The sequence below is a fragment of the Scyliorhinus torazame genome, chromosome 3 (assembly GCF_047496885.1).
Source record: "Scyliorhinus torazame isolate Kashiwa2021f chromosome 3, sScyTor2.1, whole genome shotgun sequence".
Lineage (NCBI taxonomy): Eukaryota > Metazoa > Chordata > Chondrichthyes > Carcharhiniformes > Scyliorhinidae > Scyliorhinus > Scyliorhinus torazame.
The window spans coordinates 132,235,007-132,523,364 of record NC_092709.1 but is presented as its reverse complement, the minus strand read 5'-3'; the positions used below and the strand labels follow the sequence as shown (position 1 = coordinate 132,523,364).

Genomic DNA, 288,358 nt, shown 5'->3' with positions numbered 1-288,358 from the left:
GGAACAGAATGTAAATTTTCCAAATTTGCCGATGGTACGAAATTAGGTGGGAGGGCATGTTGTGATTAGGATATTGTGATTCTACAACGGGATATAGATAGATTGGGTGACTGGGTGAAAACCTGGCAAATGGAGTTTAATGTGAGTGTTATAACCCCAATGGAGGTCCCAGGATCAGGACCATATGATTTCCCATGACCACCCCAGAATATGAACTTCCCCTTTAAGGCAGGCAGGGCTTCCCCTTTAAGGAGGTGGGAGTTCCCTTTATATGGAGAGCTCTAGCTGTATAAATACCCTGGCCTAGCATCAGATTGGGCAGGAAGACGCTTAGGAGAGTGGAGGAGCATTGTAACTGTATTGGAATAAACCTTGCTCTTTAATTTCTACCATTGTCTATGCGTTCTGTGTCATGATATTCAGATAAACATCATGGTGCAAACATACATACACACTGATGGACAGATCAACGGACCAATCAATACACACACAACATCACAGCCAATCACAGGCAAGAGCATACACACTATAAAACGGGGAACACGACACTTCCTGCTCATTCCAGCAGGAGACAGCTCAGGACACAGAGCTCACAGCAAGCCACCCAGGCATTCACCATGTGCTGAGTGCTTCTCCAGATAGTGTTAGGGCTAGGTCCACAGGTTAGAGGGTAATGAACGAACCACAGTAACCAGTTTACAGATGTTGTTATTGTTAGTAATAAAACTGAGTTGTACCATCCACAACCGTGTTGGTTCGTCTATGTAGCAGAGCACCCAACACAACATTCTGCTTATCACGGATTCAACAATGGGGAAGTGTGAGGGTATGCACTTTGGTAGGAAGAATCAAAAGCCATATTATTATCTAAATGGAGAGAGAGTGCGGGTGAGTGAAATACAGAGGGTTCTAGTTGTTCCAGTACATAAATCACAAATGCTAGCAGGTAGGTCTAACAAGTAGTTAAGAAGTCAAACTGCATTTTGGCCTTTATTGCAAATGGGTTGGAGTTTTAAAATAGGGATGTTTTGTTACAATTGTACAGGTTGTTGGTGAGGCCTCACCTGGATTACTGCCTACAGTTTGGGTCCCCTAACCTAAGAAAAGATGTAGTAACATTGGAGGCAATCCAAAGGTGATTCACCAGGATAAGTCCGGGGATGAGAGGGTTAACCTATCAAGAGAGACTAAATAGTCTGGGTCTGTATTCCTTGGAGTTTAGAGTGAGGGGTGACTGAGGGGCTTGACAGGGTAGGTGTTTTCACTAATAGGAGAGTCTCGAACAAACGGACATAGCTACAAGATGAAGGGTCGGTCGTTTAAGGTGCATGGAGATTTATGCTTGCAGAGGGTCGTGAATCTCTGGAATTCTCTGCCCTGGAGGATGGCAAAGGCTGAATTATTAGAAGTATTTAAATGGAGGTGGGTAAATATCTCCTCTTCACCGGTCCACCAATCCCCTCACATTCCCCGTTACTATTCTGACCGGGGGTCTCATTACCTCGCCCCTCCTATCTGCCATAGTCATAACCCGGGCTCTGCCCACTGGGCCTGACCCACCCCTTTGTTGCCGTCGAATCTCCCACCCCTTCCCGAAGCCCCCTCCAATTCCTCTCATAAACACCTCTCCCAGTATCGATACTCCCTCCCCACCTTTCAGACCCATCGATACCTGTTCAACCAGGCTCCAATGATCACAGCCCCTCCCCCCACCACACTCCCGTTCACTAGCCAACCTACGCTTGCTAGTGTGGAGGACCCTGCCCAGGCCCCCATCCTCCCAATCCCCACCCCCATGCCCAGTCCCAAAAAACAAAAGTCAAACAAACAAACCCAGTGCAAGAACCACACCCCAGAAAACCACCATCACTCCAAAGTTCACTAACCACCTACCCGCTGTATCCGTACACAGGGTACACGACCCTTCCCCACCGACCAACCCAAAAAAGAAATCCCAACTCCCAACCATTCTCATCCCTCATAAAAAACAAATTAACATCCTTAAACAGCAAACAAAAAATGAAAGTATATACTGCTTCCCCCAATCCAAATCCAAACCCCATTTCTCATTTTAACACCAGTCCTTCAATCTTCCCGAACACCTCAGCCGCCTCCACCGTCCCAAAGTAAAAGTCCACCAAGTTATAGGAGACCCCCAGCTTTGCTGGATAGACCACACCGAACCTCACACCATTGCTGTAGAGTGCTGCCTTCATAGAACCAAAGGCCGCCCACCTGCTCGCTAGCTCCATGGTTAAGTTCTGGTATATACGTATACCAACTCCTTCCCATTGCACCTCACACCTCTTCACCCAACTCAAAACCTTCTCCTTAACATGGTACTTGTGAAAGCAGATTATCACCGCCCTTGGTGGCTCATTTGTCTTCGGCTTGGGCCTGAGGGACCAATGAGCCCAATCCAGTTCATACCAGGAGGGTTCCTCCCCCTCCCCCAGCATCCTTACAAAGTATTCAGTCGGCCTCGGGCTCTCCAGCTGCTCAGGCAAGCCCACGATTCTTAATTTCTGCCGCCTCGACCTGTTCTCCAGGTCCCCCACCTTGGCTCAGTCCTGTTTTGGCCTCCACCACCCTCTGCAGTTCCTCACCCATCGAGGTGAACTGGTCACTATGCTGTGACAGAGCCTTCTTCAACCCTTTCAACTTCTCCAGCCATCACCTCAGTCATCTTCTCCACTGTGAAGGGCGCGGCCCCAACCAGCGACCCAGCCTCCACCATCTTTCCTGCAGCCAGGCTGACCCGTTCTCTCGACGGCGAACCTTCACTTACCCCCTTCTTCTCGATGGATTTTTCTGGTTCTTCGACATTCCCTTCCTTTCTTATATCTTCCTGCACCATCTCATCCAAAAACTGCCCCTGGGAAAGGGCATTAAATTCTAAAAAAACCAAGCCTCGAGCTGGAGCCACCCAACGTGCGATGTCCACCTAAATGCCGCCACTGGAAGTCCATTTAAGTCCTGGATTTCATCCTACTCTGGCTAGAGGTTGCAACTAAAATGTAAAAGCTGCCTAGCAGCACGGTAGCATTGTGGATAGCACAATTGCTTCACAGCTCCAGGTTCCCAGGTTCGATTCCGGCTTGGGTCACTGTCTGTGCGGAGTCTGCACATCCTCCCCGTGTGTGCGTGGGTTTCCTCCGGGTGCTCCGGTTTCCTCCCACAGTCCAAAGATGGGCAGGTAGGTGGATTGGCCATGATGAATTGCCATTAGTGTCCAAAATTGCCCTTAGTGTTGGGTGGGGTTACTGGGTTATGGGGATAGGGTGGAGGTGTTGACCTTGGGTAGGGTGCTCTTCCCAAGAGCCGGTTCAGACTCGATGGGCCAAATGGCCTCCTTCTGCACTGTAAATTCTATGAAACTAGCCAATCGGCCTAGTCACCATCACAACACAGGAGTAGGTCACCAGGCCCTCCAAGCTTGCCCCGCCATTCAATACGATTATGGCTGATCAATGCTGGCCTCAGTTCCTTTTCTGTGCCAATTCCCCATAGCCCTATATTCCTCAATCTATCAAATATTTACCCACCTCCATTTAAATACTTCTAATAATTCAGCCTTTGCCATCCTCCAGGGCAGAGAATTCCAGAGATTCACGACCCTCTGCAAGCATAAATCTCCATGCACCTTAAACGACCGACCCTTCATCTTGTAGCTATGTCCGTTTGTTCGAGACTCTCCTATTAGTGAAAACACCTACCCTGTCAAGCCCCTCAGTCACCCCTCACTCTAAACTCCAAGGAATACAGACCCAGACTATTTAGTCTCTCTTGATAGGTTAACCCTCTCATCCCCAGACTTATCCTGGTGAATCACCTTTGGATTTGTCTGATTATCTCCCCCACCAACCTCTCCCTCTCCGTCCTCTCTCTCTTCTCCCTGTGAGCCCTAATTGAGATTAACTCTCCCCTAACCACTGCTTTCAAAGCCTCCCAAACCACACCCACCTGCACCTCCCCATTATCATTGGCCTCTATGTATCTCTGAATGCACCCCCTGGACCCGCCCACAAACCTCCTCATCTGCCAACAGTCCCACGTCCAAGCACCACAGCGGGCACTGGTCCCTTTCCTCCCCCAACTCCAACTCCATCCAGTGCGGGGCGTGGTCGGAAATTGCTATGGCCGAATATTCCGTTCCCTCCACTCTTGGAATCAGTGCCCCGCTCACCACAAAGAAGTCTATCCGTGAATAGGCCTTATGCACGTGAGAGAAAAAAGAGAACTCTCTGGCCACCGGCCTGGCAAACCTCCACGGATCCACTCCCCCCATCTGGTCCATAAACCCCCTTAGCACCTTGGCCGCAGCTGGTCTCTTGCCCGACCTCGACCTGGATCGGTCCAGTGCCCGGGTCCAGTACCGTATTAAAGACCCCCCCCCCCCTCCCCATTGTCAGGCTCCCCGCTTCCAGATCCGGGATCCGACTCAGCATGCGCTTCATGAACCCTGCATCGTCCCAATTTGGGGCATACACATTCAGCAGCACCACACGGGTCCCATGCAGCCTACCACTCACCATCACATATCGACCCCCATTATCAGCCACAATGTTCAGCGCCTCGAACGACACCTGCTTACTCACCAGGATTGCAACCCCTCTATTCCTCGCATCCAGCCCCGAATGAAAGACCTGCCCCACCCATCCCTTTCTCAGCCTGATCTGATCCACCACTTTCAAGTGCGTCTCCTGCAACATAGCAACATCTGCCTTCAGTCCCTTTAAGTGTGTGAACACCTGGGCCCTCTTGACCAGCCCGTCCAGGCCCCTCACATTCCATGTGATCAGCCGGATCAGGGGACTGCCCCCCACCCCCCCCCGCAACCTGCCGACTAGCCATCTCCCTTCTTAGGCCAGCCACGTGCCCACGCCTCCCGTGCTCTCCAGTCCCCCAGGCGCGGAGGACCCCCGCCCCGACTCTCCCTCTTACCTCCGTCTCCCCTTCAGTCAATGCAGCAGCAACCCAGTCCCCCGTCCCTCCCCCCACCGGGCTAGAAAACTGTCTAGCCCCCTTGGTCCCCCATTGCACTCCCGTAAGTCAGCTGACTCCTGCTGACCCCAGCCGCTCCCGCCTCTGCCGACGATCCCCCGTTTAGATTCCCCGTCAAAGGCCACCCTCCCCCTTCAAGGCGATACGGATACCCCTCCGGCACCGCCCCTCCCGTCGGTCTGCTCCCCTCCCTTCTTTAGCGTGGGATAAAAGCCCACAATTTTCTACCTGGGCCGGCCCCGCCCCCTGTGGCACTGCTCCTTTCTCCTGCAGCCTCTCCCCAATTCCCAATGACCCAGGGCCTCCTGCCCCCCTCCCCCTTCGAACATGAGGAGCGGCCCCTCCAAAACAATACCCAGCCCATTAAAACACACATATCACATCCAATCCCCCCTTCCCACTCTCCAGCTTTCCCAAAACCCGCACCAAACCAGTTTTTTGTTCTGAATAAAGGTCCATGCCTCCTCCGGTGTATCGAAATAATGGTGGCGGTCCTGAAAAGTGACCCACAATCGCGCTGGCTGCAACAGCCCAAACTTCACCACCTTTCGGTGGAGAACCGTCTTGGCCGGGTTGAATCCTGCCCTCTTCTTGGCCAGCTCTGCACTCCAGTCTTGGTAGATGCGGACCTCCGTATTCTCCCACCTGCTGCTCCGTTCTTTCTTCGTCCATCTCAGGACGCAATCTCTATCCGTGAAGCGGTGAAACCTCACCACTATGGCCCTTGGTGGCGCATTTGCCTTAGGCCTCCTTGCCAGGGCTCTGTGAGCCCCATCCAGCTCCAGTGGCCTCGGGAAGGCTCCCGCGCCCATTAGCGTATTCAGCATTGTGGCTACATATGCCCCGATGTCGGACCCCTCCACACCTTCAGGGAGACCCAGAATCTGGAGATTCTTTCTCCGCGATCTGTTCTCCAGGTCCTCAAACTTTTCCTGCCACTTTTTATGCAGCGCCTCATGCACCTCCAGTTTCGCTGCCAGGCCCAGGATCTCGTCCTCATTTTCAGAGGCCTTCTGCTGCACTTCTTGGATCAACGTCCCTTGAGCCTTCTGGGTCTCCACCAGCCTCTCAATCAATGCTTCCATTGGGGCCAGCATCTCTGCTTTCAGCTCCGCAAAGCAGCTTTTCAGGAACTCCTGCTGCTCCCGCGACCATTGCGCCCATGCTGCCTGGTCTCCGCCCGCCGCCATCTTACTTTTTCGCGCCCGTTCTCCTCTCTTCTCCAAGATCACTTTTTTGACCGCTCCACTCCTGGTCCACTCCATGCAGTGCTGGGGGAACCTTACTGCTGCCTTCCCACACCGGGAATCGTCGTCCTAAGTGCCGCTGGGGCTCCTCAAGAGGGCCCAAAAGTCCGTTCACGGCGAGAGCTGCTGAACGTGCGACCTACCCAGGCATAACTGCAACCGGAAGTTCCAGCTCAACAGATCATTAAGTACATGAAAACAAAAGGAAATAAAAGAAAATACATACTAGGGCAACACAAGGTATACAATGTAACTACATAAGCATCGGGTGAAGCATGCAGGGGTGTAGTGTTAATGATGTCAGTCCATAAGGGGTCATTTAGTTGTCTGGTAACAGCGGGGAAGAAGCTGTTTTTGAGTCAGTTTGTGCGTGCTCTCACACTTCTGTATCTCCTGCCCAATGGAAGAAGTTGGAAGAGTGAGTAGGCCGGGTGGGAGGGGTCTTTGATTATGCTGCCCGCTTTCCCCAGGCAGCGGGAGGTGTGGATGGGGTCAATGGATGGGAGACAGGTTTGTGTGATGGACTGGGCAGTATTCACGACTCTGAAGTTGCTCGCGGTCCTGGGCCGAGCAGTTGCCATACCAGGCTGTGATGCAACCAGATAGGATGCTTTCTATGGTGCATCTGTAAAAGTTGGTAAAAGTTAATGTGGACATGCTGAATTTCCTTAGTTTCCTGAGGAAGTATAGGCGCTATTGTGTTTTCTTGATGGTAGCCTCGACGTAGGTGGACCAGGACAGATTTTTGGTGATGTGTACCCCTAGGAATTTGAAACTGCTAACCATCTCCACCTCGGCTCCATTGATGCTGATAGGGGTGTGTACAGTACTTTGCTTCCTGAAGTGAATGACTAGCTCTTTAGTTTTGCTGGCATTGAGGGAGAGATTGTTGCCGCTGCAACACTCCACTAGGTTCTCTATCTCCCTCCTGTATTCTGACTCGTCGTTATTCGAGATCCGGCCCACTATGGTCGTATCGTCAGCAAACCTGTAGATGGAGTTGGAACCAAAGTTTGCCACGCAGTCGTGTGTGTACAGGGAGTAGAATAGGGGGCTAAGTAAGCAGCCTTGCGGGGCCCCGGTATTGAGGACTACTATGGAGGAGTTGTTGTTTATAACTTCACATTGCTGTTGACAGTGTCAGAATTTGTGTATCTTACTTGTGACCAGAGTGATTGCTTTGGAAAGAAAACATTAAATTCTTCAGCTAACTTTGATTATTGGCAGCATCCGGAACCGGGTGTCATGACATGTAATCAGATCCAGGGTGTTAGTTAATAATCGTGAGACTGGACTTTCAGCAACCTACCCAACTCCTGGAGAAAGTTTAGATTATGGAATTGAGAACATTGTACAACCCGTATAGAAATGCTGCAAACTCGATCTCTGACCAGAGTTAAATGAATGACCAACACATATAATAGTCAAGGTGTACCAAGATCAATTTGTCTCACAAGAATGGCTCTTGGGGTCCCAGACAGATACCAGTGAAGTCCTTTGTCAAATTTAATATTAAGATTAGTTATGCTCCACATAGACACATAATCTGCACTTTGATGCATGAATAGCGCAAGCAGCTACCAACTTTGGTCAACTCACAAAATGCGCATGGAATAACATCAAGCTGATTCCTAGGGTCAAGCTGATTATTGAGGTCAAGCTGATGGTTTATGAGCTGCATTCTCAGCACCTTGCTGCATGATTATGAAACAAGAATGACTTACAGCTATCAAAGGAAAATCAACCATTTCCATCTTTGCTGCTGGTGCTGCATTATATATCCTAGAGACAAAATCATGACTGTGACAGTCCTCTCAAAGGCAGAGCTGCCAGGTTTGTTCGCATTCATCAAACAGAGGCAGCTCCATTCATTCAGGCAAGTAGCAGGATGGAATATCCAAGGATTTTCGGTGTGGTGAGGTAGCCAGAACCAGCTGGCCATTTGGATGCTCCACTTCAAGAATGCTTGCAAACGTGACATGAAGACCCAGACATCAATATCACACCTGGGTATCACTAGCTGCCGAAAGAGGAAAATGGAAACACCTCCTGTGTCTGGCATGTCCCACCACAATGATTGGTATCTACAATGGGTTTGCAGCAGATGCCAGTGCTAAAAACAGCAACCCACAATGACACTTGGTAATTTCAAGTGCAGCACTTGTGACAGAACATGTCCTCAAGGGTGGGCCCCTTTAGCCATCTGCAAAGGTGCGCCAAATAAAGAAGCCCCATCTGAAATGGATGTATTTGCTGTACAGAATCATAGGATCTCTACACTACAGAAGGTGGCCATTCAACCCAGCAAGTCTGCCTCGCCCTATTGCCGTACCCCCATGCATTGATCATGGCCAACTGATCTAACCTGCACGTCTTTGGACACAGGATAATTTAGCATGGACAATCCACCTAACCTGCACATGTTTGGTCAGCGAGAGGAAACTAGAACACAGAGAGAATTTGCAAACTCCACACAGACAGTCATCCAAGGCTGGAATTGAACCCATGTTCCTGGCACTGTGAGGCAGCAGTGCTAACCACTGCCACCGTGTCATCCATTATTGAACGGATGCTGAACACTGAACAGTAACTAGTTGAACTGGAAAAGTACTCTGTGATGCACAAATGCAATCAGCCTGGTTCCAAGAGACCATATTGATTGGGAGACGTATCTCTCAAAACCTTCTTTACACAGTTAGTCACATACCGAAACCTACTGAGCTCACTTAATAATAATAATCTTTATTAGTGTCACAGGTAGGCTTACATTAACACTGCAGTGAAGTTACTGTGAAAATCCACTAGTCGCCACATTCCAGCGCCTGTTCAGGTACACAAAGGGAGAATTCAGAATGTCCAATTCACTTAACAAGCACGTCTTTCGGGACTTATGGGAGGAAACCGGAGCACCCAGAGGAAACCGACGCAGACACTGGGAGAACGTGCGGACTCCACACAGACGGTGACCCAAACTCAGGCCCCTGTGAAGCAACAGTGCGAACTACTGTGCAACCATGCCACACCTTAGAATGCTTGCAGCAAATCCACACTCATTGAATGTATCACCAACTAGCCATTTGGTTGACAATTCTCTGTGGAGTGGAAAATAACCACTTACAAGCCCAAGCCTGAATGTTGTCCAGTCTTGCTGCATGTAAGCATGGACTGCTTCATTATCTAAGGAATTGCAAATGATATTGAACACTGTGCAATCATCAGTGAACATCTCCTCTTCTGAAGGAGGGAGTGTCATTGATGAAGCAACTGAAGATGGTTGGTCAAGGCTATCACCATGTGCAACAAATTACAACTCACATGGTTTCGCTGCAAGATTTTAAAAGGAACTTGTAACTGAGTTCTATGCTTAATGTCACTTATCTACATGATACGTCATTGAACCTGTTTGGTTCAAGTAGACTTTTCAAACAATCATTGTCAAGTCTATTCACCCCTTTAAATACTTCAACTAAAATTAAATGAAACCTACACTTTTCTACCGTTCCCTAAACCTATCATAACCAAGGGATCCTGAACTTGGGATCATTCCAGTGGTTCTTCACACCTTTTACAGGGCCTCTATATCATCCATCAGGTAGCTGATGGGTAATGTATCCATAACTCTGCATTTATCCATGTTAAATTACAGATGTAATATGTAGGCATATTCACAGAATCACAAAATACTACAGTGCAGAAGAGGCCATTCAGCCCATCGAGTCTGCACTGACGCATGAAAGGCCCTGACCTGCCCACCAATCCCACTTGCCAGCATTTAGCCCATGGCCTTGAATGTTATGATGTGCCAAGTGCTCATCCAGGTACTTTTTAAAGGATGTGAGGCATCCCACCTCTACCATCCTCCCAGGCAGTGCATTCCACACTTCACCACTCTTTGGATGAAAAAGCTTTTCCTCATATTGCCTCATCATAGCCAGATCTGAATATAATATCGTTTTCTCATCTAAAGTCCATAATTGCACACATATCGTTCATTGGGTCACTGTCTGTGCGCGCTTGGGTCACTGTCTGTGCGGAGTCTGCACATCCTCCCCGTGTGTGCGTGGGTTTCCTCCGGGTGCTCCGGTTTCCTCCCACAGTCCAAAGATGTGCAGGTTAGGTGGATTGGCCATGATAAATTGCCCTTAGTGTCCAAAATTGCCCTTAGTGTTGGGTGGGGTTACGGGGATAGGGTGGAGGTGTGGACCTTGGGTAGGGTGCTCTTTCCAAGAGCCAGTACAGACTCGATGGGCCGAATGGCCTCCTTCTGCACTGTAAATTCTATGATGATTGAATTATGGCATCATGCAGATCTCGATAAAAATGGTAAAGAGCAATGGTACCAAATTCAATTCCTGTGAATGTCCACTCTGGTAATTAGACCTTGCACAGAACCACTAGCATTAATAATTATCTTTTATCTATGAGAATGCAGCCAGTTACTTATTTAACCCATGATCTTCCTACTAATCCTTTTTCATAGAATCATAGAATCCCTACAATGCAGGAGGAGGACATTCGGCCCATTGAGTTTTCACTGACCCTTCAAAGGAGCACCCGACCTAGGCTCACTCCTGGCAGTGGTAGTGCCACCCATACTATCCAAATAACCCCACATCTTTGGACACAATGGGGTAATTTAACATATCTAATCCACCTAACCTGCACATCTTTGGACTGTGGGAGGAAACCGGAGGGAGCACCTGGAGGAAACCCACGCAGACACGGGGAGAACCTGCAAACACCGCACAGTGACCCAAGGTCGGAATTGAACTTGGGTCCCGAGCGCTGTGAGGCTGCAGGGCTAACCACTGTGCCACTGTGCTGCTCTATAGGGCTGAACTTTATTTAGGACACCATGAGTGACCACATCTGCACAAACAACCGTAGATCCTTTTTAACTTATGTCAAAAGAGTATAATCAGTTCCTTGGTTTCTTCTGGAAGCTGAGGCACAGTGTATTGAGAAAGGTCAGGGGTCAGAAAAGAGTTAAAACATTCACTGCTGTGTATTTGGCTACATGTTTCACTTCTTACCACTTTTTTCAATACCAATATTGAAATAACAGTGAAGGAATGTACAGTGCACTATTTCCCTTGTTTGCTCTATAGATTTTGACATGAATTAAAGGATCAAGTTGTAATTTCAAAAAGCTAATGATAATCAGCTAATGAAAACAAGCTGCACATGTTTACATAATATACTATTGCAGTGTGAAATTACATGCCTGATCAGGCATGAAAGTACATATGGCATTGTGTGTTACAATTTAAAGCTACAGGACATCACTAATGATATCCAATGTTTCTGCAATTCATTTTGTGGCTGATATCTAATCTATGTTTCTAACCTATCCCAAACTTGTGATGGAATGCGCATATTCTTATGTCTCAGTTCTTTAACAGAAAATGGAAAAAATGTTTGACAGCCATCATTTGATTATTTCTCAACTGTCTTCAATAGCAATTTCTATTCAAAGATGTTGAAAACAATGATGCAAGACAAATTGGACACTCAGGTATAGGAAACCGGTAGCAAAATGCTCTGCTTTAGTCACCAATACCACATTCTGTGATTAAGTCTCTGGGACATATTTCTATAAATATTGCATTACAGAGATGGGATAAGTCTAATTTGTAATTTAATTTTAAATTCTGCCTGCATATATTGACAGAGTGAAGTGGTCACTTTAAATGCCAAAGCATTAGGCTATTTATTTTCCTGCCTTTTAGAGCAATCTCTCTTCTTCATTCTGCTGTTAAATACATCCTGCATTTACCAGGCTGAATGCAAATTTCACTCCATCTCATCAAGCTCTCAGTGTTTGCCTCCTTTGACTGATATTGGATCATCATACTTAATCTAGGGTGAAATTTCCTAGTCTGAACTAAATTACTCGTAGCCATCAACAGGGAGATATTTATTTTTTGCAGGACTAATGATCTGTCCTCAAGACCCACCCACTGATGGTTATTTACTAGGACCCAGATGCTTGAGCTCAAAATGACTGGTAATGTCAGCAGGTGCCATCGCTCATTCTGGTCACTGATTGAATTGGAGCTATCCCATTGACATTGACTCTGTGACTTTTAAGGCCATTACCCTGGGTGAGAGATGATCATCTCATCATCGCTCTAAACTGACAGCTGATTAGCAACAAATTACAGGCAGGGAGATGCTCAGCCATCAGGACAGAAAAAAAGACCAGAGCGCAGCTTTCTGTGTATATCACCACCTGACAGAAAAGAAAGGGCTGAACGTGAGGCAGCTAGACAACTGCCAAGCCACCTCTTTGCTATAATTTATTTAGTGCAGCAAAAACAGACTTATACCATCTGCGCGGCATATCCCAAAATGCACGGCATCATGGAAAATTGAGGAGCCAGTTTTAAAATGCTACCAGATTATTTAAAATGCCACTGAGCTTGCAGTTCAACAGAGATACAGTCTTGGACTCGGAGGGCGGCTACAATGTCGAGATTTATGGCACTATCTCGCTTTCTCCTCAGAGTAGCAGTCATTTACATAAACAGATAATACCCAGATAAAAATTTCCATTAGACAAAGGTGAAATGGATCAATTTTCTCCCGCGAAATAAATCTTAAACAGGCAGGATCATTACACCAGCCACATTTCAGAAATAATGTATTTAAAATCACCAGATAGCAGCAGTTTTCAGGGTTTCCAATTATCTTTAAGAAAAGCTTATTCTGTGGACAATAAAACACATTACTGCACAATATGATACAGTCCATAAAGATGATGATGTTTTATGAAAGGTTGTAGAAAAGCTGTGCAGATTTAATGGAATGCTTACAGACAACAAGATAGAATAATCTTCAGAATGCAAAAAGATCCAACTTTAATGATCACTCTATATCTATATATTCTTGAGCTTCTTATAAAACAGTGCCTCACTTTCTTAACTCCGGCGATTTTTGTTGATGATTTGTTTTCATTCACTGTTTAATTTTTTTCTGCTGTCATCAATGTAAGAAATGAATATTTACAGTGAATTCTCAATACCACCTGTAGAGTTTCTTCATACATATAGTGACCACTGAATACCAATCTCAATGATATATAGCCAGAATAAATTGCATTAAAATCCCCCAGTTTACATTGACTGCTTAAATGGTGTCGCAGTTTGATGTCAATATTTTGAGAACTACAATATTGATTCTCTGACCAGTATTGCATTGTTCTGCACTCAGTCAAAACAGGGCTCTGTGCATCCGTATGTAAATATGCAGCAGAAAGTTGATGTTAGTAAAGGGTTGGGGACCCCTTTGGCTATTTTTAATTATCAGTGGTCCAGGAAGTTAATTGGGGCTGTGTTAAAAACAAAGTTGAAGAGGTTGGTTTTGCCAGAGATTCAGATGCACAGCAGTTGGTGTGCAATGTAGAAGTGAAAGGTTATTTTCTCGAGATGGATTCACACTGCTTGCCAAAACTCGGGCTGTGTTCCAACCGGCAAATTTAAACTATTCACTCTGTGGTATCTGCATCAGCATATCATAAATTGTGCTTTTGTTGCACAGGTGGAGTAGAAGCAGGATTTCTAGTTTAATACACAGTGCCAAAAGGAAAATACAAATTCACACCCTCTGTTATATTGGTTTACAGCATATGATTATTTATACCTTTGCAATGAGATAATATACTATGTATTTTATCAGACTTGCAACTCAAGTTATGCACAGTCACAGCTAATAATATTTTTGGCTGCTGCAATAACTAATATTTTACATCCAATCCTAAAATTAAGCTTAAAGTACAATGAAAGTCTACATGATAAGTTATTAATTTGTGTTAAAGAATTGAAATACATCAAAATGAAATACAGATGTAAACGACAGTACAAGTAAAATATATAGAACACAAAAATACATTATCTTTGTGGGTATTTCATGAATACATATTGGTCTCCATTTCAGCATTGTAGGTATGGATAGATTTCATCACTGGAAGTAAATGATAGATTGGTACACTTAAAACATAAAAGTTAGACGAATAGCAAATGTAGTTCATGCTGGCAGTTCTCTTATTGATGTCTGAACATCTTCAATCAATACAAATGCTTTTTTTATTGTCTTTATACATGTGTAAACAGTCACATACTAAACTTTCAAAATACATCAACTCTGGGCTGTCATCATTTTCCACATACAATTTACTCACCAAGAATAACTTGGATGCTCTCGTAACAAAATTAGAGTTTTCAGGACAGCACCCTGTTAATAAAACTATATTTTAATATTTGATGTAGTCAGAAAAATTGTTTCTATCGTCTATTCGGGCCAGTATAAAAATACAGCTACAAATAATGGAAAGCTTTAAGGGAGGTTTTCTGGCAAACGTTACTCCAAGTATTATGACAGCAGTAAATTCGGCATTTCTGCTGATCACTTAACATGGTGACAGGGCACAGAAAGCAAAACATTTCATTTGTCAAAACCTGTCAATACGCTATATGAGACAGAGCTGAGGAACAATTTTCCCGTTGCCACTTTAGTGCAAAAGGCCATTAGTACTTCTAAAGGTGCAGAAACAAAGGCAGTACTTTGAATCGATGTCAGGGAATTCATGAGCCTAATGCAAGCATTTCAACACGGACACCAAAAAAATTACAGGCTGCTGAAATGGGAGTCACCAAAATCTTAACCCGATCTAAAAATACAGCGAATACCTTTACATTTTAAAATTGATTTAGTTGCTTGGGTCTCAGTTCTCCTTTTACCGTAGTGACAGAATGTTAATTCACTGCAGGGAAAATTAAAATAATTCACCGCAGCAAAATAATACTTGGCACATGGTGCCAGTTAACTATGGAAACCATCCCAGCAGTCAGTTGAAAACACCTTCATCAGAAATTATATTCAGATTTTCTGGCATTTGCAAGAGTTACAAATGCAGTATTACTGTCATATTCTGGGGGAAATAAAAGTCAGCTTCTTATTTTATAGTGGAAATAACAGTCTTAGCAGAGCAAGTAAAATATTACACAAAGGTTATTTTATTTAAATGAAAGCTAAACCGTATCTGACAAACTCACTCATGAATTATTGGTGTTTGAAGCCCATGCTATTATTTTTGTAATGTGCTGCTAGCTTCCTTATTATGTTTATTTCAATTACAATTTAGAAGAGAGAGATTGCATATTTTTTTTTCAAAGGCCGTATAAAAAAATCCTACCTGCTAGAGTTCTCGGGCATTTCAGAAATAAGGGAGAAAGGGTAAAAATAATAAGCAAGACATGTTGTTGAATACAATTAGAATTATAAAGGAAACAAGGCTGGTGGAAAGTCAAAATAATTACTGTTTAGCCAACCACTATACCACTTTCACAATGTGCCTCCACTCAGTAAGAAATAAGTTACAGATACACAGCTTCCCGGAGGAACCGGCCTCCACATTGCTGGAGGAGGTGCTGACGACAAGGGGACTGGAGAAGGTGGCAGTGTCAGCGGTGACTATGGGTCTATTAAGGGTGACTATGGGTAATCCCTGATTCCTTTTTGTCATTTGTTTATGTAAGCATGTGGGCTGATGGTTGGGGGTTGGTGGGAGGATGGGATCGTTGTTATTGTTATGGGGATTGACATATCTGTTGCTGATTATTGTTTATTGTTGGTGGGTGTAAATTCGGGAGAAAGTATGAAAAAGGAGAATAAAAATATTTTTAAAAAAGAAATAAGTTACAGACCAACCTGAAGCCTGTCAACATTTCTCATGTATTTTCTAAGCCACTTTTGAAATTTTTTATGTTTCTGAGAGAAACCAAAATGCATAAAATCAAGAAAAAAATATATTGCTGCTATGACACATCATATCGGCTATCTCTTAAAATATCCTCATGTTTGCTACAAGTGCCCATAAAATATATTCCGTGCAAACAGCTCAATCTGAGGAAGTAATGAAATATTTTGACATTTACAGACGGATGACACATGAAGTAATGCAAACTTGTATATATTACATTAACAAAACATGGGACAAGGTGGATGATTTTTGCTTTTAATCCTTTAATCTTGTATATTCTTAAGAGCTCTGCATTCAGTGTTCAAAATGATACGCGATAAACCAAATGTCAATTGGTCTCTGTGGAACCATACCTGGAATCATTAAAATCAGTTTATGGCAAAAGAAAATGTTGATTAATTACATGGCACCTATTTATTTTCTGATTGTTTTATTCCAAATAAAATAAATGTGCTGTTTACCGTGTTGCAAGATTAACTTTTAAATAAAGTTGGTAGAATATCCTCAGATGGTGTTTTATGGCCTGAATCTCATGTTCTACCTCGATGTTCTTATAAAATTAAATGTTGTACAAGAGAAAAATAACGGCCATTTGTGGAACATGATGATCTGAACAGTGGAAGAGTGACACCTTCAGGACAGTAGAAACATTACAGTGAAGCACCTTCATGAAAAAGCAAATCAGTACTGGATACCTGAAATACATAAACTTGATCAAACATGCCTGAGAAGTAAACTGTTGTTTTTTCAGCCTGCGTGAGAAATAAGAGCTTGCCTGTCAGCCCTTTTGGACGAAAGCAATGTCAATTAATATAGTTGCAGTTACGCAATGTGGGCACAAATTTCTCTATTGGTTCCTTTGATCTTCTGCCTTGCTTTGGCATAATGGCTGTGGAAACACCAATAAAATGGTTGAAATTTTCAGACTCTGGGGCCATAAATAGAACGCTTTCCAGGCAGGTTGGGCATAATTTGGGGAAGGACCCGTCCATGCCAAGTCCCACACTTCTGGCAGAGCTTTCAGTGAATTTTAGGGCGAGTGAATTAGGCACCCATGTGTTGGGCAGAAGTTCTACCCCATCCTAAATATGTACAAAGAGGCATCCTCCAGAGAGAGCACAGTGTAAAGGTGGAGAGGGTTAAGCTGAGAGTTCCAAAGCTTAGAGACTAGGTGGCTGATTGTACATCCGCCAAAGGTGAAGGAAGTTGGGAATGTGTGAGAGGCCATTGTTTAGGAACACATAATTCTCAAAGGGTTGTAGAGCTGGAGGAGGTTGCAGAAATAAGAAGGGACAAGGCCATGAAGGGGTTTGAACATGAGGATGAGAATTTTAAATTAAATCTATTTTGAGACCAGGGATGTGATTCAGCAATCCCATTGCACCCGACGCAGGTCCAGGCGCAATGGGTGAATCGGGCACATGCCCCAAATCGGACTCCACTGAGTGACTTTGCCAAGGCGCCATTTAGTACTGGTCCACATTTGGCAGTTTGTGGGTTTCCCAGGCGATTGGAGACCCCCGGGTGGTCGGGGGCAGGTCAGGGTGGCATCCTAGCACCTTAGCACTGCCAGCCTGGCACCGTGACAGTGCCACTTGGGCACACTGGCACTGCCAGCATGCCAGGGACTCTTCCAGGGTGACTGGATGGCAGTGACAGAGTGCCCAATTGCTAGGTTTACACTGCCAGGGATCGGGGTCGGGCCCGGGTCCTTGCCAAGTAGAGGGGGGGGGTGGTGTGATGGGGTTTGCGGGGGTTCTGTGGCCATCTAAAATGGCCACCCGCAAAGGATAAAGGGAATTGTGGTCACGTCGGGACGCAGGCAGTACACAGCCTCTGTGTATGAGCAAAGGAACCGAATTGAAACTTGCACCTGTTAAAGGTCAATCAGCAATTTCCCCAGGACAATAAACTCAAGGTTTAAGGAATAGCAACAGTAGCAGATTCCCCGGCGCCACCTCCCCTTATTTGGAAAGGCCTAAGCACTTGGAACAATAATGACTAGGACCCGCCCAGCCATCACGGCACCTGCCCCTAATTGGCCAGTATTGATCAGAGTGATCGAGAACCTATCGATCCATTGGATCCTGATTTAACCCTGCACAAAAGTGTGCGAAAGGGAAGAAGGAGAAAAGGCCCTGCGCACTAGGGATCGGTCTCTTTTGGGACCGGCCTGTGCCCACACTAACTGCAGCATAACGACCAGCCAAGTTCAAGTCCGCGATCGCTACCTGAAAGAGACGAGCCGCAGCCGAGACGAACCTGACGACTTCCAGCCGACACGTGGGGATCCAGATAAAGGCTTTATCTACCTGCACAGAGCCGGTCACCCAGAAGTCAAGTAAAGGTCATCTTAGTTGATAGGTGTAGTTTAATACGTAGCCGCGTGTATCATTGCACATAGAGATAGGTCTTGTGTTTAATAATAAACTGTCTTTTGAACTAACATACTGGTTGTGTGGTCATGACAAGAAACATACTCGCAGCTTGTGGTTTATTATGAAAGTAGCAACAGTTCGCAGGGCCCCCCAAGGTTGGGGGGAGATGAGAGGGGGTCAATAAAGTGGGGGGGCCTGAATAGGGGTGGGGGGATGGGGGGAAGGATAGGGGCTCCGGTACCAAATGGTGACCCGATCTGCGAGAAGCGTCCTGCCAGCAGGAAATCGCTCTAACTGCAGCCTCAGTGGGGAGAAACACCCTGAGGCCCACAAAAATGGCAATGTGCCACTGGATAGTGGGATATTTCTCGGCACTGCGACCGCCAAGAAACACCGTGCTAAACGTGCCCCCCAGCAGCTTTTAGTCTTTTTTTTAGTCCACTGAATCACACCCCAGAAATCACCGTACAAAAGGTAATGGATGACTGGGACTTGCTGCAGGCTAACATATTGGCAGCCTTGGATGAGCTGACGTTTTTGGAAGGTGGAGAATGGGAGCTGGCCGGATATACATTGGAAAAGATGAGTCTGGAGTTTACAAAAGTATAAATATGTGATTTTGAGACTAAGTGCCAACGCCGGCTGGGAACCGTGACGTTTTGCGACAGGAAAAATGGCGCAACAGCTGCATTGATTCAGGAACTTTAAATAGGCTAGCACCTTCGCCACGTGGAACGCAATAAATTCCATGCAAATCAGTGCCGGATTCGGCAGGTTAGTGATTGCCGTACATGAGGCTCACACGCTGCAACCGCACTTTAATGGTCCTTTCCGCCCACACACACCGTCCCAGTAAAACAAGATGGCTGGAAGGAGAGCAGCACCACGGTTCAGGGACGCCGTGGAGGAGAGAAGGGTGACCCTATACCCCGGCCCGGGAGGAAGACCGGCAGGCGCCGCCGTTCAGCGTGCCTGGGCACTGGTGGCGGACACGGTCAGCGCCGTGGGTAACGTTGGCTGGACTGGCCAGCGGTGCTGGAAAATTCTCCACGACCTCCTCGGGCAGCCAGGGTGAGTTGGCACACACCCATCCCACACACCTATAACCCTACCCCCCAGATGGATCCCGGTCTTCTGGAACCTCCAGTCCCAGCCACAGTGGAGATGCAGTCAGAGACCCAGGGACCACAAGAGGGGATGATGCAGGCATCCAGCACCTGCGGGCGCAGGTGGAGAAGTCCATCCGTGTGCAGTAGCAGGGGGTGGTGCCGGTCATGCGAGCCATCCAGGCCGACACCGCATGGGTTGCGTCCACGGTGGAGGCATTGGGGGTGATGGTTTCGGCTATGGGTCAGCGTGTCAACGGCCTGGGGCATTCTGGTGCACACCACACAGCTGATCCGGTACAGCAGATGGAGGTAGGAACACCCGAGAGGGGGAAGGTAGGCGAGCAGGCTGGCCCCAGGAACAAGCTGCCATCCAGACGGATTTCGAGCTTCTAGAGTGGACAGTCCCATCGATTGTGGAGAAGCAGTCTCAGAGCCAGGGACTACATGATTGTCGGCGAGCATCCGGTACCTGCAGGTGCAGTTGGAGGAGTCCAACCGCGTGAAAGAGCAGGAGGTGGTGCTGACTATGAGTGCCACCCAGGCCAACACCGCATTGGTGGTGTCTGTGGTGGAAGCATTGGGGGCGACGATGTTGGCTATGGATCAGCATGTCCAAGGCCTGGGGCATTCTGTGCAGGCCCCAAGGCCCACAGGCAAGAGCCACCTGGACATTGCAGCGGCGCTCATGAGCGTTGCCCAGGGATCTACTATGAAACTAATGAAGCTTAAGCTTCAGGGCCCCTAATCCCGGAGGGGCCCCAGAAGCGACTTTAGTCCACATTGCTTAAAAATTTTGGGTCTACTGTATGAGAAGGGTTTTTTAAAAATATTAATAATAATGTAATTCAATACAAAATAATAGTTAAAATAAAAATTAAAAGGTTATTAAAGTATCATGTAGGCTAGCCGTAAACAAAAAAACGTTCAAATTAAGGATGTTTCATTCTAAATATATTTAATATAAAATAATTATAAACAATTTAAAACACTATTAACATTTATGACCGAAATACTAACAGTAGATGATGTGTCGTAACAAAAAAGGGAGCCGTTGAAAAGGCAATCACAATGCTAACGTGAATTTTCAACATGATAGCACTCGTGATAGCGATCTAGACAAGAATTATTTTCAATAAAGTGTTCATAAGGATACAATATTTTAATTACCCCTACTCAAAAATAAATGTTATATTTAGAAAAGTAAGGGAAGTAATAAAGGTGAAATAGTGTTAGATTAGCCTAAGCCTATTGTTTTTATGAAGAGGTGAACGGAAGGTAGGCTACGACCGCATAGCCGAGACTAATACTATATTACAAGTATTTATGAAAAAGTAATAAAAGAGTGAATTTGTGTTAAATTACAGGTGTTTATTATGAAAAGTGTTCAAATAATGGTAAAATTATGTTACATTACCTTAGCCTATGAGTTTTGGTGGCCTAGTCTTGCCTAACTTAGTCTAGCCTAGCGTAGGCTAGCTTGAACATAGCCTAGTTTAGCCTATTTAGCTTATTTATTATAAATCTTTAAAAATGGCGCTTTACATTCTGAGAAGGGGTTTTTACGCAGATAATGTACAATGTCCAGCCCATTTACTTAACCTTGTTGGAGAAAAGGCAGTGTCTACTGTACCTGAAGTTGTTGTCTATTTTCGCATTTTGCAGGAACTGTGGGCGGGATTCTCCACTCACGCGCCAAAGTGGCCGCGCCGTCGTGAACGCCGTTGAGGTTCACGCCGGCGCAAAACGGCCCCGATCCCGACCGATTCAGGCCCTGACAATGGGCTAGGATCGGGGCCGCGTCATCTACACGCGCCAGGCCTTGTCGCCCGTGTAAAGGTGGCGCCGCATAGATGACGCGGCCGGCGCCGCATAACTGCCGTCATCCGCGCATGCGCAGGTTGGCCGGCGCCAACCCGTGCATGCGTGGTTGCCGTCCTCTCTAAGTCCGCCCCGCAAGAAGATGGCGGACGGATCTTGCGGGGCCGTGGAAGGAAGGACATCCTACTTCAAAGAGGACGGCCCGACGATTAAGGTACCCCCCAGTGCAGGATCCCCCCTCCCCCCCACAGGCCGCCCCCCCAGCGTTCATGCACCGTTCACGACGGCAGCGACCAGGTGTGGACGGCGCCGGGGGGAACCCGCCGTTTTGGCCTGGCCGCTCGGCCCATCCGGGCCTGAGAATAGCGGGGGTGCCGGAGAATCGCCATTTTGGGTGTCTCCGGCGATTCTCCGGCCTGCGGCCTGCGGAACTCGACGGGGCCGTTCCCGCCGCTTGGGAGAATCGCGGGAGGGCGTCGGACCGGCGTCCCGGGAAAATTTGGCGGCCCAGGCGATTCTCCCAACTGGCGCAGGAGTGTAGAATCTCGCCCTGTATGTTTTCTTTTCTGGATCTCCACGAAGATGGGGGATTTTAAACACACAGGGCTATCTACATTTTTCTCTAAAGAGCTTAAGTGTAACTAGATGGTCTGCACACTATGAAGCAGTCCGGGCAATTAAAAATGGATATATGGGTATTTTACAAACTCTCAAACATATTTTTGAAGACTCAGAAGAGAAGCCTGAATGTAAACGAGATGCAAAGAATTTATACCACAAGTTGGTAAAGCTGGAATATGCTATTTTAACAGTCGTTTGGGAAGAAGTGCTGGAGCGTTTCAACAAAACAAGTAAGAAACTCCAAACCCCTGGTTTTGATGTATTTGAAGGTTCTCTTCTGCTATCACCTTTACTTTTGTTTGGTAAAGAACTCAGAGAAAATTCAGCCGATAGGATTGCACACTATGAATCAGAAGCAAAGGGTTTGTGTGAAGATATCACCTCAAGTTATTCTGATGCTTCCAAACGCATTGTTACAAGGAAATTTTCAGATGGAACAAGTGGTATTGCTTCTTTGAGAGGAGCTGACAAATTTAGGATAGAAGTTCAATATCAACTCTATGACTGCTTGATAATCCAGTTATGCAAGAGGATTGGCCCATATGAGCAGATTGCGAAAAGGTTCAAGTTCCTCTCAGAATTGGTGAACAATTCTGAAATTGATAGGACAGTATTAAACTTATAATATCGTATTACAAAGATGATATTGACCACAAATTAGTAAACGAGTGTTATCAGTTCAAAGAATATTTGCACCGTAGGAAATCCCAGAACACAGAAGAAAACACGCCATCTAAAATGCAATGCGCAGAAGTTCTTCAGCTTATTTGTGAGCTACACCTAATTGAAGTGTTCCCCAATATTACTTCTGCGCTTAAGCTGTACTTGACAATGCCTATCACGAGCTGTGAAGCAGAAAGGAATTTTTCAAAGCTATCCTTTCTCAAGAACAAATTTTGGTCTACCATGACTGAAGAGCGCTTAAATTCTTTATGCATATTGTCTCTAGAAAATGACATTGCAAGGAAGCTCTCATATGACAAAACTGTATGTGAATATGTTGCTAGAATAAAATGAGAAAAGAGTATTTTGTAAAATGTGCTTCATGTAGTAGGTATTCTCATGGTGTCTAAAATAGAAGATTATATTGACTGTGGTCTTTCCATGTAAGACATATGAAATTTGTATTCACACCAGTGACTTTGACATGTGAGCAATTTTAATCAAAATCTGAGATGCAGTGGTTACATCTTTTAAAACTTTGTGGTGATCTGTCGTGGAACAACCCCATTGAAGAAGATAACAGTGGTTACCCAGACCTCGTTGCTGGTTGCGAAGGGGCCCCCATAACAGTTCAAGCTTCAGGGCCCCAAAAATGTAGGTCCGCCACTGGCGTGGCCCAGTCACAGCGGGCCATGCCTGAGAACATTGGCGGAATGTGGCACAGATACACAGAGAAGTGGCCCTGTCCCAGCGTGATGTGGCACAATCCCAGACGGAGATGGTCAACTCCCTGTGCTCTGTGGCGGTTAGCATGCAGACCCTGGTCAAGACCAGGGTGAGCCTCCAGGGCTGGCAGCGCCAAGTAGCGGGGGAGCCGCAGGGACAGCTTCGCTTGCACCCCCGACTCATGGAGTATTCCTGGGCCACCCAGAGACTCCAGGATGGCATGTTGCCTTCCTGGTTCAAGGGTCAAGGATGTCTCGGCTGGGGGGGGGGGGGGGGGGGCGAGAACAACCAGCTGTCATGGTGCACGTAGGCACCACCGATATAGGTAAAAAGCGGGATGAGGTCCTACAAGCTGAATTCAGGGAGTTAGGAGTTAAACTAAAAAGTAGGACCTCAAAGGTAGTAATCTCAAGGTTGCTACCAGTGCCATGAGCTAGTCAGAGAAGGAATGCCAGGATAGATAGGATGAATGTGTGGCTTGAAAGATGGTGCAAGAGGGAGGGAGTCAAATTCCTGGGGCATTGGAACCGGTTCTGGGGGAGGTGGGACCAGTACAAACTGGACGGTCTGCACCTGGGTAGGACTGGAACCGAAGTCTTAGGGGGGGTGTTTTCTAATGATGTTGGGGAAGGTTTAAACTAATGTGGCTGGGGGATGGGAACCAATGCAGGAGGTTGGAGGGAAGTAAAACGGGGCCAAAAACAAAAAGCAGTAAGGAGGAAAGTGTAAGGCAGGGAAGCCATAGTCAAAAATCAAAAAGGGCCACAGTACAGGGTACAGTGACTGAGGAGAGTGTGAAAAGAGAGGTGATCAATGCAGGATTGAGGGTGGTGTACCTAAATGCGCACATACACGGAACAAGGTAAATGAGCTTGTTGCGCACATTGAAATTGGCTGGTACGATGTTGTGGGCATCACAGAGACGTGGCTGCAATGGGATCAGGGCTGGGATCTAAATATCCAAGGATATATGTCTTATCGAAAGGACAGGCAGCTGGGCAAAGGGGGCGAGGTTGTGTTGTTAATAAGGAATGAAGTTAAATCGATAGCAAGGAGCGATATAGGATCAGAAGGCATAGAATCTCTGGGGGTAGAGTTGAGGAATCGCAAAGGTAAAAAGACCCTGATGGGAGTTATGTACAGGGCCCCCAGCAGTAGTCAGGATGTGAGACAGAAAATAAATCAAGAAATAGAAAGGGCATGTAAAAAAGGCAATATTACAATAATCATGGGGTACTTCAATATGCAGGTGGACTGGGAAAATCAGGTTGGTAGTGGACCCCAAGAAAAGGAATTTGTGGAATGTCTAAGAGATGGTTTTTTGGAGCAGCTTGTGACAGAGCCTGCTCGGGTACAGGCAATTCTGGATTTGGTGATGTGTAGTGAGGCAGACTTGATTAGGGAACTTAAGGTGAAGGAACCCTGAGGGAGCAGTGACCACAATATGATCAAACCCTGCAGTTTGAGAGGGAGAAGCTGCATTCTGATGTAATGGTATTATAATTAAATAAGGGTAACTACAAAGACATGTGGGAGGAGCTGGCCAGAATTGATTGGAAAAGGAGCCTAGCAGGGAAGACAGTAGAACAGCAATGGCAGGAGTTTTTGGGGGTTATTAGGGAGGCACAACAGAAATTCATCCCAAGGAGGAGGAAACATGCTAAGGGGAGGACAAGGCAGCCATGGTTGACGAGGGATGTCAAGGACAGCATAAAAGCCTAAGAAAAAGAATACAAAGTGGTGAGGATTAGTGGGAAGCCAGGGGATTGGGAAGTCTTTAAAAGTGAGCAGAGGACAACTAAAAAAGCAATAAGGGGGGAGAAGATGAAGTATGAGTGCAAGCTACCTAGTAATATAAAGGAAGATTGGAAGACTTTTTTTCAATATATAAAAGGTAAGAGAGAGGCAAAAATAGATATTGGGCCACTGGAAAATGTGGCTGGAGAAGTAATAATCGGAAACAAAGAAATGGAAGACAAACTGAATAGTTACTTTGCATCAGTCTTCACGGTGGAAGACACCAGTGGAATGGCAGAGCTCCAGGAGAACCAGGGGGTAGAGGTGAGTGCAGTGACCATTACTAAGGAGAAGGTTCTGGGGACACTGAAAGGTCTGAAGGTGGATAAATCACCTGGACCGGATGGACTACACCCACTGTAGGGGCCAGAATTGCTGATCCTGGGGCCGTGTTGACGCCGTCGGGAAATGCGACAGTGTTTCCAATGCCGTCAACACTTAGCCTCAGGATCAGAGTATCCCGCCCCTGATTCTTGCAACATCTCAGCTGTTTGACTTTCCACCATCTTTTAAACCACAGTAAAATAACTCCCACCTGCGATCCGACTATATCATTACCCAGGATAAATTGTACCCTGAAAAAAGGTGATTTTTCTATTACTCCTCCCACCACTTCACTTCTCACTGGATTCTTTAACCTTAACTTACATAGTGACACACTACTCCTTTCACCACTGATTACACATATTACCACCTTTTATGGCAACACTCATTCCAAATTATATATCTCCTTATCCCAGACCATTAAAAATTGACTTGCTCCTGTATCGCTTAAGATCTCAATCTCCTTACCTACTCCACCTTGTACACACAAGTAAACCTTACCCTAAAAATATAAAATCCAGAGAAAGATCCGGCACCTTCTTGTCCACCAAATTCTGAACAGCTGTCCACTCTGTTGCACCTCTTCCACTGGAACAATGTTTTTTTCCCTCCACTTTAATAAACCCCCCTGGCTTAACTTGTTTTAACGGGTCTGTCTGTCCAGTATTTTTCTTAAGCAACCAGCACTGCAATGCCATGTGTCCAACTTCATTACAACAAAATCATTTATGTTTTCTTCTCTCTTCCAGTATCATAGGTTTCCTTTTTAACCTGAGACAAACTCTCCTTAATTTGTCTAACTAGACCTCCTTCGCTTTGACCATATGTAGATTTCTCATTTCCCCAGTTTCTATCCTTCACAGATTGAAGTTGATGTAAAAAAACAGACTTTGCTTGGTGAACGAATTCAAAATCATCTGCCATTTCTGCGGCCAGTTCAGCAGTTTTAACCCTTTGCTCACGACTACGAGAAGTGAACCTTTCAATTCTTCCAAAATAATCGTTTCCCTCAGAACATTTTTAATGCTCTTATCCACTTATCAAAATTATTTTGTTTAATTCTTTTAAATTCTATATATATCTGACTTGGTACTTTCCTTAGATTTCTAAACTTCTGTCTGTAGGCATCTGGCACTAGTTCATATGCACTTAATATTGCTTTTCTCAACTCATCATAATCCCTAGATATCTCCTGTGATAGTGATGTAAACACTTCACTAGCTCTACCCACTTAACTTTGTTTGAACCAAGACTACCCTCATGGTCTTTGGCCAATTCAATTGTTTAACTACCTTCTCAAATGAGATGAAAAATACTTCCACATCTTTCTCATCAAACCTTGGCAGTGCTTGTATTTATATAACCATATCTCCAACAGCCTTTTGACCAGGAAGTAGTTCTCCTTCCTCTAGACTTTCCTCAGCTTCTGCCTTTAACTCCAACGTTTTACATAATCTTCTCTTTGCAGTTCCAGTTTCCAAAGTTCAAATTTCTGTCTTTTTCGTTTGCTTCTAGCATTGCCAATCACTCTTTTTCATTGTCACTTTCTTCCTTTGCCAATCTTCCCAGTTCCACCTCAAGCGTTCTCCTTTCTATTTCCTTTTGAAAAGCCTTCTCTCTTTCCTTTGCCTCTGCCACAGCCACTTTCGCCTTTTCTTCCATGTCTAATTTCTTCAGCTCTATTTCTTTCTGTTTATCTTTTACCTGAATTTCTAATTGTTTCATTTACAATTGAATTCTAGCCAATTCCAATGATTCGGGCTGTGTTCCCAAGCTATTGCTTGAATTATCTCCCTCTTTCTTGCCCCATCAGGTAAAATCAACTACAACTTGACTGCCAAACCCAAAAAGTTTGCTTTAGCCACCCTTTGTAAACCAGCCCGAGAGACCTCTTCCACACCCAGAAAATTATTTTCAACAGAAAGCCATGTGCCAATCATTTTCTATTTAAACTTCAACACCTGAATGGAAGCACCAGTTCCCCCCACACACTGTCTTTATGTTCAATAATCCCAAGACAAACAAGGAATTATACTTGTAAATCCCTCTAAAGCGCCTCCAATTTTATTACGATCCTGGACCAAACCCCAACAAGTTGCTAGGATATCACACACAAACCCCAAAAGAATACTTTGCTCCAGAAGTGATTCCACGCAAAAATAAGTACATGATATATTAAAACAAATTTTTATACTAACTTCAACTTAATAAAGAAAATAGCTTACAATTACCAGTTAAACAATGATTACCAATAAAGTGAAACACTAACTCCTAACTGTTATCTTTTATCTCCATTCAAGAAAAATCTCTGGTCAAAATCCACTTCTAAATACAGTTAGCCAACCCAAGAATACTTGCTGTAAAGAGATGTCTTGGATAAACTGTTTTGAGAGAGATCTTTCAGGAACCAGCTTGCAGATTTTTGTCTGTGTCAGGCCACTCTTTGAACTGCCAGCTTTTTCAGAAACTGTTGTTCTGTTCACAAGCAAAATCTTTTTAACTAAACTGTTTTGAGAGGAGTTGCATATTTGTTCACATCCCAATCTAAAATTGAACTTGAAACTGAAAACAACACCTAACTGCTTCAGGGCCTGGCTCCTCGCATTAGCTACATCACCTTACTGAAGCCAAACACAATGGGCAGGATTCTCCATTGGCTGACGCCGGAATCGGGAAATGTGAGTGGGTGGAGAATCAGTTCTGACACCGAAATTGTAGCTGGCACCAGTTTCTCCGGTGCATCGACCGCGGTGTCAATGTGTTCCACTCCGCATGTACAGTAAACGGCGTTGGCATACCATTAGCGGTCTGCCATGATATTTTACGGGCTTCCGTGATTCTCTGCCTCCGCTGGGGGGAATTCCTGACAATGAGGTCCATTTGGGCTTTTAGAAATTCGGAAACAGGCGCTGTAGCTGAGGAGGGCGAGAGAAGAGGTAGGACACGGTGAGGCGCGACCATGGGCTGCCAGGCTGGAAACTGGCCGAGCTGACTGGTGGGTGGAGGGGGGGAGGGGGGGGGGGCATGGGACTGGGATGACCCCTCACGGGACTGGGGCGGTGTCCAGGTATAGACCACCATTGCCACGTCTGCAAGGCAGCCATCTTGCTGTGCACCCCACTGGCCACCCATCTTGGCCCCTGGTTCTTCAGAGTGACACCAGCCATATGGGCGCCACCACCCAAACCCCAGCACCACAGCTCCCACCCTCCACCATACGCTCAACCATACCACCAACTCCTAACTGACTGCCACCCACTGGTAGGGCACCACGCGACCCACCCAAGGCAACACCCACAGTAGCACCTACAGGGAGGTGGTGGACGGGGGCTGGGGCGTGTACTGCTGGCAGGGGCAACACCAGCTGACAGTACCTCTGGCAGCAGAAACAGGCACCAGGGCCAGAGGCACCTATGGTGCCAGGGGCACTGATGGGGCCAGGGGTGCGAGATGAGTGGTGGGGGACATGCAGGAGCAGAGTTGGGGCCATGGTGTAGCTCGTTGGACCTGGTTGGGCACGGGGGTACTGAAGGATTTTAGTAATCAGAACTCCTCCCCTCCTGCCGACTATGCCAGTTGAAGGATTTCTACAATTCGGTTACCAGCAGCACTTTGCGATTACTGGAACTCAGTAGAAATTTAAGTTAAAACTTCTCAGGTGCAAATAAGAATTGTTTTATTTGTCTTCTATTGATTACAATTTGAAAGTCATTTAAAAGGCAATTCGTAGACAAGTTGAAGCTTTCAAAGAATCACAGACTTTCTTGCTCGACAATAACTTTTAAAAGTCAAAGTCTGAAAATCAAATATGATACAGGGAGACAGTGAATTGAAAAAGAGAGAGCGAGCTATCTTCAGCTTCAAACCAACAAAACCTACCCTACCAATTTACCTAAACCTACCCAAACCTACCCACAAAATGGCGGAACGAAACTCTTTAGTTATACTGTTTCATATCTGTCTTAAGTCATCTAATCACATCCCAATATAATCCTAATTGGTTTGGGTTAGACTCAAGCACATCTGATTTGACGGCAAGCCGTCCATCTTCAATATGTAACATTACTTCTAATTGTTGCGTATCTGCATACTTGTGTATGCTAAAGAATGCGATATGGTGCTTTATCAAAGCCAGCAAAAACTGGTTGAATGCTGGCTTGGCTATTGCAAATGACTTGCAAAATGTAAATCAAAGTCTGTTTCAATCTAGCAAAGTGAATTATGCTGCTTCTATGAAATTGTTATGTTTTGAGAAAATTGGAATCAAATATATTTGATTCGATGTTTTATAAACTGCCCATTAAAATGTTTCAGCCTTATAAGTTATGGAATGTGGTTCACACTGTAATCACTAATGGCCCGAAAAGAGAACAATAGAGCCTTTAAAATACAAGGGCCATGGATTCAGCCCTTGTTCTTGGAGAAATGTAGTTAAAAGTGTTTGTCTTATCAATATTCTGTGTTACTTTAAAACTATGTATCTAAAAGTTGTGTTGGACAAAACGATTACAGTAATTTGCAGAATATGTGCTTTTAATCCTTAATTTAAAACTGGGGCTTAATATTTACGCTTAAACAGCTATCTTTTACCTATATTAGGTGTATTAGAAATACCTGGCTTTTACAGTTACGCACCTTGCTAACATGTCGGCCTTCCACCTGCTGCAGATAATGGATATTGGAATTCAATAAGCAATGGTGGCCTTCCTCCTAATCGCCACAGTCCTGGGGGATGCACTGCAGCTGTACGAGCTGGAGCTGCTTGAGAATGAGGAAGCTGTAGCAAGCAGAGTGTGCTCCTGAGGAACAGGATGCAGCCGGTGAGGATGGAGAGCCAGCCATCCAACAGACCAAGGAGAAGGTGGATGTGCAAAGGAGGCACCACGTGAGGCCCTGTGTGTAATTGTAACGCCTATCATTCGAAGACTTGCTGGACCAGGCATGCCGTCGAAGACTCCGGCTGAGCAGAGAGACAGTTTGACATATCTGCCAGATTATGGAGCACCTGGCACCGCGGGGGAATGAATGGGGATACCTCCTCCTGTTGGCCATCAAGGTGACGGTCACCCTGAACTTTTACACCACGGGCTCCTTGCAGGCGCCGAGTGGGGATCAGTTCAGAATCTCACAGAGCTTGGTGCACAGGTACATCCTAACCATCACGGAGGCCCTATAAGCCCAGTCAGCACAATACACCCAATTCAATGTAGATTGAATCCACTAGGATGCCCGGGCACCGGGGTTTGGCATCATCGCTGAGATAGCCGGGTCCAGGGGAGATTGACGGGAGGCATGTCACCCTTCGAGGACCTGCAGATGATAGGTGCATTTCACAAATCGAAAGGGGTTCCACTCGATGAATGTGCAGCTGGTGTGTGACCATATGCGTATCATGCCCGTCTGCACCTGATAACCGGGCAGTGTGCACGGTGCCTTCATCCTGGCACAGTCGATGATTACCGGCCTCTTCGAGGTGCATCCCCAGCTGGGGGTTTGGCTCCTGGGTGACAGGGGTTATCCACTGCGGTCGTGGCTGATGCCGCCTATCTGGAGGCGACAGACCGAGGCGGAGGCCTGGTACAACGACACGCACGCAGCGACCAGGAGCATGACCGAACAGTGCTTCGACATCCTGAAGATGCGGTTCAGCTGCCTGAACCACTCTGGAGGGGCCCCCCAGTATGGCCCTGGGAGGGACACTCGCATGGTGGCGGCCTGCTGTATCCTCCAGAAGATCGCACAGCAGATGGGCGACTTGCTGGAGGAGGAGAATGAATGGCAGTTCTTTCCGACGAGAGGGATGCAGGGCTGAGCGAGGATGGATAGGACAAGGGGCCCAGGCAGGCATGGGAGGCCACACAACATGTGTGCCAGAGCCAATGCGCACAGGACGCTCTGATCGCCTAGTTTCTCTGACAGTGGTGGGGGAGGGGGGGGGATACCCCTGCCTGCAACCCCTTGGTGATACATCCCCAGTGTCTCTGGGATGATGGAGGGTGTTGGAGACAGCTGAAATCAGTGTCATCCTCGGTCTCGAGCTGCGAAGTGTCCTGGGTTCCTATGGCTCACATCCGTGTCGGTACCCTTGTCACTGGTCGGCACCTGGGGTTCTGGCTGCGGATGTGGCTGGGGGCAGGGGACAGCAGAAGGGCCCACCCCATCACCAGCAGTTCCTGCAAGATACAAGACAGAATGCAGGATTAGACCGTGGGCCGTGCGGGAGGGGGGAGTGGGGGTGGCGGATTGGTTGTGTGGGGGTGTTGTGAGGTGAGGTGGTTTTGGGTTGAGTGTGGTGTGGGGATGGTGTGGACGTGAGGATGGTGTGAGGGTGGTTTTGGGTTGAGGATGGTGTGTGGGTGGTGAGGACGTGAGGATGGTGTGAGGGTGGTTTTGGGTTGAGGGTGGTGTGTGGGTTGTGTGGACGTGAGGGTGGTGTGTGGGTGGTTTTGGGTTGAGGATGGTGTGTGGGTGGTTTTGGGTTGAGGATGGTGTGCGGGTGGTGAGGACGTGAGGATGGTGTTAGGGTGGTTTTGGGTTGAGGATGGTGTGAACATGAGGATGGTGTGAGGGTGGTTTTGGGTTGAGGGTGGTGTGCGGGTGGTGAGGAGGTGAGGGTGGTGTGTGGGTGGTTTTGGGTTGAGGGTAGTGTGCGGATGGTGTGAACATGAGGATGGTGTGTGGGAGGTTTTGGGTTGAGGGTGGTGTGAACATGAGGATGGTGTGAGGGTGGTTTTGGGTTGAGGATGGTGTGAACATGAGGATGGTGTGAGGGTGGATTTGGGTTGAGGGTGGTGTGTGGCTGGTGTGGACGTGAGGGTGGTGTGTGGGAGGTTTTGGGTTGAGGGTGGTGTGCGGATGGTGAGGACGGTGTACCACCTCCAGTGCCCTCTGCTCCTCCGCGGTGAGGGCACAGGTCTTGCGGTCCCACTCCAGTCTTTTTCCGCTGCCGGCAGTTATGGGCAGCCTTCTCCTGGGGAGGGGGGAACAGAAAATGCCGTGTTAGACAGTCCCATGACGCATGCAGCCCAGGGGTAGGTATCTGGTGGATTTAGTGGCCAGGGCACCCGGCCATGGCAGCCGGTATGGCGGTATGGGTGCCGGCATGTGGTGCAGAGTGAGGGTTTGGTCGCTCTCCTAGTGGGGGTTTTGTGGGGGGGGGGGGGGGGAAGACAGCTGCCAGGGGCACAGTGCTGCCTACTCACTGAGCTCAGCGTCTGCAAAATGGGGTGCCGCTCTCCTCACTGCTATCTTGTTGAATGGGATGGTGTGTGTGGGGAGTGAAGTGTGTATATGTGGCTGCAGCTTGTCAGCCTCCTGAGTGTCAATCACAAATCCAGAGAATCCTGAACAGTTTCTCATTTTTGTGTTCCATGTGGCACCGGTGCTAACCCATTAACCGTCATTGAATTGGTCCAGCTGCGTTGCCAGGTTTGCTTTCTTAGAACTGTCTGAATCCTGCCCCAGCGTCCACACTTAGTCTCAGGAACGGAGAATTTGGCCGGTGTGGTAATACCAGATATTGCAGTACCTGAGAGAAGGATGCCCATTGGCTAGACCTGGGAGTCTACCATTGGCTAACGCACATAGCTCCACCCTGAGAGGCGGGGTATAAGAACCAATGCCGTCCCAGCAGCCTTCACTTTCTGTATCGAAGCTGCTGGGTACAGTTCTAGCTGATTAAAGCCGATTAGTATGACTCGCCTTGTCTCACGAGTAATTGATTGTGCATCAGCCGGGTGTATCTAATTATCTACCCTCCAGGGGATCTTCTTTATATAAACAAAATTCCATTAGCCCAACCTCAGGTAGACATTATACATGGTTAGAATGAATGATGATTCTATTTTTTTAACCATGCTTTAATTGCAGCTTTGTAGCCAAAGTGGTTGTCTTTTAAACCAGGACTTTAAAAAAATATTACTGCAACAGATGTCTTACACACGCTAACTCTAACTCGGGATTTAACCCTTACTGCACCAAATACATATAATACACATATACTGGAATCTCTACTTCATCCCATAGGATAGATTTGGAGACACTCTTTCCTCAGGTGGGGAATCTAGAACAAAACAATAAACAAATACAGCAAGGTCATTGATTATTGAAATCTGTGAAGTCACACAAAAGGTAGTATAAATCTGGAATACTTCTCCAAAGGGTTGTGAATGCCGGAACAATCGATGCTTTAAATGGAACTCACTCAGTTCTTTAGTTAGATAAGTGTGTCTGGATCAAAGGGCAGTAATTGGAGTTGGGGTACACATCAGTTAGGCTTTCAGAGATCAGAATTAACAAAAGGGGGAGAAAAGTCAATTTTCGGGTCCATAAGAGTCTTAAAAAGGCTGGAAGAAAGCAGGTCTGGGCAGGGGAATCAAGCAACAACAGGACAGTTTTCCTGGCTAAAAGCTGACAAAGGAAATAAACTAAATAATAAATATCCCAAGTGCTATTCAGGATAGCGAAGTATGGTTGTGCTGCTATTGACAAAATCCAAGCTTAACTGTCATTGTTACATCCCTTGCATTGTGCTGTCATATTGGTAGATATTGGGCAGAATGAGCCAACTCCAATGGGTAAAAGATGTGTGATCCACTTACGCGAGTGACATCACTGAAACCAAGCAGATATCTATATCCATCTGAATTAATAGGAATGAGAAGGTATGGAACATAAAAATTATTCAGCCTATTAAGTCTGTTCTTTCCATGGTCCAACGTCACTGACACGGTCAACATTCATTGCTCATCCCTAATTGCTCTTCAGAAGATAATGGGAACTGCTCCAGTCCATCTGTTGTGGTAAATCCATGGTGCTGTTATGGAGCAAGTTTCAGGACTTTTAGCCAGTGACAGTTAATCATGGAATCATAGAATTTACAGTGCAGAAGGCCATTCGGCCCATCGAGTCTGCACCGGCCTTTGGAAAGAGCATCCCACTCAAGCACACACCTCCTCCAACCCAAATGCCTTAACCCAGTAACCCCAATTAACCATTTTGGACACTAAGGGCAATTTAGCATAGCCAATCCACCTAACCCACACATCTTTAGACTGTGGGAGGAAACCGGAGCACCCGGAGGCAACCCACGCACACACTGGGAGAACGTGCAGACTCCACACAGTGACCCAAGCTGTAAATCGAACCTGGGACCCTGGAGCTGTGAAGCAACTGTGCTAACCACTATGCTACCGTGCTCCTCCAAGTGGAGGAACAGTGATGTATTTTCAAGTCATGATGGTGAGGCTTGGAGGGAAACTTGCCATGTCTGCTGCCCTTGTCGTTTTAAGTGTTAGAGGTTGCTGGTTTATAAAGTCCTGTTGAAGGGGCCTTGGCGAGTCGCTGCCATTGTGTATCTATATGGGTTTCCTCCGGATGCTCCGGTTTCCTCCCACAGTCCAAAGATGTGCAGGTTAGGTGGATTGGCCATGCTAAATTGCCCTTAAGTGTCCAAAATGGTTAGGTGGGGTTACTGGGATAAAGGGGATCAGGTGGAGACGTGGGGCTTAAGTAGGGTGCTCTTTCCAAGGGCCGGTGCAGACTCAATGGGCTGAAAGGCCTCTTCCTGCACTGTAAAGTCTATGATTCTATGCTCTTGTAGCTGGTCTAGCTGACGGTAACTCTCAGGATTTTGATGGTGGGTGGTTAAGTGATGATAATTTTGTTGAACATCAAGGAGAGAGGATCAAATTCTCCCTTGTTTGAGATGGGCATTGCCAGATACTCTTGTGGCAACTTGCAACTTACCAGCCCAAGATAATTCCCAAAAGATCTTGCTGTGCCAACAGGAGATGGAGTCTTTCACGTTCCCCAGGGTGTTGAGTGTTTTTTTTCCCAATCCACTTGGTAGAATGCAAGCTATATATTGTAAATATCTGGGCAGACCTCGATTGTCTTTTAGAGAATTTCAGTTAAAACAATAAATCCTGCTAGAATAGGAAAATTAGAAATTGTATCTTTAAAAATAGCATATCCTCATAACAACAATGCCAGGCTAATAAAATATTAGTGTTCCAAGTATTATTTTTGCGACAAACTAATCACATCCTGAATTACCAATTTAACATCCTGAGGAGATATTGCTATATAAATACACTGGTCACAAAGGTATTCAAACAAAACTTTGTCCATTGCAACTTTGGCCTGCAGCTCTCGCACAAACCTCAGTTCCACCCCAATGTTTGCAATAAGTTTTCTTTATTGCATGGTACATTTCCGATTTCTGCACAACCATGTACAATTTAGAGGGAATATTGTTCCAATCTCTAGTACCAGGAAGCCTACCACATCCTGTGGCATATTTGATTATCACAGCAACAGTGTCAGTAGCGCTCGCAATTTTCCTCAAGATCATATGAAACCCAACAAGCCCCATGGGCTTTCCTTGCAACTTCCAACATGCAAAATTAATGTGCCCCACCTCATTACAATGGTAACACCTAGGCTTCCAAGTCTCACCTCCACCCTCAGTATCTTCCTTCCTGGTCTGAGGAGGAAATATTGGAGCACTCCCAGTTATCCATTCCTTATCTTGGCTACCTGCCTTCCTTTCACTCTCCCACTTCCTATCCATGCCAGACAAATATTTAAATTTATGGATCAGCTCATAATCATCAGCCATAAATGCTGCCTGCCCAGCAGTATTGACCCTCTGGTCTTCAACATGGGTTCTTACTATCGGAGGTAGGGAATTCTTGAATTCCTTTAAGAGAATAACCTCACTTAGAGCCTCCCAATGCTTGTGCCCACCTAATAAAATTGTTCTACTTAATCCTTTCACATTCTACATAAGTCTGTTCTGGCTGTCTCCTCAAATTTTAAAACTTCCGCCTATATGCTTCAGGAACCAATTCATATATATCCAGAATAGCCTTTTTCACCACTTTATAATTATAAACTCCACTCTGACAGGGAAGCATAAACTTCCTTTGCCTGCCCCGTCAATTTACTCTGGATCGGTAATATCCACTTTGCTCTTGGACACTCAGTTTGGGTTGCTATTTTCGCAAAAGCCCTAAAAACGGTTTCAACTTCCTTCTCATAAAATTCTGGGAGGGCTTGTATAAATTTAAACATTTTCTTTTTCCTCTATCTCGTTTTCCTCTTTCTTTTTCTTCCCTTTTTCCTCCCTCTCTTTCGCTAATTCCAATCTCATTTCCATTTCCTTTTGCTTCATCTCCATTTCTTTCTTATTCTTTGTGCCTCAGCTCCATTTCTTTTACTTTTTATTTTTGCTTCATCCCCAATTTATTTTGCTTCATCTCCAATTTCTTTTTCTTTTTGCATTTATTTCATTTGTAGCTTAAGTTTTAATTTAGTTAATTCGACTGATTGTTGCCCTGACCCAGACTGTGTTTCTTGCATTTCTTTCAAATTTAAATGTTGAGCAATTGCTTCAATGATCTCCACCTTCTTAGCTTTATCTGGCACTTCTATTTTAATTCACCTACCAATTTGACAAGCTTGTCCTTGCGAACCTCTTTTAAATAAACCAGAGTTAAGTCTTCCACCTTAATAAAATGCTTAGCACCTGCACAGCCATCCTGTTATATGAAAACAACCTGATGCCTGTGTAATTTGCACTGTAACCCAAACTTCGCTGTCTACCATTCGAAAAATCACTGACGAGCCCGCAATTTATGTTACAATACCCTGGGCTAGTGTGCAGTCAATTCAAGCCCCACGTGCCCCAGAGTCACAACTAAAGTCAATTAACCAATAATTCTTATAAAAATTCCCAAAACCGTTGGCCCTTGGCTGCTCAATAGTTACAGTCACCATTTTTGTCAGTTTAGGAATGTAGTGTTTATTTATAACAAGAACACGTATGAGATATTCATTAAAAACTAATTAATGACGAGATAATATCTAACTCCCCTTCTAAATGTTCCACCCTCTACCCACACATACAAGACAGACAAACACAGAGGGGTGCAAAGGGGTAAAAATGATGATTAATATCCAAAAGATAGGGGGCTGAATTCTCTGTCCCACCGCACCCGTTTTCTGGCGTCGGGAAATCCGCGGGCGTCAGTGCACTGCCAGAGAAGCAGAGGATCCCGCCGATGGAGAATCCCGCCCAGGGAGTCTTTCCTTCAGATGGTGAGCCCTTTAGTGCACTTTCTTCACAGTATGGTGTGGATTTAACTCTCTGGTCTACAGCATGTAATGATCTTCTTTGCAGTTCAACAGTATATTTTATTCACAGCTTTTCCAGGAGAGGCCTTCGGCTTCACATCAGTCTATCCTGCAGCGAGAGTATTATCAGATGTTTATCTCTGCTTCACATCAACCTGTTCTGCGGAGAGAGAGTTATCAAATTCTCAGTGGCCTTTTGGTGAGAATTAACTGGATATTTCTGGAATGAGTGGTTAGATTCCTCCATCCAGCTTGCAGAATTAACAGTGAAACGAGAAAAACAGCCTTATGACACGGAAAAGCATATCAGCATGTCCAGATACAATCAGCACATCTCACGGGGCAGAGCACCGCCCCTTTGGTCAATTCATTGGACATCAGTCAAGTCATCACTAATCTCTTCTCCTGCTGCAAACCTCTGATCAATTTAAAAGCACAGGCCACTTAAGCTGCTTTGTCTTAATGTCACGGGTCCCATTAATCATCCATGGATCAAACATGTAATGACAAACCAAAAGGGGAAATAAGGGACTAAACAGGGAACAAATAGGAGGGACCCTTACAGATAGCAGCGGGTCCAAAATGTTATTTGCTGTGCTGACATTGGCATAGTGTCAAGGAAATTCATTACCATCATGATTTCTTGCGCTAATGGCAGTGGGAGGCAGACTCAGTTGCAGTGGAAGGTGACTAAGGGCATCAGCATTGACTATTTGTGTCCTTGGTAGGTGTTAAACATGTGTATTCATAGGCTGATAAGGTCAATGCTCAGCGCTGAATCCTGGCCGATATGATTGGCGGGATAGCCTTGGCCTCCTTGAAAACAGTGGCGTATGGTCAGTTACAACAGTAAAATGCCTTTGATAGACATACTGGTGGAATTGTTATCATGCTGTACACAACAGTTAGTCCTCCTTTTTCTATCTGCAGAAAACCATTCTTAACTTCTGAAAGGATTCTTGGCACGGATGCAGTAGCTTCTCAGACCCATTATCCATTTTGTAAGATAAAACTTCCCAAACACCAAATGGGGAAGTGTTACACGTTAGCACTAACTTCTTGGACTGGTCAATATAGACAAGTAAGCAAAACAAACATAATAGTTGATTGACCTTATTAAATGCTTCTCTCTGTTGTGCTTTCGAGAACCATTTCTGGTGTTTCTTCAATAATATGTGTAAAGGAACCAATAATGTTGACAGATTTGGAAGGAAACTCCTGTAATAATTAACCGTCTGCAGGAATGATTTAATCTCCGAGGCACTTCCAGAAGCAGGTGCCTCCTTCATTGCCCTTACTTTGACCTCCATAGGATGCAGTCCCTGGCATCCACACAGTAGCCATGGTAAGCTACTTCTTTGGTCTGAAAAGTGCATTCTTCCCTTTGTAAGTGAACTTAACTTCTTGAAATCTCCTCAGTATTTCTAGATTAGCGAAGTGTTTTTCTTCGTTTGCACAAATAATAAATAGGTCATGTCAATGTTCTCTGTTGATTATTCTCTTTGTCTACTATGTCCGTACTGTGTACGATCCCTCGGCTGCAGAAAAATACTTTTCACTGTACTTCGGTACATGTGACAATAAATCAAATCAAACTCAAATCAAAAATCCAAATATACTACACTCGGGAATCCTTATGACAAACTTTCCATGCTTCTTTGAAATATGGCGCAAGCTGATGAAATGCTGAAAGGCAAGCATGCATCCTGATATCCTTTATGGGTGTTAATAGTCACGTAGCCTCTGGAAGCATCATCCAACTCCAACTGTTGATATACATGGTTCATATCGAATTTTGTATATCGATGTCCATATAAATCATCTAACTTTGGGATAGGGCTGTAGTTCCCAATCTGTGGTCCGCGAGATTACTGCAGGTACTCCATGGGGAAAAAATAATGCAATTACATGTACCTTGTATATATCTTAATGGGGGCCGGTTAGCTTAGTTGGTTGGATGGCTGGTTGATGCCAAGCCATGCGAACACTGCGGGTTCACTTCCTGTACCGGATGAAGGTATCCATGAAAGCCGCACCTTCTCAACCTTGCCCCTTGCCTGAGGTGTGGTGACCCTCAGATTAAATCACCACCAATCAGTTCTTTCTCAATAGGGGAGAACAGCCTATGGTCCTCTGGTGACTTTCATGTATCATAATTGATGTTATATCATTTGCAATGTAATTTGCTTCACAAAAATCCTTGTGTAATACAATACTCAATGTATTTGTGAGTGCGCATCATAAACAATTAGAAAGCTGTGTTTTTAATCCCCATCGATGTAAGTTTGACTCTTGTCAGTCATAGATTATGTAAAGAAAATGTTTTAAATGGCTTGCGTACATTGTGGTCTGCAAAAGCTTTTGATGACGATCTATGGTCGGCGTAAAGGAAAAGATTGGGAACCCTGGGATAGGGTATCTGTCCAGCTTTTCTGCTTGGTTTACTGTTTATAGACTCTACAGATGCTTAACTAGTTTTACCACAAGCACTATTGGGGCTGCTCATTCTGCAAACTGGACTGGCTGGTTGATACCCAGTTCTTCTAGCCTTTTTAGCGTGGACTCGACTTTCTCGAACAAAGCATAGGACACAGGTATTGCCCTGAATGATTTTGGGGTGGCTTCTGGGTCTACAATTTGTACCTTTGAGTCTCCAATTTTTCCGAGTTCATCCTGGAAAAGGTCCTGATATTTGTAGGATTATTTCATGCCAGCCTCCTTCCTTAATTCTGAGACTTTCCAACCGATTGAGTTTAATCTCTTGGAGCCAATCACGGCCCATTAGACTTGGTCCTTGGCCATACACCCACGATTAATAGAAGTTGGGCAGATTGCTGCCCATAGCTCACAGGTGTTCTGGCCGTCCCCAATATTTTGATGGCCTCCCCCATGTAGGGAGCCAATCTAGCTGATGTGTTCTGCAAACTCATAGGCTGAACCCCTTCTCAAAGATATCTGTAGCTCTGCTCCCCTACTACAGTAGCAGACACGCTCATATATACTTCCATTCTTAATGTTCTGTCATTGATCAATAACACCACTGTATTGGGGGCTACCGTGTCCATTTTCACATTATTCATCTGCAGAACATTCCAATCACTCTCAGAAAAGTCTTCACCACTGTGTACTGATGCTGAACTGTTCACTCTATTGCTATTAGGAAAGCTCTGCTTCCTCTTGCATCTGTGCCTCAAATGGCTCTTCTGGTGGCAGAGGAAGCATTTCGCTTCCTTGAATCTGCATATTTCTGAGGAGTGATTTCTCCCATATCTGTAACACTCTGCACCGACCCTAGGCTATTGATTCATTCTCTGAATCATCTAACTCTACCAGTTTCTCTATTTGTTTCTCAATTTAGACTGGTGTCCTTGCTTTTGGCGCCATTGCTGCCTGCAGCTTCCTGCCCTAACAGGTGGCCCTCTCCATTCTGCATACTCTGAAGTCCCATGTCCTTCTCAGCGCTCTCCATCACTAACACTATTTCCAGAGCCTTTTTAAAATCAATCTTAGTTTCTGTTCTCCATATGGCCTCATCACTGACTCCACAAACCAAGCGCTCCCTCAGCATATTATTCAGTGCTGTCCCAAAGTAAGTGTTCTGCAATTTTCCTAAGCCTTGCAATGTAGGCTGCAATAGTCTTCCCTGGAGCTCTCCCTGTGGATTTTAACATAAATCATTGCCAAATCATGGAGGGCTTTGGAGCCCTTTTACAAAATCCACAATCTATAAATGAGCTTGGGTGCATTTGGGAACATAAGGCTATGAATTAAATTGTAGGTTTGGGTTCCACTTGTGCTTAATAATACCTTTGTCTTCTCTTGCTCCTCGACTCTGTTTGCTTTGAAGAAAAATTCTAATCTCTCACCATACTTTACCTAATCTTCAGCAGAGACGTCGAAGGGATCCACTCTATCAAATACAGGCATCTCAGCAACTCTCTTCTACTTCACAAGCTTGACTTTGGCTGGCCCATGCACTGAGATGATGATCCTGCAATCACATGTGTTTTTTTTCATCTCGTCACCAAGTGCAATAACTTTGCTCCACCAGTAATGAACAAACTATAATGTTTATTAACACGATAACTATTTACAGGGTGTTGCAGATTCAATGATTCCAGTCACGGTTCTAGGATCTAACTGAGCAACCATGCTTTGGTGATCTTGCATGCTAGTTACTGATTGGACAAGCGGGTCACATGGCTCTTCAGAAGATCGCTCCTTAGGAGTGAGCTACTACAGAACCACTTGCAGGATTGTGGGGAAAGAATGAGGGAGTGGAATGAATTGGATAGCTCACCCACTGCCGCCATTCTTCCCAGGATTATTTAATGCAAATCTTAGAGTCAGCCCAATAACATGTCCGGGGTCACATTAATCCAGATCCCAGAGTCACCCCATGCCCCAGGTTCACTTTGATTCTGATCCCAGAGTCACTCCTTTCCTCAGGGTCAGTTAGTCTGGATCCTAGAGTCATCCCTGCCCCAGGATCAGGTTAATCTGGACCCCAACTCACTTGCCTGCCCTGACATCATTTTAGTCCAGATCCTGGTGTCACCACCATCCCTCGGATCACTTTAATCAGGGTCCGTTTAAAGTAGATCGTGGAGTCAGCCCCTCTGCCCCGCAGTCAGTTAATCCAGATCCAAAAATCAGTTTAATGCAGTTCCTGGAATCATCCACTCTGCCCTGGGGTCAGTTTAATCGGGATTCCGGAGACTTCCTCTCTGCCCCAGGTCAGTTTAATTCGGATCCTGGAATCAGTTTCATCCGGATCTCAGAGTCACCTCTGCCCCAGGAGTCACTTTAGTCCGGATCCCAGAGTCACCTGCTTCAAGAAGACCACCATCATACCAGTGCCATTGAAGAACCAGGCAACGTGCCTCAACGACTACCATCTGGTGGCCTTGACATCTATCATTATGAAGTGCTTTGAGAGGTTGGTCATGAGACACATCAACTCCATATTCCTAGAATGACTTGATCCACTGCAATTTGCATACACCACAACCAGTCCACAGCAAACGCTATCTCTCTGCCCCTACACTCATCCCTGGAGCATCTTGACAACAAGAACTCACACATCAGACTGCTATTCATTGACTACAGCTCCGCCTTCAACACTATAATCCCAGCCAAACTCATATCAAAACTCCAAAACCTACGACTTGGCTTCTCCCTCTACAACTGGATCCTTGACTTCCTGACCCATAGAAAACAATCAGTAGGATAAACAACACCTCCACAATTGTCCTCAATACTGGGGCATCGCACGGCTGCGTACTTAGCCCCTACTATTCTCCCTATACACACACAACTGTGTGGCAAAATTTGGTTCCAACTCCAACTACAAGTTTGCTGATGACACATCCATAGTGGGTCAGATCTCAAACAACAATGAATCAGAGTACAGGAGGGAGATAGAGAACCGAGTGCCATGGTGTAACGACAACAATCTCTCCCTCAACGTCAATAAAACTAAGGAGCTGGTCATTGATTTCAGGAAGCAAAATATCGTACACACCTGTCTGCATCCATGGTGCCAAGGTGGAGATAGAATAGAATCCCTACAGTGCAGAAGGAGGTCATTCAGCCCATCGGGTCTGCACCGGCCATCTGAACGAACACCCTACCTAGGCCCAAACCCTACACTATCTCTGTAACCTCAGCCAGGGCTATTTTAGCATAGCCTATCCACCTAACCTGCACATCTTTGGACCGTGGGAGGAAACCGGAGCACCCGGAGGCAACCCATATAGATACATGGAGAAAGTGCAAACTCCACTCAGACTGTCACCCGAGGTCGGAATCTAACAAGAGTCTCTGGCACTGAGGCAGCATTGGTAACCATTGTGCATAGTGCCGATGGTTGACAGCTTCAAATTCCTAAGTGTGCATATCACCAACAATCTGTCCTGGTCCACCAACGTTGATGCTACGACCAAGAAAGCCCAACAGCACCTTTACTTCCTTAGGAAACTAAGGAAATTTGGCATGTCCACATTGCCTCATCAATTTTTCCCAGTGCATCATAAAAATCATCCTATCTGGCCACATCACAGCCTGGTATGGCAACTGCTCGGCCCAAGGCCATAAGAATCCACAGAAAGTCGTGAACACAGCCCAGTCCATCACATGAACCCGCCTCCCATCCATTGACTGTCTTTGCCTCCCACTGCCTTGGGAAAGCAGGCAGCGTAATCAAAGACCACCCGGCTTATTCACTCTTCTAACTTCTTCCATCGAGCAGGATACACAAAAGTCTGAGAACACGCACTAACAGATTCAAAATAAGTTTCTTTCCCGCTGTTACCAGTTTCCTGAATGACCGTCTTATGGATGGAACTGATCTCTCCACACATCTCTACTGAGTAGTACTACACTCGGCACGCTTCACCCAACGCCATTGTCTATGTATTTACATTGTGTGTTCCTGTATGTCCTACATTTTTCAAGTATGGAATGATCTGTCTGTACTATCTGCAGAACAATACTTTTCACTGTACATCGGTACATGTGACAATAAAGCCAAATCCAAATCCACTCATTGCACGGGGTCAGTTCAATCCGGATCCCTGAGTCACCCGCTCGGCCCCAGGGTCAGTTTAATCCGAATCCCAGAGTAACCCGCTCTGCCCCGGGGTCAGTTCAATCCGGATCCCGGAGTCACTCCCTCTGCCCCGGGGTCAGTTCAATCCGGATCCCGGAGTCACTCCCTCTGCCCCGGGGTCAGTTTAATCCGGATCCCGGAGTCACCCGCTCTGCCCCGGAGTCAGTTCAATCCGGATCCCGGATTCACCCCCTCTGCTTCGGGGTCAGTTCAATCCGGATCCCGGAGTCACTCCCTCTGCCCCGGGGTCAGTTCAATCCGGATCCCGGAGTCACCGGCTCTGCCCTGGGGTCAGTTCAATCCGGATCCCGGAGTCACTCCTTCTGCCCCGGGGTCAGTTCAATCCGGATCCCGGAGTCACTCCCTCTGCCCCGGAGTCAGTTCAATCCGGATCCCGGAGTCACCGGCTCTGCCCTGGGGTCAGTTCAATCCGGATCCCGGAGTCATTCCCTCTGCCCCGGGGTCAGTTCAATCCGGATCCCGGAGTCACTCCCTCTGCCCCGGGGTCAGTTCAATCCAGATCCCGGAGTCACTCCCTCTGCCCCGGGGTCAGTTCAATCCGGATCCCGGAGTCACCGGCTCTGCCCTGGGGTCAGTTCAATCCGGATCCCGGATTCACTCCTTCTGCCCCGGGGTCAGTTCAATCCGGATCCCGGAGTCACTCCCTCTGCCCCGGAGTCAGTTCAATCCGGATCCCGGAGTCACCGGCTCTGCCCTGGGGTCAGTTCAATCCGGATCCCGGGGTCATTCCCTCTGCTCCGGGGTCAGTTCAATCCGGATCCCGGAGTCACTCCCTCTGCCCCGGGGTCAGTTCAATCCAGATCCCGGAGTCACCGGCTCTGCCCTGGGGTCAGTTCAATCCGGATCCCGGAGTCATTTCCTCTGCCCCGGGGTCAGTTCAATCCGGATCCCGGAGTCACTCCCTCTGCCCCGGGGTCAGTTCAATCCGGATCCTGGAGTCACTCCTTCTGCCCCGGGGTCAGTTCAATCCGGATCCCGGAGTCAGTTCAATCCGGATCCCGGAGTCACTCCCTCTGCCCCGCGGTCAGTTCAATCCGGATCCTGGAGTCACTCCTTCTGCCCCGGGGTCAGTTCAATCCGGATCCCGGAGTCAGTTCAATCCGGATCCCGGAGTCACTCCCTCTGCCCCGGGGTCAGTTCAATCCGGATCCCGGAGTCACCGGCTCTGCCCTGGGGTCAGTTCAATCCGGATCCCGGGGATTCTGTTTGAACCGGAAGTTTCCGCACGGACCGTATCCGGTTCAAGGCCGGAGCTGAGCCCAGCCGGGGCCGGAGGCTGAGCCGCGGACTGTGCCCTGCTGGCCGGGCCGCTGGGACGGCGTCTGTCTCCGGTGAAGATGTGGCCGCGTTGCCGGTTCTGAAGAGCGAGGTGAAAGTTTCCCCATTTCCAAACGGGCGGGGGGCGGTTTCTGGTTAAGTGATTAGTTAATTAGTTAACTGGTCAGTTGGGCAGGTTTGACTCGGTTGAAGATGAATCGAAACATCAGGTTGGGAAGAAGCTCCTTCCTTCTCTGTCCCCTGACTCTCACCATCAGCGTTAACTCTCAGTGTTTTCATTAAACACAAATATTTATATATTTATTGTGGGTCATTTAAGAACAGTTTTGTGGGCTGATGATTGAGCTGCATTTTAGTTCGTTGAGCTATTTTTAAAAATAAGTTCAAAGTGCGAAATAGCGTGAGAAAATACATTTCAAGGTTATAATAACTGGTAACGTTTTTTCACACTGTCGATTTCAAATAAGGTAAATATCTGGAGGTGTAAAAGAGCTATTGAATGTTTATCAATATGTAAAACAAATACTGTAGAATAGACGTATAAAGATTTTTATAATTATCATTTATCGTATTAAACAGTTGTCAATTTTTTTTTATAATTGAATTATTTTGGAGCCTTTGTTTACTCAACGTAGCGTTGAATGGACTTTATTGATTTAATCTGTTTGATATACGTTCCCCATTTCTGATAACATCTTGTCTTTTTTCATGTTTATAATTTCCAGCATCATGCCTCAGAAGTTGCTTAAAAGTGCCCATTACATTGAACTAGGAAACTACCATTATTGGCCTGTTCTGATACCACGAGGCATCCGTCTGTACACCTATGAACAAATTCCATCCTTTCTTAAGGAGAATCCTTATATTACAGATGGATATAGAGCTTATTTACCTTCAAAATTGTGCTTAAAAAGGTGGGTTAGAGAGTAAGTCCTTTTCAGTTTTTCAAATTTTTGGATACAAATGCATGTGCAGAATAAAAAGTCCTTGTTTCATTTATCCTTCAATCAATAAGTTTTATTTTTGGTAACTAATTTGGGAGTATTAAAGATCTGGTCCCAATGATGAAAATATTATTTCTTAGATACAATGTTGTACATAATGTTACCATGTATGTAAATACATTTGATGTAGCTCATCAGAAGACTTAGGAAATGAGTTTTGATATCTAAATAATGCTCTTGTATTTTTGCATTGGAATAATTTCATACTTTTATCTACAGTCTTTTCATTCTTTCGAATGAGACCGTGAATATCTGGAGTCATCTACTTGGATTTTTTCTGTTCTTCAGTCTTGGCATTTATGACATGACTACTGTACTTCCTGAAGCAAATGCCTCGAGGGATGATTATGTTATATACTCCATCTGTCTCTTCTGTTTCCAGGCAAGTTGTTTAGACAGAAAGATCGTTGGATTGCATGGTTTTTTTTTTCATGAGTGCTAGCTATTTCAGCTAAAAATTGTGAACTGACAAGTACCTCTCTTAAAGGACCATCTCACCATCCTTTTACTATAGATTGTCACATGAGACAGAATAGTGGTACCTACTCTGCACCTAATCCAGGCCCCTTTCCATGGGTTCCAAGTGTCCCATCCTCTCACTGACAGCCCATCAAAAAAATATTCCCCAGGTATTGTAGCTTTCAAATGTTTTGAACAGAGTAAACAGTTCCAGTTTTGTATTGTTTGTATTGGTAGCCCCACTGAAAGAATACCAAATTTACTGTGCTTGGTTTATTTATTTTTATTTCTTCATATTGGTCTTTTGGTAGCAGGCTTGAGCTTGCTAAGCTGCTGGCTGTTCTCCTTTTTCTCTTGCTGGAAATAGGTTAGTTTCACACAAGTGAAAGTGGAGTTTATGCATACTTAAAGTAACTTTATTTATTCAGTAATTCAATATAGAATATTTTCACTGTTAAGCAAAATAAACTCTTCCTTACCTTGCAGTAGTAGTGAGAGAGACTGGTGTTGATCATGAGCAACAGTAAGGCGGAGGTTTGTGTAGAGATTAGTAGAATATGTAGTGGTATAAATAATGTATCCCCTCGTGTGCCAAAGATCAGAACCTAGATTTTCTGATTGATCTATTTTAATACTAGTGGCATTTATTTTAAAAAGGTAAACTAACATTAGGGTTAGCCGAATGTGAACCAGAAAGCTTTTAACAGCTGGTACAACACACATTGTGTCATCAATATAATAGTACAGTTGGTTGGTTATGTTTCACAACACTTTTTTGGACTGAAACCGGGAAGCCTTTTTATTTAATTTATTTTTGTGAAAGAAAATTAGTTTGCGTTAAGTCAATAGTAATTTTGTAATCGAGGGAATTGGGTGCAGTGAGGGAGGAGGTGCTATTTTAACTCTTTAACATAAAAGGAGTGGCCATAGAGGTAATCAGAGCTGAGTAGCGGGATTTGAGAGTTTAAGCCCAGAAGCATTAATTGGGTGACAAGGTAGGTGAGCGATTGGTGAGTTTTACTTTTTTTTCCTCTCTGTCAATGGAGACAGTAGTTTAAATTAGTACTGGGGAAATATAAGCATTGCATTTAATCTATAGCTGAAGTAGTTAAAGGATTTGATAGAACTACTGATAATCATTGATATTTCAAAACCTAATTTGTTAAATTAAACACATTAAAGATGCCAGGGAAGGAGATGCGTTGAAACTCTAGCAAGAGGGAGGTGGTGGATATCAGTGTGATCCACGACAACCACACCTGCAGCAAGTATCGGCAAGCTTGAGGAACTTTGGCTCAGAGTTGATTTTCTTTTTCAATTCAGGAGCAATTTAGAATGGCCAATCCATTTACCCTGCACATCTTTGGGTTGTGGGGATGAGACTCACGCAGACATGGGGAGAATGTGCAAACTGCACATGGACAGTGACCCAGGGCTGGAATTGGACCTAGGTCCTCGGCGCCATGAGGTAGTAGCACTAACCACTACACCACCGTGCCTCCCCTGCTCAGAGATGAAGTCTGAACTCTGGGCATTATGATGTGTCAGGGAGTGGGAAAGTTACCTGGATACTTTGTTCCAGGAGGTCCTCACATCCCTTAGGCTAGGTACTTCAAATGTAGTCGATGGTCTGGGATAGGAGGGTGTGATTACCCGTGAGGCAGATTTGGGGATTCAGAAGTTGGCAGTGGAGGAGCCACAGCCCTTGTAAATATTTAAGAGGTATGCAGTGGTTCTTTTAGCTTATGGGGACAAGAGCAGGACAGCAGGGAGGATGAACAAACTGACCACCATATTGTGTTGCAGGGTCCTTTCAAGTGGGGGAGAGTTAAAAGTAATGTTGTTGTAGGGGACAGTATAGTTAGGGAGATGGATGTGGCTGTTTCAGCTGAGAACTTGAGATCTGAAGGCTGTCTTGCCCGCCCAGTGCCAGGATTAAGGATATCTCCTCCAAGCTGAAGAGGAACTTAGAGTGGAAGGGGAAGGATCAACTTGTTGTGGCCGACATGGGTACCAACACATAGGTAGGAATAAGAAAAGGTTCTGCTAAACGAGTATAAGTGAGCTAATAGCTAGGGGTTAAATCAAAAAGCTGAACCACAAAAGTAATAGTCTGTGGATTACTATCTCGATTTGCAGAAAAGTACTGCATTCAGCGTGGATAATTTGAATATTCACATCAATTGGACAGATTAAATGGTAAATATAACCTGGAGGATGAGTTCATAGAATGTATTTGGGATAGTTTCTTAGAACACTAGATTCTGCAAGCTAGAAGGCAACGGGCTATTTTGGACCTGGTAATGTATAATGAGACAGTATTAATTCATTAATTACTTATAGTAAAGGATCATTTAGTCAAGAATGATCATAACGTTATAGAATTTCACATTTATTTTGAGATTGAGAAATATGGATCCATAACTAGTGTCTGAAAGGCAATTATAAAGATGTGAAGACAGAGATGCCTAAAGTAGACTGTGTAAATGGGTTTAAAAGTGATATGGTGGAAAAGCTGTGACACATTTAAAGAGATATTTCATAACTCTCAACAAAGGTATATCCCATTGAGAAAGAAAGACTTTACCAGAAGGATGCACCATCTGTGGTGAAATAAGGATGTTATGTGTGGCACCAAATTGAAACAAAAGGAATACAATGTTGTGAAGATTAGTGGTAGGCCAGAAGATTGGGAAAGTTTTAGAAACCAGCAAAGGGTGTCTTTAAGAAAAAGTAAGGAGTCGGGAATTGTGTGCATAAACTATGTTGGCTGGGTATGGTTGTTGGTTGGGGGGAGGGGGTGTTATGCACTGAATTATGTTTACATTTGTATTTGTATCCTTTGTTGTTATAAAATCATAAATTCCTTAATAAAATGTTTATTTAACAAAAAAGAAAAAGTAAGGAGAAGTTGGAGTGTGAGAAAAAACTAACAGGAAATATAAAAATAGACAGTGGAATCTTATACAAATATATAGAAAGGGTAAGAGCTAAGGTGAGCACTAGTCCAGAAAGCCTGGGGAATTAATGATGGGAAACAAGGAAATGGCAGAGGCTTTGATGAAATATTTTGCATCCATCAGCAGAGTAGAGGACACAAGAACAGATCAAGCAGTAAAAGGGAGGGTGCAACTTAAAACAATCAGTCGCGCTCGAAACCAATGGTACTTGTAGCTGACAAGTGCCCTGGACCCGATAGCCTGCATCCTAGGGTCTTAAAAGAAGTGGCTGCAGAGATAGTGGATGCATTGGTTGCAATCTTCCAAAATTCCCTAAATTCTGACTAGAAAATCGGAAATGTAACACCTCTGTCCAAGAAAGGATGGAGACAGAAAGCAGGAAACTACAGGCCAGTTACCCTAATGCTTGCCATTGAGAAAATGCTAGAATCCATTATTGTTAGCGGGACATTTAGAATATCATAATTTCATTGTTGGAGTGATGTATTAGCATGGAAAGAGTAATGGTAAACTAACAGGAAACAGAGGTTTAAGCCTTATATAAAGAGAAACAGCGTAGCCAGGGAAAGTGTTGGCCCACTCACGGACAGTGTTGAGCCAGAGGAAATGGGCGAGGTGCTAAATGAGTACTTTGCATCAGTATTTGCCAAAGAGAAGGACTTGGTGCATGATGAGTTTGAGAAGGGTGTGTAGATATTCTGGGTCATGTAGATATCAAAAGGAAGGAGGTGTTGGGCGTCTTAAAAAGCATGAAGATAGATAAGTCCCAAGGGCCTGATGGGATCTACCCAGAATACCAAGGGAGGAAATTGCTGGGGCCTTGACAGAAATCTTTGTCTCCTCATTGCTACAAGTGAGGTCCTGGAGGACTGGGGAATAGCCAATATTGTTCCTTTGTTTAAGCATGGCAGAAGAGATAATCGAGATGCAGGCCAGTGAGCCTCACGTCAGTGGTAGGGAAAATTGGAAAAGATTCTTGGGGACAGGTTAATGATGATCTTTATTAGTGTCACAAGTAGGCTTACGTTAACACTGCAATGAAGTTACTGTGAAAATCCCCTAAGTTGCCACACTACGGCGCCTGTTCGGGTACACTGAGGGAGAATTCCGAATGTTTGGAAACCAATGAACTTATTAACAATAGGCAGCATGGTTTTGTGAAAGGGAGGTTGAGTCTCACTAAGTTGATCAAGTTTTTTGAGGAAGCAATGAAGATGATTAAGGGCAGTGAATATTGTCTCACGGACTTCAGTAAAGTATTTGACTAGGTCCTTCATGGCAGACTTGTACAAAAGGTGAAGTCACACAGGATCAGAGGTGAGCTGGCAAGATGGACACAGAACTGGCTTGGTCAAAGATGACAGAGGGTAACAGTGGAAGGGGCTTTTCTGAATGGAAGGCTGTGACTAGTGGAGTTCCGCAGGGATCAGAACTGGGACCTTTGTGCTTCGTAGTATATATAAATATAACTGGTCTGATTAGTAAGTTTGCAAGACAAAGATTGGTGGAGTTGCGGATAGTGAAGAGGGGAGGATACACTGGACATAGATTGGTTGGAGACAAGAAATGCAGATGGAGTTTAATCCGGACTAATGCACTTTGGAAGTACTAATACAGGCGGTAATTATACAGTAAATGACAGAATCCTTAGGAGTATTGGCAGGCAGAGAGATCTGGGTATACAGGTCCATAGATCACTGAAATATATCGCCGCTCCTTCATTGTTGCTGGGGCAACACCCTGGAACTCCCTCCCTAACAGCACAGTGGGTGTACCTACACCTCCTGGACTGTAATGATTCAAGAAGGCAACTCACCACCACCTGCTGATGGGTAGCACAAGTGGATAGCACTGTGGCTTCCCAGCGCCAGGGTCCCAGGTTCAATTCCCCGCTGGGTCACTGTCTGTGCGGAGTCTGCACGTTCTCCCCGTGTCTGCGTGGGTTACCTCCGGGTGCTCCTGTTTCCTCCCACAGTCTAAAGACATGCAGGTTAGGTGGATTGGCCATGATAAATTGCTCTTAGTAACCAAAAAGGTTAGGATGGGGTTATTGGGTTACGGGGATAGGGTGGAAGTGAGGGCTTAAGTGGGTCGGTGCAGACTCGATGGGCCGAATGGCCTCCTTCTGCACTATGTTCTGAGGGCAACTAGGGATGGGCAATAAATGCTGGCCTAACCAGCGACACCACATCCCGTAAAAAAAAAATTTTTTTTTAAAGTGGCAATGCAGATGGATAAGTTAGTCAGAATGGATAGTCAGATGCTTTATCCCAGGGTGGAAAAGTCAATTACTAGGGGACATGGGTTTAAGATGCAAGGGAGAAAGTTTGGAGGAGATGTGCAAGGAAATAGTTTTTTACACAGAGGGTGATGAGTGCCTGGAACAGGGTGCCTGGGAGGTGGTGGAAGCAGGTACGATAGTTACATTTAGGGGCATCTTGACGAACACACAAATCGGATGAGAATAGAGGGATATGGACCCCGGAAGTGCAGAAGTTTTAGTTTAGACAGGCATCTTGATCGGCACAGGCTCGAAGGGCCTGTTCCTGTGCTGTACTGTTCTTTGTTGTTTGTTCTAGATGGATCATTTTCAGGATGGCAAATTGTAACTAATGGAGTGCCACAGGGATCAGAATTGGGGCCTCAACTATTTATGATCTACATTAATGAGTCAAAAGAAGGGACTGGATTGTTGCCAAAATTGCAACAATACAAAAAGTTGTGAGAAGGATACAAAGTATCTGCAGAGGGATATAGATCGAAGTGGGTGAGCAAATGTGGGAAAATATGATATTGTCCACTTTGACAGGAGAAAAAGAAAAACAATATCACTTAAATGGAGACTACAGAATGCTGCAGTACAAAGGGGCCTGGGTGTCCTTGCGCATGAGTCACAAAATGTTAGCATGCAGGTGCAGCAAGTTGGTCTTTATTGCAAGGGTGGTGGGAGTTTAAAAATCAGGAAGTTTGTTACAATTGTACAGGGTATTGGTGAGACCACACCTAGAGTACTGTATGTAGTTTTGCTCACCTTAAACAAGGAGGAACATACTTGCATTGGGAGCAGTTGTGAGAAGTTAATTCGCCTGATTCCTGGGATGAGGGATTGCATTAGGGGGAAAGGTTGATCTGGTTGGGCCTGTACTTATAAGATTCTGAGGAGGCGTGACAGGGTTGATACTGAGAGGATATTGTACCTTGTGGGGGAATCTAGAGCTAAGGGGCATAGTATTAGAATAGGTAGTCTCTCATTTAAGACTGAGATGATGAGGAATTTCTTCTCAGAGTTGTCAGTGTTTGGAAATGTCTTTCCCATCGATCAGTAGTGGCTGGGTCATTTAATATTTTGAAGGCTAAGTTAGACAGAGTTTTGATTGACAAGGAAGTCGAGGGTTATGGGGCCAGCTGGGAAAGCTGGGACCAGGGGCTGTTTAGCACAGGGCTAAAATCGCTGGCTTTGAAAGCAGACCAAGGCAGGCCAGCAGCACGGTTCAATTCCCGTAACAACCTCCCTGAACAGGTGCTGGAATGTGGCGACTAGGAGCTTTTCACAGTAACTTCATTGAAGCCTACTTGTGACAAGCGATTTTCTTTTCATTTCATTTCATTCATTCATTCATTTCAAGTGGCGGTTATCAGATCAGCCATGATTTGACTGAATGGCAGAGCAGCCTCAAGGGGAGTGATTGCCTATTCGTCCTATTTCTTGTGTTCTTAACCATGATCAAGGTGTTTTGATTGAGCAGAAGATCAATGAGTTGCAGGACCAGCTGGCTACACTCTGCACTAAATATTGGAAGAAAGACTTCTGTGAGATGCATTGCAGAGGTGGTCACCCAGAGGCATAGTGAAGGAGTGAGAAGTGACCCTCCACAGGGGAGGATGGTTCTGGGTTTCTCTGAGAGGTATACACTTCTTACCACTTGTGATGAGGACAAGAATATGTGATGAGGATAAGAAAACAAGTGAAATTATCAATGATGCTTGTTGGTATTCAGTACAACCTATAAATCTAGGTACAAATAGGGCCCATGGCATGGCTCTGAACATTGAGCAAGGCCTAGTTAGAGGTGTCCTCAGCCAAACTTGCCTGGACAAAGATGACGTTAAGTTCTCTAGGCCTTGCTTCATGGGAACTGTGTACATTTTTCAGAATATGTAACTGCCAGGTGCTGCTGAAGACTGCAGGTATGCCACGGAGTGGCTTTGCCAGAATTAATTGCTGACTGATTATTGATCCGCATAGATGACTGGAATGTGTCAGGCCTAGATAGTGCAAATCCCTTTAGCAGTTGTGCTCTTTCCAATGTGTTTACCAATTATGGGACTTGGCACAGGATTCAGAGAAGCAAAGCAATCTATTATGTTGTTAAGAGCTTGAGGCATGAACCTAGCGTTAAATTGCATTGTTTGATACTGCTCAAAAGCTTCAGCCCTCTGTTTAAAAAATTAGGTAAAAAACATGAGCATCCCCACTGTTCCTTCATTTTCAATTGTAAATTGGCTCACCTCATTTCTAGGTGCCCCATCCCTTTGCTTCCCAATTGCATCTAGAAATGTTTGCAATTTTCCTATTATGGGCCATTCTTTAAAGTGGTGAGGGACAGAGATAGTTGCCTGGTTTTAAATTGGTATGATGTGCAGAATAGTATATCCTGCTTATGACAGAAGCTGTTTACTTACATCACTACAATATAGTTTTAAGATTTGCTTAAAGGTTGTAAACTGAACACCCATTGAAATCATTTAAGTGTTCTTACATTTCTTTTCCTTGTATTTGGTTTGTAGGTTTGCATGTTATGTTCAGTGGGATATCACCTATTCTGCTGCCATCGCTCTGAGAAAGCAAATCGGTGCTGGATGGCCCTCGATTATGCTGGTATTGCCATTGGGATCTTAGGCTGCTATGTCCCTGCAGTGTTCTATGCCTTTTACTGTAATGAGGTGAGTTTTCTTTGCTCAATATGCTTAAGCTTTGAATGGGTTGATTTCACACGATGATTAACAGTAATTTTTGACATTTCTCTTTACTAACCAAATCATAATTAAACCCTGATTGAAATTCATGCCATATCTAGCCACAGATAAGCAAAACCACAGGGTCACATTGGGAAATGTATTGCTTGCTAACAGGAGAAGCGCCCCTCTCAAATATGATGTAGTTGGGGAATAACACCTTGTAGTACATTTAAACTGCTAAGATTAAATTATCTCTTATAATCCTTACTCCAAACTCTGCCCCTAGCTATTGATCCCTCCCTCGGCCCACAGTTTCAGCTAAACCAGTCTGTTTGTGACCTTGGCACCATATTTTACCCTTAGATGAGCTTCCCAGCTCATATCCGCACCGCCACTAAGACTGCCTATTTCCACCTCCATGACTTCACCTGTCTCAGCCCATTGGATACAGCGAAACCCTCATTCATGCCTTTGTTTCCACACAACTCAACTATTCCAAAGCCCTCCTGTCTTAACTCCCACCTTCTACTCTCATTTTTAAAAATAAATTTAGGATACCCAATTCATTTTTCCAATTAAGGGGCAATTTAGTGTGGCCAATCCACCTAGCCTGCACATCTTTGGGTTGTGGGGGCAAAACCCACGCAAACACAGGGAGAATGTGCAAGCTCTACATGGACAGTGACCCAGAGCTGGGATCGAACCTGGGCCGTGAGGTAGCACTGCGCCACCGCGCTGCCCTCACACATTCTACTCTCATAAACTTGAGATCATCCAAAGCTCTGCTGCCCATGTCTTAAATCACATTTAACTCCCATTCCCTTATAACCCCCGATGTTCATTGACTCTGTTCAAGCAACATCTTGATTTTAAAATTCTCAACCTTGTTTTAAAATTCCTGCATGGAATTATCCCTTCATATCTCTGTAATCTCCTCCAGCTCCACAACTCTCTTGAGATATCTGCACTCCTCTAATTCTGGCCCTTTAGGCATCCCCAATTGTAATTGCTCCAGCCTTGGTCGTCATGCCTTCAGTGCCTAGACCCCAAGCTCTAGAGTACCCTCCCTGTACCTCTACCTCACTTTCCTCCTTCAAGACACTCCTTAAAAGCTACCTCTTTTGAGCAAACTTAAAAGGTCCTGAGGGGTTTTGACAGGCTTGATGTGGAGAGGGCTCTCCCATTTAGGTCAGAGATGGAGAAAAATTATTTCTCTGAAGTTTGAAAGTCAATGGAACTTTCTTCCTCAAAAGGCGGTTGAAGCAGAATTTTTGAGTAATTTTAAGGCAGAGGTAGATAGATTCATGATGAGCAAGGGGATGAAAGGTTATCGGGAGTGGGGGAGGTTGATGGGAATGTGGAGTTGAGGTTACAATCAGATCAGCCACCATGATCTCCTTGAATGGCAGAGCAGGCAGGAAGGATTGAGTGGCTTACTCCTAATCCTCCTATTCATATGTTTGTATGTTTATAAGCTTTTGGTCATGTGACCTAATATCTCCATATGCGCTTTTGTGTCATACTTGCAATGTTCCTGTGAAGTGCTTTCATTGCATGAAAGATGCTCTGTAAATAAGATTTTTTGGGGTACTTTAAATGCAAATTATCCCAAATTAGATCATTGCATTTTTGCAAACAAATCTACTGCTTATCACTACTTTCATAAATATGCTACCACATTCAATTGCGAGAGTGCCAGAGTAATTGAATTACTCGACTTTTTCAATGCAGAGTGAGGTTTCCAACCCTGAAGCATTTTTAATAGTTCAAAAATTTGTATAAGTCTTGTTTGTGTTTTTTTGTGCTTAGTATTGGCGACAGGTGTACTTAATAATGGTGCTGGCTATGATACTGGCAGTATTCTTTGCACAAATACATCCGCATTACCTCACTCAGCAGTGGTACAGCCTGCGTGCATTCATCTTTTGCTGCGTGTCTGTGTATGGATTTATTCCAACAATTCACTGGATTTGGCAGAATGGAGGGATGACCACACCGATAGTCCAGGTGAGTGAGAGAAAATGAGTTTAAACTGCACAGAATGTAATGCTTGCATTTGGGGCATATAAAAGAACATGGTGGGAAAGAGTTAGTTATAGCATCAATTCAAGTTGCAAATAAATAGTGCATTCTATTTAATAACATATTGTCGAAAGTATATTAGCAATTTTCATCTAACTTAAACAATGTATTGTTGCATAGTTTAATCTATAGACAAATTAAATCAAACCTTGGTTCTAGATATTCTGGACAAATTATCTTCATTTCAAGGCTATTTTTAACTTAGTGGTCAGTAAAAGAATCTTTTAATATTTTAGGGAGGTGGTGTTGCCTTTGTATGCTTAAGACATGACAAGCCACAGCATATTAGAATGTGCTCACATACAGTATTTCTTTCTGATTCTAACTGTGGCTGTGCCTTCTAGAAGGATCTAGTGCAACCTGAACACTTCCTCATGGAAGGGAATATCTGGATCCAAGGTTTGATTTAATTTATTCTGGGCCATTTCTTGCATATCTCAAAATCCCACATTACAGTATACTTCATAGGGTATGCAAGTTCAACTTAAACTTTTGTGAGCAGCAACTCGTATATCAGGCTGTTCAGAATCTGAATGTTTCACAGAAAACAAAAAGGGAATTCAGGGGCGATGAAGAAAGGCCTGGTTGAAGAATACAGTGTTCAATGTGAATCTGAAAGCAAGTGGGAAGGCAGTATGGAATCATAGATTTGTTACAACACAGAGCAAAGCTATTTGGTCTATCAGCTGTGTTGGCTTTGGGCAAGAGCACTTCAGGATGATCTTAATTCACTGCAGTGTGGGAGGTGAAGTATGGGTGAAGACATGGACTGGTACTCTGTGGTTTGAAGGGAGAAGACTGATGAATGGAGAATTTTATCTTTAAAGTGATAAAAGTGTGATGGCATTGGTTCTCTTCAGTCTTATGCTTCAGGCCAATGTCACCAATTTGTATATCGGTAATGGGTATATAAATGAGGTGGTGCATGGAGAGGAGTTCCTCTCTATGGAGCCAGAGCTGTCTCGGGGAAATGCCCTCCATGCTTTCATTCTGCATGGTGGGGTTTCCTATATGAGCTACTGCTGCACTCCTTCCACTTCCTTGCCTTCGTGGCTGCTGCCCGGATACGCCTTAGCGTGCCTTGTTACAGATGTCCCCAGTGACGTCCCTCTATGGAGGAGTCCTCCCCCTTAACATCAGGGATCTGGGTGGATGGGTGTTGCATCCGAGCAGTCCTGTACAAACTTAGATTGTATCGATTCAGAGTCCCAAGAATCCTGCCATTTTTGGGGCCTTGTGGAGTCCATAGACCATGAGCAAGGAGATTGTTATAGACTGCACCTCCTTTTTTAGTTTCCTAAGAAACATTTTGTTTTAGTTTTGTTTGTACTTCACCCCTATGCTCCTGATCTGCAGGTACCCGGGGTGGGGAAGGAGGAGAACCTCCTCATGAACCTGCTCCTGGGCCTGGCTCTACTTTAAATGAATAGTTCAAGGCAATGGGCAATAGAGGGGGTCACCCAGCTCAATTGTTTGCTCCTCTACTGCAGTTACATTCATAGCTGGGTGTCCTTGGGGAGGAAGCATGTGGAGTCCACCGGCACCGAGGAGGCATTCCATTCCCGGTGGACATCATGGGGACTAGGGTGCCTTATCGACCCCCTTAATCATGTTTTGATTTGATCTTTCAAGTTTCATTTGTGATTTGCTTTGTGTTTCAGGCAGTATCCTTTAAGAGGCTGCCCCCTATTTTTTGTCCCTCAGTTTATTTGATTTGCTAACAAAATAGGGAGAGGAGTTCCACCATTAACGATGAATATAAGCAAGAAAAAAACACCTTCAATCGCAGTATTAAAGAATGATCCTTTCCTTAATTTCAGTCCGTTTAATCCTTTCCTGTCACAAAACAATTAATTTAGTGGACTACAGCCCCTGTCACTGATTTCTTTTTCTTTTCCCACTGCCCAACCACCCATGGTCTCCAGCCATTCACTCCCCATGCTCTGGAATTCCTTTGCTAAAATCTCTCTACTTTCCACCTTTAAGCTGCTTCTTAAAATCCACCCCTTGTTCCGATACCCTGGGCTAGGGTGTGGTCAATTCCAGTCCCCCCCTTGACCTGGAGTCGCAACACAATTGAATTAACCAATAATTCTTAGAAAAGTACCCAAAGTCTTTGGCCCTTGACTGCCCAATAATTACAACCACCAGGTATTAAATTTAAACACAATTACTTTTTATTAAAAAATATATATTGTCATTAAAGTTTGTATTTTTACACTACACACAAAGAAAAGGATGAGACGGTAACAGTTTATATGCACCTTTTCGGTGCCCCCTCAGCACCACCACCCCCCCCCCCCCCCCCCTCCCCTCTTCTGCTATTTTGAGATCTAATCCTAGGCCCTTTCTTTCACTAGGTGGTTTGTTTGGTGTTTGTCTTTTTCTTGTGGCTTGTGTTGGGCCCTCTGATCCCCATGGGCTCCCTCTTGGTGTTTCCTCTGGTTTCTCCTCTTCCCCTCCCCCCTCTTTCCTGTCTGCTTTCAGTGGCCCTGGTGGCTCCTGTGCCCCGCCCCCGTTCTATCAGTTGTTGGCTTCGAATAGGTATTGGAACGGCTGATGAATGGCCCCTATGCTTTGTGGAAGTCATCTTCCCGCCTTCAGATGGTGTACTTGATCTGCTCCAGATGGAGAAATTCCAATAGGTCTGCCAGCCAGTCTGCAGCTGTGCGTGGTGCTGCTGATCGCCAGCCGAGCAGGATTGTCCGGGGGACAATTAGGGAAGCAAAGGCAAGGGCGTCAGCCCTCATCTCCACATGAAGTTCTGGCTGGTCCAATACCCCGAACACTGCCATTCCCGGGCACGGTTCCACCCTCACCCCACAATCTTGGACATTGCCTCAAAGAAGGCTCTCAAGAACCCAGCAAGTCTGGGGCAGGCTTAGAACATGTGGGCATGGTTGGCCAGGCCTCCCTGGTACCGTTCACATTTGTCCTCCACCTCCGGGAAGAGCTCATTCGGGTTCTAGTCAGGTGTGCTCTGTGCACCACTTTAAACTGCATGAGTCTTATCCTTACGCAGGAGGAGTTGGCCCTGTTCAATGCTTCGCTCCAGAGTCCCCCACCCTATCTCCGTCCCTAACTCTTCCTCCCATTTCTCCCTTGTTCCGTCCAGTGGGGAGCGTATCCTTTCTAATAGTCATCCGTACATGACCCCACAGTTCCCCTTTCCCAGACTGTCCGCGTCCAGTAATTCCTCCAACATCGTACCTCGCGGGGCCTTAGGGTACCTTGTCTCCTTGCTGAGAAAGTTTTTAATTTGCAATTAATTGTCCGTTCGGTAGGTCCAGTCTCTCCGTCAGCTCTTCTAAGATTGCTAATCTGTCCCCTATGTAAACTCTCCCAGAAACTTTGTGATTTCATTCATGCCGCTTTGTGGGTCCAAGATGTAGAGGAGCAGATCATCCTCATAGAGTGAGATTCTGTGATCTCTGCCTCTTCTTCGGATTCCCTTCCAGCTTCATGCATCTTGCAGGGCAATTGCCAGTGACTCAATTGCCAGGGCTAACAGGAGCGGGGACAGCAGGCATCTCTGCCTGGTGCCTCTGTGCAACTGGAAGTATTCAGAGCTGTTGGTGTTGGTCCGAATGCTGGCCTCGGGGGCGTTGTACAGGAGTTTCACCATGAGGTGAACCCTGTCCCCAGCCCAAACCGCTCTAGTACCTCAATGAGGTACTTCTACTTTGTCAAAGGCCTTTTCTGCATCCAGGGAGACGATCACCTTTATCTTTATTCGTGTCACAAATAGGCTGAACACTACAATGAAGTAACTGTGAAAATCCTCAAGTCGCCACACTACGGTGCCTGTTCGGGTACACTAAGGGAGAATTCAGAATGTCCAATTCACCCAACAAGCACGTCTTTTCTGGACTTGTGGGAGGAAACCCACGCAGACACGGGGAGAATGTGCAGACTCCGCACAGCAATCTGGTGTTCTCTTCCCAGATGGGGTCAGTATCACATTCAGCGGCCGTCTGATGTTCGCAGTTAGCTGTCTACCCTTAATAAAGCCTATCTGGTCCTCTGCGACCATCTCTTGTTCTCAATCTCTTGGCCAGGGCTTTTGCGAATATTTTCGCATCCACATTGAGCAGCGAAATGGGTTTGTATGATCGGCATTCTGTTGGGTCTTTGTCTTTTTGGGTATCAATGATTTGGTGGCCTGAGTTAGCATTGCAGGCAGGATGGCGCTCCCTAGCGAGTCTGCAAACATCTCCCACAGGTGCGGGGTGAGAGCAGGTGCGATATGTCCGCCAGGAAACCATCGGGTCCCGGCGCCTTCCCCGCCTGCAAGGAATTGATGCTCTTCTTGACCTCTCCAGTTCTATTGGTGCTTCCAGCTCTCCCAGTCTGTTGTCTTCCCCCCCCCCCCGACAGACAGGGGGCGCGGAGGCGTACAGTCCCCGGTAGAAGGCCTCGAACGCTTTGTTGACCTTTTTTGGTTCGGCTACCAGTCCGCCTCTACTGTCCTTTACCTGGGCCATTTCCCATGTGGCTGCCTGCTTACTCAGCTGGTGAGCCAGCAGGCAGATAGCCTTCTCTCTGTGTTCATAAAAGATCCCCCGTGCCTGGCTAAGTCCATTTGTAACTTTTTCCTCTCTGCCAGAAGCTCTATGGTCGGAGCCTCGGAATATCTTCTGTTGACCTCCAGTATGGGGTCGATCAGTTGTTGCCTAGCCGCCCTCTTTTCCCTATCTCTGCGTGTCTTGTAGGCTATAATTTAATCCCTAATCACAGCCTTCAGTGCCTCGCAGAACGTGGAAGGTGAGACTTCCTCGTTCTGGTTGTTAGTAACGTACTCACCTATGACCTGTGATGTTTTCTGGCAAAAGAGGTCTGTGTCCAGCCTCCATGTGGGACATTGGGCACAGCTCGTCTCCAAACTCACACCCATGTAATGTGGAGCGTGGTCGGAGATTTTGATCGTGGAGTATTCCGCACTGACTGTTTTTGGAAGCACCGATTTCCCCACTACAAAGAAGTCGATGGCGGGTGTAGACCTTATGTACTGGTGAGAATGGAAATTCCACCTCACTGGGGTGCAGGAACTGCAATGGGATCCACTGCCCCTATCTGCTCCATGAATGTCCCCAGTTCCCTAGCCATGCCTGTAATTTTCCCCGTTCTGGGGTTTGATCTGTCTGTCACAGTCCTGTCCTGTGCACAGGTAAAGTATCTTTCTCTCCCCCCCACCGCCTCATAATCAGTCCAGCCGGTGCGTATCTATGACGGTGATTTCCGCCATGGTCTTTTTTTTTTTTACAAATTCTGTGACGTCCCAGTTGAGCGCGTACACGTTTACCAGGACTACTGCTGCCCCGTCCAGGACACCACTCATCATGACCTACAATCCCCCTTGGTCTGTAACCTTCTTAGTCGCCGTGAACACCATCCTCTTGCTTATCAAAATAGTTACCCCCTTCCCCTCGTCCCGTAGCAGGAATAATAGGTCTGTCCCACCCAGCCCTTCCTTACCCGCAGTCGGTTCTTCTCCCTCAGGTGCGTCTCCTGGAGGAAGACTATGTTGGCATTCATACTTTTTAGGTGGGCAAAGACTCTGGATCTTTTCACTGAGCTGTTAAATCTTCTTACGTTCCATGTGATAATCCTGGTGAGGGGGTTCTGTCCCCCACTTCCTGCGGGATCCAGCATACTTACCTGGTGGATGTGCCCCTGCACTCCGGGATTTCCCTTTGTTAGGGGACCATCCAAAATAGAAGTGGTCACCATTCTCGCCATGAGGCTGGGCGCCTGCACTCCGGGGTTTCCCTTTGTCCAGGGACCACCCATCATGGCCGCCAACTGTCTGTACGGGGATAATTTATGGATTAGTGCATCATCGTCAGCCATAATTGCTGCCTGCCTGGCAGTCATCACCCTTTGGTCTTCAACATGGGTTCTTATCACAGAAGGTGGCTCAGTGCTTAACACTGCTGCCTCACAGTGTCAGGGCTCCGGGTTCAATTCCGACCTCGGGTGACTGTGTGGGGTTTGCACATTCGCCCCGTGTCTGCGTGGGTTTCCTCCCACAGTCCAAAGATGTGCAGGTTAGGTGGATTGGCCGTGCGACATTGCCCCTTAGTGTCCAAAAGGTTAGGTGGGGATACAGGGCCGAGATAGGGCGCTCTTTTGGAAGGTCTGTGCAGACTCGATGAGCAGAATGGCCTCCTTCTGCACTGTAGGGATTCTATGATTATAAGGTAGGGAATTCTTTAATTCTTCTAAGAGAATGACCTCTCTCAGAACCTTGTAGGTAGTTTCACCTCCCAATGCTCGTTACCATCTATCAAAATTGCTCTGCTTAACCTTGTTGAATTCAGCATTCTTTTTTGGCTGTCTCCTTAAGATTCCGAAACTTTTGTCAAATGCTTCAGGAACCAATTCATATGCACCCACAATAGCTTTTTTTACTTCTTCATAATTTATAGACACGCCGTCTGACAGGGAAGCATAAACCTGCTGTGCCTGCCCCGTCAATTTACTTTGAATGGGTAATGTCTACTTTTTGAGTTGCTGTTTTCTTAAATGCCTGAAAAAGGTTTCTACCTCCTCCTCTTTGAATTTTAGTAGGATCTGTATAAATTTAAACATCGCCACTGGGTTCCGTTCTAAGATTAAGCTCTCTTCTAGTTCCTGGCAGCTCCCCTCCTCTTTTGCTTTTTCCTCTCTCTCTAATTCTACCCTCCTCATTTCCATCTCCATCTGTTTTTCTTTTTTGAAGCATTCGTTAATTCTACTGATTATTGCCATGACCCAGGCTGTGTTTCTGGCATCTCTTTCAAATTTAAATGTTGAGCAATTGCTTTAGTTATCTGTACCCTCCTAGCTTTAGCTGGTACTTCTATTTTTAATTCATCTGCCAACTCGGCGAGCTAGTCGAGATTTCCGGTGTCGATTTGGAGGTGGAGGTCGCATGTTGGAAGGCTCACGCTAGAGTTCTCAGTTTTAGCCCTTTTCACTGGTTTTTTTTGAGGGGACTTAGATGAAAGGTTGTTCCCAATAACATTGTGGGCAGCAGAGGGTGCCAAAATCTAAAATGAAAAATAATGGGAAGTAAGGAAACAAGCATTACTGAAGCCAGTGGTCTTGAGCTGGGTTTGAAGTTCTGAGAGAGGAAAGATGGCAGGTGCAAGATTGTCGGGTGGGGCTGCGCCCAAGGTCGATTACATTGGCATGGACAATGGCGGCAGAATTCTAGCAGCAATTTGCCAAGCACTTAGAGCGGCATGGGAAGGAGATGATGGGGACTCTTAAACAGTCAATGGAGGATGCTCTTGCACCAATAAAGGAGGCTCTTGGAAAGATGACCGGGTCGGTGTGGGAGTGTGGTGAGGTGCTGAAGGGGGTGAAGGAAGCACTATCGTGGCATTGCGACTGGAATGCCTCACTGGGAACTGTCGAGGGTGGAGGATAACAATAAAGGACTGAAGGCAAGGGTGGAGGATCTGGCTGAGTGTCACGTACAACTGCAAGGACCATTTCTTTGATATCGCATCAGACGTTCATGAAGGCTGAAGGACTGGGACTGAACTGAGATCAATTAAGTTGTCTGAAGTTATGGGTTGGGTTGGATTAATTTGGGGACATTGGGATATTGTGTTGTGTTTTCCATCTGTTTTTCTTTTGAGTGCTTTTAACATGTTTGGTTGTTTTTGCTCAATGCTTGATTTGTGTATCACTGTGTGGGAAGGTCTTTGGGTACGGGGGTGGGGGGGGGGGGAAGGCGGAGGAGTTTTGGCATTCGAGGAGTGGGGGGGGGTTCTGAATGGTGACATGGAATGTATGGGGATTGGATGGTCTGGTGAAGAGGGCAAGGGTCTTTTTGCATTTTGGAGCTTGAGCCGATGTGCTGCTGCAGGAGACCCATCTTAAGGTGAAGGATCACGTATGGCTTCGGAAGGGTTGAGCGAGTCAGATGTTCCACTCGACCTTTAATAGCAGGGCCCAGGGGGTAGCAATATTGGTGGGGGGGGGGTGGGGGGGGGGAGCAGACCCGTGGTGGTTTCAGCACCCGGGATTATTATTTTTTTTATAGAACATACAGAAGGAGGCCATTCGGCCCATTAGGGAGTATTCTTTTTTTATCTTCAATGCGTAATTGAGGATCGATTTCTTTGTCATGGGGAAGTGGTTGCTGCTAGGGGTGGGGAAAATGAATACTTGGCAACTGTTATTTCAGATCATACACTGCACTTGGTGGATGTGGTCTTGGAAAGGGAGCCGGCACAGAGGCCGGCGTGGCGGATGGAAGTAGGGTCACGGGCGGATTTGGGTTTCTGGAGGATGGCAGAGGTCATAGACAATTATGTTATATTAAATTAACAACGGGAGGTCGCGCCTTCGGTGGTACAGGAGGCGTTTAAAGTGGTGGTGCATAGTGAGATTATCTTGTATAAGGCAGCAGTTGATGGGCAGGCTCGGGAGGAACGGCAGCAGTTGGAGGATGACATTTCAGAAGTGGACAGGAAGTACACACAGCATCTCGCACCAGAGTTCTTTGTTAGCAGGAAGGAGCTGCAGACAAATTTTGATCTTTTGTCCACAGGGGGAAAGTGATACGCCTGATGAGGCAGGCAAAGGGGGAAGTGAATGAGAATGGACAGCAGGCCAGTCATTTGTTGGCAGACCAGCTCAGACGGCAGGCGGCCTTCGGAAGATTGTTCAGGTTCGGGATGGAGTGGGGGGGTTTGGTGTTGTCACGGGATCAGGTGAATAGGGTATTTGAGGACTTCTATAAGAAATTGTATAGGTCGGAACCCCCGGGGGATGAATCGGATATGCAACAGTTTTTAGAGTGATTGGAGTGTCCCACACTGGGGAAAGAGCAGGGTCGGGTTCAAGCAGCCAGTAGGGATTGAGGAGGTGCAGACAGAGAAGGCGCCAGAGCCGGATGGGTTCTCGGTGGAATAAGTTTGTAGCCAAGACGTTGTTGCCGGTGGAGATATGTGAGGATGTGGTGGCGAAGAGGGTTCTGCCAGAGATGATGGGACAGGCGTCTATTTCACTTTTGTTAAAGAAAGATAAGGACTCAGTGAAGTGTGGGTTATATCGGCCGATATCCCTGTTAAATGTGGATGCCAACATACTTGCAAAGGTATTGGCGCTTCGGCTGGAGGAGTGCCACCCACAGGTGGTTGGTGAGGACCAGATAGAGCTTGTAAATGGGAGGCGGTGAGCATCGAATGTGCGGCACCTGTTAAATGTGGTTCTGTACCCGGCAGAAGGGAAGAAGCATAGTGGCGTCGGACATGGAAAATGCATTTGACAAGGTTGAGGGGAGCTATTTATTTACGGTGCTGGAGCGATTTGAGATAGGGCCTAAGTTTGTGACATGGGACAAATTGGTATACGCAGATCCGAAGGCGAGCATTCGTATGAACGAGGTAAGCTTGAGGTACTTCCGGCTACAGAGGGGAACGAGGCAGGGGTGTCCCATGTCCCTCCGCTTGTTTGCATTGACGAAAGAGCCCTTGGGCATTGTGCTGAGGGGCTCGGATTAGTGGGGGGGTATTGTGAGGGGGTAGGGCGGGGGGGCGCTCCTTGTCCGCTGATGACCTTTTGTACATATCTGACCCAGTTCCAACAGTGGGGGATATAATGGGGCTGCTAAAATGGTTTGGAGCTTTTTCAGGTTACAAACTAAATTTGGAGAAAAGTGAGTGCTTTTCGGTTTCCTCACTGGGAAATGGGACTAACTTGGGGAGGGCGGGGGGGGGGGGGGGGGGGGGGGCGGCGGAGTGGGGTTTGCCATTTCAGATGGCGGCCACCCATTTCGGGTATCTGGGGTTGCAGGTGGCTCGGGATTGGGCCTGGCTGCGTAAACTAAACCGAGCCTGGTGGGGAGGGTCAAGGTGGACTTGCATTGGTGGGATTGCCTCCCTCTGTTGCTTGCGGGCCGAGTGCAATCTGTGAAAATGAATATCGTGCCGCAATTCTATTTTTTGTTCCAGTGTCTCCCGGCCTGCCTGTCAAAGGAATTTTTTGTGGGGGTGGAGCACTGATCTCGTCATTTATTTGGGCTGGGAAAGTCGGCAGAATTTGTGTAACAGTGCTTCAGCAAGGGGGATAGTTAGGGGGCTTGGCCTTCCAAATCTTACTACTGGGCAGCGAATGCCGAGAAGGGTTGGGGTAGGGAGCCAGAAGCAATGTAGGTGAGGATGTGTAGGTGGTTGGGGCTGTGGGGATTGGTGCCGCTCCCGTTCACCCCAAGGAAGTACTCGAGTAGCCCGGTGGTGGTGGCAATGCTAAGTTATGGAGGCCATTTCAGCAGCATTTTAAATTAGAGGCAATGTCAAAATTGATGCCGGTCCAAGAGTCACTTGTTTGAACCAGCTGAATTGAGGGGCTAAATCGCTGGCTTTGAAAGCAGACCAAGGCAGGCCAACAGCATGGTTCGATTCCCGTAACCGCCTCCCCGAACAGGCGCCGGAATGTGGCGACTAGGGGCTGTTCACAGTCACTTCATTTGAAGCCTACTTGTGACAAGCGATTTTCATTTCATGCGAGGTGTCAGGGCTGGGAGTAGAAGTGGGTGGTTACAGTAAAGGATCTATTCCTGGGAGGATGATTTGCAAGTTTGGAAAAGTTGAGGGAGAAGTTTGCGATCCTGCAGACCGAGGCTTTTGGGTATATGAAGGTGTGGGATTTTGTCAGGAAGACATTCCTGAAGTTTCTAGTGATGCCTCCCCCCCTCTTTGCTGGAAGGAGTACTGTCGGTTATGGATTTGAAGGGGGAAGTCTTCCAGGCTATTTATGGGAGGAGGAGGGAGTGAAGGCCAGGTGGGAGGCGACGTTGGGGGTGCTGGAGCACAGATTGTGGTGCGAGGTGTTGTGGAGGGTGAATGCGTCGACCTCTTGTGCGAGGCTGGGACTAATACATTCGAAGGTAGTGCACAGGGTGCACCTGACGAGGTCAAGGATGAGTCGATTGTGGGAGGGCGTGGAGGTCTGCGAGCGGTGAGGGAGTGGACCGGCCAACTACGTACATGTTTTGGTTGTATCTGAAGTTGAGGAATTTCTGGGACTCCTTCTTCAGTAATCTCGGTGATCTTGCAAATGGGCTTAAAGCCCAGTTCTCTGGGGACCATATTTGGGGCGTTGAACCTGCCGGAGCTGCAGTCAGGGGCTGGGGCAGATGTTTTAGTCTTCGCCTCACTGGTGGCTAGAAGGCGGATCATTTTGGGATGGAGGTTAGCTCCACCCCCCCCCCCCCCCCCCATGCCACAGTGCATTTGGCGGACTTGATGGAGTTTCTGTGTTTGGAGAAAGTTAAGTTCACCTTGAGAGGGAATGTGGAAGGGTTTCATAAGCGATGACGCCCATTCATTTCTCACTTTAAGGAACCAGCCTCAGTCAGCTGCTGGGGAGAGTTCAGTTTCTGGTTTGTAGGTGTTGGTTGGTGGGAGGGGAGGGTTGATTTTTTTTTGGGGGGTGTTGCTCATTTTAGCCTTAGTTTAATTGCTCTTGTTCTATCACCTTTGCTCGAGTCGCTAGGTATCTTTCTGATACCGCCACGTGGTTCAAGTCAGAGTAATGATCAATAATCCTTGATCAGTGGGCGGTTTTGGGGTGGTCGTTCACCTCTCTTTGTGTAGGCTCCTGCTGGCGCCGAAAAGTCTGGGTTGGCTTTGTGTGTCTAATTTGTTGCACACTGTTCCCGGAGATTGCTAATTTATATTCAGATGGCTGGTGTGTTATTATGTTGATGGCTGCAGGTATCGATTCTGTCTGGCCTCCCCAGAGGCGAATACACAGTTTTACCTGCAGCTGCCTGTTTGAGTCCTGTTGGCTGATTTTCCCATCAGCCTCTTCCGTTTGCCATTTTAAATCGGGGTTTGGCCATTCTAATCGGGAGTTAGCCATTTTAACTGGCTACCTGGGGGGTTGCCTTAAGTTTGTGTAAAATGTTGAAAATTTAATTAAAATATTTTCAAAACACATTTGACTAGCTTGTCTTTTCAAAATTGTTTTAAATAAACCAAAGACAAGTCGCCTATCTGAAGAAAAATCTTAGAAGCTTCCAGAGCCATCCTATTATATTGCTACAAACCTGGTATCTTTTTAATTTATACTTCACCATCTCCCTTTCCAAAGATCCTGGCTGAGCCCCCAAATTATGTTACGACACCCTGATCTAGGGCATGGTAAATTCCAACCCCCCCTTGACCTGGAGTCGTAACACAATTGAATTACCCATAATTCTTAGAAAAATATCCAAGTCTTTGACCCTTGGCTGCCTAAACATTACAGTCACCTGGTTTGTAAATGTAAACACAATTGCTTTTTATTTATACCAAGAACTATAAAATGTGCAGCAAATACAAATAGTTAACTATCTAATTCCTAATCCCCCACTTTAACTTCTCCTACTTTTTACACACACAAGACAAACACCAGAGGGGTGAAAATAATAAGTAACAGGGAAAAATAATCTTTGTTTCAGTTGGTTGTCTTTAAGCAGACCTTTTTTCAAAGTAAGCTTTCATATCTAGGTCTGTTTGCAGCCTGTAATGGTTTCCACTGTAGATTCATTCAGGTCTATGCAGTTTCTGAAATGCAGCAACTCGCAGTCTTTCTAGAAGGAGAAAGAGAGCAGGTCTTTCCCCTGAAGGTCCAGGATTCAAACTGAGCTCCTTGGGTGTCTGAAAATCATTCAAATCAAGTAAGACCAAATCATCACCTGTTACCAGGCAGAATATGGCCTTTTAGCCAATTCATTAGCGACCAGTCAGCCAATCGAATCAAGTCCCACCCCATCTGTCAGACACCAAAAAGTGGGAGTTCTCCTATTTGAAAAAACAGCACCATATACTATGCTGCAACATTTTGTATTCCTCATTCTCTCTGCTGTTTGACTTAAAGATACATGTATCAAAATGATAACAGCAAAAATAAAGGGGAAATAAGGACTCTTGCACTCTAAAGTTTTTTCTTCAACATTTCTAATAACGCCCTTTTGTCACATCACTGCTGTGTAAAATGCTTTAGCAGATTTTGATAAACACTATATAAATGCAAGTTGTTGCTATGGAGGGTTTCAGTACAGAAATTACGTGTATTTTACTAAAAGTAATCCAAGTTGGTCATCAAAGGCTAAATTGAGCAGCACATAAATAATTGGATTGAGAATTGGTTAGCAGACAGGAAACAGAGTAGGAATAGGTTTTTTAAGTAGCAGGCAGTGACGAGTGGGATCCTGCGTGGACCACTGCTTCGGCTTCAGCTATTCACAATACAAATCAATGATTTGGATGAGGAAACCAAATTTAATATGTCCAAGTTTGCTGACACAACACAAAACTTGTAAATATGAGTGGTGAAGAGGATATTAAGAGGCTTCAAGGTGATTTAGACAAATTTTTAAAACTTTCTCCAATTAAGGGGCAATTTAGCGTGACCAATCCACCTACCCTGCACATCTTAGGGTTGTGCGGGTGAGACCCACGCAGGCACGGGTGAATGTGCAAACTCCACAAGGACAGTGACCCAAGGCCAGGATCGAACCTGGGTCCTCAATGCCGTGAGGTAGCAATGTGAATCACTGTGCCACTCTATGATTTAGACAATTTGAGTGAGTGGGCAAGTACATGGGAGATGCTGTATAACGTGGTTACATGTGAAGTTATCCACTTCGGATGGAGAAACAGAATGGCAGAGTATGATTTAAACGGTGATAGATTGAGAAATGTCGAAGTACAAAGGGACCTGCGTGTTCTAGTACACCAGTCACTGAAAGCAGACATGAAGGTACAGCAAGCCGTCAGGAAGGCAAATGGTATGTTGTCCTTTATTGCTAATATTTTGAGTACAGGAACACTGATATCTTACTGCAACCACAGTGTCTTGGTGAGACCACGCCTGGAGTATTGTGTGCAGTTTTGCACTCCTTATCTAAGAAAGGATATACTTGCCTTAGAGGGAGTGCACCAAAGGTTCACCAGATTAGTTTCTGGGGTGGTAGGATTGTTGTATGAGATGGGTCGACTGGGCAGTATTTCCTGAAATTTTGGAGAATGAGAGGGGATCTAATTGAAACATAAAATTTTGACATGACTGGACACAGGGGTGTTGTTTCCTCTGGCTGAGGTTTAGAACAAGGGTGTCACAGTCTCAGGATAGGACCAAGCATGGGGTGAAACCTTGGGTGGGGTGCTCTTTCCAAGAGCTGGTGCAGACTCAATGGGCCGAATGGCCTCCTTCTGCACTGTAAATTCTATGATCTATGAAACCTTTTCACTCCGAGGATGTGAACCTGTGGAATTATCTACTACAGAAGGCTGTGGAGGCCAAGTCACCAAACATATTTAAGAAGGATGTCTAGACACTTTAGGGAGAACGTGGGAGGATACCGTTGATAGAGTATCAGCCATCATCATATTGAATGGTGCAGCAAGCTCAGAGGGCCAAATGGTGTACTCCTGCCCCTACTTTCCATTTTATATGAATGAATAGTAGTTCATAGCAGAAAGTGTTTGGATTTATTCCTATTGATTTACAGTTCAGAGTTTAATCCTATTCATTGTGGAGCTTCTCATAATTCAATTATTTTATCTTCCCAGGCATTTGTTCCACGTGTATTTGTGATGTATTTAATGGGTGCAGTGGCTTTCTTTCTCTACATCACAAAAATTCCAGAAAGATATTTTCCAGGTGAGAATTCATCACGCACAGGTGAAAGTTGATTTTTCAGACAATCACGAATAGTATGAAAGCTAGTCACATAATCAGTCTCAGGACAAGCAAATTGTCACAACTTGATTTCCAATAGCAAATCTTTAACACTTAGTGTAATATTCAAAACAAAGGTTTCTGCCTTCCAAATGAATAATATGTGAAATATGAGTGATGTGCTGGAAGCTGAATCAAGACTAAACTACTGGATCCTAAAAACAGAAAGATTGCGCAACCAGGAGTAATTGATCCACTTTAAATTGAGAGGATATTTTGGCTTTGAATATGGGAAGTAGATTGAAAAACTAGTTCAAAGCTTCAAACTGTTTTGCCCAGTGGACAGTTAATTTCTTAAGACCTTTCTTTGCAACAAGATTTAAAAATAAAACCATTTGTATGTTTATAAATTTCATTTTTTATAATAAAACAATTCGACATCCCAGTGGTGCTGGTTATAAAATGTTGCCCGTTGTAATATTCTTTGGATGACAGTAGATCGCAAGTTAACATTTCTGTATCCTTTACAGGGCAGCTCAACTATCTCGGTTCCAGTCATCAGTGCTGGCATGTCCTCGTTGTACTGATGTTTTATTGGTGGCACCAAACTGGAGTCTACATCACACAGTATAGACACAACCAACCCTGTTCTCAACTAATGAATACATAACTGCAACAGGAGTGTCTTGTAGTTCAGTGAACAATTTCCTAAAAGTGCCTGTTAAAGAATCTGCAGTGCTGTACTGAGCCTAGTTATGGGCAGGGGAAGGACAGAATATTAAAATTCTACCGCTGAATGCATCATGTTTATTGTTAATATATATATATATAATATATATATATATACGTAGACATTTTTTAACGTTGAAAAAAAAAGTTAGTTCCAGACCTGTATAAATTATACACTACAGACATTTTCCAGTAGCTTTTTGTAAGATGTCATATTACTTATTTAAAGAGCTTACACTTTAAGGTGTAATGGTCATCTTTCAAATAATGTTTTCCCTATCCTTTTGCTAAGATACTGAGACTTAATTGACATGTCATATACTTGTCTGAATCTGAAACTGCAGAGTGAAATAGGCTGGATTTCAGATTGCTTGTAGTGAAAATGAAGCAAGTATGCATATGCAGACTTTCATTCAGCTGCCTAAATCCTAACATTCGTAAGTGGATGTTGTTTTAACCTTGGCTTTGTGCTGCATTACACCTTTATTTCACGGAGTGAAAGCCCAAGTAGCGTGATTCCCTCCTCGGACTTGCCTCCACCAATCACTACTTTCTACATTTGAAGCCATTTTCCATAGATCAAAAGTAGAATAAAATGTGTTCTTCTTTCAGGTCTGTTTACACTGAAGTTTGCTTATCACACTAAGTCTTATTCCCTTATGAACTAGGAGACAAGGAGGAGTAGAGTGTGTGCTGAAATTAAACTGTAACATGTAATTAACATGCCCAATAGTGCATCCATAAAAATAAAATCAGGGAATTAACTGCTTAATTTCCTTATCTAAGAAGGGATAGTGTAGACAGAATTTGAACATATAGCATTTAAACTTTATGAATAAGAACAGCCATACCCTAAATGGTTGATAATCTGCCTACATTTACTAATACGTGCTTCGGTTTCCTCCCACAAGTCCGAAAGACGTGCTTGTTCGGTGAATTGGACTTTCTGAATCCTCCCTCTGTGTACCCAAACAGGTGCCGGAATGTGGCAACTAGGGGATTTTCACAATAACTTTATTGCAGTGTTAATGGAAGCTTACTTGTGGCAATAATAATAAAGAGTATATTAAATGCATTTTTCCTGACAAAGTATCAACTTTGATCAAGTTGTACAGATTACTGGTTGTGAATGTCATTGCCATGATGTTAAGAGTAGTAAGTGATCAGACCATTTCCCCCAGAGTACCTTAAAGTTATCACCTTAGTGACAGACTGGTCAGGCCGACTGTTGTGATATTTATTGTCTGATGGGAGAAAGTCAATTACTTCTACCTCATATAGCTAAAGAGCAAGTAGGCAGCTAGATTGTCTTACTACCTTGAAGGTCCCTGCTGAACTAGCTAGCAGGGTATTAGAACAGATGAATCTTATGATTCTAGTAAGTCTCAAAGGGAAAAATACTTCTATTTTCCTTATTAAAAAAGCATATCGTTGGTATTTCAAATAATAACTCTTCAAACGATAGAACAATTACTCTATGAACAACATTGATTATTACTGGGTAAATTTTTATAAATCTGCGTTCCTTTCCCAGAGCATCACCCAGGGTATTATGTTCTAGGTTTATCCTTTTGATATAAAACTTAAAACTAGTGGAGGGCTAAGTGCAATGTGCAAGTTTTTGTGTTTTGTGCAGAGAGAGATCTACCAGTAGAACTCTTACTGTTTGAAAATGGTACTTGTTGTAATAATGACTTGTTTTTAATTGTTTTTACTACTTGCCCTTAAAGGACAAGCAAGTCATGTGATATAATGCTTAAATGCACACAATTTATCAGACTGGAAAAGATTATATAAATCCTGAAATTGTAAATTTATTTTTTTGAGGGTGTGATGAGAGGAAGAGTGCAGGGAGTGATGATGTTGTTGAGTTCAATATGACAAACTGTATGGAACTTTGTTCATTATTTTTCCTGTGACTTAGTGGCTGGTGTTATCAATAAAACATGTTTTCCAATTGATTCAATTATTTCATTACCCATCTAATTAATTACATAATGGGTGTGATAAATTATCTTGGGAGGTAGCAATGAAGTAAGTTTTTTTTTGACAAATCTAACCAAGGCCATTTGCAGAATACAAAGATGTAAGAAAACTGGGCAGCACAGTGGCTAGCACTGTTGGCTCAGTGCCAGGGACCTGCGTTTGGTTTCGACCTTGGGTGACTGAAGTTTGTATGTTGTCCCAGTAACTGTGGGTTTCCTCCTACAGTCCAAAGATGTGCAGGTTAGGTGGCTTGGCTATGCTAAATTGCCCCTTGAATTTTAAGTTCCCCGCCAGCAGGTTTGTAGATGGGGTGACCATGAAATATCACAAATGGGCTTCCAGCTGTATTCCCTCTGATTCTTGCCCCAATTGAGGCTTCGTGGCCAATTATTTACAATTTAAGGGCTGTTTCACATCCAGCCGCAATGTTTAGGCTGTCAGGAGGAATTCCTGGGGATGGGCGAAGCCCAAAAATCATCACGTTCAGGCCTTGGGTTGGAGGCTGGTACACACCTCCATCAGAAGCCCCCTTTTAACTTTGCCCCTTCCTGCCCACCCAAGTTCAAGCAGTCACAGTCCCACTCCGAGACACCCAAAATTTTCTCTCTTCCTGGAATCCTGGGTCTTTAGTCCCTGCAGCATGCAGTCACTGGAGCCTAAGAGTTGCCAGCCAATCAGATTGGCTAGCAGCTCTCCAAGGCAGGACACTCTTCTGAGTGAGGGGTGGAAATCCTGCCTGCAGACAATTAACACTTGGAAAGTGTACGGCTGCGAGACAGATAGGGTTGGCAAGTTATGTATAGCCTGCTGATTCTTTGGATGGCAGGACAGGAAACTCCATAAGGGAACAAATGAGGGCCAGCAAAGAGGTATGTGATATGGAGAAATCAGGAAAGAAATCAAAAATCAACACTAAGGCAACCAGATATTTTACAGGCACATCAACAACAAAAAAAGGCGGTGATGGGAATAGAATTATTAAGGAATACCACAGGTAACGAGTGAGATGATAAAAATATTTAATTTAGCTTCCCATATTTACCAGCGAGCTAGGACAGTTAAGACAGGATGTTGAACGACGAAATGAGTAAAGTAAGTGCGTTTAAAAGAAAAACGAGATGTATTGAACAAACTAAAACAGGATAAAGCCCCTGGTCTGGGTGGATTGCATTTAGGTATTTTAGAAGCAGCTCGGGAAGAGACAGCAGAGGAATTACTAATATTTAATGTTAGAAAAATATGTGTAGCGTCAGATGACTAGCAGATAGTTACCTAATTCCCGTATGTAGAAAAATGGACAGGACATGTCCAGGGAATTATACATCAGTCAGTTATAACATTGGTGGTTATTCAGAGTGGCAGAAGGTGGGAAGTGATGTTCCGTAACATTCTTAAGAGGGGGACCACTGATGTGCACAATTTATATTAACAATTTAGATTCTAGAATCCAAAACACTTCTAAATTTGCAGATTAAAACAAATACGGTGGTTGGGGGAGATGGTCAATACTGAGAAAGACTATAAATTACATGAAACATGCAGATAAGTGACAAAGATCAACACGGGTAAATGAGAGGTAGAATATATTGGTAGGTTTCATCGGGTACATGAAGGGGCATGTCTAGGTGGGATTCAGGAACAAAGGGATCTTGTAGTACAATGCACCAATCTCAAAGTTGGATCACAGATAAGCAAGGTCATAAATTTAAAAAAACAAGCTCTACACTTTATTTCTTGGGATAGAATTGAAAAGTAGGGATGTTACGCTAAGCCTGAATCAAACCCTTAGACCACAGAAGAGAGTTCTGGGTGTAGTTCTGATTGCCCGGTTATAAAAAGGACATTGAAGCACTGGAGAAGGTGCAGAGAAGATTTACAAAGATGACACCAGAAATGCACGTGCATACATATCAGGGAATGATTTTGACGGCTACATTGCTTCTCTCTTGAAAAAAAACCAAGGTGTGATGTAATGAATATCTTTGAAATTATGAAAAGTTTTGATAGGCTGCATTCCTTGTGGAGGAGAGCATCAAGCCAAGATATTTACCAATAAATTCAATGGGGAATTCAGAAGAAGTTTCTTCGTTCCAACAGTGGTGTGTGGAACCTGCTGTATAACCAATGTATGTAATCCTTTATGTATAACAGACATTTGATCCACCACTGTCCATTTTGTGCACTCAGTTAAATTTCAATCCTGTTAATTCATAGAATCATAGAATTTACAGTGCGGAAGGAGGCCATTTGGAAAGAGCACCCTATTTAAGCCCACACCTCCACCCTATTCCCATAACCCAGTAACCCCATGTAACCTTTTTGGACACTAAGGGCAATTTAGCATGGCCAATCCACCTAATCTGCACATTTCAGGACCATGGGAGGAAACCCATGCAGACACGGGGAGAACATACAGACTCTGCACTGACAGTGAACCAAGCCAGGAATTGAACCCAGGTCCCTGGCACTGTGAAGCAACAGTGCTAACCACTGTTACCGTGCTGCCCTAATTGTTGGCTGGGCTTGCAAGAAATTGCATTTGAAGAAACTAAAGATTTTATTTATGCGCCAGAGCTATGAGAGAGATCAAGCCACACCAATACAGCTCTTGCATTTGGTGGAATGGGGAAGATAAGGAAGGAACTGCAAGGGTGTACAATCTGAAAGAAGGTGATGACTCTACAATGGGATAATAAGGGGTTGTTTAGCACAGGCCTAAATTGCTGGCTTTGAAAGCAGACCAAGGCAGGCCAGCAGCATGGTTCAATTCCCATACCAGCCTCCCCGAACAGGCGCCGGAATGTGGCGACTAGGGACTTTTCACAGTAACTTCATTTGAAACCTACTTGTGATAATAAGCGATTTTCATTTCATTTCATTTTCATTCAATTATAGGTGGAAGTGAATGTGTGGTGACCAGTGAGGTGGAAAACTGGCGTAAGTGCACCCTGGGTAGCCCATTCGCTAACAGAAAATGATGCCAAACAACTATTATCCTCAGCAGAGCAGTTTGACAGGTGATGAACTCGCCATGAGAATCTGAGTTGTGACCTCTGAGGTTTGCATGCCTCTACGTAGGGGCTTTATGGCTACTGCTTGATGCCAAACTGCTAAGGGAGTGTTATTCAGATGATAATCCTTTTTGCATGACAACTTAAAGTGCAAGATAAATGAGAATTTTTTTCCAGTAACTTGTGTAGAATGAATACTCCGCTCATCTCCATTGCTAATGTTGAAGACACCGTTCATATCGTCAAATGGTTGTGCTTTGTATATATTTCCAGAAGCTAATAGCATGAATGGAGGTCTTGTGGCATAGTGGTAGCATCCCCATGGGCTCTAAGTCCTATTTCATGACATGATGACTATGGAAGATGTGTTCATGTTGCCATGGTCCTTTTTGGGCATGCTACCTGGAGGGGAAGTAGCATGTATATTAGTTTAAAAAGCAATTTTTATTTTTCAGCATGGCTATACTTTGCAAAGAGCTAAGAAATTGTTACCCATTATAAATATGACCAGTAACTAGTAACTATGTTCTTTGGCAAATTATTGTGGGTTTCTGCATGTAACTGTTAGTCAGCTTCTCCAGATGATCAGGAATTCTCCTCCCCTAAGAGACTCATCAATACATTTACTTTATTCCTAAAGGAGACACGGAGTAAAATTCAACATCATGGGGGTTGCAAAAACAAAAGTCACTTGGATTGAGACATTTACACAATAGGAAAGGCAGCAGGGTATCGAACAAGTGGTAAATGCTACTGCTCATTTTGCGGACTATAAATTTAATGTGTTATTTTGGCCATCGAATTACTTGACTTTCATAAACTTCACCATCGCAACAGAAACTGGAAGTGAAATTAACTGAATGTAAAAAGTGTCAAACTAAACAAAGCTTCCTTGCTTTCCTTAATACAAGTGAATTATTCAATCCATTATAACCATAACTTCAAGTAGAATTTATTGCTTCATTGAAAAGCAAATATCAATGAAAATAAACAAAGGGAGTGTGGGAAATCAATCCCTCTAATTGCATTGTTAAAATAAAAACTGAAATTTGCAAAGAAAATAGTAAATATCAGAGCTCCCTATGTGTTAACAATGGAAAGAAAACCACTAAGCAGATTGTGATCAATATAAAATGACAGATTTAACAAATTATAATTAAACTATTAATACAAAAAGTAGACTTGCTCACTTTCAAGTCCAAGTCTGAAAAGTGCACTTTAACTGTATCGCAGCAATAAAAATAGACTATGTGCTGGATATTTGATTTCCATTCACACAAAAGCAGCCTGGCTGAACAAAAGCATTAAAACACACTATCACAAATAATACAGGGGCATTTCAACTCCAGCTTTAAGCATGAAAGTGTTGGCTTTTTATCTGTGGCTGCAGATTATGATCACTTGACCAATACAAAACACATGGTCTGATGCCATGATAGTCAGAAGATTATGGGCACATTCTACAAAGGAATTCATTCTTAAACCTGCCACCTCAGAAAAAGCAAAATACATAATTTACACAATCAAATTTAGTTCCACAGTTTGAGGACATCAAATTCCTTTCTAATGTTATGGGTATTTGAAGTTCTGTAAGCTCACATTGTTTTCATTGAATAATTTTTCACTTTCACTAAAATTTTCCAATTTAAAAAAAACCAGGACTTGCTAAAATGTGTAATTGAGAACGAAATGAATCAAATGCAGTCTATTTCCAGATATTGAGAAAAAATATTTTTAAGGACAGTGAGTGTCAGCTGGGATTTCCCCCACTACGATGGCTCAGAGGTATTGCGCAGCATGGGGGAGAAGCCCAGTTCATAAGGCCTTGTGGTGGAAAATGAGCTTTGAACAAAGTAGATATGGAGTCTGTTGACTGGAAGACTACTTATTTTACTGTTTGGAAGGAAATGGTGCTGCACCAAATGGATCAAAGTCACCATGTTGCTGTGCAACACCATGTAATACTAGTTCAGTAAAGGGCACTGCACCAAAATCATCGGTTTTTAGCCCATCTCCTGTGTGAAATGCCCCATGTACAGAAGCTGGTCTGGATCTGTTGGCAACTGGATTGTAGTCTCCTCGATAATCACTTAGACCTTGATACTGAGTGCTTCTTAGAAGCTCTTGTGGATGAAATGGCTTGGCACCAAATGGATCAAGCAGGCTTTCATCTGCAGGCAATGACTGGCATTTCTCCTTACCGTCAGGAAGTGCTACACCAATATTCTCCTTAGAGTCAGATATGTTAAGGAGTTCATTACTACTTTGTGAATCGCGCCTTCCTACTTTTTTGTGCCTGCGTACCCGCTCTGGAGTTCTGTAGATAGGTTTGGAAGATTTCCTTGTGGTTGTCGGTGTGCCATGATGGCGCTTGCCATTTCCACCAGAAGACTCCTGTTTGGTGCGTCGTTGTCTCGATGAAAGTTTCTGTAAACTGCGCTGCTTCAGCTTCTGCTGTTGTCTGGTTGTAATCTCTTCAAAAGGGACATGTCCAAACACATCCTCTTCGTTTTCCTTTCTGTGCTGTACAGTGTGAAGTGGCTGGAATGGAGTGGAACCAAACATATCCACATCATTAGGCGAAATAGGTGGCGTTTGCGTGAGAGTACCCTCACCATACTGAACTGTCTGAGGTAATTTCTTAGTAAACGGTGCATTACTGAATACATCAAACTCTTCAGGTGCTTTAAGAGTGACTGATCTGAAGGGCGCCTTTTGAAAATTATCTTTATTTCCCACTCTTTTGCCAAGTTGTGCATGCTGATGCAACCCAACAAATGGCACAGCACCAAATATATCTACTTCATCCTGAAATGTTTTATTCCCTTTGACTCTAGGGGAATCTGGAGGGGTGATGAGTGCTGCTGCTGATTCTGCACTTGCAATGCTTTCAGCATCAGCATTGTGCTCTAAACCTGGTTCTGTTATAGTAGAAATCTCCTTATTCTGTTCATAGTCTGAATCAGAGCTGTGCTTTTCTTCCTCATCTACTTCAGCGTCTTCATCAGAGTCCATTAACAGAGGTCTTTGCCCAAAATTTTCTGCTTCTGCATCAATGAATTCGCCTTGTTCACTGTGGAACCCCTCCTCCTCTGGCTCCTCTTCTTCACTGCTCTGAGGAGTAGGTGGGTCAGACTCAAAATCACTATCGGAGTCCTCTCTGTTTTTCTGCTGCATGATTAAATTTGGGTCATTCTTTCTTCCTCCTTTACTTTGGCCACTGAGTTGACGGATAGTATGTTGCTGTTCATTCACTTTAAATCCACTCTCTGAAACAGTATTTGAAATTGTTGCATTTTCTTCACTTTTTCCATTTGATCCTAAGCAAGAATAAAAACATTAAGGTAATCACAATAAAAATTTTACATCATGAAAATTTAGGTAAAAATTGATTTCAAGCATCAAAATAATTAGTTTTTAAAAAAGTATTTACATTTTTGGCAACAAAATGCAAATCCAGCTCAGATGATATGAATAAATGAAAAATGAAAAATGAAAATCGCTTATTGTCACAAGTAGTCTTCAAATGAAGTTACTGTGAAAAGCCCCTAGTCGCCACATTCTGGCGCCTGTTCGGGGAGGCTGTTACGGGAATTGAACAGCCTCCCCGAACAGGCGCCAGAATGTGGCGATTAGGGACTTTTCACAGTAACTTCATTTGAAGACTACTTGTGACAATAAGCGATTTTCATTTTTCATTCCCTTCTGACTAAGCTGTAAGGAGATTGGGCAGTTTTAGTCCAGTTTCTAGTGGACAAAACTGGCCCAAATTTTGGAATTTTACTTAGTGACTAATTGATACTCATTCAAAAACACATCACTAAAAATAATCTTAACATGTACTTGCTCAGTCTGCAAGTACAACACCAACCTTCCTGATGCTTGCCATTTTAAACTCAGCACCTTGCCCTCATTCCCATATAGAATCATAGAATTTACAGTGCAGCAGGAGACCATTTGGCCCATCGAGTCTGTACTGGCCCGTGGAAAGAGCACCCTACCAAAGCCCACCACCTCCACCCGATCCCCCCCATCCCCATAACTCCAACTCACCTTTTTTGGACACGAAAGGCAATTTAGCATAGCCAATCCACGTAACCTGCACGTCTTTGGACTGTGGGAGGAAACCGGAGCACCTGGAGGAAACCCACGCAGACACGGGAGGAACCTGCAGACTCCGCACTGACAGTGACCCATGCGAGAATTGAACCTGGGACCTTGGAGCTGTGAAGCTGTGCGAACCACGATGCTACCGAGCTGTCCTTGGCTTGTTGCAATGTTCCAGTGAAGCCCAGTGCAATCTGGAGGGGCAGCATTGTATCTTCTGGTTGGGCATGTCACAGCCCTCAGGGCTCAACACTCGAGTTCAACAACTTCAGACTGTAACCTTTCTCATCCAACTTGATCCTTTTTTAAATATCCCATACATGTTTGACTCCATGCAACCCCCCCCTTCCCCCCCCCCCCCCCCGTCATTACCTCTAGTTCTTAAGATTGCTACACTTCTTTTTTCTTTTGCAATCTCTTCCAGAAACAGTATAATGTCGAACAGATTTTGCCTCTGTGATGAAGAGCCAAACGGACTTGAAACATTAACTCTGTTCTCTCTCCCTACAGATGCTGCCAGACTTGCTGAGTTTTGTCAGCATTCTCTGTTTAACATTTACGAACTGTAGCACAATCAATTACTCACGAGATGAGAAGAGATTAAGTTAATCAAAGGCTTTATTAAGCAGACCTGTTCCCCACCAGCTGAGTTACAGAATGCAGCTGCTGGGAGAACCCAGGTTCTTATACTCCGCCTTACTGGGTGGAGCCAACAGGCGGCAGATCCAATCAGGACCCAGTGTCTGTCTACCAATAGCCTCTCGGCATCACAGGTGCCGTACTACCCCTAATACATACCACCACATTCACCCCTTGTTAAAAAAGAACCCGGCTGGGTGGTGGGTCGCATGGTGGTAGGGGTTTACAAAGCTGGTACTGGAATTATCTTAACACAGTGCTATGCATCGATCTCAACGATGAACTACTTACACTGCCGCTTTACTGGGCTATAGAATTATTTACAGGTTTTGCTTTGTCATGCGGATTCCACGAGTCGAGTGGGTGCCCTGGTCGTCCTTGTCGATCGTCTCAGCCGCGGTGGTGGTGCAGATGCTGGCTCGGGCACTGTCGTTTCTGGGAGCGTCGCGCTGTTTGTTCCTGTTTCACTACTCCTGGGTGGGCACGGGAGGAGGACCGATCCACCCGGGAAGGGAGCGGCCGTGGGGTGCGCCGGCGGGAGGGGATGATGGGTGTTGGGGGGGGGGGGGGGGGTGGTTCCGGCGGGCGCCAGGTCCCGCAGGTAGACCGTGTCCTGTCGGCCGTCGGGGTATGCCACGTAGGCGTATTGGGGGTTTGCATGGAGAAGATGAACCCTCTCGACCAACGGGTCCGATTTGTGCGCTCGCACATGCTTTCGGAGCAAGATGGGTCCTGGGGCTGCCAGCCAGGTCAGAAGTGATGTTCCGGAGGACTTCCTAGGGAAGACAAGGAGGCGCTCGTGAGGCGTTTGATTAGCTGTGGTACACAGCAGCGACCGGATGGAGTGGAGGGCATCCGGGAGGACTTCCTGCCAACGGGAAACTGGGAGACTTCTGGACCGTAGGGCCAGTAGGACGGTCATCCAGACCGTACCGTTCTCCCTCTCTACCTGACCGTTTCCCCGGGGGTTGTAACTGGTTGTCCTGCTCGAGGCAATGCCCTTGCTGAGCAGGAATTGACGCAGTTTGTCACTCATGAAGGAGGACTCCCTATCGCTATGGATGTATGCGGGGAAACCGAACAGTGTAAAGATGGTGCAGAGGGCTTTAATGACCGTGGCCGCGGTCATGTCGGGACAGGGGATGGCGAAAGGGAAACGTGAGTATTCGTCCACCACGTTTAGGAAGTACGTGTTCCGGTTGGTGGAGGGGAAGGGGCCTTTGAAATCCAGACAGAGACGCTCAAAGGGTCGGGAAGCCTTTATCAGGTGCGCTCTATTTGGCCTGAAAAAGTGCGGCTTGCAGCCTGCGCAGATTTGGCAGTTCCTGGTGGCTGTTCGGACCTCCTCAACAGAGTAGGGGAGGTTGTGGGTCTTCACAAAGTGGTAGAACCGAGTGACCCCCCCGGGTGGCAGAGGTCCTCGTGGAGGGCTTGGTGGCGGTCTACTTGTGCGTTGGCACATGTGCCGCGGGATAGGGCATCGGATGGCTCGTTCAGCTTTCCGGAACGGTACAAGATCTCATAGTTATAGGTGGAGAGCTCGATCCTCCACCTCAAGATCTTGTCGTTCTTGATTTTGCCCCACTGTGCATTCTCGAACATAAAGACTACCAACCGTTGGTCAGTGAGGAGCGTGGATCTCCTGCCGGCCAGGTAATGCCTCCAATGTCGCACAGCTTCCACTATGGCTTGGGCTTCCTTTTCCACTGAGGAGTGATGGATTTCTGAAGCGTGGAGGGTCCGGGAGAAAAAGCCCGTTTGGTTGAGAGTGGCAGCCAGAGCTATGTTGGATGCGTCGCTCTCGACTTGGAGGGGAGGGACTCGTCGATTGCGTGCATCGTGGCCTTTGCGATATTTGCTTTGATGCGAATGAAGGCCTGGTGGGCCTCTGTTGACAGGGGGAAGGTAGTGGACTGAATTAACGGGCGGGCCTTGTCCGCGTAGTGGGGGACCCACTGGGCGTAATAAGAGAAGAAGCCCAGGCAGCGTTTCAGGGCTTTGAAGCAGTGGGGGAGGGGGAACTCCATAAGGGGGCGCATGCGTTCAGGGTCGGGGCCCATCACTCCATTACGCACCACGTAGCCAAGGATGGCTAGACGGTCGGTGCTAAACACGCATTTTTCCTCGTTATAGGTGAGGTTCAGTGCGTTCGCGGTCTGGAGGAATTTGCAGAGGTTGGCGTCGTGGTCCTGCTGGTCATGGCCGCAGATGGTTACATTGTCGAGGTATGGGAACGTGGCCCGCAAACCGTGCTGGTCAACCATTCGGTCGATCTCCCATTGGAAGACCGAAACTCTGTTAGTGACACCAAATGGGACCCTTAAAAAATGGTAGAGCCGCCCGTCTGCCTCGAAGGCCGTGTACTTGCGTTCGCTCGGGCGGATGGGGAGCTGATGGTATGCGGACTTAAGGTCCACGGTGGAAAAGACCTTGTATTATACAATCCGATTGACCTTGTCGGATATGCGGGGGAGAGGGTACGCATCTAGCTGCATGTACCTATTGATGATTTGACTACAGTCTACGACCATCCGCTGCTTCTCCCCGGTCTTTACAACTACCACCTGGGCTCTCCAGGGACTATTGCTGGCCTGGATTATGCCTTCCTTCAGCAGCCATTGGACTTCAGACCGGATAAAGGTTCGGTCTTGGGCGCTGTACCGTCAGCTCCTAGTGGCGACGGGTTTGCAATCCGGGGTGAGGTTCGCAAACAAGGAAGGCGGTTCAACCTGGAGGGTCGCGAGGCTGCAGATAGTGAGTGGGGTTTTAGGGCCGCCGAATTGGAACGTTAAGCTCTGGAGGTTACATTGGAAATCTAACCCAAGGAGAGTGGGAGCGCAGAGGTGGGGGAGGACATAAAGCCGATAATTCTTAAACTCTCTCCCTTGCACTGTTAGGTTCGCGATGCAGAACCCTTTGATTTCTGCGGAATGGGATCCCGCTGCCAGGAAAATCTTTTGGTTACTCGGTTGGATTGAAAGAAAACAGCGTCTTACCGTATCCGGATGGATAAAACTTTCCGTGCTCCCAGAGTCGATCAGGCATGGCGTTTCGTACCCGTTAACCAGCACCGTCGTTGTTGCCATTCGGAGCGTCCGGGGCCGCGACTGGTTCAGGGTCACCAAAGCCAGTCATGGTTGCTGCATCGGGGCGTTTTCTTCAGACCCCGTGGAGCCGTCCATGCTGGGGTCCTTGGCTATCAGCCAAGATGGCGGCGTCCATGGATCGCACGCGATCGGGGGCAGACAAAATGGCCGCACCCATGGATCGCACGTGTCCGGAGGGTCACAAGATGGCGGCGCCCATCCTCCCTGTGTGGAGTCCGGGACCCAAAATGGCAGTGCCCGTTGGCCGCACATGGATCGTTGGGGGGGGTTGAGTCTGCTGTCCCCGTTCTCCCCCGGAGATTGCGGCGACCCCCCGGGACTGGCACACCGCCGAATAGTGCCTCTTCTTGCCGCAACTTTTACAGATGGCCGAGCGGGCCGGGCAGTGCTGCCGGGGGTGTTTCGACTGCCCGCAAAAATAGCAGCGGGGCCCCCCCAGGTGGTCTGGTGCTCTGGCCGCGCAGGCTTGCGATGGGATGGGGGTGCCAGGGAGTCGGTTGCAGCGGGGGTCCACAGAGCCCAAGGGGCTGCCGCGCGGTCGGGGCCGTAAGTGTGGGCATTTTGTGAGGCTACATCGAGGGAGGCCGCAAGGGCCCGTGCCTCCGTGAGCCCCAGTGAGTCTCTCTCCAGCAGTCGCTGGCGGATTTGGGATGAGGTCATACCTGCCATAAAAGCATCCCTGATTAGGAGCTGCGTATGTTCGTTTGCGGTCACCGATGGGTAGTTGCAGTTCCTTCCCAATATTAGCAGCGTGCTGTAGAACACGTCCAGCGATTCTCCGGCGATTTGCCGTCTCATCTCGAGTTGGTGGCGTGTGTAGACTTGGTTTATGGGCCGAATGTAGACTCCTTTCAGCATGGTGAGCGCCGTCGGGAAATCCTCCGCGTCTTCGATGAGCGTGTAGATCTCCGGGCTCACCCTGGAATGCAGGACCTGCATTTTCTGGTCTTCTGTGATCCTGCCGGGGGCCGTTCGGAGGTATCCCTCGAAGCACGCTAGCCAGTGTTTAAATACGGCCGCCTAGTTTGCTGCATGGGGGCTGATTCGCAGACACACTGGGGCGATCCGGAGCTCCATAGTCTTTTTTCAGTCTGCTTAATAAATTGTAGCACAATCAATTACTCACGAGACGAGAAGAGATGAAGTCAATCAAAGGCTTTATTAAGCAGACGTGTTCCCCAGCAGCTCAGTTACAGAATGCGGCTGCTGGGAGAACCCGGGTTCTTATACTCCGCCTTACTGGGTGGAGCCAGCAGGCAGCAGATCCAATCAGGACCCCGTGTCTGTCTACCAATAGCCTCTCGGCATCACAGGTACCGTACTACCCCTAATACATACCACCACACTAGACTATATGACGTGTTCTCATGTGCAATTTTGCTACACAATCAAATTACTCAATTTATTGGGTATTAAAACTCTTCAACAAGCTACACATTTGGATATGTCTGTTGTCTGGCATATCCTACATTTTTGATTGATTCATTTGAACCATGTGACAATTAAATCACCAATATAACTGCAATTATCATGTATCAAATTGGTTCTTGCTACTTGTTCTAGGGTGCAATCCACATGCGCCAAGCTTGTTCCAAATTTGCAGCTAATCTTGCTAGCCTGCAGCTAACCTCCCAAGTTAATTCCATTTTTCACATTTAAGCTAAAATTTCTCCACTTCTTATCACCTTTAATTTTTTTACTTTAGGCTGGAGGAGATCACTGCGATAAGAAATGGGGCAGTGTAGTTAAGGGATTTGAAGGCAGAAATGAAAATCTTAAATGATTTCCTGGGTCAAAGAATGCCATTGGAGCTTGGTTAGAAACAATGAGGATGCAGCCCTCAGTGCACATGTGGACATCGGTCTCAGTAGACTGGATGACTTATGAATGGTACATGGAAGCCAATGGGGAGAAACCACGAGAGCGATTGAAACATGTAACAATAAAAGCGCATGCTTGAGTTTCCAGCGAAAGGAAGAGGTACAGGCACAGGAGATGATGCTGGGTGAAATCAAGTGAGTGTGAGTGGTGGATACTGGTCAGGAAACTAAGTTCAACAGCAATATGCTAAACCTGTATATTTGTGGGCTAAATCAAAGATGGTAGCAGTGAACATATATGCACTTGAAGCCAGAAGCACCATGTTTGTAGGAATGCCTTTGCTGACATTAAGAGATAGAAGAGGTTTTGGCTCATTTAGGTCTTTATGGCAGACAGCAAAACATTTTTGGAGGGGAGGTTGATGACAGCAATTTTGAAATATGTGATGACTGCCAAAGAGCGGGAACAGAAAGAGCGAGCCTGGAATTATATAAGGCCTTTCACTACCACAGCTTGTCCTGAAGTGCATTGCAGCCAATTAAATTACCCTGAAGTATAGTTACTGTTGTAAGATAGGAAATATGGCAGCTAAATTGTACACAATGATCCAGAAATAGCAGACATTGAGCAGATTGATGTTGGCGGACGGATAAATATTGGCCAGCACACCAAGAACTCCCACAATAATCTTCGAATAGTACCATTGGATCTTTTACAACATTTTAAGGGGTAGATAGGGTCTTGATTTCACATCTTAGCTGAAAGGTAAGTCCTTCAGAAATGCAGCACTCCCTCAGCACTTCAAAGGAGTATCAAAGAACAATTCAGCACAGGAACAGGCCCTTTGGCCCTCAAAGCCTGTACCGGTCATACCACCATCCTTGGCCAAAACCCTCAGCCTTCCTAGTGCCATATTCCTCGATACCCATCCTATCTATGTATTTATCAAGATGCCTTTTGAACGCCGTTAATGTATCTGCTTCCACAATCTCCCCTGGCAACGCGTTCCAGGCACTCACCACCCTCTGTGTAAAATAATCCTGCCTCGCACAACTCCTCTAAACTTTGCCCCACGGGCCTTAAACCTATGCCCCCTGGTGACTGACTCCTCCACCCTGGGAAAGGGTGCCTGCCCATCCACTCTATCTATGCCCCTCAATCTTGTAGACCTCTATCAGGTCGCCCCTCAACCTCCATCGTTCTACTGAAAACAGTCCGAGTCTGTTCAGCCTCTCCGCATAACCAACACCCGCCAGACCAGGCAACATCCTGGTAAACCTCCTCTGCACCTCTCCAAAGCATCCACATCCTTCTGGTAGTGTGGCGACCAGAATTGTGCACAATATTCCAAGTGTGGCCTTACCAAGGTTCTGTACAACTGTACCATGACTTGACAGTTTTTATATTCTATGCCCCATCCAATGAAGGCAATCATTCTATATGCTTTCTTGACTACCTTGTCCAGTTGTGTTGCCACTTTCAAAGATGTATGGACCTGTACCAGATCTCTCTGACTTTCTATATTCCTAAGAGTTTTGCCATTTACTTTTTATTCCCCTCTATGTTTGACCTACCAAAATGCATTACTTCACATTTGTCTGGATTAAACTCCATTTGCCATTTCTCTGCCCAAGTCTCCAACCTATGTACTGCTGTATCCTCTGACAATCTTCAACACCTTCTGCCACTCCACCAACCTTGGTGTCATCTGCAAACTTACTAACCAGACCAGCTACATATTCCTCCAAATCGTTTATGTATACTACAGAGGCCCAGCAACAATCTCTGTGAACACCACTAGTCACAACCTTCCATTCAGAAAAACATCCTTTTACTGCTACCCTCTGCCTGTGACCAAGCCAGTTCTGTATCCAGCTTGCCATCTCACCTCTGATCCCTTGTGACTTCATCTTTTGAACCAGTCTGCCATGAGGCACCTTGTCAAAGACTTTACTGAAGTCCATGTAAACAACATCCACCGCCCTCCCCATATCAATCATCTTTGTAACCTCCTCGAAAAACTCGATCAAGTTAGTGAAGCACGACTTCCTCTTCACAAAACCATGCTGTCTATCGCAAATGAGTCCATTTGTTTCCAAATGGGTATAAATCCTGTCCCTGAAAATTCTCTCCAATAATTTACTTACTACCGACGTGAGGCTCACCGGCCTATAGTTTCCTGGATTATCCCTGCTACCTTTCCTAAACAGCGATACCACATTAGCTATTCTCCAGTCCTCTGGGACTTGTAGTCAATGAGGATACAATGATGTCAGTCAAGGTCCCAGCAATTTCCTCCCTTGCTTCCCTCAGTATTCTGGGGTAAATCCCATCAGGTCCAGGAGACATATTTACCTTAATGTCTTTTAAAACACCCAATATCTCCTCCTTTTTGATGTCAACATGACCCAGATTATCCATACATCCGACCCAAGAATTATCTTACACAAAGTCCTTTTCTTGGTGAACACTGATGCGAAGTACTCATTTAGTACTTCACCCATTCCTCTGACTCAACACATAGTTTTCCCCCACTGTCCTTAAGTGGTCCAATCCTTTCCCTGGCCACCTTGTTTTTTTACGTATGAATAAAATGCTTTGGGATTCACCTTAATCCTACTTGCCAAGGACATTTCATGACCCCGCCTAATTTCCCGCTTAGATACCTTCCTATTTTTATACTCCAGAATTTTGACTGTCCCCATCCTTCTAGAATGTAAAAAAGCTTCCTTTTTCTTTTTGATGAGGTTCACAATATCTCTTGTCATCCAAGGCTCTCTAAACTTCCAATACTTATCCTTCGTTTTCTCAGCCTGGATTATGTGTCCATGTCTCCAGTATGAAGCTTGCACCTACACTTTTCCAAATTATGAAGCAAGAATGTCAGTCATTATGGGAAATTCTGATTTGGATGGGAATACTCCCAATGACCCTTTTATGGACTGAAATGACCTCTCCACCCATCCTCTCTACTGTGTAGCACTACACTCTGCATGCTTCACCCGATGTCTATGTATTTAGATTGTGTATTTATCGTATGTCCTATGTTTTTCTTTTATAGGACGATCTGCCTGGACTGTACGCAGAACAATTCTTTTCACCGTATCTCAGTACACATGACAAATCTAAGAGGTTTTTACACAGGGCAAGGTATGTGGGCAGGTTCTTGTTTACAGGAGTTTAGTGTCTTACACATTTGTGTCGCAGTGGCAAACATACTGTCGCAGTGTGGAATGACTATTCAGTGGAGTGATTTCCAAGTTGGGTTGAAGATGCTGATGGCAGTACAACATCATAGCAAGTTGTGCTGCTCACCTGCTATCTAGACTCAAAGGACAGTATCCTCACCTTAAATCAAAAGGCTTTGGTTTAAGTCCAATCTTGGGATCTGTGTATATACAGCTCAATTTTATGCAGCCTGAGGTTAAAACCATGGTGGCTTAATTGTCAAAGAAGCCCAGCAACAGTCTCCTGGCATTGTGAACACCTCCCCTGATTAAGTTACAGGGTGGAAGGTCTCTCTGAGCCCACTGCTACTTATTTAATGGTGGCTCAAAGATTAAATAGAGGCCACATTGGTCTCTGTCAGGTTTGCCAGTGATCTGTCGGAAGCCTCATAATGTGCCCAATTGATGGCATTGGGTGTGACTGACTTGCAGAAAGGTACCTCACTACACTTGCTTCAGATCCCCCTCCAGCTAGCCCCAGTCCACCTTCAACCACCGTGGCCTGGTGTCCCTCCACAATCCTGGGCCTCGGGTGAATGCAGACTCCAGCAGCTCCTGTTGGTGCTGCCAGGGACCTCAACTTGGGGAAAGGCCCGACAGGGACTAGTTAAGTGCCTGAAGATTACTTAATTCATCGGGCTTCCTCCTGGAATAGATGAGAGTTGCCAGTTTGTTTTCCGACCAGTCTGAGCAGAAATTTTAATGCAATACTGAGGGAATATTACAATGTGTCATTTTTCAGATGAAACATTAAACCCAAAATCCCACTTGTCAGCTTAGAATGACGTAAGAGATTGCAAGACGTCATCTGAAAACTAGCAAAGATCTCCAAAAACAAGAAAAAGTCATCTCTTGTTATTTGTAGAAGCTTCTTGTGATTGAGTTTCCTCCATAACAACACTGGTTGCACTTAAAAAAGCATCCACTGATTATAAAGTGTATTTAGAGCTGAGATGAGGAGGAATTCTTCAAAGGATTGTGAATCTTTGGAAATTGGTTGAAAGTTTATTTTCCCAGCAGTCTGATGGTCCACACGGGTATACAGAACAAGTAATTTTAGAGGCTGATTACAATGTTACATTCCTACAGATGGGAGTTATTTTGTGATTAGATATATAAAAATCATATTGGATAACCATTGCAGTGTTAAACTATATTTTCACTGCAAAAACATACACATTAAATGTTGCAACCCCCATCACCAGAAACAATTATAGATAAATTACCTACCCATCCCCTAATCCGCTGTACACACAAGAGTGCAACGTCTTAGCAACAATCTATACCCAGCAAGTTGTCAATAAAATGATTTTTAAAAGTATACTTTCTGAAGCATTACTTTTCAAACATCCACCAAACTATAATCTTAAACTCAACATGGCCTGACAAACTATTAATCCATTTGATAACATTTTGAAAATATAAATCTGTATAAATCACTGTAAAAGAAATATGTATTTTAATATCTTTGCAAATGCACAAAGCAGGATTACAAAATTTCAATCATGTACGTTTTTTTTAAAAAACAATTATTCATCTCCAATAGTGGGAAATGAGAACATCTTTAATCATGATGGTCCAAATCTTTTTAAAAATATATATTTTTTTTAAATGTTCTTTTCGGAGACAGTGGATTAAAATTGATGAATGTGTTGTAACTTGTAATTACAAGCCTTCTGCTGACCTATCAGCTGGAATATTTGGGCAAGTAACTTGGAGTTATATTTGAATTGGAAACATACTGTCAATCCAAAGCTATTTGCCGCATGTTTTTTACGAGGATTACCATGCTGGGTGGGTCCCCCTCAGTCTGTTCTACTATTGTACTTTGAAGATTTAAAGGTTGCAGCTGCTCAACAATGCAATTTCAAAAGACAATGAAAGGAAATTAAAGCCTCTTATGCTCATTTCCTGTAAGAACAAAATTAGGAAGCAATTAACACTAGCACAGAAATGTATTAAAATCTGTTCTGAAGGTTATTTCATCCAAAAATCATGTCACTATTCAACAAAATGTTGAATCAAAGGAAAACAATGTCCTGAAATAGACTGATTAAAAGATCAATAAGATCTCACATCTAATCATTCTATCAATATTCTGGTTAACATGAAAAATAGAAATAATATGTTTCGGACAACGAAAACAAGCACAGCTCTTTTATACATAATATCATCCCACTCCCTTTGAACTGACATTTGGGTCCCTGTTTGAATTTTCACCAGCACCAATGAGCTCTGATCAGGATTGGCTGTGGAAGGAGTAGGGGCATGGGGGTGAATGTCCCCCACCTCATCTCCCTTCTCCAGATACCTTGAAGCCTTGGGTAAAATATCAACCAGCCATGAAAGGGTTTATTTCCAACAAATTCAGTGATATGCAATGGCCCAGAAGTAAGCTGCAGCTTTAAGAATCGTATCAAAATGCTTTCAAACATTTGTTTATTTTGGAAGCTCTCCAGTGATTTCAACTTCCAAATGGCCATTTCCTCAAACAACAGTTTATATAGAAAATTTGATCGACAACACTAAAATTCTTAAATGCGCTCCACTGGAAATCCAAATTTTCTTGATCTTTGTGTCATCTACTGCACAGGTGGCATGAGCACTGTTCCCAACATCTGTGGAGACCTGTGCTGTACGAATATTGGTGATTTGACATAATTTACAAGATAATGCAGGAATACAATCCCTTCATTAATTTGACTGTCGAAAGGAAGAAACTTCAACCTATGCTCACTATATTCTGTACTTTCCTGTACATGAAAGATATATCCAAATGCCGCCAAGATATTCAATTAAAGGCTTTCCCACCTCCCCTCGCCAGTCACCTCCCCCACCCCCGCAAGGCAACGAACGCTCCAAAATCATCTGGGTCTAACACAACACTGGTAAGTTGCCATGTTGTCCGATACCAAATGCGATGTGGGGCCACATAAGAGTCATTGCTCATACCTGGGTCCTCACACAAAAATTTATTTTTGTATGAATGCCATACAATTATATGGTGTTAGGAAATTTGGGAAGATGCAATGCAATGGGTTAACTATCAATACGACAAAGGGGTTGAGGATAAAAGGAAATGATAAGTAATAAGAAATAAGTATCAGAGTTAATCTGCCCAAGAGAGGCTTTGGTGGACTAATACCGAGATTGAAAAGTAGCATACATCATGCTAGGAGCATGTCAACAGTAGTTTTTGTACCCAACATTTCAGGGACACTTGGTTAAGGTTGAACAGAACTTTTGTAGAGAACTCTTGTAAAGTATTGAGAATTGCACTTTCCAAAACTGGCACTATTTTCAAGCACAGAATCTTTCCATCGCATATGGAAAACAGGCAGTTGGATGCTATCAAACAGAGGAGCAAAAAATGTGTAGTTCTGAATACCACCTTATGAACTAGAGGGTATCCAAGGAAAATAGCAGTTCAAAGGGTATGAATTTCTGAGGCAGTCCGAGATAATATTCTGCAGCCAAATTCCATCTAAGTATGAGAGACTAAATAAAGTAGGGAATATAAAGATTGAAATCTTGGATTGATTTAGTAGAAATGTCATTCGGTCACCTTCAGGGGTGAGAAAGAACTCTAATTTTTCATGTGGTTAACAGCTACAGTTTTGCTCAGAAATTTTACCCCCACTTCAAAACAGCCCACAATCTTAAACCCAAGAAAGGATATAGTTGCCAGACTGCAGCGGAGGTCACTCAGCTGATACCGGGGTTGACAGGACTGTCCTAGGAGGAGAGATTGATTCAACTGGGCCTGTGTATACTCTATAGTTTAGAAGGATGAGAGGAGATCGGATTGAAACATATAAAATTCCAACAGGGCTGAACAGACTAGATGCACGGAAGATGTTTTCCCTGGTTGGGGAATCTAGAACCAGGGTCACAGTCTCAGGATACGGGGTAGACCACTTAAGACTGAGATGAGGGAAACTTTTTTCACTCAAAAGGTAGTGAACCTGTGGAATGTCTCTACCACAGAAGGCTATGGATGCCAAGTCACCAAATGTATTCAAGAAAGGAAAAAATAATATTTTAGAGGCATTAAAGGGTATGGGGAGAAAGCGGAATATGGCATTGAGATTCAGGATCCAACCATGATCATATCTACTAGTTTCTATATACGGTCTTTGCAAAGTTCAAACTTACCAGTTTCAGAAACAAATGGAATACAGCCAAATAAGTCTTCCTTAACTGGGGTCTGTGGAATAGAACGTGACTCAATCTCCGTCTCTATGGATGTTCTCCTCTGCTCTGGTTTACCTTGGTGAAAGAAAAATAATAGTATTTCCTATCTGAAATTAACGCCCAGGTTCGTACAGAGAACTGTGGGCAACACATTGTGATAAGAAAATCAGTACATATCCAAATATTCCACGAGGTTGAACCAAAGGCATCATTAATTTAAAAATTCTCTATCAATGGTGCGTGCAGGGGCAGACCTACTATGAAACTAATGAAACTTAAGCTTCAGGGCCCTAATCCCGGAGTGGCCCCAGGAGCGACTTTAGTCCACATTGCTTAAAAATTTTGGGTCTACTGTACGAGAAGGATTTTTAAAAAAATATTAATAATAGTGTAATTCAATACAAAATAATAGTTAAAATAAAAATTAAACGGTTATTAAAGTATCACGTAGGCTAGCCGTAAACAAAAAAACGTTCAAATTAAGGATGCTTCATTCTAAATATATTTAATATAAAATAATTATAAATAATTTAAAACACTATTAACATTTATGACAGAAATACTAACAGTAGATGACGTGTCGTAACAAAAAAGGGGGACCGTTGAAAAGGCAATCACAATGCAAATGTGAATTTTCAACATGATAGCATTCGTGTTAGCGATCTAGACAAGAATTTTTTTCAATAAAGTGTTCATAAGGAAACAATATTTTAATTACCCCTACTCAAAAATAAGTGTTATATTTAGAAAAGTAAGGTGAGTAATAAAGGTGAAATAGTGTTAGATTAGCCTAAGCCTATTGTTTTTATGAAGAGGTGAACAGAAGGTAGGCTACGACCGCATAGGCTAGGCTAATACTATATTACAAGCATTTATGAAAAAGTAATAAAAGGGTGAATTTGTGTTAAATTACAGGTGTCTATTATGAAAAGAGTTCAAATAATGGTAAAATTGTATTACATTACCTTAGCCTATGAGTTTTGGTGGTACCTAGTCTTGCCTAACTTAGTCTAGCCTAGCTTGAACATAGCATAGTTTAGCCTATTTAGCTTATTTATTATAAATCTTAAAAAATGGCGCTTTACTTTCTGAGAAGGGGTTTTTAACGCAGATAATGTACCATGTGCAGCCCATTTACTTAACCTTGTTGGAGAAAAGGCCGTGTCTACTGTACCTGAAGTTGTTGACTATTTTGAAGGAACTGTATGTTTTCTTTTCTGGATCTCCACGAAGATGGGAGATTTTAAACACACAGGGCAATCTACATTTTTCTCTAAAGAGCTAAAGTGTAACTAGATGGTCTGCACACTATGAAGCAGTCTGGGTATTAAAAATGGATATATGGGTATTTTACAAACTCTCAAACATATTTTTGAAGACTCAGAAGAGAAGCCTGAATGTAAACGAGATGCAAAGAATTTATACCACAAGTTGGTAAAGCTGGAATATGCTATTTTAACAGTCGTTTGGGTAGAAGTGCTGGAGCGTTTCAACAAAACAAGTAAGAAACTCCAAACCCCTGGTTTTGATGTATTTGAAGGTTCTCTTCTGCTATCACCTTTACTTTTGTTTGTTAAAGAACTCAAGAGAAAATTCAGCCGATAGGATTGCACACTATGAATCAGAAGCAAAAGGTTTGTGTGAAGATATCCCCTCAAGTTATTCTGATGCTTCAAAATGCATTGTTACAAGGAAATTTGCAGATGGATCAAGTGGTATTGCTTCTTTGAGAGGAGCTGACAAATTTAGGATAGAAGTTCAATATCAACTCTATGACTGCTTGATAATCCAGTTACGCAAAAGGATTGACCCATATGAGCAGATTGTGAAAAGGTTCAAGTTCCTCTCAGAATTGGTGAACAATTCTGAAATTGATAGGACAGTATTAAACTTATAATATCGTATTACAAAGATGATATTGACCACAAATTAGTAAATTAGTGTTATCAGTTCAAAGAGTATTTGCACCTTAGGAAATCCCAGAACACAGAAGAAAACACACCATCTAAAATGCAATGTGCAGAAGCTCTTCAGCTTATTTGTGAGCAACACCTAATTGGAGTGTTCCTGTAGCCATGTAAAATGGCTGCGTTCCGATTAATCGGGCCAAAACCCAGTTTAAAACGGCTAACCCGAAAGACTGCTGGGGAAAGCAGCCAAGAAGACACAAGCAGGCAGCTGCAGACAGTTTTGCATATTCGGCTCTGGGAAGGTAGCCCAGATCGATACTCAGGGCTGTCAACAGCCCATCAACCCAGGTATTCGCAGTTGCATTCAGGACTGTTTGCAGCCCATCTATTCAGACATCCACAGTTAAATCGGCTATCCCCGGGAACAATTGCAACATATTAGCAATTGAATACCGGGCCAGACCTGTCGGCGCCTGCAGTGGCCGAAACAAAGACAGGTGAGCGACCACCCCCCGATCGAGGAATCGCCTCACCATTGGACACATCGACCCCAGAGATTGGGGACAGATCCAATCACTTGGGACTCAGGGTCAAGGGCCGCCCCGGGAGGCTGGAAGCCCCTGGGCCCTATAAAAGTGAGGGTCCAAGTTCAGATCTCTCTCTCTCTCTCCTCTTCGCCTGCTCGAGACCTTCACAAGACCAGCCACCGGCATCTATAAGTTTGAATCCAGCGATCGCTATCCGGTAGAGACACCTAGCCACCGACCTGTAGCAGCCTTTTGAATCCCGTGGGCCAGATCTGATTGGACAAGCCATTCGTTTCCCTGACCTGGTGGGCTCTTCCTAAGTTAAGTATTGGCCAGTAGTGATAGGTTTATTATATAGAAAGTAGTATTAGGGTATTAATATTGCTTGTTGTATATAATAAATGACCGTTGTTTTAATCCTTACTAAGCGGTGTGCTGTGTTATTAATCATAACTTGAACTTGAACCACGTGGCGGTATCATAAAGATACCTGGCGACTCATGAGCAAAGGTGACGTAAACAGAGCAAATAGACTAAGGTTAAAAAGAGCAACATTCCCCAATATTACTTCTGCGCTTAAGCTGTACTTGACAATGCCTATCACGAGCTGTGAAGCAGAAAGGAATTTTTCAAAGCTATCCTTTCTCAAGAACAAATTTTGGTCTACCATGACTGAAGAGCGCTTAAATTCTTTATGCATATTGTCTCTACAAAATGACATTGCAAGGAAGCTCTCATATGACAAAACTGTATGTGAGTATGTGGCTAGAAAAAAACAGAAAAAAGATATTTTGTAAAATGTGCTTCATGTAGTATGTATTCTCATAGGTTTCTAAAATAAAAGATTATATTGACTGTGGTCTTTTCTATGTTTTATTTCATCATTCTATGATGCATCATGCATGTATATAACATTTCTCTAATTTTCATCCCCCCATAACTCAAAATCTATATGGCATAGGAAATTTGTATTCGCACCAGTTACTTTGACATGTGAGATAATCCAGTACAGCAATTTTAATCAAAATCTGAGATGTAGTGGTTACATTTTTAAAACATTTGTGATCTGTTGTGGAACAACCCCATTGAAGAAGATAACAGTGGTTACCCAGACCTCGTACCCAGACCCCCATAACAGTTCAAGCTTCAGGACCCCAAAAATGTAGGTCCGCCACTGGGTGCGCGCAGCACTGATCAGCTGATACTGAACTAATCGCCTGAATCAGCATTACCTAAAAACTGAACAGGTGTAGATTTGTACACCCACAGCGAGAGCTGTTGCTGATGGACTTGACGCTTGGGTCATCTGAAAAAATGTCTTCCAGCTTTCAGACCAAAACAGAAGATCTTCAATAGATTGTCAGCAGCAGCAGGAAAGTAAAAGGTGTTGCCAACTCAAATTAATTTGCATCTTCCTTCACCGTTCTCAAATTTGAAGCATGGCAATATATAGTACAAATTACATTCAAAATATTTAAGTTACCACAAAATTCCCCTTTAATCAAAGCAAATCAGTATACAGGAATATTACAGGCTTAGTTCCATGATCTTTTCCCCTGTACATTGCCTCAAATTTCCCCAAGAAGGCAGGCTTGGACCAACTGAACAGAGACAGGAGGGTGCATTCCTGGCTAGCCACCTCATCATCTTGAGACACTGTTGTTTGATCACCTCAATACAACAGCGAGCAGGGGAGGAGGAAAGCGGGGGAAGAGTTCAAACATGCAGCTCTGCTTTAATTTCCAGCCGACACTTCGCCCTGCTGAAGGGTACAGCTGCATTGCTGTTGCCTCTAAACCATTCTCATGATTTGACACAGGAAATATCAATACTCCAGTACTGTACTGGGCTGAAGGAAAGAAACAGGTCAAAACAAAAAAGGATTTTTTTCAGAACTAGTAATCTGATCCATCAGGTAAAAAGGGTGAAGGGATTAATTAAATCTACTTTGTCAAGGTTCAATAAAATTAGGATCCAAAAGATATCCAATCTTCCAAAATCTGTACAGACCTGCTGCCAGTGCAAGTATAGTTCTCCTTGGAACAGTCAATGGTAATAACACCATTGTGATATTATTACTGACTAAAGAGTGAATTAATGCCAAATTCATTAAACAGAATGCATCTCAAGTGTCATAGACAATTAAAAAATTAATTTATGGATGTGGGCGTTGCGGGCTGGGCCAGCATTTATTGCCCATCCCTAGTCAACTACATTGATGTGGAACTGGAGTCACATGTCGGCCAGACCAGGGGAGGACAACAGATTTCCTTCCCTAAAGGACATTAGTGAACCAGGTGGGTTTTTACAACAATCTACACTGATTTCATGGTCACCTTTAGACTGTTAACTCCAGATATTTATTGAATTCAAACTTCACCATCTGCTATGGTGGGATTCGAACCCAGGTCCCCAGAGCATGATTCTGGGTCTCTGGATTACTAGTCCAGCGACAATACCACTATGCCACTGCCTTCCCTTTTTGTTTTTAAATGCACTAGTGTAAACTGACAAGGTACTTTGTGTCAAGACTGCAACATGGATTTTACTTATCGATAATTTATGAGACACGTGGTAGAATATTTTTCAAATGTAAATATTTTTCTTTGCACATTTTAGCTAATTATTTTCCTTTTAATACTTTAAATGAAAATTCAAACCATCTGTTAAAATCAATGACTTATGATTTTAAATTCTCACTGGACAACTACTGTTAGTTAATGACTATACTTATAATCTTAAAATCAACTTTAACTTTAGAACAACAATTTTAGATGTGGAACAGGAGGAAGGAAAGCATGAAAAAAGGAAACATACATGGATCATTACCACTCGTGCATGTTCTGAGCTGGTCAAATTCCCTATCAAGAAGCTCTTCCTCAGTTAACTTTGAGAAGTTGTCCTCTCCAAATGGATTCCATCCAGACATATCAGGAGGGTTACTGATATTCTGTGGAGGATAGTTGGGAACACCATCCAATTCTAATGAAGTTGGTCTGTAAAGTGAACAAAAATTACTTTATTACATCAAAACAACATTGGACATGTCATGTGAACACTATACCTGACAAAGATGCAACAACATATTGAAAAATTTATAAAATGTTTACTCCATCAATCAAAAAAGGTAATATCATCTTTCCAGAAGGCATGTGATAAAGAGCCACCTTAAAGGTTATTGTGGAAAATAAATGCTTGTGGTATGGGGCAACATATTGGTATGGATAGAAGATTGGCTTGCTAATTGGAAGCAGAGTAGGCATAATTGGGGTTTTCCAGGTTGGTAAGATGTAACGAGTGATGTGCCACAAGGATCAGTGCAGGGACCTCACTGTTCACAATTTAAATAAATAACTTGGATGAAGGCATGGATGGATGGTTGCCGAATTTGCTGATGATACAAATATAGATATGAAAGTAAGCTGTAAAGAGGCTACAAAATGATAGAACATAGAACAGTACAGCACAGAACAGGCCCTTCGGCCCTCAATGTTGTGCCGAGCATTGTCTGAAACCAAGATCGGTTAAGTGAATGTGCAAAAGTCTGACAAATGGAGTATCATGTGGGAAAATGTGAAATTGTCCATTTTAGCAGGAAGAATAAAAGCGAAACATCTAAATGGTGAGAGATTTCAGAGCTGAGATGCAGAGGGATCTGGATGCCCTAGTGATTGAATCACAAAAGGCTAGCATGCAGGTACAGAAAGTAATTAGGAAAGCTAATATAACTTTATTGTTTATTGTGAGGGGAATTGAATACAAAAGTAGGGAGCTTATGCTTCATTATACAGAGCACTTGTGAGACCATATCTGGAGTACTGTACAGTATTGATCAGTTTATTTAAGGATGCAAATGTATTGGAAGCAATTCAGAGAAAGTTTACCTGACTAATACCTGGATTGGGCAAGTTGTCTTGCGAGGAAAGGTTGGAGGGTTAGGATTGTATCCAATGGAATTTAGGAGGGTAACATATGACTTGACTGAAACAGCGGATCCTGGGGAGTCTCGACAGGCTGGAGGTGGAGAAGATGTTTCCTCTTATGGGAGAATCTAGAACTATGAGTCACTGTTTAAAAATAAGGAATCGGCAACCTAAAGCGGAGGTGAAGCAAATTATTTTCTCTCAAACTTTCGTGACTTTGGAACTCTTCCTGAAAACACAGTGGCAGTAAAGTCTTTGAATATTTTTAAGGCAGAGATAGATACGTGCTTGGTAAGCATGGGGATGATCGGTCATTGGAGGTAGGTGGAATGCAGATGAGGTTACCATCAGATCAGCCATGATATTGGGTGGCATTGTGGCGCAGTGGTTAGCACTGCTACCTCACGAAGCCGGGGACCTGGGTTCAATCCCAGCCCAGGTCTGTCCATGCGGACTTTGCACATTCTCCCCGTGTCTGCGTGCGTCTCACCCCACAACCCAAAGATATGCAGTGTAGCTGAATTGCCCACGCTAAATTTCCCCTTAATTGGGAAAAAGAATTGTGCGCTCTAAATTTCTTTCTTTCTTTTTTAAAAAAAAATCAGCCATGGTGTTATTAAATGGCAGAGCAGGCTCGAGGAACCAAATGGCTTACTCCTTGTTTGTATGTTAGTCTGTTAACCGACTGGTTGAAATCTTAATATAGTTTGCATAATATATTCGGCACGATGTAACAGAAAGTGTGGTAGCACGTGCAAATTGCTGGATGTTTCCCGACGACCAACCCAGCGAGACCGCCAACGGTATCTAGTGCCAATGAGAGCTGGTAATGATGCCCCACGGGCTTCACATTAGCAATGACTGTCCTGCCAGCTGATCCGCCCGGACCATGCGTGGCAGCTCCCCGCTAATGAAGGGGAGTAACACTTAAACTGATCCTGCAGCCGGCAGGTCTCCGCTAATGAGGGAGAGCAGCTCTTAAGCCAATACCGCAGAGCAAACCCCAGATAGAATGCAGCCAAGCCACCGCACAGATGAGCCTGGCCTGCGCTGCAGAGGTGAGCATCGATTGGCCCCCCCCACCCAGATGACCTGTCACATGTGTATTGTTTATGCCAGACATTATGATCCTTCCCTCTCACTGATCACATGTCCATTCTCCCAGGACCCGATGGGCACAATCTGGGAGGAGCCTCCCTACAGGGAGACGATGGCCGTCCCAAACTCTCCCAAGTCTCTCCCCCCATCCCATCTCCTGATGACACGTCACGTCGCAGAATCAGCAAGTGCAACAGGGTGGCACGGCAAGGCAAGTGCCACCACCAAGGCGGCCTTTGCCCTCCAGCCCCAAAGTCAGCCCTCCAGGGGCATCACAGGCCACAGTAAGCAGAAGGCTACCTCCACCTCTGATGTGGATCCTGGGGTCACACCTAGACAAAGCAGCAGAGCACGGAGGGCTAAGCAGTTTGAGGATCACAGGGTAGCACCAGCATCATCGGTAGCTCGCGACAGTTAGGGTCACGATTGTACACCATTAAAACAAGTTACACCCGAGACATGGGAAGCCTCTGTCACGTTATTCCACACTGCGGGCTGGCCTGCAGGGGTGAGAAGACGGACAAAGCCACATCCTATGAAAAGTGGGTGAGGATGAGGGCCTCCCAGGTCATCCGGGCATGCCGGACCCTCGCTGCCACTGCCTGCCCGCCATCCTCAAGCTGCTCCCGCATGCCGTCCTCAGGCTCATCCTCCAGCTTCTCCTGGTCCTTCTCACCCTCCTCAGACGAGGTTGTATCTTCCTCCTCCTTCAGTATGTTTCCCTGCTGCTTTGCCAGGTCGTGGAGAGCATAGCAGACCAACACAAAGCGGGCGACCCTCTGGGGGGTGCACTGCAATACACCATCAGTATAGCGGTAAGGCATCGGAACTGCATTTTCAGCAGTCCGATGCGCCACCTAATGGCAGACCGGGTGGCTGCATGGACAGCGGTCAAGGCATCGGAACTGCATTTTCAGCAGTCCGATGCACCTCCCAATTGCAAACTGGGTGGCCGCATGGACCTTGTTAAATTGGGTACCCGCATTGGTCTCCAGCCTTCCTACTGGTGTCATTTGGCAGGACCTCATCGGGTATCCCTTATCCCCCAAGAGCCAACTGGTCATCCTGGGGTGTCCCTTGAAGGCACTGGGGATCTCAGACTGCCCCACGTTGTAGCTTTGGGCACACCTCCTGGGAAGCGTGCATGATCTTGAGGTGGTGGTCACACACAAGTTGACGTTCAGGAAGTGAAACCCTTTCCTGTTATTGAAGTATGTTCCTGGCTTGCCCAGCGCACACAAGATGACATGCATGTCACCTATTACTCCCTGGACCTGGGACATCCGAGCGATGGCAGAGAATCCTGCTGCCCGGGCATCTTGATGGGTCTGGTCCAGGTCAAAGTTATATAGTCCAATGCCTGGACAAACAGGGCATCCGTTATGTCACGGATGCACTCGTGGGCTGTTGGTTGTGAAATTCTGCATAAGTCCCCCTTTTGAACCTCGGAATGAGCCCAAGACGCAAAGGTTCAGGGCTGCGGTGGCCTCCACAGCCACCAGAAGCGGGTAGGCTCCTCCTCCACGTGGAGCCAAGTCCGCAAGGATATGGCACAGGTGCCGCACTGTCCCCTTGTCGAGGCGGAGCCTCCTGCAGCACGTTGTCCGACATCTCCTCAAACGACCAGTGACGCCTGTACACCTTGGACATTCTCCGGCCTCCCCCTCTGGGTCCCTCCCTGGCCCGAAGACCGGTCGGTTCCTCAGATAGTGGAGCTGGCCCCTGCACATATGCTGCCGCCTTGAGCCTCTGTCGATTTTGCTGCCACTGCCTTCTCCGGCGTCTGGCCTGCCACCACCACCATGAGGGCAGCTGCTGCGGGGTCCACAATATCATCCATCATGTGATATCGGAATTGGAGAGGTGAGAGACTGGCAATCAATCATTGCTTCCACCCCGGGACCCTCATGTTGCGCAAGCCTTTCCACACCCTGATATTCCCTGCCATCTCAGGGTGCCATCCAACAACCCCACCCTGCATATGCACCCCAGCCACAGCAGGTGACCATGGGCACTGGACTCCAGGTAGGAAAATTACTTCGGCCGGGTGCAGGTTCCCTCCCTGATCCACACACCCACCCTCTGGTCGCTGGGGTATCCCCATTGCTGAGGTCCAGCTCTTGGGCGATTGACTGTTGGATGCTGCCTCTGTGGTGTTGATGCCTCCAGTGTTCAGGCAATGTGCCCACGCCTCAGTATCAGATTGGGGCGCTAGGCAATAACACTCGTGTGCGGCACAGTACATCTACCCAAGGAACCCACTTGGGAGCAGTGGAGTGCTCCGAAACTAACACCGTTAGTTCCCTATTAGCAAATGTCTTCAGCTGTGCAGCCAGAGACCACCACGGTCAGCGGGAGTTAAAGTGACCTGCACCATATTATCACGCACAGGACTCTGCCCTAGGGGTGTTCGGTGGCATGGACAGGCAGCAGTTGAAGTTGCCCCTATGGGTACACAGGAAGGGGGGGGGGCGCATGTTGGGCATGTAGGCAATGAGCTCAGCCCAGGGGCAAGCCCCACTGATAGTAGCCAATCCCCCCCCCTCCCCCACGCTCCCCCACCTGCCCAGAGCACTGGGGCTGCTGCCCCTGGGCTGATTGCCTGGTTTAGAAAATAGCTACTCACTTCCCCCGATCCCCACAGCAGCCACTGCGCTGGCTTCCCATTTTTAAATAGGTGGGCACCCCCGTGAGCACTCGCTGGGAAGCCAGTTAGATCACAGGAGACTGTGCGATAACGGACCTTCCCAATAATAAGATGGAGATTGGCCTTAATTGGTGATTATTGGTTTCTTGCCACATCGCGGCAGGATCCGCATCTCGCCTACAGTACTGGTTAGATCGGAAACCGATCGAAGCCCAACACTGTTCCCGATTTCAGCCTCTCCCACGATCTAACCGGTTTGTGCGATTTCCACCCTACATTTTCAAAATGAATGCTAATTTGATTATGAAAAGGGACGAGGAACATAGATTGTGACAGGTTGTTTTGTGTCATCCAGACTAGTAGAACCTGAGGGAAGTAAGTTTAAAATTAATCTGCAAAAGCATCAACTTCAGTGAGTGCGTGTTCAATCCATGGAAAGGCTAACGAGAGAAATAATGTTTTGAAATGCAGTATTGCATAATTTGAGACATGAAATAAAAGGGTCGCAATTTTGAAAGGATCAAGTGACTTTAGAATCAAGGGCCGGAACCTTACAATCCCAATCAAGGCAGACATCTTGGTGGGCATGAAGGCTAAATCTCATGAGAAGGCCCAAAATGAGATTTCCAATTACATAAAACGGAGGAATAGATTGTGCGTTGTATTTCCCACTGCCAAATGTCACAAACTTCATGAGCGTATGTTAGCATCCTTTTATTATGACGCCTATCCACACCGGCATGCAATTAGAACAAATGTGTTTCACAACAGCTTTTAAACAACACATCTAGGGACCTATACTGTGCTCAGGACACAGAAGGGAGTTCACAAAACCTCCATTACTCAGCACCAAGCTTTGCAGGTTGCACTTCCTTTTTTATTTGGGGGGGGGGGGGGGGGGCAGTAATCTCTCAAGTGAGTCTCTACTGTGTTCCCTGCAGTGTGAAGGTGGGGGTGGTTTCAACTGTGCTGCAAGGCAATGGACTCACTAGGGGAAGGGAAAGAGCTGAAGGGCACCGGCTCCATTATGGATGGGGCCAAACAGGATTGTGAGATTGAGGGTGGGGGAGGGGGAGAGGAGGCTGAACAGAAACACATGATTGGTGGGGAGAGGGAACTAGATGGCCACCCAACTGAAATGTTACGTCCAAGACAAGTATAAGGCCATAGCTGAGACAGGTTAGCAGCTGCTCAATTGACATGCAAGGAGTAAGGCAAGTGAAGCAATTATGCCTATTCAAGCAACACTGATCTCTCAAAGTGGCAAAGATTGTTCCTCTAGTTTTCATCTCTCATGCTCAGCCTTCAAATTCACCAGAGTATAATGCAACTGCAGAAATACTGGATAAGTTTGAAGACCCCCTTGGAAATGTGGCCAAGAAACAGTCAGAGGTGAAGGTTCCGGATCCCCTTAATGGCTGTAATGCACACACATTGAACATTCACCTCTTGGCCAGACCAAACTGCGGTTTTGAGTGCTGGTCGCAATGCTTCCAGCACCTCAGCAGAAAATCTAGTCACCTGGCCAAAGTTGTCGGCAGTTGGTCATGTGGTGATGGGTAGGGAATGGTATGAATGTTCATGGGCAGTCCACACTCCATCATTTTGGGGGTCAGGACTCTCCGGTATGCACAAAGAGGTTTCTTATTCGCATATATTTGTGTGCACTTAAAACCTGAACTGTCTCATTTAGACTTCTTCAGCAAAGACCCACAACCCAGGGGCAGCACAGTGGCACAGTGGTTAGCATTGCTGCCTCACAGCGCCGAGGTCCCAGGTTCAATCCCAGCTCTGGGTCACTGTCCGTGTGGAGTTTGCACATTCTCCCCGTGTTTGTGTGGGTTTCGCCCCCACAACCCAAAGATGTGCAGGCTAGGTGGATTGACCATGCTAAATCGCCCCTTAATAGGAAAAAAATGAATTGGGTACTCTAAATTTATTTTAAAAAGACCCACAACCCCCACTTCAATCCCTTATGGAGATAGAACATTTACTGAGGAGTTTCACCCCGACTTTTAATGTCTGGGAAATTGCAATCTTATGAAGTCCATCATGGAAAAGGTTGGTTTCAATCCTTCATTCGGAGGTCAAGCAGGGCTCATACAACCCAATTGTGTCCTTAGACCAAACTCCCACTGGCTGAAGTTGAGGAAAGCAGAACAGGAAGTATGTCGGAATTTGAATTCACCTCACATATTAATAAAAGTTGTGGTACACCACAGCAGTATACAAAACTCAATTCTATTCATTGGAAGACACAACTCAACAGATTTGCCAAGTGAATTTCACATTTACTGCATACAGTTTTTTCATTTTTACAGCAAAATTAGACTGTAATATTCCCAAATTCAAGCACCAATGGTGCTCATCAACTCTTTTCCGTTTTCTTCCTGCAATACTGACCTAACTAATTTATTGGAAGTTTCCATTGTCATTATTCCAACAGGCTGTAACGAGTTAGTGCCAGTGACCACAAAAGCCACACCATACGAGACATCACTCGGGATACAATGGTGACCAGCAGCTTGATGGGATGTTGGGGACATTGGAGATGCAAATGCCTCTGAAGTGGCTTGGCATTCATGTGGAGAGAGCTGAAAGTGTGGATGTTGGGGAACAGCAGCTTGAGATTGTGCAAAAGCATGTTGGTATTGCTCTACCTGCTGGATATAAACAGAAATATTAATACATTTTTGTTAAAGTAACTATAGTCAAAAAAAATGTGCATTAATCGGTGAAATATTTTACCTTATTTGAAACAACAGTTTTACAAAAGTCAAACTAAATAAAAATCACACCTTGAAAATTGTAATAAATCCTAATAAGCTTCAGAAAACAGCTGGGAAAACTGGTGGAAGTTGCAAGGATAAAAAAGTGACGGAGGACTTGGTCAAAGTGGCAGGTTTTGAGAAGAAATGTAACAAGGCTTTCGGAAAGTAATTGCATATTTCAGGAGTGTGAAGTCTGTAAATACTGCCACCCATGATGGAGCATGGCTGGAGACGGGTGCAGCGATTGCGAAGATTTAGAAGTTTTGCAAAGGCCACTTTACCCGTCAAGCTCATCATCCCTGCGATACATGACTTCACTTAGCCTAGTTTTGAACTGCATCCCAAGCTAGAGCAATCAATGTTGTCAAAAGGTTAGCGGAGTCCGAATGTTCCAAGTGGCTCAGTATTATATACTGTTCGACAACACACTTGTTAAGAACCTTACGATATTTTGCTACATTAAAGGCACTATATTGCTGTTGAATTGATACAATGGAATAAAAATTATACGAACCACAAGAACGACAAGAAAAGTTAGAATTTCTTTTCATACAAGAGAAGTTGCTTACATTGATTCAATGCTCCCCTAGAGGGTATGCGGTTATAGTCAGATTTTTACAGCACAGAGTGGCCCTTCGGTCCATCGTGTCAGCGCCAGCTCTCAAGCACCTATCTATCCTAATTCCAATTTCCAGCACTTGGTCCATAACCATGTGTGCTATGACGTTTCAAGTGCTCATCTAAATGCTTCTTAAATGTTGAGGGTTCCTGCCCCTACCACCATTCAGGTAGTGAGTTCCTCAAATCCCGTCTAAATCTCCTCCCCTTAGTTTGAATGTATGTCTCCTGGTTATTATTGCTGCTGATGCCCTCAGAATGCAATCAATTAGAAATCATGGAACCAACAAGAATTTAGTTTTGCTGGAAAAACCTTTGAAACAAATTACACCTTATAACAGATATAAATGGTGTACCGTGTTCATTACTACAAAATGACCTTCATGCCCTTTGAAAGACGTCAATTTTTTCAAATTTGAAAATTTAAATACATGTTTTAGAAGTTTATTCTACCTTAAACCGTGTGTGTACATCCCAATCATTTATTTCACCAACTGCAAAATTTAAAAATTTAAAAATAAAGATGTCCAGTGGTTATTTTCTGTTTTGCATCTCCAGGTGTCTGCCAATGCTGTTACCATCATGCAGGACAAGCAGCCAGTAATATTGAAGTATTCCCATAGACTGCTTAGCTGTTTAAAAAAGGAGGTAGGCAGAAAGCGGGTAATTATAGGCCAGTGAGCTTAACTTCGGTAGTAGGGAAGATGCTGGAATCTATCATCAAGGAAGAAATAGCGAGGCATCTGGATGGAAATTGTCCCATTGGACAGACGCAGCATGGGTTCATAAAGGGCAGGTCGTGCCTAACTAATTTAGTGGAATGTTTTGAGGACATTAACAGTGCGGTAGATAACGGGGAGCCAATGGATGTGGTATATCTGGATTTCCAGAAAGCCTTTGACAAGGTGCCACACAGAAGGTTGCTACATAAGATAAAAATGCATGGCATTAAGGAGAAAGTAGTAGCATGGATAGAGGATTGGTTAATTAATAGAAAGCAAAGAGTGGGGATTAATGGGTGTTTCTCTGGTTGGCAATCAGTAGCTAGTGGTGTCCCTCAGGGATCAGTGTTGGGCCCACAACTGTTCACAATTTACATAGATGATTTGGAGTTGGGGACCAAGGGCAATGTGTCCAAGTTTGCAGACGACACGAAGATAAGTGGTAAAGCAAAAAGTGCAGAGGATACTGGAAGTCTGCAGAGGGATTTGGATAGGCTAAGTGAATGGGCTAGGGTCTGGCAGATGGAATACAATGTTGACAAATGTGAGGTTATCCATTTTGGTAGGAATAACAGCAAAAGGGATTATTATTTAAATGATAAAATATTAAAACATGCTGCTGTGCAGAGAGACCTGGGTGTGCTAGTGCATGAGTCGCAAAAAGTTGGTTTTCAGGTGCAACAGGTGATTAAGAAGGCAAATGGAATTTTGTCCTTCATTGCTAGAGGGATGGAGTTTAAGACTAGGGAGGTTCTGCTGCAATTGTATAAGGTGTTAGTGAGGCCACACCTGGAGTATTGTGTTCAGTTTTGGTCTCCTTACTTGAGAAAGGACGTACTGGCACTGGAGGGTGTGCAAAGGAGATTCACTAGGTTAATCCCAGAGCTGAAGGGGTTGGATTACGAGGAGAGGTTGAGTAGACTGGGACTGTACTCGTTGGAATTTAGAAGGATGAGGGGGGATCTTATATAAACATATAAGATTATGAAGGGAATAGATAGGATAGATGCGGGCAGGTTGTTTCCACTGGCGGGTGAAAGCAGAACTAGGGGGCATAGCCTCAAAATAAGGGGAAGTAGATTTAGGACTGAGTTTAGGAGGAACTTCTTCACCCAAAGAGTTGTGAATCTATGGAATTCCTTGCCCAGTGAAGCAGTAGAGGCTCATTCATTAAATGTTTTTAAGATAAAGATAGTTAGTTTTTTGAAGAATAAAGGGATTAAGGGTTATGGTGTTCGGGCCGGAAAGTGGAGCTGAGTCCACAAAAGATCAGCCATGATCTCATTGAATGGTGGAGCAGGCTCGAGGGGCCAGATGGCCTACTCCTGCTCCTAGTTCTTATGTTCTTATGTTAGCGTCAAATTCAAACTGATGTCAGGAAAGGGGAAGTCCGCACTACAAAGATCACTAGATCCTATTGGGCAGTTTTCTTAAAGATCAGCAGTGGGCCCTGTTGCTTTGCTGCTGGTAAAAGGGATTTGGATAAATAGTGAAAAGAAAATATATAATGATGTATAGGGAAAAAGCAAATTGGTCAGTTTTTCAGATTGGATTGGATTTGTTTATTGTCACGTGTACCAAGGTAGTGAAAAGTATTTTTCTGCGAGCAGCTCAACAGATTATTAAGTACATGAAAAGAAAAGGAAATACATAATAGGGCAACACAAGGTACACAATGTAACTACATAACACCGGCATCGGGTGAAGCATCCAGGGGTCTTTGTTAATGAGGTCTTTGATTATGCTGCCCGCTTTCCCCAGGCAGCGGGAGGTGTAAATCGAGTCAATGGATGGAGGCAGGTCCATGTGATGGACTGGGTTGCGTTCACGACTCTCTGAAGTTTCTTGCGGTCTTGGGCCGAGCAGTTGCCATACCAGGCTGTGATGCAGCCAGAGATGATGCTTTCTATGGTGCATCTGTAAAAGTTGGCAAGAGTTAATGTGGACATGCAAATTTCCTAGTTTCCTTAAGAAGTCTAGGTGATGTTGTGTTTTCTTGGTGGTAGCGTCGACGTGGGTGGGCCAGGACAGATTTTTCGAGATCAGTACCCCATGGAATTAGAAACTGCTAACCATCTCCACCTCGGCCCCGTTGATGCTGACAGGGGTGTGTACAGTATTTTGCTTTCTGAAGTCAATGACCAGCTCTTTCGTTTTGCTGGCATTGAGGGATAGATTGTTGTTGCTGCACCACTCCACTAGGTTCTCAATCTCCCTCTCGTATTCTGATTTATCGTTATTCGAGATCCGACCCACTATGGTCGTATCATCAGCAAACTTGTAGATGGAGTTGGAACCAAATTTTGCCACGCAGTCGTGTGTGTACAGGGAGTGGAGCAAGGGGCTAAGTACGCAGCCCTCCAGGGCCCCGGTGTTGAGGACTATTGTGGAGGAGGTGTTGTTGTTTATTCTTACTGATTGTGGTCTGTGGGTTAGAAGGTCGAGGATCCAATTGCAGAGTGAGGAGCAAAGTCCTAGGTTTTGGAGCTTTGAAAAGAGCTTGGCTGGGATTATGGTGTTGAAGGCGGAGCTATAGTCAATAAATACGAGTCTGATGTAGGAGTCCTTGTTGTCAAGATGCTCTAGGGATGAGTGTAGGGACAGGGAGGTAGTGTCTGCTGTGGGCCGGTTGTGGCGGTATGCGAATTGCCGTGGATCAAGCCTTTCTGGGAATATGAAGGTGATGCGCTTCATGACCAAGCTCTCAGAGCACTTCATTATGACTGAAGTCAGGGCCACCGGACGGTAGTCATTGAGGCATGTTGCCTGGTTTTCTTTGGTACCGGTATGATGGTGGTCTTCATGAAGCAGGTGGGGACCTCAGAACGCAGTAGGGACAGGTTAAAGATGTCTGCGAACACATTTGCCAGCTGGTCCGCGCAAGCTCTGAGTGTACGACCAGGGATCCTGTCCGGACCTGTTGCCTTCCGAGGGTTCACTTTCAGGAAAGCCAATCTGACTTTGGAAGCTGTAATGGTGGGTATGGATGTGTTATGGGCTGCTGGGGCACTCAACAGCGGATCATTGGTTTCCTGCTCAAACCAAGCATAGAATGAATTGAGTTCATCGGGGAGGGGTGTGTGCTGCTGGAGATACTGCTTGGCTTCGCTTTGTAGCCCGTTATGTTGTTTAGGCTTTGCCACAACCGCCGAGAGTCTGTAATGCTAGTCAGTAGCTTGGTCGGATATTCTCTCTTGGCATCTCGGATGGCTTTGCGGAGGTCGTACCTGGATTTCTTGGATAGGTCAGGGTCACCTGACTTGAATGCCTCAGGCCTGTCTTTCAGTAGGGAGTCAATCTCACAATTGAGCCATGGTTTCTGGTTGGGGAACGTACGTACTGCTTTCTTTGGCACACAGTCGTCCACACATTTGCTGAAGTCTGTGATGGTGATGGCATACTCATTTAAGTTGGTCGCTGAGTTCTTAAATATGGACCAGTCCACTGTCTCCAAGCAGTCACGTAGGAGCTCTTCCATTTCCATGGACCAGCACTGCACAACCTTCTTACCTGGATTCTCCCGCTTGAGTTTCTGCTTGTATACTGGAAGAAGAAGCACTGTCTATGGTCTGATTTCCCAAAATGCGGTAAGGGTATGGAATGGTAGGTGCCCTTGGTTTTTGATTAGCAATGGTTAGAGTGTTGTTGCTTCTGGTGGGACAGGAGATGTGCTGGTGGAATTTTGGCAGTACTTTCAAGGTTGGCCTTGTTTTTGTTTTTTTAAATTTAGAGTACCCAATTCATTTTTCCAATTAAGGGGCAATTTAGCGTGTTCAATCCACCTACCTTGCACATCTTTGGGTTGTGGGGGCGAAACCCACGCAAACACGGGGAGAATGTGCAAACTCCACACGGACAGTGACCCAGAGCCAGGATCGAACCTGGGACCTCGGCGCCGTGAGACTGCAGTGCTACCACTGCGCCACCGTGCTGCCCTGAGGTTGGCTTTGTTGATGTCCCCGGCCATGATGAACAAGGCCTCCGGGTGTTCTGTTTCGGAGTTGTTTATAACTGTGTACAGTTCGTTCAGCACATTCTTCACTTCCGCCTGGGGTGGGATGTAGACTGCTGTGATAATGGCTGAAGTGAACTCACTAGATTTGAGTGTGGAATTAGGGACGATACATCAGAAATTATAGGATGAGATGAAGGGATACTTAAGTGGGTAGAATGGCAGATGAAATTTAATACAGACAAGTGCAAAGTCGTAGATAAAAGGTTAAGGATTCCCACCTCTACCACCTTTTCCAGCAGTGAGCTCCAGATTCTCACTGTCCTCTGGGTGAAAATGTTTTTCCCTCAAATGCCTGCCATTCACGGTAAATTTATACCTCCTAGTTATTATAACGGCACTGCTGGCTCAGCAGCGGACTTGGTTGACTATCTGTGTGGAGTTTGCATGTTCTCCCAGTGCCTGGGTGGGTTTCCTCTGGGTTCTCCGGTTTTCTCCCAGTCCAAATATGTGCAGGTTCGGGGGATTTGCCATGACCAGCTGCCCCTTATTTTCCAAAGATGTGTAGGTTAGGTGGGGTTACAGGGATGAGGTGTGGAATTGGGCTTAGGCAGGATGCTCTGTCAGAGGGTTGGTGCTCGATGAGCTGAATGCCTTCCTTCTGCACTGCAGAGAATATATTAAAAAAGGTACGAGAAGCACTGAAATAATTAAGGATGAAGTTGAAAGGGAGATATAGGAGTTGTAAAAGAAATGATGCTTAATATGACCAAATAATGCAGAACTACAACCAATAAAGAAAATAGAATGAAAATAGGAAATGCTGGAAATACTCTGTTCAGGTAGCATCTGTGGTAAAATACAAAAAGTTGATGTTTCAGATCGATGAGCTCTTATCAAAGGTCATCAACCTGAAACATTAACTCTTTTTCCCACTTCACAGATGCTCTCCGGCCTGAGTCTTCCACTACTTTTGTTTGTATTTCAGATTTCTAGCATGTTTGTATTAAAGCCAATAGATTGTTGACTTATAAAACTAAAGCAATAGAATATTCTTCTGATATATTGCAGCTCTGTATCAGTTACTCAGGGTAATTTAACTTATCCAGTTGGAATAGTACCTGCATCTCTTGCCTCCCCACATACAGCCCTGACAAGAAAAAAATGGTATCTTACCACAGCAGAGTACTGAGGCGTTTGTTGCTGCTGATAATACCCTGGCTGTATCATTAATTGTTGCTGTTGTAATTGTTGAGCTGATGGCTGCAAAGCCTGTGGATACTGTCAAAGGTTTGAAAATAATTTATGTATAGAACTACAAGAGTCACTGCTTTTTACTGAAACCATAAATACAACAATAGACTCAGAAGCTTAAGTAAATATTATAAATCATGCTTAATGTAAGGCACAAAAAGTTGTCATACTCATCAGAAAATAAAAGCACACACATTTATGACCATATATACTATGCCTTAAGATCCCTCTGAAGCAGAAATTAAAAATATTTCACTAGGGAGATGTTCACCAGCAGAGAAAATCAATATGCCCTTGAATTCATATGAATAATATAATTAAACCTGGATAGCAATATCCAACTACTCATGCTTGAAGAAAGAAAGCTATCATCATGATATCAAAGTCTGATATGTTATTCATGGACTCCCCATGATCATAAAATTAACAGGTTTCTCTAAAGTTAAACGTTAAAAGAAAAAACCTGCACGTTTACAAAGTAAACTGAAAGTTGTTACTTTTGTAGAACATTTCTAATTGCTTAGTAATTAACAGAAATAATTGCAGGCCGCAGCACAATATAAGAGATAAACATATGTGGCACAATAAAACAATGGGACACACATTCAGTTTATTTCCTCAGTACTTTCAGAATAAAACACCTTCCCACTGTTCCTGGATGCAACCGTTTACTTGCAAGTAAGAAAATTTTTGAATGGAGTGAACCATCCAAAAAAATATAGAAGTTAGCAGGAAAATGCTTATTCAGCATGTAGAAATTTAACCTTTTCAGCATCAACTGTTACTTTCAAGATTGCACGAGTTAGATTGTTTGCTGTTTCCCAGTGTCCTGCAGTGGGAGTGTGTGATGTGGCCTGGAAATTACCTCTGTGAATTCAAATTAGATCATTTAGAAAGTGATATATTTAAATCCTTGATGACCACTACCTCATGTGCCTGATTATTAAGTATTTGTTGCTGTTGCAACTGCTGAAGTTGATGATGCTTCAAGTCTCCCTGTTGTATCTGCTGCAGGACTCTGTGCTGCTGTTGATTGGTCCCTTGAGTCGTATGAATTAAATGTCCATTTTCAGCTAGTGCAGCAACTGTGAAGGCATACAAATTAATAGTAAGCCAACAAAAAATGAAAGTGATAGATTTAGGTTTTGTCAGAAATGTGGCAAATCATATAAAGAAATAATGGATTTCTACAAATATTTATTGCAAAATGGCTCAATATACTCAGATTTTCAGGGTATTTTCTACAATTTGCATTTGCCAAACTGATGAGAGATTTTACAAATCAACTACAAAACAGTACATTTTGCATTAAGAGCAACTTGTTTTCAGTTAATCCTTTTGTGACTATAGTAGAGTCAGTTATTCAGAAACTAAGTTACAACAGAAAATTCAATACTTTATACATTTATGCAATTGGGCTTCACCATTATCAATAGTTAACATTTAAAGAAGCTATAAAATAATGGGCTTGATTCAACTAACTGGGAACTAGGTCCCATAGCGAGTGCGTTTAGCTGCACATGGCTAGACAACGTGACTCGCGTTGTACAAGGGGCCTCAGCTGTGAACACATGGCAGAGGCCACACATAGCCCTGTTTTGTACACTGGTAGCTCTGCTTGCCGGAACTCCCCGGTGTAGCGAGAGATCAGGACGCCATTTTTAAATGTTTTATTCCCCCAAAGCAATCCCTGAGGTGTACCCGCCCCCCCCAGCCAGAATGCACTATGGGAGGATCCCGTAGGGAGGAACTGACTATTGCCATTTGGGAAAAATATATTGTTCTGCATCAAGGCTAAGATTACGCATGCACGAGAAAGAAGAGCACTGAATTTTGAAAGACTGAAGGGAGCAGACAGTATTAGCTTCTTGAAGTGATAGATAAGTTGATCTCTGGGTTATGTGGGGGAGAAACCTTTCTCTGCCAGAAATATTTTGATTTTGGGAGAGCGGATCACAGTGGATTAAGTTTTGTAAACTCGAGGTTTAGTAAAAACTGGACAAAGTACTGGAAGCTTGCATCACTCATTTGCAGCTCTGAAAACTTTGCCTTTTTTGCCTCCCTGTTTATGAAATTAAATCCTTGGATGTGAAAAGAAACTCCGGTAACAGCAAACCTTGCCCCCAAAGTGCACAGCCATTTCATCATAATCCCATAGCAATTTTGGCAGGAGTCTACTGGAGAGTCAGAGATTAGGCCAGGGAACCAGATAAACCAGCCTGACGAGGAGTCACATGGAACTTGAAACGTGAACTTGGTTTCTCCCTCCACAGATGCTGCCAGACCTGCTGAATTTTTCCATCATTTTCTGTTTTCATTTCAGATAAAGTTAAGTTCTAGCCTTAAATCAGGGGTAAATATTTTGTGACCACCCATCGCAGCCAATAGGGTGAACCAGCCAAAGTCCATTAATTTCATTGGCATGGCTAAATCCTGTCAGTGGGCGCGTTCACGATGACCTGTTGAGATGGGAAGCTCACTCACTGTACATGTGCCCATTTTGTAAGAGGCAGTGTCTCCCCATGTCATGAAGTCCTGCTTTCTCAACCCTCAGTATGATCCAGAATAGGTCAGGTTATATTAGGAGGTACCATAACTGCCTGGGTACAAATGGAGATCAGCTGGAGGCCCAGGAACATGCCAGGATCAAGACTCAAAGGCTTATTACTTTTAAAATGGCCCCTTATAAAAGGGGTTTAAGGGGTAGCTCTCTCCTTTTGACAGTTGAATTTCCCAACTTCGTCAGTGTATAAGGATCTTCAATTGGCCTCTGACAGCCAGTTGCTATTGCAAGACACGTTAAGGAACCTCCCTTGCCTCCAAAAAGCCCATGGTCACCAGCAGAGGTGCTGAGCAGGCACATCTAGAAACTCGGAACGTACTCCCATATGATTTTCAGAGCTGATGTCAATTTACCCTACTAATGGCCGACTTAATTTGCTAAATATCATTAAATTAATAGTCTAATTTACAGATATGCCATATTGCATTCCTAGACACGAGGAGTCACTGGATTTAAACCGCAAGATAAATTTCCTTTGAAAAGAGTCTTTCCTCCAAGAACGTAAATCATACATCCTCACCAGAGCACCAAAATAAAAAAAACATATTATGTGCTGTGGCATTGGATACAAAATGTTCACAAACAAAAAATTCATGTTGCTTCCAATTATGAGTGTCACAAAATTAGTTAAATTTGGAATCTAGATTTCAAAATATGATAAACTAACTACCTGTGTGTCCACGATTTCCACAGCCACTTGAGATTACCCTTTTTACTGGAGTTACTGTGTTCTGAAACGGTAAAACACTTGTGTTTACAGAACTAGTGTTGGCTTTCGGTCTTCTCCTTGGGGCTATTGATGTCTCAGTTGGTCCTACTGCCTCATTTAGCCTGTGGAAATGAACATTGTGGATATAAATAAGGTTTTATTAATCAAAAGTTAAGAACTAAAGACTGTTTTTAAGAAATATTTCTTCACTGTAATGTTTTTTTTTCTTTTTTTATAAATTTAGAGTACCCAATTCATTTTTCCAATTAAGGGGCAATTTAGCATGGCCAATCCACCTAGCCTACACATCTTTGGGTTGTGGGGGCGAAACCCACGCAAACATGGGGAGATGTGCAAACTCCAGACGGACAGTGACCCAGAGCTGGGATCAAACCTGGGACCTTGGCGCCGTGAGGCAGCAGGGCTAACCCACTGCGTCACCGTGCTGCCCTGTAATGTTTTGAAAACCAAGACAATCATAGTTTTCAAAACGGGACTTCCGGTGACAGCGGGCGGGGGGCAGCCGTACACTGGAGGGCTCCCGCTCGGGGATAGAAATTTTGGGGATTTAACACCCGGTCCCAGGGACAACGGAGGCTGAAAAAGCTGCAAGAAGGCACAGGGAGGAGAAAGTCCGCCGGTGAGTGGAAAAGTCAATGCAGGAACTTAAGGAAAGCGGAGGCTGGGGCTCCAGGGGAGGCCGCATTGCTCACAGCAGAAGAAATGACCAAAGCGATGGTTGTGGAACTTGAAAAAAAAAGTTCACAAAGCACATGGGAGCGACGAAGGAGGAGATGGGGGCGGTATTGAAAGTGCTGGTGGAGGAGGCGATTGCCCCGGTGAGGGCGGTGGTATCAAGCGCAGCGGCGGAGGTGCAGGAGCAAGGTGAGACACAGAAGGAAGTAGAAGAGGTATTATCGCAGCACAGTGATCAACTCACCAACAAGAGTCTGCGAGCCAAAATGGAAGACCTGGAAAACAGATCCAGGCGGCAGAATCTGAGGATTGTGGGTCTGCCCGAAGGGGTGGAAGGCCGAGGCCGACGGAGTATTTTGCCACGATGTTGGCGGAGCTATTGGGGGTAGGGGACAATCCCTCTCAATACGAACTGAATCAGGCTCATCGATCGTGGAGGCCTTTACCACAGGCGAGTGAGCCGCCAAGAGTAGTAACTGTGTGTTTCTGTAGGTACAGCGTGAAGGTGAAGGTCCTGTGCTGGGTAAAGCAGAAGCAGGTGGTGCAGTGGGCTGGAGTTCGTGTCTGCATATACCAGGACTTTACGGTGGAGCTGGCGAGCTGCCTTCAGCCGGGTGAAGAAGGCACTGTACATCAGCAAGGTGCAGTGCGGCGTAGCATATCCAGCTAAGTTGAGGGTGATTTACAAATCCAAGGACTTTTATTTTGGGACGGCGGAAGCTGCGAAGGAGTTTGCGAAATCAAAAGGACTGTGGCAGAATTGAGAAATGGGACTGAGAGCGGGTCTTGTACCGATGTAGCCTCATGTAACTTCATTTTTTCACTGTGTGTTGGTGTATGTACTAAATGAGTCGACGGTGTATATTTGGACAAGGGAAGAGTTGGGGCTTTCATTTGCAATGATGGTTCTTTAGGGCTTGGGTATGTATGCTGGGGTTGTGTGCTAAAGGGGATTTCTTGGTTTTCCTGGGACCGGGCAAGGGGGAAGGAGACCTGGGCGGGGGCCTCCATGCTGGCCGGTTTAAGCTGGCCAATGAATGGGAGTGAGGTGGGGGAGGGGCTGCGGTCATCGGAGCCTGGTAGAACAGGTTTCGGTGAGTCTAGCCGGGGTGAAATGTTGGGAGAAGGAACCGAGGTTGGGGGGAGGAGTTTACAAGAGGAAGTGGAGTAGAGTCGTCGGGGGGGGGGGGGGGGGGGGGGGGGCGGACTATATGTGTCAACGGTGACCAGGGGCGATTCCTGATTTGTTTTTCTTTTTTCTTCCTTGGGAGGTTTAGTTTGATGCTTATATTGTCATGCAGGCCGTTGTTTGTGGGGTGGTGGGAGGATGGGATTGTTGTTGTTACGAAGAGGATTGACATTGTATTCGTTACCGTTTACTGTTTGTTGGTGGGGGTAAATTCTGAAGAAAATGCAGAATAAAAATATATATATATTTTTTTAAATCAGTTTTCAAAACAGGTTGAACAAATAACAAATCCTAAACTGATCAGGACTTGCACCTATAATATGCTCGAAAAAGCAACCACTTGCAATAAAGAACACAATTACAAGCTAACTAAGCTAGTACTAAGTTTCTATAAAATGCTTATACTTGTTGGGATCTCTCAAAAGAGACCAAGAATATGTTTTATTTTAAAATCCGAAAACCAGGGGAAGCCACAAAGTTCATGGTTTAAATCACAATAATGTTATTACAGAAAAATCAGAGAACATCAAAGTACTTATAAGTACAATCTGTCTAAAATAGTCAGTTATGTTAAAGATATGAAAATACCTTTGAGTTACTTCCTAACTCAACTTTTCCTTTTTCATCGATTTGACTTACACCCCTTCGGAATTGAAAGAACAAAGAGCAAAGAAAAGTACAGCACAGGAACAGGCCCTTCGGCCCTCCAAGCCTGCGCCGACCATGCTGCCCATCTAAACTAAAATCTTCTACATATCCAGGGTCCCTATCCCTCTATTCCCATCCTATTCATGTACTTGTCAAAATGCCCCTTAAATGTCACTATCATCCCTGCTTCCACCACCTCCTCCGGCAGCGAGTTCCAGGCACCCACTACCCTGTGTGTAAAAAAAAAAAAACTTGCCTCGTACATCTCCTCTAAACATTGCCCCTTGCACCTTAAACCTATGCCCCCTAGTAATTGACCCCTCTACCCTGGGAAAAAGCCTCTGACTATCCACTCTGTCTATGCGGCTCAGAATTTTGTAGACCTCTATCAGGTCGCCCCCTCAACCTTCATCATTCCAGTGAGAACAAACAGAGTTTATTCAACCTGCAGGAATGGTGTAGGAGGGAGGGCTTCAGGTATTTGGATAATTGGAGCGCATTCTGGGGAAGGTGGGACCTGTACAAGCAGGACGGGCTGCATCCGAACCAGAGGTGCACCAATATCATGGGAGGGAGGTTTTCTAGTACTCTTCGGGAGGGTTGAAACTAATTTGGCAGGGGAATGGGAACCGGACTTGTAGTCCGGCAACTAAGGTAGCCGATGTTCAGGACGTCAAAGCGTGTAGTGAGGATGTGGGGAAGGTAACACTGACAAAAGAGAGTACTTGCAGGCACGGAAATGGGTTGAAGTGTGTATACTTCAACGCAAGAAGCATCAGGAATAAGGTGGGTGGACTTAAGGCACGGATCGGTACTTGGGACTACGATGTGGTGGTCATCACTGAAACCTTGATAGAAGAGGGGCAGAAATGGTTGTTGGAGGTTCCTGGTTATAGATGTTTCAATAAGATTAGGGAGGGTGGTAAAAGAGGTGGGCGGGTTGCATTGTTAATTAGAGATAGTATAACAGCTGCAGAAAGGCAGTTCGAGGAGGATCTGCCTACTGAGGTAGTATGGGTTGAAGTCAGAAATAGGAAAGCAGTCACCTTGTTGGGGATTTTCTATCGGCCCCCCAATAGCAGCAGACATGTGGAGGAACAGATTGGGAAATAGATTTTGGAAAGGTGCCGAAGTCACAGGGTAGTAGTCATGGGTGACTTCAACTTCCCAAATATTGAGTGGAAACTCTTCAGATCAAATAATTTGGATGGGGTGGTGTTTGTGCAGTGTGTCCAGGAAGCTTTCTAACACAGTATGTAGATTGTCCAACCAGAGGGGAGGCCATATTGGATTTGGTACTTGGTAATGAACCAGGGCAAGTGATAGATTTGTTAGTGGGGGAGCATTTTGGAGATAGAGACCACAATTCTGTGACTTTCACTTGAGTAATGAAGAGGGATAGGTGCGTGCAACAGGGCAAGGTTTACAATTGGGAAAGGGTAAATACGATGTTGTCAGACAAGAACTGAAGGGCATAAGTTGGGAACATAGGCTGTCAGGGAAGGACACAATTGAAATGTGGAACTTGTTCAAAGAACAGATACTACATGTCCTTGATATGTATGTCCCTGTCAGGCAGGGAAGAGATGGTCGAGTGAGGGTACCATGGTTGACAAGAGAGGTTGAATGTCTTGTTAAGAGGAAGAAGGATACTTATATAAGGCTGAGGAAACAAGGTTCAGACAGGGCGCTGGAGGGATACAAGATAGCCAGGAGGGAACTGAAGAAAGGGATTAGGAGAGCTAAGAGAGGGCATGAAAAATCTTCGGCAGGTAGAATCAAGGAAAACCCCAAGGCCTTTTACAAATGTGAGAAATATGAGAATGACTAGATTGAGGGTGGGTCCGATCAAGGACAGTAGCGAGAGATTGTGTATTGAGTCTGAAGAGATAGGAGGGGTCTTGAACGAGTACTTTTCTTCAGTATTTATGAATGAGAGGGGCCATATTGTTGGAGGGGACAGTGTTAAACAGACTGGTAAGCTCGAGGAGATACTAGTTAGGAAGGAAGATGTGTGGACATTTTGAAAATCTTAAGGATAGACAAGTCCCCCGGGCCTGACGGGATATATCCAAGGATTCTATGGGAAGCAAGAGATGAAATTGCAGAGCCATTGGCAATGATCTTTTCATCCTCACTGCCAACAGGGGTGATACCATGCGACTGGAGAGTGGCGAATGTCGTGCCCCTGTTCAAAAAAGGTAATAGGGATAACCCTGGGAATTACAGGCCAGTTAGTCTTACTTCGGTGGTAGGCAAAGTAATGGAAATGGCACTGAGGGACAGGATTTCTGAGCATCTGGAAAGACACTGCTTGATTAGGGATAGTCAGCACGGATTTGTGAGGGGTAGGTCTTACCTCAAGTCTTATTGAATTCTTTGAGGAGGTGACCAAGCACGTGGATGAAGGTAAAGCAGTGGATGTAGTGTACATGGATTTTACGAAGGCATTTGATAAGGTTCCCCATGGTAGGCTTATGCAGTAAGTAAGGAGGCATGGGATAGTGGGAAATTTGGCCAGTTGGATAACGAACTGGCTAACCGATAGAAGTCAGAGAGTGGTGGTGGATGGCAAATATTCAGCCTGGAGCCCAGTTACCCGTGGCGTACCGCAGGGATCAGTTCTGGGTCCTCTGCTGTTTGTGATTTTCATTAATGACTTGGATGAGGGAGTTGAAGGGTGGGTCAATAAATTTGCAGACGATACGAAGATTGGTGGAGTTGTGGATAGTGAGGAGGGCTGTTGTCGGCTGCAAAGAGTCATAGATAGGATGCAGAGCTGGGCTGAGAAGTGGCAGATGGAGTTTAATCCGGAAACATGTGAGGTTGTCCATTTTGGAAGGACAAATGTGAATGCGGAATACAGGGTTAATGGTAGGGTTCTTGGCAATGTGGAGGAGCAGACAGATCTTGGGGTCTATGTTCATAGATCTTTGAAAGTTGCCACTCAAGTGGATAGAGCTGTAGGCCTATGGTGTGCTAGCGTTCATTAGCAGAGGGATTGAATTTAAGAACCGTGAGGTGATGGTGCAGCTGTACAAAACCTTGGTAAGGCCACATTTGGAGTACTGTGTGCAGTTCTGGTCGCCTCATTCTAGGAAGGATGTGGAAGCTTTGGAAAATGTACAAAGGAGATTTACCAGGATGTTGCCTGGAATGGAGAGTAGGTCTTACGAGGAAGGGTTGAGGGTGCTAGGCCTTTTCTCATTAGAACGGAGAAGGATGAGGGGCGACTTGATAGAGGTTTATAAGATGATCAGGGGAATAGATAGAGTAGACAGTCAGAGTCTTTTTCCCCTGGGTGGAACAAACCATTACAAGGGGACATAAATTTAAGGTGAATGGTGGAAGATATAGGGGGGATGTCAGAGGTAGGTTCTTTACCCAGAGAGTAGTGGGGACATGGAATGCACTGCCCGTGGAAGTAGTTGAGTCGGAAACCTTAGGGACCTTCAAACGGCTACTGGATAGGTACAAGGATTACGGTAGAATAATGGGGTGTAGATTAATTTGTTCTTAATCTAGGACAAAAGTTCGGCACAACATTGTGGGCCAAAGGGCCTGTTCGGTGCTGTATTTTTCTATGTTCTATCCTCATAGCTAATGCCCTCCATACCAGGCAACATCCTGGTAAATCTCTACGGCCCCCTCTCTAAAGCCTCCACATCCATCTGGTAGTGTGGCGACGAGAATTGAACACTATACTTCAAGTGTGGCCTAAATAAGGTTTTATACAGTTGCAATATGACTTGCCAATTTTTATACTCAATGCCCTGGCTAATGAAGGCAAGCATGCCATATGCCTTCTTGACTACATTCTCCACCTGTGAGGATTAATTACTTGGCCTGATGACTGCTTCAAAGATACACAATGTTCAGAAATTTTGGACTTTCCACTTATTTGTGGCAAAGTTTAAATCTCGTCCAACCATCCTATGGTTGTAGACTCCCCAATTCAACAACCTCACGCTGAGCAATATTGTGGTGGGAAAAGGGGGCCGGGTGGGAAAAGGGGGCCGGGTGGGAAAAGGGGGCGGGGACATAGTGAAGTTCAGTCTGGGGGAGGTGTTTGCCCTGCGATTGGCAAAGGGCAGACACTGAAGAGCGACCCACCCACCTTAACCACTTGAAATTAACAATCAAGCTTCTGGGTCCAACCCTGATATCCATGACAGACAAATGAATTCCAGGATAGGCAGGCAGGGTCCCCTCCCCCACACAGCTCCCGCGTGAAACAAGCCCGCCAGAGCAAGTTAAATTCATCCCAACATCTTAAGCATAGCTACCGTTTCTAGCATTCTAGTCTTGTATCCAAACACACACACTCACTCTTTTCAGCTTGGATACCCCTTGAATTTCACTTTACTGTTAGGAGTCCTTCAGTTAAACACAAAAATCATAGCCAGCACACAGCACTTCAAATGTACTCTGATGAAAAGAGATGTTTGTGGTTCTGCAGCAAGATTATCTAAATACCAATAAAATAACTTGAAACTGAACCGCATCTACAATCTCACCATTTTGAACTTTTGACAGCTTTTCTATTATTGATCTCCAAACAACGTTCACAATTATTTAGTACAAGCCAACCCCCCACCACTGCATTATCATAAAAGGATTGCATTACAATACAAGCTTCATATTTTCAAACTGTAAAGATGGACAAAAGTTATATACAATCAGGACATCATGACTATCATCTGTAGTGCAAGTAAGAGATTTAATGTATCCACGTTGCCATATCTTATCTGAAATGTGGATCTGATTAAGCTGTTAGAAATGCTGATGAGATCAAGACCTTTTTGGTTGTTGGGTATACCTAAATTACCTTGCTTTTGTTTGACTCTTCTTGGCAGCTGCCTCACTGGCGGTCATGGGTTCAGGAAGTACTGTTGGTATAGGAACATTCTACAAGAGAATTGCAGAACACAATTTTTAAATAATGAAAATTTTGTTACAAGTCAAAGTACTTTTGAGCAGTGACAGGTAATGTGGCATTCTGTCTGCGATATTGTAAATCAGGAGTGAAAACACATGGGAGGTTGGAGGTGCCTATTGCTACGAGTAAGGAATTTATTGAGGTAGAAAACAGAATGGAGATCATGTATATTTATTCTATTAGTAGGATGTGGCTCATGGTATCACCCAAGGACCTGCATGGGCATCTCAGCTTTTTACTATATTTACTAACAACTGAAATGAAGAACCGATATCCAAGTTTGTTGATGACACCAAGTTAGGTGGCAGAGTATTTTGTGTAGATGAGGGAAGGACGTTGCAATTGATACATTAAATAAGTCAGTTTTGTAGCAAATGGAGTTTGGTATTTATGTGGGGGGGGGGGGGGGGGGGGAGAGAAGGGGGGAAAGAGGAGAAGGGAGGAGTGTGGAGGCATCCATTTCGGCCCCAAGAAAGGTAGGTCAGAATAGCTTCTAAATGGCGAGAGGCCAGGAAAAGTGCAGGAGCAGAGATTGAAGAAAGTATAAAAAAGTTAAACGGTTAATGGAATGGTATCCTTTATCATGAGGAGGATGTAATATAAAAGGGACGGAGGTTATTACTACCGTTATATAAAACTTGGCCACGCCACATCCAGTGCACTACATTTAGTTCTGGGCTCCACACCTCAAAGAATAGGCAGGCCTTAGGGAGAGTGCAATGCAGATTCACCGGAATAACATAGGAGCTAAAAGGAATAAATTATAAGGGGGTTCAGGGGTAATGGCAGAGAATAATTCTTCACACACAATTGGTGAAAATTTGTCTCTCCTTTACACACATTCCCACACCCAAAAAGCCCCTTCAATTTCAAAACGGAGATTGGTAAATGTTTGCTCAGAAGGTTGTGATGGGATATCAAATCAAGGTGAATAAATGAGTTACGATACCGAGCAGCCATGATCTTAGGGCATGGCAGAATAGGCTTTCAGGATTGAATCCTGTTTTTAAGCTTCCAAATATCGAAGCTTTGGTCCTTGATGCACCCTGAAAAAGTTTGAGGGTAAGCCTTTCTGGGTCCCAATGCCAGTGCTGAACAGAAGTTGTTCTGGGCATCCCTGGTGTAAATCCACCACTTGGGAAGGTCAAGTGTTGGCAGAAAGTTTGAATTTCTGAAGTAGCTGCAGCTCCTTCAAGCCTTCAGTTGCATGTCACAATTCCAACATTGGAGCTTTCTAATGCAGATCAGCAGCATGAAGCCATTCTGAAGAGTGAGAAGGTGGTAAAGAAAATCAAAAATGCAATTTATCTTCCCGTCTCGGAGTTGACCTTGGGATCCTCAATATGAGGGGCACAAGGCAGGCTGCAGCACCATGTTTCACTGAGTGCCACTGTGCTGAGGCATCCAGTCATTATGGAGGCAGGAGGCCATGAATACTCTCTCCTATCTTATTAACTCAGCTACAATTATCCTGTCAGCTGCAGATACAAGTATACTTCTCTCTTTTTGAAAAGCCTCTAGCACAGTTAACAGTAGAAAATATTGGCATCTGGGTGTAGAGATCAGTTGGGTTAAGCATACACCGAGGATTCCTTTCCACGGATTGCCACCTTGACGTGGTGGAGAGGCTTGAACATTCCATCGGTCCAGAGAACACTGCCGTTGGGAGTCTTAAACTCCTGGCAGGGTCACCCTTGATCGTAAGGGCGGAAGGGAGAAACCAGACAAAGTGCATTCCAAAACACATACTCAGCAACGTATCAAGCAAAAGATACTCACATGGTATTAACAGCTAACATGGCAGATAAGGGCTGCAATAGGGAGAACTCCAGTCGTCAAGGTTCCCTTGCCACCGAAACTGGACCTACTCTCTTGTCAACAACTATGTGTCTGCTGCTGTACAATGGCATACCCACCTTAAAACCCATTCCAGGTGACTACCGAGGAAACCAACACATCCTGCACACAGACAAGTCTTGCAGTGATCAGCAAGAGGTCTCAGGGACAGGACCGTGAGGTCTGGAAGTCCCATGTTTCAGACCTGCATGGAGGCGATGGAGTTTGATTCAGTCGTCACGCTCTTGGAACAGGAACAGGAGAGGATTTCGGCAGCTTTCTTCGTGTGAGCAGCCCTCTTCAGGATCCGTTATGCTCACCCCACACAGTGAAAGGGCTAGACAAATAGTCTGTTCACTCCCCAACCTGGCTGGAAACTGCATCAAGCAGCACAGTGAAAGGGCTAGACAAATAGTCTGTTCACTCCCCAACCTGGCTGGAAACTGCATCAAGCAGGCACATCTACCTACGGTCAGAATATTATGTTAAACTGAATTTCAGAATGGATAATGAACAAAGCTATCAACCAGAACGGAGAACTAGCCTTATTGCCCGTGAACTCTGGCACTTCAACACTGACGTCGATGAGCCCAGGACGCATGGAATTGGAATCGCCAAAGAACAAACTCGTTCACTGACTCTGAGCATCAACGAGCACCTCATGGCCTTCTGTCTGCAGCTTGCCAAGAACCAGCAGGCAATGGTCGTGAGTGCCTAAGCCTGAACCCTTGATGCCAATGAGGAGTCCAAGTAAGGCTTCAACTCCACCCTGCACACCATACTATCCAACATTCCTAAAGATAAGATCATTCTCCTTAGGGACTGCAACACCAGGGTTGGAAAGGACTTCTAATTCTGGAAAGGAACCATTGGAGAGGCAGGAACACCAGCTTATGATCACGAGCACACCGTTCCACTAAGACAATGTTAAAGAGTTCCTGGAGACATCCATGATCAAAGGTCGACTTAGCCATTGTCCGATCCAGGAACCAAAAGGATGCCCTCATCACCAAAGTGATGACCAGTACAGATGACTGCTGGACAGATTACCAGCTCATCCACTCTTCTATATTCATCAAACTCCACCAGAAACAGTGTAAGATGAAGAGACAGCTCAGAAAAAAAGGTCAACGTTGAGCGGCTTCAAGAGGCAAATATGCTAGTGAAATTCCAAAACTGTCTTCTTCAAAATCTCGCAATGTCCATTCTAATGGAGGAGGAGGAAAAGTGGAAAGAGCTGAAGGCAGCCAGCATCTCAAGCTATGAAGAAACCAGCGGCTACAAGACTAGAAAACACCAAGACTGATTTGACAAGAATGACTACAGTATCCAAGATCTCAACGAGAAGAGGAGGAAGGCTCTTAGTGCCTGGCAAAGAGGAGAACTCAAGAATCAGCCAAGGCAAAGTACAAAAAAGAACTAGGGAAATCAAGAACCAGTTGTGAATGGAGAAAGCTAAGGAACTACAACTCTTCGCTGACAAGCACGACACCCGGGCCTTCTTCAGTGCCACCAAGGCAATATATGGACCCAACATCCTAGGCCTAAAACCGGCGCAGAGTAAGAACGGAACACCCAAGAGACAGAGAACGCATCAGCTTTCGATGGAGTGAACAAATTCCTAAACCGTAATACAATCGTAGATGAGGACATGTTTGAGGAAATCCCCGAACTCCCCATGAATGACTATCTTGGACTCCTACCAAGCGTGGACGAAGTCAGGGTGACATGGTGGCATTGTGGTTAGCACTGCTGCCTCACGGCACCGAGAACCCGGATTCGATCTCAGCCGTCACTGTCCATGTGGAGTTTGCACATTCTCCGTGTCTGCATGGGTTTCACCCACTCAACTCCAAGATAATAGTAAAAATAATCTTTGCTAGTCACACGTAGGCTTACATTAACACTGCAATGAAGTTATTGTGAAAATCCCCTAGGTCGCCACACTCCAGCGCCTGTTTGGATTCACTGAGGGAGAATTCAGAATGCCCAATTCACCTAACAAGCACATCTTTCGGGATTTGTGGAAGGAAACCGGAGCACCCAGAGGAAACTCAGGAAGACACGGGGTGAACGTGCAGACTCTGCACAGACAGTGACCCAAGCTGGGAATCAAACCCGGGTCCGTGTGCTGTGAAGCAACAGTGGTAACCACTATGTTGCCCTGCGCAGGGTAGGTGGATTCGCCATGCTAAATTGCCCCTTAATGGGAAAAGAAAAAAAGAAAAAACAAAGCGTGGATGAAGTCGAAGCTGCCAAGAAGCACATGAAGAATAAAAAGCCGCAAGAGTTCAAGGATTCAAGCGGAGGTTTTCGCCCCTCATCTCCATCAGCGGTTCCTGAAAATCTGGGACAGAGAATGTCTGCTGACCTCAGGGATACAGTTATCGCCACCATCTTCAAGAAAGGAGACAAAATGGACTGTGGGTATTACAGAGGAATCTCCCTACTCTTCATCGCCAGGAAGATAAATCGCCCGAATCCTCATTAGCTGCCTTTTTTCAGTTTCTGAAGAAATTCTTCCAGGAAGCCGGTGCGGCTTCCAACCAAACCGTGGAACAGCGGACATGATTTGCTGCTCAGCGACTTCAAGAGAAATGCCAGAGTAACATTAACCACTCTGCATGGCCTTCATCGATCTGACCAAGGCTTTTAACTCGAGAAGTGCTATGTAAAACTCTCAAAGATTGGCTGTCCAGAGAAATTCATCAACATCCTCCGACTCCTCCATGACATGATGTCGGCGACAGTCCTCACCCAACCAAAAATGACAGAAACCAGAGGTCAAGACTGGACTCGAGCAGGGATGGGTCATTGCCTACACCATTTTTTTCATCCTCATCACCACCATCCTTCACTTGGTCAAGAACAAGCTTCCCAGTAGAGGGGACACCATCTACAGGATGTACGAAAACTTTTCAACCTCAACCAGTTGAAATCCAAGAGCAAACTGACAGAGACATCGCTTGTGAAACTTCAGTTCGCGGATGACATCGCCAGTTCCACTCTCTCAGAAGCCAATCTCCAATTCAGGCTTGACACCTTACATAGAACATAGAACAATACAGCGCAGTACAGGCCCTTCGGCCCACGATGTTGCACCGAAACAAAAGCCATCTAACCTACACTATGCCATTATCATCCATATGTTTATCTAATAAACTTTTAAATGCCCTCAATGTTGGCGAGTTCACTACCTTCTCAGAAGCATAACTAAAGAATCAGTCTCAGTCTTAACTTTAAGGCTCAACTCTTTTCACAACACGCCCCAGGACGAGATCCGTTATCTCCTTCTATCAAGATCAATGGAGAAACCCTTCCAAACGTGAAACAGCTGATATTGGGGAGGATATCCAACATTGTATCCAATCCGTGAGAGCCTCTTTCGAATGCCCAAGGGCGGGAGTCTTTGATGACCGTGACATCCGTGCTGACTCCAAGATCCTAGTGTACAAGGCAGTCATCCTCTCAACTCTTCTGTACGGCTCAGAAACTTGGACTACATTCAGACGCCACCTCAAGGCCCTGGAGAGGTACAATTAATGCTGTCTGAGACAGATTCTCCACATCAGTTGGAAGGATCAGCCAAAAATACTAAGCTGGGCCAGCCATGTGCTTCGGATGTCAGCAAATCTTCTTCGCCCAGCTCAAGGAAGATTCCAGAACATGAGAACAAATTAACAGTTTCAAAGACACCCTGAAGGCTTACCAAGGAATGCAACATAGACATCAATGCTGAGAAGAGATCTAATTTGAGGAACCTCCCAATTAAGTGACAAATTCTTAGAAGACACAGACGGCAAGAGGAGGCCTGGAAAAGGGGTACCAGTGATCTTGAGTCCAAGGACCGATCCCACCTCCCAGAAACAACTACCAAGTGTGCAGCTCAAGGATCGGGCTCATCAGCCATGCAAGGACCCACAAAACCTATGACCAGTAACAGAGTTAGTAACGATCACCGAAGAACAACACTGGTTTCCTACAATGAAAATATTGATTTATCAAACACTGATATGAATATCTGAACACTTTGTTCAGTTGGAGTGTCACAAAATTGAATATTTAAATCACATTTAAATAATCAATCTATTGGTAGACTGAATCCAAATCAGGAGGCCTGCATATTGCACTGTAACATTTGAGAACAGCTCAGTCATTAGTATGGGAAATACCTCCAAAGTAAACTTGGACTTACTTGCTTTAGATCTAAATTTAGTTAAATAATAGCAATAGACAAAGCAAAATTTCACCAGCAGCAAAAATTATAAGGGTTGTCCTCAATTCATACAGCTGATAAACATTTTTATAAACTAATTGAGCGTTTATTTCAGTCTAGGAGTTGTATTTTTATAAACTAATTGAGCGTTTATTTCAGTCTAGGAGTTGTATGCAAAAGACAAACCATATTTTTGTGAACTGACAACTATACACCATAAAAAGTGAATATACTACAAAAACACTTACATATATATTTGGCAGGGGACATTCCTTTCCAGCCAATTTAAAAGCAAAATGTGAAACTTGATAAATGTCAGGTCTCTTTTCTGGAGCTGGTTCAAGCATGTAGCCTTTTAAATACAAAAGTCCGAATTAAACAAATGTGCAAATGAAATGGAATAATTAAATGCATAGTATATTAAATTAGATTCACATTTCTTTCCATACCAAAGATACAGTTAACAAATTTGTAGTTATACACATGATATATAAAACATTGTGAATGCTTATGCTCTAGATAAACTACAAGATTAATGCAAACTAAAAATTTGTGAAATATTGCTTCAAAAGACATAGCAATCGAACAGCAAAACAAATGATTAGGCCATTTTGCAAGTTCTAAACAAGCACAAAAGTCAAATGCTGATCACGATCTGCGTTTAAAAAAAAAAACACACTTTGCAGTAATACATTTTTTTTTTTACATATGTTACAACCCCTGGGCTAGTGCGCGGTTAATTCCAGCCCCACTTGACCCCGGAGTCGCAACACAATTGAATTAACCAATAATTATTAGATAAATACCCAATGTCTTTGGCCCTTAGCTGCCAATAACTACAGTCACCAAGCTGGTAAAGTTAAACACAATTAAGTTTGTTCATAACAATAACTATAATTAAACATGCAGCAAATAAATCTAATGCCTAACCATCTCTCCCCTCCCAAAACTTAAACTCGTCACTTACACACACAGGGGAGTTAAATAATAAGCCAAACGGATAAAAGTCTAAGTTTCAGATGGTTGTCCTATGGCACACCTCAATTCTCTTCAATCTGAGCTTTCAGTTCAAGGGTTTCAATTTTCAGGAGAGTGAGAGAAAAAATGCGCTCTGAAAATAACCCCGCTCGGGCAGGACCCAATAGCCTCCTGTTACCAGGCAGAATACAGCCTTTGGGCCAATTCATTGGCCACCAGCCAACTCCCACCAATCTCTCGGGTGCTGGTTCTGCTGTCCAAAGCTAGCAGAATGTTCTCTTTTGAAGGGCAGCACGGTAGCACAAGTGGATAGCACTGTGACTTCACAGCGCCAGAGTCCCAGGTTCGATTCCCTGCTGGGTCACTGTCTGTGCAGAGTCTGCACGTTCTCCCAGTGTCTGCGGGGGTTTCCTCCCACAGTCCAAAGACGTGCAGGTTAGGTGAATTGGCCATGATAAATTGCCCTTAGTGACCCAAAAAAAAAGGTTAGGAGCAGTTATTGGGTTACGGGGATAGGATGGAAGGGAGGGCTTAAGTGGGTCAGTGCAGACTCAATGGGCCGAATGGCCTCCTTCTGCACTGTATGTTCTATGTAACGTTTGAATTACTAATTTCCCCTGATCAACTAAGTCCATTAAGCCTCCTTTGACCAAAATGATAACAGCAAAAAGAAACGAGGAAAAAGGGAAACAACAGGAAGGGTCCTTGCACTTTATAGTCTCATGTGATTTTACTAACTCAAATTTTCAATTTCCTATTTGCCAGATCCTGTCTTGAATGGACAGAAAACAAACCTGTTGTTCATGCTCAGCCAATTTTTATTTTCCTCTGGATAGGGAAGTAAACATACACTTTGTACTCCATGCACCGTCCTTCACTTGGAAGTGCTAGGTAGTTTCAGACTATTCCTGCTCAAGTCCTTTTTCAATACAAGTTGGAAGCTTATCATTTCCATCTTCTTTGGCAGTCCCTCCTGCTCGAGGATGACTTGCTCCCACTCGGGCCGGGTGAAGAGATAGATCAATCCTGGAGACTGTGGGGCAGGTGATGATTGATGAGTTGGTTGGTGAGGCACTCTGGATTCTGTGTACTTTTTCCCACTTGGCCTCCACGTGCTTCACTCTGTCACACAAGATGGTTGCCACCTTCTTCACCAGTTTGTGCGTTCCAAGGCAAGTGATTCCCTAGTGTCAGAGGGGATGTTTCATTTGAGACTTTTAGAGTGCCCTTGTAGCGTTTCCTCTGCTCTTCTAGTCATCGCTTGCCATTGCGGAGCTCGGAGTAGAACATTCGTTCAGAGAGTCTAGTGTCTGGCATGCGGACAATGTGGCCCACCCAGTTGGCCAAGCGTGACCAGTGTCTCAATACTCAGGCTATTGGCTCACGTCGGTATGCCTATCCTACCAGTGCATTGCAGAATTTTGCAGAGCCAACACTGATGATAGCTTTCCATAGATTTTTGTGCCTGCTGTACATGATCCATGTTTCTGACGCATACAGGAGGGCTGGGACCATGGCTGCTCTGTAGACAATGAGCTTGATATTGGATTTGAGGTATTGGTCTTCGAACACCATGTTTCTCAAGTATCTGAAAAATACACTGGTGCACTGAAGTCTATGTTGGATTTCATTGTCTATGTCTGCTCGTGCCAAGGAGAGGCTTCTGATGTATGGGAAATTGTGATCTTGTTGGGGGCCTCAACCATGGTTTGCAGTTCGGCCTCTGCACATCCGTGTACTGCAGCTCGATGACAGAAGTTTGGGTTGTCTTGGTTCTAACCTGGAGACATTGAAGGTTGAACAGTTTTCAGGTTGGCCTATAGGTAGTTCAGCTCTGGCAGCGAGTTCCATGGTGATGGGATGGAGTGTTGCAGCGAGGAAGATGGAGAAAGCTTTAGTGCATTGACGCAGCCCTGCTTACCTCCAGTTTGCACTCATATTGGGTCTGTGGGGAATCCATTATTGAGGATCATGGCTTGCAGGTCATCATGGAGCAGGCGGAGAATGACGACTAATTTCTGCGGGCAGCTGAATTTGAGGAGGATGTTCCACAATCTCTCATGGCTGATAGCATTAATGCTTCGGTGAGATCAAAGGTCAAAGTTTAGTGCTACTCCCTGCACTTTTTGTGTGCTCAAGATCATATCCATTGTGCCTCTTAATGAACAGAAGCCACATTGAGACTCAAGGAGGAGCTCTTCAGCCATTTGAAGAAGGGAGGTGAGGAGGACTCCAGCAATGACGTTTCGCGTGGCTGACAGTAGGGAAATCCTAATGTAATTTTCGCAATTGGACTCGTCTCCTTTCTTGAAGATCGTCATCGCGGCGTCCAAGATCTCCCGGCATGCTCTCGCCCTTCCTGTCAAGGGTGATGAGGTTGTGCATTCGTGTCAGGAGTGCCTCTCCACCGGTTTTAGTACTTCAGCAGGGATTCCATTTGTGGCAGAGGCCTTGTTTTTTCACTGTGAGTTGGTTTTTACGACCTCAGTGGGCTGGAGCTGTGCTAAAATAGATGGCATGTGTAGTATGTTGCGTGATGCCGTCAAGGGTACATGCGACAAAGGAGGTCCTTGAAGTGCTCTCTCCAGCGGGCATCGACTTTCTCTCCATTTTTGAGGCGTGCTTCCACATTCTTGGCTCTCAGTGGGGTAAGTCCCTGGGTACTTGGACCAAAGGTGACTTTATGGAGTCGGCGAGTTGATGAGTCTCCTGCACTCTTTCCATCCACCATCTGTTACTTATGTCATGAGACCTTCATTGCATCTCAGCCTTCAGTTGCCTGTAGGCTGTTTCCTCTTGGAGTTTTAGTGGAGCTGTCAGTTCAGGAACGATGTGCATTTGCCATCTGGAAGATCCTGGATCATAGAATCATAGAATTTACAGTGCAGAAGGAGGCCATTAGGCCCATCGAGTCTGCACCGGCTCTTGGAAAGAGCACCCTACTAAAGCCTGGGGGCTCTGGAGCGGTGAAGCAACTGTGCTAGCTACTGTGCTGCCATGCTGGATCTCCTGATCGTTCTCGTCGAACCAGTCTTGGGTATTTTCTGGTCATGGCACAGAGCGTGTCCTCGCAGGTGCTGACTATAGTAGCTTTTAGGACCAGGCGCTGCGGGCTCTGGCTCATTGGTCTTTGCCAGGTTGACTGAGATGCCAGCTGAGTAGGTTTTTCTTCTCAGGAGTCCAATGGTATGGGGTCTCCTGTGGCAGGGATTTTTCAGCCTCTGCCAGTTTGGGGCCAGACTGAAGGAGATGGAAGGCCAGATTAATTTGCGATCAGTCCAGCAGTTGTCGGTGTGGGTGATGCAGACACCTTTGTGGTCCCTCGCTCGGACAATGATGGAGTCTATTAGGTGCCAGAGCTTGGAGCTGGGGTTTTGCCATGAGGTCCTGTGCTCGTCTCTGATGGAACAGGGTGTTCGTTGTGACACGGTCATGTTGCAGGCATAACTTCAGGAGAAGAAATCAATTGGGGCTTGTTTTCTCGATACCTTTCCTGCCTGACACGCTTTTCCAAAATTGTGTGACCTTCCCCTCCCATTGAAGTCACCGAGTAGAATCAGCTCATCTCCCTTAGGGGTGCAAGGCAGCATTTGGTTGAGGCTGGAACAGAATTGCCTCTTTTGTCTCATCTGTTGCGTCTCAGGTCACGGCGTAGGCACCGACTGTCACGAGGTGCTCACACCCCCTGCAGGGGGACCTGTTCAGACGTCCGTCAAATTTGTTTTTTTATGGCAAAGCCGACCTCGTAGAGACTATATTCTTCTTCTGGTTTGCCTTTCCACAAGAAGGTGTATCTGCCACCATCTTCTATAAACTGGCCTTCTCCTGCCAATCGTGTCTCACTCAGGGTGGTAATATCAATGTTGTAGTGCTGAAATTCCCTGACTATGATGGCGGTGCAACGTTTGGGTCTGTCGCTATTAGGGTTGTCTACAAGGTTCCTAACATTCCAGGTCTTGAAATTCATTTGGGTGGAAGGTGCCTGTGCGTGGATTCTTTTAATACGGGTGGTCATTACCAACCATCTCACAGTACCAACGGAGCGAAGTCTTGGCCCAATGGCAAATCAGAGACGATTGGGCAATAGGCTCTGCTGTAGAACAGGGACTAACAAACACTCAACCCAGTCATCTGCCTGAGTGACGTCTTATGTCAGTGAGTAAAGAGATAGTCAAGCTCCTGCTGCTCTTCAGCAACCATCATTTCTATTCATCGCTTGTCAAATGGCAGTCATGATACTTAGCCACTTGTCATGATTTAAGTGTTTCACATATGCCATTATATTTTGGTTTTGAGTGTAATAGTATTATACCTAAACACTTTGCCATGCATTAAATTTGTTTTCTTTAACGATATTCAGCAGAGTACAAATGGAATATGGAGGTAAGCAATTTTGCATATTACAAATTTCTTCAAGTATTACAATTGAAATCAGGAGCGTATCTTTGTACATTAACAATGTATGTTGTTGCCATTTCCATTTTTGCCAGAAAAACATGAAACTTTCTAGCCACTTACTAGATCCCAAACTGGGCTATGCCTTGTCCAATTTCAATTAAATCACATCAACGGGAAAAGCACGCAAATAATTAACATTTTAGTATTTTAGGAATCAATATATTTCACAACCACTCCAATGGGATTAAATGGAGCCCAAAGGACTTTACAAAAAAAAATTTAGTGTACATACGTATTAAGCAGTGCAATTTCTGAGAATATTTGGAGCTGTCAGGCACAGTAAAGCTCCCATCACAGATTGCAACTTGGCTCTCTCCAAAGGGTAGAGTGAAGAAACAAAGTTTGTACAGCAAGCATCCAAGAGCCTAAAAATAAACCAAAAGACTATTTAGGCAGAAATATTTAATCAATTTAAAAAAAATAAAAATACAACAATCATTGCAACTTCAACAGTAAACCATTTAGCATGCGGTACTAAAAGCTTTTATGTAAAACTTTTGCATCAAATTAGTTTGCAGCCAATTAAGTCATAGCAAACCACAGATTCACTGTCTTGGTGTTAGGGAATGAGAGACCAGAACAGCATTTTTAATTAGCTCTAGATTGTGTGTCATTTATCTCTAATGATTCAACAATTCTTTTGTGTGCAAAGATGATTTGCCATTGACCAACTTTAAACAACAGCAAAAGCAGGCCTATGAACAAAGCATACTGAAGGATCTTGTTTGTTTCTCACCTTAGCCACAAGATGACCACAGTTGGCAAAACACTCATTACCTCAACTTACTTTGAGGAGGGGGGCAGGGATGGAGAGACAGATTACTTGCATATGTAACCTCAGTCACCTCCCTCAACAGCAAAACAGTCGAGGTCACCACCACAAACGTGCAGAGTTACCATTGGAGCCACATAGTTCAACAATGGTATAAGCGCTAATGACCAGATCATAGTGGCATTAAAAAGTTTTAATTGGTCTAATGCCAAGGTAAAGAAACTTGCCACAAAATCTTTAGCTAAAACTACTTCCTCACGCAAACCAGCCTCCCATTCATTGACTCGGTCTACAATTCCTGCTGCCTCGGAAAGGCAGCCAGGATAATTAAGGACCCCACGCACCCCGAACATACTCTCTCCACCTTCTTCCGTCAGGAAAAAGATGCAAAAGTTTGAGGTCATGTACCAACCAACTCCAGAACAGCTTCTTCCCTGCTGCCATCACACTATTGAATGGACCTACCTTGTATTAAGTTGATATTTTCTCTACACCCTAGCTATGACTGTAACATTACATTCTGCAGTCTCTCCTATCTTCCCTATGTACGGTATGCATTGTTTGTACAGCATGCAAGAAACAATACTTTTCACTGTATACTAATGCATGTGACAATAATAAATCAAATCAAGATCTTTGGAGGATTATTAAGCATCTGTACATTCTTATGGAAATATTGTTTCCATCATCATCTTCTGAAGGTTTACATCATGGCAGGAGATCTCACAAGCCTTGGTTTGCTCTTCTTGCTCCAAGGGCAGGCCGGGAATATTTCTCGTGCCCAGGACCAGCATGTGTGCAGGAAATACCTCCAGCTGCAGCTCCTGGAAGCCCAGGTTTCGGAGCTGGAGTGGTGGCTGGGGACACTGTGGAACATCTGCAAAGCGGAGAGTGTGGCGGATAGCACGTATAGAGAGGTGGTCGCACCACTGGCTCAGACTCCACAGGAATGAAGGGAATGGGTAACCACCAGGCAGAACAAGAGAGCTAGGCAGGCAGTTCAGGAATCTCCTGTGGCAATTCCTCTGCAAACAGATACACCGCTGTAGATACTGTTGAGGGGCATGACCTCTCTGGGGAATGCAGCAACAGCCAAATTTGTTACACCATGGATGGTTCTGCTGCAGATGGGAGGAATAAAAAGTATGATAATGCAATAGTTATATGGAATTCAATTGTAAAAGGAATAGAAAGGTGTTTCAGCGGTCGGAAATGAGACTCCAGGATAGTATTGTTGCATCTCTGGTGGTAGGGTCAAGAATATCTCAGAAAAGTTACAGGACATTCTGGAGAGGAGGGTGAAATACCAGTGGTCATGATAGACATCGGTGACTTCCAGTGGCGGCCATGAGGGAGTAGGTCGCACATTTGGTGGCTCACGCTTGTGACGGATATTTTGGACCTTTTCCCCCCGACTTTGTTCGGGATATTGTTGAGGGGCCGGTGATGGATGAGACTGAGGAAGAATCCCACCCAGTATATGGAGGCACGGTACAGAAGTGGATGTAAGGGAAGGAAGAACCGAATCGAGCAGACACGTGCAGATTCTGCAGCAAAGGAAATCATGACAGATCTGCAGAGTACTGGCTGGCAGCCCAGTGGACACTGGACCAGCTGGTGGAGTTTATTCAGGAGGGCTTTGCCAAGCAAGAAAAGGAATGCCTGGACCCGATCAAGGAGTCGATCACTCGGGTGGAGCATAAACTGGAAGCCCAAGATCAGGAGATGCAGAAGGTGGAGGAAATGGTGGCTGAGCATGAGGAACACCTAATTGCGCTGGAGGCGCAGATTGGGCTGATGAAAGAGTAACAGAAAAGGCTGCAAGACAAGGTGGAGGACCCAGAGAATAGGTCCCGCCAGCAGAACTTGAGGATCGTTACCCTCCCTGAGGGATGGGAGGGAAGGGACGCAAGGGCTTATGTGGCGAATATGCTCGAGAAGTTAATGACCTCTGGAAATGGACAGAACGCTTGCGAGGTTGCTGCGGGCGAATGAGCCACCAAGGGCGATGGTGGTACGAATGCAGATTCCTGGATAAGGAGCAAATTTTGCGTTGAGCCAAGCAGACACGGAGCTGTAAGTGGGAGAATAACATTCTGCGCATCTACCAAGATCTGGGTGCGGACCTGGCCAAAAGAAGAGCAGGTTTCAACCGAGTGAAATCGACACTTTTCAAGAGGGAGGTGAAGTTTGGTCTACTTTATCCAGCTCGTTTATGGGTCACCTATGAAGAGCGGCAATTTTACTTTGAGTCGCCGGATGAAGCAATAGAATTTGTGAAAAGCAAAGGTCTAGATAGAGGCTGATGCGGACTGCTCTTTGCTAGAGGGATTCTCCTAAAATTGTTCTTACTTTTGCACTACATGAGAAATGCCTTTTGTAACGTTTCTTTTGGGCTGTGTTAAGTTTCGTGAGTTAACTTTATACTGGTGGGGGAAGGGTGGGTGAATCTTTGACGTTTTGTCTTTGGATGTGTTTGGGTGGAAACGTGCCTTTCGAATAGGTATGTCCAAGCGGGGGGGGAGGGGGAGGGAGCAATAGGAGCTCGTTTAGCACAGTGGGCTAAGACAGCTGGCTTGTAATGCCGAACAAGACCAGCAGCGCGGGTTCAATTCCCGTTCCAGCCTCCCCGAACAGGCGGCGGAATGTGGCGACTAGGGGTTTTCACAGTAACTTCATTTGAAACCTACTTGTGACAATAAGAGATTATTATTAGGAGGTAAGATGTCTGGCGCCATGGGGTGGGGGGGGGAGAAGTCACCAAGCCAGCTGGGCGGGTTGGCTCACAGAAGCGCAGTGGGGGGGAGCAGGTTTAGTTTGTTGAAGGGGGTGGCATTTATTGTGCTGTTAACGGGGGTGGGGGGGGGGGGGAGATTGGGGGGAAATTGGTCTGCTGAAGGGGAGGGGCGGGTGCTTGGAGATAAATGGGAGGTCGGGGACGGAGGCTACCTGTTGGCGGGGCCGGAGGGAGCGCAGGGCATGAGCTGGAGGCTGGCCAAGGAAGGGGGATGGTTGATTTTGGGGGGGGGGGGGGGGGGGCAGCGGCCTCCCGACCAGGCGTATCACGTGGAATATCAGAGGGCTGAATGGGCCGGTGAAGAGGGTTCGCGTGTTCATGCATCTGAGGGGATTGAAGGCGGACGTAGTAATGCTACCGGAGACACACCCGAGGGTAATTGATCAGACCAGACTGAGGAAGGGATGGGTCGGGCAGGTATTTCACTCGGGGCTGGAAGACTAGAGGGGTCGCGATCCTGATTAATAAGAGAGTGTCATTTGAGGGAGAATAGTTGCGGATATGGGGGGGGTAGATACATCATGGTTAGCGGGAAGCTGGAAGGGTTGTGGTGGTGCTTGTGAATGTTTGACACACACCAAACTGGGATGATGTGGAATTTGGAAGACGGATGTTAGGGAAGATCCCGGATCTGGATTCACACAAGCTAATCATGGGCGGGGGCGATTCACTCTCCTCACTGACCAACGGTCAGTTGCCTCCACGTTCAGTGACATACAGCGGGGCAAGATCAAGAACGATAAGATATTGAGGTGGAGGATCGAACTCTCCACCGACAACTATGATATCCAGTATCGTCCTGGGAATCTTAATGAGCCTCCAGATGATGCCCTTTCCGACTGCGTCAGTAGACCGACTGCGGGCCCTCCACAATGACGTCTGTCACCCGGCTTTTCCATTATATCAAGGCCCGCAACCTGCCTTACTCCATCGAAGAGGTCAGGACCATGACCAGGGACTGCCAGGTCTGCGCGGAGTGCAAACCACACTTCTTTCGGCCAGACAGAGCACGCCTGGTAAAGCCCTCACGCCCCTTTGAACGCCTCAGCATTGATTTCAAAGGGCCCCTCCCCTCCACTGACCGTAACATGTACTTCCTCAACATCCTTGACATTTCCCCTTCACCATCCCATGCCCAGACATGACCTCTGCCACAGTCATCAAGGCCCTGAGCAGTGTCTTCACCTTGTTCGGTTTCCCCACTTACATCCATAGTGATCGGGGTTCCTCCTTCATGAGTGATGAGCTGCGTCAGTTCCTGCTTAGCAAGGGCATCGCCTCAAGCAGGACTACCAGCTACAATCCCCGGGGGAACGGACAGGTGGAGAGGGAGAACGCGACGGTCTGGAAGGCCGTCCTTCTTGCCCTAAGGTCAAGAGGTCTCCCAGTCTCCCGCTGGCAGGAGGTCCTTCCGAATGCGCTCCAATCCATCCGGTCGCTTCTCTGCACCGCTACTAATGTGACCCCCCCACGAGAGGATGTTTGCCTTCCCCAGAAGGTCCACCTGAGGGGTCTCGCTCCCGACCTGGCTGACGGTTCCAGGGCCCGTCCTCCGACAACAACATGTGAGGACTCATAAGTCGGATCCTCTGGTAGAGGGGGTCCTTCTCCTCCATGCAAATCCGCAGTACGCCTACCTGGCTCACCATGACAGGCGGGAGGACACAGTCTCCCTTCGGGATTTGGTACCCGCAGGTATCCCAGCGACTGTCACCGGCACTCCCAACACTATTCCCCCCCCCCTCTCCACTACTCCTCGACCCGTCCCTATACCCCCTTCCCCCGTTGCTGCCCACCCGCCTGAGAACACAGAAGCTGTCTTGCTCCCGGACACGCAGGCCTCAATGCTTCAGCCGACTACGATATCCACACCACAGTTGGAACTGAGGCGGTTATGGCGGACAATCAAAGCCCCCATCAGGCTCAATCTCTGACGCAGCCTGTTCACTTCACCCCCGCCGGACTTTTTAAAAAAAAAAACAGGGGGTGAATGTGGTGAAACTACTGTGTTGTATTGTGCTGCCACAGTATTACGTGTTGTACAGTATTGCCACTATATTACATGTTGTACGGTTTTGGCTCTGCCCGTGTCTCCTCCCCCTAGGGCCTGGGTATATAAGCTGCCGACCTCTCACACTGCCTCATTCTGGGGCACGCTGCCAGATCTGTTGTAAGTCAATTAAAGCCATAGTTAATTCACTCTGCGTTCTCCGTCTGAATTGATGGCATATCAGGTAGCAAAAAAGGAATGAGGTCCTAAAAGCGGAATATAGGGAGTTAGGAAGAAAGTTGAGAAGACGGACCTCTAAGGTAGTGATCTCAACCAGTGCTACGTGCTAGTCAGAATACAAATAGCAGGATATCGGATAAATAGTGGCTGAAGAGATGGTCTGTGGGGTGGGGTTCAGATTCCTGGGGCATTGGGATCGGTTCTGGGGGAGGTAAGACCAGTACAAACTGGACTGTTTACACCTGGGCAGGACTGGGACTGGGGTCCGAGGAGGAGTATTTGCTGGAGTGGTTGGGGAGAGTTTAAACTAATACGGCAGGGGGATGGGAGCCTATGCAAGGAGCCAGAGGAGGAAGAAATAAGGACAAAAAGACAGTAGTACAGCAATGGCAGGAGTTTCTGGGAGTAATTGAGGACACAGTACAGAGGTTCATCCCAAAGAAAAGAAAGGTTATCAGAGGGGGGGATTAGGCAGCCATGGCTGACAAAGGAAGTTAGGGAATGCATCAAAGCAAAAGAGAAAGCCTATAATGTGGCAAAGAGTAGTGGGAAGTCAGAAGATTGGGAAGTCTACAAAAACAAACAGAGGATAACAAAGAGAGAAATAAGGAAAGAGAGGATCAAATATGAAGGTAGGCTAGCCAGTAACATTAGGAATGATAGTAAAAGTTTATTTAAATACATTAAAAACAAACGGGAGGCAAAAGTAGACATTGGGCCGCTCCAAAATGACGCTAGTAATCTAGTGATGGGAGACAAGGCAATAGCTGAGGAACTAAATAAGTACTTTGCGTCAGTCTTCACAGTAGAAGACGCGAGTAATATTCCAACAATTCAGGAGAGTCAGGGGGCAGAGTTGAATATGGTAGCCATCACAAAGGAGAAAGTGCTAGAGAAACTAAGAGGTCTAAAAATTGATAAATCTCCAGGCCCAGATGGGCTACATCCTAGAGTTCTAAAGGAGATAGCTGAAGAAATACTGGAGGCGTTAGTTATGATCTTTCAAAAGTCACTGGAGTCAGGGAAAGTCCCAGAGGATTGGAAAATCGCTGTTGTAACCCCCCTGTTCAAGAAGGGAACAAGGAAAAAGATGGAAAATTATAGGCCAATTAGCCTAACCTCGGTTGTTGGCAAGATTCTAGAATCCATTGTTAAGGATGAGATTTCTAAATTCTTGGAAGTGCAGGGTCGGATTAGGACAAGTCAGCATGGATTTAGTAAGGGGAGGTCGTGCCTGACAAACCTGCTAGAGTTCTTTGAAGAGATAACAAATAGGTTAGACCAAGGAGAACCAATGGATGTTATCTATCTTGACTTCCAAAAGGCCTTTGATAAGGTGCCTCACGGGAGACTGCGGAGTAAAATAAGGGGCCATGGTATTCGAGGCAAGGTACTAACATGGATTGACGATTGGCTGTCAAGCAGAAGGCAGAGAGTTGGGATAAAAGGTTCTTTTTCGGAATGGCAACCGGTGACGAGTGGTGTCCCGCAGGGTTCAGTGTTGGGGCCACAGCTGTTCTCTTTATATATTAACGATCTAGATGATGGGAATGGGGGCATTCTGGCTAAGGTTGCCGATGATACAAAGATAGGTGGAGGGGCAGGTAGTATGGAGGAGGTGGGGAGGCTGCAGAAAGATTTAGACAGTTTAGGAGAGTGGTCAAAGAAATGACTGATGAAATTCAACGTGGGCAAGTGCGAGGTCTTGCACTTTGGGAAAAAAAAGAATAGAGGCATGGACTATTTTCTAAACGGTGACAAAATTCATAATGCTGAAGTGCAAAGGGACTTGGAGTCCTAGTCCAGGATTCTCTAAAGGTAAACTTGCAGGTTGAGTCCGTAATTAAGAAAGCAAATGCAATGTTGTCATTTATCTCAAGAGGCTTGGAATATAAAAGCAGGGATGCACTTCTGAAGCTTTATAAAGCATTAGTTAGGCCCCATTTAGAATACTGTGAGCAATTTTGGGCCCCACACCTCAGGAAGGAGGTATGGCACTGGCACTGGAGCGGGTCCAGTGGAGATTCACACGGATGATCCCAGGAATGGTAGGCCTAACATACGATGAACGTCTGAGGATCCTGGGATTATATTCATTGGAGTTTAGGAGGTTGAGGGGAGATCTAATAGAAACTTACAAGATAACGAATGGCTTAGATAGAGTGGACGTAGGGAAGTTGTTTCCATTAGCAGGGGAGACTAGGACCCGGGGGCACAGCCTTAGAATAAAAGGGAGTCACTTTAGAACAGAGAGGAGGAGAAATTTCTTCAGCCAGAGAGTGGTGGGTCTGTGGAATTCATTGCCACAGAGGGCGGTGGAGGCCGGGACGTTGAGTGTCTTTAAGACAGAAGTTGATAAATTCTTGATTTCTCGAGGAATTAAGGGCTATGGAGAGAGTGCGGGTAAATGGAGTTGAAATCAGCCATGATTGAATGGTGGAGTGGACTCAATGGGCCGAATGGCCTTACTTCCGCTCCTATGTCTTATGGTCTTAAAACAAAAGACAGAAAGGGGAATAAGAAAAGTGATAGCCAGATGAACCAAGAGCCAGATTCAAACAGAGCCACAGTGAAAAGTATTAAGAGGGGGACTTGTAATGTTAAAAAGACAAGCTTAAAGCCTTTGTGTTGTAAAGCGCAGAGCATTCGCAATAAAGTGGATGAACTAATCGCACAAATAAGATGTGAACTGGTTATGATATAGTCAGGATTACTGAGACATGGCTGCAGGGTGCCCAGAGATGGGAACGGAATGTCCAGGGTATTCAGTATTTAGGAAAGACAGACAAAAAGGATAACGCGGTGGGGTTGCATTGCTCATCAAGGAGGAAATTAACACAATAGTGAGGGAGGATATTAGCTCCGACAATGTGGAATATGCATGGGTAGAGCTAAGAAAACAGCAAAGGGTAAAAAACGTTAGTGGGTGTCAAATATAGACCCCCAAAGTGCAGGGAGATTTTTGCGAATGGCATTAAACAGGAAATTAGTGACGCATGTGATAAAGGAACAACTGTAATTCTGGGTGATTTTAATCTGCATATAGATTGGGAAAATCAAACTAGCCATAATACCACAGAGGAGTTGTTCCTGGAGTGGATGCGGGTTGGTTTTGCGGAAGAATATGCTGAGGAGCCAACTAGAGAACAGGCCATCCTAGACTGGGTTCTGTGTAATGAGAACGGAACCATTGACAATCTAGTTGTGCGAGACCCCCTTGGGGATGAGCGACCACAATATGATAGAATTTTTCATCAACGTGGTGAGTGAAGTAGTTGATTCTGAGACTAGGGTCCTGAATCTTAAGCTAACTATGATAAAATGAGGCGTGAGTTGGCTATGATCGATTGGGGAATGTTACTTAAAGGATGACAGTGGATAGGCAATGGCAAACATTCAAACAGAGCATGGAGGAACTGCAACAATTGTTTATCCCTGTCTGGCACAAAAGTAAAACAGGAAAGATGGCCAATCCATGGTTTACAAGGAAAATTAGGGATAGTATGGGCAGCACGGTAGCACAGCGGTTATCACAGTGGCGTCACAGATCCAGGGTCCCAAGTTTGATTCGCGGCTTGGGTCGCTGTCTGTGTCGAGTCTGCACGTTCTCTCCATGTCTGCGTGGGTTTCCACCGGGTGCTCCGGTTTCCTCCCACAAGTATCGAAAGACATGCTGTTAGGTAATTTGGACATTCTGAATTCTCCCTCTGGGTGTACCCGAATAGGTGCTGGAATGTGGTGACTAGGGGCTTTTCACAGTAACTTGATTGCATATTAACGCAAGCCTATTTGTGACAAAAGGTTATTATTCGATCCAAGGAAGTAGCATACAAATTGGCCAAGAAAAACAACAGGTCTGAGGATTAGGAGCTGTTTAGAATTCAGCAAAGCAGGACCAAGGGATTGATTAAGAAGGGAAAATAAGTTCTCAGGGAACATAAAAACTGACTGTAAAAGTTTCTATCAGTACATGAGGAGAAAAAAATTGGTGAAGAAAAATGTGTGTCCCTTACAGTCAGAAACAGGGAAATGTATTGCAGGGGACAAAAATAAAACAGCTGATCAACTAAATACATATTTGGGTCCTGTCTTCACAAATGAGGACACAAATAAGATACCAGAAATGTTGGAGAATGCAGGGTTTCGTGAGAAGGAGGAACTGAAGGTAATCAGTATCAGTAGAGAAATGGTGTTGGAGAAATTGATGGGATTGAAGGCTGATAAATCCCAAGGGGCCAGATAATCTACATCCAAGGTACTCAAGATGGCTCTAGAAATAATGGATGCATTGGCGGTCACCTTCCAGGATTCTATAGACTACGGAACAATTCCTGCAGATGTAGGGTGGCTAATGTAACTCCACTATTTAAAAAGGGAGGTCAAGAGAAGGCAGGGAATTACTGACCAGTAAGCCTAACTCAGTAGTGGGGAAAATTCTAGAATCCATTACCAAAGATTTTATAGCAGAGCACTTGGAAAACAGTGGCATTATCGGACAGAGTCAGCTTGGAATTATGAAGGGAAATCATGTTTAACAAACCTACTGGAATTCTTCCAGGATGTAACTAGTAGAATTGATGAAGGGTTGCCAGTGGATGTGGTGTATTTCAGAAGGCTTTTAACAAAGTCCTGCATTAAGGATAGCATGTAAACTTAAAACGCATGGGATTGGGGGTAGTGTATTGAGATGGAAAGAAAACTGGCTGGCAGACAGGAAACAAACAGTAGGAATGAACGGGTCTTTTTCAAATTGGCAGGCAGTGACTAGTGGGGTACAGCAGGGATCAGTGCAAGGACCCCAGCTATTCACAATATATATCACAGATTTAGATGAGGGGACAAAATGTCATCCCTCCAAATTTTCAGATGACACCAAGTTGGGTGGGAGGGCGAGCTGTGAGGAGGATACAGACAGAGATTCTTCAGTGTGATTTGGACAAGTTGAATGAGTGGGCAAATGAATGGTAGATGCAGTAAAATTTGGATAAATGAGAGGTTATCCATTTTGGTAGCAAAAACAAGGCGGAAGATTATCTAAATGGCCATAAATTAGGAGGGGAACGTGCAGCGAGACCTGGGTGTCTTCATACACCAGTCACTGAAGGTAAGCATGCAGTACAGCAGGCGCTAAAGAAGGCAAATGGTATGCTGACCTTCATTGCGAGAGGATTAAAGTACAGAAGCAGGGATGTCTTGCTGCAATTATACAGGGCCTTGGTGAGGCCACACCTGGAATAGTGTGTGCAGTTTTGGTCCATTTAGGACAGAGATGAGGAGAAATTTCTTCACCCAGAGTGTGGTGAGCCCGTGGAATTCGTTACGACAGGAAGTAATCAAGTCCAAAACAGTGTGTGCTTTCAAGAAGCAGTTAGATAAAGCACTTAGGGCAAAGGGGATCAAAGGAAATGGGGGAAAGCGGAATTAGGCTATTGAGATGGATGATCAGTCATGATCATAATGAATGGCGGAGCAGGCTTGAAGGGTCGAATGGCCTTCTGCTGCTCCTATTTTTTTCTCTGTTTCTCTGTTTATTTTGAAAGGAAAATCTGATGACAAAATGTTACTTGCTAAATTGCTGAAAATGTGGAACAGATCTTCAAGTTGAAGAAGCAATTCAATCTTTTGAGAAGCATGCATGGGAAAATAAGTGTGTCCAATTCTGAAAGGAATCAAGAGTAAAACATCAATCACAGAAAAATACAGTGCAGAAAAGGCCATTCAGCCCATCGAGTCTGCACCGCCACATGAAAGGCACCTGATCTACCAATCCTAATCCCATTTGCCAGCACTTGGACCAGAGCCTCGAATGTTAAGACGTGCCAAGTGATCATCCAGGCACTTTTTAAAGGAAGTGAGGCAACCCGCCTCTACCACCCTCCCAGGCAGTGCATTCCAGACAGTCACCACACTCTGGCTAAAAAAGCTTTTTCTCAAATCTCCCCAAACCTCCCGCCTCTCACCTTGAACTTGTATCCCCTCGCAGCCGACCCTTCAACTAAGGGGAACAGCAGTTCCCTATCCACCTTGTCCATGACCCTCATAATCTTGTACACCTCAATCAGGTCGCCCCTCAGTCTTCTCTGCTCCAGCGAAAACAACCCGAGCCTATCTAACCTCTCTTCATAACTTAAATGTTCCATCCCAGGTGAAACGCCTCTGCACCCGCTCCAGTACAATCGCATCTTTCCGATAATGTGGCGACCAGAACTGCACACAGTACTCTAGCTGTGGCCTCACCAATGTTCTATAAAACTCCAAAATGACTTCCTTGCTTTTGTAATCTATGCCACGATTGATAAAGGCAAGTGTACATATGCCTTTTTCACCACCCTATTAACCTGCCCTTCTGCTTTCAGAGATCTATTTACAAACACACCAAGGTCTCTTTTGTTCCTCAGGATTTCCCAGTCTGGTGCCATTCAATAAATATTTCCTTGTCAAATTGCTCCTTCCAAAGTGTAACACCTCACACTTTCCAGGATTAAATTCCACCTGCCACGTTTCTGCCCATTTGACCATCCCGTCTATATCTTCCTGACTCTCAGCCTCACTGTTAACTACCCGGCCTATCTTTGTATAATCTGCAAACTTACTGAATCCACCGCCCACATAGTCATCTATGTCATTTATATAGAAATGATAAATAATAGGGGACCCAGCACAGATCCCTGTGGTTCGCCACTGGACACTGGCTTCCAGTCACTAAAGCAGACTTCTGTCATCACCATCCGTCCCCTACAGCTCAGCCAGCTTTGAATCCACCTTACCAAGTTACCCTGTATCGCATGTGCATTTGCCTTCTTTACAAGTCTCCCTTGTGGCACCTTGTCAAAAGTTTTGCTGAAATCCATGAAAACTACATGAACTACACTACCCTCATCTACACACCTGGTCACATGCTCAAAACGTTCAGTCAAATTTGTTAAGCATGACAAATGCTGACTATTCCTGATCAAACCTTGCCTCTCCAAGTGGATAGATTCTCTCCTTCAGAATTTTCTCCATTAGTTTCCCCACCATTGACATGAGACTAACTGGTCTGTAGTTCCCTGGCTTATTCCTAGAGCCTTTCTTAAATAGTGGGACCACATTCGCGGTTCTCCAGTCCTCTGGCACCTCTCCCGTGGCCAGAGAAGAATTACAAATTTGGATCCAGTCTTCTGATGGACATTGAAGTCCATCAAGGGTACATTTTGTGCCCTTGTTATCTTATTCCAAATTGTGTTCAACGTGGAAGGGCACAATTTCATCTGCTGAGGCAGAATGGTAGGTGGTAATCAGCACAAAGATTCCCGAGACCATGAGACGTCATGAATTCCAGAGTCAATGTTGCGGACTCCATCCTGACAGTATACCATTGTGCCATCACCGCTGGTGGTTGTGATTTGTCAATGGGACAGCTATAAGTAGGGATGATGATGGAACAGTTTGGGACATTGGTAGTAAGATATTAGGTGAGTATGATTATGTGAAGCTGTTGCTTGACTAGTCTGTACGACAACTCTTCCAATTTGACACATCCCCAGATGTTCCCTATTCATTTCAAACTTTTTTCCAAGTTTGCATGATGGAGATATATTGACAGATTAATTCAATAGGTATGCTCCACCACAAATTGAAATTCAGTGAAAAGTGAATAGCAATTACAAGTATCTATTGCTAGAAGTTCAAAGTGGATAATGCATCCTGGCTACTTCCTTAAGTTCCATACATCATAGATGCTAATTTTCAGCCAATTTGATCCACTCAACTGAAAATCAAGAAATGGTTGAGCTCATTAGTTACAGCAAAGGCTATGTGCTCCAGAACTAGCCACACCTTTGCTTCAAGCTGTAGCACTTGCATCTGTCTGACAATATGGCATACTGCCCAAGTAATTCCCATTGATAAAAAGCGGAATAAACAAGCCAATTATCGTTCCATCGGTCTACACGCAATTATCAATAAAGTACTGGAAGGGTGTCATTGGCAATGAGAATGCAACACTTTGAATAACCTGCTCATCGATGCTCAATTTAGATTCCGCCAGAACCACTCAACACAAATTTCTAAGAATAGCTATACCTCTACCTATTTCAAACCTATCTAGTCCAAAGATGTGTAGGTTAGGTGGATTGGCCATAATAAATTCCCCCTTTGGGTAGGTTTGCAGGAATAGGATGAGGAATTGGGCCTAGGTAGGGGGTCTTTCAAAGAATCGGTGCAGACTCGATGGGCCAAATAGCCTCCTCCTGCACTGTCGGGATTCTATGATTCTATACTATTTGTTTCAGAGAGGATTCATTTCCTATGGATTGATTAGCAACTTCTATGGTTGTCCTTTCAATCTGAGGAACATTCAATAGAAATGTTCTACATTAGAAAAGATTTAATTGTTCCAGTGATGTGCTGAGCAGACGCACATCAGGTGGCTCTCCTCCAGAACACAACCACATTTGCATTTTTAGTCAAAATTAGCCCCAAAATGCGGACTTATCTCACCCACGGTTAAGAAAGAGAAAGGATAGAAACAACATACCAGCAAACGGGAGCTCGAGAGGCTGCAGAGGTGGCAGCAGCGGAGGGAAAAGGCATGAGCAACGGGTGGACGAGTCGGCGGACCCATGAGGCAAGGAGTACCCGGCTACCCCACAGAGAGGGGGACAGACGACCTGAACAAAGGCCTCCCTCCACCCGGAGATGGATGGAAGACATTCCTGACGAAGGACCTGACGGCGATGAGGGAGGGCGGTAAAAGTAGAAATCCAGGTGGCAGTGACGGAGGTCGCCATGCAGACAGTGATTGATGGAATGGAGACGTTGGAGGCTCAGGAGAAGACGATCCTCGGGCTGGAAAAAGCATTGATGGACCAGAGCGACAGGATTGTCTAGGACCAGGAGAATAGGTCTGATGCCAGAATATCTGGACCGTGGGCCTACCAGAGAGGATCGAGGGCAGCGGCCCGATGGGCTATGTGGTCCAGATGCTGAGCATTCTAGTGGGAAGGGACAGCTTCTCCAAACTGCCGGAGATCGACAGGGCACACAGACTGCTCCAACCGAAGCCCAAAGCGGGGGGGAAACAACCAAGAGCAATAATTGCAAAACTGCATCATTACCAGAATCGTGAGAGGATCCTGTGGTGGGCAAGGCAGGCAAAGACGAGCAGCTAGGAAGGACATAGAATTAGGTCCAGCAGGACATTGGAGCAGACCCGGTAAAGCACAGGGGCAAATTCAACCAGGCGAAATCGGCCCTGTACAAAAGCAGAGTGAAATTTGGAATGCTGTTCCCAGCCAGGCTCTGGGACACGTTCCAAAATAAGGAATACTATTCCAACACCGTGGCAGAGGTGGACGAGTTTGTTGAGACAAACGACCTGGACAAGAGGCAGACAAGACAGCACTGAGGGCGAAACGGAGGAGGAAAGCGCGTTTGCGCGGGACTGTTTCGCTCGCTTTGGAACAAAATGTCAGACCACCGGGAAGGGCAAGGGCAGCAGAACGCAGAAGAGGTTGAGGAAGAATTGGAGGGAACAGATAGCTAGCGGGCACGGGAAAGGGGCAAGATCAGCCCCGGGAGTGGGGCCACCACACTGCAGGGAAAGCTAGCGCTAGGAAGAACGAAAGGGGGGGATGCGGCGCCCTTCTCGACAGGGAGGGGGTGCCTGGCAGGTGGTGGGGGGAACACACCACAGGGGCAGAGACCAGGAAGGTAAGGGGGGGGGGGATGGCAACACACGGACAAGAAGAAAGGGATGGCTCTCAGATTGGCTTCAGCAGGTTAAGGTGCCGATTGAAGGAACAAGGTCACTTTGCAAACAGTCACTTGGGAGGGTCCCTGGACAAAGTCAAACTCCGGAGTGCAGGGGCGCACCCACATGGTATACACACAGTTGGCAGCCATGTTGAGTGCCCCCTGGACAAAGAGAAATCCCGGAGTGCAGGGGTCCAGTCTCCAGGTGAAAACGGCGACTGCGGCCATTTTGGACCAACGCCTAATAAAGGGAAACCCCGGAGTGCAGGGGCACATTCACCATGTAAGTAAGATTGATCGCGTTGGAAGTGGGGGGGGGGGGGCCACAAAAAGACCTCCAATAGTATCACCTGGAACTAGGGAACTTAAACGGCCCAGTAAAAAGATCCAGAGTCATCGCACATTTGAGAAGTTTGAAAGCCAACAGTCTTCCTTCAAGAGACGCACTTGAGGGAGAGAAGGACCGACTGCTGGTAAGGAAGGGCTGGGTGGGACAGACATACTATCCATGTTATGGGACGAGGGCTGGGGGATAGCTATCCTGGTTAGCAAGAGGACGGTGTTTACATGACAAGAACAGTCACAGGCCCAGGGGAACAGTACGTCATGATCAGCGAGGGCTACGGGGGGGGGGGGGGAGGAATATCCTGATTAGCAAGAGGACAGTGTTTACAGCAACAAGAACGGTCACAGACCCAGGAGGTCATTACGTCATGGTCAGCGGTGTCCTAGGAAGGGCACCAGTAGTCCTGGGAAACGTGCATGCGCCCAACTTGGACGACACAGATTTTATAAAGACGACCATGGCGGAAATCCCCGACATCAACAGACACCACCTGATCATTGGGCGGGGACGGGGGCTTCAAGTGTACACAGGACCCATTGACAGACCTATCAAACCCCAGAACGGGGAAAGAAAACAGGCATGGCTAGGGAATGGGGAGCATTCATGGAACAGCTGGGGGCTGTGGACACTTGGCAGTTCCTAGACCCTGGTGAGAAGGAATTCACGGTCTTTTCACCGGTGCACAAGGTATAAACCCAAATCAACGTCTTTGCAGTGGGGAAATCGGTAGTTTCCAGACATAGTAAGGGCAGAATACTTTGCGATAGTTGTATCCGACCACGCTCCACATTACATGAATCTGAGGTGGGAGACAGGTCGTGCTCAATGCCCCACATGGAGGTTGGACACTGACCTCTTGGCAAAAAAGGTCTTCTGCCAGGAAACATCACAGGCCATAGGAGAGTACATTAGTAACAACCAGAATGGGGATGTCTCCCCTTCCACGTACTGCGAGGCACTGAAGGCGATGAATAGGGGAGAGATTATAGCCTACAAGGATAGGGAATAGAGGGCGGAGGGGCAACAACTGATTGGGTGGGGTTACTGGGTTATGGGGATAGGGTGGAAATGTGGACCTTGGGTTGGGTGCTCTTTCCAAGAGCCGGTGCAGACTCGATGGGCCAAATGGCCTCCTTTTGCACTGTAAATTCTATGATAATTCTCTGATTCTATGACTCCATCCTGGAGGTCGACAGAAGGTACTCCAAGGCCCCGACCGTAGAGTTCCTGGCGGAGTGGAAAAAGCTACAAATGGACTTTAACCTGTTATTCACTGGGAAAGCAGTGCACCAGCTCCAGCAGACACAGGGAACCTTTTATGAACATGGAGAGAAGACTAGTCGCCTGTTAGCTCACCAGCTGAGAAAGCAGGCAGCCACGAGGGAGATAGCTCAATTAAAGGATAGCAGAGGCAGACTGGTAGCCAAACTAAAAAAGGCCAACCAAGCATTTGGGACCTTCTACCAGGGTCTATACATCTCCAAGCCCCCGGATGGGGACTTGGGGATGAAACGGTTCCATGATGGACTGGACACGCCAGTCGTGGGGGCAATAGACAGCCCAATGGTGGTAGCTACGTGAAAAACTTAGAATCAAATGAGACAGCACTTCGGCTTAACCGAGGTGTCCACCATGGCCCCCATCTGTGGTAACCACAAATACCCACTAGCCATGGTAGACACCACTTTTAAGAAGTGGAGAAAGGACTGGGGCACGCTAACGATTAGGGACTTTTATATGGGTGACAGACTCGTAACCCTGGACGAGCTGACGGAAAGACTGGAGCTACCAAACGGACAGGAGCTCTGACATTTACAAATCAGAAACTTTCTCCACAAGAAGACAATGAGGTACCCCAAGAGACACAATGCTGGAGGAACTGCTGGACACTGACAGTATGGAGCAGGGGAACTGTGGGGACATTTACAGACGACTGTTAGAAAGGGTGAGGACACCACTAGATGGAGCAAGACAGAAATGGAAAGATGAACTAAGGACGGAAGTAGGGTGGGGACTCTGGAGCAAAGCACAGAGCAGGGCCAATCTCCTCCTGTGCAAGGCTGAGCCTCATGCAGTTCAAAGCGGTGCAGAGAGCACGCCTAGCCAGAACCAGAATGAACAGGTTCTTCCTGGAGGTGGGGGAAAAGCGTGAACAGTGCCAGGGAGGCCTGGCCAAGCACGCCCACATGTTCTGGGCCTGCCCCAGGCTTGTCTAGTTCTGGACAGCCGTCTTCGAGGCAATGTCCAATGTTGTGGGGGTGAGGATGGTGCTGTGCCCTTGAGTGGCAGTCTGTGAGGTGTCGGACCACCCAGAACTACACATGAAGAGGGCTGATGCCCTTGCTTTTGTTTCCTTAATCTCATGCCGGAGAATCCTGATCGACTAGCGATCAGCAGCACCACCCACAGCTACAGACTGGCTAGCAGACCTGTCGGAATTCCTCCCTCTGAAGAAGATCAAATACACCATCTGAGAGTCGGCCGAGGGCTTTCACAAAGCATGGGAGTTATTCATCAGCCTGTTCCAAGACCTGTTCGAGGCCAATAGAGGATAAGAAGGGGGAGACAGGACCACACAGAGCAGATAGGAACAAAAGGGCAGCAAGGAAGGAACCCAGGAAACGATCGGGGGGGGGGGCAACAGCAACAAATACAAAATGGAAGAGAGCCAACAACATCTACGATGGAAGAAAGGACCCAAGATGCAGCCCGAACAACAAAAGAAAAAGATGGGGTGGAAGAAAGGCCCAATGAAACAGAAACATGTGAATTGTACATGCAACCGTCTTGTACTCATCTACTGCATAGTACACAGATGAAAAAAATTCAATACAAATTTTTTTTTTTTTTAAAGAATAGATTTAATTTAAGCAGACTTTCTTCGTAACAGTAGGCAATTGATGTTATAAGATTACAGAAAATATAAAAGCAACCCAAAATTTTATTAAATGTACTCCAGGTGATAAGCTCCATATTGCAGCTATGTTTTACATACCTGCTGTTATCAAATATTGTATCAGGTACCAGAGGAGATCGGCTTGTTTGTATTAAAAATGTTCCAAAAACATACGGTCAACAAATACTTGTAACTAACTGTTGATTTTTAACAAATTTTTAATTTTAAATTTCACACATTTAGAGGAGCTGCATTGCAGCTCTATTATTGTTTGCACAAAATAAAATCTATAAACTCGGTTATTTTCTCTCAGCCTGAAGCAATTGTCTGCAATTAGCTAGACCAGGAACAATTCATGTCTACATACATATCTAATTCTTGTATGGCAATTTACTTCACAATGTAAACTTAGAACCCAAGTTCAAAACAGAGTAGGATTGATCTTTGAGCAAACTGTGAAAAATAGCCAAATCCCTACACGACAGCCATGAGGATCCCAAAAATAGTGATTTCTTTTGTTAAATAATCATTTAATTAAGTAATATTCATATCTTCAAAACCCATCTACAGGTTTAATTCTGATCATGCGTTTGTGACAAAGATGTGCAGTTTAGGTGGATAGGCCATGCTAAATTGCCCTTCGTGTTCAAAAAGGTTAGGTAGGGTTACTGGGTTATGGGAATAGGGTGGAAGTGTGGGCTTAGTGCTCTTTCCAAGGGCTGGTGCAGGCTCGATGGGCCGAATGGCTTCCTTCTGCACTAAGTTCTATGATTCTATGACTGATCACAATAAGGGACAGACCTGAAGGTGAGAACACAAGAAAAAGAGACTAAAGAGAGAGGAGAAAATAAATGAGAACAAGAAAGATAGAAAAGAGAAAAAGACAAACAGAAATTGGGCAGGAGATAAAATTTATAATTCTGTCTGTAACACCAGAGGAAGTGAACTAGTTTAATATCAGATCATTTTGGTTTGACACGGACTTGTGTTAGAATTAACATTGATTATGAAATAATATGCAAATTACTAAATGAAAAAAACATTGTGCCACTGGAGGGCAGTGTTAATCTTTGTAAATAATGAAGTACATTTGAGTCAATAAATGGAATGGGATACTCAAAAAAGTATAATCTCTGACAAAAAGGTGTTTACACATACAATAGCTAGAGCAAGCAATTAAGGATGGCAGCATTACAGCCCCACATGCGGTACAAAATGGTACATGTAATGCTGAAGCCAACTGGTTCTATTATACTTCTACAATGTCTTAACCACCCTCAAAAGCTTCAGTACCAAGCTATTGTTTCCTTTACCACCAGGTCAAACCTCTCTCCAGACTCCTCGGTCTTCACCCTGAATGCATTTCAGTTTTTCCTCAGGATCTCTTCAAGCTCATCTTATTTGCTCATCTCAAATACCTTCTCCAGGCTACCTTTATCCATCAAGCAGCTGACCTCCCTAGCTTTCCTTCCTGGCAGCCTGCTGCCGGTTTTCAACCACATGGAATTTCACTCAAGGCGCAAGCTTCTTGTTCTCACAATGGTCTTACAAAACCAAATACTTCTCAAGTCCTGGGAAATTTTGAAAGTTTTGCTCACCCATATATCAGCCTTCGTCGTGATTGAGTTTCCTCCATAAAGATTAATCATTTCAGGGGCTCTGTAAGACAACGTCGTATACCTAAAAAGAAAAACTCAAATGTTGACTTCTGTGCAATCTTGTTCTATTGTATTTTTATGATAGTTAATTTAAACAATTAAGTTTATTCTGTGTTTCTATTAGTTACAGCATCAGAACCTAGGCCCAAGCAACTTCAGCTGCTTCAATGACCCCCCGTCCATCATAAGGTCAGAAGTGGGGATGTTCACTGATGACAGCACAATGTTCAACATCGTTCACAATTCCTCAGATACTGAAAGTAGTCCATGTCCAAATGCAAAACCTGGGCAATATCCAGACTTGGGCTCACAAGAGGCAAGTAGCATCTGCGCCACACAAGTGCCAGGCAATAACCATATCCAACAAATGAGAATCTAACCATTGCCCCTTGACACACACTGCATTACCATCGCTGAATCTCAAACTATCAACATCTTGCAGGCTACCATTGACCAGAAACTGAACTGGAGTAGCCATATAAATATGGTGGCTACAAGAGCAGACCAGAGGCTTGGAACCCTGTGGCGAGTAATTCACATCCTGACTCCCCAAAGTCTGCCCATCACCTACAAGTCACTGCCATGGACAGCACAGTAGCAGTAGTTAGCACTGTTGTTGCACAGCTCCAGGGTCCCAAGTTCGATTCCCGGCTTGGGTCACTGTCTGTGTGGAGTCTGCATGTTCTCCCGGTGTCTGCGTGGGTTACCTCCGGATGCTCCGGTTTCCCCTCAAAGTCCCGAAAGACGTGCTGTTAGGCCATTTGGACATCCTGAATTCCCCCTCAGTGTACCTGAACAGGCGCCAGAATGTGGTGACTAGAGGCTTTTCACAGTAACTTCATTGCAGTGTTAATGTAAGCCTACTTGTAACAAGAGATAATTAAATTATTATTAAAAAGTCAGGAATGTGATGGAAAATCTCACTTGATTGGAGAGTACAGCTTCACTCAAGTACCTTGACATAATCCAGGACAAAGTAGCCCACTTGATTGATACCCCATCCACAAACATTCATGCCCTCACCATCAACTCACAGTGGCAGTAGTGTGTACCATCTACAGGTGCATTGCAGGAACTCACCAATGCTCCTTTGGACAGCACCTTCCAAACCCACGCTCACTACCATCTAGGACAATTGCAGCAGGAAATGGGAACAACACGACTTGTAAATTCCCCACCAAGCCACTCCCAATCCTGACATGGAAATATATTGCCTTTCCTTCACCGTCACAGTGTCAAGATCCTGACACTCCTTCCCTGAACCACATGGGTTTAAGATAACAGCTCCCACCACTTTATCTGGACAATTAGGGAAGGATAATAAATGCTGGCCTAGCTGTAACCCTCACATCCCACAGATGATTAAAAGATGCACTTATTAAATTGGAATTGATGGGATTCACACAAGAGTAGTTTTTTTTGGAGAGAGTAGCATAGAAGTGACACAATTAAAAGGTTTAGGGTTCAGGACCATGAAGAGAAAACTGGAATTGTTTTAGAAGCTAACTTAATCTCTGAATACAATTACAATAAAAGCAAAATGGTGCAGATGGTGAAAATCGGAAAAAGAAACAGAAAATACTGGATAATAATCAGGTCTGGCAGCATCTTTTGAGAGAGAAACAGAGTTCATGTTTTGAGTACATATGACTTCTTCAGAGCTGGAATATGATGGCTTATTTAGTTGGAGAGGTGGAGCAGAATAGAAGATAGGTGGGAGCCAAGGAGAGATTGGGCACAAGACATGGGCACAAGACATAAGGAGTGTTAATGGTAGCAGTAAAGTCAAAAGAAGGTGCTAATAATGGCACAAAGTTAGCAGAATGCGTTAATAGGAGAACAAAGGTCAGCGCTCAGTGAAATCAATACTAAAGAGCACTTCTCCGTGCTACTTCATTGTGCAGGAGTCCTCCTCCATTCAATGGATCCTTTCACCCGACTCCAGTGTTCTTCCTCTACCTATACTCCTCCCTCTGGCCTCCTACCTGCTCTTGGCCTTTTCATCAAGATAGGAAGAAATGAATTCAGTGGGGCAGGAACAAACTGCTACAATGGATCTACCAGGGCAGTCCTGTTTGTGGATTTGGGGAAAGGGGTAGAAATGGGCTGTTCGAGGGTTAGAGGACTGAGCGAGGGTTAGGCGACTATGAGCTTGGGAGCTGTAGAGGGAAGGTCTCCAGGGAAGATGCAGTTAGTGATAGTCTTAGAAACAATGTCTTGATGTTCAGTGGTGTCGTGCTCCGGGGGAGATAGGAGGAAGTGTCTGAGAGTCAGTGCTCAGCCTCTGCGAGGTACCGGTTAGTATGCCAGATAACAGCGCATCCTTGATTCCAAACACCACTAAAAAAAAATGCTTTAAAATTTTCTTTCACACAAACCACCTCCAGGTTTTACAACTATCCTTTCAAACAAGGATTTGCTCAGCTGTTTTAGCAAGGATCAAACTCTCCATGATGAGGATCCCAGACCAGACCCCAACAGTTGCTAGGACAGAAACCCCAATATTTTATAAAATTTTAAACCCGAGGAAAACATACTTAGTTTCAGGAGATATTTCACACACAAACAGGGATATGGAATATTAAAACAAACTTTATTACTAACACAATATTACCAACTGCAACCTCAAAGAAAATATCTTTCAATTACCAGTTAAACAATGTTCATCAATACAATGAAACAATAACCCTTAACTGCTATCTTCATCTCCATTCAAACAAAATCTATCTCAGGTCACAATACACTCTTAAATACAGTTAGCAGACTCAGGAATACTTGCTTAATAGACATATTTTGGGGGAACCACTGAGAAAGCGATATCATTCTGGACCCAGCTTGCAGATTCTTGCTGTCTCAAACAACTGTCTAAACTGCCAGCCTTTCTAGAAACTGCCGTTCTATTCACAGGCAAAATCTTTTTACCCAGCTGCTTTGAGAAAAATTGCTGGTCTGTCCACAGTCTAATCTTTAACTAACTCTTACTCCAGCAAGTGCTAGTCTGCTCACAGACAGATCTTTAACTGAACTGTATTGAGAGTACAGTGACTTGTCTGTTCATGCCCCAATCTAAAACGTTTTTTAAACTACAACCTCAACAAATGACTGCTTCAACCCTGGCTCCTCCCATTAACTGTATAATCTTACTAATCTAAACACAATGGCTCTAATTATCTACTCCGCAGAGAACCCTCTTAATATAAACAAAAGTCTATCAGCCCAAACTTATACAACGCTTTAATGCACCTCTGACTCCACAAAAGCCTGCTGCCTTTCAAACCAAGATTTTTAATAATATGACTGTATCAGTCACACACGAACCCAGGCTTTTAACTCTTACTGCTCCAAATACAGATAGAATCATAGAATCCCAACAGTGCAGAACGAGGCCATTCGGCCTACCAAGTCTGCACTGACCCTCTGAAAGAGCACCCTACCTACGCCCATGCCCCCACCCTATCCGCGCTAACCCCACCTTTTTTGGACAGCAAGGGGCAATTTAGCATGGCCAATCCACCTCACCTGCACCTCTTTGGACTGTGGGAGGAAACCGGCGCACCTGGAGGAAATCCACGCAGACATGGATAGGAAGTACAAGACAGACAGCCACCCAATCGCTGGCTTTTCTCTAGCCAATTTCACCCAGTCTGCCTTTTCTAAGTCTGCCCTTTACAAGTCTGCCTTTAACTTCTGCGAACAGTACCCTGGTTCCAAATCCCGTTTCCCTTTAATCCTTTAACTTCAAACTTCCGGGAGACTTCTCTTCATTCTTTAGTTTCCAGAACTACTGCCCTTTAGCTCCTTTGGAATTTGCTTTCATGCCCATTACTCCATTAAATAGTTTTCCGGCTTCAAGCAGAGCTGAGAGCCATCTGCTCTCTCGCTTCCAAGCTCCAATTGCGTATAGGCGCAGTTTAAAACACTCAAAAGTATTTTCCTCAAAAGATGCCCCTGGTTGCCAAGGAGCATTTCATTTTTTCTCCAAGCTTATGTCTACTTTTCACATCATAAACTTCCTCTCAGCACAACAGAAAGTGTTCGAACACAAACCAAAACCCCTCATACATGCAAATACCTTTGTCTAACATGAATCCAACTAGAGTCGTACCCTTTCCTACACAGGAACCCTAAATTAAACCCATCTAAATCTATACTTTATTTCTAATATACAGCAATACAAATGCAGATCCCTCTGCTTCCTGACAAGGTTTCAAAAATATCTGCTGGCATTTGTTTACTGCCCCACCTCCCGAGAGAAAAACACAACTGCCCATATTTGATCTGGTTTTTGTTTCTGTCCTCCCACATATCTGTCTGAACTTCCACAGAGTTAAATCAGAGTCAGGTGCCACTCTGCCTCTAATTTCTTACCACAAGATCCGTTGATCCTTTCCCACCCGACCTTACGACTCAGCCAGTGTCGGGCAGAGTGCTCCTGAGACTTTCAGTCCAGGGCTCCAGAGTTGGAGATACGGAAGCTACACTTCCTTTTTTACAGCACTAGCTGCCAATGGAGCCGGTACATTTAAAGGTCCAGCCACTGTCAGAAGCCATGGAGAAGTTAGATTGCAAGATAAGTGTACCCATTGGTTGAGAGCAAGGTTCGGTGGTCAGTGGGGGATTCAGTCCTTTAGCTGCCCAGGAGATAGCAGTGGTTTTAATTTTAACTTTTCCTGGGTAACTATTACTGCATGACAGCTGGAACCATCCAAAGTTTGTCATTTAAATCGTACTTTCAGATGGTTCCAATTGCAGGCCAACTGTCCAATGGAAATTTGAACTTCTTGGGCAATTCGCATGCAATCCTCATCTTGAGACCTCCGGGGGAGTTCCCCAGAGTATACTTGGGGCATCCCCAGTTACGATGCCCTGGGGCCTGGAAATGACCGGCCCAGATTGCTTGGAAAATGGGAGACCTAATAACCAGTTTCTGGGTCATTGTTGTCTCTCATGCTTGTGTCCCAGTGATGATCAGAATCATGCCAAAATTGTACATGCAAAATCAGTGTTTACTAATTTCCTAGCATTAGCAATACAGAAACAAAATTATACATGTAAAATTGTTAATTTTTGTTGTTCATAACAATGTATGTTGCAAGTTGTTTTTAAAACCAGTAAAAGGTAACTAGTTCAAACAGGACTATTTGGTTCAGTACCTACATTTTGGGGCAGTTAAAATATACTGGGAAATCTCCAGTATATGAGTACATATTTCAGCCGTGCAAAAATTTAGTTATTTACAGCAATGTTTTTCCATTAAGCACAGTTTATGTGCTTTCTATATTTGTGTTACATAATGCCCAGTGACAATATTTGGTGGAAAGACTTCTGAATACAGCCATGAGTTGAGCGGCCGCACAAGAATTGGCTCTCATCTAAGAACATCGACGAAGGCCCTTTAACCCCAAGAAAAGAACAGGAAACTCCTCCAAACTAACCCCCTATCGACCGCATTGCCAACCAAGATGGGAAAGAATCAGCCACCCAGCTGAAAAGCTAGTAGGGAAGAGGGGAGGGAAACCACAGCTTTGAAACAGGGAAACCACACGCGGAGGAACAAAACCAGCAAGAGAAGACGCAGAGTTCCCAGCGCAGAATGATGTGCTTCATCGCCTCAAAAAAAACTCTTGACGACCATCAAGCTGGCAATGGACGCTGTGACAGCCCACATGAGGGGGGGCAATGGAGATTATGGAGAAGAGGCCAACGGCCCAGGAAACAAAGATACGGGACCTTGAAAAAGCCACCACGGGCCAAGGGGACCAGATTGCAACACTCGAGGCTGAGGTGGCGAGGCTGGTCAAGACCCAAAATCGATGACCAAGAAAACCAATCAAGCCGGCAAAACTGTGGGGCTGCCAGAGGGAACAGAGAAGAGAAATGCCACAGAATACATTGCAGCGACACTTGGGAAACTGATTGACAAGGAGGGCTACGCCAGCCCCCGGAGGCAGACCACGCTCACAGGTTGCTTCATAAGGCTCCATAGGTACCAGGATAAAGAGCGAATCCTGGGGTAGGCGAAGTGCACAAAAGGGTTCAAAGTGGGAAGGACATTCCATCAGTGTACACCAGGACATTGGTGCAGACCTGGCCAAACGCCAGATGGAATTAAACAGCGCCAAATCAGCACTGTACAAAAGTGGGGTTCGGTTTGACATGCTCTACCCTGCCAAACTGTAGGTCACATATCAAGGCAAATGTTATAACCTGCCTACTTACCATTGGCTGGGGACTAATGACTATCCCACAATCCTGTGGGAGTATGAGCTTCCCCAATGAGGGGGGGCGGAGAAACCACGAGTAAACTCCTAGTATAAATAAGCTGGCCAGTTCAGGAACCAGGAAGAAGGAGTATGTAGCAAGGGAAGTTACTGCTACTGTTATGTATATATGTTATAGTAAATAAATGTTATTACTTTGTATCCTTAAAACTCGTGCTGGATTCTTCGTGGCCCTTACAAAACTGGCGACGAAGGTAAAAGTGAATAGCTGTCTACACTGCTGAAGCCACCTCCCTGGATTTTTGTTGGATACAGGTTGGAAGTTGTTTTCTGTTATACCATGCCTCTGTACGGACGTTTGGATGTTTTTTGATGCTGCGCTGGAAAGCTGGAACCAGTACACACAACTGATGCGTTACTATTTCCGGGCAAACAATATCACCGAAAACGAGCGGCAGGTGGTCATATTGCTCACCGCCTGCGGCCCGCATACGTTTGGGGTGATATATGTACCAGCTGTGCCGGACACCAAAACGTTTGATGAACTTGTGAATATAGTGGGGCAACACTTTAACCCAACCCCGTCCACGATAGTCCAGCGTTACCGGTTTAATACCGCTGAGAGGACCCCTGGAGAATCCCTTGCCGATTTTCTATCCAGGCTACGCAGGATTGCGGAGTACTGTAACTATGGTGAGACCTTGTCAGAAATGTTACGCGACCGTTTGGTTTGCGGTATTAACAATGCAGCCACCCAGAGAAAGTTGTTACGGGAGCCAACATTGACTTTTCAACAGGCCATTCAAATAGTCTTGTCCCGAGAGAGCGCAGAGCGAGGAGTACAGGAGCTACAGGGAATGGAAGTGCATGCCTTGGGGCGCAACCCTTTCCGTCCAAAAACGTCCCCCCGCACTCCTGCGGTACCTTGGGCGAGGCAACGTCCGGACCGACGCCAGTGGCCATCGGACATTCCTCCCCGAAGGGAGCCTTCTCCAGAGCCAATGGATGAGGAGCCATGTCCGTGTCAGACTTGTAGGCGCCGACCCCGTCGCGGACGGTGGTCCTGGGGACGCCAGAGGCGCCTTCGTTCCGACCGAAACTGGGACCAGCCCAGGGGCCGTAACTGGGACCAGCCCAGAGGCCGTACCTTCCATGTGGATGAACCTCCGGCGACTACTCCTGAGGACGTGGAGACGGAGGACGACTGCCTGCAGCTGCATTGTGTGGCAGCTCCCCGTGTGGCCCCCATTAAGGTGACAGTACGGGTCAATGGCCACCCGCTTGAGATGGAGTTGGATACTGGCGCAGCGGTCTCCGTGATTGCCCAGAGGACATTCGACCGCATCAAGCAGGGTATACAGACCCTTACATTAACCGACTCACAGGCCAGGTTGGCCACCTACACAGGGGAACCACTGGACATTGCAGAAACTACAATGACCCCTGTTGTCTATGGATGCCAGGAGCGGCTTTTCCCACTTATCGTGGTGCGCGGCCATGGGCCCAGCCTGTTGGGTCGGGACTGGTTGCGCCATTTGCGGTTGCAATGGCAGCACATCCTCCAAAGAGTTTCTGAAGGGTTGACTGAGGTGCTAGGACGATACCCAGATGTATTCCAGCCTGGTTTGGGGAAAATAAAAGGGGCCGTAGCCCGTATCCAAGTTGAACCAGGAGCCACGCCGCGCTATTTCCGGGCGCGCCCAGTGCCTTACGCCTTGCTCGAGAAGGTAGAAGGGGAGCTCACTCGTTTGGAGAGTTTGGGTATTATCAGGCCCGTCCGTTTTGCTGACTGGGCAGCACCAATTGTACCTGTAATGAAGCCAGATGCCACAGTTCGCTTGTGTGGCGACTATAAACTTACAATGAATACGGCTTCCCGACTCGACCAATATCCAATGCCTCGCATAGAGGATCTCTACGTGAAGCTTGCAGGTGGACTCTCGTTCACAAAATTAGATATGAGTCACGCCTACCTGCAGTTGGAGCTGGACCCTGCCTCCCGACCATATGTAACGATTAATACACACCGGGGCCTGTATGAATATACACGGTTGCCCTTTGGAGTATCCTCTGCCTGCGCAATTTTTCAACGTGTTATGGAGGGCATTTTGAGAGGTTTACCACGTGTGGCTGTCTACCTAGATGACGTTTTGAATACAGGGACGTCGGAGCAAGAACATTTGGAAAATCTGGAGGCTGTCCTGAGACGTCTTTCGGAGGCTGGAGTCCGTTTACGTCGCACAAAGTGCGTATTTCAGGCAAAGGAAGTAGTCTACCTAGGTTATCGGGTGGACCGCGAAGGTTTGCACCCGTCGCAGAGAAGGTGCTTGCAATTCAACAAGCCCCCACCCCGACTGACACTTCGCATCTTCGTTCTTTTCTCGGTCTCGTAAACTATTACGGGAAGTTCCTCCCCAATCTGGCAACTACGCTGGCCCCTTTGCACCTTCTGCTAAAGAAAAATCACACCTGGGTTTGGGGTCAGCCGCAAGAAACCGCTTTCCGGCGGGTAAAGCAACAATTGTCGTCGTCTGAGGATACTCCAAAGGGCAACCGTGTATATTCATACAGGCCCCGGTGTGTATTATGGTCCTGGAAAGCCTTTGCTCGTCACATGTGATGCATCCCCGTATGGTATTGGGGCCGTCCTGTCCCACAAGATGGAGAACGGGGCCGAGCGACCGATAGCTTTCGCCTCCCGCACATTGACTGCAGCGGAGAAAAAGTACGCGCAGATCGAGAAGGAGGGCCTGGCAGTGGTTTTTGCGGTGAAACGCTTCCACCAGTACGTGTACGGCCGCCATTTCACTATCGTGACTGATCATAAGCCCCTGCTGGGACTTTTCAGAGAGGATAAGCCAATACCGCCCATTGCTTTTGCACGGATCTAGCGCTGGGCTTTGTTGCTTGCTGCATAAGAGTATTCTCTGGAGCACAAACCAGGTACGCAGATAGCAAATGCCGACGCACTGAGCCGATTGCCTTTATCGACCGGCCCCATGTCGACCCCCACGACCGGTGAGGTGGTTGCAACCCTAAATTTTATGGACACCTTGCCTGTCACGGCATCACAGATCCGTGAGTGGACCCAGACGGAGCCAGTCCTGTCAAAGGTTCGGCACATAGTCCTGTATGGTGGGCAGCATAGACAGCTCCCAGGCAAGTTGCGGGCATTTTCCTCCAAGCTGTCAGAATTCAGCGTGGAAGACGGCATCCTCTTGTGGGGGACGCGTGTGATTGTCCCGGAAAAAGGCCAGGAGCTGATACTATCAGACTAGCACAATGGGCACCCAGGCATGACCAAAATGAAAATGTTGGCCCGGAGTTATGTCTGGTGGCCAGGCCTCGACACCGACATTGAGAAGGTGGCCCAAAACTGCTCCATTTGCCAGGAGCATCAGAAGCTTCCGCCGGCCGCGCCCCTACATCACTGGGAATGGCCAGGGCGGCCTTGGGCACGCTTGCATGCAGATTTCGCAGGCCCTTTTCAAGGATCCATGTTCCTTCTACTAATTAACGCCCAGTCCAAATGGCTGGAGGTGCATAAGATGCAGGGGACAACGTCCTGCGCAACAATTGAAAAGATGCGTTTATCGTTTAGTACGCATGGCCTCCCCGAGGTGCTGGTCACGGATAATGGCACTCCATTCACGAGTGAGGAGTTTGCTAGGTTCACAAAGATGAACGGCATCCGCCATATCCGCACTGCCCCTTACCACCCGGCTTCAAATGGGTTGGCAGAGCGCGCAGTGCAGACATTCAAAAGAGGCCTAAAGAAGCAGTCTTCCGGATCAATGGACACGACACTGGCTCGCTTTTTGTTTACGTACAGGACCACCCCCCATGCAGTGACTGGGGTAGCTCCCGCAGAACTCCTAATGGGCCGGAGACTTCGCACCTGCCTTAGTATGGTTTTCCCGGACATTGGCGCAAACGTACGCCGCACACAAGAACGGCAGGGACAGGGATTTTCTCGGCATCGTCCGATTCGGCAGCTTGCGCCCGGTGACCCAGTATTAGTTCGGAATTTTGCTGGTGGTGCCCAGTGGGTTCCTGGTGTAATCTTTCATCAAACGGGCCCTATATCTTACCAAGTGCAAGCCCAGGGTCGTCTCCAGCGAAAACATGTAGACCACGTTCGATCCAGAAGATCATCCCCTCAAAAGATTCCACGCCCCCGGAGCTCATTTCAACAGCCGCAGAGACCAGAGACAAGGGAAGGTAGTCCTCACAATCTTCCACTGGTGCCTCACTCGAAGCCTGCGCAGGTCGTTACGGGACCGAATGGAGATAGAGACGCTGACATGACGGAGACAGCAGACTCTGACTCCGAGATGGAGACACAGGATGCATCAGAGGGGGAATCCTCGGGTCCACGGGCCGTGGATGTACAACCGCGCCGTTCATCACGGAAGCGCCGGTCTCCGTCTCGTTACACGCCACCTGATCCAGTGCCGCGTGCAAATGGCGTCCGGCCTGCGGCCAAACGAGTCCGACGCCCTCCTTCGCCAGGGACTTCGGTGGATTCCTTGGACTTTGGGGGGGGGGGGGGGGGGATGTTATAACCTACCTACATACCATTGGCTGGGGACTAATGACTATCCCACAATCCTGTGGGAGTATGAGCTTCCCCAATGAGGGGGGCGGAGAAACCACTAGTAAACTCCTAGTATAAATAAGCTGGCCAGTTCAGGAACCAGGAGGAAGGAGTATGTAGCAAGGGAAGTTACTGCTACTGTTATGTATATATGTTATAGTAAATAAATGTTATTACTTTGTATCCTTAAAACTCATGCTGGATTCTTCGTGGCCCTTACAAAAGCAAAGAACACTACTTTGATGCCCCAAAGGTGGCCAACATATTTGCCCAGAAAAATGGACTGGGCAACCAACAATAGAGAGCAAGGCCATAACACGGTATGTAAGAATCTGAGAGGGTCGGGGGCGACCTCATGCAGAGGTGCGGAGCTGCGGGGGCGGGTAAGCCGGTTTCATTGGGGATTCTGACTGTTAGGGGAGCCACTACATTAGTGAACAGAGTGGTGAACGAAGGTGCAGCAAAGGAGGAAGCTGCAGCGCCCCATCCGGGAGTGAGGGAGCACCCGACAGGAGGCAGGGGAAACAAAGGGCCAGAAGTTTTTTTTTTTGGGGTGGGGGGGGGGGGGGGGGGGGGGGGGGGGGGGGGGGGAAAGAGAGAGAGAGAGAGAGAGAGAGAGAGAGAGAGAGAGACAGACAGACAGACAGACACACACACACACACACACACACACAAGGATAGGGGTGTAGGGGAAGGAAGGTAGAGCGCTGGTTGCATCAGGTCGCACATGGAGATGGCAAAAATGAGGAAGTATTCGGCAGCCATCTCAAATGGCCAGTGAGCAAGGGCAGGTCCGGACGAACAGGGCCAGGCCTCAGGGCAAGTATGGCTGACCCCACAGGGGGGGGATGGGGGAAATTATAGCTTATAGGGGCCTTAGGGACAGGGAAGAAATTATAGCTTATAGGGCCCTTAGGGACATCCAAGCAGCGGCTGATCCGACTCCATACTGGAAGTGGATCAGCAATACTCCATGGCTCCAACCATGGAATTGCTGGCAGAGGGGAAAAAGCTGCAGGTGGAATTTGATCTACTCCCCACAAGGAAGGAAGTCCACCAGCTTCGGGGGTGGGGTGTGCCTCTTACGAACATCAAGACAAAGCCAGCCACTTTCCGACGGGTACTCGGAGAGGGGGCAGGAAGCACAGAGTTTTGTTCTATGCAGATGGCCTCTACCTGTCGAACCTCCTGGCCTGTATCGGAAAGATAACAGGACCCTTTAGGGAGTTCGGTTACAAATTCAACCTGGGGAAGAGCAAAATATTCCTGGTGAACCACTGAGGAGGAGGAGCGCAGCTTGAAGAACTACCATTTAAAGTGCCCCAAGCCAAGTTCAGGTACCTTGGGATACATGCAGCCCACAACTGGACGAGGCTCACAAATGGTGCCTAGGTTCCTCTTCGTAATTAGATCACTCCCGATCTTGATGCCCAATATAGAGAGTCCCTAGAATATGCAGCGAGGACGACACATGGGAGGCCTGGCCCTACAGAAGCTCCTCTTTTACCACTGGGTGCCAAATGCAGAGAGAAAGTGAGAGGGTGGCTCAGGGAACCGGAGGTGTACTGGGTCCGAATGGAAGAGGCCGCCTTCACGGGGACATCTCTCGCACACACTCCAGGAGCCCAGTGGTAGTGGCACACTAAAGACCTGGAACCAGTTCAGGTGCCACTTGGGGGTATGTCTATAGAGGCCCCCATCTGCAACAACCGTAGGTTCACACCGGCAAAGATAACCGCCACGTTTTGGACGGGGCGGAGGGGGACAGAGGGACATTCACGGTAGACTGGCGACCTTAGGGGAACTCTTGGAGAAGCTCCAACTCCCGAAAGGGAACAAGATTAGATACCTGCAGCTGGGCAACTTTCTCCGCAAGGAGACAAAAACATTCCCCCAGAGACCCAGACACACACTTTTGGACACAATGGTAGGGCTAGACTGATTAGAGGTTGACAAATGTGGCGACATTTACGAACGACTCATAGAAAAGATCAGGACCTCAGTGGACAGGACCAGATGAAAATGGGGGGTGGAGTTGGGCATGGAGATATGGAGAGAACTGTGGATTGAGGCGCTGCACAGGATCAACTCCACCTCCTCTTGCACTGGACTAAGCCTGTTGCAGGTCAAGGTGGTGCACAGAGTGCACCTTACTAAGACATACATGAGCAGGTTCCTCCCAGAAATGGAAGTTAAGTGTGAGCAGTGTCGGGGAGCCCAGCCAACCACACCCACATGTTATGGTCCTTCCCCAGATTCGGAGTTCGGGACAGCCTTCTTTGAGGCCATGTCCAGGCTTGTGGACCTGTTCACAACAACAGGGGGAGAGGGAGGGTGCGGGGTAGGTGCCACCAGGATGAAAGGGAGCTCGCGTACAGCAGATAGGCGATTGGGAGGAAGGCCGCTTGCCTGAGGGGGACACAAACCCCTCCCACACATGGAAAACCGAGGAGACAGGCCATCTTAACCTCCCTTGAAAACTGAATGGGGGAACCCGCCCCCATCAAAATGTGTGTAAATATAAAGAAAATAAAAAGTTCAGGCATTGATTGTACATGAGATAATATGAGCATGGGAACCTGGGTCACAGGAAAAGTGACAACCTGTTGCACAGTTTACATGAAGTTGAGATTGTTTGATTTCTTCTTTTGTGTTTTTGCCAATGGCTCGGTCTTGTGTTTAAATCTCGTTACTAAATGTTAAAAATCTCAATAAAAATATTTTTTTAAAACATTAGTGGAAAAGTAAATGGTTTAAGATGAGGGTTACAACCACTTTAATCCTTGCAACGAACAATAAAGAGTTTGGAATTACACAAGTTCTTCCTTTAGTCAATATGACTGTTGCAAGATACAATACACAGCAAATATACTTGAGCTGGAACTGAGGAACCAAAGGAGATGCTCCACACTTAAATTTCCCACTCTTCAAAAGGTTCACACATCACAAATGCTTCAGGGCTATCAGTAAAGTATAAATCATGTTTTCCTGACTGATACCGTTTATAGCAATGTAAAAGTAATTCTCATCTTAAAGTCAACCCCATGACCGTTGGCCTAAATAATGCAGTTTTTCGTACACTTGTGTAAAAGGCAACCCTAGTTTTACAGGAATCAAACCGCCTTGTGATTAATTACTGACCAGTAAATATTATAATTCATTAATTTAAGCCTCAAACAGAAACCTTTAGATTTTCCCTCCACCAATTCTAAAGGCAATCTCCTAGCCAATCAACAATACTTGTGCACTGCATGATCCTTTACAATGCCTTCAAAAAGAAATAACAGATATGCAGTTCAATTTAAACTGGAGCAAAGAGGTGGCAGAATGGGTCAACAAGCATCAGCCAGATAGTCACATTATCGCATTCAAAACTATCCAACTCTTAAGCACGGGAGAGAATTTAAGACATAGTATTTCAGAATTCAAGACCAGTGCCAAGTGGGGTACCAGATTTACAAAAATTGTGATTTACTCAGCCAGAAAATGATCTGAACTCGATGATACAATCAATCAGCAAATTCCATCATCTTGTCGTCTGACATTGAAAGAAGAATGCAGATGAATTGTCCTGCATTGAAAATATGGGTGAAATACTGATGAACTTCAACATGCCAGCCACAAGACTGTAAGCATATTGGTGGGAAAAAAAAAACCAAGCAGTCGCAATGCTGGAAGAACAGCCGCGGTTGTGTCAGTTCAGCGAGGAGAACAGAAGAGGAAATGAGGCAGTTGGTGGCTAGGGAGAACGGAACCAGAAAATGGGAGGGGAGGTTTCATAAACATTTTCTGTTGACAGGAAAATGCATATATGAAGGTTCCACTGCAAATTTGAATCGCGTTAGCAGCTGCGGCCTTTTTCCCTCATAACACAGCCAGATTAGCGGCTGCCATCTTTATCGGGGCAGTGCCATCTTTATGAGCATAATGTGCAGCAGTGCACATCTTTATGGAGTGTGCAGCAATTGTGACCAAAGGGGGAACAAATAAAATTGGGAATTGTCAAGAATCCGGAATTAGAGGGAGTGGAAGTATCTCTGAGGATCCCAGGGCAGAGGGGTCCATCACTAGGGGGCATAGGTTTAAGGTCCGTGGGGCAAAGTTTCGAGGAGATGTGCAAGGCAGGCTTTTTACACAAGGGATGCTGAGTGCATGGAACGCGAGGGAAAAGCACTAGGAAGTGTTGAGTTTTGGCCAAGATTGGTTTCATGACCGGTACAGGCTTGGAGAGCCGAAGGGCATGTTCCTGTGCTGTATTGTTCTTTGAATGACGACCGACCACAAAAAGACCCAGTTCACTGTAGTTACTTCTTGTACGGGAGGAAGTCTTTTCCTAATATTCAAGTATAAAGCTGTCCACAAAAAGGTGCTGACATCCATGCTCACCAGAAAGGCTGGATGGATGAAGTCGGTTTGAAGAAATGGATCAAAGAAGTGTGGACTTTGAGACCAGGAGGACAACGCAAAGAAAAATGCTTGCTCATCTGGTTATTGTTCATATCCCACTTGTCGATAATATAATCCATGATTTAAGATCAATCAACACTAATATGGCAGTTAATCCGGGTGATCTTACAAGTGTTGTTCAGCCTTTGCATGTGTGTATAAATAAACCTCTCGGGGAAGTATCCGAAAAATAACAATTAGATGCTGGAAAACAAGAAAACCGTCACTTAAGGCCGAAATGCAAGAACCCACACTAGCAACCTTGTATCAATAGGTCTTGGTTATGTGGAATGAACTTGATCCCAATATTGCCAAAAAGTAACTTCTAAAAACTGGAATATCAAATACGCTCAGTGATAATGAGGACGATTAATTCAGGAGTGGTGATACTAAAGTTACCGGTGACCTGCCTATAATGATGAAGATGGCAAGTAAGATCCTTACAATGACATGACACAACTAAGTGTATTGGGATGATAGTGATCAGTGTGATTTCAAAGATTTCAATGTGAAGTGTTAGCTACACTTATATTTTATGTCGGATGAAATTTGTATATAGTCTGCAATGCTATAAAACAAATAAATATTAGAGCATTCTGAGGACTTCTTTAGTTTTGTTGGTTTTTACTTCAGTCCATTTTTAGCCTAAATCAAGTACACATGTCAATCCCTCAAAACATTACCTGTCCAAAATCAATCCCCTGACAGAGGGGGAAAAAAACCTGAGGCAGGATTCTCCGCCCGCCGCATCACATTTCCGTTTCATCCCGCCGGCAGGATGCTCCGTTTCGCTGGCTGGTCAATGGAGTTTCCCATTGTGGGGCAGCTCCACGCCATCGGGAAACCCCCGGGCTGCCAGCAAAACAGAGCATCCCACTGGCGGAGAACCCAGCCCCGGTCTCAAAAATTGGACTTTTACATGAGTATATACAGTAGGTCATTACAGTGCACAATTACTTTGTCCACAAACTCTGAACAATTCTTTAAGAAGCTATTTCTGCATATTTTCTCAGGTCAAGGACAGTGTTGAGTTGATGTAATTTTCACAGTTCTACATTAGAAGTATACAAAGCCAATTTTGGCATCGAAATTAAGAGGAACAAGTACAGTTAAAAATGATATACGTAACAAAAATATAAAATTACTGCTGACTGCATTATTTTAACAGTGCTGGAATGTTGCTAACTTGGAAAACTATGTGCAACGGTTGTATGGAAGACATTGATAGAACAGTGACAATAGGATTGTGGAAGCTAGCTGAAAGGAGTGCTACGGGCAAGATTTCTGTATCCGGTCATTCTTGCTTTAATCAACAGCAAACTAATATGGCAGCTTTCAGAATAGTCTAAAATCGACCTCAGATAAAATTTAAGGAATTCACCAAAACATCTTACTTTTTGATTTCATCCTCCACAGAACTGACACCATGTGCTTGAGGATTGAGAAATTTGTGAGTTGCACTTCCAAAATCACACAGTACATAGTTTCCGTTATCATTTAACAAAATATTTTCAACCTAAAAAATAATTGAAAGACAAGAAACTATTAGAAAGTCACCACTATTATTACAAGTAAATATAATTCAAAGAGACCAACTGGCAAGTTCAGCTCAAAATGAATCTCAAAGTTTGCCTACCTTGTAATATCTATTTTAAAATTAAAACATATTCTATTATAATTTAATGCAGGTCAACTGGTTAATTGTGGAGCCAACATTCACAACATATGGATGGATTAGTACTTTGCACTAGTATTATCTGTGAATTCAGTAGTATTGCAAAAACATGCAACATACCTACTTCACAGTGAGTCTTACCTTGAGATCTCGATGAATGATTGGAGTTTTGCACTGATGAAGCCTTGCAACTGCCTCACAGGTATCACAGAAAATTTGTAGAACTTCTGTTTCAGAAAAACCAGTCTGCAACCTCTGGTTCATTTTGTTCACCACTTGTCCCGCTGTCAAATAAAGACCATGAAATGGTTTTTGCTTGTGCAAAACTAGTAGTTTCAATTTTAGAACAGTAGGACAAAGAAGCAAATATGTATACAGTTTTAATACACATAAGAGTTTGAAAAGGTCTTTGGATGAGCAAACGTTGCTACACAGTGTCGTGTTGTTCACCCTGGGGTAACACGGATTGCACACGATGCAATTAACTGATCAAGTAGACACCAAACGAAGGCGTTGGTTCAATATAAGATTTATTGAACCGTTAAGTATTCTCCGACTTGAGTTTGACTCTCCTGCTAATCTAACTATAGTAACTCAACAAACGAACCAGTCTGCTCTAATCCATGCGGTGGGTGTGATGCTTCCCTGATCTGCTCCTGTCTCTCTGAGTACCGCCTATGAAAAGAGAAAGAGCATGTGTGCCCTGTCCTTTTATATGGGTAGCCCCTTTGTGGTAATGTCACCTGTGTGTGTCTTGACTGCCCATTGGTCATCTCCTATCTTACTGACCTATTGGCTGAATGTCTGTGTGTCATGATGTCTCTGGTGCTCCCTCTAGTGTTTATCTAGTCTAAGTGTATTTACATTAGCCCCTTGTGTATTTACAGTGTCCTAGTGTATCTACATTAACCCCTTGTGTATTTACAGTGATGTATATCATCACACACAACAGTTGCATTTTAATGATTTTAGCACATTGATTGTCATGTAAAATTCCAATGCATTGAAGTCATAAGTCTGTAAATGTTCCCAAATCTGAAATGCTCAATTCTGACACTTGAATTACCTAAACTGAAAAGTATTTAATTTCCAGTACTGGCACACCTTACTTTAATGAGCATAAGATTGCAATACAATGGTAGACATTTAAAATGCATTAAGGGCTGTTCTTTGCATAGAAAACATTATTTCTATCCCATCCTACTGAGCTTGTACAATTATCTAATGTGCAGGTCCAAGCTAGTTTGACGTCTGACAATTCAAGTTTGAACATTAACTTAAATTTTTTTTTTTTTTTTTAAATCAGCAAATGAATTTGCCACGGCTGGCACTATGAAAAGTAACAAATTAAACAAAGTCCACAAGACTCCTAGGTTGTGAAATTTCTCTATTAGTCCAGTTACTTGGTGACTCATGAGGTAGTTCAGATCAAAGAGCACAACTAAGGCAATTGAAGGAAAATAGTGAAATCCACGGCATGTGTGCATCATGCAGCTGTAAAAGGCAAAATATTTTAGAGGCAGGCAATTTAAAATAACAGCAAAATACCGCGGATGCTGGAAATCTGATATAAAAACAAAATGCTGGGTAAATTCAGCAGGTCTGGCAGCATTTGTTGAGAGAAACAGTGTTAACGTTGAGTCTAAATGACCCTTCTATAGAACTATACTCTTACCTCGGCAATATTCCATTAGAATAAGCACTTCCCAAACATTATCACTGATTGACGTAATGCCACAATCCAAGTAACCGACAATATTTTTATGCCCTGAGAGTTCATTCTGAAAGAAAAGCATAAGAGAATTAGTTACAAAAACATATATCGGACTGGGAGTGACAATTAGTGACGGATTGGCAGTGGGGTGATGTGGGCGTGCATGCACCTCAAGTCTGGGTCTTTATAGTAGTTACCCAGAAGTTATAAGAGGTTTCAATTATTAGACGTTTTGTTGGGTAACTACACAGCTGGAACCATTTGCGATTTACATTGAATTTTCAGATGGTTCCCAGCACAAAAGCAATTGCCCAGAGGAAGTTTGCATTTTTGGGCAATTGCTGTGTAAACCCTTACCTGGAGAGTTCGGAGAGGGATCCCCAACACCTATTTTGGGTACCCCCTGACAAAATCAGACACTGGGGAGCTCAGAAGTTACGGCCCATAGTAAAGTGTTGGTCCATGTTAACTTCTTATATTCCAATGGTTAAAACTTGTTACAGTGCACAGTGGCAAACATTCTGAATTAACATTCAGCTCTTCACAACTGACACCATGATTCATAATCTAGCACAAGGTAATAAGTTGACATTTCTTTGACTTGTTTTAAAGCTCTTTAATAAAATTAATTTGGGCACACTAAATCCACCCATTAGTGACCACCAAATTTCATGGTAGTAATCTCACTCAAAGACTCAAAATAGTGAATGTGGTAATGGTACAAAAAGAGATACTGCGTTTAAAATTGAAATTGGTAACAGGGTACTTCACTTTACATATGTTCAGTACTAAATAGGTTTTACGCTGAAAAAAATCTCAACGGTATTCCATTCTCCACCAATGTGACTCAAATTTTAGAGCGCCAAAATTTAGTAAAGCACTACTTTGGCTCAGAAATTACAGATGTTGCAACTTGGATTTTTATTTTTTCACTGTTCAAATGGTCTTATTTTTGTGACTTGTATTGCTGAAAATGCAAATTGAAAAAGCATGATCAATGGGATAATTAGGACTTTCTGAACATCAGCTCCAATGGTTTGCAGTCTTGCATTGCATTAAAACTCCAGCAATTGTACACCCTATGGACAGGATACAAGGTATTAACGGTAAAGGTCTGATATATTTTGATAATCTCTTGTCAGTTAAAAGAGGTATGTTAAAGTGAATTTGACCTCTTGGTTATAGTAATGTTGGATTAGAATAAAAGCATTACACAAGTGAGTGAATTTGACACTGGAGAAGCTTATGAAGAATGCGCTTATTTAATTTCATTCTAGAACCTGAGATAACGGAGTGTGATCCAGATTCTGCTCTGAAACAGGCCCCTTTTAAAGATTAGAACGTGGGTCTGGTCAGCACTGCGGTAGTGGTTAGCACTGCTGCCTCAGCGCCAGGGATCCAGGTTCAATTCCGGCCTTGGATGACTGTGTGGAGTTTGCACGTTCTTCCAGTGTCTGCGTGAGTTTCCTCTGGGTGTTGCAGCATCCACCCACAGTTCAAAGATGTGCAGGTTAGGTGGGGTTATGGGGCTAGGGCAGAGGAGTAGGCATTAGGGTGCTTTTTCGGAGGGTCAGAGCAGGCTCCATTGGTCGAATGACCTCCTTTTGCACTGTCGGGATTCTATGATTCACTGGCCCTTAACACCTGAAATTTGGTTGAGATTACAGAAGCTACAATGAATATGCAGCCCAGAAACAGGCTGTTTAGCCCAATGTGTTTTGTTTCACACAAGCCTCCTCCCAACCTAGTTCATTTTATTCCATCAATAAATGCTTCTATTCTCTTTTCCCTCCTGTGCTCACCAGCTTCTCCCTAATTGCACTTATTATACTCACCTCAACCACTCCCATGGCAGTAAGTTCCACATTCTAATCAGTTTCTCTATAAAGAAGCTTCACATGTCAGTCAAGTAAGAGGTGAGACTGCCCGGAGCGGCTCAGGAACTTTAGCTAACGTGACATTTAGATTTAGATTTATTGTCACAAGCAAAGCGGTACCGTGAAAGTATTGTTCTGCATACAGTCTAGGCAGATAGTTCCATACATGAAAAACATAGCACATACGATAAATACACAATGTAAATACATAGACAGCGGGTGAAACATAGGTAACCCAATGAGGCACCGCAAAAGAAAGGCTGGCAGGATCTGTTCTCTAGAATGGTCATATGGACTTGAAGCATTAATTGTGTTTCTCTCCCCTCAGATGCTGCTGCATTTATCCAGAATTCTTTTTTTTTTCAAATTTCCAGCATATTTTGCTTTCATTAGGTCTGTCAGTTCTGATCAATCCTCTGCCAGAACACTTCTGTATCCATTGATGTTTATAAGATTGAGATCTTACTGAAATATACAAGATCATGAGAGGGCTTGACAGCATGGATGCTGAAAGGATATTTTCCTTTGTGGCAGAGACCAGAACTAGAGGGCACGGTTTATAAATAGGTGGTCTCCCATTTAAGACGGGAATGAAAGAATTTGTTTTTTTCCAGGAGGCGGAGAGTCTGTGGAACCCTCTTCCAGTAGTGGCATGTTCAATTAATATTTTTAATGCAGCTGTAGATAAATTCTTGACATACAAGGGAGTCAAAAGATTTTTAAGACTGGTTTTGGATATGGGCATCGCTTGCTAGACCAGTATTTATTGTCCATCCATAATTGCCCTCAAGAAGATTGTGGTGAGCTGCCCTCTTGAATCGCTTCAGTTTCGTGACATAGGTGTTAAGGAGTGAGTCCCAGCAACAGTGAAGGAATAGCGATACATTTCCAAGGTGGTGGTGGTGCCATGTGTCTGCTGCCCTTGTCCTTCCAAATTGTAAATCGGGAGCAAGCTGGATAGTGGCTTGAGGCCACTTTGAAGCGGCTGAATGGTCCACTCCAGCTCCTGATTCATATGTCCCCTTATCCATGTTGTCGCCCAGTCCTGATGCTACCCAATGTTGCATATTCACATGTTAGACCATTGTTTAGGCAATAAAATAAAAGCAAAATACTTTGGCTGCTGGAGATCGGAAATAAAAACACCAAGTAGTGGAAAAACTCAGCAGGTCTGGCAACATTTGTGGAGAGAGGAGAGTTAGTGCTTCAGGTCCATATGATTCTTCTTCAGAACTGTAGGGGTAGAAGTGTGATTGGTTTTATGCCATTGAAAAAGATGTGTTGGTGGGGGGAGGGGGATATCAGCTGAAACAAAAGGGAAAGTCAAAATAGGCTAGAGGGCAGGGGAGATTCAATATGTTGTGGAACAAAAGGCAAAGGGACTGGTAATCCTAGTAAAGAAACAATGCATTAATCCAGAGTAGGTGTTAATAGCTGAATAAAGGTCAGCTATGTCTGAAAGCAAAAACATGAAAACAGGATACAAACTGGAAATTGGGGAGTAAAATATTCAAAATGGAGGAGAGTAAAATATTTTAAATGGAAGAAAAAGTTCATGGTCTGACGTTTTGAGTCCAGAAAGCTGTAATCTGCTTAATTGGAAGTTGAGATCCTGGTCCTCCAGCTTCCATTGGACTTTTCCAGCAGGCCCAAAGCCAGAAATGTGAGCACAAGAGCAAGATGGTGAATTGCGATGGCAAGCGACTAGAAGGTCTGGGTCATGCCTGTGGATGACACAAAGTGGCCACCTAGTCTGCGTTTGGTCTCCTCAATGCAGGGGAAATTGCATTAGGAGCAGTGACTACCGTAGACTGAATTGAAAGATGTAGAAGCAAATTACTGCTTTGCCTAGGAGAAGTGTTTAAAGTTTTGGACATGAGAAGAGGGAAGGTAAAGAGACCTCCTGCAATTGAATGGGAAGGTGCCATGGGAAGGGAATGATAGAGGAGCGGACCAGGCTATTGTGGATCAAACAGACTCTCTGGAATGTTGACAGGGCGGGAGAGGGGAAGACCTGTTTAGAGGTGGCAGCATGCTGAAGGTGGCAGAAATGGAAGAGGATCTTTTGAATACGAGAGTGTGGTGGAGTGGAAAGTGAGGACAATTGTGGTTCTGACAAGAGGGGGGAGGGGCGAGTACAGACATGCAGGAAATGGGTCAGACATTGTCAAGGGGACTTATCAGGGTGGGGGGAGGGCACAACACAGAGAGTCATCAATGTACTGTAAGAAATGAGAGGCCGAGCATTCCCCTCCCCCTCAAGAAGGACAGGAACATGAAATATTCCACATATTCCACAAAAGAACAGAGCATAGCTAGGGCCCACGTGGGTTCCCATAACCACACCAATTGTATGGAGGAAGGGAGACGAGTTGTTTGGGCAAATTGATTTTGATGAGGAAAACATCATCAGGAAACCTGTAGGTTATTCATTGTTTGGCAAACCTTTGTAAAAGGCAATTATATAAAGAAACACTATTTTGGAGGGTTACTGGTGAACACATTTTCAAATCAAAAAATGACAACTCTTCTGAAAATAAAATATTTCAACTCCATTAGTTTTTAATACTGTAGCATGAAATCATTGTTTAGTAGTTGAGAATATTGATATACACAATACATTTAACCAACACAGTAATCAAATGTAGTAAACAGGTCTGGCTGTTGAAAGAGTTTCCACTACATAAAAGGTGGTAATCAATGTCAATATTGAAAAATAGTCCATTCTTTAGAGAAAGTTTTGAAAGAACAATGATTACGTTTTGCTATTGGTGGCATCCAAAACTTGAATTGTGAGATTAATAACTCAGTGCTCAACTTGCTTACAAATAGTGTGCATTAACCAAATGCATCAATGTCAAATTCCCTCAGTGAATTAACACAACTGCTTAATCAGTAATCAGGTGTTGCCATTGGATGAAGGTTGACTATTGATGGAGCATGTGCCGTTAGCGACAGCCATCTTTGTTGGGGGTAATGGTGGAACCTGACCTTCTGCTCAGCCAGCGCTTGATCCTTGGTCGGGAAGCATCTCCCCGTGGAATGGCCAGCGCATTCCCTCCTCCGGCGCCTGGTCAAAATCCCCCCCCCCCCGATTTCGGCCCCGCGGCCCACGTGACACTGACGTCTGACATCATGCCATCAGTGACGCGCTCCCAACCACCAATCAGGGAAACCTCAGCCCCAGTGAAGACCAATCAGGGTCTGGCAGTGCAATTTAAACACACCAATGAGGTAAAGACCAGTGACGTCATGGGTATATGAACTAAACGTGTGAACATCGCTCTCCCTCTTGCTTTGGGAACAGCTAAAGAAATAGAACTGTGCCGCACCTTTGGGTGCTGAATAAAGCCATTGAAGTTTAACAACTGAACTCGACTCTCTGTGGAAACGAAGAGATCTAACAACTATTCTATAAGAAATCAAATGATTCCCTCCCAAGTGCAATGGGTTCAACTAATGTCCTTTAGGGAAGGATATCGTCCACCCTTACCTGATCTAGATATGTGACTTCAGACCTACAGCAATGTGGATCTGGTGCTGAGGAGTAAGCTAAAGAGAAACACTTGGGTAAGAGTGAGATTTAGATTAGTAACGTAGAAAAGCAAGGAACAATCTAAAGTAGAATGTCTAAATTGGTAAAGGATTATTTCAACGGGACAAGTGATCTAGCCAGGTTAAAATAGAATCAAAGATTGACAGGAAAAATAGTAATGGAATAATGAGTAAACTTTAAAGAGGAGATGTTTAAGACAAATATTTGGTTATTTCCAAGAACAGTGAAAGGTAAGGGGATCAAAGTCAGGGCTGTCTGGATGAAGAAGAAGATGGAGGATATGAAGGGGGAAAAAAGGGTCTGATGCACGTCAGGTTAATTAATCAAGTGAGACCCAGTCCAAATGCAATAAGTTGAGAGGGGATGTGAAAAGGAAAATAAGACTGACTACGGGAGAATATGAAAATAGAAAAGCAGTTAACATAAAAGAGAAGCCGAAAATCTTGTAAATAGTAAAATAGTTAAGAAGTGGGGTGAGGCTGATTAGGGATAAAGAGGGAGATAGATGCTTAGAGGTGCAGGACATGGCAGAGGGTACAAGCAGATGCATTGAGAGATACAAGTTAATTCAGGAGATCCAGAACAAATGTTATGTCATGCTTGACGAATTGGATTGTTTTTTTTGATGAAGTAACAGAGAAGATTGATTAAGGATGTTGTCCATATGGATTTTAAGAAAGCTTTCAACAAAGTTACACACAAAAAGCTGGCTAACAAAACTGAGGTGGAATAGGAGGGTTCTTGGCAACTTGGACGAAAGAATTGGCTTAAGGACAGAAAACAGCACGTTTTGGTAAATGGTTGTTTTTTGGATGCAGGATGGTAGATAGTGGTGTTTTCCAAGCTTATACATAAATGATTTGGGCATTGGAAAAAAAAATTCAGATTATATCAAAATTGGAGGTAGAGCAAACAGTTAGGATGATACCAACTGACTGCAACAAGACACGGAATGGCTAGCAGAGTTGGGAGACAAATGGTGAATGGAATTTAGTACAGTCAAGTGCGAGGTGAAATATTTTGGCAGAAGGGATAAGGAAAGGCAAGATAAACTTAATGACACAGTTCTAAAGAGTGTGAAGGACGAATGGACCGAGAATTAATATGCATAGGTCTTTGAAGGTGGTAAGACTTATTGAGAGTGGTCAGCAAAACATATGGGATCTTGGACTTCAGGGGTAGAGATATGGAGTACAAAATCAGGGAAGTTATACTGAACTTGTGTAAAGCTCTGGTTCAGCCAGAACTAGAGTATTGTATCCAGTTCTGGGGCTGAATTGTCCGCCGTCAGGATTCTCCATTTTGCCAGCAGTCCTGGGGTTTCCCGACAGCATGGGGCTACCCCACAATGGGAAACCCCATTGACCAGCCGGCGAAACGGCGAATCCCGACGGCGTGCCGCACCGGGACGGAGAAATCCACCCATGGTCTCCACACTCAAATAAGGATGTAAAGGCCCTTGAGTGTGCACACAGGACACAGAATGGTTACAGAGGTGAAGGATTTTAGCTGCAAGGTTCGGTTGGAGAAGCTGAGGTTATTCTCCTGGGAGCAGAGGTGATTGAGCGAACATTTAATTGACAAAGAAAAGCAGTTCCCATTAGCTGATGGTACAAGGATCGGGGAAGCAGATTTAAGGTTTGAGCAAGAGATGCAGGAAGTGATGTGAAGAGGACTTTTTTTATTCTGCCTACGAGGATGGTAAAAGCAGAGACAATGAATTATTTCTAAAGGAAACTAAATGTACAACTTGAGGCCAAAAAATCTTCAGGGCTAAGGGTATAGATCAGGTGAATGGGACTGAATGGCAGAGAGCCAGTACGGACTTGGTGGGCTGGATTGCCTCCTTCTGTGTCATAATAACTACAACTCCAACAAAGACTCGACTAGTCTCATTTTAAAATTTTGCTCATCAACCACTATACCAGAACTTTACCTACAATCATCTCCTAAAAAGACTAAAGTGATTTAGTATAAATGGAGATTTAAAAGTAGCCTTCCAGAATTCATCACAAATTACATTTTTGATTTACAATTTGTGAATCCAAATCAAAATCTGCTTACCATAATAGTAACTTCCCTTTTACAGATGTTCAGGTCATGTGCATCATTAACATACATGCGTTTCAGGGCACAACGCACTCCACCATGAGTTCGAGCCAAGAACACCAAGGAGAATCCACCTAGAACATTTTAAGAAAAGATTATAATGAAACTCAAAGCAATTATTTATTTCTGACCAAAAACATCTCATCAATTGCACAAATTTAAAAATCCACCACCCCCCCTCCCCCGCCCCCAACCCCAAAATCCCTTGATTTTCTGTCCTGCAAATATCTGTCCAACTTTTCCTCAAATACATTCAATGATCCAGCCCCCCAGGGTAGAGGATTCCAAATACTAATGACTATCAATCCCCTCAGGATCTGTGCTTTTGAATAAGATCACCCTGCATTCTTCTAAACTCCAAAGAATGTAGGCCCAACTTATCAACCTTTCTTCACAGGCCCTTTATTCCAGGAATCAACCTAGTATGAACCTCCTCTGGTCTGCTAACATAATTATATATTTTTTAAAATAAAGAAACCAAAACTGTACACAGTACTCCAGACGTGTCTCAACGTCCAATACAACAACAGGATGCTTAAAAATGGTAGAAAGTAGAGTATGAGTGAAAGCTAGCTAGTTGTATAAAACAGAAAGTAAGAGTTTTTACATGTATTTAAAGGGAGGCTGACCAACGATAAACCTAGTGTAGATCCTCAAGAAAGAGTCTGGGTAATCATGGAAATGGCAGAGACAGTGAACAAGTATTTTTTGTCTGGTATCATTACAAAAGAAAATTTCCCAAAAGTACTTGAAAATGAAAACATGAATGCGAAGGAGAAACAATCATGAGAGAAAAGGTGATTGGAAACTATTAGACCTAAAGACTGACAAGTACATTAGACCAAAGTCTGTTTTCTAGGGTCTTAAAACATCTATATAGGGAGGTTCACTGTTTTAATTGCTTTTATTTACTTTTCTTTGTATAAAATTAGGAAGATTTAACAATAGAATCCACTAGCTTCTTACCAGTGTTTATAGGAATTAGTAAAAACTTAGTCTACAACAGAAACAGAAGCTCCACAATGTTCTAGTCATTTTTTAAACAAGAAATATCTTGGGCGGGATTCTCCATCCCGCTGTACCTGTTGTCTGGTGCGGCGTGTCCCTGCCGGCAGCGGCATCCTCCGTCCCGCCAGCCGGCCAATGTGGCAATGTGGTTTCCCATTGTGAGCACCTCCATACCGTCAGAAAATCCATGGGCATGGGTGCGCTGCCAGCGAAGCGGAGGATCCGTCGACGGAGAATCCAAACTCTTGGATTTATATAGTACCGTTAATGTAATAAGACATCCTAAACACTTCACAGGAACATTGTCAAACATGATTTGGCACTGAGCCAGAGTGATACGAGGTAGATTTTCAGGAGTGTGTAAAGAATGAAAGAGGCGGAGGCGCTAAGGGGAATTTCAGAACTTGGTAGCTGAAGCAGGCCACCAGTGATGGATAGATTAAAATTTGGAACGTTCAAGGGGAACATGTCTATAAGTTTTTCTTTCAAGATTTACAATGAAAACAGTCTGAACTAAGCCTACAGCCATGACATGGTCTATCACTCACTCCTGTTCTCATGTGGAGGTTCATAGGTTTGAGACAACTGGTCATATGAAGTATAAATACCAATGTAGACTAGCTAAATTAAACAACAATGTAGGAGTTGCAATTTTCATGCAATTCCTATGGAACAGTACTCCTCCATGATGATCATGCATTGGAGGATGCTTGGAGGGAAAGAACATAGACACTCTGGGTAAGGAAATTGGTCAGGCATGCCTCGCTGACTGAACCAGCCAAGTCTTCAGTATAGCTGTTAAGACTGGAGCTGCACAAGATCAATACAAGTAATCCTCTTAATCTCATCCTCGCCAATGTATTCATCACAGACAAAACGATTAAGAATCGGTAGGAATCACCACCAGAAAGCTTCTTTTCCAGAGTGTGAACATCCTCCTGTGGGCAGAGTGGCACTGTGCAATCATTGCATAAAGTCAGATAACTGAGAGAAATTTAGCAGCTCAAAATTGAAGTGGCACATTTGGATGAGAAAAAATGCGTGGAGGCTTAAATGAAGCATAAAGATCGGTATAGATTGACCAGGCTGAATAACCCTATGTATTATGATCCAGCAGATGTAAATCAAATCGCAAAAGGGAAAACTGGCAAACAGATCACAACTCTTTTTTTGTATTCTGGCCCAGGGAAGGCAAGTTTACTTAATTCAGAAGCCACAAATTCCAGTAACACGTTTGGAATTTTAGGCATTAAATTAAAACATTTATTAACAAAAGAAAACAAACACATTGAATTTACAGTGTTAAAATTAGTCTTACAAAACATTCCACCAACAAGACTTCCTAATTGGTACGACTGAAATAAACTCCCACCAGGCAACAATCCCTTATAGATGTTTAACTATAAAAATTCCAGTAACGTTACCCCAAGGCAAAGCTACTGTCACTTTAGTGAGGACCACCACACAAATCTCTTACTCCCTTCATCCACTCTGTTGTGGAACTTCAAACATCAGGCTGCTTTGTTGCATCCTCCAGAGTTTTCTGGCTTTAACTGGGTAGCTAATCTTTTCGAGCCTAAAGTTGTTGCTCGAGGGGGTCTGAGCCACCATCAAAACAAAGCTCTCAAACTCTCACCTTAAATATTCCTTTTCCTCTTTCACCTGGATTCCATTGTTCTTAGCTTCTCTTAGAAACTTAACTCCCAGAATAGAAAAATATTTCCATGTCCTTGCTTTGTTTATTCAACATTTGTCAGCTGTAAAATACTTTCAACTTCATTTTGAAATTTAACAATTGAAAAAAACAAACAACCCCTTCCTCATCTCCGAATTAAAATTTCTACCTTCTGATTGCTTACAGAAAATTCACTTGGTCAACCTACTTCAAATGCATGTCTTGCACACCTACAATCCTTTGAAGTCCTAAATCTTGTAGACAATCAGTCCCCAGCTTAATTATGTTCACACAAGCCTGCTTCACAGAATAGCATTATAACCCCGAAAAATATTAAATATGCTATCACGACACATGACATATATCCTAAACAATTGTATGCATTAGTTGCCTGTTGCCTGGATGAATGCAGATCCAACAACACTGAAGCAGCTGAATGCCATCTGAAACAAAGCAGTCCATTTGGTCAGCCGTCCATTCACAGTGCTGCACAGTGGCAACAGTGTATACCAGCGAAAAGATGCGTGACAGCAATTCAGCATAGCTACTTCAACAGCACTTTCCAAATCTACAACCTCTACCATCCAGAAGGATATGAACATCAGACACATGGGATCACCATAAGTTCCTCTCCATGTCTCAGCATCCTGATTTCCTTGGAACTGTATTGCTGTTCCTTCACTGCTTGCTGCTGGGTCAGAATTCTGGAATTCCCTGACAGGATCTACTCCATACAGACTGCAGCAGTTCAAGGCAGCAACACACCACCCACCACCTCCTCAAGCACAATTTATGCTGGCCTTTCCAGGACGGCAACTTCAAAGAACAAATTAAAATTGTTCAATTATATCCACTCCACGGGAAACAAAAATAAATGCAACTTGTCCATATGTTATCCCATCAGCTTCAGCTCATCATCAGCCAGGTGATGGAAGGTGTCAAAGCCATCAAATAACACTTACTCACTATTAACTCATTACACACTCCTCAGTTCAGGTTCTACCAGTGAGACTATGCTCCAAACCTCAGCATACTTTTGATCCAAAGTGCAGCACTGGAGGGTCAGCCGAGATTTTGTGTTCATGTCTCTCAAGTGATATTTCACCCCACTAACTCTGATGTTGCCCACAAATTCCTCTATGATTAAAAAGACATGACCTCATGATCATATTAACAAAAAAAATATAAGCAGTAGGTTGTATAGCCCATTGAGCATGCATCGCCATTCAATAAGATTGTGATTGGTTGATTGATCTATCACCTTAATTCCACTTTTCTACCCAACCCTGAGTCCCTTAAAAGTCCAAAAATCCATCTCACCTGGATTTACTCACTGATGGAGCAGCATAAACCTCTGGAATAGGGAACTCCAAAAATTCAAGCTCTCAAAGAAAATAAATTCTCAACTCAACTTTAAATAACCCGGTATCCTGAGACTACATCCCCTAGTTTTAGTCCATCTAACCAGGGATATTACCTCAGCGCCTATGCTGTTAAGTCCGCTTAGAAAAGCTTCAAGGTGATCACCTATCATTCTTCCAGAACTCCAGAAGGTATAAGCTCAATCTACTCAGCCTATCATGGGAAAACCTTTTCATCCCAGGAATAAATCTAATGAATCTCACTGCAACGCCCCCCCCCCCCCCCCCCCCGCCCCACCCCCCCCCACCCCCACCACGGCAGATGCCCTTTCTTAGATAAGACAACCTCAGCTGTGCTCAATGGTTCTACATGTGATCTTACCAAAGCCTTGTACAGATGTAGGAAGACTTCTTTACCATTTTACTTCAACCTCCATGCAATGAAGGACAACATGGCATTTCATTATCAATTGCTATACCTGCATGCCAACTTGGTGCTTCTTTGGATGACACTAAATCCCTTTGGATACCCAACATTTAAAAGTTTCTCACCATTTAAAACATATTTCACTCTTCTATTATTTCTCCCATAATGAATAACCCTCAGTTCACCACCCATACTGCATCTGATGTTACATCCACTCATTTAACCTATGCATATCCATTTGCAGCCATTGTGACCTCCACACAGGTGTGCCCCACCCAGTTTTGTATCATTAGCAAACTTGGGGCACATTACTAGTGGTTTCTTCATCCAAATAATTGATTTTAAATAGCGAAGCCCCAGCACTGATCCTTGCAGCATTCTACTAGTTACAGCCTACCTACTTGAAAATATCCCATTTATCCCCACTGTTCTCCCAACAGCCAGCGGGAGATAGAGGAGCAGATAGGTAGACAGATTTTGGAAAAGAGTAAAAACAACAGGGTTGCGGTGATGGGAGACTTCAACTTCCCCAATATTGACTGGGACTCACTTAGTGCCAAGGGCTTAGACGGGGCGGAGTTTGTAAGGAGCATCCAGGAGGGCTTCTTAAAACAATATGTGGACAGTCCAACTAGGGAAGGGGCGGTACTGGACCTGGTATTGGGGAATGATCCCGGCCAGGTGGTAGATGTTTCAGTAGGGGAGCATTTCGGGAACAGTGACCACAATTCAGTAAGTTTTAAAGTGCTGGTGGACAAGGATAAGAGTGGTCCTTGGATGAATGTGCTAAATTGGGGGAAGGCTAATTATAACAATATTAGGCGGGAACTGAAGACCATAGATTGGAGGCGGATGTTTGAGGGCAAATCAACATCTGACATGTGGGAGGCTTTCAAGTGTCAGTTGAAAGGAATTCAGGACCGGCATGTTCCTGTGAGGAAGAAGGATAAATAGGGCAATTTTCAGGAACCTTGGATAACAAGAGATATTGTAGGCCTCGTCAAAAAGAAAAAGGAGGCATTTGTCAGGGCTAAAAGGCTGGGAACAGACAAAGCCTGTGTGGAATATAAGGAAAGTAGGAAGGAACTTAAGCAAGCAGTCAAGAGGGCTAGAAGGGGTCACGAAAAGCCATTGGCAAATAGGGTTAAGGAAAATCCCAAGTCTTTTTACACGTACATAAAAAGCAAGAGGGTAGCAAGGGACAGGGTTGGCCCACGGAAGGATAGGCAAGGGAATCTATGTGTGGAGCCAGAGGAAATGGGCGAGGTACTAAATGAATACTTTGCATCAGTATTCACCAAAGAGAAGAAATTGGTAGATGTTGAGTCTGGAGAACGGTGTGTAGATAGCCTGGGTCACATTGAGATCCAAAAAGACGAGGTGTTGGGTGTCTTAAAAAATATTAAGGTAGATACGTCCCCAGGGCCTGATGGTATCTACCCCTGAATACTGAAGGAGGCTGGAGAGGTGTGGTGGTATGTATTAGGGGTCATGTGGGACCTGTGAAGCCGAGATGCTATTGGCTGACAGATCCTGGTTGGATCTGCCGACTTTTGGCTCCGCCCTGAAGGCGGAGTATAAGAACCCGAGCTTCTCCCCGCAGCTTCATTCTGTTGCTGAGCTGCTGGGGACAAGCATCGCTTAATAAAGCATGGATCGACTTCATCACTTCTCGTCTCTCGTAAGTCATTGTGCGCTACAAGAGGAAATTGCTGAGGCCTTGACAAAAATCCTCACTGTCTTCAGGTGATGTCCCGGAGGACTGGAGAATAGTCAATGTTGTTCCTCTGTTTAAGAAGGGTAGCAAGGATAATCCCGGGAACTACAGGCCGGTGAGCCTTACTTCAGTGGTAGGGAAATTACTGGAGAGAATTCTTCGAGACAGGATCTACTCCCATTTGGAAGCAAATGGACGTAGTAGTGAGAGGCAGCACGGTTTTGTGAAGGGGAGGTCGTGTCTCACTAACTTGATAAGAGTTTTTCGAGGAGGTCACCAAGATGATTGATGCAGGTAGGGCAGTGGATGTTGTCTATATGGACTTCAGTAAGGCCTTTGACAAGGTCCCTCATGGTAGACTAGTACAAAAGGTGAAGTCACACGGGATCAGGGGTGAGCTGGCAAGGTGGATACAGAACTGGCTAGGTCATAGAAGGCAGAGAGTAGCAATGGAAGGATGCTTTTGGGGATCAGTGCTGGGACCTTTGCTGTTTGTAGTATATATAAATGATTTGGAGGAAAATGTAACTGGTCTGATTAGTAAGTCTGCAGAAGACACAAAGGTTGGTGGAATTGCGGATAGCAATGAGGACTGTCAGAGGATACAGCAGGATTTAGATTGTTTGGAGACTTGGGCGGAGAGATGGCAGATGGAGTTTAATCCGGACAAATGTGAGGTAATGCATTTTGGAAGGTCTAATGCAGGTAGGGAATATACAGTGAATGGTAGAACCCTCAAGAGTATTGTAAGTCAGAGAGATCTAGGAGTACAGGTCCACAGGTCACTGAAAGGGGCAACACAGGTGGAGAAGGTAGTCAAGAAGGCATACGGCATGCTTGCCTTCATTGGCCGGGGCATTGAGTATAAGAATTGGCAAGTCATGTTGCAGCTGTGTAGAACCTTAGTTAGGCCACACTTGGAGTTTAGTGTTCAATTCTGGTCGCCACACTATCGGGAGGATGTGGAGGCTTTAGAGAGGGTGCAGAAGAGATTTACCAGAATGTTGCCTGGTATTGAAGGCATTAGCTATGAGGAGCGGTTGAATAAACTCTGTTTGTTCTCACTGGAACGAAGGAGGTTGAGGGGCGACCTGATAGAGGTCTACAAAATTATGAGGGGCTTAGACAGAGTGGATAGTCAGAGGCTTTTTCCCGGGGTAGAGGGGTCAATTACTAGGGGGCATAGGTTTAAGGTGAGAGGGGCAAGGTTTAGAGTAGATGTACGAGGCAAGTTTTTTTTACACAGAGGGTAGTGGGTGCCTGGAACTCGCTACCGGAGGAGGTGGTGGAAGCAGGGACGATAGTGACATTTAAGGGGCATCTTGATAAATACATGAATAGGATGGGAATAGAGGGATACGGACCCAGGAAGTGTAGAAGATTGTAGTTTAGGCGGGCAGCATGATTGGCACGGGCTTGGAGGGCCAAAGGGCCTGTTCCTATGCTGTACATTTCTTTGTTCGCTGCCTGCCCCTCAACCAATTGACTAGCCATGCCGAACCCCAACTCCATGAGCCACTTTCTTGTGTATTCACCTTCTGCATGCCACCTTTTGGAATGCCTTTTGGAAATAACGGCATATAATTTGTTGGTTCCCCTTTATTTACCCTACTCATTAAATCCTCAAAAATCTTGTCAAATACGACTGCCCTTTTGTAAAACCACATTGATTTAGATTTTGTATGATAATGCTATGATTTTCTTTAGTGCACAATAAAGACTTACTTGATAATAGATTTCAGCATGTCTGGAGGCTGATGTCAGGATGACTGACCTGTATTTCTCAGTTTTATATCTCCTTCCTTTCTTGAACAGTGGTTTTCCACCTGCTAACTTCCAATCCAATGGGACTTTCCAGAATAAAGGAATTTTGGAAAGTCATAACTGGTGTATCTACTATCTCTGCAGTTACCTCTTTCAGGACCTTGTGCTGTGGATGATTTGCTCCAAGGTGATCAGATTTTAATCCCTTAAATTTCTACAATAGTTTTTCTCTGCTGAAATCAATTACTTCAGGTCCTCACTTATTTGCTTCTATGTTGCCCTCTATTTCTGGTATGAAACCGAGTTTGCTACTATGGAAACAGACAAAATATTTGTTCAATGTCTTTGTCATTTCTTCATTCTTCATAATTTCTCCTGCCTCTGCCTCCAAGGGATCAAACATTAATTTTAGCTACTCTCTTTATTTTTACTTATTTTAAAAGCTCTTAAAATCTATTTTCATGTTCCTAGCTAGTTTACTCTGATATTCTATTTTTACCCTCATCAATATATTTACTAGGTTCTGAAGCACTCCCAATCCTCAGGTTTACTAAAATACCTGGCAATGTTATAAGCAGCTTCTGTTATTCTAAAGCTCTTAATGCGCCACGGATAGATCTTTCTCGCTGAGTTTTTGTTTTTCAATGAATGTAATTTGGAACATTTTGAATTGTTTCTCGTTTCCAACTCTTATTTACCCTATTTTACTCAATCAATCTTAAACCAGCTCTCGATTCATACCTATGTATTTAGCTTAAATTTTAAGACCCTTGTTTGTGATTGGAGTATGTTACTTTCAAACTTATATTATGATCACTGGTTCCCAGGAGATCTTTTGCTATGAGATTACTAATTAATCCTGTCTCATTACACAGTAAATCTAAAATAGCTTTAAGCCTGGTTGGTTTTAATACTGCTTCAGGAAACAGTCAAGAAAAAGATGCTACAAAATATCTCCTACAGCACCCTTGCCAATTTGATTGGTTGAATCTATATGAAGGTGAAAGTCTCCCACACTTTAAAAAAATATTTTATTAAACATTTTCCATTTACAATAAGTTTTCTAATAAAGCCAACATCACAAACCGTGGATGTAACACAGAATATTGTAATAAAAACACAACCAACTGTGCACCTCATCCACAAAAGAGAAGTAAAACCCAACACCCCCCCCCCCCCCCCCAACCAATCAACTGACTAATTCTTTACAGTAGGCAATGAATGGTTGGTTGCCACCACAAGTAGAACTCCTTAACCAACGCCCTGACTGTGTACTTGACTTCCATTAGATCACCCAACCACGCCAAGGTGCTGGGTGGAGTAGATGACCTCCTCCACAGCAGAACTCAGCTCTGTGCAATCAACGAGACTAAGGCGAGGACATGCCTTCACCCCCGGTGATACCCTGAAAATGGCCAAAGGACAAGGCTCCATTTCAATATTCAGAATCACTGACATAGCACTAAAGGAGGGGTCCCAAAAGCCCACCAGCTTCGGACACAACCACAACACGCGTGTAGTTGGCCGGTCCCCCCTGCACATCGCTCCCACCTGTCCTCCTCTACGCCCCTGATAAGCCTGTCTTAGCCTTGGGCAGATGAGCCTTATGCACTACCTTCAGCTGCATTAGGCTGAGCTGTGCACTGAAGATGTGGAGTTCAACCTATGAAGGGCCTCATTTCATACCATCACCCACGACAAGCCCCAACTCCTCCACCCACTTCATTCTCACCCCATCCACAGGAACGGATTCCTCTGACAGGATCCGCCCATAGATGCCAGACGTGCTGCCCTCCGACCCCACTATAGAAAAGATCCTCTCCATCAGAAACAGCGGCGGTGCCATAGGAAAAGTCAGGAATGCCCTGCACAGAATGTAAAATTCCGCATCTGGGGATACCTGAACGAGTTTGATCCCAAAAGTCCAAACTTCACCGACACTTCATCTAAGCTGGCAAACTGTCCCTCCACAAACCGGCGTAGCCATTAAATTAACCAAATCTAGAGTGACCATGCACCTGCACAACACCTGAAGCATGCAAATTCCTGGATTTCCTCCAAACGAGAGCACATTTGGATATTCCATTGAGGACATTGACAACGAAGAGCAACATAAACCGAGATGTTATGAACAACAGAAAAATCATAAAATAACTTCCTTGCTAAGACTCTGCCACATTGAGACAACCAACATTCCTCTTGCATAATATCTGCAACATATATTAGAGATTAGAGAGGCTAAGATTATAAGGGCGATTTCATAGACACGTTCAAAACTATGAGGGATTTTGATAATGATAAAGAGAAACCATCTCCACTGGTACAAGACAGATTTAAAAATTAATTGGCAAAAAAAAAAAAAGGGGGGGGTGGGGATAAGGAGGATAATCTCTTTATACAGAACAAATTATGACCTGGAAAGCATTGCTTAAAAGCGTCTCTTGCTCTTTTCAAGTACCATGCCCCATGGGGGTGTTTATGTTAATCTGGTTCTAGAGGAGTGGATCATCTTCATAATGGACCAACAGTTATCTTCAAAAAGTGATTGATTATGCTAGCACAGTGTACGTCCAACTTTTTTTCCGGGGACCCATCTTTACCAACCGGCCAACCTTCGCGACCCACTCCGGCCCACCATTTTCTCTTACCTTGTTTGCTGCTGACAAAAATGGAGGAAATGGTTTTGGGTCCCTTTGGCCCTCATACACCCTCCTTCAATGGAACTTGTTGGATGAAGGTGAAGCCTTCTGGTGTCAGAAAGTATGGAGTCTCCATCTGTCTAAAGTTCTGAATTTTTTTCCTGTAAAATTTTATCAAATAAAACCCCCCCCCCGAACTTGTTAAAAAAAGAGTGAAATAAAAGAAAAAAATGAATAAAACCCCCCCGAACTTGCAACAACAAAAAAAAAATCAATAAAATAAATGAAAAAAATAAAAATTAAATGAATAAAATAAATCAATAAAAACCACTACAGAACTTGTAAAAAAAAGCTAGAACCGTTTTTAAAAATGCCGGCCACACTGCGCATGGGTGCCCGATTACCGGCGCACATGCGCACGAGCGCCTATCATTGTACGCGCATGCGCAAAGCGGCCGGATTTTTAGAATATATTTTTTAACATGTTCGCGGCCGCTTGCAGCCGGTGTTATGAAAAGCCGGCTGCTGCGCGGGGATTTGCACGATCGCGAGCGCCACGGACACCCGCCCGCGACCCAACCATGGGTCGCGCCCCGGACTTTGAAGAACACTGTACTAGCATATAGGTACAAAACATGGTGAAAATTGGTATTTTTAAATGCAACAATACTGCTTTATATCCCCATCCAAGAAACTCCATCCTTCCATGCCCAAACTATTCTCTTTGTCCCTCTCATATCATCCCCATCCCACTTGTTCCTACTCTGCTACCCCCACCTCATACCTTTCATGCACTTCCCACCCTATCCACTCCAAGGGGCAGCACAGTAGCACAGTGGTTAGCATAGTTGCTTCACAGCTCCAGGGTCCCAGGTTCGATTCCCGGCTTGGGTCACTGTCTGTGCGGAGTCTGCACGTTCTCCCCGTGTCAGCGTGGGTTTCCTCCGGGTGCTCCGGTTTCCTCCCACAATCCAAAAATGTGCAGGTTAGGCAGATTGGCCATGTTAGATTACCCTTGGTGTTCAAAAGAGGTTAGCTGGGGTTAATGGGGATAGGGTGGAGGTATGGGCAGAATACAGGCGGGAGATAGTGAACCTAGTGGAGTGGTGTAGGGACAACAATCTCTCCCTCAATGCCAGCAAAACTAAAGAGCTGGTCATTGACTTCAGGAAGCAAAGTACTGTACACACCCTGTCAGCATCAACGGGGCCGAGGTGGAGATGGTTAGCAGTTTCAAATTCCTAGCGGTGCACATCTCCAAATATCTGTCCTCGGTGGACCTCTTCGACGCTACGACCAAGAAAGCACAACAGCGCCTATACTTCCTCAGGAAAGTACTTTTCACAGTAACTTCATTGAAGCCTACTTGTGACAATAAGTGATTTTCATTTCATTTCATTTCATTAAGGAAATTCGGCATGTCCACATTAACCCTTACCAACTTTTACAGATGCACCATGGAAAGCATCCTATTGGGCTGCATCACAGCCGAGTATGGCAACTGCTCGGCCCAGGACCTCAAGAAACTTCAAAGACGGTGAACACCGCCCAGTCCATCACACGAACCTGCCTCCCATCCATTGACTCCATCTACACCTCCCACTGCCTGGGGAAAGCGGGCAGCATAATCAAAGATCCCTCCCACCTGGCTTACTCACTCTTCCAACTTCTTCCATCGGGCAGGAGATACAGAAGTCTGACAACATGCATGAACAGACTCAAACAGCTTCTTCCCCACTGTCACCAGACTCCGAAATGACCCTCTTATGGACTGACCTCATTAACACTACACCCTATATGCTTCATCCGATGCCAGTGCTTATGTAGTTACATTGTATATGTTGTGGTGCCCTATTATGTATTTTCTTTTATTCCCTTTTCTTCCCATGTATTTAATGATCTGTTGAGCTGCTCGCAGAAAAATACTTTTCACTGTACCTCGGTACACGTGACAAGTAACAAATCCAATCCAATCCAAGTAGGGTGCTCTGTCCAAGAGCCGGTGCAGACTCGATGGGCCGAACGGTCTCCTTCTGCATGTAAATTCAATGTTTTATGATCTATGTATCCCCCAAAACACTCTCCAGTAAAGGTAACTTTGTTGAGCTCCCCTTACCAACCATTGTCCATTTCCTCCAACACCTTCCACACCAACCCAGCCATTCCCACCTACTGGCCCTCCAATGCCACTCCCTAAGCCCAGCCAGGGCAACATTTTAGGGTCCCACCAGTCCTGGTTTCTTTATTCCTCCTAAAATCTTGTCTTCCAACCTGGCATCACTACTGATGCGCCCATGCTTGCACTTCCCAATCCCATCTCGGGCAATTTTTAGGTTCTTCTTCTCATCGACTGTATTTTTTCTCCTCTTTCTCCACAGTACTCTCCCACATCCCACCACTGCCAGTAACCATTGGCAGACCCATACATGTCTCAGTCCAGTTGGCATCACTTCATAGGAGCCATTCTTTAAAGTAGCAACCATTAACTAAAGTTTGCAGAAAAGTAGGGGTCTTTTTGAGGGGGGGGGGGGGTCAAAGGCACAGCTTCGATCCCTGCATCTCAGACTTTCTAATCTCTCAGCCACATAGATTGGACTCCTTCCGTGAAGTGGGGGAGGGGGTGCGGAAAAGGGGAAAATCAGATGGGAAGAGTCGTATTAGGTGGGCTCTGGCCTCTTCCAGCTACAGAGGGATTAACAGTGACTGGCGAGCCAAGTTTGAGTGCTGCACAGCTTGTCAGCTACAGAGTGCTGAACCGGTCATAAAAAAAGATAATAAAGTCACTAAATAAATAAAAATATAACATTAGAGCAGTTTCACAATGTCTGAATTTAGTAATATAATAATAATCGCTTATTGTCACAAGTAGGCTTCAATGAAGTTACTGTGAAAAGCCCCTAGTCGCCATATTCCAGCGCCTGTTTGGGGAGACCAGTACGGGAATTGAACCCGGGCTGCTGGTCTTGTTCTGCATTACAAGCCAGCTGTCTTAGCCCACTGTGCTAAACCAGCCATTTTGTGACCCCAAATCAATACCTGTCTCATAGGCTTCAGCCCTTCAAACCGACCCACCAATCAGGTAGACAAACCTGCATTACTATGAAAGGAAAAATGTGCAAAGCTACAAGGGAACAGTGATGAGAGCGAGACTAATTAGATAGGCATGCAGAGTTATAGAAGTATTGACAATAGCAATTTCCGTTATTGACAATGTGCTCTCACTGTCAGTTTCTATGATGTGGAGATGCCGGCGTTGGACTGGGGTGAGCACAGTACGAAGTCTTACAACACCAGGTTAAAGTCCAACAGGTTTGTTTCGATGTCACTAGCTTTCGGAGCACTGCTCCTTCCTCAGGTGAATGAAGAGGTCTGTTCCAGAAACACATATATAGACAAATTCAAAGATGCCAAACAATGCTAGGAATGCGAGCATTAGCACGTGATTAAATCTTTACAGATCCAGAGATGGGGTAACCCCAGGTTAAAGAGGTGTGAATTGTCTCAAGCCAGGACAGTTGGTAGGATTTCGCAGGCCAGATGGTGGGGGATGAATGTAATGTGACATGAATCCCAGGTCCCGGTTGAAGCCGCACTCATGTGTGCGGAACTTGGCTATAAGTTTCTGCTCGGCGATTCTGCGTTGTCGCGGGTCCTGAAGGCCGCCTTGGAGAACGCTTACCCGGAGATCAGAGGCTGAATGCCCTTGACTGCTGAAGTGTTCCCCGACTGGAAGGGAACATTCCTGCCTGGTGATTGTTGCGCGATGTCTGTTCATTCGTTGTCGCAGCGTCTGCATGGTCTCGCCAATGTACCACGCTTCGGTGGTACATTGGCGAGTACACTTGTCAGACTACACCCTTCAACCAGACGAAATCGAAGTCCTCAGCAGAGGGCTTAATTTCTGCACCACCACCAAAATGGACCCCATCAGTCTCGCAGCAGACACGGAGCAATTCATCAGGCGAATGAGGCTCCGGGAATTCTTTCACAGACCCCAAGAGGCCAACAGCGAACCCAAGCAGACTACCAATGAACCGGAACAGCAGACCGAGAGATCTGCAGTGCGGCAACCGAAGAGGAAAGAGTCGAATTGGACCCCTCCGGAAGGCCGCTGCCTTAGACTCGACATGTATGCTCAAGCCGTCAGGAGTCGCGTCAATGCCAGATTCATCAGTCGCATTCACAAGACAACCCCGAACGTTACCCAAGCACAACGCAATGCCATCAAGACCAACCACAGCATCGTCATCAAACCAGCAGACAAAGGGGGGGCCACTGTCGTACTGAACAGAACGGACTACTGCAAAGAAGTATACCGACAACTGAACAACCAAGAACACTACAGACAGTTACCCGCAGATCCGACCAAGGAACACATCCGCCAACTTAACAGACTGATCAAGACCTTGGAGCCAGATCTTCAGAGGACCCTACGTGCTCTCATCCCACGTACTCCCCGCATTGGAGATCTCTACTGCCTCCCAAAAATACATAAGGCCAACACACCAGGCCGCCCTATCGTTTCAGGCAATGGGACCCTGTGTGAGAACCTCTCTGGCTACATCGAGGGCATCTTGAAACCCATCGTACAAGGTACACCCAGCTTTTGTCGCGACACGACGGACTTCCTACAGAAACTCAGCACCCATGGACCAGTTGAACCAGGAACATTCCTCGTCACAATGGACGTCTCGGCACTCTACACCAGCATCCCCCATGACGACGGCATTGCTGCAACAGCCTCCGTACTCAACACCGACAACTGCCAATCTCCAGACGCAATTCTGCAACTCATCCGCTTCATTCTGGATCACAACGTCTTCACCTTCGACAACAAGTTCTTCATCCAGACGCACGGAACAGCCATGGGGACCAAATTCGCACCCCAGTACGCCAACATCTTCATGCACAAGTTTGAACAGGACCTACTCACCGCACAGGACCTTCAACCGATGTTATACACCAGATACATCGATGACATTTTTTTCCTTTGGACCCACGGCGAAGAATCACTGAAACGACTACACGATGACATTAATAAGTTCCATCCAACCATCAGATTCATCATGGACTACTCTCCAAAATCAGTTGCATTCTTGGACACACTCGTCTCCATCAAGGACGGTCACCTCAGCACTTCGCTTTACCGCAAACCCACGGATAACCTCATGATGCTCCACTTCTCCAGCTTCCACCCTAAACACATTAAAGAAGCCATCCCCTATGGACAAGCGCTCCGTATACACAGGATCTGCTCAGACGAGGAGGAGCGTAACAGACATCTACAGACGTTGAAAGATGCCCTCGTACGAACGGGATATGGCACTCGACTCATCGATCGACAGTTCCAACGTGCCACAGCGAAAAACCGGACCGACCTCCTCAGAAGACAAACATGGGACACAACCGACAGAATACCCTTCGTCGTCCAGTACTTCCCCGGAGCGGAGAAACTACGTCATCTTCTTCACAGCCTTCAACACGTCATTGACGATGAACATCTTGCCAAGGTCATCCCCACACCCCCACTACTTGCCTTCAAACAACCGCGCAACCTCAAACGAACCATTGTGTGCAGCAAACTACCCATCTTCAGAACAGTGACCACGACACCACACAACCCTGTCATGGCAATCTCTGCAAGACGTGCCAGATCATCGACATGGATACCACCATTACACGTGAGAACACCACCCACCAGGTACGCGGTACATACTCGTGCGACTCGGCCAACGTTGTCTACCTTATACGCTGCAGGAAAGGATGTCCCGAAGCATGGTACATTGGCGAGACCATGCAGACGCTGCGACAATGAATGAACGGACATCGCGCAACAATCACCAGGCAGGAATGTTCCCTTCCAGTCGGGGAACACTTCAGCAATCAAGGGCATTCAGCCTCTGATCTCCGGGTAAGCGTTCTCCAAGGCAGCCTTCAGGACCCGCGACAACGCAGAATCGCCGAGCAGAAACTTATAGCCAAGTTCCGCACACATGAGTGCGGCCTCAACCGGGACCTGGGATTCATGTCACATTACATTCATCCCCCACCATCTGGCCTGCGAAATCCTACCAACTGTCCTGGCTTGAGACAATTCACACCTCTTTAACCTGGGGTTACCCCATCTCTGTAAAGATTTAATCACCAGCTAATGCTCGCATTCCCTAGCATTGTTTGGCATCTTTGAATTTGTCTATATATGTGTTTCTGGAACAGACCTCTTCATTCACCTGAGGAAGGAGCAGCGCTCCGAAAGCTAGTGACATCGAAACAAACCTGTTGGACTTTAACCTGGTGTTGTAAGACTTCGTACTGTCAGTTTCTACTCCAACATCACTATCTTTTATATAGAAAAATGTATTTCTTGCTTCATTTTGTACAGCCAGTTTATTAAAGAGAAAGTACTGCACAGCCAGAAGTGCAGACTTTTGGATGAGATGTTAAAATGAGCAGTCTACCCTCTCAGGTAGACATAAAAGATCCTATTGACATTAGTTTGTGCAGGTGAATTCCAGCCAAAATTGATCCCTTAAAATTCTAAAACAGATTATCTGGTAAGTATCATATTGCTGTTTGTGGGCTTTGCTGTGCACACATTGCATGTCAAGTCCCCCTACAACGGTAACCATATTTCAAGAAATGTTTACTGCCTGTAAAGTGCTTTAGAACACCTTAAGAGATGTCGAAAGGTGTTAGAAACACAAATCTATTTCTCCAGTTGTATTAATTTTCAAACAAACAGTAATGACCACAACTTCTTCATCAGCTTAAGAATAGCAGGAAAATCTCAGTTTTACGATCAGAAAACTTATTTTGATCCATTTTTAAGTTTAATAATCCAAACAGGGAAACTATAACATTAGCACTATATTGCATTATATAAACCAAAGGTTGCTTGGCCATAACATACAGGCAGAAAGGAAATGCTTTTGCAAAAACAGTCTTAAATGAATCACTTCTGATCATCTATGCAATAAGGCAATTTTTTCAAAAAGGGGCATGTTTTGCCTTCTCTTGCCCAAGCTCCTGATTCTTTTAATGGTCAAAAGTAAGTTTAAATATGCCAATGACACTTCCCATCATAAAAGCAAATTACTGGGGATGCTGGAATCTAAAACGAAAAACAGAAAATATTGGGCAATCTCAGCAGGGCCGCCAGCATCTGGCGAGAGAAGGGAGCCAACGTTGAGTCTGGATGACTCTTTGTCAAAGCTAGAGTGAACTGGAAATAGAATCAGATTTCGTGGTAAAACAAATAGCAGCCTGAATTTTAGGCCCGTTACCATATAGGGACTAAAGTTACATGCAAATGATACACGTAGAGATGAACCTCTGGGGGTGGGTTCCCTGTGTCCTGCAGAGTTGCAATCGGCAACTCCATTTGGTTTTACGACCTCTGCCCCAGGACCTCATTGACTGAGGGCCAGAGAAGGGGATAAAAATCAACCAACAGAACACTCCCCAGTGAAGACTCGGCACAGATCAAACAGAGAACATTCAATGACAGATCAGAGATAGAAGGAAGCAACGTGCAAGACCCACTTTCATGGACGAAGACCCTGAAACAACCGAGACTCAAAGAATTGGACCCGCAGCTCGACTGAGCTCATCAGCACGGGTAGTATTAAGATTCTTGGGATTATTATTATTTGGAGACTGACAAAGGTGTCATGGACAGAAAAACAAAAGGAAGTAAATGGAGTAGATAATGATTAAGGGTACTGATAGTGGCACATTAATAGATCAGACTGCGTTAACGGCAGAACAAAGTTGAGCAATGTGTCAAAGGACAACCTGGAACTGGGAACAGATGGCCCAAGTGGTGCATGGGGGTGAGAATAAAACGGATCGTGCAAGAAATGAAATGAACTAACAGAAATAAAATGGGAAGAAGGTGGAGGAGAGTTCACAACTGAAGTGGTTGAACTCAATGTTAAGTCCGGAAGGCTGTAACGTGCCTAATCGGAAGAGGAGGTGCTGTTCCTCCAGTTTGCGCTGGGCTTCACTAGAACATTGCAGCAGGCCAAGGACAGACATGTGGACATAAGTGCAAGACGAGGAGTTGAAACGGCAAGCGACAGGAAGGTCTGGGTGCTGCTTGCAGACTGGCTGTGTTCTGCAAAGCGGTCACCCAGCCTGTGTTTAGCCTCGACCATGTAGAGTAGACCGCATTGGGAGCAACTAATGCAACAGACCAGATTGAAGCAGGTGCATGTGAAGCACTGCCTCACCTGAAAAGTATGTTTAGACCCTTGGATGGTGAACAGGGAGGAGGTAAAAGGGCAGGTGTTACACCTTCTGCGATTGCATAGCAAGGTGCCATGGGAAGAGGGTGAGGTGTTGTGTGTAAATTCTGGAGGGAATGGTCCCTGCGGAATGAGGGGAAGATGTGTTTGATGGCGGCACCGGCAGAGGATGATTCTTTAAATATGGAGATTTGTGGGGTGAAAAGGTAGGACGAGGGGGACCCAATGTTTCCTATCATGATCATGAACATAATTTCCTACAAGGTTTCGGAGTATGCTAGCTACAAAGTCAGGAAGCTCATGTCTGCAGTTATCTGTTTCCTGCGATAACTGCCAACTGAACATATTCTATATCAACACAGCTGCAGTCTCTAATTCCAGGTATAGTTGAAAACATTCCAACTAAATTATCCCTAGTTACTAAGTGTCAAAATGATAGTGCTGCACAGTGTGTTCAACATCATGCATTTTTAGTGGAGGAAACAAAGTCTTATGGGGAGGAAGGAGTGGGTGAGACTTCTTATGAACAGTGACACCACAAAGTTATTTATGCTATCAATGAGACCAAAGTAAAGCACTTTACACTGACCAGGGACATGGCATGGCAAATCTCAATTAACATGCGCAGACATGTTGATTCTGAAATGAGAATCATAGAAGTTTACAGCATGGAAACAGGCCCTTCGGCCCAACCAGTCCATGCCGCCCAGTTTTTACCATTAAGCTAGTCCCAGTTGCCCGCACTTGGCCCATAACCCTCTATACCCATCTTACCCATGTAACTATCTAAATGCTTTTTAAAAGACACAATTGTACCCGCCTCTACTACTACCTCTGGCAGCCCATTCCAGACACTCACTACCCTCTGAGTGAAGAAATTGCCCCTCTGGGCCCTTCTAAATCTCTCCCCTCTCACCTTAAACCTATGCCCTCTAGTTTTAGACTCCCCTACCTTTGGGAAAAGATGTTGACTATCTACCTTATCTATGCCCCTCATTATTTTATAAACCTCTATAAGATCACTCCTAAGCCTCCTACGCTCCAGGGAAAAAAGTCCCAGTCTATCCAGCCTCTCCTTATAACTCAAACCATCAAGTCCCGGCAACATCCTAGTAAATCTTAGTAATCAATCAGAAAAAAGGTGAAGCGATGTTTAGAATATACATTAACTTACAGACAGAAACAATTTTAAACCAAGACAGAAGGGTAAACATGAGAATTACCCCATTTTCATTGCAAGATGTTAAGGTGCGCTGACCCTCAATGAAACAAAAAACGAGTAGCTTACTATTTTGAAGAGCATAAATTCAATCTAAGATAACTGTTGAATGTAAAAGTTGTTACTCCTCATCAGTATCAAGATAAGGCCAACTTGATCTTGCCTGTACTTTTTCCATATTTACTCATTCTAGCAGCACAGTGCATCATCTCACTTGTGTATTGAGACCCCCATTCCAAGCTTTCAGTACTTTGCCCATAGACTAATCCCCAATACAATGAGGGTTGACAACACTCCGCTTCAATACAGTTCATATGCTACGAGTGCATGTCACATGCCATGAGCTCATTTTCATTATCCAGGAAGTCAAACTTCTATCACGTATTGAGCCAGATCTTCCAGTCCAGAGTGGCAGAACATAGAAAATACAGCACAGAACAGGCCCTTCTGCCCACGATGTTGTGCCGAATTTTGTCTTAGATTAAGAACAACACAATCTACACCCCAGCATTCTACCGTAATCCACGTACCTATCCAATAGCCGCTTGAAGGTCCCTAATGTTTCCGACTCAACTACTTCCACAGGCATGCCCCCACTACTTTCTGGGTAAAGAACCTACCTCTGACATCCCCCCTATATCTTCCACCATTCACCTTAAATTTATGCCCCCTTGTCATGGTTTGTTCCACCCAGGGAAAAAGTCTCTGACTGTCTACTCTACCTATTCATCTTATCATCTTATAAACCTCTATCAAGTCGCCCCTCATCCTTCTCCGTTCTAATGAGAAAAGGCCTAGCACCCTCAACCCTTCCTCGTAAGACCTACTCTCCATTCCAGGCAACATTCTGGTAAATCTCCTTTGCACCTTTTCCAAAGCTTGCACATCCTTCCTAAAATGAGGCGACCAGAACTGCACACAGTACTCCACATGTGGCCTTACCAAGGTTTTGTACAGCTGCATCATCACCTCACGGCTCTTAAATTCAATCCCTCTGCTAATGAACGCTAGCACACCGTAGGCCTTCTGCACAGCTCTATCCACTTGAGTGGTAACTTTCAAAGATCTATGAATATAGACCCCAAGATCTCTCTGCTCCTCCACATTGCCAAGAACCCTGCTGTTAACCCTGTATTCCGCATTCATATTTCTTCCAAAATGGACAACCTCACACTTTTCACGGTTAAATTCCATCTGCCACTTCTCAGCCCAGCTCTGCATCCTATCTATGGCTCTTTGCAGCCGACAACAGCCCTCCTCACTATCCACAACTCCACCAATCTTTGTATCATCTGCAAATTTAATGACCCACCCTGCAACTCCCTCATCCAAGTCATTAATGAAAATCACAAACAGCAGAGGACCCAGAACTGATCCCTGCGGTACGCCACGGGTAACTGGGCTCCCGGCTGAATATTTGCCGCCCACCACCACTCTCTGACTTCTATCGGTTAGCCAGTTCGTTATCCAACTGGCCAAATTCCCCACGATCCCATGCCTCCTTACTTTCTGCATAAGCCTACCATGGGGAACCTTATCAAATGCCTTCGTAAAATCCATGTACACTACATCCACTGCTTTACCTTCATCCACGTGCTTGTCACCTCCTCAAGGAATTCAATAAGACTGGTGAGGCAAGACCTACCCCTCACAAATCCATGCTGAATATCCCTAATCAAGCAGTGTCTTTCCAGATGCTCAGAAATTGTATCCCTCAGTACCCTTTCCATTACTTTGCCTACCACCGAAGAAAGACCAACTGGCTTGTAATTCCCAGGGTTTTACCTATTCCCCTTTTTGAACAGGGGCACGACATTCGCCACTCCCCAATCCCCTGGTACCCCTCTTGACAGTGCGGACGAAAAGATCATTGCCAACGGCTCTGCAATTTCATCTCTTGCTTCCCATAGAATCCTTGGATATATCCCGTCAGGCCCGGGGGACTTGTCTATCCTTAAGATTTTCAAAATGTCCAACACATCTTCCTTCCTAACAAGTATCTCCTCGAGCTTACCAGTCTGTTTCACACTGTCCTCTCCAACAACATGGCCCCTCTCATTCGTAAATACTGAAGAAAAGTACTCGTTCAAGACCTGTCCAATCTCTTCAGACTCAGTACACAATCTCCTGCTACTGTCCTTGATCGGACCTACCCTCGCTCGCGTCATTCTCATATTTCTCATATGTGTAAAAGGCCTTGGGGTTTTCCTTGATCCTACCGCCAAAGATTTTTCATGCCCTCTCTTAGCTCTCCTAATCCCTTTCTTCAGTTCACTCCTGGCTACCTTGTATCCCTCCAGCGCCCTGTTTGAACCTTGTTTCCTCAGCCTTACATAAGTAACCTTCTTCCTCTTAACAAGACATTCAACCTCTCTTGTCAACCATGGTTCCCTCACTCGACCATCTCTTCCCTGCCTGACAGGGACATACATATCAAGGACACGTAGTATCTGTTCCTTGAACAGGTTCCACATTTCAGGTTCAATTCCCTGACAGCCTATGTTCCCAACTTATGCACTTTAGCTCTTGTCTGACAGCATCGTATTTACCCTTCCCCCAATTGTAAACCTTGCCCTGTTGCACGCACCTATCCCTCTCCATTACTAAAGTGAAAGTAACAGAATTGTGGTCACTATCTCCAAAATGCTCCCCCACTAACAAATCTATCACTTGCCCAGGTTCATTACCAAGTACAAAATCCAATATGGCCTCACCTCTGGTCAGACAATCTACACATATTAGAAAGCTTCCTGGACAAATGGCACAAACACCACCCCATCCAAACTATTTGATCTATTTGGGAAGTTGAAGTCATCCATCACTACTACCCTGTGACTTCTGCACCTTTCCAAAATCTGTTTCCCAATCTGTTCCTCCACATCTCTGCTGCTATTGGGGGGCCTATAGAAAACTCCCAACAAGGTGACTGCTCCTTTCCTGTTTCTGACTTCAACCCATACTACCTGAGTAGGCAGAGCCTCCTCAAGCCGCCTTTTTGCAGCTGTTATACTATCTCTAATTAACAATACCACACCCCACCTCTTTTACCACCCTCCCTAATCTTATTTAAAGATCTATAACCAGGGACCTCCAACAACCATTGACCACAAAGATAGTTTTTTTTTTAAAAAGATATTTTATTCCAAATATAAACATCATCAAAATATAGTCAACTGTTTCTATAATTGTTTTCCCCTTTTAAACCCTCTCCACCCCCCCCCCCGCAACAACAGCTCCTCAAATAAAGTCATGAACGACCTCCACCGCACCTCAAAACCCTCTTCTGACCTCAACTCAAACTTAATCTTTTCCAGTCAGAGAAAGCCGTGCATGTCCCCCAGCCTAGCTGCCACCCCGGCTGAGTCTCCTACCTCCAAATCAACAGGATCCTTCACGGGCAAAGAGGCAACGGCCATCACATCAGTCCCTTTCCCATCCAGCAGCTCCGGCTCCTCCGAAACCCCAAAGATCGCAGCCATAGGATCCGGCCTGACAGCCTCCACTATCCTGGATGACGTCCCAAACACCACCTGCCAAAAGCACTCCAGTTGTCATGCGAAATCCTGCACCTGGATATAACTAAACTCACCTCCGCCGGGCAGCTCAAACCTTTCCTGCAGCTTGTCCAGTCCCACAGACATCCCCTCAGAGAACATATCCCTAACCCGCACCAGCCCTACCTCCCTCCACTTTTCCACCTATTTCGTACCCCCCCCCCCCCCCCCCCCCCCCAGCTTAAACCTGTGGACCCACACAGTGGAGTCCTCACCGACATGTTGTCCAACTTAAAATGTCTCTTCAACTGGTTCCATATCCTGATAGTCGACTGATCAACCTGACTCCCCGTATACCTCCCTGGGGTCAACGGGGCCATCATCAGGGCCCTCAGGCTAGAACCCCTGCAAGACTCCTCCTCCACACTAATCTCACTCTCTATTCGCCCCCCCCCTCCCCAACCACCCTGTCCCAACGCTTCACCTTCTCCACATTTGCAGCCCAGTAATAGCATATCAGGTTCAGGAGCGCCAAATCATCTTTCTGTCTATGTAGCAGTGCCCTCCTCACCCTCGGTACCTTCGCCACCATATGAACTCCAAAGTCAGTGCTTCCACCCCCAGAAGGCAGCCTCAGGGAGAAAGATCAGGAGGGTTTGGAAAACAAACAGGAACCTTGGCAGCACATTCATCTTTCCCACCTGGACCCTCCCTTCCGATATCAAGTGCAAAGCATCCCAACTCTTTGAGATCTACCTTAACCTCATTTTCATTTCATTTCATTTTCATTTCAGTGGGCGCCGCCACCTTGTCCAACCCCCGCAACGTGCGGCCCATCAGCGCCACCATTTTGTCCTCCGCAGGATCTTCAGGTGCCGCCATCTTGTCTCCCTCACGGGACATGGACACCGACAGCATTCCTGGGCTCCCCATCATCCGACGTCTGCGACGACTGACCACGACTCGCCTCAGTGATGATCGACCAGTCTCGTCCGCACAACGTGGCCACCGCATCGACCAGTGAGAAAATCAGCGGCCACGTGACCTCTTGCCTGCCGGACTCCGGGACCATCGAAAGCTTCATACACCCGGATACGGTAAGGCGCTGCTCCCTCGCGGTACACCCCGCCAACCAAAGCATTTCCCTGGTCTCCGGATCCCATTCCATCACGATCCGGGGGTTCTGCACGGTCACACTCACGGTCCAACGCATAGAATTCAGCGGCTTCCGCCTCTATGTCCCCCCTAACCTCTGCGCTACCCTACTACTCGGCCTGGACTTCCAGTGTAACCTCCAGAGCCTAACCCTCAAATTCGGGGCCCCTACCACCCCTCACCTAATGGTCGATCCGCCTTCCCTCTTCGCCAATCGAACCCCAGATTGCAAACCCCGTCGCCACCAGGAGCAGACGGTACAGCACCCAGGACAGGTCCGAGGTCCAGCGGCTGCTTTGGGAGGGCATTATCGAGGCCAGCAACAGCCCCTGTAGAGCCGAAGTGGTAGTCGTTAAAACTGGGGAGAAACACAGAATGGTCGTGGACTGAAGCCAGACCAGCAATCGGTACACAGCTCGACGCGTACCCCCTCACATGCGTATCTGATATGGTCAATCAGATTGCACAGTACCGGATCTTCTCAACGGTAGACCTCAAGTCCGCCTACCACCAGCTCCCCCATTAGTAAATCAGACTGTCCATAAGCTGCTTTCGAGGCGGACGGTCGTCTCTATCACTTCCTCAGGGGTCTCGATCTTCCAAAGGGAGATGGACCGAATGGTCGACCGGTACGGTTTGCGGGCCACCTTCCCGCACCTAGACAACGTCACCATCTGCGGCCATGACCAGCAGGACCACGATGCCAACCTTGCCAAATTTCTCCACACCGCCACTCTCCTCAACCTCACCTACAACAAGGAGAAGTGGGTGTTTAGAACGACCTGCTTAGCCATACTCTGCCTGGGGTTCTTGTCGTACTACGGCCAGTGGGTCCCAGACTATGCGGACAAGGCCTGCCCACTCATTCAGTCCACCCATTTTCCCGACGGCCGAGGCACAGCAGGCCTTCGCCTGTATCAGAGCCGATATTGCCAAGGCCGGGATATACGCAGTAGACGAGACACTGCCCTTTCAAGTAGAGAGCGACGCATCGGACGTCGCCCTAACCACCACCCTCAATCAGGCAGGCAGACCCGTGGCATTCTTTTCCCGCACCCTTCATGCCTCAGAAATTCAGCACTCATCCATCGAAAAAGAGGCCCAAGCTATCGTTAGCACAGGGCTAAATCGCTGGCTTTGAAAGCAGACAAAGGCAGACCAGCAGCACGGTTCAATTCCCGTACCAACCTCCCCGAACAGGCGCCGGAATGTGGCGACTAGGGGCTTTTCACAGTAACTTAATTTGAAGCCTACTTGTGACAATAAGCGATTTTCATTTCATTTGACCACTAACACTGTCAAGTTTCACCTGTGCATCATGGCCCACTCATGCGTCACCTGAATCCCCAAATACCTAAACCGCTCTCTTACCACCTTAAAATGGTACCACCCCCAAATTGGCCCCCCCGCCCTGCCGCATTCACAGGGAACATCTCGCTCTTCCCTACATTCAACTTGTACCCTGAGAAGGCCCCAAAACTCTCCAACAGGCCCATAATTCTGCCCATTCTCTCAGGTCATCTGCATATAACGACACCCAAATCTCCCTGCCCACCCCTCACAATCCCTCACCACTCGGCCGACCCCCGAAGGGCCATTCCCAAGAGCTCAATCAGAAGCGCAAATAAAAACAGCGACAGCAGGCATCCCTGCCTCATTCCTCTGTGCAGCCCAAAACACCCTGAACTCATCTCGTTCATATGCACGCTTGCTACTGGAGACAAATACAAAAGACGGACCCACGGGACAAACTTCCGCCCAAACCCAAAACAGAATTTTGAACAGGTACCCAGTCAAAGTCTTTCTTCACTTCACTTAATGGATAAATAAGTGAACCTACGTCTCACTTTCTCGCCATACTCATACTGCACCCTCCTCACCCTTCGTAGCTGTCCCACCTCCTTGCCCGTCGTCAACCTGTCAAACTGCCTCTGCAATTTCTTCCTCTCCATCAGCAACTCCTTCGTGCGGGCCGCCGAATATCTAGTATCCACCTCGGCTATCTCGTCCAACAGCAGCCGTTGCTCCTCCCTCCTCCTATCCAAACAAAATAATCTCACCTCTGACCACTGCCTTCAAAGCTTCCCAGAAGTGGCCGCCGACACCTCCCCATCAAGATGCACATAGTTCTTAATTGCCACTCTCACCTTCTCACAAACCGCCTCGTCCACCAGACATCCGAAATCCAACCTCCACCCCAGCCTCTGCACCTGCCCTGAACTAAGCCTCACATGCAGCCACTGTGATGCATGGTCCAAAATCACAATTCCCACATATTCCTCCCCTACCACCCCAACAACAACGCCCGATTCACCACGGAAAAAAAATCAATTCTATAGTACATCTTGCACACGTGCGAGAGGGGTACTCCACCCCTCCCAGATTCCTGAACCTCCATTACGTCCACCATCCCCATTCTACCCAAAAACCCTCCCAGCTCCACGCCAGCCTTGGTCTTCCCATCGACTTGGAGCCAAAGATGCACAGATCAAGCCCCATCACACAGTTAAAATCCCCTCCCACGATCAGCTGGTGCGTATCCAAGTCCGGAATTGCCCCGAGTACTCTACAAACACCGCATCATCCCAGTTAGGCGCACACACATTGACAAACACCAACGGCATCCCCTCTAACACACCACTCTATCACAAACCTTCCCCTTGGAACCCGCATCTTCCTGGCCCCCACAAACCCAGTTATCTTGCTCAACAAAATGGCTACCTCCCTCGACTCAAACCCCAAGAGAAATATTTGTTCCACCCATCCCATCTTCAGCCTAATCTGATCCTTCATCCAGAGATCTATCCCCTGCAAGGAAATCACCTCCGCTCTCAAACCCCTCAGGCGTGCAAAAACCCGGGACCTCTTGTCCTGTCTGTTTAACACCTGGACATGTCACGATTCGGACTGGAGGCTTGCGCTTCCTCCCACTCTATCATCTGCCACCTCCCCCCTTCGGTACTGCCTCGTCCAATCCCACCCGGAACTGGGCCCATTAAAGATGGTCCCCCACCCTGTCCATGGCCATGCTCATCCTTCAAACGTGCCATGTGGCACTCGCTCACAACCACCCCCCAAACCCTGGCCAATCCTCGCAGCCTCCTCCACCACCACACTCCTGTTCACTGGCATTGCTTGCTTGCATGACGACTCCCACCCAACGACACCCCCTACCCCCACCAACCCCACCTTAGACTGCAAAACTGGCCCCCAACCATCCTGAATGACAAAGCCATCATCACAACACAAAGGACCCACTTACACGAAAAAACACACCAAAATTCACAAGTGAACTCCTCCCAAAGAACAAAAGGGGGGGGGGGGGGGTCGCTCCCCCTCCCCCTTTACAAATTTACAGCTTCTGAAAATTCTCCCCCCACCTCCCCCAAAATGGCAACCCAGAACAATAACTCGCAACTTTTGTGGACTTCACTCATTCATCCCGTACATCCCCTCAGTTCTTCCCCCACCTTATGGTCCTTTATAAAGTCATTGGCCTCCTCCGGTCTCTCAAGATAATAACCACAGCCATCATGAGTCACCCAGAGTCTGGTCAGGTACAACACCCCAAACCGAATTGGCCGTCTATACAACACCGTCCTGGCCTTGTTGAAGCCCGCACGCCTCTTCGCTAGCTCCGCGTCAATGTCCTGGTATATCGGAACTTGAGTACCCTCCGATTCACAGACTCGCGTTGTCTTGGCCAACCTCAGGATCGTCTCCTTGTCCAAAAACTTAGCCACACAATCACCGCCCATGGTGGCTCCCCTGTTCTCTGCTTCTGCCTCAAGGACTTATGGGTCCAGTCCACCTCAGGGGTCTTGCCCGCCATCTTGTCCTCCACCAACATGACCAACATCCTCAAAACATACTTTGTGGGGCTCGTTCCCTCCAAATCTTCCGGCAGCCCCACAATCTCCAAATTATCGTCTGGACCGGTTATCCTGCTCCTCCACCTTTGAATAGATTCCCCAGGATCCCCACCTCCAAGGACAATTTGGTCACTCGTCGGACACCACCTTTTCCACCACCCGGGTCGTTGCCCCTTGCACTTCAAGGCACTTCTCCACCCAATCCAGAGACCCACGAAGAGGTGTCACTGCCCCCTCAATCGCCTTCGACCAGTCACTGTGCATCTCCTTACTCTGCTGTCAGAATTCCACCTTGTTGAAGCTCATCAATTGCTCCATCGGAGGCTTTCTCGCCAACGACAACCCGTCCCCCGCTGCCATTTTCACAATTGGTGCTGTACCACAAGTCTCCTCCAACTCCTTAGCCAGGTCTTTCACTGTCTTCAGCTGGGTCGGATAGCCAGTAAACATGCCAATCCAGGGGAGAACTTCTTCTCTTACACATTCCGCTCCACTTTTTGCCGAACCTATCCAATACACGGGTGAAAAAAGCCAAAACCAACACGTTCGAGCCGGAACTGCCCTGATTGCGATCACTCAATCCATGGCCGCCACGTGAAGTCCCCGACCACAAAGATAGTTATGGCCCTGCTTGTCTTCGTCCTTGCAACTGTATCTTCCTTCGCAGCAGCAACAGCAATCCTTTGGCACTGCCATCCACAGAGTAATTGGAAAAAGTAGCCCCCTTTTAATACACTAACTGCTACATTCAGGAACATAAGAAATAGGGGAAAGGCCATTTGACCCCTTGAGCTGATCTGCCCTTCAACTGAACGATCCTCAGACTTGCGACTCAATTGATTCCTGAAAAACAGATCGTACTGTGGAACGTTCTAAGTTGGAACCAATTTCCCCACAGGAACAATGTTATAAAAGCGGGTTTGATTCCTGAATCAAGGGGTACCCAGCGGTCTGTCAACTCTTTCTCAGTCAAGTCGCTGACATGACTGCTGACACCATAATGCCCTACAGGGTCCCAGGCTCGATTCCCAGCTTGGGTCACTGTCTGTGTGGAATCTGCACGTTCTCTCAGTGTCTGCTTGAGTTTCCTCCGGGTGCTCCCATTTCCTCCCACAAACCCCGAAAGATATGCTGTTAGATAATTTGGACATTCTGCATTCTCCCTCCATGCACCTGAACAAGCGTCGGAATGTGGCTTTTCACAGTAACTTCATTGCAGTGTTAATGTTAGCCTATTTGTGACAATAAAAGATTATTATTATGTCAAGATCCTTGGTGAGTGTGGGGGTAATAATTAAGCTATCAATCACTGTCAGTTGTCTGTTTAATTTTGCAAGTCTGAGCACATATTAGGCAATGCATTGAGCACGGTCACGACAGTTGTGTGAAAAGAAAAACCTGCCATTGGATTACAAGTGGATTAACAGAATAATGTACTCTGTTCCAGTGGTTAGCACTGGGACTACAGCACTGAGGACCCAGGTTTGAAACCAGGCCCTATGGAGTTTGCACATTCTCCCCATGTCTGCGTGGGTTTCACCCTCACAACCCTAAGATGTGCAGGTTAGGTGGATTGGCCATGCTAAATTGCCCCATAATTGGAAAAAAACAATAATTGGGTCCTTTAAATTTATTTTTAAAAAGGTTCGCCCTAATAAAAATGATACAATGGCTGGAGTGACATTGCCCAGTCATACAAATGGGTGGCACAGATTGCCGATGCTCACACATGAATGTACTGGTATTGCATTGTAAGGTTAAAACGGACATTGTAAAGTCAAAACAGGATGCCAATTTATAAACACTCGTGCCATTGTAATTTGACTGCTGTAAAGTCAACGATGCCTGTAGATCGTGGTTGATCTTCTGACTCAGCCATTTTCCCACACTATCCCACGTGACTTTAATATCCAGAAATCTGTTGATTTCTGTCTTGAACAAACTCAATGATTGAGCATCCATAGCTCTCTGGGGAGAGAATTGCAAACCCTCCAAGTGAAGAAATTCATCTTCATCTCAGGTCCCAAAGAGCCTACCTCTTATTCTGAGACTGTGTCTCCTGGTTCAACAGGCAGACAGTGCAGGGATCCCTCGTGGCCGTTCCCCTTCAAAACAAGTATACCGTTTTGGATGCTGTTGGGGGGGATGACCTACCGGGGGAAGGCCCTAGCGGCCAGGTCTCTGGCACTGAGTCTGGCTCTGGGGCTCAGAAGGGAAGGGGGGAGAATAGAAAAGCAATAGTTGTAGGAGATTCAATGGTTAGGGGAATAGATAGGAGATTCTGTGGTCGCGAGCGAGACTCCCGGAAGGTATGTTGCCTCCCGGGTGCCAGGGCCAGGGATGTCTCGGATCGTGTCTTCAGGATCCTTAAGGGGGAGGGGGAGCAGCCAGAAGTCGTGGTGCACATTGGTACCAACGACATAGGTAGGAAAAGGGGTGTGGAGGTAATAAACAAGTTTAGGGAGTTAGGCTGGAAGTTGAAAGCCAGGACAGACAGAGTTGTCATCTCTGGTTTGTTGCCGGTGCCACGTGATAGCGAGGCTAGGAATAGAGAGAGAGTGCAGTTGAACACGTGGCTGCAGGAATGGTGTAGGAGGGAGGGCTTCAGGTATTTGGATAATTGGAGCGCATTCTGGGGAAGGTGGGACCTGTACAAGCAGGACGGGTTGCACCTGAACCAGAGGGGCACCAATATCCTGGGAGGGAGGTTTGCTAGTACTCTTCGGGAGGGTTTAAACTAATTTGGCAGGGGAATGGGAACCGGATTTGTAGTCCAGCAACTAAGGTAGCCGATATTCAGGACGCCAAAGCTTGTAATGAGGCAGTGGGGAAGGGAACACTGACAAAGGAGAGTATTTGCAGGCATGGAGATGGGTTGAAGTGTGTATACTTCAACGCAAGAAGCATCAGGAATAAGGTGGGTGAACTTAAGGCATGGATCGGTACTTGGGACTACGATGTGGTGGCCATCACGGAAACTTGGATAGAAGAGGGGCAGAAATGGTTGTTGGAGGTCCCTGGTTATAGATGTTTCAATAAGATTAGGGAGGGTGGTAAAAGAGGTGGGGGGGTGGCATTATTAATTAGAGATAGTATAACAGCTGCAGAAAGGCAGTTTGAGGAGTATCACCCTATTGAGGTAGTATGGGTTGAAGTCAGAAATAGGAAAGGAGCAGTCACCTTGTTAGGAGTTTTCTATAGGCCCCCCAATAGTAGCAGAGATGTGGAGGAACAGATTGGGAAACAGATTTGGAAAGGTGCAGAAGTCATAGGGTAGTAGTCATGGGCGACTTTAACTTCCCAAATATTGAGTGGAAACTCTTTAGATCAAATAGTTTGGATGGGGTGGTGTTTGTGCAGTGTGTCCAGGAAGCTTTTCTAACACAGTATGTAGATTGTCCAACCAGAGGAGGGGCAATATTGGATTTAGTACTGGGTAATGAACCAGGACAAGTGGTAGATTTGTTAGTGGGGGAGCATTTTGGAGATAGTGACCACAATTCTGTGACTTTCACTTTAGTAATGGAGAGGGATAGGTACGTGCAACAGGGCAAGGTTTACAATTGGGGGAAGGGTAAATACGATGTTGTCAGACAAGAATTGAAGTGCATAAGTTGGGAACATAGGCTGGCAGGGAAGGACACAAGTGAAATGTGGAACTTGTTCAAGGAACAGGTGCTACGTGTCCTTGATATGTATGTCCCTGTCAGGCAGGGAAGAGATGGTCGAGTGAGGGAACCATGGTTGACAAGAGAGGTTGAATGTCTTGTTAAGAGGAAAAAGGTGACTTATGTAAGGCTGAGGAAACAAGGTTCAGACAGGGCATTGGAGGGATACAAGATAGCCAGGAGGGAACTGAAGAAAGGGATTAGGAGAGCTAAGAGAGGGCATGAACAATCTTTGGCGGGTAGGATCAAGGAAAACCCCAAGGCCTTTTACACATATGTGAGAAATATGAGAATGACTAGAGCGAGGGTAGGTCCGATCAAGGACGGTAGCGGGAGATTGTGTATTGAGTCTGAAGAGATAGGAGAGGTCTTGAATGAGTACTTTTCTTCTGTATTTACAAATGAGAGGGGCGATATTGTTGGAGAGGACAGTGTGAAACAGATTGGTAAGCTCGAGGAAATACTTGTTAGGAAGGAAGATGTGTTGGGCATTTTGAAAAACTTGAGGATAGACAAGTCCCCCGGGCCTGACGGGATATATCCAAGGATTCTATGGGAAGCAAGAGATGAAATTGCAGAGCCGTTGGCAATTATCTTTTCGTCCTCACTGTCAACAGGGGTGGTACCAGGGGATTGGAGAGTGGCGAATGTCGTGCCCCTGTTCAAAAAAGGAACTAGGGATAACCCTGGGAATTACAGGCCAGTTAGTCTTACTTCGGTGGTAGGCAAAGTAATGGAAAGGGTACTGAAGGATAGGATTTCTGAGCATCTGGAAAGACACTGCTTGATTAGGGATAGTCAGCACGGATTTGTGAGGGGTAGGTCTTGCCTTACAAATCTTATTGAATTCTTTGAGGAGGTGACCAAGCATGTGGATGAAGGTAAAGCAGTGGATGTAGTGTACATGGATTTTAGTAAGGCATTTGATAAAGTTCCCCATGGTAGGCTTCTGCACAAAGTAAGGAGGCATGGGATAGTGGGAAATTTGGCCAGTTGGATAACGAACTGGCTAACCGATAGAAGTCAGAGAGTGGTGGTGGATGGCAAATATTCAGCCTGGATCCCAGTTACCAGTGGTGTACCGCAGGGATCAGTTCTGGGTCCTCTGCTGTTTGTGATTTTCATTAATGACTTGGATGAGGGAGCTGAAGGGTGGGTCAGTAAATTTGCAGACGATACGAAGATTGGTGGAGTTGTGGATAGTAAGGAGGGCTGTTGTCGGCTGCAAAGAGACATAGATAGGATGCAGAGCTGGGCTGAGAAGTGGCAGATGGAGTTTAACCCTGAAAAGTGTGAGGTTGTCCATTTTGGAAGGACAAATATGAATGCGGAATACAGGGTTAACGGTAGAGTTCTTGGCATTGTGGAGGAGCAGAGAGACCTTGGGGTCTATGTTCATACATCTTTGAAAGTTGCCACTCAAGTGGATAGAGCTGTGAAGAAGGCCTATGGTGTGCTCGCGTTCATTAACAGAGGGATTGAATTTAAGAGCCATGAGGTAATGATGCAGCTGTACAAAACCTTGGTAAGGCCACATTTGGAGTACTGTGTACAGTTCTGGTCGCCTCATTTTAGGAAGGATGTGGAAGCTCTGGAAAAGGTGCAAAGAAGATTTACCAGGATGTTGCCTGGAATGGAGAGTAGGTCTTACGAGGAAAGGTTGAGGGTGCTAGGCCTTTTCTCATTAGAGCGGAGAAGGATGAGGGGCGACTTGATAGAGGTTTATAAGATGATCAGGGGAATAGATAGAGTAGACAGTCAGAGACTTTTTCCCCAGGTGGAACACACCATTACAAGGGGACATAAATTTAAGGTGAAAAGTGGAAGATATAGGAGGGATATCAGAGGTAGGTTCTTTACCCAGAGAGTAGTGGGGGCATGGAATGCACTGCCTGTGGAAGTAGTTGAGTCGGAAACATTAGGGACCTTCAAGCAGCTGTTGGATAGGTACATGGATTACGGGAAAATGATATAGTGTAGATTTATTTGTTCTTAAGGGCAGCACGGTAGCATTGTGGATAGCACAATTGCTTCACAGATCCATGGTCCCAGGTTCGATTCCAGCTTGGGTCATTGTCTGTGCGGAGTCTGCACGTCCTCCCCGTGTCTGCGTGGGTTTCCTCCGGGTGCTCCGGTTTCCTCCCACAGTCCAAAGATGTGCGGGTTAGGTGAATTGGCCAATGATAAATTGCCCTTAATGTCCAAATTGCCCTTGGTGTTGGGTGGAGGTGTTGAGTTTGGGTAGGGTGCTCTTTCCAAGAGCTGGTGCAGACTCAAGGGGCCGAATGGCCTCCTTCTGCACTGTAAATTCAATGATAATCTATGATTAATCTAGGACAAAGGTTCGGCACAACATCGTGGGCCGAAGGGCCTGTTCTGTGCTGTATTTTCTATGTTCTATGTTCTATGTTCAATACACCCAGCCAGGGGATCATCTTTCCTGCATCTACCCTGTCAAGCCCTGAAGTGTGTATGCATCAATGAGATCACCTCCCACTAAACTCTAGCGAAGACAGGCTCAGCCGCCACAATTTTTCCTAATAGGACAATTCCATGATCCCAGGAATAGGTCAGGTGAACCTTTGTTGCACTCCTTTCTATGGCAAGTACATACATTCTTAGGTAAGGAAACCATCACTGTACAAAATACTCCAGGTGCGATCTCCAAGGCCCTATACAATTGCAGCTAGTCACCTTTACTCCTCTCCTTCTGCAATAAAGACCAACATAAACATTTGTCTTTCTAATTACATGGTAGGGGAGTGGGGTCGGTCCTGACAGTTGGGTTAGGGGAGGGGATGGATTGCCTGCTCTGATTGGATAGTCTAATGGAGGAAGGGATACATCATTTGGCCTGGTGGGTGGGGACATGGGGAACAAGTCTGGTCTGCACTGGGGTATCGTACCAAATTTTGAAATACTGGAGTTCTGTGCTGGCTATGTAATTTCTAAATCTACTATTACGTTGTCCTATGCATTAATCATTTTGAGCCTCCAAACATTGTCTTCCTATGCATTAATCATTTTGAGCCCCCAAATGTTAGGTAAACCATGCTTAAGAGAAAAGAATATTAGCATCTGTAGGCATTTTATTTCAAATCATGTTGTATTTTAAGTCACTTAATTATACAACCAATTACTTAATTTAAGCATATTAAAAACGGGAGTTGCAGAAAATGTTACTTACTTCTGAATGGGGGATAGTCTATAGAGGAAAACTGCTTTTCTTGATTTATAATAACCTAAACCTGGGGGTACAGGAAACAATTTCATAATTCAAAGTTGATTCTCGACTAGGAATTGTCAACTGATATAAACAGGTTGGTGATATGGGCTCACACACGGACAGCTGAAATTTAATGTAGAAGTGTGAAATGGGGATTAAAATCATCACCAATCTTACAGATTAAACATCCAGTCACACAATTAATCACATGGATTGCACGGAGAAGTGGAAAGAAAAGTCAAGTAGGGTGTATAACAGATAGCCAATCAGCAAAGAACAGTTTACCATCCTGCCTTTAAATAGGAGGTGCTGAAGGCAAAATAGAAGATACAGGAAGTGGGGTAAAGGCTGCAGGCAGAGTTACAGAAAAGCCAATGACTCTTCTCAATTCCTAAACTTCAGGGCTGTTCTTCTGTTAGTTTTAAAATTCACAGCTCACCTCCGGATATTTATATCAAAGCATCTTTCGTGAGTAATTTCACTTCCTTACCAGCATTTTGTATCATCAGGAAAGAGACTGGATTTGGACAGGTTGAGTTGACCCAAGAGCTCTTTAAAGTCAAGGAGGGGGGCTCTAAATGTAACAAGCAATGTCGGTAACTATTTATTAAGATCCCTATGAATCATATACTGGGCAGAGGATAACAAAACTAGACACTAAAACCTTTAAATAGGAGGTGCTGGATCAGTGCTCCGGCGCGCTCCAGCAGGCCTACACCAGAAATTAACAATGAGTGTGTAAGTACCCAGGTAAATATCATGCAACAAGAAAGTCTCCAACACAGATGTTATTTAAAAAGCACGTGAAGTTTGGTCTCCTCGTCCCGGCCCGTCTTTGGGGCACGTATCAGGGCCAACACCACTACTTCTCTGCCCAAAGAAGCAATGGACTTCGCGAGGGATCAGGGGCTGGTCCCGAAAAAAGGACCACAGACGCAAGCTAGGGTCCGAGAGTTACCGTTTGGGGGGATGCCTACTGTGCCTGGACTGTCGGTCGACTGTTTACTGCTTTAAAGGTGTCATGTGTTGTATTTTTGGGGCAGCTTTTGCCTACGGGGGGTGCGGGGGATCCACGTCTCGTATGTTCTTTTCCTTTTTTGTTGCTGTTCTCGTTTTTCTGCTGTGGTGGGTGCCTTTTATCATGTTCTCTGGGGGTGCTGGAGCCTTCATTGTAACATAAGGGTGGCCGGTCACAATGGGGATTAAAGATGTTGGTTGAGGGTTTTCGTTTTTTATGTCTATGGTTTTTATGTTTGGTATTGGGTGGGTAGGGGATTACTGTGTTGTTATTGTATTAATGGCCAGAAAGGGATGTGGGTTAACACTAATCTGTGTACACAGCTGGAACTGTATTGTACCTGGAGCAGCCTCACGGTGCTGTTTGATGTTTCCAGCTTGTTTGATCTTTCCTATTTTAACGAGGCTGGGTCGGAGTGAGGGATGGTGTGTTGATCAGTGGGGAGATAAGGTCGGGGGAACAATGGGAGCGAGACAAGTGGGCGCCAGAGGGATGAGTCACCGGGCTAGCAGATTGTCTAGTCAGGTGGGGGGGGGGGGGATAGAGAGAGAGAATACAGCCTGTAGATGGCAAGGGGGGGGGGGGGGGGGGGGGGGGGGACACGACTATTCTGCTAACGTGGGAGGTGTCTGAAGTAGGTAATGGAGAGGTCGGGGGTGGAGGCGGCCAAGAGGCGAGCCAAGAGCGACGCGGCGCATGGGCCGGGCCCAAGAAAGGTTATGGCTGACCGGCGTGGGGCGTGGGCGGTGTGCCCCCCAACCAGGCTGATCACCTGGAATGTCAGAGGACTAAATGGGCCAGTGTGTTCGCGCACTTGCGGGCTCTAAAGGCGGACGTAATTATGTTGCAGGAGACACATTTGAAAGTGTCGGACCAGACTAGGCTAAGGAAGGGCTGGATCAGCCAAATCTTCCACTCGGGCTTGGATTCTAAGTCCAGGGGAGTAGCAATTATGATCAATAAGCGGGTTCAATTTGAGGCGGAGGGCTTAATCGCAGACGGCGGGGGCAGATTCCTTATGGTAAGGGGCAAGCTGGAGGGGAGGAGTGTGGTGCTGGTGAACATGTATGCTCCGAACTGGGACGACGCTGACTTTATTAAGAGAGTGCTGGGGAAGATCCCAGACCTAGACTCACGTAACTTCATGATGGGGAGGGGGGGGGCCTTTAATGCGGTCATGTCCCAGAACGGGTAGGCTCCCAGCAATGGCATGGGAACTGAAAGGGTTCATGGAGCAAATGGGAGCAGTGGGCCCATGGAGAGCCAGACAGCCGACGTGAAGGGGCTACTCGCCATGTTCATAAAGTATACTCTAGGATTGATTTCTTTATCTTAAGCAGGGACTGTGTGGGGGAGGTAAAGAATACGGAATACTCGGCAATCACTATCTCGGACCATGCCCCGCACTGGATGGACCTGCAGGTCGGGGGGGGGGGGGGGGAATTACCAACGCCCGCAATGGAGGTTAGACGTAGGATTGCTGTCGGAGGAGGGGATATGTGAGAGACTGCGTAAGTGTATGCAAAATTACTTGCAGGTGAACGATGGGGGGGGGGGGGGGGTTCAGAAGCGACATTGTGGGAGGCACTGAAGGCAGTAGTGAGGGGGGAGCTGATCTCAATTCGGGCTCACAGGGATAGGACGGACAGAGCAGAAATGGATAGATTGGTTAAGGAGATTCACCGGATAGACGAGGAGCATGCAGGGTCACTGGGGGAGGACCTACTCAGGGAGAGACAGAGACTGCAGGCGGAACTGGGAGTGCTATCCACGAGTAGGGCCGTGGAACAGCTTAGGAAGGCAAGGGGTGTGGTGTATGAGCATGGGGAGAAGGCCAGCAGGTTGCTAGCGCAGCAACTCAGGAAGAGGGAGGCAGCCAGGGAAATAAGTAGGGTGGTGGACGGCGAGGGGAGCAGAGTGGAGGACCCGTCAGGACTGAATAAGGTGTTTCGGGACTTTTATAGTAAGCTCTACACTTCAGAACCCCCGGATGAGCCGGAGGAGTTGAAACGGTTCCTGGACGGACTAACCTTCCCAAAAGTAGGCGGGGGACTAGTGGACGGGCTGGGGGCCCCGATTAGAGTGGAGGAGGTACTGGGGGCCTAAAGGCTATGCAGTCGGGGAAAGCCCCGAGGCCGGATGGATACCCAGTAGATTGTTTACAAGACGTTCTCAGAAATAGGGCGACCGCTCCTGACTAGGGTTTTTAATGAGGCGAGGGACAGAGGGACCTTGCCGCTGCCGATGTCGCAAGCCACCATCTCGCTGATATTGAAGCGGGACAAGGACCCGGAATCCTGTGGGTCATACAGGCCGATCTCCCTGATCAATGTAGATGCCAAGCTCCTGGCGATTAGAATGCAGGACTGCGTACCGGAGGTGATTGGGGATGATCAGACGGGGTTTGTGAAAAGCAGGCAGCTGACAGCTAACTTGAGAAGATTGCTTATGTGATCATGATGCCCCCGACGGGCAAGGAGGTGGAGGTAGTGGTGGCAATGGACGCCGAGAAGGCCTTCAACCGGTGGAGTGGGGCTATTTGTGGGAGGTGCTTGGACGGTTTGGGTTTGGGGAGGGACTGGTTAATTGGGTCAGACTATTGTACCAGGCCCCAAAAGCTAGCGTTAGGATGAACAGGATGTCAGATTATTTCAGGCTACATCGCGGGACCAGACAGGGATGCCCACTCTCCCCGTTGCTGTTCGCGCTGGCCATAGAACCGTTAGTGATTGTCCTGAGAGCTGCAAAAGGGTGGAAGGAAATGACTGGGGGGGGGGGGGGGGGGAACAGCAGCACAGGGTCGCTCTCTATGTGGATGACCTGCTCCTGTATGTGTCGGACCCACTGGCCGGGATGGAAAATATACTGGAAACATTGCGGAAGTTCGGGCGGTTCTTAGGGTACAAATTAAATATGGCCAAGAGTGAGATGTTTGTAGTGCAGGCAAGGGGCCAGGAGAATAGACTGAAGGAGCTGCCATTTAGGCTGGTGGAGGAAGGTTTCCGGTACTTGGGGATACAGGTGGCACGAAACTGGGGCAGGTTGCATAAGTTAAATTTGACTGGAGTGGTGGAACAAACGAAGAGGGAGTTTCGGAAATGAAATGCACTCCCACTGTCACTTGCGGGGAGGGTGCAGACGGTAAAGATGACAATCCTCCCTAGATTCCTGTTCATCTTCCAGTGCTTCCCGATCTTTATCCCACGGTCTTTTTCAAAAGGACTGGCAAAATCATCAGGAGCTTTGGCTGGGTGGGAAAATCCCCGCAGGTGAGGAAGGCGATGCTTGAAAGGAGCCGCAGCAAGGGGGGACTCGCATTGCCGAGTCTGATCAACTACTACTGGGTGGCGAACATAGCCATGATAAGGAAGTGGATGGTGGGTACGGTATCTATCTGGGAGCGGGTGGAGGCGGCTTCGTGCATGGGCAGCAGTTTGGCAGCCCTGGTCACGATTCCCCTATCGCTTGCCCCGGCCAGGTAGTGTGGGTGGCCCTGCGGATTTAGGGCCAGTGGAGAAAGCATGCAAGGGAGGTGGGGGCGTCGGTCTGGGCTCCAATTTGTGATAACCATCGATTCGCCCCCGGGGACATGGATGGAGGGTTTCGAGCATGGCGGCGGGCGGGGGTGAGGAGGGGAACTTTGTGAGTTTGAGCGATTTGGAGGAGAAAGCTGGGCTGGAAAGAGGAAATTACTTTAGATATTTACAGGTGCGGGACTTTGTACACAGACAGGTCCCATCCTTCCCATGCCTCCCGCCAATAGGGATTCAGGACAGAATAGTCTCTGGAGGAGAAGGATGAGAGGGTAGAGTCTCGGATATTTACAAGGTGCTCATGAAGGGGGAAGAGTCCCAGACAGAGGAGCTGAAACTCAAATGGGAAGAGGAACTTGGCGGGGAGATGGAGGATGGGGTATGGGCGGAAGCCCTGAGTAGGGTCAACTCAACCCCAACGTGTGCCATGCTTGGCCTGATGCAGTTTAAGGTCGTTCACCGGGCTCACATGACGGTGGCTCAGATGAGCAAATTCTTTGGGGTAGAGGACAAGTGCGCTAGATGCGCAGGAGGACCAGCGAACCATGTCTACATGTTTTGGGCATGCCCTAAGCACTGGGAGGGATTTGCGGATGTCATGTCCCGGGTGCTGAGAACAAGGGTGGTGATGAGTCCAGAGGTGGCAATTTTCGGGATTTCGGAGGACCCGGGAGTCCAGGGGGAGAAAGAGGCCGTTGTTCTGGCCTTTGCTTCCCTGATAGCCCGGCGGCAAATACTGCTGGCATGGAGGGACCTAAAAACCCCAAAGACCAGACTATGGCTTTCGGACATGTCAAGTTTTCTGGGTATGGAAAAAATCAAGATCGCCTTGAGGGGATCTGTATTGGGGTTCGCCTGAAGGTGGCAACCATTTATCGATTTCTTCGCGGAGAGTGAACGTCAGCTTGGGGGGGGGGGGGGGGGGGGGGGGGGGAATTAGGGTAGAGTAGGAGTGATAAACAGGCGGGGAGTGTAGGTGGGAGAGGAGCGGGTATGTTCATTATGGTTTGGTTGAAATGTTGGTTTTCTGTTGATGTTTGCATATTTCTGTAATCTGTAACTGTTTACAATGCCAAAAAATACCTCAATAAAATTGTTTGTTTAAAAAAAAGAGTCTCCAACACAGAGGTCAGTGTCAGAGACATTTTTGGAGGGGTCTGGGCAATCACTGTACATGTGGTGGGGAGCTAAGGACTTCTGAAGAGTTCTCAAGTGTGTTACCGGCAAATATTTCAACATTCACCATTGTTGATATCAGAAAATTTGGTCCAGTGTGTCAATAAGGTTCATCAATTAACACAAAACAATAGAATAGAGGCTACAACTGATCAAATATGGAGTAAATATTCCTTGCATATATTGATTTAGCAATGAACAAGAAAATGTCTTTGTTCTTAGACGAGGAGGATCAGAGAAACAGGATCCACACTTTTAAATAAAGTTAAAGTTGGGGCAGCACGGTAGCACAAGTGGATAGCACTGTGGCTTCACAGCGCCAGGGTCCCAGGTTCGATTCCCCGCTGGGTCACTGTCTGTGCGGAGTCTGCACGTTCTCCCCGTGTCTGCGTGGGTTTCCTCCGGGTGCTCCGGTTTCCTCCCACAGTCCAAAGACGTGCAGGTTAGGTGGATTGGCCATGCTAAAAATTGCCCGTAGTGTCCATAAGGGTTGGGAGGGGTTATTGGGTTGCGGGGATAGGGTGGAAGTGAGGGATTAATGTGGGTCGGTGCAGACTCGATGGGCCGAATGGCCTCCTTCTGCACTGTATGTTCTATGTAATCTATGTAAAGACAATGGCAATGCAAACAGAAAACATATAATTTAAAATCACAAGGAATGCGCCTCCCCTTCCTTTTTTTACAACATTCTTCCCCCACAACCTCAATGCAATTATTTATCCCAGCTCTTAACTAAAGAAGTTTCCTCGTGTTTGTATTCAAACCAATCCAATTTGAAATCAGCATTAGCAGTTGACTACTGGTGTTACACAGTAGTCATGTGACACTAGCTTTTCCAGCCTGAAACTGTCTGAAACCCCATGAATAGAAAAATCGCAGCTGAAGGAATAGCCAAAATTAGACAGAAGCAGTTGTCTGCTACTGGTTGTTGTTTCTATTCAATGGCAGGGTTCAGAACAGCAAGTGACAAAAGATGGTAGAATATCACAGGTGAATGAAATTCAAGTAGTCTTTGAATAAGACATCGGAGAAAGTGAAACGTTAATCTTCAACATTCAACAAACATGGATGGAAGTTAGAGAACTCAATGTGGCTCAGTTTAAGGAGTTCTAATATGCTTTTAACACAACTTATTTTTCAAATACAAGCAGAAACAAAATAATTTAAATAAAAAATAGGGAATCAAAGAATCAGAACATTCCTCCCTCGAGAAAAATAATAAAAATCATAATTAAGGAGTTTGGGTTGCTTACTGTCAACACTATTCATTAATATTCTAAAGAAATTGTGCAGCATTTTTTTTATTGATTTAAGCAGGCTATCAAGCTACTGTTGGAGCCTGAATAAAAAGGGTAGAATGAGGTCGCGAGGAAATGCAGATATAACTGAACAAATATTCAATGGATTATAATGGGGTCATGGATATGTTATGTCAAAGCATGCAACTAGCAAGTAATATACAAACAGGTCCTAGGGCCAGCGACGGCAGTAAAAGTCGGGAAATAGCGCAAGGAGAAGAAGGATGTCAAAAAACACCAAAAAAACGGCCGGGAAAAAAGCGGCTGAAAGTTCGTTGGAGAGGGGAAAGGTCACCGCGGGGTCAACAAAGAAGATGGAGGCTGGAGCACCAGGGGAGGCTAAAGGAGCCAATGTTGCATATATTTGGACAAGGGAAGGGACGGGACTTTCATTCGAAAGGAGGGCTGTTTGGGGTGTAGGTGGATATGCGGTGTTTGTGTGCTAAAAGGGGATCTTTGGGCTTTCCTAGGGCCGGGCAAGGGGGAAAGGGACCCGGGCGGGGGCCTCCACGCTGGCCGGTTTAAGCCGGCCAGTGAACGGGAGTGAGGTGGGGGAGGGGCTGCGGCCATCGGAGCCTGACAGAACAGGGTCCGAGTGGTCTAGCCGGGGTGGAAAGGTGGGGGGGGGGTGGAGAGCCGTGTAGATTAAGGGTGACTACGGGTAATCCCTGATTCCTTTTTGTCATTTGTTTATGTAAACATGAGGGTTGAGGTTTGGGGGTTGGTGGGCGGATGGGATCGTTGTTATTATGGGGATTGACATATCTTGTTGATTATTGTTTATTGTTGATGGGTGTAAATGTGGGAGAAAACGTGAAAAGGGAGAATTTTTAAAAAAAAATTTTTTTAAGTAATATACAAACACAAGATTTTTAAGTCGTACTACGCACTAAGGTTGGGAAACCATTTAATGATTCAGACTCTACTTCATTATGGGGCGGTGAGTTCCACAAATTCACCACCCTCTGCAAGACCTAATTCCTCCTCATCTCAGTTTTAAATCGACCGCCTCTTAACCAATATCTGTGACCTCTCATTCTAGATTGCCCCATAAGGAGGAAACATTTGGTCTACGCTTACTTTACCAATGCCTTAGTATTTTATACATCTCGATCAGATCCCCTCTCATTCTTCCAAACTCCAGCAAGTACAAGCCCAAACTGTTCAATCTCTCCTCATACGTCACCCTTTCATCCCCTGGAATCAATCTGGTGAAGCTCCTCGGAAATGCCTCCAAAGCCACCACCATCCTTCCTCAAACAAGATCATCAAAACTGGATTCGAAATGCCAGATGTGGTCTCACCAACACCCTATACAATTGCAACACTTTTCTATTTTTATACTCCAGTCCTTTTGCAATAAACGTTAAAATTCCATTGCCTTTTTTATTACATGCTGTATCTGCATAATGACTTGGAAATTCATTAATAAAAACTCCCAAATGCCTCTGCCCAGACGCATTTTGAATCTGCTTTCCATTTAGATAATAATTTGCCTTTCTATTTTTTAGGCCAAAATGGATAACCTCGCACTTATCCACATTAAACTCCATCTGCCAAATTTTGGCCCAGTTATCCAGACTCAAAACATTAGTTCCCTTCTCTCTCCACAGATGCGGTCAGACCAGCTGAGGTTATCCAGCATTTTCTGTGTTTGTGCTGGAAACCTAAAATCCAGGTAATTAAGGAAACTAGAGAAATGAAGAGAAGTTTTCAAGAAGTCTGGAATTAATGGAGTAGAGAAAATTGGGAAGCATAACAGATTACTATTCAGTAAGTCTGAGTTAAAAAGGTATTGGATTGTAAGAGGCCAGGAAGATATGTGCAGTGGTGCTAAGGTTTGAGAGAAATTACTACAGTTTGGGAGACATAGAACATAGAACAATACAGCGCAGTACAGGCCCTTCGGCCCACGATGTTGCACCGAAACAAAAGCCATCTAACCTACACTATGCCATTATCATCCATATGTTATGTCCCCTCGTGCCAGCCATATCCATCCGCGGGAGAAGGCTCTCACTGTCCACCCTATCCAACCCCCTGATCATTTTGTATGCCTCTATTAAGTCTCCTCTTAACCTTCTTCTCTCCAACGAAAACAACCTCAAGTCCATCAGCCTTTCCTCATAAGATTTTCCCTCCATACCAGGCAACATCCTGGTAAATCTCCTCTGCACCCGCTCCAAAGCCTCCACGTCCTTCCTATAATGCGGTGACCAGAACTGTACGCAATACTCCAAATGCGGCCGTACCAGAGTTCTGTACGGCTGCAACATGACCTCCCGACTCCGGAACTCAATCCCTCTACCAATAAAGGCCAACACTCCATAGGCCTTCTTCACAACCCTATCAACCTGGGTGGCAACTTTCAGGGATCTATGTACATGGACACCTAGATCCCTCTGCTCATCCACACTTTCAAGAACTTTACCATTAGCCAAATATTCCGCATTCCTGTTATTCCTTCCAAAGTGAATCACCTCACACTTCTCTACATTAAACTCCATTTGCCACCTCTCAGCCCAGCTCTGCAGCTTATCTATATCCCTCTGTAACCTGCTACATCCTTCCACACTATCGACAACACCACCGACTTTAGTATCGTCTGCAAATTTACTCACCCACCCTTCTGCGCCTTCCTCTAGGTCATTGATAAAAATGACAAACAGCAACGGCCCCAGAACAGATCCTTGTGGTACTCCACTTGTGACTGTACTCCATTCTGAACATTTCCCATCAACCACCACCCTCTGTCTTCTTTCAGCTAGCCAATTTCTGATCCACATCTCTAAATCACCCTCAATCCCCAGCCTCCGTATTGTTTGCAATAGCCTATCGTGGGGAACCTTCTCAAAGAACTCAATAAGGTTTGTGAGGCATGACCTACCCTTCACAAAGCCATGCTGACTATCCCATTTTAGATGTCTTTGACTAGACATTTTAAATAATTGTAGAAATCGGCGGCTGCACCTTGGAGTTTGCCTTTAAGGCAAAAGAAACCTGAAGGGAGAGGGGCAAGACCTGAAAGCAAAACAGTGATGGAAGCGATGGAATTTAAACAAAGATTTGAAATGTGACTTTGGAAAGCAAAATTTGCAATCACTCGTGTAGAAGTCGGAGTTCAGTGAAACAAGGTGGCTCACAGTATAAGAATCATCTGAGGGAATTTTGAGGAGAAATTCACGGGCGCACCCAGAGGGGGGGGGGGGGGCGCGCACCCAGAGGGGGGGGGGGGGCGCGCACCCAGAGGGGGGGGGGGGCGCGCACCCAGAGGGGGGGGGGCGCGCACCCAGAGGGGGGGGGGGGCGCGCACCCAGAGGGGGGGGGGGGGGCGCGCACCCAGAGGGGGGGGGGGGGGCGCGCACCCAGAGGGGGGGGGGGGGGGCGCGCACCCAGAGGGGGGGGGGGGGGGCGCGCACCCAGAGGGGGGGGGGGGCGCGCACCCAGAGGGGTGGGGGGCGCGCACCCAGAGGGGTGGGGGGCGCGCACCCAGAGGGGTGGGGGGCGCGCACCCAGAGGGGTGGGGGGCGCGCACCCAGAGGGGTGGGGGGCGCGCACCCAGAGGGGTGGGGGGCGCGCACCCAGAGGGGTGGGGGGCGCGCACCCAGAGGGGTGGGGGGCGCGCACCCAGAGGGGTGGGGGGCGCGCACCCAGAGGGGTGGGGGGCGCGCACCCAGAGGGGTGGGGGGCGCGCACCCAGAGGGGTGGGGGGCGCGCACCCAGAGGGGTGGGGGGCGCGCACCCAGAGGGGTGGGGGGCGCGCACCCAGAGGGGTGGGGGGCGCGCACCCAGAGGGGTGGGGGGCGCGCACCCAGAGGGGTGGGGGGCGCGCACCCAGAGGGGTGGGGGGCGCGCACCCAGAGGGGTGGGGGGCGCGCACCCAGAGGGGTGGGGGGCGCGCACCCAGAGGGGTGGGGGGCGCGCACCCAGAGGGGTGGGGGGCGCGCACCCAGAGGGGTGGGGGGCGCGCACCCAGAGGGGTGGGGGGCGCGCACCGAGGGGTGGGGGGCGCGCACCCAGAGGGGTGGGGGGCGCGCACCCAGAGGGGTGGGGGGCGCGCACCCAGAGGGGTGGGGGGCGCGCACCCAGAGGGGTGGGGGGCGCGCACCCAGAGGGGTGGGGGGCGCGCACCCAGAGGGGTGGGGGGCGCGCACCCAGAGGGGTGGGGGGCGCGCACCCAGAGGGGTGGGGGGCGCGCACCCAGAGGGGTGGGGGGCGCGCACCCAGAGGGGTGGGGGGCGCGCACCCAGAGGGGTGGGGGGCGCGCACCCAGAGGGGTGGGGGGCGCGCACCCAGAGGGGTGGGGGGCGCGCACCCAGAGGGGTGGGGGGCGCGCACCCAGAGGGGTGGGGGGCGCGCACCCAGAGGGGTGGGGGGCGCGCACCCAGAGGGGTGGGGGGCGCGCACCCAGAGGGGTGGGGGGCGCGCACCCAGAGGGGGGGGCGCGCACCCAGAGGGGGGGGCGCGCACCCAGAGGGGGGGGGGGGGCGCGCACCCAGAGGGGGGGGGGGGGCGCGCACCCAGAGGGGGGGGGGGCGCGCACCCAGAGGGGGGGGGGGGCGCGCACCCAGAGGGGGGGGGGGCGCGCACCCAGAGGGGGGGGGGGCGCGCACCCAGAGGGGGGGGGGGGCGCGCACCCAGAGGGGGGGGGGGGCGCACCCAGAGGGGGGGGGGCGCGCACCCAGAGGGGGGGGGCGCGCACCCAGAGGGGGGGGCGCGCACCCAGAGGGGGGGGCGCGCACCCAGAGGGGGGGGCGCGCACCCAGAGGGGGGGGGCGCGCACCCAGAGGGGGGGGGCGCGCACCCAGAGGGGGGGGCGCGCACCCAGAGGGGGGGGCGCGCACCCAGAGGGGGGGGCGCGCACCCAGAGGGGGGGGGCGCGCACCCAGAGGGGGGGGCGCGCACCCAGAGGGGGGGGGCGCACCCAGAGGGGGGGGCGCACACAGAGGTGGGCGCACACAGGGGGGGGCGCACACAGAGGTGGGCGCACACAGAGGTGGGCGCACACAGAGGTGGGCGCACACAGAGGTGGGCGCACACAGAGGTGGGCACACACAGAGGTGGGCACACACAGAGGTGGGCACACAGAGGTGGGCACACAGAGGTGGGCACACACAGAGGTGGGCACACACAGAGGTGGGCACTACCAGTCATCATGTGTGCTAAAAAGAGACTGTGTGTTTATGAGACCATTGCAGCTTAAGATGTACTTTATAACCTGTGTGTAACTGTTAAGCTAAAGGACTATGTAAAGGAGTATTGTATCATAATCCTATGGGGTTTTTTCTGGTCATTAAAACGAATTAGAGGTCCTGTGACTGTTTCTTCATGTTTTATTTAAAATGTGCTTGTTTTTTTTAAGTCTTTTGAGCCAGGGTTCCCTTCTGGGATCTTCCCATTATAACATCAACTGAGGTTGTAACACTGGTCAGACCACATTCAGAGGTTTGGATTTGTGTTGCATTCTTGTAATTATCCTGCAAAAATAGGATTCTGCTGGATAGGTGCCAGCAAATGATTCCACAATGGATGAGTAATGGAGAAATTAGAAACAGCAACTCTAAGCAGAGGAAAACTCTCAAAATATACACTATATTAAATCAGATTGAAGAGAAAAACATACTCATGGTATTTAAAAATAAATCGAACAAAATAAATGTACAATTGATATTAAAACCTTCTCACTGAAATGTTCAACTGTTGATGTTTTTATATGTGTCTAGTCATAGAATCATTGAAACGCTACAGCACAGGAGGCCATTCAGCCCACCTTGTCCATTCCAGCCCGAAGACACCCAAGTGTCCTTTCAAATCCCACATTCCTGCATCGAGTCCATAGCCCTGTATCTTGCAACACTCAAGGTGCACATCCAGGTACTTTTTTTAAAAAAAGTTTAGGGTTAGAGCTGCCTCCACCACCAGCTCGGGCAGCAAATTCAGATTTCCACTGCACTCAACATAAAAAATTCCTCTTCATATCACTTCAACACCTCCTGCCACTTATCTTGAATCTATGTCCCCTGGTTCTAGAACTCCCCACCAAGAGAAACAATTTTGACCTGTTCACTATCTCTTCCTCTCATAATTCTGTACACCTCAATAAGTCACCCCTCAGCCTTCTTTGTCCCAAGGAAAATAACCTCAACCTACCCGATCTCTCCTCATAACTACACTTTCCTAGCCCTGATAACATTCTTGTAAACCTCCTCTGCATTCTCTCCAGAGCAATTGTGTCCTTCCTGTAATGTGTGCAGTTCCACAATACTCCAATTGTGGCCCCATCAGTTTTATAAAATTAAACATTACATCCTTACTTTTATATTCTATACCTTTGCCAATGAAGGAGCATTCCATATGCTTTCTTTACAACCTTGCTTACTTGAGCTGCTGTCTTTAGGGACATGTGTACTTGTACGCCAAGATCTCTCACTTAAACCTACCCGTCTTAGTATATTCCCATTTTTGGGTACTCATTTTAGTCATTCATTCAATTTTCAGCTGATTGCTGAGGGAGGAGAGTGGTTACTACAAAGATGAAAATTATAATCCATAATTTACTTTCTTACAAAATTAGAAGTGGTAATTCCTTAAGGCAACCTCAAGCTGAAATTGATCTGCCTCACATAGATATGGGATGCCTGAAAATTAGATTTGCACAATAGATCCGTTTTGAAATTAGATATACTAATATTGTTAATTTTCAGAATTGATCGCTCACTCACAGGAATGGTTGGGTGGGGCGGGGGGGGGGGGGGGGGGGGGGGCGGAAATAGAGAAGGGTGAGCTGTCTCACAGGCTGATCAAGCAACAGCCTGACAGCGTCATATTCACAGAATTATACCTTGCAGATAATATCCCAGACACCATCACGAGAGGCGATAGCACAACAATGGAAGGGAATTAACCTGGAGTCCTCAAGATCGACTCTGGAACCCATGTCTCATAGCACCAGGCCAAACATGTGCAAGGAAGCCTGCTGATTACCACGCACTGCCCGGCCCCCCCTCCCGCCGCCATAGGTGATGAATCAGTATTCCTCCATGTTGAAGACCACTTCGAGGAAGCATGGAGCGTGGCAAGGGTGTAGAGTATACTCTGGTTGGGGAACTTCAATGTCAACCACCACAGATCAAGCTCCTAGACAGGGTCTGCAACAGATGGTGAGTGAAACAAGAGGGAAAAACATACTTAACCTCATCCTCACCAACATGCCTGTCGCAGATGCATTGGTTGGCGTGACCATCACACACTCGTTGTGGAGAATCTTCACATTGAGGATACCCTCCATCGTGTGTGAGGCACTATCACCTTGCTAACTGGGAGAACTTTGAACAGATCTAGAAACTCAAGACTGAGCACCATGAGGTGTTGTGGGTCATCAGCAGCAGTGTACTGAACCACAATCTGTAATCTCATGACCTGGCACAACCACACGCTATCATTACCATCAGGTGATCAACACTGGTTCAATGAAGGTACAGAAGGGCATGTCCTCCTGCAACACCAGGCATACCTAAAAATGAGGTGTCAACCTGGTGAAGCTAGAACGCGGAACTACTTGCGTGCCAAACAAAAGTAGCAAGTGATAGACAGAGCTAAGCGATCCCACAACCAACGGATCAGGTCCAAGGTCTGCAGCTCTGCCACATCCGGTCGTGACTGGTGGTGGACAATTAAATAACTCCCTCGAGGAGGAGGCTCCACAAATATCCCATCTTTAATGATGGAGGAGCCCAGCACATGCGTGCAAAAGACAAGGCTGAAGCATTCACAATAATCTTCAGTCAAAGTGCCGAGTGGATGATCTCAGTTTCCTCCAGCGGTCCCCAGCATCACAGATGCCAGTCTTCAGCCAATTTTATTCACTCCACGTGACATCAAGAAATGGCTGAAGACACTGGATACTGCAACGGCTATGGGCCCTGACAATATTGTGGCTGCAGTACCAAAGATTTGTGCACCAGAACCCCTAGCCAAGCTGTTCCACTAGAGCTACAATACTGGCATCGACCAGACAATGTGGAAAATTACCCAGGTTTGTTGTATACACAAGAAACAGGAAGTCACAGGCACAGTGGTTAGCATGTTTGCCTCACAGCGTCAGGGTCCAGGGTTCAATTCTGACCTTCGGCGAGTGTGTGGAGTTTGCACATTCTCCCACTGTCTGCATGGGTTTCCTCGGATGTTCCAGTTTCCTCCCAAATCACAAAACATGTGCAGGCTAGGTAGACTGACCATGATCAATGCAGGGGTTGTGGGAATAGGGCAAGGGTTGTGGGAATAGGGAAGGGGAGTGGGCATAGGTAGAGTACTCATTCATAGGGTGGATGCAGACGTGATGGGTCGAATGGCCTCCTTCTGCACTGTAGGCGTTCTCTGATATAAATCCAAAGTACCCAATCATCACCTCATCAGTCAACACTCTATCTTCAGTAAAGTGATGAAGGGCGTCATCAACAGCACTAGCTAAGCAATCGCCTGCTCACTGACGTTCAGTTTGGTTTTTGTCAGGGTCACTCAGCTCCTGACCTTATTAAAGCATGGTTCAAACATGGACAAAAGAGCTGAATTCCAGAGGGGAGGTGAAAACGACAGCCCTTGAGAGTATGGTATCAAGGAGCCCTAGCAAAGCTGGATTCGATCGGAATCAGGGTTGGAATCATGCCCAGCACAAAATGAAGATGGTTGTGGTGTTTGGAGGTCAATCATCTCAGTTCCAGGACATCACTGCAGTAGTTTCTCAGGAGTGTCCCCCAAGTCCAACCATCTTCCGCTGCTTCAGCAATGACCTCCCTTCAATCATACGGTCAGAAGTGGGGATGTTCACTGTCCAGCACCATCTACGACTCCGCAGATACTGAAGAAACCCATGCCCAAATGCAGCAAGGCAGGACAATTTCCAGGCTTAGACTGACAAGTGGCAAACAACATGTTCGCCACACAAGCACCAGGCAATAACCATCTCCAACGAGAGAGAATCTAACCATCGCCCCTTGACATTCAATGGCACGACCATTGCTGAATCCCCCACTATCAACTTCTGAGGTTACCATTGACCAGAAACTGAACTGGACCAGCCATATAAATACTGTGCTACAAGAGTAGGTCAGAGGCTAGGAATCTGTGGAGAGCAATTCACTTCCAAACTCCCAGAAGCCCGTCCACCATCTAAAAGGCACAAGTCAGGAGTGTGATTGAATACTCTCCACTTGTCTGGATGAGTGCTATTTCTATTCAATGTTAGGGTTCAAAGACTGGTGATAACAGCAAGTGACAAAAGACGGCAGAATTTCATTCACCTGCGATATTCAAATGGGTGTACCCTAACTGCACTGTAGGTGTACCCATACCTCAGGGATGGAGTGCTTCAAGAAGGCATCTCACCACCACCTTAGAGGGCAATTGAGGCTGAGCAATAAATGCTGACCTATCCAGTGTCACACATCCCATAAATAAATTTTAAAATAATGGCAAAGTACAAAATCAACACAAAGTCAATGAAACTGTCTGCCCAATTACTTTATTCTTTCATGGGAGGTGTGTCACTGACAAGGCCAGCATTTGTTTCCCATCCCTAATTGTGTCTGAATTGAGTTGCGTGTTCTGCCATTTCAGAGGGCAGTTAAGAGTCAACCGCATTGCTGTGGATCTTTCCCAAAGGACATTAGTGAATCAATGTTATGGTAACCATTACTGAACTGAAACTAGTTTTCACTTCCAGACTTTAATAATCACATTTCAATTCCATCAGCTGCTGTGGTGGGATTTGCATCAGCCTGGGCCTCTGGATTACTAGGCCAGTGACATTACCACTGTGCCACCATCTCTCCCAGGTAACACAAGGAGAAGTGGGCAGTCAGTCAAGCCAGTTAAGTCTTCGAAGGAATATTGGTCCAACAAGTCACTAACCCCAAACCTAGAGATGGTTTGAATCAGAAGGCTAACTTACAAAAAATTACATGAGCCTAAGAGAGGTTACTGTTTATTTTATATTTTCCTCAAGGGGGATTCTGCAGTTAACTGAAATCAGGTGAAAGTTGGCTGCAACAAATATTCTGCATATCAACTTATTTTGTGTAAAATAAAACAGCTCAACATCCTCACAAGCATTTAAGACAGGTGGGGAAGGGTGTTTGGAGTGGGGGGGGGGGGGGGGGGTCAGACTAGAAAGGTGTCTGGATCTGGGTGTTCAAATGGTTATGCTGGAGTTAGAAGTGATTTTTTTTTCCTCCCCTCCAACTCTTTGACTAATTATCAAGGTAAAACTGGCAAAACCATCTGAATTTAGCAATTCAAATCGCTTTGGTCGGATGGTTCCCAACCCAGCGCATTTGTCCAGAGGATGTTAGCTCTTCTAGGAAATTGCTGGGTAAACTTTTACATGGAAACTCCCTGGAGGGATTCCCCAGCACATGACTGAAATGAAATGAAAATTGCTTATTGTCACAAGTAGGCTTCAAATGAAGTTACTGTGAAAAGCCCCTTGTCGCCACATTTCGGCACCTGTTCGGGGAGGCTGGTACGGGAATTGAACCGTGCTGCTGGCCTGCCTTGGTCTGCTTTAAAAGCCAGCTCTTTAGCCCTATACTAAACCAGCCCCACATCATTGGGGTAACCCCTAAATGTGACACGTAGAACCAGGACGTTTGGCATGAACCCATTTCCTGCAGTTAAACCAGAGACAGACTGAAGGCATCATCAACAACCAATATCAACAGTTCCTTTCTCCTCTTGAGCCACAATCTCAGGCTAAACCAGGTTACTCATAGCCTCAACATCTTCTTCAATCAAGCTGACCCTCCAGCTCTATCATCTTATCACAAAATGTATCTGCTTCCATCGCCATATCAATGCCTATTTTCATCACTACCTCTACCGATCTACTGCTGAAACATTCATCTCGAGATGTAATTATTCCAATATTCGCCAGTCACCATAAACTTCAGCTCAGCCAAAACTCTTCCTGCCTATATTCTCACCTGTACCAAACCCAGTTTTGTTGAGATATATTTTTCCCAGTCACCCATATTCAAATTTTATATTTTCAACCTCAGATTCTTCCAATACATCGGATAGGAAGCAATAAAAGTGGGAGAGTTGCCTAGTCAACCATAATGCAAAAGGCAACAACAAACTACTGCAGTACTTTGCCAAGCATAATCATGAACCAATTGAATGGAAGTCCATGGTCGCGAATGCTTCTTAGATCATGAGGTGCTCTTAAGTGAAAATTGCTCAGGAATGATGATAGAGTTAGAGTTCCTGTGGCCCATAATCCTCTGTAGATCAATCCAATAAGGGCAATTCATCCACCCTATTTCTGCAAGTGTTCTCTATTTCCACCATCATCACAGGCAGTGTATTCCAGGTCACTAACAGCATAACAAGACTTCCTCACATCCTCCCACACACTTGCCCAAAAGCTTAAATTTGTGTCAGCTAGTCCTTGTGCCACAAGCTAATGGGACAGCTTGGCTTTGTTCGCTTTGCCTAAACCTATCATAATCTTGTACACTATATCAAATATCATTGCAATTTCCTTTGCTTCAAGGACAACAATGCCAGGTTATGCAAAATGTTTGGAACCCAACCAAACTATGAGGCACAAAATATCAACCGTGACTCAGTGGTAGCATGAGTCTAGGTGATTCTGGGTTCCTACTTCAGCTCATTACTGAGGAAGTCTGGCATTATCAGAGGGATCACCCATCATGTGGACATAGCAGATTCCGCTGTCACATTTAAAGAGCAACAGAGGAATTCTCCGCTATTCTGTCCAATATTTAATCATACTGAAACCGATTATTTGGCCATTATCACATGGCTGCTTGCAAGACTACTTGGCTGTCACATTTTTTTTCCATTACAGCAATGACTACACTTAAAAGTAGTTCACTGGTTCAGAAGTGCTTTGCAACAGCTAGAGATGGTGAAATATTGTCCAACAAGATAAAATAACACGGGGCAGGATTTTCCAGTCGTTCCCGCCGACAAGATCTTCCCATCCTGCTGCTGGCGGCCCCCAGGCACCAACAAAAACAAAATATCAATAAAGCAGTCAAGCAACACTCATAATTATTCAAGTTCTCACATTATAGATTAACATTTAATACAACATAGAAATATGAAAATCTGTTTTAGAACATATTATAGGAATGTTATGTCATAAACTCATGCTTTCAGCCAGGCTTTCCATATTTCATGGTGACAGAAGATTCAGTGAAGCCCCTCTTCCTGCCACAACCCTACAGGCCCAGTGTAATGGGCTCCTCTCCCTCCACCCCACACATATCTGCACAAGCTCCTCCTCCTAACTCTATCCTTCCCACTCATTCACTCTGCAGTCCCTCTTCTCAAATCTCTTTCCCCACACTCACTCAGTAGCCCCTCTGCTGAGATGCTTTTCCCAATACTATCTCAGCCATTCTTCTTGCCAAACCACCTGTCCTTCATTAACTCGGCCTCTCTTCCCAACCATCCCTCCCCACCACTTACCCTGTCCCTCTCCTCTTCCTGTACATCAGACTGACAGAAGCAGAAACAAATACAGTAAAGTTCAAAGTCACACCTCATCTTCCCAGCTCAGTCTAACACTCAGGCATTGACCGATTTAAAGTTGTGGCTCTGTAGCTGCACTAAAGTCAGCGCACAAACATCTCAGGCCATCACGAGAAGTGGTTTCTAAACTAAACAGCACTTTCGGCTCGCCAACCATCCTGTGCTATTTGGCAGAATTGATTCACTAGGTCCAGCAGTGTCCCATCAGAGCCTCTGGACTGGGTCTTTTCTTTTCCAGTTGCCATTGCTGCTCAGCTTGTGACCCCAAGTGTGGCCTCCGCGACCATATGGGGGTTGAGACCTACAGTCTGGGACCAGTGTATGCAGGCAAATGACCAAAAGCTTCCACATTACAGAGACCTGGTTGAGGGAAGGGCAGGATTGGCAGCTAAACGTTCCAGGATTTAGATGTTTCAGGCGGGATAGAGGGGGATGTAAAAGGGGAGGCGGAGTTGCGCTACTTGTTCGGGAGAATATCACAGCTATACTGCGAGAGGACACCTCAGAGGGCAGTGAGGCTATATGGGTAGAGATCAGGAATAAGAAGGGTGCAGTCACAATGTTGGGGGTATACTACAGGCCTCCCAACAGCCAGCGGGAGATAGAGGAGCAGATAGGTAGACAGATTTTGGAAAAGAGTAAAAACAACAGGGTTGTGGTGATGGGAGACTTCAACTTCCCCAATATTGACTGGGACTCACTTAGTGCCAGGGGCTTAGACGGGGCGGAGTTTGTAAGGAGCATCCAGGAGGGCTTCTTAAAACAATTTGTAGACAGTCCAACTAGGGAAGGGGCGGTACTGGACCTGGTTTTGGGGAATGAGCCCGGCCAGGTGGTAGATGTTTCAGTAGGGGAGCATTTCGGGAACAGTGACCACAATTCAGTAAGTTTTAAAGTACTGGTGGACAAGGATAAGAGTGGTCCGAGGATGAATGTGCTAAATTGGGGGAAGGCTAATTATAACAATATTAGGCGGGAACTGAAGAACATAGATTGGGGGCGGATGTTTGAGGGCAAATCAACATCTGACATGTGGGAGGCTTTCAAGTGTCAGTTGAAAGGAATACAGGACAGGCATGTTCCTGTGAGGAAGAAAGATAAATACGGCAATTTTCGGGAACCTTGGATGACGAGTGATATTGTAGGCCTCGTCAAAAAGAAAAAGGAGGCATTTGTCAGGGCTAAAAGGCTGGGAACAGACGAAGCCTGTGTGGCATATAAGGAAAGTAGGAAGGAACTTAAGCAAGGAGTCAGGAGGGCTAGAAGGGGTCATGAAAAGTCATTGGCAAATAGGGTTAAGGAAAATCCCAAGGCTTTTTACACGTACATAAAAAGCAAGAGGGTAGCCAGGGAAAGGGTTGGCCCACTGAAGGATAGGCAAGGGAATCTATGTGTGGAGCCAGAGGAAATGGGCGAGGTACTAAATGAATACTTTGCATCAGTATTCACCAAAGAGAAGGAATTGGTAGATGTTGAGTCTGGAGAAGGGGGTGTAGATAGCCTGGGTCACATTGTGATCCAAAAAGACGAGGTGTTGGGTGTCTTAAAAAATATTAAGGTAGATAAGTCCCCAGGGCCTGATGGGATCTACCCCAGAATACTGAAGGAGGCTGGAGAGGAAATTGCTGAGGCCTTGACAGAAATCTTTGGATCCTCGCTGTCTTCAGGGGATGTCCCGGAGGACTGGAGAATAGCCAATGTTGTTCCTCTGTTTAAGAAGGGTAGCAAGGATAATCCCGGGAACTACAGGCCGGTGAGCCTTACTTCAGTGGTAGGGAAATTACTGGAGAGAATTCTTCGAGACAGGATCTACTCCCATTTGGAAGCAAATGGACGTATTAGTGAGAGGCAGCACGGTTTTGTGAAGGGGAGGTCGTGTCTCACTAACTTGATAGAGTTTTTTGAGGAGGTCACTAAGATGATTGATGCAGGTAGGGCAGTAGATGTTGTCTATATGGACTTCAGTAAGGCCTTTGACAAGGTCCCTCATGGTAGACTAGTACAAAAGGTGAAGTCACACGGGATCAGGGGTGAACTGGCAAGGTGGATACAGAACTGGCTAGGCCATAGAAGGCAGAGGGTAGCAATGGAGGGATGCTTTTCTAATTGGAGGGCTGTGACCAGTGGTGTTCCACAGGGATCAGTGCTGGGACCTTTGCTCTTTGTAGTATATATAAATGATTTGGAGGAAAATGTAACTGGTCTGATTAGTAAGTTTGCAGACGACACAAAGGTTGGTGGAATTGCGGATAGCAATGAGGACTGTCTGAGGATACAGCAGGATTTAGATTGTCTGGAGACTTGGGCGGAGAGATGGCAGATGGAGTTTAATCCGGACAAATGTGAGGTAATGCATTTTGGAAGGGCTAATGCAGGTAGGGAATATACAGTGAATGGTAGAACCCTCAAGAGTATTGAAAGTCAAAGAGATCTAGGAGTACAGGTCCACAGGTCATTGAAAGGGGCAACACAGGTGGAGAAGGTAGTCAAGAAGGCATACGGCATGCTTGCCTTCATTGGCTGGGGCATTGAGTATAAGAATTGGCAAGTCATGTTGCAGCTGTATAGAACCTTAGTTAGGCCACACTTGGAGTATAGTGATCAATTCTGGTCGCCACACTACCAGAAGGATGTGGAGGCTTTAGAGAGGGTGCAGAAGAGATTTACCAGAATGTTGCCTGGTATGGAGGGCATAAGCTATGAGGAGCGATTGAATAAACTCGGTTTGTTCTCACTGGAACGAAGGAGGTTGAGGGGCGACCTGATAGAGGTATACAAAATTATGAGGGGCATAGACAGAGTGGATAGTCAGAGGCTTTTCCCCAGGGTAGAGGGGTCAATTACTAGGGGGCATAGGTTTAAGGTGAGAGGGGCAAAGTTTAGAGTAGATGTACGAGGCAAGTTTTTTACGCAGAGGGTAGTGGGTGCCTGGAACTCACTACCGGAGGAGGTAGTGGAAGCAGGGACGATAGGGACATTTAAGGGGCATCTTGACAAATATATGAATAGGATGGGAATAGAAGGATACGGACCCAGGAAGTGTAGAAGATTGTAGTTTAGTCGGGCAGTATGGTCGGCACGGGCTTGGAGGGCCGAAGGGCCTGTTCCTGTGCTGTACATTTCTTTGTTCTTTGTTGTTCTTTGTTCTAAGTAGTAGATTTTAAGGAAAGGGTTAAAGGATAAGATAGATAGAATGTTAAAGGAGGTTAGGGAGGGAATTCCAGAGTCTTGGCAGCTGAGAAAACAGTCTCAACCAATTAAAATCAGGGATGCTCAAGACGCCAGAGTTAGAGGAGAATTGATGCAAGAGGGCTGTAGGAGATCAACGGGATAGGGAGAAATGAGAGTGAGAGATGTGCGAGATCTGCCACATTTATTCTACCAGGGTTAAAAATACACAAGGGCAGTAAATCACGATTAGTCTATGACAAAGCAAAGCTAGAGACAAAAGATTAAAGTTCCCCCCCAAATGGCGTCTCCATGGTCTAGGGCTGAACTGCAGGTGCAGACCTCTTGTCGAAAGCAGGTAAGAGAAGCAGGGAGGAGAGGGGGTAGGGGCATTACAAGAGGGAGTCGAAGAAAAGAGGGTGGCAGGCCAGGCAATGGAAGAGACAGAGACACGGAGGAAGAAAAGGGATTGAATGGGGAAGATGGAAGGCTGTCAGGTCTAAAGAAACTGTGGGCAACAGAAAACATTGTTCACTTTCACACTTAAAGCTTATTTTATTTTTAGTGCTATATTTTAATGTTTTTAAAAACATTTAGTTTTCCTTCTTTGCTGTTTTCATATTCTGTCCAAAATTTAGACCTTCCACTCTTCTTTGTGTCTTTTCTTTTGATATTAATAATTTTAGTTAACCATGAATGGTGGGGGAACTTCCGGTGGCAGCTATGAGGGAGTAAGTCGCGCATTTGGTGGCTCGCGCTCTGGCTGGACATGTGGACCTTTCCCCCCAAACTTTTTTGCGTTTTTGAACGCTGGTTTTGAAGGCGAAGTCAATCTGGCACTGGTTCCACACATTGGTGTATGGAACAAAGAACCCCAAGGGATCGAAAAGGGAGAAATAAGAAGACAAGCAAGGGCTGGGTGGAGGTTGCGGCAGAAGACAATATGTCTGATGTTCGGATCCTTGCTGTGACGGCCCAACCATCAACGGAGGAGTTGATGCGGGTCATTCAAGAAGGCTTCGCTAGGCAGAAATGGGACTGTCTTGATCCGATAAAGGAATTGATCGATCGGCTGGAGCGCCGGCTAGATGCCCAGGATCGGATGACTCAGTAGCTGGAGAATGCGCTGGCGGACCAGGAGGAGCACCAAATGGTGGTTGAGCTGGAGATGCTGAAGGATCAGCAAAAAAGGCTGCTGGAGAAGGTAGAAGACCTGGAGAATAGAGCTCACCGGCAGAACATAAGAAGAGTCGGTCTCCCAGAGGGGGCTGATGATGGCACGTTTGTGGCGAGTATATTTCAGAAGCTTCTGGGGGAGGGGGGCTTTTCCCCGACCGTTGGTGGAGGACAGGGCGTACAGAGCGCTGGCGAGGAAGCATAACACATAACAGTGGCCCAGATGAGTAGATTCTTTGGGGCGGAGGACAGGTGTGTAAAATGTGCGGGGGGACCAGCAAACCATGTTCACATGTTCTGGGCGTGTCCAAAACTTAGGGTATATTGGCAGGGGTTTGCAGACATCATGTCCAGAGTGTTGAAAACAAGGGTGGCAATGAGTCCAGGGGTGGCAATTTTTGGGGTGTCGGAAGACCCTGGAATCCAGGAGGAGAAAGAGGCAGATGTTCTGGCCTTTGCTTCCCTGGTAGCCCGGAGATGGATACTGTTAGCTTGGAGGGACTCAAAGCCCCCGAAGTCGGAGACCTGGCTAACTGACATGGCGAGCTTTCTCGGCCTAGAGAAGATTAAGTTTGCCTCGAGAGGGTCACTGTTAGGGTTTGCCCAGAGGTGGCAACCATTCATCGACTTCTTCGCGGAGAATTAATAGTCAGCGGAGGGCGGGGGGGTTTAGGGCAGCATAGAATAGGGGGTCAATTAGGCAGGTCTTGGCGGGATGGGAGTCGATGATTGCACTATGTCTATTGTTCTTTGTACATTGTTTTTATACTGTTGCTGTTTGTAATGCCAAAAATACCTCATTAACATTGTTTATTTTAAAAAAACATGAATGGTGGGGGTGAAGTTGAGGCATCGGGGATAGCACAAAAAAACCTCCAAACAATTCACCTACCCGACCTTCCAAGAACCACATGACCCAGCATGTCGCACAGTTTGCAGACTGCCTCTATGACACATTGGATTTAACTGAAATGGAGTGGAAGCAAGTCGTGTTCACCTCTGAGGAACATTCAAGATGGGTGAACAGGACTTTGTGATTAAGAACATGAGCTGCAGGGCTTTGAATGATCTCAAGTTTACATAAGGTAGAATGCAAGAGAGCAGAAATTGTGGAAAGGACTGAAAACAGCAGATTCGATCTTCCTTTTATATACTTTGGAAGAGCGTTCTGCCCAATGATTGGATTTGGATAAGCAGTGACTGTGGAGGTGTTGAGAAAGCTCATAGGTGTAAAAATCCATGTTTTTACATGATCTTGTCCGAGGGCAGCGTGCAGTTGAGAAATAGGGAAGGGGCAAAGATAGACCTGTGGGGCATACCAGACATAACGGTGCATACCAGACATAATGGTGCAGAAGCAGGAGGAAAACAGTTGCAAGTGATATTCTGACGACCAATAAATAGGTAAGAATGAAACCAGACAAAAGCAGTCCTACCCAACCATACAACAGTTGGAGGACGACAATATGGTCAACCATATCAAAGGGTGCAGGCAGGTCGATGAGGGAAAAGAGGACTAGTTTAGCTTTGTCCATCAAAGAGGATGCCATCTGTGACTTTGATAAAAGCTGCTTTGATAATGTGGTTAGGCAGAATCCTGAATGGATAGATTCAACAATGGAGTTTTTTGAAAGATGGGTACAGATTGGGGAGGCACAATCAACAGCTTTGGAGAGGAAGAGTGGTTAGAGATTGGTTGGTAGTCTGCAGGGATAGTGAGCCAAAGGGTTTTTTTTATTGACAGGATGATGATTGCAATTTCTTTTTTTTTTTAATATATTTTATTATAAATATGTATCAAAACAGGTTACAGCAAATAAACGCCCCAGGAAACATACTTCCCAACAATCAACTATACAGTCTGTACAGATTTTCCATCTTTTTCGCACACCTCCTGCGATGAACAGCTCCTCAAACACAGGTTTCTCAAACTCCCCTGCTGAGCCCCTTAACTGATACTTTTATCTTCTCTAACCGCAGGAAGTCTTACAGGTCACCCAACCAAGTCACTACCCAGTGGCGATGCCAACCGCCACTCCAGCAAAATTTGCCGCCGTGCAATCAGAGAGGCGAAGGCCACATCATCAACCTTCCTCTATGACTGCATTTTAAAGGGAAGAACAATGCCTGAAGAGTGAACCATTAGCCTTGTTAGCTAACATGGAAACCAGAAAGGGGAATTTGGTGGTCAACCGTTAGTTAAGTAGAAATTGTGTTGGCGAGCAGTAGGGGGTTTCATGGACAAGATGAGCTGAGAGGACATGAGGGGAAATAGGATGCAACTAGAAAATTATATGTCAAATTTCCTGTGCTGTAGAGCTACCCTTCGTATATGTAAATTGTAGGTGAAGAATCACAATATTTGCAATTTTGTTTTTTTTCACGTTACTAAGGATATATTCAAGTTTTCACAGTGGAGGCAAATTTCAGGATGGCAATGTGCATTGACATCCAATCGGCATCATTAATTTAGAGCTCCACAACTGCCTCCCGGTCAGAGTGGAGGACACTGATAGAAGCACACAAATTACATATTTTTGAAACTGAGTATCATCACAACATCCCTACTTTGAATAGTGGTGTTTCATGTAGACAAATAAGTTTGCATTCATACATCACATCCTCCTGGACATCCTGAAACACTTCAAAATGTACTCTATAGAATATGAAGTGCAGTCACTATTTCCCAAGCAAACAGGTCAACCAACAAAAACAGAAAATGCGAGTTTCCAGCATTTTCTAGTTTTGTTTCAAATGCCAGCATCCACAGTAATGTCAACCTATTACATTTGGTAAGAGAATATACAAATAGTAAAAGCGATAAACGACCAGTTAATCTGCTTTTAGGGTTGTTGGTTGTGGAAAAAATGTTAGCCAAACTGTGCCATGGAATATTTTAAATTCAGCTTAAAATAAGGATAACTGATCTGCTGCAGACTGTACTTGTCCATATAATTTACTGCACACCTTAAAATAAAATACGAAGAAGCGCCTTTATATCACCAGCTGTTCTAGAAAATAGCAGCCAATATTCTCACAGCTGGTATTAACCCACTATTCAGATGGGTAGAATTGTGGGACAAATGCAGTATAAAATAACTACTGACCCAAAAGGTCCGGCCTTTGGCTTTGACCTCCCTTTAAGATGGTGTTCAACTAAATCCACAGAGGGCATGTTCGATGAGGCCACCTGCTCCATACGTGGAAGAGGAGAAGCGACCCTATTTGTGATTGTAACCATTGGTCCCAGAACGTACCTTGACGTTTGGGGCTTGAAACCAGAACCTTGTGACTCGAGGCCAGCACGTTACCAACTGAGCCACAGCTTTATAATGGGGCACTGTGGTTGATCCGTATGAACCTCTGTTCAAGATATGGAAGTAGCCCACTTCATAAGCTACTTGAAACCAAACATTGCAAATCTACTTTTTCCACGGAGTTTGAACAACTGAAATGTGATCCTTTAAGTGGGCATCACCATAGTGTTGTTTTTAAGTTATGAAATGGAGGTCAGCATAATAGCTTGCCTTTCGATGTTGATCATGCAGCCCATCAGGGTTCTGAGTGCTGCCCGCGAGACGTTTTGTTGAGAGGGAGACAGAGGAATTTACAAATGTGACATCAGAGCCGGGGACATAAATGACAGGGAAAAGAGCAAGACAGAGTGGAGCTGGTGCGATAAAAGATGCGAGAAAGAGAGAGACTGCAAGTGGAACTGGGAGGATAAAAAAAAAAGTGTGAGAAAGACTGAGAGTGGAGCTGGTAAGTGCATGAAAGAGAGAGAGCAGAGCCGGAAAGATAAGAGCATGAGAAAGAGCAAAACTGAGAGCAGAATGATTGGTTGATGTGTATTTTACTTGTTTGCCTCATTTCTCTCTTACATACCGTACAATTTATTGACAACTAAGGTGAACACAATAAAGTTTTTATAACAGCAGGAGTAAAGTTTATCTGGAGCAGTCGGGTTTATTAAAATAAAGATAAATATAAATAAAATCAATACCTAGAGCACATATCTGTGTAAATAAATGTCAATATGTATAGCTTTTAGTTGGTACTAGCTTTGATAAATACAGTAAATTGTGATATACATAAATGTTAATATTTATTTTGTTTTTCCATTTGAAGTTGGTGACATTTTTATTTACAAAATAAATGAATAAACAATTTTTTTCGAACTCATTACGAAATATTCAGTGTGTTTATTTTTATTAAGTGTATTTAATCTTATTTATGGGGTTATGGTTAATGCACATGGCCAATTTCAACCTTGCGACCCACTGAGATAAAGGAGGAATACTTGTGCAACCCACTCACAAGCCTGTTACCCATCACTGCTCTAAACACTCAAATCTCACCAGAGTCCTGAAACAGCTGCCTCCAAGGGCTGGTTTCCACCAGCAGACAGTGCAACCAAAAAGAAGGCAAGGTTATTCCCCTTCTGCACCACAGGGGAATTAACCTATGATTTGAGAAGTGGTATTTAGATCCTTTAAAAAAAAGTTTCCACCTGATCACCAGAAAGAGCCTATCAAAAGACTATTGAGCATTTTAAATTCCAATACTGATGATTTGCATGAAATCCATGAAGGACCGCCCCCCACCCCCACCCACACCCACACACATACTTTAACTTTATATTTTAAAATAATCTATAGAAACCCTTACTGCCCGTCTTTTTATTTCTTTTTTTATAAAATAATTTTTATGAAAGTTTTCACAAAATATCAACAACAAAATGTAAAAGGAACCCAATAAAATTAAATACAAAATAAAACAACCCCGTGCCTCTCCCCCCCCCCCCCCCCACATACATAAATAATAAATTAACACCCGCCAAAACATTTCGCAAACATAGCAAATATATACACCCCCTCAGATCCCCCAGTATAGACCAACAAAAATAAAATAGAACCACCCCCCCGGGATGCTGCTGCTGACCATTGTCTACCGTTCTGCCAGGAAGTCGAAGAACGGTTGCCACCGCCGGAAAAGCCCTTGCACCGATCCCCGTAAGGCAAATTTGACCCTCTCCAATTTAATAAACCCCGCCATATCGTTGCGTCTTTTTATTTCTAGCTAGCCTTCTCTCAGTCTTAAATTTTCCTTCCCCAGCAATCTTTTCATGGAATCCCAACAGCGCAGGAGGCAATTGGTCCCATCGCGTCTGCACAAAGAGCACCCTATCTAGGCCCACTGCCCTGCCCTATCCCCGTAACCCCACCTAACCTGCGCATCCCTGAACACTAACGGTCCAATTTAGCATGGCCAATCCACCAAACCTGCATATCTTTGGACTGTGGTAGGAAACCAGAGCACCTGGAGGAAACCCATGCAGACTCGGGGAGAAAGTGCAGACTTCACGTAGAGTCACCCAAGGCCGAAATTGAACCCGGATCTCTGATGCTGTGAGGCAGCAGTGCTGACCACCCCTTTTGATTATTATTTGTAATTCAGAGTACAATCAAGTAGAAGATGCATCTGTCCTATTTATGCAAACAGCTTCTTTTTCAGGGATATATGGATCACGTGCTTCCATTAGAAAACAAACTGCAACTAATGATATTTCACAAAAAGTAATTAACAGGAAACTGAGAGCATAACCTACTGACAAGGAAAGAAATTAGTCAAATGAAGGAGATATTTAAAAATAATTGTAGGAAGTAAAAATCAAAAGTGAAGTCTCCAGCCTCAAGCGATCACTGCTTCTGCAGCCTTTCTTAAAAAGGACTCAGCCCATAAGAAACCAATGTAGGATTAATCAGAAATTATTGGTGAAAACCATACAAAGCTGACATTAAATCTTCAATCACTTCAAGTTTACAGATATAGATATTCTACTCCCAATAGATATGCATACAGAGCTTCTCGATTATGGTACTGAATGTGATCTGAATTTTCACATACTTCAAATGAGATAGTGAATGCTTGTGCAACACATTCCACAGATCAGGTGAGTTACTTGTGATGTCATGCAATCAATAATTTCTTACAAAACCTCCACAACACTCCCTGCATGCAATAGTTGTGTGTCAACCATGAAGATACTGTAGAAGCACTGACCAGAAAAATGAAAGTTGAGTACTGCACTTTCCTACATTCAAAATGCATGTCACTTTATTTTGCAAGAAAACCTGCAAGCTAAGTTCAAACCGTCAACTCAAATGAACAGAATTGAACATTTTCTTTGAAATACCTCGGTCCACAAAGTTAAAATCCATCTTCTGGCAATGCTCTTCCTTTTTCAAAAATATGCAAAGTAGTATACTGAAAACCGATGTCAAATATGTAAAATTATTAATTTCTCACCACTGCAAGTTCATTTATTAAAATTGCAATCAACGAATATCCTCTTCCAATATGCAGCAAGAACAAAAATTTAAAACCTCAATTACATTCTGAAGAAAATCAAAATAGAATTTGGAAAGCTTTTTCTATTTAAAAATAATAGGTAGAAGATATATTTCTATTTAAAAATAATAGGTAGAAGATGGTATATTTTTCCATCATCTATCCAGAGTTTTGTATATGGTGTCCTCCCAAATATGATCCAGCTTTGACCTCCAGATGAAGTGGATGGAGACTCAAGTGACCGATTTGGCACAGGATCGGAGTATAGGCCCATCTCTGCGTCACGTACAACACCATCAAGAGCATATCACACCTGGCGATCATGGTTTTTCCTGCATGGAAACGGACCATCACTCCCACATGCCCAATACCTGCCTCACCTTGGCTATATGCTCCTCCCAGTTTTTGGTGCACACCCTTGCCTCTCCGAACCATCTCCCCAGCACCTTCAGGCAATCTGACCAGACAGTGAAGGGGATCACAGATCGGTTGAACCAGTTCCTAAATACCATGGCCTCGCATTTAACACGATTTACCTTGGCTCCAGAGGTCAGTTCAAACTGGTCATAGATGCTCAGTCTGTGGATCCAAGAGGAAGATGGCCATGTTTGAACACCAAGCTTGACCTGCAACACTCAGGTGCCTGGGATCATTGCTCCTCTTCGGCCAGAATCCTTCTTGATGGACTCTGCAAAAGATTCTATGTGACAAACGAACAGGAGAGAGGGAAAGGCGGTCCCGTAGAGCATTTGGATCCAATTACAGATTGCCCTCTCCAAACCAATTTTGAGAAATGCAGCTAGTTAATCTGACAACCTGTAATACTATGAACAGCAAGCAAAAGCAACAAAAAAGCTATTTTTTAAGTTAGCAACAGATCCTAAGAAAAACTCAAATACCCCAGCTAGTGTCCGTGTTTCAGCAAGTTTGAATTTTGTGGAAGGAAATTACGCAAGGTCCCAGAGAGCAGAAGTAGCTGCACCAGGTGGCTCTTCATTGAAGATTTTTGAATATTTAAATTGAAATAAAATAAATGACACAATAATAGGTATGATAAGCAGGTGAGATTTAGAGCTTGACAGAATGCAAACAAAGCAGTTTTGCAAGAGTTGGAACAAAAACATTAAATGCTGCAAAAACTCAGGTCTGGCAGTAGTCTTCAGACTGGAGAAGAATGTGATATTGCCAGGGACTGGGGACTGCTATAGGCGAGGTGGAGATCACTCAGTTCAATAGCTCACATGGTTGTACAAATACCAAAATCTGAACATTTTAAAAAGGTCTTCAGATAATCAGCAAAACAGAAATGAAAGGAAATAAACACCTAGTTTTTCTTTGAACCTAATTTAACACAAGTGTATCCCTATTTAAACCTGAGCGGCTAGTTAGTTTTCCAGGGAAAACTCAACCCAGCATATAACTGCACGTCAGATTACCAGTACAAATTCTCACGCAGGCCAAAGCTCAATCCAAATCAGGGTTTTTATAGAGTCAGAGGTCAGCAACAAACAATATGCCCACAGCATTTTTTTCACTCTCCAAGGCACCTTCCTTGCATTCACCAAGTTGTTCCCCCCAGCTCCCTCGCTTGATTTTCCACAGAATCCCTCCTGTGCAGGAGGCCATTCAACCTATCGATGCTGTACCAACCCTCCGAAGGAGGATTCTACGTAGAACCATTCCTCCACCCTTACCCATAATCCCATGCATTGATCACGGGCAATCCACCTAATCTGCACATCTTTGGACTGTGGGGGGAAACCGGACCACCCAGAGGAAACCCACGCAGACACAAGGAGAACGTATAAAGTCCACATAGTTATTTGGATGAGTTGAAGTTTATGTAGGGCGTTGAGCTCAAACAGCCAGCAAAATTAAAAGTTAAGCCTAGGTAACTGAAGATGTACCTAATTTTTTCAGTGGCAGGGGAAATGAACAACAGGCAGAGGCAGACTTGCTAATGAACTGAATTTGGGTTTTGAAACTTGGGTCATGGTCAAACAAGCTGGGGTTGCAAATCACTAGAGCAGACAGGGTGTGGAGCTCAGGAGAGGAATGAAAACAGGGATAGTTCAAGAGTTTTGTTGGAGGTTAAACAACATCACTTTGCTCTTACCAACATTGAATGGAGAAAGTTTTGGTATGCTATTGCAAGTTGCCCACCTTAGATATTGAACCATTGAAATCCGACGACAGTGCAGGAGGCCATTCAGCCCACGAGTCTGCACCAATCCTCTAAAAGAGCACGCTACTCAGGCCAACTCTCCCGCCCGATCCCCACACCACCATAAGTCCATCCAACATGCACACCTATGGACACTAAGTGGCAATTTAGCATGGCCAATCCACCTAAACTGCACACCTTTGGACTGTGGGAGGAAACCGGGGCACCAGGAGGAAACCCATGCAGACACTGGGAGAAAGTGCAAACTACACACAGTGACCCAAGGCTGGAATTGAACCCAGGTCCCTGGTACAGTGAGGCAGCAATGCTCATCATTGTGCCAACGCGCCGCCCGGGTGTTATGATGCTAGTCACTGGCTGAGCATCCTGCTATCAAAATGGAAACATAACAGTAGGATCCCTCTGTAATTTTAATTTGATGTTATGGTTTTTGTACATTTGTTCCTTTCTCACCCATACTCTCACCACCCTCCCCTCCACCAGACACCTCTCCACTTCCAGTTGCAAAATGAGTCAAGACCTTCAACAACAAAAAAATTCAGAAAACTCTTATTTACAGGAAACAAGTCAATATACAGATTACCAGTCAAGGTAAATTCCACAACTTCTCACATTAGTTAGAGGGAAAATAATAAGTGCTGTGTCCTGCCCGGTCATGGGCAGTTTAATATGTTTTTATATTATGGGGCACCTCGCTTTCTTAAAAAAAGGATCTCACTCCAAAATGCAGTTCCCCTTTATTTCAGCATCCAGCTCAAAAACTAAGATCGACACGCTCATACTCTTTTAAGTTATTGTAAATTTTATTTTTGTAAATTTAGAGTAGCGAATTGTATTTCTCCAATAAGGGCAATTTAGCATGGCCAATTCACCTACTGTTATGGGCCAGGGTTTAGAGAACCCCAAAGTGTATCATGGAGTTCACCTGACCCACAACTTTTAATAGATTGTGGTATGGGGAGCACACGGCCCACTCTACAGGTGTGGTACAGCAGAAATGGAAAAGTATTTTTTTAAAGCAAAACAATGTTTATTCTATGAAATTCAAGTTAACCTTTTTAAAACATAGTGAACATCTTAGCAACCATTAATTCAAATACAACCCCCAAAGAATACAACAGTAAGTAGTGCTTACGCTGTTATTTTAACATCCAGAAGACTTACAAAAAAACATAACCTTTAACAGAAGCATATCAGGTCAAAGTCACTCCTCAGAACATTTATAATTCTGCATCCACCAAATTATCAAGATATAGTCTTCTCATGGCAGAGAGAACAGCAGTACACCTGCTTTGTCTGGCTTCAGCTCCAACACTGAAAACGAAACTAAAACACACGCTGCAGCAAACAGCCTAAAATGAAAGTAAAAAGCTGACAGACAGCCCAGCTCCACTCACACTCTGACATCACTCCAGTAATATGAGCAGCCAAACATTTTGCAAAGCGACATTCTCATGACACCTACCCTGCACATCTTTTTAGGTTGTGGGGGTGAGGCCAACGCAGACACGGGGAAAACGTACAACCTTCACACAGACAGTGACCAAGGGCCAGGATCGAACCCGGGTCCTCGGCGCTGTGAGGCAACAGTGCTAACCACTGCACCATCGTGCCGCCCATACTCTTAGTTTTAAAAGCTGCTCCACAAATGTGTTTTTCCTCCTTTTTCTTAATTCTGACCCCAGGATGCAGAGGGTGTGTTTTTCTCCAGTACAGAATTTACCAACAGACCTACCAGCTGGAACAATTTCTCTTTTTCATTATTATAGATTTTCATTATTATATATGTGGATTTAAATTACACAAACTTTAGTGATTATATTATTGTAAGTTACTATGCAGCTTTATTGTGGACATGTTTTTGCTGGTACTTGGCGTCACAATGAAAAAGAAAGAGACCACAGATCAAGAAACCACTGCAAATGTCCAAACTATGTTAGGATATTTTGGAAATTAAATCTCAAAATAAAAAAGTTCAATAATCCAGCTACAGAGGTGGCCCACGGAAGAGACTGGAGGAAAATACAGCTTTTGACAGTTTACTTAATAATTGCTTGGTGGAAGCAGGGAGGTGCTGAACCAAGCGGATCCAGTTGGACGGGAAATGTTAACTCCGTTTCTCTCTCCACAGATGTTGCCTGATCTAAATTTATCCAGCATTGTCTCTTTTTATTTCCAATTTCCTGCATCTGCAGTATTTTGTTTGATTAGATTTAGGGGGAAATTGGCCTAACCTCTTTGTCGGGACCTTCCTGCTCTAGAGAGGGTTGCCGTAGGTGAAAATGAGCCAATCATGGACTGTTGCTATCAGAGAAAGGAGCCAATAAGAAAGTGTGTCTATGACAATGCAGGAAGCAGAGTCCTATTTAAGCCAGTGTTCATCAAGCTCAAAGCCGTCACTACAGTTGGACAAGGAAGGGGAATAGCCTGGTCAGCTATCTGAAGAGAGCAGACCAAGACAGATCGACCACCCAATCCTGTCTGTTTCTCGGGGAAACCAAGCAACTAAAGCACAGGTAAGTCCACACTGGAAGAAGTATTATTGAACTGTCTGTAACAGAAATCAAATAATAAAGTGCAGCTGTTTTGGGCAAAGTCACAAGTTTTGGGTCATGGATATCCAGAGTAAATCTCTGAACCCAGGTGGACGAATAGCCTATAGTGGCCAACTTCCAGGTGGTATCTGCTACCTTTGTTCTTCTAGATGTTGAGGGTCATGGGTTTGGAAGGTGCTGTTCAAGGATCCTTGCCACGTTACCACAGTGCATCGTGTAGATGGTACACACGGTTGCTTCTGTGCATCTGTGGTGGAGGGAGTGAATGTTTGTGTATAGGGTGCCAATCAAGCAGGCTGCTTTGTCCTGGACGATGCAAAGCTTCTTAAATGTTGTTAAATCCATAGAATCCCATGTTAGTAGAGAAATAGTTTTGAGGACGTTAATGGGATTGAAGGCGGATAAATCTCCAGGGCCTGATAATCTTCATCCCAGAGTACTTAAGGAAGTGGCCCTAGAAATAATAGATCCATTGGTGGTTATTTTCCAAAATTCTTTGCACTCTGAAATGGTTCCTACAGATGAAAGCCCACTATTCAAAAAGGGAAAGAGAGAAAACAGTGAATTATATATAGACCAGTGAGCCTAACGTCAGTGGAGGGAAGTTGCTAAACTCCATTAACAAGGATTCATAGCACAGCATTTGGAAAGTAGTGGTATGATTAGACGAAGTCAGCATGGATTTACGAAAGGGAAATCATGTTTGACAAATCTCGTGGAATTCTTTGAAGATGTAACCAGCTGAATTGACCAGGAAGAACCTGTGAATGTGGTTTATTTAGATTTTCAAAAGGCTTTCCACAAGATCTCACATGCAGCATAATGTGGACAAATGTTAGTTTATCCACTTTGGCAGCAAAAATAGGAAGGCTATTTATCTGAATGGGTGTAAATTGAGAGAGGTGGATATTCAGCGAGACCTTGGTGTCCTTGTGCATCAGTCACTGAAAGTAAGAGTGTAGGTACAACAGGCAGCGAAGAAGGCAATTGGTATGTTGGTCTCCATAGCAAGAGGTTTGAGTATAGGAATAAGGATATTTTGCTGCAATTGTATAGGGCATTTGTGAGGCCACATCTGGAGTGTTATGTGCAGTTTTGGCATTATCAGACGAAGGATGTTCTTGCTAGAGGGAGTGCAGAGGTTTACCAGGCTGATTCCTGGGATGGCAGGAGTGTCATGCGAGGAGAGACTAAGTGGTTAGGATTATATTCATTGGAGTTTAGAAGAGCAAGAGGGAATCTCAAAAACAGGGTAGACTCAAAGAATGTTCATGATGGCGGGGGAGTCCAGAACCAGGGGTCATAGTTTGAGAAAGGGGTAAACCTTTCAGGGCTGAAGCGAGGAGAAATTTCTTCACCCGAAGAGTGAAGAATCTGTGGAATTCACTACAACAGGAAGTAGTTGAGGCTAAAATATTTGTGTAATTTCAAGAAGGAAGTAGATATAGCTCTTGGGGCTAAAGGGATCAAGAGAAATGGGGGGTGGAAAGGTGGGATCGGGGTATTGAATTTGGTAATCAGCCATGATCGTAATGAATGACGGAGCAGCCTCGAATGGCCTACTCCTGCTTCTATTTTCTTTGTATGTTTCTATGTAGCACCTCAAGCTTTTGGCTGGTTGCTATTCAGCTTTCTGGACTTTTTAATACTTTGTTTCATTCTCCTTTCCAGTTTTTGCTTTGGACAGTAGTGGTCCATCATTCTGCCATTCACACCTCCTCTCGAAACACTTTTTTTTTTATTTGTACAATTATCTCTTCGGCCTTGCACAGCCCCACATCATTTTAATTTTTCCTGCCTTCCATCCCATCAGGCATTCAGTTTTGTTCCTTTTTCTTACCCCCTCCAATTTCTAACTTTTCTCAGCATTGATGAAAGGTCATTGACCTGAAACGTTAACCCTGCTTCTCTCTCCACAAATGCTGACAGACCACTGAGTATTTACAGCATTTTCTGTTTTTATTTCTCAATAGTTTCTGCCATAACTTAAGCAAAATAATCAATCTAAGTTTATTTCTTTACAGGTGGATACACCAGAGTAGTGCAAGAGGGCCTAATTCGAGTAGTACAGAACAGCAGCTGGCCAGTTTTATAATAATAATCTTTATTGTCGCAAGTAGGCTTACATTAACACTGCAATGAAGTTATTGTGTAAAGCCCTTAGTGTTCAGGTACACGGAGGGAGAATTCAGAACGCCCAAATTACCTAACAGCACGTCTTTCAGGATTTGTGGGAGGAAACCAGAGCACCCAGAGAAAACCCACGCAGACATGGGAGAACGTGCAGACTCCACACAGACAGTGACCCAAGCCGGGAATCGAACTGGGACCTTGGCACTGTGAAGCAACAGTGCTAACCACTGTGCTGCCCAGTTTTCTGTACTGAATACTGAGAAGTGGACCTAGACTTTCAGAGACACTCACATTTCAAAAATCATTAGTTGTATGAGATGCCAAGATGTTTTGATGCAATTGGCAGGATAGGAAATGAAAAAATGAAATGAAATGATATAAAGGCACATTGAGAGGATTATTAAAGCCTTAGATTTTGCTTCAGCAGCATATATAGACACTTACAAAGCTTTGTTACAAAGCCTCAACTTTCATATGTATTACGGTCAGGTGTGAGCATTGCTGGCAAGGCCAGCAATTACTAACCATTTCTAATTGCCCTTAAGATGGTGGAGTGCTGCATTCCTGAACCGTTGCTGTCCATGGAGTGGAGGTACACCAACAGTGATATTAGCAAGGGTTTTACAGCAACAATGAAGGAACAGTGATATAGTTCCAAGTCAGGATGATGCACGGCTTGGAGGGAACTTCCAGATGATGGTGTTTTCCATGTTCTTCTTGGATTGCAGGTTTGGAAGGGCTGACAAAGGAGCTCTGGCAGGTTGATGCAATGCATCTTGTAGGTGGCATGTGCAGACTGGTGGTGAGGGAGTGATATGATGATTGGCTGCCAACATGTTGCTTTGTCCTGGCTGGTACCAAGCTTCTTCTGGAGTGATGCTGGAGCTGTATTCACCCAGGCAAGTGAGAAATGTCCCATCATGCTGTTGGCTTATGCCTCACAAATGGTGGAAAAGCCTTGCAGGAATCAAATGGGGAGTCATTCCACCTCCAGAGTATCCAGTCTCTGATCTTGTAGCCACAACGTGTGGACTGGTTCAGTTAAACTTCCAGTCAATAGGCACCCCCATCTGATGACGGGGATTCAGGGTAATGCTATTAAATATCAAGGTGGTGGTGGCTAGGTTCTCTCTCACTGAAGATGGTTATTGCCTGGGAGTGTCAAGTAACATTCCACCCAAATGTCAGCCCAAACTCTAATGTTGTCTGGACCTTGCGGCCTGTTGGTATAGATTGTTTCATTATCTGTGGAGTTGGTGAATGCAACTGAACACTGTGCAATCATGAAAGAATATGCTAATTTCTGACCTTATGAAGGAGGGAAGGGCATTGATGAAACAGCTAACGGTGGTTGTAACTGGGACATTGATGTGAAATCATCAGAGCACAGTCCTGTGGTTGAGATGACTAGCCTTCAACACCACAACCACTTTCCTTTGTGCTAGGTATGATCCCAGCCACTGGAGAATTTTCCCCAAATCTCACTGATTTCAATTTTACTAGGGTTTCTTAACAGCCACACACTATTATGCGCTAGCTTAATGTTAGGACCATTACAAGTTTTGCAACATGCATCTCCAGTACTACAGCCAGGATGTTGTCAGAACTCAGAGCCTTTGCTGTATCCTGTACATTCTGCCATTTCTTTGTTGTAGCTTCACCAGGTCGGCACCCTATTTTTAGATATGTCTGATGTTCTTCCTGTCATGCTCTCCTATATGGCTCATCGACATGGTTTGGTCCGCTGGCTTGATGGTAATGCTGTGGGACATGCTGGAGTTTACAGGCTGTGGTGGAATACAATTCTGCTGCTGCCCCAAAGCACTTCATTGATGTAATAATAATAATAATAATCACTTATTGTCACAAGTAGGCGTCAATGAAGTTACTGTGAAAAACCCCTAGTCGCCACATTCCAGCGCCTGTTTGGGGAGACCAGTACGGGAATTGAACCCGGGCTGCTGGTCTTGTTCTGCATTACAAGCCAGCTGTTTAGCCCACTGTGTTAAACCAACCCTTAATGTCAGTTGAGAACTGATGTCAGTTGAGAGCTGTTATATCTGTTCTAAACCTATATAATTTAGCACAAAGTAGCGATACAATAGTATCACGAGCTATCAAAATTTCAAATTAACATTGCTGCCTTCAGTGAGACCCACCTTCCTGGGGAGGAGCAGCTGAAGGAGAACACCTAAAGCTGGAAAAGCATGCAATACTGACAACGGCCCTCTTGTCCAGTGTTGGTTTTGCACCGACAGAATTCCTTAATTGTATAAATAAAAAACCCAAGACACTTAATCACCAATATGCCACCATCATCAATGTTTATGCCCCAAACCTATACTCCGATAAAGACGTTAAGGAAAACTTTTATTCAGATCTTGAAGAAATCCTCACTGCCATCCCAAAAGGGGAAAAAAATTCACCGGGAGGAAGCTGGGGTGGCTGCAACCTAACGAGAAAAACCACTGGGGGGGGGGAAAAAATTAAGATTCCGCATACTCAAAAAAATCCTGACATTGATTCTCCCAACTTCCTGTGGCTAAGAAAAGCCTCCCAGAGACAAAGTGTGGCATAGGCTTCCCAGAGGAAACACTGGCATGATCTATGTTGCCAAATAAATATAAAGCCAATGTCGAGAACAACACCAGGAACCAGTCATCTGACCAAAGCATTGTTGAGGCTATGTGGATTGTGCTCCAAAGATTTGGATGTCCAAAAAACTTGATCCTGCAATTGTTCCATGATGATATGACTACAACTCGCGAGTAGAAGATCTGAAAAAACATCCATGCTGAACTGTGGAAATGATATGGAGATACTGCCGTTGGACTGGGGTGAGCACAGTAAGAAGTCTTACAACACCAGGTTAAAGTCCAACAGGTTTGTTTCGAATCACTCGCTTACGGAGCACAGCTTCCATTCACCCGAGGAAGGAGCTGTGCTCCGAAAGCTTGTGATTTGAAACAAATCTGTTAACCTGGTGTAAGACTTCTTACTAAACTGCAGCAAGGCAGTGCGATAGCCTACATACTATTTACAATCTACTGATCGAACAGTGGCTAGTCACCTCGTCAAAGATCAACTGCTCTCTGGTGTCAGCATTAAACACCGTGTACACGGAAAAATCTAACCCGTCTCTGCCAAATTTAAACTGACCGCCATAGATTTAAATGATCAGTCTGCGGATGATTGCTGTGTAATTGCCCACTCTGCTCCAATTTCGGAAGCCACGCTCGATTCCTTCAATTCTGCATACAGGAACTCAACCGGTCCATAAATGTTGACAAAACAAAATTGATAGCCAAATTTCCCACCACCCATATACGTTCAAGGAGACACTCTAGAACATGTTGAGCATTTCCCATACCTCAGCAGTCCACTCTTTCAAACGACCACCATTGACAAAGACCAACACCAGATCAGCTACCTCAGTTTAACCTTCAACAAACTTTGGGAGCGAGTGTTTGATAACAAAACCCTCCAAGTCACCAAAAGATTCAATGCACAGAATAGTTGTCACCATGCTCTGTAGCACACAACAGTACTACAGAAATTCCATCATCAAGCCTTTGGAGGGCAGAGGGAGATGAGTCACCAAATCCATGACACAGATTGCCCTGAACCATGGTGCACAGCTCTGTGAATGCCCCCCTAGAGAGGCGCGAGCCTTTTCTGGCACTGCCAGATGTAGTTGGGTCCAGAAGACTCAGTCATGTCACTACCCTCTTAGCTGCCTCTCCTCTGCCTGACATTGTGCTCCTGTAACTCCTGCTGCTGCTGTAGGGCCTGCAATGGCAGTTCTGCACCATGAAGTTATCATTCTGTGCTAATTTCCTCCAGTGCTAGCGGGTGAAAGTGATTCCTATGTTGAGGGCACATACCATTTACTGTCTGGTAACCAGTGATGTGTTGATACCACTCTAACCCCTCAGATCAGAGCTTCCCCTTAAAGGCTCAGCCCTCATCCCTGACTTTTCTCCAAACTTTTGTTTCTCTCTCTCTCCTTGGTGTTGGAACTCAGATCAACTTTCAAACCAAAGTCAGAGGTGCTGGGTGTAAAGTATTAGCTTTTAACAGACAGGTTTCTGAAGTACAGATTCCTTGTTCCCTTCCCATCAGATTGCAAGACATCATAAAATTCAGGTGAGTGCATGTAAGATAGAGCTGATTTAGGCCATTTGGCACATCAAGTCTGCTCCACCATTTGATCATGACTGATCCCATCATGGCCCCAACTCCACCATCCTGTCCATTCTTCATAATCCTTCAATCCATTACTAATTAAAAATCTGTCTAACTCCTCCTTAAATTTACTCACTGTTCCAGCATCCACTCTGGGGTAGCAAATTCCACAGATTCACAACCTCTTAGGAGAAGTAGTTGCTCCACAACTATTTGTTACCTCTTATCCTAAGGCAATGATCTCTCATTCTAGAATGCCCCACAAGAGGAAGCATCCATTCCACGTCTACTTTATCCATTCCTTTTCTCAACTTGTATTCCCCAATTTGACATCCCTCATTCTTCTAAACTCTAGAGAGTATAGGCCTAAACTGTCCAATCTCTCTTCTGACAAACCCTTCATCTCAGGAATCAACCTAGTAAACCTCCTCTAAACTGCCTCGAAAGTCACTACAGCATCCCTCAAATAAAGGGACCTAAAGTGTGCATAATATTCCAGGTAAATGTACAATACAATTAACGGGTTTGAAAATTTGCTTAACAAGCTTACTGCTGCTTCCAGGCAGCAATGCCAGCTTGCTTCCTTCCTCTCGCACAATTAATGGTGTTCCCTTATCCCATTGGGATGCCAAAGCGAATCCTCCTGTGCCAATATCATACTCTGCCTGTTATGTTTCTCACCCTAGCAAACAATTCCACCCCAGTGACCATATTTTGAAAGCATTTTGTTGACTATATTTTTTATATAGTAAGATACGTCCTTGGGTTGTAATGATGCTGTATAAAAAGTTGTCTCTTACAAATTAAATGCTTGCATAAATCCAAGCATTACTCCAGCAGCATGACCAAAATACGTTAAGGTTTAACCAAGTTCTCGCTGCTCTTTTATTCCTGGGAACATACGATTGATAATTCCTCAATTCTCATAAAATTCACAATGAAATATCAAAAACATACCTTTCAGTCAAACCCAGAGTTGTGTTTTTTTAAAATATTTTATTAAGGTATTTGAAAGTTTTTATAAGAATAATAATAACATAAACATGGTATAATAAACATTTCAACGCCCATTCCAATCTTCACACACCGCAACCATAAAACAACAATCCGGCCCTCTCCTCACCCTTGGAATACAGCATCTGCTGACATTTTAATTTTCCCCGAGAAAGTCAACGAACGGCTGCCACCTCCAGGTGAACCCAACCATTGACCCTCTGAAGGCGAATTTTATCTTCTCGAGACTGAGAAACCCAGCCACGTCACTAACCCAGGTCTCTACACTCGGGGGCATCGAGTCCCTTCACATTAACAAGGTCCGTCTCCGGGCTACCAGGGACGCAAAGGCCAAGACGTCGGCCTCTTTCGCCCCCTGAATTCCCGGCTCTTCCGACACTCCAAAGATCGCCACCTCTGGACTCGGCACCACCCGTGTTTTTAGTACAGTGGACATTGCCTTAGCAAAACCCTGCCAAAACCCTCTAATCTTCGGGCATGCCGAAAACATGAGGACATGATTTGCTGGGCTTCCCGCACACCTGTCCACAACCCCAAAAAACTTGCTCATCCTATCCACGGTCATGTGTGCCCGGTGGACTACCTTAAATTGTATCAGGCGAAGCCTGGCACATGATGAGGATGTATTAACCCTGCTTAAGGCATCTGCCCACAGACTCGCCTCTATCTCTCCTCCTGGCTCGTCCTCCCACTTGCCCTTCAGCTCCTCCACCGGAGTTTCCTCCACCTCGGAGAGCTCCTGGTAAATATCCAATATCTTCCCCTCTCCCACCCAGGCACTGGAGACTACTCTATCCTGTATCCCCCGTGGCGGCAGCAGCGGAACGGTCGGAACCTGCTTTCTCAGGAAGTCTCGCACCTTGCAAATACCTGAACGCATTCCCTGCTGGCAGTTCAAATCTATCCTTCAAAGCTTTCAAGCTGGGGAAGCTCCCGTCTATAAATAGATCCCCCATCCTTCTAATTCCTGCCCTATGCAATCTCTGGAACCCACCATCCAGCCTACCTGGTACAAACCGATGATTATTATAAATCGGGGTCCAAACTGATGCTCCCTCCACTCTCTTATATCTCCTCCATTGCCCCCAGATTCCCAGAGCCGCCACCACCACCGGACTTATGGAGTATCGGGCCGGCGAGAATGGAAGGGGTGCCGTTATCAGTGCTCCCAAACTTGCGTCTTTGCATGACGCCACCTCCATCCACTCCCACACCGACCACCCTACTCGCCCCCCCCCCCTTTCCCACTACCCACTTCCTAATCATGGCGATATTAGCCGCCCAGTAATAACTGCAGATGTTCGGCAGCGCCAACCCACCCTCCCCCCGACTGCACTCCAGCAACACTTTCTTCACTCGCGGGTTTTACCCGCCCACACAAAGCCCGAAATAATCTTATTCACCCGCTTGAAAAAGACCTTTGGGGTGAACATGGAGAGGCACTGAAAGACAAACAGAAATCTGGGGAGGACCGTCATTTTCACAGTCTGCACTTTCCCCGCCAGTGATAGCGGGAGCATGTCCCATCTCTTAAAGTCCCCTTTCATTTTTGTTCTACCAGCCGGGATAGGTTTAACTTGTGCAGTGCCTCCCATTCCCGGGCCACCTGCATTACCAGATACCAAAAGCTCTTTCCTACCATTCTAAGCGGCAGCTCTCCCAGTCTCTTCTCCTGTCCTCTTGCCTGGATTGCGGACATCTCACTTTTCCCCATGTTCAGTTTATACCCTGAAAAATTGCCAAATTCCCCCAGGATTCGCATTACTTCCCCCATCCCCTCCAACGGGTCTAAAATGTACAAGAGCAGGTCATCTGCGTAAAGCATGACCCGGTGCTCCAACCCCCTGCAGCCCCCCCCCCCCCCCCCCCCCCCCACCCACCACAGAACCAGCCCTTTCCAGTTCCAAGAAGGTCTTAACGCCATGGCCAATGGCTCTATGGCCAGAGCAAACAGTAACGGGGAGAGGGGGCACCCTTGCCTCGTCCCTCGGTGTACTTTGAAATACCCCGACCTCAGCCGGTTCGTACGCACACTCGCTACTGGTGCCTGATAGAGCAACCGCACCCAGTCCATAAAGCCCTCACCAAACCCAAACCTTCAGGCCTTGCCCTCCAGCCCCTCGATTATTTCCTCAATCTCAATTGGGGCCCCCAGCCCTTCCACCAGATCCTCATTTCCCCTCGGACACCACAACTAATCCAAAAACTGCCTCAACCCTTCCACCCCAGCCGGGGGTTCAAACTCATATAATTTACTATAAAACATTGGAGCCTGGTTAGCAGATTTCGATGGGTCTACGAGGAGAGCGAGGGGGAGATTGATGATGGGAGATGTTTTTGCGAGAGGAAATGTAGGGGAGAGGGGGGGGGGGGGTTTGGGACGGTGGGGGAAAGAGAAAGGGTTTGATGTTAATAATGGATAGGGGCAGGTCAGGCTCATGGGGCAGGGCCCGGTGGTATGATGATGGTGGATAAGAAAAGTGTGGGGGGGTTAGAGACCCCCAGTTAGGATAGTCACATGGAACGTGAGGGGGTCAGGAGGTCTGGTCAAGAGTGCTTGCGCATCTTAAAAGTTTGAAAGCCGACGTAGCAATGCTGCAGGAGACTCACTTGAGGGTGAAAGGACCAGGTGAGACTTAAAAGGGGCTGGGTTAGTCAGGTGTTTCACTATGGATTTGACGGAAGGGCTCGAGGGGTAGCGGTAATGGTCAGCAAAAGAGTACGCTTCCAAATGGAGACGGTGGTGGTAGATCAGGGGGGTAGATATGTGATTGTGACAGGGGCGCTGGAGGAGAGGTTAGTGGCGCTATTAAGTGTATATGGTCCCAATTGGGACAATGTGGGATTCGCAAATAAGGTGTTTGGGGCCAACCCCGACTTGGACACACACAAACTGATAGTGGGGGGGGGGGAGGGACTGGAACTTGGTGCAGGAGCCAAGGTTGGACAGGTCATGGCCGTGCTCGCTGGTCCCATCAGGGGGGGCGAAGGCGTTGGCTGAGCTAATGGTGGAAATGGGAGGGGTGGACCCTTGGAGGTTTCTGCACCCGAGGGAACGGGAGTGTTCGTTTTTCTCAGCAGTCCATAAGGTATACTCGCAGATCGACCTTTTCGTGGTGGGGAAGGCTTTGCTGGCTGGGGTTAAGGGATCGGAATACTCAGCAATTGCAATGTCAGATCATGCTCCGCTTTGGGTGGATATGGTACTGGAGAAGGGGGTAGCGCAGAGGCCGGGGTGGAAATTCGATGTGTGACTTTTGGGGTAACCAAGGGTTCTGTGACAAAATTGAAACGGTAATTGAGGAATATGTAGGTTTCAACTGTACAGGTGAGGTGTCGAAGGCAGTTGTCTGGGAGACTCTAAAGGTGAGGTGATTTTGTTTAAGGCCAGGGTGGACAAAGAGGAGAGGTTGGAGCGGCAGAGGGTAATAGATGAGATGTCGGAGGTAGATAGGAGTTATGCAGAAGATGGGGACCTAGCGAAGTTGGAAAAGAAGAAACTACAGGCGAGCTTTGACCGACTATCTACCAGGAAGGCGGTGCACCAACTGAGACGAGCAAGGGGTGCAGTTTACGAACATGGAGATAAGGCGGGTGGATGTAAGAAGGCGGGTTGAAGTATGTAGGCGTGTCAGCTCCGGAGGGAGACAGCAGTAAGGGAAATTGTTCAGGTGAGGGATAGGGCAGGAAAGTTGGTGGTGGCTCCGGATCTGATTAACAAGTTCTTTGAGGAATTTTATGAGAGGTTCTACAGGTCAGAGCCACCTGGGGGAAACCGGGAGATGCAGGAATTTCTAGATGGGTTGGAGTACCTGAGGTTAGGGGAGGGGTCAGGGCTACATTAGAAGGAGCAATAGTGGAGCAGAAGATAAAGGATGCGATTGGGAGGATGCAGTCGGGCAAGGTGGCAGGGCCGGATGGGTTTCCGGTGGAATATTGTTAAAAATTCAAGGATAAGCTGGCACCCCTGATGGTGGGGATGTTTGAGAAGGCGATGGGGAATGGGGTGTTGCCACAAACTTTGGGGCAGGCATCAATTTCCCTGTTGCTAAAAAAAGATAAGGATCCGACGGAGTGTGGGTCGTATAGGCCCATATCACTTCTGAATGTGGATGCAAAAGTATTGGCGAAGGCGGGTAGGCTGGAGGAGTGCCTCCCGAAGGTGATAGGTGAAGATCAGACGGGGTTCATGAGAGGGAGGCAGCTCTTTTCAAACATTAGAGGGGCATTGAACGTGGTTATGGTACCGGCAGAGGGGAAGGAAACAGAGGTGTTGTGGCATTGGGCGCTGAGAAGGTGTTTGACCGGGTAGAATGGGGGTACTTGATGGCAGTTCTGGAGCGGTTTGGGATTAGAGCAAGATTTGTGAACTGAGTAAAGCTACTACATAAGGAGCCGCACAAACAACATCAGCTCGAGATACTTTCCTCTCCACCGTGGGACTAGGCAGACATATCCTGTCCCCCCCCCCCTGCTGTTTGCACTCGCGATTGAGCCGTTGGCCATCGCATTAAGATGTTCGGGGGTATGGAAAGGAATACTATGGGGGGGGGGGGGGGGGGGGGAAATAGAGCATAGGGTGTCCTTATATGCCGATGACTTGCTGTTATACGTGTCGGAACACTGTGTCGCTAGGGGGAATATTGGAGCTGCTTCGTGTATTTGGGTCTTTCTCGGGGCACAAACTAAATCTAGAAAAGAGTGAGTATTTTGTGGTGTCTCGGCCGGGGTGGGGGCAGGGGTGGGGGGGCTGCCATTCCATAGGGTAGGGAATCACTTTAGGTACCTGGGGGTGCAGGTTGCCCAGGAGTGGGGGGCTCCGCAGGTACAACATTTCTAGTTTGGTGGGGAGAGTGAAAGCTGATCTGGCAAGATGTGATGGTCTCCCTCTGTCACTGGTGGGTCGGGTACAGGCGGTTAAAACGAACGTGTTGCCGCGATTTCTGTATATTTTTCAATGCCTGCCGATTTTCCTGCCAGAGGCTTATTTCAGAGAGATTGAGGGAAGGATTACTTTGTTCATGTGGGATGGGAAGGTGGCCAATGTTGGAACGGTGCTGCTACAGAGAGAAGGCAGGCAGGGGGTTTGGGTATTCCGGACCGGATGTATTACTACTGGGCTGCCAATGTGGAGAAGGTGCGGAGCTGGGTCAGAGGGGTTGATTCCCAGTAGGTCAGAATGGAGGCGTGTTTGTGCAGGGGGTCGGGATTGTAAGCACTAGAAATAGCGCCGCTCCCAATGGCCCCGGGGAATTACTCGGAGTCCGGTAATAATAGCTGCATTGAGAATTTGGAGGCAGTTTCGCCAACACTTCGGGTTGGGGGCAGGGTCAAGGGAAATGCCGATTCAGGGGAACCACAGATTTGAGCCAGTTAAGTGGGGTGGAAATTTTCAGAAATGAGAGGAGACGGGGATTAAGACACTAAATGATTTGTTTCTTAGGGGTCGATTTGCAGATTGAAGGAGCTGGAGGCGAAGTATGCCTGGAGCAGGGGAAAATGTTTAGATAAATGTTTAGATCCATGCAGGCTCGAGATTTTGCCAGAAAGGAGATACAGAGCTTCCGGGTGGAGCCGGCTCCACATTGCTGGAGGAGGTGCTGACGACAGGGGGACTGGAGAAGGGGGTAGTGTCGGCGGTTTACGGAGCTATTTTGGAAGAGGAGAAGGCACCACTGGAAGGGATCAAAGCAAAGTGGGAGGAAGAGTTGGGAGAGGGGTTCTGGTGTGAGGTGCTCCGGAGTTAATGCCTCCACCTTGTGTGCGACGTTGGGTCTGATACAGCTAAAGGTGGTATACAGAGCACACCTCACGAGGGTGAGGATGAGCCGATTCTTTGAAGGAGTAGAAGTTGTGTGTGAACGTTGCGCGCGCGCGCGCGGGGGGGGGGGGTGGGGGGGGGGGGCTAATCACGTTCATATGTTTTGGTCCTGTCCAAAGCAAGAGGATTTCTGGAAGGAGGTTTTTAGGGTAATTTCTAAAGTGGTGCATGTGAAACAGGACCCGGGACCCCGGGAGGCCATATTCAGAGTGTCAGACCAGCCAGGGTTGGAAACGGGTGCGGCGGCAGATGTTGTAGCCTTCACCTCGTTGATTGCCCGAAGGCGGATCCTGATAGATTGGAGAGCAACCTCTCCACCCTGTGCCCTGGCGTGGGGACCTGTTGGAATTCTTGACTCTTGAGACGGTTAAGTTTGAACTGAGGGAAAGGATGGAGGGGTTCTACAATTCATGGGCATTATTCATTATGCACTTTCAAGAACTGGATAACATCGAACATTAGTTGGGGCGGGTGGAGGGGGGCTGCTATGTGTTAATGGCAACTATGGGTGATCCCTAATTCCTTTTTGTCATTTGTTTGTGTGAACATGCGGGCTAATGTTTGGGGTTTGGTGGGAGGATGGGATCGTTGTTATTGATATGGGGATTGACACATTTGTAACTGATTATTGTTGGTGGGTGTAAATTTGGGAGAAAATGTGAAAAAGGAGAATAAAAAATATTTATTTTTAAAAAGTCTTTAAACACCTCATTCTCCCCCACTGGGTCCAGGACAGTACTCCCGCCTCTAGTCTTTACTTTCCCTATCTCCCTGGCCGCCTTCCTTTTCATGAGCTGGTGCGCTAACATTCTGCTTGCCTTTTCCCCGTACTCATAAACCACCCTCCTTGCCTTCCTCAACTGTTCCATCACTTTCCCTGTAGTCAACAGCCCAAACTCCGCCTGTAACCTCTGCCACTCCCTCAGTAGCCCCGCGTCCGTGGCCTCCAAGTATCTCCTGTCCACCTGGAAAATCTCCTCCACTAACTCCCCTCTGACCACTGCCTTCAAAGCTTCCCAAACCGTCGCTGCAGAGACCTCCCCCGTATCATTTGTTTTCAAGTACTTCTGGGTGGACTTGTTAACCCACCCACAGATCGCTTTGTCCGTTAGCAACCCCACATCCAGTCTCCATAGCGGGCGTTGCCCTCTCTTCCACACTAACCCGTAGATCCACCTAATGTGGGGCAATATCCGACACTGCGATTGCCGAGTACTCAGTATCCACCACCGCCGGTATTAGCGCCCTGCTCAGAACAAAAGTCAATGTGAAAGTATACCTTGTGGACATGTGAGAAAAGGAAAACTCCTTCGTCCTTGGCCGTGCAAACCTCCATGGGTCTACTCCCCCATATCTGTTCCATAAACCCCACCAATTCCTTTGCCACGGCTGGCCTCCTCCCTGTCCTGGATTTTGACCGGTCCAATTCCGGATCAATAACGGTGTTAAAATCTCCTCCCATAATCAGGTTGTGTGACTCTAAGAAACCCAGAGTTTTTTAATGCAATGTGTTGGCATTAATATTTTTAGACACACATAATTGGGCAGAAATTAGAAAACTGAGGGTGGCTCCAGTTTATGAAGAGCAACAGAAGTAAAGCACAATTAGAAATCTGGAAGTAGAAAGGAAAAGAACCAAACCTAAGAAATATTATGGGGGAAGAAACTAAACAAGAGCTACACGTAACAACAACTCAAACAGTTACAAAATATAAAGAAAAGATTGCAGCTTCTTCTGGGCTTATGAAACAAAAAGTGAAACTGGAGACTTTTTTTCTCTTCCCCTTTCACAAAAACCCCAGATATTGTTATAACTTACAATAACATCAACTGCTATTTGTCTGCTAAAGTTCTGCATTAGTCAAAGGGAGTATAAAGTTTATAAACAATAAATTGGATAATTTTGAAAAATAAAGTTGACATTAGAAAGGAGAAACTTCTGATAAGTGTATATCAATAACTTAAATATCTCAAACACTGGAAAAACAACCCACGACAGCTCACAACAGATACTATTACTAACGAAGGAAAGATTGGTCAGATAACCATAATCTTAGTGAAAAAAGGTGAGCCTTAATAGGAGCCGAGGGAATTAAACATGGATGAGAACTTAATTTGATCGACTGAACGAAATAGATACAACATACATTTGTTCGGGAAGGTTTAGTTGTCAACTATGATTCGATCTTGACTTGCATTCTCCCCATGCCTGCGCGGGTCTCAGCCCCACAACCCAAAGATGTGCAAGGTATGTGGATTGGCCACGCTAAATTGCCCCTTAATTAGAAAAGGAATTGGGTACTCGCTCGGGTAATTTGGACATTCTAAATTCTCCCTCACTGTACCCGAACAGGTGCTGGAATGTGGTGACTAGGGGCTTTTCACAGTGTTAATGTAAGCCTACTTGTGACAGTAAAGATTATTGTTCTTATTATTAAAACGATTCGATCTTGACTAAGATACAGATAACAAGGTTTGAATGCGCAGCAGGTTTTTGGGACATGCTGCAAGTTATGGAAGATAATAATAATCTTTATTATTGTCACAAGTAGGCTTACATCAACACTACAATGAAGTTACTGTGAAAAGCCCCTAGTTGCCACATTCCGGCGCCTGTTCGGGTACACGGAGGGAGAATTCAGAATGTCCAAATTACCCAAATTTCAGACTTGTGGAAAGAGACCGGAGTACCCAGAGGAAACCCACACAGAAAATGCGCAGTGCCCAAAGCCGGGAATCGAACCAGGGACCCTGGCGCTGTAAAGCAACAGTGCTAACCACTGTGCCGCATAGATGATGGGAACCATTGCAATAAGCAACTCTGGAGATAACAACGACACACAGTGTTTCAGCAGCAGTAAAAGACAAAGGTGAGCAATGTTATCAATATAGAATTAGGCAAACTTTGCACCAGAAAAATTAGATTGGAAGCCCTGGATCAAATATAACAAGGTTGTGTTGTAGCCTGGTTATTAACTACAGAGCTAAACACCACACAATGTTCAGGAATCATTTTAATTTAAAACACAAGTTTGTGTAGCACGAGAAGACTATTTGTTGGATTACATAAAAACAGGTTTATGTATAATAAACACACTTCCTACTCGTGTTCAAATAAACTCTATTCTGTATAACGCGTGATCAATAGCTTCCTTGCACTTAGCTTTGACTGAGATACAATGTTACATGTGCCATATTCCAGTGGTCACTGTATGTACTGTGCAAAGTGAGTTGCGAAATACTGTAACAAATTAGTTTTGCAACGATATTTCTTGCAAATATATATCCTTTGCCAGAATCGTGCCACCACAAACACTGTCAACTTCCACTTGTCAGATAATTGTTGCCCTTAATCACCAACGGGGGGGGGGGGGGAGAAGAGATCCGGTAATGCAAGCAAATTTAACACGCTTCAGACCCAATAGTATACTGCGCAGAAAAACACATACTGTCGAAGCACTTTCATCTGCTTTACAGCATTGTATATCCGTATGTTATTGTACAGTAAAAAAGTACACTGACTAACATGCTGCACACACACACACACACATTTTTCAGATGTACTTGCTAGGTTTGATTTGAACGTGCAGGACTGCAGAGAGGAGAAAGAAAACTGAAATTTGTCACACTTACATTAAAACACACCGCTGGCTAAGGGATCAAAAGAAGACAACATTAAAATAAAACTCGACACAGAGCACGGGGCAAACGGGTAATGAAAAGGGGGAAGCGAAGTCAGTTTTAAAGTATCTAGACCAAGTTCACACATGACAGCACCACCACCCTATCCCAAATCCTGTCTATTTAACAAAGAGGGGGTTGCTGCTGTCTGACCTTTAAAAACGGGATTTCGGAAATTAAGACTGTCGAAAATAAAATCGAATGGAGTAAAATCTGAAGGGGAAAATGTTTGCGGGTCCGGTCGGGGTTGTGAAGTGAGAGATGGTCTGGGCTGGGGGCAGATTTCGCTGCATCGCATCAGTGTCCCTCCCCTCCCACCCAGCCAAGTGCCCCCACACACCTTCGGCGAGCAGCTCCTCCACCGTCACCTGGTAACGGCCCACGCTGAACACTCTGCCCAGGTAGTTGCTGGTGCTCCCCATCGAGGAGCCGCCGCCGCCGCCGCCTCCTCCTCCAGCACCGACATAACCCGCTCCCTCGGGCTTCGAGATGCGGGTGAATTTCTTCATTGTCGCACCGAACGGAGAAGCAACTTGCAGACTGGAGCGAAGCGCAACAAGCAGCCGGTCTTCGTCGTCTCCCTCCTCCGCCTCCCCCTCCGGACAAGCAGAGACGGGGAGGGGGTTACTCGACTACAATCGGCCGCGGAGACGCCGCCCGCCCGGCCGCTCAGCGGCTGCGCAGGAGACGTGGTCTCGGAGCCGAGGTCGAGCGCCCTCTTGCCTGACGGTAACTAACAACCTAACAGCATCCCGTTCTAGCGGGCACTTCAAACGATTCTAAATTCCGCTTCCAAGTTCCATCCTGCTGAAGCTGCCACTGGGATAGGCCGGGGAGCTGCTCGCGCGAAAGAGAGCGTGCGTGCGCGCGCGCCTCGCCCGGACCGTTCTTCTGTTTACCCAGCATACTCTGACCCCACAATCAACCCAGGCGGCCAGCTCCCGCCCACACTCACCGCCGGTTGGCCAGGCCCCTGTCACACCGCCCACTGGTGCCAGCTTCCTCGATGCCGATTGGTTCGACCTGCTGTCATTCAAGCCAACGCGCCCGCGCTTTTTCCGCCGTCAAGACCGTCAAGTTGGTCGTGACGCGGAAGAGTGCTGAAGGTTGGGTATGTTCACCCCCCCCCCCCCCCTAACTCCCGTCGGGGGTTCAAGCTAACAGTCTGAAAGGGCAAGTTTGTGAAACGAAAACAAAACTTTTGCAAAAGTTCATTCGGACCAAACAAACCTTCCTAAGCACACGAGGTAATCCTTTTGGAAACATGTTGGGTGGGTGGGTGTTGTACTGGACGCTTCTCGCCCAGCATAACTTTTTCTAAAAGCTGTAATTTAAACCTGCCACGACTTAGAATAACCGAAATACTTTTCTTCAGAACCCATTGAAACTTTGAAGAAGTGCGTTCCAGCCTAGTGGCTTTAAAATGTGAGTTTCAGGTGCACATCCCATTTATTTTGGATGCCGTTCATGCTTTAGCTGTGATGAATACCTTGATGCCAGTCAGAAGAACATTCACGCAGATATATATCTATCACATTTCCAACTCTTGTTTTCCAAATTCTGCGGTGACGTTTTTATTCTATTTGTAACAGGATGGAAAATTGAGACCTTCCTGGATGAGGTGGAGTAAAGTAGTTTATGTTTTCAATTTTGCACCTGTTTTTTTATTGTTATACCTGGCAATTTCTAAGAGGTAAATTATATGCCAAAAAGATCTACTTTTATTTTTTTACACACTTTTGCCTGAAATGTGGTGGGGAACATTCTGATCATAGACTGTTGGCAGCATTAATTGGGAAGCCATTCAGCTCGTTTTAGCAGTGTTTATGTGCAGTTTTCTGCAAGTGCAATTCAGCTAGTCCTACTCCCTGCCTTTTTTTCCTGTATCCCTGCACGTTTTTTCCTATCCAGATAATTATCCAATTCCAATTTGAAAGTCACAAATTAATCTTGTGGGTCAAATGAATCATGTTTTGAAGCTGCCTTAGATATGTTTTGGTTCGCAGTGGTGCTGGTCACTGCCAATAAGTGATCTAACCCCCTTGCCTTGAGAAAAATGTCCTTTATTGCCCAATATCTAATTGTACAACAAATAAATTTAGGACACATGTCATCGGAAGCAGATATCATGGGCCAGGTTTTGAGATATCTAACAGCATCTGGCCTTGTTTGACTCCACATTTGTTATAGAGATATTGTCAGTATTTATCACTTCTTCTGTTTTTTAAAAACACTTATATATGAGACTTAACTTTAGGTGACGAGTTGGTTTGTATCAACTCCGCAAATACAACAACCTCACACCATTCAATTCATGTCCATGGTGAGACAGACCGTGAAGTGCCATTATTGCAAAGCTAACAATGGAGCGGTATAACATAGAAAAGTTTGAATATTCATGTTTAACTGTGCATCTGCTCCTCCCCTGAAGTTACACATGAATAACATAAATAATAGCAAGCGCCTTCAGCTTCACCTTTACTTTGACAGAAAACTTTCACAAAGTGTGTTTTGTACATCTTTACATGCACTTTTCCAATCTTTTCAAAGGTGGACAGAAATAGCTTGTAGGACAAGGCAGATGTGAATTGTAAACTGCTTTATTTTCCAGACAACAAGTGAATTTACAGATTAACAGAGTCATATGGCCCGATTTAATGCAACCAATTCCAAGTGACATTTCTGGGCGCGATTGGAAGGGTGTTTTTCGACGGCCGTGTTGGTGAGATCTTAGTGCCGGAAGTTAGCCCCCATGAGGTTGCACCTGAACCAGAGGGGCACCAATATCCTGGGAGGGAGGTTTGCTAGTACTCTTCGGGAGGGTTTAAACTAATTTGGCAGGGGAATGGGAACCGGATTTGTAGTCCAGCAACTAAGGTAGCCGATATTCAGGACGCCAAAGCTTGTAATGAGGCAGTGGGGAAGGGAACACTGACAAAGGAGAGTATTTGCAGGCATGGAGATGGGTTGAAGTGTGTATACTTCAACGCAAGAAGCATCAGGAATAAGGTGGGTGAACTTAAGGCATGGATCGGTACTTGGGACTACGATGTGGTGGCCATCACGGAAACTTGGATAGAAGAGGGGCAGAAATGGTTGTTGGAGGTCCCTGGTTATAGATGTTTCAATAAGATTAGGGAGGGTGGTAAAAGAGGTGGGGGGGTGGCATTATTAATTAGAGATAGTATAACAGCTGCAGAAAGGCAGTTTGAGGAGTATCACCCTATTGAGGTAGTATGGGTTGAAGTCAGAAATAGGAAAGGAGCAGTCACCTTGTTAGGAGTTTTCTATAGGCCCCCCAATAGTAGCAGAGATGTGGAGGAACAGATTGGGAAACAGATTTTGGAAAGGTGCAGAAGTCATAGGGTAGTAGTCATGGGCGACTTTAACTTCCCAAATATTGAGTGGAAACTCTTTAGATCAAATAGTTTGGATGGGGTGGTGTTTGTGCAGTGTGTCCAGGAAGCTTTTCTAACACAGTATGTAGATTGTCCAACCAGAGGAGGGGCAATATTGGATTTAGTACTGGGTAATGAGCCAGGACAAGTGATAGATTTGTTAGTGGGGGAGCATTTTGGAGATAGTGACCACAATTCTGTGACTTTCACTTTAGTAATGGAGAGGGATAGGTACGTGCAACAGGGCAAGGTTTACAATTGGGGGAAGGGTAAATACGATGTTGTCAGACAAGAATTGAAGTGCATAAGTTGGGAACATAGGCTGGCAGGGAAGGACACAAGTGAAATGTGGAACTTGTTCAAGGAACAGGTGCTACGTGTCCTTGATATGTATGTCCCTGTCAGGCAGGGAAGAGATGGTCGAGTGAGGGAACCATGGTTGACAAGAGAGGTTGAATGTCTTGTTAAGAGGAAAAAGGTGACTTATGTAAGGCTGAGGAAACAAGGTTCAGACAGGGCATTGGAGGGATACAAGATAGCCAGGAGGGAACTGAAGAAAGGGATTAGGAGAGCTAAGAGAGGGCATGAACAATCTTTGGCGGGTAGGATCAAGGAAAACCCCAAGGCCTTTTACACATATGTGAGAAATATGAGAATGACTAGAGCGAGGGTAGGTCCGATCAAGGACGGTAGCGGGAGATTGTGTATTGAGTCTGAAGAGATAGGAGAGGTCTTGAATGAGTACTTTTCTTCTGTATTTACAAATGAGAGGGGCGATATTGTTGGAGAGGACAGTGTGAAACAGATTGGTAAGCTCGAGGAAATACTTGTTAGGAAGGAAGATGTGTTGGGCATTTTGAAAAACTTGAGGATAGACAAGTCCCCCGGGCCTGACGGGATATATCCAAGGATTCTATGGGAAGCAAGAGATGAAATTGCAGAGCCGTTGGCAATTATCTTTTCGTCCTCACTGTCAACAGGGGTGGTACCAGGGGATTGGAGAGTGGCGAATGTCGTGCCCCTGTTCAAAAAAGGAACTAGGGATAACCCTGGGAATTACAGGCCAGTTAGTCTTACTTCGGTGGTAGGCAAAGTAATGGAAAGGGTACTGAAGGATAGGATTTCTGAGCATCTGGAAAGACACTGCTTGATTAGGGATAGTCAGCACGGATTTGTGAGGGGTAGGTCTTGCCTTACAAATCTTATTGAATTCTTTGAGGAGGTGACCAAGCATGTGGATGAAGGTAAAGCAGTGGATGTAGTGTACATGGATTTTAGTAAGGCATTTGATAAAGTTCCCCATGGTAGGCTTCTGCACAAAGTAAGGAGGCATGGGATAGTGGGAAATTTGGCCAGTTGGATAACGAACTGGCTAACCGATAGAAGTCAGAGAGTGGTGGTGGATGGCAAATATTCAGCCTGGATCCCAGTTACCAGTGGTGTACCGCAGGGATCAGTTCTGGGTCCTCTGCTGTTTGTGATTTTCATTAATGACTTGGATGAGGGAGTTGAAGGGTGGGTCAGTAAATTTGCAGACGATACGAAGATTGGTGGAGTTGTGGATAGTAAGGAGGGCTGTTGTCGGCTGCAAAGAGACATAGATAGGATGCAGAGCTGGGCTGAGAAGTGGCAGATGGAGTTTAACCCTGAAAAGTGTGAGGTTGTCCATTTTGGAAGGACAAATATGAATGCGGAATACAGGGTTAACGGTAGAGTTCTTGGCATTGTGGAGGAGCAGAGAGACCTTGGGGTCTATGTTCATACATCTTTGAAAGTTGCCACTCAAGTGGATAGAGCTGTGAAGAAGGCCTATGGTGTGCTCGCGTTCATTAACAGAGGGATTGAATTTAAGAGCCATGAGGTAATGATGCAGCTGTACAAAACCTTGGTAAGGCCACATTTGGAGTACTGTGTACAGTTCTGGTCGCCTCATTTTAGGAAGGATGTGGAAGCTCTGGAAAAGGTGCAAAGAAGATTTACCAGGATGTTGCCTGGAATGGAGAGTAGGTCTTACGAGGAAAGGTTGAGGGTGCTAGGCCTTTTCTCATTAGAGCGGAGAAGGATGAGGGGCGACTTGATAGAGGTTTATAAGATGATCAGGGGAATAGATAGAGTAGACAGTCAGAGACTTTTTCCCCAGGTGGAACACACCATTACAAGGGGACATAAATTTAAGGTGAAAGATATAGGAGGGATATCAGAGGTAGGTTCTTTACCCAGAGAGTAGTGGGGGCATGGAATGCACTGCCTGTGGAAGTAGTTGAGTCGGAAACATTAGGGACCTTCAAGCAGCTGTTGGATAGGTACATGGATTACGGGAAAATGATATAGTGTAGATTTATTTGTTCTTAAGGGCAGCACGGTAGCATTGTGGATAGCACAATTGCTTCACAGATCCATGGTCCCAGGTTCGATTCCAGCTTGGGTCATTGTCTGTGCGGAGTCTGCACGTCCTCCCCGTGTCTGCGTGGGTTTCCTCCGGGTGCTCCGGTTTCCTCCCACAGTCCAAAGATGTGCGGGTTAGGTGAATTGGCCAATGATAAATTGCCCTTAATGTCCAAATTGCCCTTGGTGTTGGGTGGAGGTGTTGAGTTTGGGTAGGCTGCTCTTTCCAAGAGCTGGTGCAGACTCAAGGGGCCGAATGGCCTCCTTCTGCACTGTAAATTCAATGATAATCTATGATTAATCTAGGACAAAGGTTCGGCACAACATCGTGGGCCGAAGGGCCTGTTCTGTGCTGTATTTTCTATGTTCTATGTTCTATGAGCTTCTCACTATTACTGGCTGTCTCGCCATCTGATTCTCCTTTTTTTTTTTTAAATATATTTTACTGAAAATTTTTTCCAAACAACAATTTTTTCCCTCTTACAAAGCAAATGTAACAGTAAAGAAATTTTGAACAATACACAAATAACTAAACCCCATAATCTTTTGACATAAACTAAACTAAAGCCCCCCCCCCACACCCCTGAAAGCACTCTGTCTTGAATCCCCTGTGTCGGGAGCAACGGAAATTCCCTCACCTGTTGCCTGGTAAACGCCTTCACCTGCATATATCTCAAGAAGTTTCCCCAGGGCAACTTATACTTTTCCTCCAATGCTCCCAAGCTCGCAAAAGTCCCATCTATAAATAAATCTCCCACCCTCCTAATTCCCAACTGGTGCCAGCTCTGAAATCCTCCATCCATTCTTCCTGGGGCGAACCTATGGTTGTTCCTGATTGGGGACCCCACCAGGGCTCCCCGCACCCCTCTCTGTCGCCTCCACTGTCCCCAGATATTCAATGTTGCCGCCACCACCGGGTTCGTGGTAAACTTTTTAGGTGAGAACGGTAGCGGCGCCGTCACCAGCGCCTCTAAACTCGTCCCTTTACAGGACTTTCTCTCCAGTCTTTTCCACGCCGCTCCCTCACCCTCCATCATCCATTTACGTATCATTGCCACATTGGCGGCCCAATAGTAATCGCCCAAGTTCGGTAGTGCCAATCCTCCTCTGTCCCTACTACGCTGAAGGAACCCCCTCCTTACTCTCGGAACTTTCCCTGCCCACACGAAGCTCGTGATGCTCCTAACTATTTTATTAAAAAAGGTCTTAGTGATTAGTATAGGGAGTCATTGAAATACAAATAAGAACCTCGGAAGGACCATCATCTTAATTGCTTGCACCCTGCCCGCCAGCGACAGAGGCTGCATGTCCCACCTCTTGAAGTCCTCCTCCATTTGTTCTACCAGCCGTGTCAGATTAAGTCTGTGCAAGGTTCCCCAGCTCCTAGCGATCTGAATCCCCAGTTATAGGAAGTTTCTTTCCACTTTCCTTAGAGGCAAGCCTTCTATCTCTCTACTCTGGTCCCCTGGATGTATCACAAATAATTCACTCTTCCCCATGTTTAGCCTATACCCTGAGAAATCCCCGAACTCCCTCAACATTCGTATAACCTCTATCATCCCCCCCGCTGGGTCCGACACGTATAACAATAGGTCATCCGCGTATAACGAGACTCGGTGTTCTTCTCCCCCTCTAATCACCCCTCTCCATTTCCTGGAGTCTCTCAACGCCATGGCCAGAGGTTCAATTGCCAACGCGAACAACAGTGGAGACAGCGGGCATCCCTGTCTTGTTCCCCTATATAATCGGAAATACTCCGATCTTTGCCGACCCGTGACTACACTTGCCGTTGGGGCCCCATAAAGAAGTTTGACCCAGCTAATAAACCCGTTCCCGAACCCAAACCTCCTTAACACTTCCCATAAATACTCCCACTCCACCCTACCAAATGCCTTCTCTGCATCCATTGCCGCCACTATCTCTGCCTCCCCCTCCACTGGGGGCATCATTATCACCCCGAATAGTCGTCGCACGTTAACATTCAGTTGTCTCCCTTTTACGAACCCTGTCTGGTCTTCGTGCACCACCCCCGGGACACAGTCCTCTATCCTCGATGCCAGTACCTTTGCCAGCAATTTGGCGTCCACGTTCAATAATGAAATAGGTCTATAGGACCCGCACTGCAACGGATCTTTATCCCTCTTCAAAATTAGCGGTATCGTCGCCTCCGACATCGTCGGGGGTAAAGTCCCTCCTTCCCTGGCCTCATTGTACGTCCTCACCATCAACGGGGCCAACAAGTCCACATATTTTCTGTAATATTCCACCGGGAACCCGTCTGGTCCCGGAGCCTTTCCTGCTTGCATGCTTCCCAGTCCCTTAATAATCTCGTCCACCCCAATCGGTGCCCCCAGGCCTACCACCTCCTGCTCCTCCACTTTCGGGAACCTCAAATTGTCCAGGAACTGCCGCATCCCCTCCTCTCCCTCTGGGGGTTGAGACCTATACAGCCCCTCATAGAAGGTCTTGAACACCTCATTTATCTTTCCTGCTCTTCACACCGTGTCTCCCTTTTCGTCTCTAATTCCTCCTATCTCCCTCGCTGCTGTCCTCTTTCGCAATCGATGAGCCAACAGGCGACTAGCCTTTTCCCCATATTCATACCTCCTCCCCTGTGCCTTCCTCCACAGTACCTCCGCCTTTCTGGTGGTCAGAAGGTCAAACTCCGTCTGGAGTCGTCTCCTCTCCCTGTACAGTCCCTCCTCCGGGGTCTCTGCAAATTCCCTATCCACCCTTAAAATCTCTCCCAGTAATCTTTCCCTTTCCTTGGCCTCTGTTTTCCTTTTGTGGGCCCCAATGGAGATCAGCTCTCCTCTGACCACCGCTTTTAGTGCTTCCCATACCACTCCCACAGGGACCGCGTCGTCGTCATTGACCTCCAGGTATCTCTCAATATACCCCCGCACTCTTGCACACACTCCCTCATCCGCCATCAATCCCACATCTAATCGCCAGAGTGCTCTCTGCTCCCTTTCCTCTCCTAATTCCAGGTCCACCCAATGTGGGGCATGGTCCGAAACCGCTATGGCTGAGTACTCAGCTTCTTCCACCCTAGAGATCAACGACCTTCCCAAAACAAAAAAATCTATCCAGGAGTACACTTTATGGACATGTTAGAAGAAGGAGAACTCCCTAGCCCTAGGTCTAAGAAATCGCCATGGATCCACTCCCCCCATTTGGTCCATAAACCCCTTAAGTACCTTGGCCGCTGCCGGCCTTCTTCCGGTCCTTGAGCTGGATCTATCTAGCCCCGGGTCCAGTACAGTATTAAAGTCCCCTCCTAAAATCAAGTTTCCTGCCTCCAGGTCCGGTATACGCCCCAGCATCCGTCTCAAATCCCGCATCGTCCCAGTTTGGGGCATACACATTAACCAACACGACCTCCATTCCCTCCAGCCTGCCACTCACCATTACATCTCTACCTCCGCTATCTGCTACGATGTTCTTTGCTTCAAATGCTACCCGTTTCCCCACCAAAATGGCCACCCCTCTGTTCTTTGCGTCTAGTCCTGAGTGGAACACCTGTCCCACCCATCCTTTCCTTAACCTAACTTGGTCCGCCACCTTTAGGTGCGTCTCTTGGAGCATAACCACGTCTGCCCTTAGTCCTTTCAAATGTGCGAGCACTCGGGCCCTTTTATCGGTCCGTTCAGGCCTCTCGCGTTCCACGTGATCAGCCTCACTAGGGGGCTACCTGCCCCCCTCCCGTGTCGACTAGCCATTACCTTCTCTAGGTCAGTCCCATATCCCGCCTCCGCGCTCCCACTCGCTCCCCCAGCGTCGCATACCATCCCCGTCCACCCACTCTTTATCCATTTCCTTTTGGATTTCCGCAGCAGCAACCCAGTTGTCCCCCGCTAGATCTCTTTCTAGCGTGATTGCTCCCCCCATGTTACTTCCGTAAGTCAGCTGACTTCAACTGACCCCGGCTACTCCTGCTCACTCCTCAACACCCCCCCCTGTGTGGGGAACTCCCATCCGCCTTGCGCCTGTCTTCCCGCCTTATTCTTTCTGGCGCGGGAACATCCCTTTACCTGACCCGCCTCTTATGGCGCAGCTCCCTTTCCCCTCCCCCTCCCCTTCCCCATTCTCCAACTATGTCCCGTCATTCCCCCCTCACCGGCGCCCACATTTTCCAATGTCTCCCCCCTTCCCAATTTACTTCTCTATTAACTTCAACCATAACATTAACAATAACATTTCCTGCAGCATCAGTCCCTCAGTTCCGATCCAATTTCTCCTCTTTGATAAAGGTCCATGCTTCCTCCGCCGTCTCGAAATAATGGTGTCTCTCCTGATAAGTGACCCATAGTCTTGCCGCTGCAGCATCCCGAACTTCACCTTCCTTTTATGCAACACCTCTTTGGCTCGGTTAAAGCTCGCCCTCCTTCTCGCCACCTCCGCACTCCAATCCTGGTACACCCGTACCACTGCATTCTCCCATCTGCTACTCCGCACCTTTTTAGCCCATCTCAGGACCTCTTCTCTATCCTTAAGGCGGTGAAATCGCACGATTATCGCCCTGGGTGGTTCTCCCGCTTTTGGTCTTCTCGCCGGGATCCGATGTGCCCACTCCACCTCCAAGGGGCCCGTAAGGGCCTCAGCACCCATCAGTGAGCTCAGCATCGTACTTGCATAAGCTCCACAGTCCACTCCTTCCACACCCTCAGGGAGACCCAGTATCCGAAGGTTCTTCCTTCACGCTCCAATTTCTAGGGCCTCGATCCTTTCAGTACACTTTTTATGAATTGCCTCGTGCGTCTGTGACTTAACCGCCAGGCCCAGGATCTCGTCCTCATTATCTGTCACCTTCTGCTCCACCACGCGGAGCTCTGTCTCCTGGGTCTTTTGTGTCTCCTTGAGCCCCTCAATTGCCTGTAGCATCGGGGTCAGCACCTCCCTCTTCAGCAGCTCCACGCACCGTCTCAAAAATTCATCCTGCTCAGGCCCCCATGTCGCCTGCGCTTTCTCCGCCGCCATCTTGTGCTTCTCCCTTTCTGACCCTTTGGTCGACGATTCCTCGCGCTGCAGCCGCCGCCACCGTTTTTTTCCTCCTTCGCTGGGGGGGGACTCCCTTCTCACACACCCCACACCGGGAAAAAAATTTCCCGTTGGGGCTCTTAAAAGAGCCCGAAGGTCCATCGGAGCTGGAGCCGCCGAAATGTGCGGCTAGCAAGGCATCACCGCAACCGGAAGTGGCCATCTGATTCTCCTGACTAGCGCCTCAGCAGCTCACCACTAACAAGGGGGAGCTGCTTTTCAACGCTCCCTCGCCAGTCACTCCAGTCAACACGCAAGCATGGCAGCGCGCAGACCTGCTCCTCGCTTTGTCGACCTGACCAGGCTTCTGGATGCTGTGGATGCAAGAAGTGACATCCTGTTTCCCCAAGGGGTCGGAGGACAGCCAGCAGGGTCACAAATTCCTCCTGGGTGGCAGTGGCAGCCGCTGTCACTGCAGCTAGCATGACCGGGGGGCCAGCGTCCAATGTCAGAAGAAAACCAACAACCTCCATCAAGCTTCAAGGGTATGTTACCACCTTTCTCCTGGCGTCAATTCTTCCTGCCACCTCTCAAATTCCCAACACCCTGCCCCACAAATCACTGGCTGACATTTCACACCCACCCCGCATCCGATCCTCGTGCTTGTTCTCAGCATCACCAAGGCCCCACCAGCAGAATCCCTTCATGTCCAGTTGCAGTGCCCACACATGCCACCTGCCGTAGACCCCCGATCCATCAAGCGCAGCTCACAAAGCACTCTCTTCGTCCCCACAGGAGATGATAGGCCTTTAATAAGTGGGAAAGGGCCAAGACGAGGGGAGGGGGGGGGGGGGGGGGATGGAGAGAATACCAGCGATCCGAGTCCTCACCCCTATGAGGAACGTGTACTGGAGGTCGCAGGGTTGACCAAGGAGAGAGAAGTCATTGACGGTGAGGTTGGCCTGCGGAGGTGAGGATCCACTGCCCCTTCACCCAGATCACCTGTCTCAAGTGAGTTGTTCATGCCAGACAAAATAATCGTTCCTCCTCACCTACCACTGTCCATTGTTTCGCAGGATCTCTATCTGATGGGGCCAGGCCATCCAGAGTCATCCCCGCCCCCCCCCCCCTCACCCCACTTTGGAGGAGAGCTCCAAGGAGACCACAATCGAGACATCACAGCTATCACCCCCACCTTCCACCAGCGCAGAGAGACATACACCTTGACAGGCGACATTATTAGACAGGCTTCTGGGATACAATCTAGTGAGCACCACAGAGTTGCTGATGCATATCAGGTGGAGGCAGGAGAATCCAAGGGAGTGAGCAGCTGCAGGTCTGCTGGATCCCAGGATGTGCTGATTCCCAGGCAGACTATTTTACTTAATATGACTAGAGAACACAGTGGAAGATAAAGAAATTGACATGAACCTGTCAAAAGCAGACTCCACAGGATGAATTACATCAAAGGGAAAAAAATAATATAACTGTAGAACACTAACTGAGGGGAAAATGGGGAGAGACAACTAACATCAAAACTACCACAGTTGCTGATTTAGTCTCCTGAAAGAAGTAGCCATTTTTTCGCCGTCGCTGAACCTGAAGTCTGTTTCTCAAATGTGGACATTAGCTCACAGAATTAGTTAATATTGGATTTTTTTTTTTAGGGCAACTCAGTGGCGCAATGGTTAGCACTGCTGCCTTACGACGCCGAGGTCCCAGGTTCGATCCTGGCTCTGGGTCACTATCTGTGTGGAGTTTCCGCATTCTCCCCGTGTTTGCGTGGGTTTCGCCCCCACAACCCAAAGATATGCAGGTTAAATGGCCACGCTAAATTGCCCTAAAATTGGAAAAAATGAATTGGGTACTCTAAATTTTTTTTAAATGTTGGATGTTTTTTGACAAGTTGGGTATGGGCTGGGGGGCCTGTTGGTTGATTCCATTACGTGAAAGACTTTGATTTTGTTTTATATTTTATTGAGGCATTTATATAATAAATTTTAACAGAATGACCAACCACACACCAAGTAAAACAAAACCCAGCCAACATGGCTTACAGCAACAACACCCCAACAACAATTCCCCACCAACCTTACCCAACTCCCCATGCATCGCTTTTTATCCCGCCCCCTGCTGACAGCTTAGTCCTTCCAAAGAAAATACTTTGATTTTTACCCTAGGTGGTGGGGTCACCCTACTTGCAGTTTAGCTGGTTAACGTGAGTGGAGTGCGGGGCGGGCGGGGGGGGGGGGGATCCTGCTGGTTACATATGGCAGGGGGGGGGGGATCTTCTGTTTCTTAAGGTTAGGAGCTTAGGTTTTTTTGTTTGTTTTGCTGGGATTGGGGAAGGGGGGGTTTGGTTCTTGGTGGGTTGTTTGTCTGTGTGGGAGGGGGAGGAGTTGGGGAAGGCGGAGTTTGCTGACAGTGCCGGTTCCTTTGTTTTTTACAATAATCTTTATTGTCACAAGTAGGTTTACATTAACACTGCAATGAAGTAACAGTGAAAAGCTCCTAGTCGCCGCATTCAGGGAGGGAGAATTCAGAATGTCCAAATTACCTAACAGCACGTCTTTCGGGACTTGTGGGAGGAAACCGGAGCACCCGGAGGGAACCCATGCAGACACTGGGAGAAGGTGCAGACTCTACACAGACAGTGACTCAATCCGGGAATCGAACCTGGGACTATGGTGCTGTGAAGCCATAGTGCTAACCACTATGCTACCGTGCTGCCCCATTAACTGGCTTAATGGGGGTGATGGCAGCCATCCTGGGTGGGCCTGGAGCTGGCACAGGTTGGGGCCCTGCCGGGTTGCCTCACGGGGAGATACGGTTGATCCTGGGAGGGGGGAGCAGGGAGGAAAGGGAAATACCCCCCCTGTTTGTACGGTTGCATGGAATATGAGGGCGTTAAATGGACCAGTTAAAAGGTCTTGGGTATTTGCCCACCTGAAAAGTTTGGAGGCTAATGTGGTTTTTCTATACGAGAGCCATTTCAGAATTAGGGACCAAACAAGACTGCAGAAAGGATGGGTTTTGTTGTTAGGACACAGGGGACCGCAGCGTTGATTAACAAAAGGTTGACTTTTTCTATGGTTAACATTGTGGGGACTCAGAAGGGTGCTATGTAATAGTGCAATGTTGTCAGGCTGGTGGTTTTGGTTAACGTGTATGCGCCGAATTGTGATAACTCAAAATTCATTAAGACGATGCTGGCTTCTATTTCCGATCTCGACTCGCATCAGTTAATCTTGGGGGTGGGGGAGCGACTTGATTGTTTTCTGGACCCTAGGTTGGATAGGTTAAGTCCAAAGTCCTTCACTGCATCAGGGATGGCAAAGGAGTTGTTGGTGTTCATGGAACAAATGGAAGGGCAGACCTTAGACATTTATATTATAAATTTTAACAGAATAAATAACCACACATCAAGAAAAACAAAACCCAACCAACATGACTTAGATGAACCACACCCCAACAACAATTCCCCACCCACCTACCCCCACCTTGCCCAGCTCCCCACGCCTCTCTTTTTAACCCACCCCCTGCTGACAGCTTAGTCCTTCCCAAAGAAAATACTTTGATTTTTACTCTAGGTGGAGGGGTCACCCTACTAGCAGTTTAGCTGGTTAACGTGAGTGGAGTGGGGGGCGGTGGCTGCCGCTGGTTACAAACGGAGACTTATGTTCTTATGTTTAGGCATCCAAGTGATCAGGAGTTTTTGTCCCCATGTTCATCAGGTTTACTCCCAGATTGATTTCCTTGTGGTGGATAGGTTTTTGCTCCCTGGAGTTGGGGGAGGGGGGAGTACTCAGCAATTGTAATGTCGGAGCATGCCCCACATTATGTGCGTCTGTTGTTGGAGCCGGGGCGCTCTCAGCGACCCCTTTGGAGTTTTGACACAGTGCTGCTTGCGGATAAGGGATTTTGTGAGTGGGTATCCTCTGCTATTGGGGAGTATGTGGAGTTCAATAAGAACGAGGCGGCCTCGCCTTCCACACTCTGGGAAGTATTGAAGGCGAGTATTCAGGGGCAGATAATTTCTTATAAGGCAAATAGGAATAAATCTGGAAGGATGGAGTGACAGGCTTGTGGATTCCAACCTTGAGGTGCACCGCCAATACTTGATTGCCCCAGCACCAGAGCTTTTGGCGGAGAGAAATAAATTACAGATGGATTTTGAGTTGATGTCAACAGGGAAGGCATTGAGCAAACTTTGTTGTTCGAGGGGAACGTTTTATGACTATATAGACGTGGCCAGCCGTCTGTTAGCTCACCAGCTGGGGTAGCTGGCTGCCTCCCGGGATAGTTTAGGTTAGTGACTCGGGTGGCGGGTTAGCTTCAGCCCCAGAAAAGGTCAATGAGGTGTTTGAGACCTTTTACCACGGGCTATATAAGTCTGAGCCTCCACAGGAGGTTTCAACAATGTTACAATTTTTGGATGTGTTGACCTTCCCGGAGGTCAAACGGGAAATTAGGCAGGAGCTTGAGGCGGCAATTGGGCAGGAGGGGATCATGAACAGTATTCAGTTAATGCAGACGGGTTAAGCACCGGGTCCGGATGGATTCCCTACTAAATTTATAAGCAGTTTGCTGGTCTGCTGGTTCCACTTTTGCTGGATATGTTTAATGATCCTCTGCCCCCAGGGGGGGTGCGGGGGGGGGGGGGGGGGGGGGGGGGGGGGGGGTGGGGATGAAGTTGGCCTCATTGGCACAGGTATCAATCTCCTTAATCTTGAAAAAGGACAATGATCCCACAGAGTGTGGGGCATTCCAACCCATTTCTCTGTTAAATGCTGACGCCAAGATATTGGCAACTCGTTTGGAGCCCTGCCTGCCGGGGGTGATTTTGGAGGAACAGGCAGGATATGTTAAGGACCGATAGCTGTCAGCAATATTGGGAGACTCCTGAATGTGGTGCTGACGCCCCCCCTCAGTGCCAGAGGTGATTATCTAGATGGATGCGGAAAAAGCATTTGACTGGGTTGAGTGCGGGTACATTTTCAAGATTATGGGACGATTTGGGATTGGGCCAAAATTTATACCTTGGGTTAGGCTCTTGTATAGGGCCCCCACTGCAAGTCTCCATACCAATACCCTGAGCTCAGGGTATCTTTCAACTGAACAGGGGTACAAGGCAAGGGTGCCCACTCGCCCCGTTGTTGTTTATCTTGGCAATTGAGCCGCTGGCCACTGCGCTGAGATCGTCTTCTGAGTGGAGGGAGGGAACTTGGGGTGTCCCTGTGTGCGGACGCTTTATTATACATTAGGCACCATCTCTCCAATGTCGGGGAGATAATGGAGGTGGAAGCTTGGTTCCTTTTCAGGATACAAGTTGAACCTGGGCAAGAGAGAATTTTTACGGTGAACCTCCCAGGAAGGGGAGTTGATCTTGGGAGACTGCCGTTTCATCTGGCCAAGGCTAGCTTCTGGTATCTGGGTGGCCCGTGACTGGGCCACGCTCCATAAAGTTTCTAGTCTGGTGGACGGAGTGAAGGCTGATCTGAAGAGGTGGTGCCCTTCCTTTAACCTTGTTCAGATGGTGAAGATGAATATTTTCCCAAGGTTTTAGTTTTTGTTCCAGTGTCTGCCAGTCTTTCTTTCTAAGGCTTTTTTGGGTCGGGTCAATAAGTTAATATATTTGTTTGGGCGAGTAAGACCTCTCGGGTTTGTAGGACATTTGTGCAAAAGGATAGACAGCTGGGGTTTTGGCTGTCAGATATGCTAATCTGATATGCTATCACTGGGTGGCAAATATTGATAAGGCGCGGAGGAACTTTCAGGATCCGGACTCTATATGGGGGCAGGCGAAGGAGGCTTCTAATTTAGGATCAAGTCTGAGGGCTCTTGTTACCGCTCCTCTCCCGTTCTCTCGGATAAGATTCTCATCGAGCCAGTTTCAATAGCCTCTTTGAGAATTTGGAATCAATTCAGGCAGCATTTTAAATTAGGCTCTGTTGCTGTTGGCGCCGATTTGCGGGAACCATAAGTTTGTGCCGTCTGGTCTAGATTCAATGTTAAGGGCTTTGGAGAGGGAGGGATATGTTTCTGGAGGGTGGGTTTGCTGGGCTAGAAGAGATTTAAGAGAATTTCCATCTCCTGAGAGGAAATGTGTTCAGCTACTTTCAGGTGTGCAATTTTGTTCGTAAGGAGCTTTCTTTGTTTCCCCTGGTGCCGGCATCTTCACTTATGGACAGGGTCCTGTCCTTGGACAACTTAGGGGAGGGAAGGATCTTAGACATTTATAGCAGATGTTGGTGACAGAGCAGGCTTCATTGGAATAAGTAAAGGGGAGGTGAGAGGACAAATTGGGTTTGGTCTTTGAGCGGGGGAGGGAGTGAGGCTCTTCACAGGGTCAACTTCACCTCCTCGTGCGCAAGGTTACGTTTGATACGGATCAATGTGGTGCATAGGGTGCACTTGACCAGGGCGCTTATGAGTCAGTTCTTCCCAGGGTAGAAGTTAGGTGTAAGTACATGTTTTAATCCTGTCCCAAGCTTGTTCATTTTTGGATCTCCTTCTTTGAAACAATATCAGGGATTCTGGGTATTTGGGTGGAGCCGTGCCTGATAGTGGCCATTTTTGGATTGTCGGGCTTGCTGGTGTTGCAGGAGGGAAAGAAGGCCTTCACCTGTCTAATAGCCCAGAGGCGAATCTTGCCCGACTGGAGGTCCCTTGTGCCGCCTAAGGCTTTGGCTTGATGGAGGACCTGGTGGAATTTTTGCACCTGGAGAAAATCAAATATGCCATGAGAGGGTCGGTGGATGGGCTTTATTCAAGGTGGCAGCTGCTTATTACCTTTTTTAAGGAGCTGGTTACTGTCAGCTGTTGGGGGAGGTGTTGGTCAGACTAGTAGGGTTTTCTTTGTGAGGAGGGCAGGATAGTCTTGGTATGAAACTGAGTTGGGATGGGTAATATTGCATCGGGGATATTTTGGTAATAATGAAAAGTTCATTTGAATATTTTGTTTATTATAAAGGAAAATTCTTGACTAAAATTATATATTTTTTAAAAATTGAAATACAGAACCATAATGATTGAATAGTTGGCCATTGATTGTGGAGTTTAGGGAGATGGAATAGTGTTGTGAATCCTACAGAATTGCCCTGGAGTCTCTAGGAATTTAAGATTAATCTTCTGGACACTGCAGTGAACCCGGGAGGAAAATCATAGGTAGGACCAGAATCATAGAACAGTTGCAAGACAGAAGAAGGCTATTTAGCCTATCATGTTCATGCCAGCTCTTTGTATACACTTTTAAAATTTTCTTTGAACATTTTTGTTTATTACTTATAAACATATTGGAGATGGATTTTAGAGTGCATTTTAGTGTACTAAGTGTTTTTCATTTGTTAGCAAGGTTGACCAAGATATTTGATCGAGTAGCATGTCAGCAATAGTAGTTTTAGCTATGCAAAGACATTGGTAGGAGCTTGTAAAAGGCTAGTTCACAGCAGAGGAGAACCCAGTGATTAGAGGTAGATAGATGTCAGTCACTAAAATGTTAAGTATGATGAGACAGGAGATCTACAACACTTCCCACTTATTG

At 45.9% G+C, this 288,358-nt stretch overlaps 2 protein-coding genes across 11 annotated transcripts; one reads left to right on the top strand and one right to left on the bottom strand.

The window, feature by feature from the left end:
- Nucleotides 1-45,412: 45,412 nt before the first annotated feature.
- Nucleotides 45,413-93,143, top strand: paqr3a (progestin and adipoQ receptor family member IIIa). 5 transcript variants are annotated; one of them, XM_072496230.1, is made up of 8 exons: nt 45,413-45,585; nt 46,220-46,420; nt 46,718-46,880; nt 54,706-54,861; nt 56,686-56,883; nt 71,517-71,607; nt 77,236-77,357; nt 90,087-93,143. In XM_072496230.1, exons 2-7 carry the CDS (start codon nt 46,224-46,226, stop codon nt 77,316-77,318), a joined length of 888 nt encoding a protein of 295 aa, XP_072352331.1. In that variant the 5' UTR covers nt 45,413-45,585; nt 46,220-46,223; the 3' UTR covers nt 77,319-77,357; nt 90,087-93,143. The 5 variants fall into 5 exon arrangements, with proteins under 5 accessions (XP_072352331.1, XP_072352332.1, XP_072352330.1 ...); XM_072496231.1 differs by lacking the exons at nt 77,236-77,357; nt 90,087-93,143 and adding an exon at nt 72,156-74,315 and having other exon boundaries at nt 45,432-45,585; nt 56,776-56,883; XM_072496229.1 differs by lacking the exons at nt 77,236-77,357; nt 90,087-93,143 and adding an exon at nt 72,156-74,315 and having other exon boundaries at nt 45,438-45,585; nt 46,220-46,408.
- On the bottom strand, nt 78,288-270,935 carry bmp2k (BMP2 inducible kinase). 6 transcript variants are annotated; one of them, XM_072496227.1, is made up of 17 exons: nt 270,393-270,534; nt 270,005-270,022; nt 182,685-182,803; nt 175,149-175,254; nt 173,615-173,757; nt 173,193-173,314; nt 156,475-156,556; nt 136,333-136,465; nt 130,913-131,016; nt 124,502-124,581; nt 117,102-117,262; nt 114,793-114,953; nt 113,791-113,895; nt 106,955-107,214; nt 99,701-99,879; nt 94,408-94,521; nt 78,288-80,671 (listed from the first exon to the last, which is right to left on the bottom strand). In XM_072496227.1, the coding sequence occupies exons 3-17, from the start codon at nt 182,739-182,741 to the stop codon at nt 79,242-79,244; spliced, it is 3,237 nt and encodes a 1,078-aa protein (XP_072352328.1). In that variant the 5' UTR covers nt 182,742-182,803; nt 270,005-270,022; nt 270,393-270,534; the 3' UTR covers nt 78,288-79,241. The 6 variants fall into 6 exon arrangements, with proteins under 6 accessions (XP_072352328.1, XP_072352322.1, XP_072352324.1 ...); XM_072496221.1 differs by lacking the exon at nt 270,005-270,022 and having other exon boundaries at nt 270,393-270,935; XM_072496223.1 differs by lacking the exon at nt 270,005-270,022 and having other exon boundaries at nt 106,955-107,211; nt 270,393-270,935.
- Nucleotides 270,936-288,358: the final 17,423 nt, after the last annotated feature.

Bases quoted from the DNA above. Each gene is read 5' to 3' on its own strand.
- paqr3a (XM_072496228.1), top strand. From the start codon at position 46,224: ATGCCTCAGAAGTTGCTTAAAAGTGCCCATTACATTGAACTAGGAAAC. The intron at 54,862-56,685 runs GTGAGTTTTCTT...TTTTGTGCTTAG, and splicing joins ATGCCTTTTACTGTAATGAG to TATTGGCGACAGGTGTACTT. The intron at 71,608-72,155 runs GTGAGAATTCAT...TATCCTTTACAG, and splicing joins TCCAGAAAGATATTTTCCAG to GGCAGCTCAACTATCTCGGT.
- bmp2k (XM_072496221.1), bottom strand. From the start codon at position 270,561: ATGAAGAAATTCACCCGCATCTCGAAGCCCGAGGGAGCGGGTTATGTC. The intron at 182,804-270,392 runs GTGTGTGGGGGC...AAAATGTTCTAG, and splicing joins GGAGGAGCTGCTCGCCGAAG to GTGGATTCTCCTTGGTGTTC. The intron at 107,215-113,790 runs GTAAGATACCAT...GTTTATATCCAG, and splicing joins CGCCTCAGTACTCTGCTGTG to CAGGTAGAGCAATACCAACA.